This window comes from Necator americanus, chromosome II (assembly GCF_031761385.1).
Source record: "Necator americanus strain Aroian chromosome II, whole genome shotgun sequence".
Lineage (NCBI taxonomy): Eukaryota > Metazoa > Nematoda > Chromadorea > Rhabditida > Ancylostomatidae > Necator > Necator americanus.
The window spans coordinates 29,854,197-30,116,158 of record NC_087372.1 but is presented as its reverse complement, the minus strand read 5'-3'; the positions used below and the strand labels follow the sequence as shown (position 1 = coordinate 30,116,158).

Genomic DNA, 261,962 nt, shown 5'->3' with positions numbered 1-261,962 from the left:
GGGTGTAGTTAGCGCTGATACTCGTCGCCTACACACCCTACCTTATCTCTTCTATAGTTGGGTCAAAACAACATGAAGCACGGACCGTTGCGCAAGCGGTCGCGCTCGGAAGCGGTGCGGTGGAGACAGCGGCTGGAATCGAGGTGGGACCCTGGCGAACTGCAGAGGTGTGTGGCGGTAGTGTGGATCCTTACACGATCCCAACCGCTACGCTCCACCGCTTCGCTTTGAGCGCAGCCGCTTGCGCAAATGTCCGTGCTTCATGTCGTTTTGACCCTACTGTATGTAGAAATCCTAAAATGGTCAATTTCGTGCTATGCCGCTTTTAAGCATGATCTTGTCAACTGGTTATTTTCTCAAAACACCTGGCCATATCACTGAAGCCTGCACATGTGCTGTAGTCTGGTCTCGAATGGTCTTTCCCTGTTTGTAGTTTCATTTTTGTACCATTCTGAACGTCCGGCTGAAGCCGCCCTTCAGGTTTATGTTGGCTTCGCTCGTCTTCACCGATCAATAAGAAATAACAGTAGCGACATTTTTGGGAAAATTAGAATTGCTTTTCCTATTAGCGCTTCTTCCAATTCCTTTCACCCGAAAATTTAAGCATAGATGAAAGATTTTATGGTTTTTCGCTAAACGCGTCAGTTCTATATTTGGGGAGCAATCAAGTCAAAGGCATCACTCCACGAATCTGAGGTGCTACGGATTTCAGGCGGAGTATTCGTATACGAAGTAGTAGATTATGGGGAGGAGAGTGATTCCGTCCATTTTTTCCTAATTGCCGTAAAAAACGGCGAAGATGCGGCTTCGGGCGCTCTGGCGCACTATTTTCTACAAGGAGTTCGACTGGAGCGCGCCAGTCTTGTGCGGCGCCGCATCTTCCGGGCCGTTTTTTACGGCAATTAGAAAGGAATGGACGGAATCACCTTCCTCTCCATAATCTACTATCCCGTGTACGAATACTCCACCTGAAAACCGTAACACCTCAGATTCGTAGGGTGATGCCTTTTATTTTACCTCTATGTTTCTCTCAAATCTCCAGAATTTGAAAAACATTATTCGAAGTATGAGTTTCCTCCGTTCTCAGCTATTAGAAGAAAATGATGTGCTAACATGGAATGACGTGAATATCACTATCGTAGTGGTAAAAAACGTTCTACATCAGATCGTGTAAACTGTTGGCCACTATGTATTGCATTTAAGCAGCCGTTCGCACGTGCGTTTCCTTTTTTTCTTGAAGAAAGGATGTTAGCAGCATCAGAGAGACATGCTGGGAAATAGATATGCGAAGGAACCATAGAAACCCATTCTACCGCGTTGTGAATCTCGCGCACCAATCCGAGGCAGTGGAACCCGTCTATAACCGCTGTACAGCTTTCTGGGGCATTCGGGGCACAACGCCGTAGGACCCGTCTCACCCAGTTTTACCGTGTTGGGGCTCCAGCGCACCAAACCGACGCCGTGATATCCGTCTCTCTCTCTTTTTGGGACTTCTTGACTGAGGCACACACATACGCAGACGCACACACGTGACAGAATACGCCCGTTATTATACAGCATGATGGTTTGCAAATATAGAAGTATAAATTCACATAAAAGTTTATTTACCCTCACTAACATATGAGAGAAACTAACATGCATTATCATAGCCAACATAAACGTATTCTTAGCTTTTTTTTAGACAATGGTGAAGAGGTAGAGTGCTCGCCTATCAGGTGCATAGCAATGGTTCAGCACCTCACCGTTGGAAAGTTTTGCATCATTATGGGGTATTTTCGTGACACGCAGACAAACAAACAAACAAATAAACACACGGACTAAGCGCGTTATTTTATAGCATGATATTACCCATTTTCTTGGGCGGGTGTAGTGTAGCGGTAAGAGGTTCCGCTGCCTGCACGATCGACCGGGGGTTCGATTCCGACCTAGTGCTCACCAAGCCTTTCATCCCTCCGGGGTCGATAAATTGGTACCAGACTTGTCTGGGAGGATAAAAACACTGACTTGACACATCGGCTAGCCCCGCAAGTCATTGTATAGGGTAACACGCGTTCCAAAACCTCAAACGATTCTGAATTGAAGTGAACGTGGGGGGCGCATCCCAAGCGGACTGATCAACGCCAGACACTTTATCTTTCATGGTTGAAACGCGCTCTAAAGCGCGCCATGGCATTTGGTTTCTGATGCTATCGCACCTTTTTTTTGCAAACTAGGAAGAATATAAAGACTGCGACATTCAAACCAATACAAAGAACATTTCCACTAAAATAAAGTGTTAAATACACAACCAACTAACAAATAAATCGAGAAGTCGCAATAGGTTTTGCAGATTTCTTGTGCACAGTCTTAATACAGTGTATGGGATGGCGAAATAATCTACGCTCCTCCAATGGTGAACCTTATTCGTCTAGTGCTTTGGTGATGATCCGCAGTCCAGTTGTGTCATATCGTTTAGTCAAAATTAGTTGGATATCAAAAAGCGAAACCAGCTATATCATGTACCCGGGGGAAATTATTCCTCTGTAGTCCACCTTCCTCTTGGACCGAGAATTAAATCGACTTCTCTGCTACTCGACAAAATCAAGAGCTTAGTCGGATCGTAATTGAAGTTACGCACGATCCTTTTTTCTTTCTCTTTCTGTTTCACAGGCTTCCCGCCGATGCACCGTGTAGTGACAGGTCGTAGGTTAGATTGCCGATTTTGGGATGCTTTTGGATGTGCGATTGGCGCTTTGGGATGATGATTGATGTGGGATTTTCTTTGCCGTCAGAACACCAGTTCAAATTACAGTAGCTTTATACTACAATAGTTACCATAGGTGTACAGCGAACTGCCAGAAAGTACTCATCGTCAATCAGTTACTGTATCACTGGTCGATTTGTCAACATATTTTCCAATATTTTCGATATTTCCAATCTACATTCGGGTTTTTATTAGCTTTGGTTGTGCGAAAGTTGTTTCTCCGATTGCAGTCGGCCTTGTAAAACCAAAGGATGCGGTGAATGTAGTGAATCATTCTCAGATGTTAATTTAGTTGTTTTATTCCGAGCATTCATTACAGAAACATACGTCAATCGAGAAAAAAAAGTGGCTACGGCATCACACGCTCTTCTCGTGTTTATAAGTGAGAACGTAAAAACTTTTTGAATTATACACCTTTCAAACAAGCTATTTTGTGCTGCTAACTCCTCTTCTTACTGTTATTAATTATGAGCCGGTAGTCTCTGGAGGACTGCGTCTGATCTCTTGTGTTATTAGAACCCCCTTTGGTAGACGATCTATGTAATGCTCCGTGTTCTTCAACGTTTTGAACGATGAAGTGGAAAATATTTCCTCAATTCTTCTGAAAAATTCTCCTTCTTAAGCTGGATTTATTCATTAACAAGCAAAGGAACACCGGTGATCTTGTTGTGACTTGATTTAAAGCGCATCATAATAGCTCACGTAATTCGGAGAAATTCCACTGATTTTTTTTTTACAACGCACTGACTTTTTCTACTGAAATGAGATTATTGGTACGTTGTTTGAACCACTTTTCCCTTCTTCTTCCAAAAATCGTTTGAAAATCACCTCAATAACTTTAGTTGTCAAAATTCATGAGAATCTTAGTGAAAACTTCTTTTATTCTAACGATGCGAGCAATACGAAGCTATCTATGTGTATTTCTACTTGGAAAATGAGTGCATCGTCCAAGTAATCTGTTTATAGAGAAAAAAAATTCTCTGCATTTTTTTTTTCGGTGGGTATGTAAGTAATCCATTGATAAATGCATAAATGAAGGTAGAAGACCTATTCGTCTAAACAGATTTGCTGTGAGCTACTGCATAATATAAGCGAGCAGCTTTTCTGCAGTTACTGCATTCGCGGTGAGACCACACTTAGCTCCAACCACGCTGTGGAGTTGTGCGAGAATTAGCGGGTTCCTAGGACGTCGCCTCGAACGTAACCGACAGAAGTGGAACACAATGACTTCGACGATAAACCTCCGTTGGGATTTCCTACTTTTAGAATCCGAACGAAATCTCTACATTGAGCCGGTTCCGTGAGGACACACGTCACGACAGTAATTTGCGCCATTCAGCTCGAGAAATACCCGAAGCTGTTTCAAAAAAAGCGGCCGAGACGAGCTTCGGTGCATCTTCTTCATGATAAGGCAAGACCCCACATAGCCTGGGAGACGCATCAGAAATAGGAGAGCTAGCCTGAGACATAGCGTCCGATCCTCCTTATTATCCTGACCTAACCTCCCTCTAATTATCATTTATTCCCTTAAGGATTTCTTGGCTAAGAAAGCTATCAGCAAACTGTTGATAACACTAGTCGCGCGGTCACGGACGTCTTCCACTCCTTCTTCCGCATTTTCTGCGAGAAGGGGATCGTTGGCTTATCTATTAGCTGGAATACTGTAGTGACTAGGAATGACCACTGTTGATCGATTTCCATTCTATGCTGAATCAAAGATAAATCCATTGTGTGATAAATCAAAGACATCTAGCACAATGAATGCACCGAATCATCTCTAATCAGTTGTTATTATTGTTATTATTATTTTTAAGCGAGGACCTCAAAGATAACGAGGGAAAATTTTCAAAAAATTGACAAAACTTTTGTATCAACCTCATTGTAGCTCATTATTGCTATACACCTAATTATTTTAGATCCAACCTATAAGATCATTTTGGCTCATTGTTAAAATATGTCTACCTATTTTAGATTATGACGAAATTTATGTGATAAAATTCGTAAAGTCGAAGCATGTTCCTGGGATATCTTAACATTTTCAGGCGAGAAACGCAAATAATATGGATATTTTATAATTAACTGTATACATCCAGTACAATGATTGCACCGAATCATCTCTAATCATTTATTATTATTGTTATTATTATTATTATTTTGTGGGATTAATGACCATTATCGCCTCTATCAACAACTTAATGAATCCCGATGGAGATTAACGCTACGGTACTTGTCAAACGAATAGCTAGTAGCTATTTGTTCTTCGTTGCTAGAGAGCCCTTCGGGGCTCATTTACTGATAATCCCTTGAAAAAGATCGGTTTAGTTCGTATAAAGAGTCTAGTAGGTAAATCCGCTGCCTGTGCTATTCTCTATGACGACTCACTCACGCCTCATTTCTAAATCCTGAATTATGCGCATCCGTATGCACGGTTTACTATTCGTCATTTGTTATAGTTCCTTCGGCTCTAGTAATGATAGATCTGAGAATATTTGTTGAAGCCCAGCATGTACATTGAAGCGATCGCGGCTTTTCCTCGATTCCTTGACTTCTTGATTTAAAATTGACTTGATTTAAAACATAACAAATATGTGATTTTTTTTAACAAAGAGAATAAACCAGATAGCAGTGAAAATAGCCAACTTTTTCCTCTCAAACTAAAAAAAATTCAGCTAATAGGTCGTCAACGCTACTGCTGTATTACTTATTTTTTGTTTTCACATAAAAACTATGTAAATTACTCAATTCTTCTGCTCCATATAATTTCACTAAGTGTTTCTATACCGTGAGGTAGAGTTTTTTCTTCCAAAATACTTAGTTTTCTAAAGAAGTGGACAATACTAGAAGGAAATTTTTTCATCTATTAGAAAAACCGTTTTTTTAAATCTAAAAGATTAAGGTTTTGAGACAAACAAGCGCAGAAAGGGAATTTCAGTGAAACTATAAAGATTTGTTCAATTCATGTTAACGTTTCGTTAAATTCTTGTTTATCGTTTACCAGAAAAAATCGTCTGTGATTTCTGGAAGAAACCACGTAGAACCTAAAAAGCAGTTAAGCGTTTGATGTACATAAGAACGTGCGTAGTTCATGTGTAACTCATCCTATTCCTTCTAAACTATTTTCCTCAATAATTCTCTTACTTTTCTTCAGAGCAGATGTCCGTTTTTTATCTAGAGAATCGAATAGGAGCGCTTTGACTTTGGTCTTGGGTTGAGTGGAAGAAGTGCTACCCGGAGGCTGAATTACTAGTAGTTTAAATTTTTCTCGATTGGAAGAAGCCACCTTCCGTCATTCTTCGCTGACCACGCTAGCGAATTTTAAATGATTCTAACGAGAAGGAAACACCGTGAAAAAAGCGAGGACACAGCGCTTTCTTTGAAAGTTCACTTTCAACAACTGCATGAGAAATAAACCGTAAGGTGTGACACTTTCGAGCGCACACGCCTCATTGCACGCTGCACATACTCTACGCATTCACCTAAAAAAAGGTTTTCTCCTATGGGCGTAGAAGGGATATGGGTCCATTTCATTTTATTTCACCTTTCTGTTACATGATCAACTAGTGCTTTCTTTTTTTACGCTCATCTTTATTTATTCCATTAGCAAATTAGGTGCGCTTTCGTTTGTTAGATGAATGCACTAATCATGATGGCATCGTAAATGTAGAGGACAAATGTTAAAAGAAAAAAAAAACGAAAATTAAAGAGAAAAACAAATAACCTCTAAAAAATTGAAAATTCTAAAAACGTTCGCAATAATTACCATTACCATAATAATATTATTATTAATAACTTCCATCATTTCATTAACATTCACAACAATACGAGTTACTTGTGATCGCAAGCGCGAAATCAAAAATTATTCGATGGTCCGCCGGGAATAAAAAGCCCGCCGCCATGTGTTAAAGGAAAATCATTTGCGAATTCCGCGCTATGCTAACAATATAATTAATAATATAGTATAATATAATCTGGAATAATAATATAATTATTGAAACAATGTCATTGAATATCACTTTTTAGTATGCAGTTCATTAAGAAACGTTGAGTGATAGGCAGATTTTTTCTCTCGAAAGAAATATTTGAAAATTCAGCGACCTGTGACTTGTACGACTTGATCAAAAACAATCTACACATGATTGCCGTGAAGTTCGAAGCGTTTCAATAGATCAAATAACTAAATAAACTGAACTATAATACAATAACTAAATAGCTAAACTAAAATCAAATAGATAACTCAACGGTTGAAGTTCCGGGGAAAAGTAATAATTCGGATTGTCATAAATGTAAGAGATTCCGTTGTGACTGCACGGCGGATGACTCGAGGTCGCCTAAGGCCAACCAAGTCTTCGATCCCTCTGAGATCGATGAATCGGTGCAGGACTTTCCTGAAAGAAAAGCGCTGACTTGAAAATACAACAGCTATCCTTGGCAAGTTTTTATCTACGGTCGACAACATACGCGTTCGTAAACCTGAAACGATTCTGAATTGAAATCGAACATCTTGGCGTATCCTAAGCGGCACTGATTAACGCCAGCACTTTCTTCTTCTTTCGTTTTGAGTTCACGTCTTCAGAAACAATTTGTAGGTGCAGAAAGCAGTGATAAATTACAGATCAGATACGTGTGTATCTGCTGTCTGAGCTGCTGTGGCTGCAGCTGACCAATCCACACAGAGAAGGAGATTACATTTCGGACGGGATGGGTGTTCCGAAACCCATTTGTCGAAAGTCGTACCCCTTTTACAGGTGCGAGCACAAAAAATTACGCCTCTCACTCAAAATTCGTAACGTTTCCTTAATGAGCACTCCAAACTGGCACGGCACCATTGAGGAGGGAAATCGTGCATAGTCTTAAGCGAACTTCTACAGTTTTTCTTCTTTGTATCTGATTTTTCAGATAACATTTGACGAAATCTAAACATTTAGTGATGATCGGTCCTGTTTTTTTCGTTGATACCTTTGTTAACTCTTAAAACCAACACCTGCGCAAATTCTGGTCAGAACAGAGGAGCACTGTTATTTTTTAGGTTTCATTGAGATCCCTGTACTTACTTTCGTCCCTAGTTTTGAGGAGGGTGAAGTCATTTGAAAGCCCACCTGATTATCGAGAAACCACGAGTTCCTTGCTTTTTCTACGAGGAGCACACATCAAGTAATCAGATCAACATCAAAACTGACGTAAGTAATGAACAAAGAAATAAATTATGAATTTCAGGCTTGCACTAGCTCTATACACCGTACTGTTCTCTTCCAGTACTCAATGAAATGACATTTCTTGCACTTTCTGCTTTTAAAAGAGTAAAAAAGAATAATTCAATAAATCCATTTCCTTCTTAATTTGCTAAATGCGTCTGTCACATCAATTCTGGATGTAGAGGAGGGGAATTTGAAGAAGAGCGTGGTTGAACCATATAGCAGGCACGTTTCCTTTCATCATAACATTAGTTGCCCTTCTGAATTTTTCTTGAAGGATGCCAACAATTTTCTTTCAAACACCAGCATCTCCACTATCACTTTAAAATTTTTGTGGTGTTCTCAGGTAATGGGACCCGTTATTTATAATATCACTTAGTTGCCGATCTCTTAACCTATTTTTCTAAATGATGAACTTACACTGTTTAGCTTATCAGAACCAACTAATTATGTTAATCATAAAGAGCAATTTTTTCCCTTATTCTCACAATATGATTTCGCATTTACAGAACAGAAAAAGAATTAATTTTCTGGTATATCAACCTGCTTGGGATGCGCCAACGCGTTCAGTTCAATTCAGAATCTTTTAAGGCTCACAGATACGAACGTGTATAGAATGACATGCGGTGGGTACCCGATGTACCGAGTCGGTGTTCCTATCCTCCCAGACGAATCTGATATCAATTTATTGACCCCGAGGGACGAAAGTCTTGGTTGGCACTGGGGTAGTTTCATCGACCATCGATTGTGCAGTCACAACCGGACCTCACGGGATGGCGTCACGACCACTTCACAGAACTAAAAGCTGAATTTCCCACGGCCTGTTGTTGGACCTTAATGTATGGCAAATTTCTGTTGTGCAGTTCATTCTAGATTGCTCCTAGTTGTGGTTTCAGATGTAATCATGAAAAAGGGATCGTGAAAATCAGACGCCTACTAAACGCTCCTGTGACACTAGGTAACAATTCTTCCTCAGAAAATATAAAAAAGAGGAATTGGTGTCTTCGACAATATGAGTGCAGCATTGAACATACCTAGATTCTTCTGAGCGCTGAATCAGAGATCCTTGGCTGGGAGGATGTGGCTAGCAATGTGGTCTGGTCTGGTCTCGTAAATAATTGTAGGATAGTTAGATTTGGTCCATGCCAGAATCAACAATCCTACAATAATTAACGTTCCAACATCAATCTATTGAAAAAAGAAACCAACGGTTCTTCCATGATCTTCATCAAAACGGCGGGCCTTTCCGTCAGGTAACATGACAAGTCACCTGCTGGTGACTTCGTCCGTAACGTTGACCTTTGGCTAACGTCTTAGGAGCTTCATATCTGGGCTCACGGTCTGCACATGAACAAATAGGAGGAGATACTTCCTGGAATTATCATTCCGTCTAAGACCTCGTGAAGAAACCGTAAAACCTCGTAAATCGCAAAGAAAACCAATTCCAAAGCAGTCCTCCTTGGACGAAGGATGTGGGGAGGAACGTAACGCCATCAATCGAAGGGTTTTGGCGACCGATGTCGCTGTTGTTTTGAAGGTTAACATAGGAATAGAACAAACTCTCTTCGATGAAAATTTCTCTTCTCAAAAAAGTGTGTATGATCGACTCCACGACTTTTGCGACTGAACAAGGAAAACCATGCACTGAACGCTAGCCTCCAGAATGTTTTGAGAAAACTAGAAGCTGGAATGGGGCACCGCAGGGGTGAAATTTAGTGGCGAAAAGTTTTTGTTGGGTCAGAATGACACGAACTCGGTGCAGTTGCGTGTGCTGGCGTACTCGAAGCGTGCGTACGAACCGATACAGTGAACCTGGTGGTGGAACTGGAGCTATGAGTGGTGCTTGTAAATTTCCCATTCGACACTAATCGCATCATGCCATCGCTTCGTACGCACGCACTTACGCAATTGCGAGCTTCATTTCCTTTTGACCCGACTATACATCCTCTTCGTTTCGAGGCGTCATTCTTATAACACAAATCATCAGCCGGAATGAGCATCGGTTGATTTGGACTGGACTTGTGAAAAAATCCAGGAAATCCGAATCTGAAGAAGATCATACTTATGAATGGATGCAAACGGATGGATTCCTAATTACAGTCGGGCAAAACGACATGGTGCAGTTGCGTAAGCGGTTGCGCGCGAAGCGGTGCGGCGGTGATAGTTGGGGGGCCCCTTGGTGACACCATTCCTCGCTGTAGAGTTCGTAATGTCCCACCTCGATTCCAACCGCTACCTCGACCGCGCCGCTTCAAGCGCAGCCACATACGCATCGAGCATCATATCGTTTGGACCCTACCATACCACCGGACACCAGTAATTGGTATTACTGATGTTCACGCTGAATGGGATCAGTGTATGTGCGTATTTTAGTCGAGAAATAAGTATGATGAACGAACTTGACTAAACGGAAGGGAACTGATCAGAACGAACCTAGCGCAGAAGAGCGTCGAAGATATACTGAAGAAGATGAACTCGTTGAGAAAACGTTTTTTTCCTGCTCCCACCTACGCTTGAGAAATTGTGACGTTCGTAGGCACGAAGAAATTGTGGTCTGCAGAGCGCCCTGTCAAAACGGTTATGCCATCCTGCTTTAAGAGAATGAAGGAAAGGACTAGAAATTCTGCCCTACGTCAACATTCAAAGATCCGGTACGCTTCAGCTTTCGCCAGGAAGAGCAGAATTGGGTCGCCGGCTATATGCTACTCAGTAACTGGTGGTAACTACTCGGGTAAATTTCTCATTGGGATTCTCAAAAAAAAAAAAAAACAAAGTGTTTTTCGTGGTTCGTGGAAGAGGTGTTATATAAGAAACTTCTTTACGTCCATGATAACGCACTCCTTTCACTTCCTCGTCCCCTCCCGAGCAAGTCAGAGTCTAACGATCCAACGAGACGAGATGTGATGCAAGTTGATGTGTTGCAGCAATTTTTTTCACTTTTCAGAGAGTTAAAGGTTCAGTTAACGTTCTTAGAGAGTTGAAAAGATGTACGTGCATTAAGATTTGACAGGTAAGACTCAAACCTCTTCTTTTGTTGAGGAAAAGGTGGATCACCTTTGAATTGATCCACTTCTCTTTCCCTATGTAGAATATCCTTATGTTTTTGTTATCTGGTTGGTTGAAAATCATAAATACTGAATTAGTCCCGTGGGAAAAGCATAGAGCATACTTTTCTTCCGCTGATCGCGCGATTTGTGATCGCCTTTAATCTCCATTGTTTTGCTCCTTTCCCTTGTATGAAGTCCACGTAGCTTAGACGGCTTTTCGGAATTTAGTTACAGGGAAATGAGTCTTTTGAATACCCAGGATTTTTTCCTGCGACTAGTGGCTGATAGGATACGAGGATCATTGTTGAAGCTAAGAGGAGGCGGTGTTGAATTGTGAGCTAACAGAATGACGTATTGGAGAGTTTTTTTGTTTTCCTGCTTGTCACCACGGCGGTTTCCAACTGTTGATCGTACAAGCTTGGGTGGACCTCTTACCGACTGCGCTAAACCTGATGAGATATGACTCGTTCGCTTCATCCCTTCGCTGTTGATAAATTAGTACCAGACTTATCTGAGAGGATTAAAATGCTGACCTGACTCATCGGCTTACCCCATTGTAAGGCTGCACGCGCGTTCATACACTTCGGAGGGATGAAGTGAACCTCAAACGAAGTCTGAGCTGAAGGCGAACGCGTAGAACCCTTCCTTTTAGGGGTTGGTCAACGCCGTACACTTTATCCTTTAACCTTCTATCTTTGTTTTCTTGCAGTCATTTTGAGCACTCACTAGAAAGATTAAGATTAAATTAAGGATTGCGTTTGTGGATCCATTCGATTTCACTGTTCGGTTAGTTTCTAGCGATTGACTTCTTTTTGCCATTTCCTGTAGACTTTTGTAATTTGATGCTTTTTTCAGAAAATTTCCTGCGTCCTTTATTGCGTTGACGCTGCAGAAAGTATAAAAATCCTTGAGATTTTTCTTTGGGACTATCACATTACCTTAGCGTTTTCTACTATTTCTTAGAAGCTCACTCAAAAAAAAAAGAATTCAAAGACTGTTCCCTTATCCATCAGTTCTAATTATTCTGAGGGTTTGAAATTGAGTTCGTGAGCGACGGAAACTTTTACTACTGACTGTTTTCTCATTGATGAGCACAAAATAGGATTCGTTTAAAGGCATCACTCCACGGATCTGAGGTGGTACGGATTTCAGGTGGAGTATTCGTATACGGGATCGTAGATTATGGAGAGGTGGGTGACTCCGTCCATTTCTTTCTAATTGCCGTAAAAAACGGCCCGGACGATGCGGCTTCGGGCGTTCTGGCGCACTATTTTTTACGAGGAGTTCGACTGGAGCGCGGCAGCCTTGTGTGCGCGCCGCATCTTCCGGGCCGTTTTTTACGGCAATTAGGAAGAAAAGGACGGAATTACTCCCCTCTCCATAATCCACTATCCCTCATAAGAATACTCCATCCGCACCACCTCAGATTCGTGCGGTGATGCCTTTAAACATCACCAATCGATCAGACGACAGGATAGAATACTCGGATTTTCAGAGATTTCACTTCAAAAAGTTTTTCCACCCGAATCACCGTAACTGCTTTCATGTGTGCAGATGAAAAGTGATAGATTTGAAAAAAATTTAGGAACAGTGTGTTCAGTGTCTTCTTCATGCATGTACCTTATAAGCTTACCTTATAAGGTAAAGGATAAAATTAGCGTTCATCGAGTTCTTCAGAATTCGTTTCATCCAGAGGTTGTCCACGTGTCTGTCCTTATATAATTACTTGTAGGAGTGTTGAGTCACTGTTATTATTCAGGCAGAGAAATCAGGCACCAATTTGACGATCCTAGAGGAATGAAGTGGTTGAGTACCTTAGCCGTAGGCGAATCATTGGCCGTTAAAAACCTGCGGCGACCGCTTACCACTCCACTATATCCGCAGCTAATTAAAAATATCCTTATTATTACAGTTTAATTGAGTTAAGTAATTTAATTATGAATCGGTTGTATGGATTGGATGTAATGCTAGGAATGAGGATTTTTTTTTGTGAACTAAATATGGATTTCAATGGTTGAAGTTTGGGAGGAATGAAAAAGCGCTGAAAATATCGGAAAGAATTTATTTGTAATTTAAGCGATCACCGGAGAATTCTGATTCTTCCTCAAACAAAAGAAATTCTTCAATAGGTACTTCATATGATGATGTTAACTCATCTCCGGTCCCAATTTGAATGACTCCGTGGGCACAGATTTGTAAAAATCTGTAATCTGGTTCCTATGAAAATATTAACGCTTCAGGAGTAAGGTACAATGAGAAAAGAAGTATGTATGATACGACTCATGGTAGGTCACAAACAGTTTTAATCGGATTTTCTTGAAAATTTCCAGAGATCCCATATAGAGTCTTTTCATTTCTTTGTGTGTCTCATTTTTAATTTTAATGGAATATGAGTTTTTTTCCACCCAGGTTGAATGTGTATTAATGAACAAAACTAAATATAAATATAAACGAATGTAAATATAAATACAATGTAATGTAAACAACAAATGTTTACTATTTTTATTTCTGCTAAACTTCCGCTATCGCCATTATAAGTGTAAGTTAGTCGGCGTTCAAAGCCACGCATCAACATTCCGTCACCTCAACGACTGAAGACAATGGCAGCGAGGCTACTGAGCTGCTGACGTGTAATCTCAATCTGGCTGCTGATCCGGCGACGTAAGTGGGAAAAATAGTTTTTGACCCTGATACCTCTCTTCAGGTGATGCGAGAGATCCTTCTGATCCTATTTTGTTCATAATTATTGCATTAGTGTTGTTTATTATTACTATAATATTTCCATTTGGGTGAAATTTGACGAAATCGAATCAGATAAGCTGAGTTTCGGTACAGGAATTTGGAGGGGATAAGATTTTTTTAGAAGTTCAATAATCACTGGGATATTCTAGGAATCTATATGTTGAACCTACTAGAAATTAAGCTCGAGGATCAAAAACTGCGTTTTACGCTCCCCTCGAAGCTCATGAGCGAAAGTCTATAAAGGTAGGAAGTAATTAGTACAAATCCCATAAAAATTTCCTTCCTAGAAAGGTCTTTGTTTTGATCCTGGTCTTACGGTTAATCTTGCTAACGGAAGTAGTGCTCAGTCTGATATTTATACTCAATCGACGTCAATAAGTGGATGAAGTCCTGCTTAGTTTTGGGATTTCTTCAATGCTTATAAACTCACAGACTTTGCTCTTTTCTTACGGTATCAAATGGAGGTTTTTGGCGGAGGTGAAGTATCTCACTGGCCCGTCGAAGGATTTTAAACCTTTCTGATCATCAGAGCTAGATAGTTTTTTTTTTAAATTTGATCCCTTTTGCAACTATACCCGTGTTTTTAAGGACAAACCGTGTACTCAGAGAGGACAGACATCACATTTCAATGGTCATCTTAATGAACACGGAAGTTTGTCACGCGGAAAATAGAAAATCACTGATGTTTGCCATGTAATTAGCTAGTTCAACTCTTTTAAAATTCCGTCACAGTCGATCAAATTGCAAATTATTTTTGTATTCCTCCGTGACTACGTAACCTCGTTCCTCGTCGATCTATTGTTGCTCATCGGATATAATGTTTTCTGGAAAATTCGTCCACAAACAACGCATTTTTATTTTCAGCAACAAAATACTCAGATGTTCAACTGGTTCATCTACATCACAATTTTCTCATTTGTGTTGTTTTTCGCACTATGTAATGCGGAGACGATCGACATGGCCGAACTTGAGCGCATCTTCCGATTGTCAGTTGACTCGAGTCCTTTCACTTAATTATTTATTGTTTATTTGGAAATACCACATAGCGGTGTGCCATAAACAAAAACAAGAAAGAACAGAGCTCAACAAAGTGGACGCTTTTTTTTGCACATTCGAATGTTGGATTGACAGGTCATTCGTACTCCTTCTACAGGAAGTGAAAAGTCCTCACGCGAGATCCTTTTGCCATAGCGCTATAGTAGAATAGCGATAGCGACCAAGGTTCGGATGACCAACTTAAAGGCAGCATACTAGGAATCTGAGGTGGTTGAGGAATCCGAGGGAAAATCGAGAGTTAGTATTGTTGATTCAGAGGTAGTTCCGCTCCTCTCTCCCCCATCCTTGTAAAAAAAGGCAAAGAAGAAGATTTTTTTAAAAAACTTTTCTTCCACCTTTGTGTACGCGCCGCGTCCAAGTGCGATCGGTCGAAGATCAATTAGGTCTTCTCGCCAGCCTATTCAAGTCAAACCAATGATTAGGCGGCTAAAGGGCCCGGAACGAGTGCAGAGAAGAGTGTACTAAGGTACCACGTAATAATCAAAATGATTCCCACGACGTTTCTAACAACGATCAGAGAGAGATGAGCGGTCCAACCCCTAATCCCACAATCTACAACCACATCTCTAGCTTTTCCCGCGGAACCCTCACCACGTTAGATTCGTGGTATGCTGCCTTTAAAGGCATCACCCCACGAATCTGAAGTGGTGCGGATTTCAGGTGGAGTATTCCGCGTACGGAATCGTAGATTAAGAAGAGGAGGGTGATTCCGTCCATTTCTTCCTGAAATATAAAAAACGGCCCGGAAGATACGGCTTCGAGCGTTCTGGCGCACTATTTTCTACAAGGAGTTCGACTGGAGCGCGCCAGCCGTGTGCACACGCCGCACCTTCAGGGCCGTTTTTTACGCCAATTAGCAAGAAATGGAAGAAATCACCCTCCTCTCCATAATCTACGATCCCGTATACGAATACTCTACCTAAAATCCGTACCACCTCAGATTCGTGGAGTGATGCCTTTAATCCAGTACGGACGAGTCCTTTAAGAGCCGAACGGATCGGACCGAGGAGGATTTCTCAAGTGCGACCCTCACCACCTTTTGCTATCATTGAGCGGTTGTCCACCCTAGAGGAGAATAAAAACCATTTATGGCGACGACCTGCAACTTGAATAGCTTAAAGGAGCGGAATCCCAGCTAGCTGGTCCCATGAATGAACAACAGAAAGTAGAAAAAACTAAACTCAGAGCTAAAAATACGGATCAACTGAATGTTTAGTGTGGCGCGGATTTCACCAGGAATTCACTCCTTTTTTTACAGGAACCCCTCAGCACGAGCTCGTTTTCAAGAGATTTTCGGAGCTGATGGGTTGAGTGGCGTGGACTCGGCTCGACTGTCAAATTTGCAACGTCTTGGATGATACCGGATGACGATTACGTCAAGAAAGGTGTTTTCTGGATGTTTGTTCTAATTGGATATGGTGTTTTTCGACGTTGTGCCGATACTTTTCTCTGTGAAATAAAAAAGTGTTGAATTATATTGAGATAGAATTAAATTGTTGTCCAAAGAGAAACAGAGAGAGACTGACTTTCTATCTTGTTTTTTTTTAAAGTTTTATTAACACTGTCGTCATGATTGGTGTTTTTAGTGGGTGGACTCAATCATTCCCCGTCGAAGAAGTATGGTTCTGGAATTATGAATTATAATTATAAATAACATTTATAATTATAATTATAAATGTTTTGCTCGGGCGGGTGTGGCGTATCGGTTAGAGGTCCGTTGTAGCCACACGGTCGAGGGTTCGAATCCGCCACATGCTCATCAAGCCCTTCATCCCTCCGGGGTCGATAGATTGGTACCAGACTTGTCTGGGAGGATAAAAACACTGACTCGATAATCGGCTGGCCTCCGCAAGTCATCGTATAGGCCAACACGCGTTCCAAAACCTCAACGATTACGATTTCCAGTAAAACGCGTTGGCGCATCCCAAGTGGATTGATACGCCAGTGACTTTATCCTTTATCCTTTAATGTTTTGCTCTGCTCATCTAGAGGATGGTTGAGAATTAAGTGCAAAGAACAAAAAAGGTAATTTTTCGGAAACAAATACACTACCTGATGGCATTTTTTTCTAAAACACAGAAATATATTAAATATCAATAGGTAAGCAGATTCTACAAGGTTTCCTCCATTTATTTTTACACAATTCTTCAAACAAAAGATCACAGAACTAGCAGTGCACTGCAAGCACATAAATCAACAGCTCAAACTGGAGTTTTCTTGCTCTTCAACTTTTTTTTCAAGAAAACCCTACACGAAGAAGTCGTTTAAACAAATATCTATTCGAAGGGAATTCTCCCTTTGCTGAATATCCGCATTGACGTTAAGGAAGGCCTACATAGCTTCTGCCGCATTTGCGGGCTCCCAGTCGTGCTGGAAGTTTCTTCTAGGATTATTTTGCTTCCGTGGGTCCAGAATCTTAGACAACACATTTTCTTGGCACGTCTCAGCTATTAAACGATCAGCAAGGAGCAAGCAACGTCCAATACGTTCAAAGCATCCTATGGTTTCAGAAAATAACTGTGCTCTTGAGGATTCTACGAGAAAAAGAGCACATAAATACTTTTCACTCAGATGGAAATCAAAGAGAACCAGTTTCCTTCAATGGCGAATATGGTGAAAAGTTGCGAATACATCAATTTTTTGCTTAAAACATGTTGATAAGCACCTATGAATAAGCTCTACGCGAAAAAGCGCCGGTTGACTACAGTGCAAAACAGTGCAGCACAAAAAATAGAAATTTCAGCGACACAGTAGCCTTATTGGTTCAACTGCTCCTGCATTACACGTCCTGGATGCCTTGTCGCATGGTTGTAACTATGAGACATCAGAGAGAATATCTATTTCAATCTGACATCACCTAGGAAAAATCAAGGAATTGATCACATTGCAGCTTTCAAAAATTTGATCAGGGAAGAAAAAAGATAAAGTGAATGGCGTTAATCAATCCGGTTCGGATGCGCCTTCACGTTCACTTCAATTCAAAATAATATGAGGTTTAAGGACGTGTAAATGACCGATAGAATGAATTGCGGTGGCTAACCGATGTGTCAAGTCAGGGTTTTTGTCCTCCCAGACAAATTACCAATTTACCGACCCCTCAGGAATGAAAGGCTTGGTGAACACTAGGGCGGACTCAAACATCCGATCGATCGTACAGCAGGCGGAATCTCTTACCTACTGCGCTACACCCGCCCGTAACAGACCATAACGAAATAATTTTGACGTTAGTTCATTTCTGCCAAAATGTAACACTGCGAGAGTTCTTTCTGCAACATTTGTTTTTTTTTGCGTTTTTATAGTAAACCTATATAAACCTCGCTTTTATAGTAAACCTATACTTATATAAACCTTGTATAATCGTTTGTAGAATTAAACATTAAACTTTAAAGAACAACTTTAAAGAATTTCAGAAAGAAAGTTTCATAGAAAACTAATGGTCTAAGAAACCGCTGTTGTGGCTTTGACTTTCCTTTTCCGCATCGTTACCCATTATCACAAACACCATTCGCATAAAGAATTGGGTGAACTCGTATCTCTGATCCATTTTCAGTTGAAATTCGTAGACTTGTGCGAAGAGTTTTCGTTTTAGCTGCTCTCTCTGTGAGGAATATTTGTCTCACGCAACAGCTGCTAACAAAGAGAATTGAAAAAGGGAAATGCCCCTAAACACAGCTTCTATCCTTAGAGCTTGTTGCAGCACTTACAGACGGGGACAAACAACAGTCTTGTGCCGCTAATCTCCCCTATAGTAATCGTTCTTCGCTCCGCACCCATAATAATCCGTGGGGGGATAATAGAGGTAATAATAACAAGAAAATGGCAATAAGAGAATCCTAAATAATCACATGATAGGGAGACTACTAACAAAAAATCCCGAAAGTTTGCGATTAAACTCTAGCTGAAAAACGGTCTAAATTGACTTCACCACACAATTTTAGACGACCTCACAAGTCGCTGTACACATGGGAGAAAGAATCTACAAGAACTTCAATCAAGACTGTATATCTTATGTCTGTCACAACGTAAAACTAGAAATTGTTCAAAATCATATTGTTGTTTGAATTGTTGTTGATTTATTGTCAACTAGCCTGAACCGGGCTTCGTATACGAGTCTGATTGGTACTTGGACATGGTGACCCTGCTTTGAAGGCATCATCCCACGAATCTGAGGTGGTGCAGATTTCAGGTGGAGCATTTGTATACGGGATGGGAGACTACGGAGAGGGAGGTGATTCCGTCCATTTCTTGCTAATTGCCGTGAAAAACGGCGGAAGATGCGGCGCCGCACAAGACTGGCGCGCTCCAATCGAACCTCTAGTACAAAATGGTGCGCCAAAACGAATGAAGCCGTATCTTCCGGGCCGTTTTTTACGGCAATTAGGAAGAAATGGACGGAATCACCCCCCTCTCCGTAGTCTCCCATACTGTATACGAATACTCCACCTGAAATCTGCACCACGTCAGATTCGTGGTATGCTGCCTTTAACTAAACGTAATCAGACGTTCGAGTGTACGCATTGGGAACGTACGAGCTATATAGTCGGGTCAAAACGACATGAAACAGGGACATTTGTACAAGCGGCTGCGCTCACAGCGGAGCGGTGGAGCGTAGCGGTTAGGATCGTGTAAAGATCCACGCTACCGCCACACGCCTATGCAGTTCGCCATGGCCCCACCTCGATTCCAACCGCTGTCTCCACCGCACCGCTTTCGAGCGCGGCCGCTTGCGCAACGGTCCGTGCTTCATGTCGTTTTGACCCAACTATATAACCCATGCTATTATATGGTGAAAGATTTCAATAGACTGCAAAAAGATGCTAACGTTCAGCAATTTTTGTCAACTGCCTGAAGAGAGCATGGAATCTTTGGCAACAGTCATTCGTTTCATCACGCTGAAAACTGTCGAGTGAAGTCCAACAAACTGCCCTGTCCAGGCCTTTACAATATTCCTGTGTGCCCTTTGCTGCATTGCAGGAAACACGCATCAGAGATCAGCGTCGAAAATTACACCATATAGTGCAGTAATGCTGTTGAAAGAAAAGTAGGTGGCGACGCAATAGCTGTGGGGACGACTATAACAACCTGATGGAGGAATTTGGCGCAACATCACCTAGATGTGATTTGGACGACTGCAAGATCGCAGAGGACGTAGTCTCGTAACATCGTAAGCGCTCATGCATTTAGAGGAACTGGCTGGGGAACAGTAAAGACGCCTTCTAATATGAACTCAATGTGTTGATAAATAAAATACTCAGCCAACATGTGTTCATTGTTAGAAATGTGAAGATTGGACTTGCACAACGATCCGCTGTGCTTGGAAAATGGTTTTATCCAGCGGAGCGCACATTGTATAACGGTAACTGTCTGGTCAACTTATGTGAACAGACGGGCCTCATCATCACTTCCACTTTTAAGAGTTGACCTTTACCATCGATGCTATCAGCTCACACGGTAAAGGTCAACCTTTTCAACGCCTGAAAAGCAGCGCAAGACGAAAACTCTCAAACTTCCGCTCGAGTACGTTTTAACGAGGAACATTCCCCAGTCAGATATCCGAAAATCTGGAGGTGTTTGGGACGACGCGTTCGACTCTGACCACCATCCAGTTTTCCCCAGCTTCAAGATACGGTTCCACAAGAGAAACCGAGGAGTTCCTCCTCAACCGAAAATTGACATGGCAAGCTTGAAAGACGAAGAATGCAGAAATTCCGCCGAAGGGTGTCTATTTATGTTGGAGTACAGATCAGGAAGAAGCTTTGCGATTCTTCCACAAAGCGCATCCAGGACGCTGCAAGGGATACGCTCTCAGTTCTATAGCCGCGGAAGAAGTTTTTCATCTGCGGAAACAAAATCCACGTATAATTCGGACTTCTTGTGACCTATCTCGCTGCTTTGTTGGATTTCGTGAATAACGCACACCCACGTGTCAAAATGTATCCGTAATTATGTAGCATGATTGATCTTTGCTAGCCATGTTTATTATTATGCAGATATTTGAACTGTATATTTTCCCACATGTTTTCCAACTACGTCAGTTTCGTGATATGCTCCCTTTAAAAGAGTAATATTATGTTCAAGATTGACAGCACATTTCCATTTTCAGCTGGAGGTTCAGTTGCCGAACTTTGAAATGCACCCGGTGGTGAGATCTGGATGGTGGTTGTCGTTGATGTTTGTGCTGTACTTGAACAAAATCGTTGCAGTTAACGACATCGAAATGTTTGTAACTGTGTCAGTGTGACATAGAAGTCATTCGCTGAAGATGGACGAAAAAAGTGCACGTAAGACTATTCGATTGGAATTTCTTGTACGAATGTAAGGAGTCGATTCTTTCAACATTTCGAAATCTACCAACTCTATGCGCTTTCACTTTTTTACTTCCTTTTTCTTTACATGTGTAAGAGTTGCATCGAAATCCCAGTCCTCCTGCCTTTTATGAGTTGAGAAAATGTTTTGTTGGTTTATGATCCACAGTTCCATACCCATGATAGAAAGGAGATGAATTGTAGGAGGAATTGGGTTAAAATTTGCTAATACTCGAAAGACAGAGTTTCAGAAATTCTTTCATTTCCACGCTCATTTGCGCCCAACAACGGCCAACAGCAACTACTCCAGTAACCTCGAAAAAACAACACTCAACGGAACCTTTTGTGCGTAGGCAAGGCAACGAAAACCCGCAAACTAGCACCTATGATACCCAGCACGGGGTAGCTGGGTATCATAGGTCTAGCTTGGTGGTACGTGATACTGTATTTTTATTTTGCATTAGACTACTGTTAAACTACCGACTTTTGCACTATGTATTACGAATCAAAACCGAGGATATTGCTTGATTTGCCACTATCTTTCTAAGAAACATATTTGGAGTTGGCTTCCGGATCTGCCTAAATTTCCGAATTTTCTAATTTTTTTTCCAAATTTATTAAAAATTTTAAATTTCATTTAAAATTAAATTCTAAGAAGTTTGCAAGAGAGAATTCGCAAGAACCGGCCTAAAGGATCCAATTCTCTTACGAGACACCTTGCAACGTGCCACATCTGCGAACGGAGACGTATTTGGCATTTGGCACCTCAGCGGGAGCGTGCAGCTCACGCTCTTTCCTTCTCACAGGATCGCTGGCAGATGCGGTGCGAACAACCGCACCTGCAGATGTGCTACGTTACTAGGTGCGTCGTAGGAATATTCGATCTCGCTAAGGCTCTTTGCTATGTCGTGTTCCTGGATAACTCAGAGGAGTTATGCCCCTAGTCCTATCTTTTCATGGAGAGATCTCAACATTGTTAGTTTCGTAGTATGTTGAGCCACAAAGTACAGAAAAGCATGAAGTTCGGGAATTCTGCGGTGAAACACAATTTCTTTGGAGATTTTTGTGTTTCGTGCTAGCTCTCGCACTATTTTTCGACCTTGAGATTCAGTGGAATGCGGCTCGCAATTTGCCGCAGCCCTGCAGATCAAACTCGTCAAGCGGGCTCGTTTCGAATTCCTTTACATCTCGCATTTGAAGAAAATGGCTTTACACAATGGCAGTGGTGGGTTTTATGCAAAGAGCGTGAGAATTAATGTTTCAGTTGAAGGAATTGCAGTGATGTTAAAGCATCGTAACTGACAAAAAGTTTTTCCCTGAGCGAAGCGGGAAAAGGTCCGGTGACGAGTACTCAATTTACAAAAAAAAAATTGAAATTGCTGATATTTGGTCACGCTTAGCATCCACTGATCTATTTGAGGTTCTCCCAAATTCAAGAACATTCTTGACGGACTGAACAGAACCTCGAATTTACATCGAATCCAGTTCCTAATTTGAATTGGACTGACATAATTTTTCGGCTCTTTTTGGACTTTGTTCTCATTCCTTCAAAGTTTTGTTGCTCATAGTTTCTCGTGTGAAGCGTTTTTTTTCCATAAGAAGAAGATTATAAAGAAGTTCAAGCAATTTCAGCAAATGTCGAATATGATTCTACATGTTCTTAATTTTTATTTTAATAAAAGGATAAAGTTTCTGGCGTTAATCAAACCGCTTGGGATTCGCCCCCACTTCCATTTCAATTCAGAATCCCAGACAAATCTGGAACCAATTTATCGACTCCGGAGGCGTGAAAGGCGTGGTGAGCACTACGGCGGATTCGAACCTCCGATCGATTGTAGCCACAGCGAAACCTCTTACCGACTGCGCTACACATCCCCTTTAATTTCAACATTTTTTAATTGATTCTTATTCCTAATTGTATCCATCGGCGAAAGTGCAACCTTTGTATCCCTGTCATTTTCTCGTTTGTAAGAGTGCGGGCATCCCTTGCAAGGTTTTGTTCGAGACGTTGCAACAAAAATGAAGAGCGCAGAACTGGTTTTCTCTTACTGATATTCTGGAAGGTATCGTTGTAAAAAATTGAAATAGGATTAACCCCTTTGACGACAACGCGGGTCGCTTTTAGTTGGTTGCGTACGACAATTCGGCTCAAGTGTGATTCGCACACTTTTCAGCAGTCATTTTTCATGATCTTCTAATTTTTTAAAAGTTTTTGTACACGATAGGTTTGATTGTTGCTATCACTGCTAACTGTTATTATCTATTATTACTAATTGTTCTTATTATTGAGCGGGTGTGGCGTAGTCGGTAAGAGGTTCCGCTGTGACTGCAGAATCAATCCATAGTTTGAAACCAAACTTTTCATCTTTTCGGGATAAATTGGTACCTCTGTTAACTGGTAGGATAAAAACAGTGACTCGTCACATCGGCTAGCTCCTGAAAGTCACTGTATAGTCCAGTTACGAGTTCGTAAACCTCAAACGAGTCTGAATTGAAGACGAACGCACAGGTGCAGTGTGTTTACTTGTTACTATTACTGCGGGTTCATCAACGTCAGACACTTTATCCTTTATCCACTATTATCATTATTATTACTATTATTATTATTGTTATTATTATCACTACTACTCATTATTTTTATTACTTATTCTTTTATTAATATTTTTTTTGTCGGACAGCAAAGTTAATTATGCTGCAAGGTTAGTAGATCCTATTCACTTTGGTTGATCACCTTGATCACCTTGATCACCTCCCGCTGATCTTCAAACTGGTCGAGCGGGTCCCGATCTCGTGCCAGAGTAGCCCAATGGTTCCTCCTTTCGCGAGGAACACGAAGAGCATCATAATTTTCTTTGAAGGAAATCTGACCATTGGGTCGGCGATCTTCTTGTAGTGCGCTTAATATCGCGGGGATCCCAGTCGCTCACGGCTCTGGTCCAACGGTTGTCATTAAAGCGCATCACGTGTCCGGCCGACCTTATTTTACTTTCCTTGGCAAACGCGGCGGCGTCTCTAATCTTCGATCTTGACGTAGGAGAGAACTTCGAACTTCCCGTCCCTCACTTGCGTGAAACGGGATACTCCTAGCATCACTCTCTCAATTGCGCGTTCAATGACGCTCACCGCGTTTTCTTCCTGCTTGCTCTTCTTTTTCTTTTTCTTTTTTTTCTTCTTTTTTTCCTTTTCTTCCTGTATCACTCCCTCACTTTGGTTGATAACAGTATAGAAACTCGGTGGCTCATTATTGCTGCTCCTTGAAGAGATTAGACAGCTTGTTTTTCCGTTGGAGGACAATTGGAACGATAGCAAAGGTTAACAAAAACAAAAGAAATCCTTAATGGATTGTGGACACCGCCTTGAGCCATTTTTAAACTTTTGATAACTAACAAAAAAGGAAAAGTGCAAAAGTCAAGTTAGTAGTAAAATCTCATCAAAACTACATTAGATTGCTTAATGGCTGTGATAATGGCAATTAAAGGACAAAAAAAGCACAAAGCCACTGGCGTTAATCAACCAGTTTGGGATGCGTCTACGCGTTTGACTTCATTTTTGAATCGTTCGAGGTTTACGGACGCGCAACAGACAACTGTGGTACCAATTTATCGACCTCGGAGGAATGAAAGATTTTGTGAGCACAAGGGCGGACTCAAACCTCCGACCGATCGTGCAGACAGCGGAACCTCTTACCGATTGCGCCACACCGGCCGCGACTACTGTAATTAATACTGGAAAATGCGACCCAACATCGTGTGGTTATAGTGCTGGAACACATGACACACAAATGTGTTTACTACTGTAGTTAAAGATAGCATGTCACGAGATTAAAGTAGTTGAGGAGTGCATGGGAAAATATAGTGTTCGTGGACCACGACTATGGGCATAGAGCCGCTTATTCCCCTAAAATCCTCTCCTAATCGTACTGTAAAACGGCGTGGGAATTGGCGTTTGTTATTACGACATACGTGAGAACGCTCCACCCTTGTGCCCCTGCCGCGTCCACGAGCGAGCTGTCGAAGATCAATGAGGTCTCCGCATTGGCCTATTCAAGTAAAACCAGTGAATAGGCGGCTGAGTGGACCAGAACGTGTACAGGGAGGGAGGGAGAGGGGCGTTTCCAGCGTATCTCGTAGGGCTAAAAGCCGTTCCCACGCCCTTTTTCAGGACAATTAGTGGGAAATGAGTGGGGCCACGCTTATACTCGTAGTCTACACCACAAATTCTATATTTTACCGCAGGTTTCCCAACTTCGCCAGTCTCGTGATACCTTTAACTGAAAGGTGACTTTAGGACCTTTGCAGTACAGTTGAGAAAAACTAAAGTCATGTTCGGTTGCAAAAAATCTAAAAACTCTTGGAATTACGATGTGAGGGAGGAGAAAAATGACAATTCTGATTAGAAAATCAACAAAAACTGCAGTTTGCAGAGACCAGCACTTATAAAATCTTCGTATCATCGGTGTTTGTTGATCAACTGTATCTGACCTGATAACGTAGACGGAAAGAGAAAACATGTTTCAATTATTCGCCACCCCGCAGCGCCTGTTTTAGGCGAATTGCTTAATTAAAAATGATTAATTGAATAATGATGATGATTAATGATTAATTAAATGATTACGAATTGCATTAAAAAATTGCAACGTTCCTCAATTTTTGTGAACTAATGCCCGCTACGTTCTCACCTCATTGCAACAGGAAGTGAACTTTCAGCGAACTCTCCCCGATTCGCCAAACATTCACAACAACGGGGCGGAGCGTTCCTCAATTCGCACGCGTCATTCACCGTCAGGTGGGTCTCCCCGTGGTGTCATCTACTTCTGCTGATCCGTCCCGTCCCAAATGGCGGTCTCGGCGCTGCTTCTCGTTACTGTTCTACTTTATATCGACTTTGTGACATCTAAAATCGATGTCATCTATTCGCCAAACGAGTTCCAACACTTTCGCACCGGCGAACGAAGGCAAGTGATCGATGCTGATCCATCTTTAAATAATATTAGTTGCAGAGTCGGTGGAGAATCCTTACGTTTCTGTTATCTTAATTTTAATTACGACATTTTTTAATAAAAAAATTCTCCAAATTCAATGATAAGCGAGGGGAATTATTGCCAAAGCAGGATCAACGGTGACAATTTTGGCCATCGCGGACGAGTTTACCGGCATTATCCACCGCTGAAACGCATATATGTGATCATATAATATATGAATAGGCGGTTATATAGCACTGCTGTAAACTCGTACGTACAATAAAGCTGATGTGCTGATCTATTAACGAAAATAAAGGACAGTAACACCATTTTTTTCGTCAAGCATTTTATTTTATTTTTGCATGGGATCCGGGAGACCTCCAGGTCCTCATCATCAGATATAGAAAATCGAACAGAAATTTCAAAATTTTTGTGGTTGTATTTTCACAAACTACGGAGATTACTTCCGCTTGTGTATAATCGCCTTTAGAGATACACAAATAACAGATAGATGCTCCAACGCCAAATGACGAATTTTTCTCCAGCTAATTTTTTCTGGAACGATGTGATGCGATAGTTCGTTCAGAAGGAAACTGTACTAGTTGAACAACTTTTTGTGATGCGTTTTCGTGTTTTTTTTAACCTGGTCCCTGATGGTTCCGAAGCGCGGCGAACCGGTTTTTACAGAAATATGTATGGTTTTAATTGTTCAGTTATGAGGGAGGGATAAATCGAATTAGAGAGGGGGTAGAGGGAGAGGGTTGAGTGGAACTCAGTTCGAGATCTAGTCTCGATCTTTCAACCGTGGTTGTTCTTATTTTTTCTTCTTTTCCGAACTTTTGATGTCGTTCCATCGTTCTATCCATGATCCTTGCTCTATTACACCATCTACCTCTTACTGAAGAAGGAATCTGATTGTACTGTTATTAATGGTAAACATTCCTGCTCTCATCTTACTTGTGCTGCTGGGTCTATCAATTGTTTACTTAACACTATCTGATACAAACAACTTTTGTGTACTACTGGACCTTCTATTCCTAATTCCACAGTAATTCTTCTAACTTTATTCTAATACATGCCTCTCTTCTCTACGTTTTATTGAGTTACCTTATAGTTACACACATTCCTACCGTATTTTTCTATTAATCGCTCATTTAGCGCCAGCTATAATTGTCTAATAACTGCATTAAGCGTAATTGAGTAGGTGACTAAGAATTTTTTCTTTTTTTTTCTATAGCTGATAAACAGGTTGTATTAGTTCTTTCCGCTGTGCCATTCCATAACTCTTTTGAGAAAAATTTGAAGGGATTTGTAGAAATTGATCCTCTATATGCCCTGTAGTTTACCCTATATGTATTCATAGGAAATTTATTTATTTTTTCCTCGTTTAGTTTTTTCTATCGTTTCTTTTTTCTCTTCTCTTTTCTTTTTTGTTTCTTTTTTCACACACAACAGAATCTCTTTACTTTAAAAGTCTATATTCTCTGTCATATGTTTTTTCTCAAAGGATTTTAGTCTTTTCATCTCTTCGTCTTTTCAGCTTAGGGTCCTGAGGCTGAGGAGCCGAACTTCAGAAGTGATCACTGATATAGCGCTAATAATCCGTCAACGTGTACCCTTTAAGTAAATCCTTCCTGGATTAGCTATGACTAATTAAGACAGACATCCGATTCAGAAAATTGAGAAGGGGATTCTGATTCAAATATTTCATGAGTGTAATGTTTACGCATTTTATTCGAGAACAACAAGAACCAACAAAATAATTTTTTTCTGTCTTTTTCTAATTATCTTATATTTTCTTATCTTCATATATTTATATTAATGTTATTTGAATATTTGCCTAATCAAAGTTACTTTTCCCGTAATATTTGAAAAAAGAAGTCATTCAAAAAAAAAAACTTTCTCAAGTCCAAAGGAATGTTTCTGAATTTCTAGCTGTTGACGAAGATCAATACTGATCTTGACCATATTTCAAGCAACTCGATTTAGAAAAACCACTTATTCAACATGCCAACAACATTCACGGAGAGTCGAACATGAGCTTAACCGGATTCTTTCCATTTTTTCTTCATTTCTTGTTTGAACATCTCTGTCTCCGCTCGTTTTTTTTCGAGAGCTAATTCTTGTTTGCTTTAACACAATGGAATTGTTATGGGACAGTTTAGCATTGATTTGCGGTGGATGTGAACGATTATTTCAGGCTCTATGCCTACCTGATCCATTTTTAATGCTTATGTGGTCGTAATATTACCTCTTTATTAGTATAACAGAATTCATAACGGTGTGAAGTGCTTTTGTTTCCAATTCAATGATGAAAAACACATTTAATAATTAATAGTTAACAATTAATGATTAACAACTGATAATTAACAATTAATATCGCAATAAATATTTTATTGAGCGGAAAACGTGAAACGGAGATAATAGGAAAATACTGGAATTTAACGTCTTAGAGCTAATCCGGCCAAAATTTTCAGCTGTTCATTGATTTAGTTAGTGCAGATGTTTTTCAGTTACTTGGTGACGATCAGAGTGGTCAGAGGCTACGTGACACATGAACCAGTGACAACTTTTCCTTAAAACCTCAAGGACGGCTACGGATGAGGATCTGCGCTTTTAATTTGCACTAAATCGATTTTATAGAAGAACCAAAGCTTCAATGTGTGATTTGTTCAGAGGGCAGAGCTTCTTCTAAATGAACAAAAGAGCACATAAGGATTCTTGTGAACATTTTGTGGAAAATGTAGAAATTTTTGAATTATTTGTAGTGTATGCTTTCCTTAGTTTGAGTAGAATAGAAAAGTAAATAAATAAATAAAAATAGAGAAATAGAAATCTAAATAGAAAAATTCATACGATGCATTAATCCTTGTGCGCTACGAGGCAGAGCCAATAGAATTTCTCCGACACCGCCTCTTTCGGCACCGGAAAAGTGTAGTTACTAAAAGGTAAAAAAGGAAAATAGTGAAAATGATTCTTTTAAGATTTTCTGATCATACTTTTCTCATTAGACTCCTGTCCACTTTTCTAGGTGTTGCTCTGGCCAGAAAACTTCAACGCTCTTGTATTTCACTATTTTCCAATAAATTATAATGCGCATGGTACGGTGGAGCGCCGCATAAACTTCATCGGAAAAAGGGGGCGGTCTTGGAGAATTTCTATTGGCGGGCGTTGATATGATGGGTCTTTTGGACACTTTTTTACATGGATAGGATTGCGTTCTCACAGTAACCTCGTGTTGTTTGTACAAACAGTGCGAATCGAAGAGAATGTGTTTATCGTTCAAATATTATGAAATCTGTAATTGTTTGAATCTCAGTTGAATTTGCAACTAAATAAGAAGATTGTAAACAAAGAACTGTAAACTAAACAAGATTGTAGTGGGATTGAAGTGGATGAATTTTTGAAACGAACCCTCTATCCCTGCAACCTCTGTCCTAAACGATTATCCACGTAAAAATACAATGTAACTAGGTGCATTCATGCGCAGAAAGTCGTACTTTTCTGCATTCTTTCAGTGATCCTTGCTCCCGTTTTCATTGACTGTCGCTGTTTTGAAACTGAATCTGCCTTTTTTAGATTACTCTTCTTTATTTAAAAAAATATTTAAAGGCGAATTCCCTTCTTAATATTTCTTCGTGACCTGAATCATCCATTTGAATATTTGAACAGGTGACATGCTTCACTTCATAACATCTTCATGTGATCCTATTTGCATTTTTTTGAGTTTTCCCGTCATTTATTTGACGATAATCGAACGATGTGCTAGACCGGAACTATAACGTGGCGACTGTAAACAGACAAACCACTTGCGCTGCAAAACTGCTTTTTGCCTTGGTCTGGATGCTAATTCTGCAGAAATAGCACTAGAATAACAATAAAGTAGAAATGAACAATGTGTCCGGTGTTAATCAATTCGTTTCGGATTCGCCAACATGGTCGATTTCAATTCAGGAATCATCTGAGGTTTATAAACTCGTTGACCGCTTATACAATAATTTGTGCGGATCACTCGATAAACCTTTTAATCAGTCTTCATTTTTCAAGACAAGAATACTACCAGAACAATAATAATAGCTACAAGATATTTCTTCTTAAATGGAATTAGGTTTTTGTCTGAATAAATAAATTCGAATCGGTTAACTATGTATAGCTTCAACTGCCAATTCTGCTGAAACTTTACCTATTCAGTACGGGATTTTTGCCGGAATGTCCGGAGAAAGTCAATAAGAAATCATAGAAGAGTCGCACTCTACAAATATTTTGTGGTAGTACACTTTTTCTGAAATTTTCCATGAAGTATTGAAAAAATCCGTTCATTTAGTCACTACATTGATGGTTTAGCACACGGAGTTTGCCTGTCAAGCAAAATCCATCACTGTCATGTGTGTATCCTTAGAGTCCTACCCTTCATGTCCCAATATCGCGATAGGCGCCTGGGGTTCGAGGTCAACTAATCTCACTGATATTATTTGTATCACAAGAAGGAACAGCGAAAAAAGAATTGCTCTAAAACTTTTTTTTCCTCAAGCAAAAAATTTTCGATTATCCTCTCTAATTAGGTGAAGATTCCTAATCATGTTGTTTACTTCCAAACATGGTTCCTCTTGATTCCCACGGATTATTCCATGAATATTCGAGCATTTTTTCTCTTAAAATGAACTTAGCTTTGTGGACTCTTGGATACACGTTTTCTTAGTGTTTTATTATATTCGGCTCTATCGAATCCGAATCATAAATAATGTTAATCTATTGAGGTGAGTATGGACAAAATAAACTAAATATTAAAATCACCCAATATCAAAATATGTTTATTTTGAACCGCTGCGTTAATTTTACCAAATAAGGATCGTTCGGTACTAATACGGTACTAGTGCGCTCTGCTCGAGTACACACTAAATCACCAGGTGATAGCAAATTTTAATGCCGAAGCTAATCTGTTTATTTTTCAGATCGTTGACAGTTCAAGTAACAGACAGCTCACCATCTCAAGGATCAGAAAATCGCAGTCTCCAGGTGAAATGTGAGGACACATTTACTTGCAAGGTGAATCAGATTCTAAATCTTTATGTAAATATTCCACTTGGAAAGTGTCCATGGAATATTTGAATTATGAACCATTTTTTAGAAAAAGTTTTCTAAATTATAAATTGGAGATAATCCGTAGTTTTGTTTTGACTTTCCTCGACTATTTCATGAATCATACAGCTTTTTTACATCTGTACGACTCCGCAGAATCGCAAAAACATCAAAAAATACGTTGCATCATTGCTGATTCCACCTGCGCAACAATCAGAAAATATTTTTACAGCGAAAAAGAGCGAAATGAGCGGGGAATGTGGTAAAATGTCCGAAAAGTTCAGTGTTATTCAAGACCCACCTTCATGTCATTAAAGGGAGCGTTTCTAAAAAATCTGAATGTATTCCTTTTACCAAAGGGTAGGATTTGGAACATAGATTCCAAGTTGTTTGTTTTCGAGAAAGAAGGACATCTTCTACAAAAACAGCCTATCTAAGGAACTCAATTCATCGAACAAGGCAACTTTTTACATCCGTGCGAATTATGGAATACAAATGTTCTCGTGTTTTGGAACCTTGGCATACTTCTGTCCATGTTTTCTATTAGTGTGCCTACGAAGTTTTACAGTTTAATTCTTACTAATAACCTCTTTGGCAAACTAATAGAAAACATAATGGAATCCATTTTTTGTGCTTTTGTTTATCTCTACTCTAGTGTAAATAGTTGTATCGTAGAGCAAACTGAGGCTTTCTATTGCTGTTGATCCACATGCATTTCCTTTCAAATTACCTCATCGTGCTGCCGTTTTCGTTAAAAGTTAAGTTTCAAACAATACCCCCTGTTGAAAAAGGCTTGATATCAAACATTTCCTTGTACGCGGCCTTCGCGGATTATCAGTGAGGTCGGAAGCATAGGTGTCACTCTATCTTCAGGTTCTCTCCTATCCGGAATATGTGCTTCTGCTGCCGGATGAGAACTACACGTCCTCGTTTCACGTTGAGATCGAGGCGCTGTTTCTCGGCGTCACTCAGCTGAGCGTCACCGTTGGAGACGAGTAAGTTTGGAAACTTTCACGTAGTTTGAATGATTCGTGAATTGATCACGAGTGAAGTGATTTTTTTAATGTTTAGATCTGTCGAACCATTCCCATTGCGTTTTCTTCGCTCAAATCATGACCAAAAAGTAACACTGGTGTTCACAATATTTATAGCAATTTTCGTGCTAATTATCTCGTTTATGATGGGAACGCAACTCGAAGTAAGTTATATAGTTTTGTTTTTGTAATTTTAATTTTTTTGTGTGTTTTTGTTTTGTTTTTTCCACTAATTCCATTTTTTCCGCTGAATTACTAATGACATCACACGAAAAACCGCTTCTTCGACAATTTCTTCACTTTTGAAATTATGCTCAAACCTACATATGTACCTTGTCCCAAATATTTCAAACATGGGATTTTTTCTTAGGAAATTTAAAGCCTTCAAAGGAGGCAATGTCAAGTTTCTACTCTCTTGGTACTGTTATCAACAATTCAAATGAGCCGTCATGTTTCGGAAGTTTTCTTAAACCCTCAAATATTTTGTGTAAGAAAATAGGTTCATTCCTAAAATTCTGACTTGGTTAATTTAAAAAAAAATGCTGGAATTGAAACAGCAAAGCGATACAAAAATCCCACTGATCCGCAAAATGGACATTATGTGCATGACCGAGGCTTTCATTAATGGCCTTTTGCAGAATTTTGAAAACATTGCAGAAAAAGGTAAATTAGAGTAGATAATTTGAGTGAAGAAGTTCAAATTAAAGCAAATTAGAGTAGAATTATGTAGATTTGAAAGAGTTGTTTATAGGTGGTGTCAACGTCTTCAGTAACGTCATTATTGAAGTCTTCGAGATTCAGATTCATTCTGAACAATAAGTGGAGCCTAAAGTCTAATATTTGTAGGAAAGATATTTCTGAGCACATGGATTCGACCATTTATCAAACTTTTTGGGAAGGTATGGGTTGAGAAAAAAGAGTTAGGGTGACTTGCGGTGATCTCAAAATGCGAATCTGAATGCGTAGTAGAATTAGCTGGAATATTGTTTTCTACTTGTAACTCATCAATAACTGCCAAAAATATTTCGCATACGGGTCAATTTTCAATGGAAATTTTGCGAAACTCGTGAAAACCTTCGTTCAGGGAGTCGTTAAACACATTTCGGTTTTTACGAGATGACGTTTTCAAAACAATTGAGTTCTGAACTTTGCTTAACTTTTGTTTTGTTCATTTTGTCTCATAAATTTTCACCATTAAAGTTAGTTCTTTGTTTGAGTTCGTCGAATAACTCGTTTCATCACGTACTTTTTTTAATCGGGACACAATCATACGGTTGCCATAGAAATATGTTGTTGGTTTCAAATGACACAGAAATCCATGTTTACGATCCACAAATTTCTCTATTCATATTACAAAACCGTCACCAATAGGGAATGAGTTCTCGATTTTTGAAACGGACCCTCGTTACTGTATTTTAGTAATCTGTGAAAAGCAGAACTTAATTCGTAAATCCTGGAAAAGCTTGAGCTCAATACGATAGCGCACTCTTACCGTAGAGCCATACCCACGAGGAAAAAAAGACTGATGAAATAAAAGAGAAAAAAGGGATTTACGAATGAAAATTTACTTGAGATCAAAAATGATCTTTTATATCTAGGAATTACGACGTGTCTTTTTTCTTTTTTTCTCCTACTAACGTGGATCTGAACTACTTAGATGAGGTAACAACGAGTTCAAAAAGTGTACACTCTGGAGATTATCCCTCTTAGTAGCCTCCATAGATTTCCCCCATCACGGACACATCATGACGAGCTCGGTAAATAGGCGGCAAATAAGGTATCCGAAAATTACACTTTGGATCACATATAAAATCATACTGTCAGACAACGTGTATTGAGACACTTTTCAATAAAACTAGGCATAAAATATGAGACAAAAGATACAAAATTAATTGATGAATTTTTAATTTACTTGTATGTTCCCTTTGTGTTACAAGTACGGGAGTATGCACGATTTTAAAGCAGAAAAATCTGATGTCCATCATTCCAGCAAATTGTGATCCTTGTTTTAGCCTAGATAGCATTTCTCTTGCTAGTATAATGATAAAGATAAAATCTTTATTGTAAATTGGGAATTTTGTGTAGTCGATAGATTCTATTTTTAGCCAAAAAGGATCATCGGGATTGTTCGGAAACCAGTTGGACCAACAGTCGGATTCTTCTGTCAATTTGGTCTCATGCCCACGGTATTTGATTTTATATTTTTCGTTTATATGGGCATAAATAAAAGTTCAAAACGTGCACAGATCACAGTCGTTCTATCAGAATTCGTCGAATTTCTGTGACATCAATTATACTACATAAAGGACGTAGTTCAATTGAGTTCGTTGCAGCTTGGCTTTCTCCTCGCCGAGTTCGGCCTACCGGCAAACGAAATTTCCCTCAAATTGGCACTTTTTGCGGTGTCCACATGTCCTGGTGGTGGGAAGAGCTCATTTTGGACGATTATTTTCGGCGGAAACCTCGATCTTTCAATTTCGATGACCTTCACGCAAACAATCGCTGCACTGTGTGAGTGAACATGCATAGTGGGGCTGGTTGAATGCAAAAAAAGAGGCCTCAATGGGATTTTTTTCCCAGGAGAGGAAAATGAGGTTCCATCAATATGAAGAGGTGATAGCTCTTAGTAGTTGAATCTTTTAGTTATGATGCCCTTATGGATGTCAACCCTTGGCAAACACTTCACCGACGCTCATGTTCGCATTCCATTTTCAAAGATGATTGAGGCGAGTTTGCTTTGCGGATACTTCACAGCTCAGTTCAAACTTCCTCTGGGAACTCTATTCCCTACGTTGTTTTTATCCGTTGTTGCAAAGAAAACTGAAAGAAACGCTGAACACTTATATTTTTATATTCTTCTGCTCTAAAACATGGAAATTACTTGTAATGAATCAGATTATTCTCAGCAACAAAGTGATGTATTCTATTATTATTTACTTTATTTACTATTATTTATCTTATTTTATTTTTTGGTCTAATGTCAATAGATTAGCTGGAAGGAGAAAAACCCATTCGGTGGTCCAAATAGCAAACAAAACTGTTTTTCTGTAGAAGAAATAAGAGTGAAAACGTCAAGCCAAAGAAGATAATAAATACCAATATATAATAATATATAATAATTTATAATAATAGATAATAAATAGACGTAATATATACATTTTATATATTTATTACTGCTATACTTTATATTATTTTATTTTTTTTAATATTTTATGCATTTTTCATTTATTTACTAAGTATTATTGTTTTCACTCATTATTTGTTATTATTAAAATATACATTATTAATTTATACATTTATAAGTTTACACTATTCACGTATTTATTTATATACCTTTACGAACTTATATATTTATATCTATTTGATTTTATTTCATCATTTTGTTTTTCAAGGCATGCTTGATAATTGTGCAGCTGATTGCCACCCAAATAATTAATAATTACTCAGAATAATACCTAAATCAATCGATTTATTGGAGAGTTCCTCCGTTCTTCGTTTTAATACAGCCATGATGTCCACAATGTCTATTATGCAGCTCGTCTATAGGATTTCTTTCCTGCAGTATTTCTGCCCAGAACACTACCGTTGCTCCAAAAGGATCACCACATGGCTTTTTCGTTTTGAAAAAGTGTAGTCCGATGGTATCGGTGGTATAAACAAAAAAAAAAAGAGAATACCTCAGAGGTATTACAAATGCAAATAATACCTCAAAAATGTGATTTTTTTCTGTTAAAAATGCAAAAAAGACTGGAACAAAAAGAAAAATTATATCTTCAGTATTATTCCTAACTATGTAAATAAAAAGACGACGAAAAAGGACTACGTTGTTATTAACACAATGCGTAAAACTAGAGATAATATACGATATTAAACATTAGTGTTACATTTCTATGGTTAACATTTGTACTAAGTTCAATGACAAAACGTCTGCTTTTTTTTTGAATATTTTTATTTCAGAACTTCTAGATTATGCACCTCCTACGGTGTTTCATAATAATAACAATAATAATAATGATAATAACGATAATAATAATAATAATAATAATAATAATAATAATAATAATAATAATAATAATAATAATAATCATAATCATAATAACAGTGATAATAATAATAATAATAATAACAATGATAATAATAATAATAATAATAATAATAATAATAATAATAATAATAATAATAATAATAATAATAGCAATAATTCGACAATTCATTCGATAAAAATGCTAAAATTATAGTATTAAAAAAGGCCCTCTACGCACCTGCCCTCACCCGCCTGGATATTTTTTACTTTATGGAACACGCTGAGTGCATGAATAAATAAAATAAGTTGAATACGTGATGAATTGTTCGGAATAAAATAAGTGAATTGTTGCAGGGCCTCGTCGGGCTTATAATACCTACTGGATCTGGCATGATTATGTCTCATTTCCGTCCTCAGTACATCACTGCTATTAGTAAATGGATCAAAGTTAGTATGGTTCTCTCGAAACTAAGGTCATGCAGAATGGAAACTTTTTGCTTGAAAAAATGTTTTTAAAAAATTATAAGAAATTCGTTGAAAAACGTCGACCGATTGCGGTTTCTTCAGAGATTGTCGTGGGCGGCGATGATTGTGATCTTTGCATTTGCGCTCTATGCGAATTACTACATTTTCTGGTTGATCACATGGCCTATTGTACTGTGTGGATGTGCGTTGCCATGGCTTGGGTGAGTGGGACCTGTCCCTCGATTGAACTGCGCACAGAACTCCTTTGTTTTAGGTACCTTACAGCGTTCATCGTTGCGATGTTGTTTAAGCAAAACTTTAAGGACTGCATCACGATTGCTATAGAGACAGGAATTCAGAATATAGGTTGGAAAATATTTTTCCTGTGCTAAAAATGACATTTTTATTACAAATCGCTGCAACAGTGCTCCTTGTTTTCACTTATTGCCCTGAGTGCGAGCTTTAGAGCTCCATTTATTCGGGAAATTTCTTCTTTTGTATTTTGTAGGTGGACGTGAAAGCTCAATGAACAACAAAGGGTACGAAAAATCAAAATCATGATTTTTTTTTCAAAAAAGGAGGGCATATACCATGAGGACATTCCTATGCACCTCGCTTTTTTGTTTTTTTTTGTTAATTGCTACTATTGTTACTGAAATTAATATAATGGCAGTTTAAAGGATAGAGGATAAAGTCACTGGCGTCTCAATCCACTCGGGATGCGTTTTACTGTAATTCGTAATCGTTGAGGTTTTGGAACGTGTTGGCCTGTACAATGAATTGCGGGGGCCAGCCGATGATCAAGTGTTTTTATCCTCCCAGACAAGTCTGGTACCAATTTATAAATTAACCCCGGAGGAATGAAAGGTTTGGTCTGCAATAGAGCAGTTTTGAACCCTCGACCGTGTGGCTACAACGGACCTATAACCGACTGCGCCACACCCTCCCTTATAATGGCAGTTTATACAGAACAATTTATTTTATCGTACATTTTTGTTGAGGCGGTTTTAGAGCAGTGGTCAGAAGTTTCATCTTCACGGTCGATGACTCGGCCTATGCAAACCAACCTTTCTACCCACTTAGATTCGATAGATTGGTGTCAGGCCTGGTTAGGAAGAGAAAAACACCGACTTGATAAATATACTCTCGCTCTGCTGGCCACTACTGTATATGTCAGATGCGGGTTCCTCTACAGAAGAACCTCTAAAGAAGAATTGAAGTCGGATTCGTTGACACATCAAAAGAGTTTAATTACCAGAACTCCGAGCACCTTATTCTTTATCATAATCCCTGGCAGGATATAGTTCTGGAATGACCACCGTCAGAAGAAAGGACGAGATCGCAGAGAAAGTTATCGATGCCAGAGAGGAACACCATGCTAACAACGGTAGCAGACCCATCCTAATTTATCCTTTAACTTGCTCTCTGACACGTCAGATGCCCAATTTTTAGCTTCATATGAACTCAGTTACAAAGTACAGGGAAAGTACAGTGAAAGAAGAAAAAAAAATCCGGCGAAAAAACGTCCTATACGAAAATTTGTTTATTAAAGCCAGTATACAAAAATACCAAAAAATGCTCTTATATTTCATTTAAAGGCAGCGTATCACGAAATTGACGTGGTCCAGAAAAGTCAAGGAAAACGTAGGGTTTGGCCTGTAGATTACAGAAAAAGACGTTGTTGCGTTCATTCTCTCCTAATCGTCGTTAAAAAAAAACGGCGCGGAAGACGGTGTTCGTCCCTACGAAATCATTTCCAATGCGCCGCGGTTGTGCACGCACCGCACACACCTGCGAGCGGTCGAGGATCATCGGTACGTCCTCACCAGCCTAAGTAAAACCAATAAATAGGCTGCTGAGGAGACCGGAGCGTGTAGAAAGGTGCGCGCTCTAACGCACCTCGCAGGAACTAGAGCGGCTCACACGTCGTTTTCTACATTTTCCCTTAGGTTTTCTTGAAATCCTACGCTATACGCAACCACACTGAGCCTGTATCTCCTTCGTGATCAACGCCGTGAAGAGAGGGCACGCTGTCTTCAACTAATCGCGGTTCATGGCTGTGAACTCAGCATCGATTGCGCGCGGAGGGAGTTAACGTTAAAATGCCTGGACTCGTTAGTTTGTTTCTCGACTTCAAAACGTAGTAGTCCAGAGAGTTTACATCGAGGAGACTCTCAAGAAGCCAAAAGTCAGTCTGTTGAGACGAATCTTTGCGCCTTCAGTGAGTACTTTAGGGACCTTGAGGTGTTTTTTTTGCAAAATCTCCAAAAGTCTTCCACTGCTTTTTGCGGAGGATATCTTCCGAACTGAGGTGCTCAAATCTACCAGAATCATGTCCTGGACTTTTCGAATGATGTGTGTTGTCACTGTTGATTTCTCCTCAACCTCCATTTTTCTAGCCGTAGAGTCCTCATCGGTAAAAAAACTTCTCAGGCCTTTTCTAAGACCGTGTATCTCTTCGCAAACATCACACACAGTCGATCTTAGGTACCCGGAGAACGTATTAATTTCGGCGGGCGTCATCCTGACATTCTTCCGGCTATGATCGCCACTCTCTGCATTCGGTGCTTTATTTACCGCAAATGAATGTTCTACAAGTCACAGTTTACAGCCCGGAACCGAGGACAGTGATCATTTTACAATTCCTTCCCTATTCAGCGAACACATTGATTTGCACATTGAAGAACCGTAAGGAAAGAATTTTGTAGTATGAGATACGAAAAAGTCAGCGGAGATAAAAGTACAGCAACAAAATTCTTCGTCATAGGGGACGTATTTCTTCATAGGCGTTCTGTAGTTCATGGTGTTTTCTGTTCAGGGTTGCTTCGCCTTTATTTCATCGGGGGTTTTGTGTGAAGAGTTGTGTCGTCGCTAATTGTTAATAAAGTTAAGATGATTGAGGACTCTGAGTGCTCCCGCCGCCTTTAATCCCCGTATCTGTGAGGTTTCTTCGCCTTTCATTCTGTGATGCTTGGGAACTATTTTACTTAAAGGCTAACGGCCCAAGCTCTATCTACTAGCTGAGATCCGTTATCAAAAATTTTCGTGCAAAAAAGTCAAAAATGAACAAAATAAAGGCTAAAATTAAAAGATGGATCCTTTCGTCTCAATCTAGACGATCTATTTTGGATTAGCCTCCCTTGAGACTCCTCAGTAAGGAAGGCTAATCCTAATGAAACAATATCAAAATACAATCAAATAAATAAAACATTGAAAAACAAACAAAACGGTGAATGTTTGAGTCCAAACCGTATTTTACTATTCATGATAGTCAGTTACGTGCCCTAAACGCGGCCTTTAAAAAATTAGCATTGGAGCACATTAACTATCACACAAGCAGAGTGGAATTAAATTGTAGTCCAATAAATAGTGTAAGGAGGACTCTAATGAATGCTTATAAAGAGGAGTATGGATACAGCTTATGAAGTTAATAACCCTGATTAAGCATTGGATGTATGTGTAGTAAATATGTGGAGATACATAAATGGATTCTCTATTTATCCGTTAAATAATAAGTACTATGACTATAGTAATTAAAGGTGACATTAATCCAAAATTATAGAAACTCATACTCAACATCAATTTTTGGGAGGATTCCGTAGTATGATGAAATATCTACTTCTTAACTATCTTTATTTTATATCCCTAGCTCATTAAACAAGAGGAGATTAGGGAAAATGAAAGCGTGGTGACCTATTCAAAAACGAATCTTCCCAAATCCACGATCAAAACCTTGTTTTGGTGACTTTGAGTGGTTTCCACACATATAGCATCGGATTAGAAGTAACCAGGATCAGTTTTGGTGCTGGTATGATAAAACTTCAGAAGTAAATTAGCATTTTAAGGAATTGCAATGCTCCTGGTGATGTGGTGTTTCCCGGCACCTGAGTCGGACATTGCCGTCACAATTATTTTCGTTGTCGCCATCGTAACCGACAAACCGTTGCTTATTATATGGCTCGTATCGAGGGCATATATGAAATGTTGTAAAAGAGATACTGTAGCACAGGTAGGCGTGTCTTGCAGCAAACCCAGGCACGGTTCATCTAAACAGTCAAAGATAATTGATTTAAGGTCGAGGATAAGCCTGAAAAATTGCAAGAGATTTCGACGCCAAGCAGCACTGATGAGTCTGATAGTTCAGCGTTCGATCCAAAGGATAAGGAACTGGAAAAGAACTTCCAGGAAATTTTCATAGGCTCTGACAAGGAACAACAACAACAACAACGATAACATTGAACCTAAACCTAAGTTAGGTGTAATTACGGCAGAAACACGTGTAGGTGAGACGGACTAGAGGCGCTAAGCGACAAGATAAAATTCTGTGATACTGAATGATACATATTCGTTGAGATGTATTTACTATGACACAAAGTGATCTTAGGTGAATCTGTGATTTGTGGAGTGAGCTATCAGGGCGAGTTGATTACTGCGTTCGTTATTAGAGACGTTCTTCTTGCTCCTTTCCTAGTTATTTGATTACCATTTCAGCTTATTCAGGGCCCCATGAACGGCAAGTGTTTTCTTCTCATAGGGGGCTATCGAGTTTTTTTTTACATGCTAGAGCTCGTGAGAAAGTTCTACGTTGACCCTTAGTACGGATTCCTGGATTACATACGACTGCTCCATTAATAAAGTTTTTTCTTCATGCAATGTTCAATAAATGATGTCGATCAAACCTAAGTCTAAGACATGCACACATCGTTCTGTTTCTGGAAGGACTGCTTCACTTTATCTACAATCCCGGAGAACTCAGGAGCACTACAGTGTCTATTGGTTGAACTGAAACGTGTGTATGCATCGAGTTGTGGCTTATAATCAACTTCTCAGGTTTCCTAATAAAACAGACAATTCCTAAGGTTGCACTTCGTGTTTGGGTAGCCTGGTGCACAGCTGATATAGTTTGAAACCATAGAGAACAAATATGTACTTCTATTCTCTTTCCCAATATTTTTTACCATGTCTGTGGTTGTGTAAAAAAGTAACGGGGAAGAGACCCAACCTGCCACCTTGAGCCTGCGTGCTCTGCGGAATTGTCAGTCCGTAGCGCGTCGCAAACTCCGGTTATCGACATCCTTGCACGGTTGAACCATACGAGAACCGCGTCTGCACAATATTTTCAAAATCCACACTTCTTCTTCGTTATCCGACCAACTGCGAGAATAGACCGGAGGAGCAGCGTTCGACAACAGACCCAAGTCAGAGGGAATTTCGGCCATGTACCTCAAACCCCTTCTGAGTTTACTTCGCTAGTCTCTTTCTGCGTACTTTTGTCGTGTGCGTTTTGTATATATTAGGTCTACTGGAAAATGTCTGTCCGCCTCTGTTAGAACAAATTTCGATACGTAAGCACATGTTTATTTCGCGCATGTTCGGCTCTCTTTATCGCTTAATGTATACACTCTGACGTAGCAAACTAAACAAAACAGTTTATTCACGTTAGTCTTAATTGTGAAGCGATAGTGTACCCATGGCCACTGATGAAATTCATTTAGGCCACTGTATTCTATACGAAATTCAACAAGGCAGAAATGTTGCAGAAGCATATGGAAATTCTTTGATAGCGTTTGGTGAAGGTAAAGTTTCTGATGGGCTAGCTTCCTGGTAGCCAGGAACCTCTACCTCTAAACCAAATTTGACTCTGAATACAAGAATGTTGTGCATATGGTGGGGTATTCGAGCACCAATACATTATGAGCTTTTAAAAGCGAACGAAGAGCTCAATTTCGAGAAGTATCGTCAGCAACTGGATAATCTAAAAACATCAGTCTTAGAAAAAAAAATCTCTTCGTTCATTCGCTATGAGTCGAAGCCGTCGATACCCATCACTGTCGAATATTCAGTACTGAACGAAGCAATTTCTGAATAGCTAAGAGCGTCAATCTATCTCCACAAATATCTCTGGAACATTAGAAACTCCACGGTCACTGTGACTTCTCTGCTATATCCTTTTTTTTGCATTTGCGGTCTGAATATTGCCAATATTTAAACTTGAGACCATTCGTTTTAATCCTTTTTCAGTTTTTTCTTTGGTGAACAGTTCTTACACAGCCTGTTTTTTTTCCATACCTTGAAAAGGGATTATTTCCGCGAAGGTTGTGTTAGTGCTAAGCATCACCGATTCCAGATTTGTAGGATTGCAGAAAGACTGTAGTTTCAGAATTGTTTTCTTACGTCCTTTTGTGCAGTTTTGCTGCTTTCCTCGTAAACGCTCACATTGATTTGCATTTCAGCTTGGCTCATCCATACGTCTTCTGACTTGACTTAAATTAGCATAAGCGTTATCGTTTACGGCTAACGCTGAAAACAAATCTACAAACGAGGTGTTTTTTCGTCCAGGATTTTCGCTCAGGATTTGCAAAAAAAAACCTTTATTTATAGTGATACGTTTAGCTTTTTTCACAACCAGACTAGAATCTGTTAGAAAATTAGATGAATTGTCTGTTAGCGAAAATCGACTGGTAGGAAATCCTTGAACAAATTTATTTAAACGAAAAATCCAGCTCTCACCCAATAAATTAGGTTGAACGGAAAATTTTATCCGATTGCTCAGCTCCCAAGTGAAGAGAACTGGCACATTTTGAGGTAGCACGTGATTGGGCTTTTCTTGAACTTGCTCGTTTTCTGTTACAAATAGCAGGCCACTCAGTTACCGTTTGCTACTTCAAACTTGCGTAATCAAAATTTTTATCAATAAAGCAAATAAATCAACAAACAAACAGGGACGATATATGGTGAACTCGAATAAATGAATAAAACGATTGATGAGCAACTTTTCAAATTGATGAGAAGTGAAATATTGTCTTCGAGGTAGTGGATGGGACGAACAAAGAGAACATACAGGTGGCTCAAAACGACATGAAAAACGAGGTGGGACCATCGCGAACGGTAGCAGTGAGCGGTGGCGGCAGCGGTCCTCACTCGATCCCAACCGCTGCGCTCCATCGCACCGCTTCGAGCGCGACCGCTTACGCAACTGCGCCGTGCTTCACGCCGTTTTGACTACACTATATGCGAAATGATAGCAAGTGGACTATTGAAGCCGAGGGAATAAATGAAACTATTAACGACAACATAGATGGCAATAATAAGCATTATAGAACTGCACTCAAACAACAGAACGAATCAATCGGCGCTTTCGAACTCGAGCAGTTTTTATAAGCGCTGAGCAGTTTTTCATTAGGTGCGTTCTCTCGCCTTTATGTGTTAAACTCCGAAGGAAAGCATTTTCAAACCATGTGCACATTGATTTACGTGAACAATATATTAACGTTACATTAAATTAAGCTTTAATTCTTTTTTCATCGTTTAACGACACATTTGTCATTGTTTGCTACATTAAATTCCCTTTTTTCACGTTCTAACAACTACTAGTGAGGTGAGAGCAAAGAAGAATTTAAAAAGTGCTGCAAAAAGTTGAAAGGTACGTAAGTACAGCGTAGATTGCAGTTCGCAGCTCGTGTTCTGCACGATGGGGTGTCCTCGAACAGTGAAGCGTCTTCTAGTAGCCACTGCCCGACTGAAAATCTTATAGATGAGAGTTATTATTAAGGGAAGGTGTAGAAAAACTTGCACAACCACCTTAAAAATAGGGCCAACTCCCTGGATCACTCGCCGCTTAGCGTCCTTTCAAATTCTGCTCTGTAGACATTTCGTTTTAAAAGCATAGATCGTCATGTTCTAAAGGTTCTGAATCTATCGTAACCAGCACACAAGTATTTGTTCAGTATCGAGGTTTGAAAAAAGAGAAGTGACGAGAATCCATCGAGAACTTTAATGATACATTGTCCTTTGGATTAGCGAGCAGGAACCTTTTAAATATGCATGCTGTGAAGCCAAAGTTTATGACCGTTGACGGACAGCGGACACTTTTGCGCAAGCAACATAAAAAAATTTTCGCTGGCCTTTTTTCAGCGACCGTTCTAGTCCATCGAACATCCAGACCGACATTTGATTATTTGATGGGGAAAATCATGAAAAATTATGAGAATTGAGCTATCACTGACTTTGATCTGATAGATATTTCATCGTTATTGCAAGTGCGTCGTCATTTATGAACTATATTACTGGAGGAAATCTTCTCGTTCTATGAGACCTTACAACCCTTATCTGCGAGTCAGTTCCTCTTTGTTTTTCTTTGGACCACCACATTAACTTATCAAGATTAATGAAGCGCATTTTTCTTCTGCAAGATCTATTCCACATTATGAATGAGAGCTCACCGTTCAATAAAGCTCAATCACGTATTGGTGTAAACAGTCGCCTGCTTAAAGGCATCACCCCACGAATCTGAGGTGGTACGGATTTCAGGTGGAGTATTCGTATACGGGATCGTAGATTATGGAGAGAAGGGTGATTCCGACCATTTCTTCCTAATTGCCGTAAAAAAAGGCCCGGACGATACGGCTTCGAGCGATCCGACGCGCTACTTTCTACAACGAGTACGATTGCAGCGCGCCAGCCTTGTGCACGCGTTCCATCTTCCAAACCGTTTTTTACGGTAATTAGGAAGAAATGAACGGAATCGCCCGTGTGGAGTGCATTCACCTGACACCGGCTTCCAACGTCATATCCAGAACTTCCTTTTCATCTGTTGGTGTGGACCAGCTTTTCTAATGCCTGTCAGGCAGATGAATGCAACAAAAGTTCGAAAAACGAAAAATCAATGTCTACGTAAAAAATTCTCGTTTTGTTCCAAATTCTAGCTCTTTACCAGTGAACCAACATTTCTTCCATAACAGCTACTTTGTCGCGCTCTCAGTTCAGTATGACGCTTCTTTTTCATGGCTTTCATTCTCCTTTTTTTCGCAGTTTCTCAACAAATAATATGACTGCACTAATTTACCTCATATTGTGCCCTTTGAAGGAAGAAACGTAACGCAATCGCTTCGCAGTCGCAACGAACTTATCAGAGAAAGCACAGTCATCGGCTGTTGAGATGTTGAGAGTTAGAGGATTTAGGATAAGGGAAGCTTTGACTTCGAGCGTTTTACCATTGTTTATCGCCTTCAAAAGGGAAAATTAGCTGGGTCCCACATAACCCCTTGCCAAAATGTTAAGAAATCGTCTTTTATCACGTCCACACATCGAACGTCGAAAACGATGTATGCAAGACATCGCAATTACCTTATCTTAACTACATTTACTTATTTTTGGAATATCCTAATATGTCACATTTTATTTACGAGGAAGGCAAATACAAAATATCAGTGGGAACTGGATATCGAAAGTGAGTGAAACGAACTAAAGCTGGATCAGAAGAAAAACAGAAAAGAGGCAGATTCAAAAACGCATGTAACTAGCTTACAGCAAAGTAGCTGAAATAAATTTGGTACAGTTGAAGGGCGAACGTCTCCAACGATAGTAGTAGATGATAAATCATTGCATGGTGAATATCCATGGTATTCCTGTCGTCCTCAATCAAGAAAGCTCGGTTCTATGTTCAGGAAACACATATTACAAATACGATCCTCCAAATAACACCCCACACCCTATAATATAACCCAAGTGTAATTGAAGGTTTGTCAGCTCATTCGTCTTCCCTTCCTACAGAGTCCCCACCGGACTAACATTTAAATGGCTTTCAGAAAAAAAAGCTAGAGGATCTATACGATTTAGATGTGTGGGTGACTGATGTCAGACTGATGTCGGAATAGCGCTTTTTGTCGGCGTTATCGAACTTCTGCCAAGCGGATTGGAAGCAATTCTTGAAGTATGGTGAATGCATGCACTCCAGAATAAGAAGTAAACATGTCATGAATTTACTTCCTATCTCTTGGTCCGTTTAAACGGAAGTGTTTTAAAAGGGTGAGCGTAGTAAAATATTTTAAAAGGGTGAACAGAGTAGCAACGGAATATTTTCGCTCGTAAATATTGTATATAGTATGTAAAGTTGACCTAAAACCGTGCGTACTATTAGAAACCGGCAATTCCTTCCCGGAAAACATATCCATAGAGGAGGTGGGTGGCAATGGTGATTGGTAACTGTGCTGGTCAGCTATTGATAGTGTCGACAGCAACAGCATCCGGTAAGGTGTCGACAGACCATTGAACTGATTCCAGCTTAGGCTGCCCGGAGAGATTACGGCCGCGCTGCCGGCGCTGTTCGACGGCTCTCTCCTTGCGGCGAGAACCGTCGCTGGTTCCGATGCGCGCGGGAGAAGAATTCATTCAATAGGCGATTATGATCCGACCTACTCCTCTAAAATATCTGTTCGATATCAGTTCATGAGGGCGGCTATGAGCCGCCGATCCACACCTCTTCCTGCGGGGCAGCGGCTGTGCTGCTGCAAAGCTTTTGCGTAGAAAACCCTTAATTCCCTGAGTATTTCACTGGCGTTGCACCAACCCAGTACACCAACTACCACACTGAGCAGATGTCCACTACTGCTACTCTTCCGCAGAATCATTTTCGGAGAATAACCACGGCTAGGGATGACGCTACGACAGCGAAATAGAAGAAAAAGACGTGGCCTTCCAGCCACTTCGAACTTCTATTCACCGGCAATGATAACACTTTATTTGGCTAACCGGACGATATTTAATTTCTAGTACTTCTATGTTACTTCGACTGCGGACCACAGTCCCCTCCCCTCTACAAGTATCCTTCTATTTCTCTGACCCACCGAACGTATCAGTTACGGCTGCTGATTAGTCCTGCCGCCTTTTTCGATTGGGACATGGCCCACCATCATCCCCACTCTGACCGCTCAATAACCATCGGAGCAGAGAGCGACCGTGCCGGCCGCTGTGAACTCCCCGGGCAGCCTTGTGCTAGACCCTTTTCTCGCCAACTTGGATACATAGTACTATCAAAGAAGCTAAGAGCTTGCAACTTAGTAACTTATTACAATTACTTTTCAAATTTATAAAGATGGAGAACACCAGCGTTGGACTGTAGTAGACGTTCGAAGTATAGCACTATGATTAAAGTCTGAAATGAAAAGGCTGCTGATGGGACCGGAACGTGCATATAGAGGAGCGTTCTAACGTACCTCGCAGAAACTAAAGCACGCTACCACGCCGTTTTTCATACGATGATTCGGGGAAGATGAGCGGGACCATTCTAAATCTCGCAATCGACGATCCCATCTCTAGCTTTCTCGCATAATTCCTCACGTCCGATTCGTGGTATGCCGCCCGTAATTGCTCACTCAAACTCTCATTTTCCCGTCTGGATGCCTTTTTCAACTTTGGATAGATTAAAATTCATGAATTAATATGAAGTTACGCTCTATTCTCATTTCAGGCAACCGATAATCTAATAAAAGGATAGAAGTCATAAAGGAGGATCATCTAATAAAGTTCCAGAAATATCCCAGAAAGTATCTCCGCAGCCATATCTTACGGGAACAGGTCCGATGGATAGTCATTACTGTAATGAGTGTACGGTTGTGTTCGGAATTTTCCATTGGTTGAACATAAAGCTACATCCGATTCAGATTCCCGATTCAGAAGGCAGAAACAGAAGGGAAGTAAAAGAATAAGACATCAGGAGGTTTGGACATTCAGTGATGGCATTTAGTAGTATTTCCTGTATCCATGTGAAGCTGATCATACGAGGGTTAAAAAGTGTTGTTTGCACCATACAATTCAATTCCTTGGCTTATATTCACTCTTACTGAAAATATCCGGAATGAAACTTCCTCGAAATGGAAAAAATGATAGGAGAAACTCTGGTCTTAGATGATGATTGGTACTTTTCATGAGGGCAGCTGCGACGCAACATCGCACACTTTGTTCTGTGAAGTGAATGATAAATCTTCAGTTTATTTTCTGGAACTCCATTTTTCCAATACCTCTTTTTTTCCACGATTTTCATTGCATCAACATTTCTAACAACAATTCGAGCTTTCTCAGAAGTAAATTTCATCTGTCGCTGCACTAAAAACAACAAAACATAGTTAGTTAGTTATAGCTGAGTTATAGTTGAGTACGTTTTTCGAATGGCCGACTCCAGTTGGAGTTTATGCCAACCATGACCTACCAACAGCTTATTCTGCAAGCCCGCACCTAATCGGCTGTGGACTCCCCGTAAAACCTGTTGTAAAACGATCACGATATAATATAATATATGTGATGTGAAAGCGTGCACACATCTCTCTTTACAGTATGCTGAAAACTCTCAGAGCCTCTTTTTTCTGATATTTAATGTTTTTCATGACTTTTTTTCAGAAAAAATGAAGACTTTATTAAGACATTATAGTCCTATTAAAGCAGTATCATACGAAAAAAGTAATGAAATAAAGAAGCATAAAGAAGAGAAGAAATGCTGGAAGATTTCCAGATACCGAAGAGAAAGCTTAGTGCACGTCTCCATCGGAGACGTGTCGCGGCTTTACGTTACTACATGTTCTACGCTGACTGTAGACGCGTATGTTTGTATGCCGGTTCCCTCTGAAAAATTCTAAAATTCCAATTATTCTTCTCTGAAAGACTTAAAAGTAGAACCAATCGTTTTATAGAGCATCGCCCCAGCATTGAGACATAGCCTGAAGCTTTAGAGACAGTGATGGAGAAAAATCCTCTGAACAATTTGGATTCTTTGAACGACTACAAATAAAATCAACTAAGAAAATTGTTTGAGAGCATGCTGCTGGTTTTCCCATCACATTCATTTAGAAAGTGAATATTGATGCTGAATTTTTTTCTTGTTAAGCGAATTATTTCCCCTCTAACAAGAAACGTTTCAGCAAGACTTCAGGAACTAATTATATTAGTGCGAATTCCTCTTCACATAGCAAGAAAAATAAACTCTACAGCATTTCCAGTTTTCTTGGAAACAATGAAAGCGCAAATCTGAAAAAAAGAAACTGCTCCCTGGATTCGTTTTTTTTAGAACACATACATGTTTCCAATCGTTTCTAATTTGCATATTTTTCGCCCACTTCTCTCAACCAAACACTTTATTTCCATTTTCCTGAAAACTATGTGTATGAGTAGCGTGCCGGTGTCCGTTGTGTGTTTGGAAGATCAATGCCATGCATTGCGAATACATGGCACCTAGCCGTTGTCTCTCAGCCTGCCGTTTTCCTCAAAATGGCTGTTTACATGCGGATCGCATCCCAACTTCGTGGACTACACGCGCTTAGCCACTACATATTTAGTTCTTGCTTGGCTTGGTTCACATTTTACCGGTTGCACAGTTGTATTAGGCTTCAGAAATTCTCAATTTTTGGGATTCTTAAGTGGATTCATAGTTCGAACCCAGGTAATTGCTTTATAAACTATTCTAAATTTAAATTATTCTGAAAGATTTCTCATTTAGCAAGTTCCTGGCATTTTTTCAATAGCTGTTTCGCAATAAAATTTTTTAGAAGCTAAATGGAATGAGCTAGAAAGAAATTGTTTTAAGGAATTTTGCCGAGACTACAAAAGTAAGCCCTATTCGCCATCCTTGACGGGTTTGACTTGACTTTTTATTTAAAGTTGATTTTTTGGCCACAATCAACCTAACAGTAGATCTAAGACGTGTTGACAAGAAGGGTCAGATTTAAATAGAGATTTTTAAATACTCATTAGTAGAAGTCTCCAACGAAGGGGTAATGAAAGAGCAAACTAATGCTTCTTAACCGTGCTTCAGTCATTTTTCTATCTGCTTCATTGCTAAATAATTCCTTTTTTTTGCTTTTTTTGTGCTCAAGAATAAATATATAACTCACCTACATATTAAAAAGTAGGGTACGTAGATATATAAAAGTTTTAATGCAAATAATATAATAATATATAATATATACATAATTACGTCGGACAGGAAACAACCACACTAAAGTATTCTTCATACTTAGTTACTATTTTAGTTAGTATTTTTCATACTTAGTTCAGTCATACTCATAGGCTTTTTTTTAAGAAGAAAGCTCACTTAAGTAATTGCGACTTCTTTTCTGAATTATATATACCTAAAATAAATATTTTAGTCTGGACATTATTCCAAGAAAAAAACTAACTTAGATAAATATGAATTAGGAAAAGTGAAAAGTTTATGGTTCTATGGGAGGAACGAAGCAGTTTTGATTGTTGTCTGATAGTTCTATGGAGATCATGATGCACTTCATAGAAAAAATACAGTAAAACGATTTTTTTCTCTGCGGAAGCGAGGACTTGTTTTTTGTTCAGATGACTTCATTGCTCTTTACAGTGGCATATAATTTGGTTTCGTTCATGATTTCTTTTTGCTATCTGTTAATTTCTTTGTTTTTAGAGTTATCAAAATTGTTTTTACCAGATCTGCTGCGTTTTTCAAGGATCCTCCTCTGTTTTATGCTTGTGTATAAGAAACATTTGAGTTGACGTTGAACATGAAGGGGTTAGGGCACGAAGAAATAAAATAAATATAACTGAAGCCACTTTAATGACAATGGTTTTTTGTTTTTCAATGATTTTTAACAGCAGTTTTAGTGATAAGAATTTTTCTAAAAATAAAAAAAAATACAATTCAGGATGCTTGTCATCCGAATGACGGTTATTTGTAGATGTGGATGTACTTTTCTATGGAAGTTTTTTTTTCAAAGGGAGCCATGTCCCTCTGTCTACCAAAAGCATCCGTTCCTTCCATGCACTTCCAATCAAAATCTCTAGGGAAGTCAATAAATAAACATTCTCGGATGCATGTAAATCTTCGAGTGAAACGAGCTGATGAGACATAGTTGAGTACGTTTTTCGAATGACCGACTCAATTCGTTTTTCGTGCATGAAACTACTTATGTAGAAGGAATTGTAGGGAGATTTCTATGGAATTTTTCCGAGTCTTAGAGTTCTATGATGCAATATGTATTCTATGAACATTTTTTTCCTAGAATAATGGAGGAAATGGTTTCTGCAATGGTAGCGGTGGTCAGCTTAGTATACGTTTCCTTATTTTTGCCAGATTTTGATCGACTTATCCACGTTCAAAAATTCTCAACGTCGTTTAATTTCATTTCTATTTATTGTACAAAATGACTCAAAGAGACATCTTCTGTTGTTGTGACGATGGATCTGAAATGTCGTACCAACTGACAATTTACAAATAAATAAAGATGTATATAAAAGTTAAGCAACCTCTCCAAACAAAGCTCTCTGAGCTCTCCTTGACTCGAGCTGGGCTCAAATATGACCACAATGATGACTTTCTTTGTAGGTAACATAATTACGTTGTTTCTTGAAAAATTGAAATTTAATTTCCTCATCCTTAACAGACAGCTTTGCCCTCAATGACTCTAACATCCAATTAAACATTTTTAGAGTTTTTATTCTGAATTTCTGAAATTTTTATTTTTATTCTATTGTCCCAAAATGTGGCGAACAGTGGCAAGTGTGGAAATATTTCTGTGACACAATCAATCAAATCAATGTGAAGTCCTGAGCTAGAAGTGCTTCGTTTTCGTAGGAAACGACTCGTAGGGATGTGTTGTTTGATCAGTCAACCCCTCAGGTCACCTCATAGACCCATCAGCTCAGCTTACCATTGCATCCGATTACGTGAAGGGAAGATTCAATGGACAGTAAGGGATGGTGAATATTTTAGTTAGTAAAAGTTGTTTGTACGAAAAAAAAACTATGAAGTAGTCGATAATCCCTTGGATAATACTTGTTAAGCGCCTCTTTGTAGACTCTCATAAACCTAATCTAGCTAGTAGTGCGAAAATGTTTTTTTTCGCTAAATTAGGGTAAATTAGGTGAATTAGGCAATTAGGTAAATTTCATTACTTGTTAGGAAGTCAACTGACTTTTGCGAAGTTCCCTCCTCAAACTGTGATGAGCTGTCCCTCACGAATCAGGGATTTCTATCCGTACAGTTGCATTCGCCTCATCTGCTCTGTTTCTTTTGAAAAAATTGAAGGTCGTGAGATTGTCGTTTTTGAAATCACTTTAAGAAATTAATTTTAAGTTTAATTTTTTCTGGAATTTGTTTTGAGTTTTTTTGACAGATAACGTTCCGGTTGTTTGGCATAACTTTCGAATATCGAACCGAGTTATCGAATAGATAATCTTTGTTATCGCTTTCTTTCTGTGTCCTTGCCCGTGTTCTGGGTTTATCCTCTGATATCAAAGTGTTCTGCGGATATCGGCATGAAATTTGTTTATCGTTCTGCCCAAGACGAGGCCCAAGACGAGATTTTATCCAGTTTAAAGGTTACTGCGATAAAATTCTCTGGAAGTACATGTAAAACTTAGTTTATATGTATAATAATTAATAATAGTGTTATAATATTAATAGAGCAGTACAAGATCAAAACCGAATAGTCTTAGGAGATGTGGAAAAGTGGAAGAACTGGAATCTCAGGTGATTCTTGCCCTTAGAAAGCAAATTCGACTGTGATTCTCACGTTTTTCTCGCGATTCGCACAATTTTCATTCTGTGTTCAAACGAAGGAAGCGTAGATTAAGCTTAGCTGGGGATTGGCTTCAGCTCGAGCCCTGGCCGTGTGTTTTTGGCACTGCCGCTCCCCTCATTGCTCTTATATCGACCGGAACTCAGTCCTGGATGGGTGCGTGTGTGTGTCGGGGGCCAGCTAGGACAAGCATGCCCGACAACCGACTCGAACTTGGTCGGTTCCCCTTCAGACCTCGACCCTTCTCAGCTACCATCTCTTGCCGAAGGCTTCCGTTCATTGCAACCTCCTCCGTGTCCTCCTCATTCGTCTCTCCTCTACCGAATGATCGGCGATTTCTGTCTCGAACGCTTAGTGGGTGGTGATAAATTGCCGCTATAACCGCTCGCACACCGACATGTCCGTTGAAAAATGGCCGAAGCAAAGTTTCCGAATGTTTATCCTTGAAAATTCCGCCTTTTTCGCGCATTGCTGGATGCTGGAGCAGAAACTTCTAGGCGTAAATTTTATGTCTGAATTATTTATAGTCGAAAATATCTACTTTGGCATCTCCTATCTTTTTTTTTCAAATTAGCTGATTTCCCTTAATGATTCTCTCATCATTGTCCTTCTTTGTTGGTTTCGGAAGGTTCTGTTTGAATTTTAGTGGATTTTTTTTTGAACACGCTGATTTCTGCGGATGGAAAAAAACGCCTCTCTTTGTGTAGGTTGGCCTAATGGCCTAAGACAAACTCGGCTCTGAGGCAAAGTTCCGAGATAAAATCCAAGGTTCATTCAGCTAGTAGTTTTCTGACTGCCTTCATCGTCATGGACGATCATATCATGGATAAAATAACATCTAAACGACACTGCTCTTGGTTTACCTGATCGCGGATAGAAATGGAACACTGGATGGGACTCTAGAATTGAGTGACTGTCGGGTGCTGCTCATTTTTCTTCCCGAAAATTGTTGAGCTTAGCTTTGTAGTACAAAGTGAATTGCAGCCTACATGAATATGCGTATTGCTGCACGCCATTTCTCATCCGAGAAAAACGCCACACCATACAATCTCCAGCGAGTACACCTAATTTTTCCAGACAATTACATCCAGAAATATTCTGGGTTCGACACCAGAGATATATGAGCTTTTGTTATTTCCAAGGTCATAAGGTGATGACGCCATTGCGGATCCGTAGATGACGCAAATTTACGTAATGTTTTTCCCGACGATCGTAGTGGCATCACCCTACCATGCATTGCAATTCCCGTAACAATCCAGACCAGCTCGGCTGATGAACACGTGATGCGGGACAAATTACATCTCTAGGGATCCCGGCATTCCACCACGGTCGCTGTTTAATTTTGACATCTTCCCCAATCGACGAATTGAAACGACATGTTGTTTTTGGGATGCATTTTAGCCGGATATGTATTCGTATTTATTCATGGGTCTTTGCCGGAGCAAACGAAGAAAATTTTTCTTTGTTTCTAACAGTTGTTGTGACTTATGGCATACTAAATCGTACTGAAATACTTAATCAATTTGGCCGGATCGCCAACGGGACTGATCCAGGCTCGTTCTATTCTTTCTCCTGTCTCATTACGATGTAGTTGCTGTATTTGTTTGTGTTTGTCCTTTTCGACTGATTCCCAAATGATTTTTGTCACGCTATTGAGCGTTAAAAATAAATAAATAAGTGAATAAATGAGTAAATAAATAAATAAATAGTAAGTAAATACTGTTTTGATCCCGTACATAATCCCATCATCAAGTCTCCAACTTTTCCTTTTTTTTCTAAAAAAAAATCGTCATGAAATCGTTATCAGTCATCGAACTATGGGACTCCACTACCTCAGTTGTCTCAAAATTTACATCAAAGCAGTAGATCCAGTAGATTCGATCCATTTTACCTTTTTAACAAGGTAACACCAATGAAATATCTAAGGTTTCAAGTTTACGTTGTAGCTTTTATCTTCTAAAGCACATAAAACTCACTTTCGTGTTCTCTAAGTGTACATAGATTATTACAGTCGTACTGACTTGATAATTTTTTAAAAGGATTTTTAGGATTCTGCTTTGTATGTACACTGCCGTTGTGAAGATTTCAAGAATTTGGAAAATAAAACCATGCAGATCCGACTATTTTCCAATTACATTCACATAACTCCATTCATTTCCTACATATCAGCTTAAATTAGGTAAAACCTTTTTTAAGGGAACATTTCACGCGTTATTTTGCCTTCTTCGGTATTTTCCCAATAAAATTCTATTTTTTTTTCGTCAGGAAGCTCACCTTTATAGCTTCAATAGTGTAAATATATCCTAGAGGTTGAAGAAAATAAAATCAAAAAGATCTAAGAGGAAAGAAAAAATGAATTTAGTTTGAAACTTCAATCCAAACCACCTAAAACTTAATTTTACGCCACATACGTGAAGGTATTGGTGTCGTTTTCCACTTATTCTTTCATATATTTCTCAATTTTCTTAATATTTACTACTATTTAATTGTTAGAGTAAACTTAACCGGAGTTTATGAGTTTTATGTGTCCCTTAGAATGGGTTGTAGAATAAAATCCTGGACTTTTCATTTCCTGGAATTGTAGTGTTGATTATTTACGGTGCTCTGAGGCTTTTTTCAATTATCCCATAATCCATAATATTTAAAAGTGCAAATAGCTGATTGAACTTGGCACTTATTTCTCCAGAGTTCTACAGAATACATTTTTAGGTCAGTGCTGCGGAGGCGCTATGGAATAGCGGAAATTTTCCGCTTCATGGAAGATATCGCTTCCGATGGCTCATATGGAGCGGAAAATTTTCTGCAATTCGCCATGAGTGTCACTGGATTAACGGAGGCGCGGTGGCCACTACATATGTATAGAGTAATATGACCAATTCCTGATTGTTCCAGACTTTCACCTCTCTACTTTCGCATCAAAAAATCCTCGATATATGCATTTTCAAGTATTTTGGGGTTCTTTTTGAGGTATTCTGGCGCTCTGTGCTTGCTCACTTTCTCAACATGGAAAAATACAAGGAATTAGGACATTCAGTGCTACTCGAGCCTCGATTCCCAGAGCACAAAAAGAAAATCGTAATTGCCTGCCCTAATCATAGGAACTAGAACTTAATCGCTCGAGTAGCGTTGGCTCAAGTGGATATTATTATCGATAGATATTATTTTCATATATAGATAGATAAATATATTATAATATTATTATCAGATATTATTTTTGAATGCTATCATTAAATATATATAACATTATTATATTATTATTTTTTTATTCGATATTATATTTATTCGACATTTATTCGATAAACAAAATGAATGTGTTTCACAACAAATAAATGGAAAGAAAAAAGGAAAATAAATTCATTTCTTCTTTCCTATTTTTTGCAATTTGTAATGGAATTTTCTTGCTTTACTCACATAATTTCTCAAAGAAAGAAATCGTGGTGTAATAATATCGAAATAATCCGTAACGCTCATAGCTGAGCAAAAAATTTATTATTATTGTTTTTTGTTTTTTCCAGAATGGATGGACTACTTTTTCGTTGACTTTTCCCTCCATCTGCATCCTGATAACATCTTCTCTCACTTTTTCTTTTTTCTCTCTGAAAGAGGTGGTTCGCCTGCAAATTTCTCTTGATTAATGATTCCTGCATCAATTTCCCATCATTTCTTCCTTTCCACTTCCATTTTCCTTTTTTTTTGTGCAGTTCTAAAAGCGCTTCTGCTTAGTCGCTATGCATTTTGTTGTCCCTTTTCGAAATTTGTATCATTTCAACAAAACACTGCACGAATTTCGTGTGTATAACTCAATTTGGCAAATGACTCGACAAGGACAAGGAAAAAGTATGTTTGCTGTGTGCGAAAACTGACGGCACATAAGTTTTTACAGCGATTAACACCTCATTTTCGATGACGATTTCAAATTTTTCCGGTGTTTTTCTACTATTGAGAAAATATTTTTTACTCTTCATCTTTTTTGTCCTCTATTTTTCCCATTATTTGTGTCATTTTAGAATATATGCAACATGGATATTCGCTATAAACTTGAAATTTATATAATTCAATTTTGTCTGAAAACTGTCAGTGTAGCTAGCAGCTCGTCTCTTATTCGCGGATACCAATCCACCCACTGATAAAGAATTTTCTGTTGACGGTTTATTTATGCAGTATTTATATGTACCACCTAGAAAATATCGTTTTTTCTCCATATTCTGTTAAAATGTTTTGTCTCTGCAAATCTATGTTATTTTTGAATTTGGCAACGTGTAGGGATAACTTTGAAGCCCTGGGGGTTCTTTGTCGTAATCCACCCACCTTTTTTCTCCTTTTCAAATTCCAATGACTAGAGGAAAATATGGAAAACATTGTTTCCGTTTATGAAAAGCGTATAAATGGCGGAACGAGTAGATGAACGTGAATGCCCGAAGGAAATTAGCAATTGCTTAGCTGAGTAAGGAATGTATTCATTTGTATTTTGTATTATGCATTTTGTATTCATTTGTATTTTTTTAATGTATTCAGTGATTAGAGGAGAGAAATCAACTTATAGTTTGTCGAAATTTTCAAAACGTTTTTCTGCTGAACTCATTGCTTCACAAATTCTGCAACCATGTGAATGAAATACAGTTTTTCCTCAATTCCTCAAATGCACTCACCGTCTTTTTAATGTTACTCTTTATTTAATGTTTTAAATCTGCATTGGGTGCGAATTACTTACTGGATATTTCTATTAGAATTACCAGAATATGATGCCAAAAGAATGTTCGATATCCTCTCAATGTTGTTTCTTTTCAACTTTCTAACACTGGTGATTCCCTGGAGAATAAGAGTTCATTGCAGTATGAAAGCTCCCAGATTTATGAAATGGGATTATTGAAAAATGTGTGAGAGTTGCTTTTGTTGTTTTCAGAAAAAAAAGAAGAGAAAATTCCCCGGCCCCATCCATCTCTGTCAAATCGTTCTCGTGAACGTCAATGACTTCCTGTTTTCCACTAAAGATTGAACAGCAGGTGGTAAATCCAGGCAATTTCATTGTTTTTTTCTTCAGTTTGATTCTCTTGGCAAAAGTTTCTGTTGACAACCCTTCAGAGCACTTCCATATTGGTACTTTAAAAATGTGGTCTTGCACAGAAAATAGTACCTTCTATGTTCATATTATTAAAATCTTCAGATAATGAAAATTGTACTACAGAAAGAGATAGATTTGAGGATACGTTTTGCCTGGATCTTGTGTTTTTACTTTTGAAGACTTTTGAAGAAAAATAAACAGAACCAGTAGAGTTTTTCAATGATGCGATAACAATAACCTTCTCATAGATGTGATATCCAAAGTAATCACATCCGATACGTTTCCGAAAGGACATCAGGAAATCCATAATATCTCTGGAAATATTGTGAAAGGAATTCTAGAGAGAGAGCTTTTAAAAAGAGTTTTTTTAAAGCAGATTTTAGAGAAGAAAATTTTAAGAGAGAAAGAATTTTATGTATGGTGAAAAGATTAAAGCGCGCTGAATAACATATATTTACACACGGTCGGCGCTAAATATGTCCAGCTTGAGAAGCGTCGACGCGTCCGCTCGCAAGACGCGCTCCTTCTTCGCTGCACCCGAACTCTCTCCTCTCCTGCGCTGCTCCAATCGAACGCGTGCAATCGCAGCCGCTAGGTTGCAAATATTCGCATTAATATTAATATATAATGTATAATAATATTAACACAATATATAATATTAATAATAATTAATATTCGTTATTAGTACCATTGTAAGACGAATCGTACCACCACCTTCGCCTCTGCACCATTTTATGGCGCATTCCCACTCCTTGGTGTCACCTTTTAAAAGCTCGGAACAAAACGCAATCGATTTTTGAAATACGAAGGTAGAGATATTTTATGAGATCTGGGATTTAGAGCGGAAGAAATCTGCAATGAGTTTTGAACACGCATTCTTTTTTCGAATTTAATTCACCTGGGCGCATCCTGGAAAGAGAACACATCACCTCGATGGGAAATTTCAGCGAATCGTTAAGATCACAGCTTTTTTTGTGTTTTTGCACTGATTCGGATTCGCAGCGAAAATATCTTGTTCAACTGCTGCAAATATCCATAAATTTAATTTTTTTACCAATACTTCTTCGACGGTCTTTCTTTTTTTCCTTTTGTTATCCTGATGGTAATGAATATACGATCTTAACAACATTCAATATAGAGGACTCTCTTTCCTTCTAATTTTTTTAAAGAGAAAAATAAATAAAAAAGCATGGATTTCTCCTATGACAGCATTTAGGGTTGAACGGGAACCATGTAGCGTTTGTAATTGTCAGTTCAATGCATTCATGCGCAAACGTAGACCATTTTTAAATGAATAAAATATTTGCAAAGACGAAAACATAAACAGAAACTCACCATAGAAACTCGTTCCTTGATCTACATGTGAGAATGTCGAATGGCCCTCCTAATTTACGTCTTTCCTTTGCGAAATTCAGTAATTTCGCATGCCTATTCATCAGCCGAATTGAGCAACGCATAAATTTCAGGAGGCTGTGCGCGTGAATTTTGGAAATGCCTAGTGTTATTTATTAAAACGTTATGGTGATTAGAAAAACATGTTCTAGAAAGAATAGACCACCGATCAATAATCCGGACATGAGTTCTCATCTCCCAACGTCTCCGAGCGTATAAAGTTGGCCCGCTTTTTCTGTAGAAAATTCAGTTCAGAAAATTTTAGTTGTTCACTTCAAAAATTTTCGGTCAAATTGAAAATTGTCTTTGATGTAAAGATATAATGAAATAAAATATAATTAAATAATATAAGATAGATATAATCAAATATAAAAAATAATAAAACATAACCAAAATACAATTATATAAATGTATTATTTTACATTATACCACTCGTTTGCGTTTAAAGTCCTAAGAAAGAAGGAAAAAAGTACTAGGAGGATCGAAGCAAAACACCTGCCTTTTTTTCAAATGGAAAGAGCTGTACTGTTTCATGTAGGCGAACGTAGCGCAGTCGGTAAGAGGTGCGGTTGCGACTGCACGATCGACCGATGGTTCGGAACTGCGTTGGTGCCAACCAAGCTTTTCATCCTTTAGAGGCCGATAAATTGCTGTCAGATTTTTTTGGGAGACTGGAACACTGATTTGATAAGTCGACTAGCCTCCGGAAGTCATTGTATGGGTTCGTTACACGTTCGTGACCCTCAAATGATTCTGAATTGAAGTCGGAGGCATAGGCGCATCCGGAGCGAATTGATTGATCACCAGAGATTTTATTTTTTGTCCTTCTGCACTTAGCCATCACAGTCGTGAAAGGATTGTCGTCAGATCTACACTTTAGAACAACTGACCTTCGCTTTCTTCAATTTCTCCGTAGAAATTATAGGATTTATCGACCCCCTAGGGATGGAAACCTAGGTTGGCACCTAAGCTTTTTCGAACCATCGATCGATCGTGAAGTCACAACCGTACCTCTTACCGACTGCGCTACACCCGCCTTCATTAATCTGCACTGCTCTTTCCTCTTATGAAAAAAACAAGCAGCTGTCTTGCTTTGATCCTCCTAATACAGTTCTTATCCTTCTTTCTTGGGGCACTTTAGCTGCGTATGAGTGGGCCACGTAAAACAATATAATTTTCGAAACAATTTTCATTTTGACAAAAAAGAGGAAATTTTGAAGCGCACTAGTAAAATACAAGTTTGGCACAGGTAAAACGAAACGTTTTGATTCGTGGATGAAGAGCGCCTGAAACCGTCTTCATGGTTCTGCCGCGTTGCGCAGCCGCAAACAACAGGGCAGCGGTAAGCGTAGCGAGCGCTACGATCAACACAACGCGAAAGGGATCTGTCACATCTGTTTCTGTTGACCTCCTTAGTTTTTCTCAGGAACTCTTTACATCCTACTTTCGATCCAATCATGCTTCTTTATTCATGCTTTTGTATTTCGTTCACATTTTTATTACTATTTATTACTTTACTATCATACTTTTATTATGTCCTTGTTTTCTTCAGGGATCCTTCAGGGACGGTGAGAAGGGGATAAATAAAGTAATAAATAAGTGAAATAAGTGAAATTAAAAATAAAATACAAATAAATGTAATGAAGAATAAACTCATGCTATGTCATAAAAACGTTCAAATTTGTACATCTTGGAAACTTGCAACTTTAAGAGCGCTGCCCTAATCTCTATCACTCCTCAATTCCAGCTACAGTAATCCGAGAGTCCGCTCGATAGGAAACTTTGACTTTTTTGGAGTAGAGCACCATATTTATTGCTTGTGTGCTCTTTTTTGAACACTTAATTCCACCGTCTTCATATAACGAAGAGAGAAACTCGTCCACTTGGCTCGAATATCAGGAATTTTTCCACATATTCGCAGGATCTTTTCTGACAGTGCAGAGTAGAACACGAACTATTTCCTTTACGTTGGTTGTTTTTCCTTTTCATTCAGGTGTTGCTCCCGATGCTTTCCGGCCATCGATAGAAATTTCATCCGCTATATAATTCAAAGTGTACTTGAAATTATACTGCGAGCGAAATTGAATGTCAAAGCAGAATAACGACGAGTAGCCATTGGCCGTGGCGGGAAAAGTGATGACGTCCGAGAATAGTGTGGAATCAATACGCGGATGTGGTGATGGTGGTGGTGGAGGGGTTGGGTGGGCACACCACCACACACCGAGGCAGCCGGTGCGTTTAGCGGCTAAATTGCAATATTAGACGGGGGTATTTGTAACAGTTGTCCGTCCGTACTATCGCTGATAAGCTGCGTTGTCGCTAAGTATAGTCGCAGTACACGTCACACAGTTCTCTTACGTGGAAATCAGAATATATCTCGGCGGAAATTTTTGGATGGAACATCGTGAATTTTTTTGAATTATAAAAAGAAAATCACAGTTATAAAATTGTAAGAATTACACAATATTATTAGAGAAAAGATCCTCAAAACCACTTTGAAAAGCTTAATACTTGAAACACTGACTTTTTCTGGTATATTGTCATTTTTTATCAGCCACTATCGATTTTGTACAAAGTTTTTTTTTCCTCGAGAATAGGCTCTGTCTACCAGTAAGATCTCTTTTAGTGTGACTTACATAAATCTGCATGGACGATTTGAAAGGTAATAGAGTTGTTTTTATTCAACATTTTTTTCAACAACATAAAAAATGACAAAATTTAGAACTTCTCCGCACTGAGAAATTTTTCAGGAACCTGTGGTTATCTCCGCTTCTCGTTTAGTTTCTTTTTTTTCTGAATTTTCAAACACGGATCGTTTAGTAAATGCATGAGTTTTGGTAGAGGACATTCTCCATTTACTTTCAATGGGTTTAAACAAAACAAAAAAACTTGATGCCTACAGGAGATCAAACTCAGACTCGATCAAACTTCTTCAAAGCCTCCCTAGAATCAATTTTACGAGCGGTTGAGGTATGAAAGAACTTTGCCAGTATTACCGGTTCCTAGAACAAAAAAAAGTATGAGTGGCGCTAAAACTCTTTTCTATTAAAATTCTCTGTAAGGGCTTTTAAGATGATCGCTTAAAGTTATAGTTATTATAAAAACCAGAGTACTAAGTTGGCCATTTTGGGTTGTTTTTCAAATTTTTTCTTCAATATGGCAGAGAAAAATAATCTCGTGAAAATACAATCTGCGCCGAATATGTTCCATAACCGGATGTGCGATAGATAGAAGGGCTTATATCACAGAGAGGATTTTCATCAGCCTTCATTCATGGTAGCATCGATTTTATTTCCGTTTAAATTTTCCACTAATAATTTTTTCTTGCCTTAATGAGTTCATCAGTCTGATACTGTTACTATTTTGGGACGCATACATTGAAATACACACTTGGTGGCAAATTTGTTCAGCCGATTGGCCGCTACGCGTCTCTCCACAACAGACACACGCTTTTTTCGTTGATTCACGCTCGCTGTTCTTTTTGATTTACGCCCGTCAAATCTCCGTCATTCACTTTTTTGTGCCCCCAATGCTGAAAAAAAATAAGGAAAAAAGTGAATGAATTTGAGCTATGACCTGATTTAAACCATTTCAAACATTTTCCAATTATGCCTGCCTGATTGATTATTTGACAATTTCCACTGGAAAGAAAGGGAATTACCCAATTAAAAAGAAACGGGAGAATGAAATTCGAAAGGACGAGGTGTGAATTTTAATGGGAATATGATTCGTGGTGGGAATGTTTGAGCACGAGTGCAGCGCCCACGCGGTTGTCTCCGCTTCACGGTGGGAAAATTCTTTGTGTAAACAAATACCTGTGTAATTGAATGTTAAGTCAGAAGAAGCGTTGTTTACAATTAATTATAGAATAAATTCGTCTTCTCACTGATGTTTTCCTTCTCATCACATAAGATAGTTCTAAAGAAAACATTTCTAATGGTATCCTTTTCAAAAAAAGGAGAAAAACTACTAAAACTTCAAAAGACGGGTTTTTGTGCTGGATGCTGTTTCCAGAATCCATCCATTCCATCTAACTTCTGAAAAATAAGTAAAAAGTAAATAAATAAAGGTAAACAGGTGTAGCGAGGTTTGCCAAAATTTAAACTTGAAGGCGCGTTGGATTAAAGGGAGGAGTGTAGTTGTCGCTAATCCATTCAAAAATAAAATAAAAGAAAAATAAAAAAATAAAAAATAAAATAAAATAAATTTCGGACGGTAAACGGTCCTTTTGGCCATGAATTTTTATATTATGAATAGTTTTTTTTTAGTAGTTCTGTAAGTTCCTCCTTATATCTTTCCTATTTATCCCTTCTACAGAAGAAGACGTCAGATTACGGTAAGAATAGGATAGTAGAAAAGTGCCGCTTTCGTTTTAGCTTTTTCTTTGGTCTCGGGGATCAATTAACTGCGACGACCGTTGATGCAGTTTAAAATTGAATGTCAACGAGTTCAATGCATTACTCACATTCTCCTCAGCTATAGAAAATTCCTGGATTATGCTCGCTCTATGGGTTATACTCGTCGGCGACTTCATTCTATCCATTCTCTCTGAATCTTCTGTTTTCAATTTTTTTTTAACAGAGCAAACGAAAATGTTCAAATTTATAACATCCTTTTAGCAGTTTGTGAAAAAACCATGTAAATTCTTGGTAAATTTTCTTTTTTCTATACTGCCAGGAAATTCGTAGCTGCCAGGTTTTTTTTAACGTTTCTAAATATCACATTTACATTTTTTTCTTCAAATTTCATGTCGACCCTTTTGATTCTTCGAGATTAGCGAAGTTACAGTTTTACCTGTAGAATTTCGATAGTTCTCACATAGTTTGGTGTCTTGAGGTTGATGGAAAATAACAGCTGTCTAATATTAGCCGAATTTTTGCTCATTGATGGAACAATTCCAAATATTCATCGAATAGTTAATTTAATCAGGAGAAATGAAATGTCCAGAGATCAGAAATGAGATGCGCTCTGCGGAAATTTAATAGTTTTTATGTTTTTTGCTCTGAAATTTTTAAAAAAAAAATTCACACATGCTTCTATTTCTATGGTCACAAAATTTTCTACTACTAGTGAATATTTTGTGGTTGTGCATATACATAGTTGTTGTATTTGACGCATTCTCGACCCACTATCACTCCTTCCATGACGGCAGTGCTTCCGAATACGGTATGGGAATACCGTACGCGGTGTTTTGTGTGGTTCTGTAGCTTACGAAGCTCCGCGACATCGTTCTTTGAATAGGTTCACCTTATTCTTATTTGATAACACCACATTATGTTTAATTCTAACTCTCCAATTGCAATCTTAGGGTCTTTTATCTATGGATAAAATCCAGTCTCATATTTTCTTTCATTTTTTAGCGCCATACGTTTTCCGCTATATTTCTTTCCGCTCATCCTCTAGTTATTTCTATTCACATCTTGCCTACAGTCATAAAAATTGGTGGTACTAAGTCTAAGAAAAAAGTAAACAGAGAATGCTAAATGGTAACAAGGATTACGTAGATATCTGAATAAAGGGTGAAGGATAAAGTGTCTGGCGTTAATCAATCCGCTTGGGATGCGCCCCCACGTCCACTTCAATTCAGAATCGTTTGAGGTTTACGAACGTGAATCTGGCCTATACAATGACTTGGGGCCACGCGATGTTTCAAGTCAGTGGTTTTATCCTCCCAGACAAGTCTGGTACCAATTTATCGACCCCGGAGGGATGAAAGGCTTGGTGAGCACTAGGGCGGATTCGAACCTCCGATCGATCAGCGGCAGCGGAACCTCTAACCGCTACACTACATACACCCCAGATATCTGAATAGAACAAAAAAATAGAAAGATGTTTGTTTGTTTATCAATAAGTGCGAATAAAGTGCGTAGTATTCCTCACTCTATCAGTAATTCGATTTAATTCAATCAAAGTTGTTGCTGCAAGGATTTTTGAGTCCAGGCGGAAGATGTAAAGTGTAAGAAGCGGTTGAAATTCAGACTTTCTAGCGTCGTCGACGTTTCCTAATTCTAATTCTGATTGAGGATCCTCCATTTTTAAGATCCTTTTCATGAACATAACGATTAAAAATTTAACAATGTAACAAAACAAACAATTCTGATCTATAGGAACCTTTCTGAATTCGGGAAATTTCTCTCCTTATCTCCATGGTCTCGCGTAGGTTCCAGGGAATCCTGATGGAATGCTCGAAGGTACAGGTGCGCTTCAGCGGGTGCCGGGTTCATTCACTCAGTCACTCGCTCGGCTCGGTCGACAGCTGGCCGCGGTGGGCGCAGTTAGGCGGCGGCGCTGGTCCGGCCAGTGTTTCAATTATGGGCGAAATCCTATTGCGGCGGCGCAGTGTGTGCGCATCAGTAACTCATTCTTTTCGGAGGTGGTCGCGATTGGAGGCCACTAGTCATTGCTCGACGACTCGAGCTTTGTCTAAAGCTTAAACGCAGCGTCATCGAATCGTTTTAATCCTTTCTGACGAACATTTTCCTACTTGCGATTTGATTGATACGTTGGGTTTTGGTTTTTGAAAACGATTTGATTGATGCGTTGGATTAGAACTAACAATGCTTTACATTCTTATTTTTCTTTCCTTATAACTTAAAACTTCCATAAAATAAAGTTTTTCAGTTTCCACTTACTTTTTCCGGATATCAACTGGTTCACTTTTATGGAAACCGACTCATTTGTCTTTCAGTTGACTCAGTTCTTTCCGCGACTCAGCTGTCCTTTGGTCAATTTTCTAAAAAAAAAGGCAGAATTAGTTCCAACGAGTTCTTGAATTCTTTTTTCTTTGCTCCATCACCGCATATCTATTCGAAATCAAATTCGGACCTCTAGGATCGTTTTTTTAGGTACAGGATAGATCTTGGTTTCTCTCTCTTTTTTCATTCATTTCGATCCTCAAAAATCGTGACAATGCCCAATTTTCTCCCAACTGCTCCTCTCTATGAAACTTTCAAAATTAACCTCTCCTCCATAACCAATCAGTCCAGCTACTGCTTCCCTCACTGATCATTTTAATTGACGGAAGAACAATGATGGCGATGGAGGGGAAGGGGACATCGCTATTAGCGCCACAGTTATCATAAGGTGTTGATGAAGTGAAGAAAACGAAAGCTTTCAACCTTATTTTTGTCATTCCAATTGTTTTGCAAAAATTGTAGATTTCGAGATTTTTCAACTTTGAAAGAGTTGAAAAAAAATTTGTAGCTTATGATTTCAAATTCTGCCAAGCTTACTGACAAATTGGAGATTTTTGATTGCCTACATTTTTCCTCAATTTATTTATAGTTTATTCTCTTTCTGCATTTTTTTCTGTATTTGTCCAAAAATGTCTTCTCATCTCTGATCTCTGGACATTTTATTTTTCGTGAATAAATTAACTATTCGATGAATATATAGCATTTGTCCATTAACCGTGTTGTTGTGGTCAATTGCTCATAAATAACGTACATGTGCTCGGCGAGCATCGTTTTCGCTAACTTTTCGACCTTTGCGCTTTTCCTTGACGGCATCTATTCATTTCTGTCCAACGAGGGCAGACCAACGATGCGGAAACGGGTTCATTCTCAGTGATTCGCCCATTTGTTAAGGCTTGGATGCTTGTTTTTCTTATATTATTCGACAATTAATTTTCAAAAATATCAAAATTTTGTAATTTTATACTGTACCATTAGGACTTTTTCCGAGTTTTACTGAGTACTTCAAAACTAAGTCGCAAGTGAGAACACCTATTTTTCGTTTCAACGAAGTCCATCCGCTGCACGGTATCGTTGGCGGAAAACGAATGGTTGTGTGTCAGTTTTTAAAATTTAAAATGTAATTAAAATGACGTAAGCCCCGCCTCCTTCCTATTTTTAGTACTATTTCCTTTTGTTCGTTCAGTGACATATCGTTAGAATATCTACAAACACGCTAAAAAAAATTATGATAACAAACTAATTTATGATGTGACTGTAGTAAACTTGTATGAATTTATAACAAGTAGGAATAAATTTACAAAAATTTCTGTTAACATTGGTAATAATTTATGATATGATTGTGATGACTGCACAAATAGAAATCTATTTTTCTTTACTTTATAAAAGAGTTTCTAAGAATTCTTATCCAAATGGTTAATGGTTGATTAAAATGATTGATTAAAATCAGTTACTTTAACAGAAAAATAAACTACTGGTTTGGAGAGAAAGCAAAGGAAGCAGAAATTCACCTCATATGGAAAATAACCTCAAGTAATCTATGAAATCCATGTTTTTTTTTCCAATTTCTTGATGAAACTTTCATAAGCACAACGATTGTTTTTAAGTGGAAGACCGTAGACCACCTCAAAATGCTCAAATCTATGTAACCAAAAATTTGCCAAATATTTTTAGAATTAGAACGCAAACAGAATGAGAATAATTTTTCTTGAGATTCTATTTTGTAAAGATTGACATCCGTCGGCGTTTTGTTCCGGTTGTAAGGGATCCAAAAAGCCTAGATTCTGAACAATTTTTTACTTTCGACTTTTCAGGATCGTCTCACTTTTTAGAGTCTCCGAATCTTCGAAGACAGTCGTTTCAAAACGTACATATTTCTTTAAGTGTACAATTAAAGATGATCAGAAACTACTTTTGGGCGAATGTCGTTCCTGGACTGAAGAGCGAAAGTCATCTTCTTATTTTCTGACCTGGCTCCGACAAACATGCCTGTCATAGAGCAAAGTGTCAAATAATCTCTAACCGAATTCGGGAAATTTCTTCAATTGCATCTTCTCTGTCAGCCTTATTACGTTTCACATCCCCTTTGAGCGACAATTTCTACTTCATACCAATTCAATTCTTCTACTTACGACTTGTAATTTGTAAACATTTCATTCAAACAGATTTATAGAGACGTAAATTATGCTTTTGCTGACATTCGCTGAACATGATCACAGTCACAAAAGCAATATACTTTTTTTGCTCTGTACCTGAAAAATTTATTTGATTTGAAATTGAAAAAAAAATTGAAAAGATTACTACCCTTTACATAAATATCTATAATCTTCATTCCTTTGATTCAGTACTGCGACTAATCAAATTATTTCATAAAAGTCTGCATGCAACAAAACTGACGATATTGGAATCTCTCCACAAAAACATAAGGTTAGTGAAGTAGATTACGAGTATGATAGTAATCATGTTCAATTTCTCCTAATTGTTTTGAGAAACAGCGTGGGAAACAACCTCGTCGACCAAATTTTCCTACGAGGCACCTAACAAGGCGTCCGGTGAAAGTGCACAGGATGACGTGCCGGACGGACAATAATCAGGTTTCTGAGTCTGTCTGGCAAGTTCTTTCGCAAACGCTGGACGCTGCTAGGTGCCTCGCAGGAAGATTTGGTCGAAAAGATAGTTTCCCATGTTTTTTCAAGACAATTAGGAGAAATGGAGCGTTATCGTTTTCATATTCGCCATCCTTAACACTAACCTTATTTTTCGGTGACAAGATCCCAACATCGTCAGGAATGTTATAAGTTTCCTTTAACAGCTTCGGACTCCTTTAATGTTCCGAAGTTGGACTCATATAACAAAATATCGACTTTTATCTCATCTCATCGTTTTCTCCCTTGTTTTCAAAATCTCTCCTAGAGGTTTCTCTGAACCTCTCAAGTTTGTTGGTTCCTATTGCCAGTCCAAGGAGAAGATTCCTTGGCTGGTGAAAAGCGTTACTGATCATTCCCGAGGTTTTTTTTTTGCATTTTAATAGAATTTACAATTTTCTCCATTTTTCTGCGAACATCAACATATGATTGGAACAAGTCAAATTTTAGGCACAGAAGTTACCATAATTTGTTAATTAATTATATATAGTAGTTATATTTGTATTAATTAATTATATATTCGTATAGTTACCATAGTAACTTGATGTGTTCTCGACCTATCATTTTAAAGTCTTAAGTGCTGAGAACTTGGGTATAATCTAAAACACTGCTGCAATGAATAGAATAATTAATAGTAATTATTGGTAATGATTAATAATATTCGGTAAAAATAATTAGTATAACAAGTCTATTGGAGAGATTTTTTAAAATTTGTCTCTGAAGCAGTGGTCGTTTGGAAATCGTCCACTGAAATTTTTTTTGGTTCTCATTTTAAGGAAAGGAAAGCGTAGGGATCAGCTTGTAGGAAAGAGGACCTATCACTCTCTCCTTCAACTCGTACTTATGTACTTTATGCACCAGCCCTCTGCTTGGTTACGACGATCATCAGCCTCGTCCAATTTTTTTTTCTCTTCCACACTGACCTACCTCTAACTACTTTTTTTTGAATGTCAACAGAATTTCATCAGTAGTCATTTTTTTTAAAGAAAAATAGATCCATTGAAGTAAACAGATAGGTTTATAAAAGGCAAAAGATTTTTCGTAAAAAAAGTTTAAAAAAAATTCCGTAAAATTTGAGCAAGGTATGGGAGATAAGAATTCACTTTATCTGTAGATTGACTTCTGCTGGTAGGTTTAAATTATCGATAGGTTTAAAATGTATTTCTTACGAAATACTAAATAAATAGTGAATACTAGCTTATATTAATATTCTGACTGGTGAATGAATGCAAACTTGAAATTTTCTCTTTTCTGGAGCGCTCTTGACTATGGAATTGAAAGGACTGGGAATGAGAAATATTTATGCATAGCTGGACTTTGCAGCCAACTATTGATTTGTCGAAAATTAAATAACCATGAAACAAGCAATAAGCATTGATTTTAAACGCGTTTTGAAAGTTCAGACTTTATACCTTCGAGCATATAATCCTAAGAGAGCGCATAAATCCTGGAATGGCGGAAATAGCAGCAGCCTAATTTCGTTAATGAAATAATATTTTATTCGTGGAGAGGAGTCTAATCCTCTGAGAATTTTTTTTCGGAATGTTAAGTTATCAACAAAGTGTTCGACGATATTTGTCCGATTGATGTTCTTCTCGTTCGAATTCCATAGCTCTAGTTAAAATCAGCGCTTGTTGTTTATCTTCTCTCGCCGAGCACCCCCACTCCCAGGGGCCAACATTCCATTGCGTCCATACCACTACTACTAGTGGTAGTAGTAGTATGGAGTTACGGATACGCTCTCTCCCTCTCTCGGCGACCACTCGATCGACCGAGCAACGAACCGAATCCTGTGGGCTGCGGTGGGCCGGGCCACGTGTTGCCTGGTTGCCGAGCCGATTTCCGCCCGTCGACGACGACCGATCCGTCGCCAGCAATCACGTCGTCGTCACGTCCGAGAACATTGACCGCCTCGTCGTCGCCGTTGTCGTCGTTTCTTTTCGTGCTCATTTTCCCTATGAATAGGTTCCGGTGCTATGGCAGCGGCGGTGAAGGGTAGTGGTGGTGGTGGCCGGCTTTCTAATTGGCTTTCTGGTGGCTGGGCCTCGTAAATTCGCCGCGCACTATAGCGAGTTTCAGCAGAATGAGTTACGCATGCTGTGCATCTATCCATTCACCAGCGTCCACACACACACATACGAGCCCCCACGGCACATCATTACCTGCTCACCCATCGCTCAGATTTCACTGCCGCTCATCCCGAGAATCCGGTCAATTCGGTCACCGCCGAGGGCACTGCCCGGATTTCGACGTTTTTGCGTCCGTGCCCGGACATTCCTAATGAAAACCGGTTAATCTCACGTTCTATGCCTTTCGTTAGGCTGTTGGCAGAGATTCAATCATCTAAATGCTGGGCACAACGCTTTCCGGGACTTTGTCGCATCATCACGACTGAACTGACCCAGTATTTGCTACAAAACCTATATTATGGTGGTTTGCTAATCACAGAGGCAACAATTTCTGGAAGATTTACTAATTTTTGCTATACATTTCTAATTTTTTCTTTTTGTTTTGCTTTTCTAGATACCGGTAAGATACAGGTTTTTTTGCGGCAAATTTTAAGACTAATAATTTCGGATGATGGTGACTTTTATGGTTGTTTTTTTATACAAGGTATCCTTTTGGGTGTTCCTTGTACACAGGAGAAAAATTGAGGATTTCAAAACGTTCTCCATCAAGCCTTTCAATAACAGCACCACTGCAGAAAAGCAGTGCTCCGCGATTTCCCTTCGAGTTCCATTTCGAGTTCGATCCACCAAAAAAGTAATCCCATTTCTTTACAATTTTCAACGGCTCCTGCTATTTTCTCTGTCATGTATTAAAAAATAGTTCGAGAGATCATTCCGCTTTGACAATCCCTTCCTTCAAGATGTTCTCATATTTTTATCTTCTTTAACTTGTGGAACGAAGTTAAACAATCATAGAACATGAGCGAAACGTGAGTTCTCTATTCGTTAAGAATTAATTATCCTTGGTATTGATGACACGGCCTGCTCAGTTCAAATTATGTTTTTCTGGACGTTTTTTTACTCTTTATTTTTCCAACTAATCTTTTTTTAGATCTCGAAAACACAAGTTTTTCTCGAACTCAATATGAGGTAGTAACAAGAGTTTGAACTCCTTGAATTTCTTGATAGGGCCATTATTTCTTTCTTTTCTAGGTCATGATGAAGCCAGCGATTTTTATGACATTGATTATTACGTTTTTACGTCTCTTTTCCACATATATAGCTCTTGAAAGCTCAACATTTGATTTTTGGACTTGTTTTTCTTCCTAGAAATTTTCGAATGCGTGCTGGAAAGCCATCTAACGCCCTCTTTGCATCATTTCATGCATCGTTTGCGATTTTATAAATTTTCTGGTGCAAATGTGACTGCAATAAAATAAAATAACATACTTTCCGCTGCTTTCTGCTAGTTATTCCTTTAACAGAGTCCAGGTGAAATATTTTAGTTAAACTATAAGTTTATTGTGTTGAAGTCGATATATCATATTTTACATATTTTTATACATTATACATATTATTTACGTACATGTACGTATACATGTTATTTCGTTTTCTTTTAATGTGCTTTTTTATATTTTTTGTACTTTTTTTTTTTGAATCATAATTTTTGAGAGTCAAACTTTAGTGAAGAAATAAATAGTCGGCGACTTGTTCTGCTGTTCTCCATGATCTGTGTTGGATATACATAGAGGGAGGAATAAAGAGATATGTCTTTGTCCACTCTCGTTTGAAAAATTGTTTAGTTAGCTTGGAAAAAATACAGAACTTCATTTATTTTTTTTTATTTTCTTGCATTATACTTATTACCTATATCCCAGCCTTCTGTCTACGATTTTCTTCTTATATCTCGGTTCCAATAGTTCAATCCGTTTTTAAATTCTGTCACATTCACGACCTTTCTTCAAACATTATTTCCTCCTTGCTTAAGTTCAATTCTTTGGAAACATTATGAAGAGATTCCAGAGTTTTTGAAAAGTGAATGCTCTTTCCAAGAACTTGAAAAAATTGTAGAGCCCAAAATGTAAAACGATGGGTCCATATTTAAATAAAAGGAACTTGGAAAAGCAGTATCAGAAACGCAGCACCGCTTGAAATGAAGAACTCTTTAGCTTCACTTTACTTCTTTTAAGAAGTTAGCACCGAAAAAAGAAAGAGATGTTTGAAAGGAAAAGAGGAAGAGAAAAAAAGAATAGGAGGATGAGAAGAAAGAGTAACGCCTATCGCATTATCACTTGGATTAGGTGTTTGAGTGAATTCGAAAATTGAAAACGTTATAGTTTTGAGAAACATATATAATGTTTAACTTAATTAGTTTAAATTGATTAATTATTTATTTAATTAATTATTTGATTAATTTTCATTTTTTTTAAGATTTTTTACTGGTCATTTTCCTCTATCCTCTACATTCTCAGTATATGCTTAAATCTAATATATGCTTCCTGCTAATAAATATCATAAAATGGAATGATTAATATTCAAATCCTGAAGAGATCCATTTTCTCGTATTTTACAGTCAACTCTCCTATTATTCGGTTGAGAAAAGTATTTTCCGGTTGTTTGTTTTCTTATAGAATCCCAATTAAACTCTCGTAGTGTCCTGGCGGTAATTATGAGATCCCGTGTCTAAGGTCCAGGATTTTCTGTCGACTCCAAAAATAATCTTTTTTATGTTCTATGAATTCTAATAATCCTTTTATCCTTTTTTGAACGGCAAATTGGGTAAAAACGGCAAATTGGCAGGTGAAGCCTTGGTGGTCACGTCATAATTTCTTTATAAAGCCCTAAACTTCTCGGATTTTTTTTCGAAGTTCAAGTACGCTAACATTCTGATTCGTTGTTTTCAAAGTAACCAACTAAAACTAGAATTTTTCACTTACAACCCTCTTACTTCCACAAATTTAGCTTCGTGCCATATTGAGCAATATTTCTGTACACACCTTGTTGTTAGTTTTTTTTACTACCGTAATATCTTGAACTCAACACTAGCATATCGGTAATCTCGGAACGAAGAAGCTTCAGCTTACTTCAATCGTTATTCTACACTTATCTCTTGTTCTCTCTAGATTAATATGCAGACAAATTTCGGAATAAGTTAATTTCGAGTTTTGTGGGGAATTCGCCAGCCACATTTTTTAAAGAAATTGACTTTAAGGGCTTTTTTTCGACTTTTGGCTCTTTTGACTGGATTCCGGTTACTGTATTTGCCAGAGATAAGGAAAAGATGCTATTGATTTCAATGTTTTAATGTGACCTAGTCACAGAATTAAACGATTCAACCATAAACTGTTACACTGATACTTATCATATACCTGGAAACTCTAAAAATAGTTTTTTTCTCCTCAGATTTTAACACCTTTGGTGTAAAATGCTCCTCTGGTTTCACTCATGTCTTTTTTAAGCTCGGCCTTTGAACTTTTTTCTCTCGTGTGGTTTTTTTTTGCTCTGCTGCAAGCGAAATGTCCACGAGTCTCGTAAATTTCTGCAAGAAAATCTTCTTTTTTTGACTACGCCGTTTTCATCTCTGATTTACTCACGCGACATACGGGAGTATATAGGTTAGGTATCTGAATCCAGAGACGGAGCCGCAGTTGGTTACTCTTCTAAATTTATATACTTTAGCCAATTTTTATACAATCTAAACATTCTCTAAAAAAATGCCCCGTTTCTCAAACCCTCTCTCATTCACCCTCTCTCTTCGCCGTCGAACTCAAGCAGATTGGGGATGTTCATCTTTTTTCGGATGAAAACATCCAAGCAGTATTATTCAAAGTCACATGCTCGTTTGAAGCGACTGGCACCATTCTTATCAAAATCACTCGGTCTTTAGAGAAAAATTTATCTATTTTTGTGGTACTGATCCAGACGACGCGAAGGGATCTGTTACCTGCCCGGTTCGCACTCTTTCGTGGCAGAAGAAGAAAACGATAGAACTTTCCGTTCGCAATAGATTCAATCGAATTCGAATATAAAAAGTAAATAAAGGATAGCGTCGCTGGCGTAAGAATCCACTTGGGATGCCCCTACGCGCCCGACTCCAGTGCAGGATTTCTTGAGGTTTATGAACGCTTGTCTTGAATGTACGACAACTTGCTGGGGCCAGCCGACCACCAGGTCAGTGTTTCCATCCTCAAGTCAAGACAGGTCTGCTACCAAATTATTGACCCCAGAGGGATCAAGAGCTTGGTTAGCACTGGGGCGGTTTCGAACCAGCGACCGTGTGGCTACAGCCCACATGCGCCCCACCTGAGACCGTACGGGACCCTTTAAAAAACGTAAGACCAATCTTAAATAGGACAGACCCAAGAGCAAACACACAAAATTCACATCTCGTCGTCCATCGTTCCTATACCAGATAAAAACTATCGTACTGAAATATGAAATGCATATCGATGCGTAATTTTCAAGGAAATATTTTGTATGCCCGGAATTATCGTAACAAAAATCTGTACTAGAATGTGAACTGAACACAATAAACGTATGAACTGGAGGGAGTGCTTTTTTTCGTCCGGACTTTTTTTTAGAAATGTTTGTGTAAATACTTCGAGACGTCTTGTCTAATACTTGAAAGTTAAAGTTATATTTTTTTAAGTAATTTTTTTTATCAGTTTGAACAAAATAAGGGAGATCTATGAATTTGAACCGGAAAAATAGAGGAAGGAAATTTTAAGAGAAGATTAAAATAACACTGTTTTTTTATGTTATTGTGCTATTTAATAACGCGCTTAGTCCGTGTTTGTTTGTTTGTTTGTTTGCTTGTGTGTCACAAAAATACTCCATTATGATGCAAAAGTCTGCATCGGTGAGGTCCCGAACCATTGCCATGCACCTGATAGACGAGCGCTCTACCTTTTCACCATTGTCGGAAGTCCTTTAGACATGTACGTTGGCTTTGATAAGGCAAGTTAGTTTCTCTCATATGTTAGTGAGACTAAATAAACTTTTAAGTGAATGTATACTCCCAAAATTGCAAACTGTCATGCTGTGCAATAACGGGCTTATTCTGTCACGTGTGTGCGTCTGCGTATGTGTGTGCCTCAGTCAAGAAGTCCCAGAAAGAGAGGTAGACGGATACTATGGCGTCGGTTTGGTACGCAAGAGCCTCCACGCGGTAAAATTGGGTGAGACGGGTCCTACGGGGTTGAAATGGTGCGCCGGTGCCAGAAAGCTAGAGTGGGGAGAGACGGGTTCCACTGCGTCGGATTGGTGCCCCAAGGCAGTGGAATGGGTTTCTGGGGTTCTTTCGCATATCTAATTCCCAGCATGTCTCCACATGCTGCTAACATCCTTTCTTCAAGAAAAGGAAACAGGCGTGCGAACGCCTGATCACGTGCGAATGCAATACACCGTAGCCAACAGTTTACGCGATCTGACGTAGAACGTTATTTTTATTATTACGATAGTGATATTCACGCCATTTCATGCTAGCACATCATTCTTTGCTCATAGTTGAGAACGGAGGAGACTCTTACTTCGAATACCGTTTCCAAGTTGTGGAGGTTTGAGAGAAGCATAAAGGTAAAATTAAGCTGGATTGCTCTCCAAATAGAGAACTGAGCGTTTAGGGAAAAATCATAAAATCTTTCATCTATGCTTGAATTTCCGGGTAAAAAAATTGAAGAAAGCGTTGATAGAAAAAAAGCAATTATAATTTTCCAAAAAAAATCGCTACTTTTACTTCTGTTATTTCTTGTTGATCGGTGAAGGCGAGCGAAGCGAACACCAAAATGAAGCACCAAAATAAGCCTGAGGTCCGGCTTTAGCTGGACGTTCAGGCTGGTCAAAATTAAGTGGATTGGATTGTTTGCAAGCTCAAAGTCCACAAAGTTCACTTCTGCAAACAACCTCACGTCATCCCATTTCTTCTATATTTTAGCATCTTCGCTTATGGCATATTATCAAAGACAAATGCATATGTCGACAGCTTTGTTCAACTGAAAAAGTTGAAATTTTCCAAAATGCGACATGAATATATTTGAAGTTGTAAGTATAGAAAATAGCACAAAATTGTTTAATGAGCCTAACTAGATGCAGATTCGATTTCTGGAATATTTTATGACGCTTTTGTAGAAGTTTGCTATTTTTACTAAAAATAAGCATTTTGAGGAACTGTCTGACCTTCACATTCATTTATTTCTTATATTTCCGAGTAGAAACGATAACATTAAAACTCCGTTCTGACTATCGATTTGTTGAAGTCTGTGGATTTTTACTTTTTTCATCTTTTGCAAAGAATTTTACACCATAAAAGGCTGTGTTGAGCTCTATCACTGCTCGTGGTTATGTAATCATAAAAAAGTAATGCACTTAAAAAAAGTGAAAGTAATGTAATGTGATTTGTAACTATAAAAAAGTGGGTTTGTGTTTTTCTCTTTATTTTCTTTTTGAGATTTTAATTCAGTATATATTTCGATTAATGCTGATTTTTTTTGGATTTTTGGAGAGCTATTTTGAAAATAGCGTCGAATACCTGTTTTCCGGTACTTTTCCTTAATGATGACAAGGAGTGTAATAAGAAATTCTTGCTGAACCAAGGACAAAAACTTTTCATCGTTTCAGCTCGAGCTTTAAACATCATCTGTTTGGAAAATCGATAACTAGTCGAACGTGCTGGAACGAATACTAGTAATGGAAATACAAATATTACAATTTTGGTACTGAGTGAATTAATTTTTTTCCGAGGAAAGTTTAACTCCTTCGAGAATGAGTGCAAGTGAATAACAGCGTGCGACTCTTCATAGAGAGGCGGTTACAGCTACTTCTTTTCCTGTTCGTTGTGCCACCGTTGTCAATGACTCTGAATCCCTCTGCTTCGATTTGTTACCGGACTACCAGACCATGTACGTTGTAGGGAACATAGATCACGTTTAACCCGCATCACCCCACGAATCTGGGATGGTACGGGTTTCAGGTGGGTTATGCCTATACGGGGTCGTAGATTGTGAGGAAAAGGGTGTTTCCGTTCATCCCATTCTAATCGCCGAAAGCGAGCTCGATTTGAGCGCGCTAGTGTTGTGGCACACTTTCCGGGCCGTTTTTTACGACAATTAGGAAAAAATGGACGGAATCACCCTCCTCCCCGTAATCCACGACCCCGTATAGGCATGACCCACCTGAAACCCGTACCACCCCAGATTCGTGGGATGATGCATTTAAGCAACAATTGTTAATTAGTCGTATAACATACAAAACTTATTGTTCGATACTACATGAACTAACTAATTGCTAATTAATTACTACTCTAATTGTAAATCAAATCAACATTTTTTTTCAAATCTATGATTTTTTTTCTTCTAATTTCTTTTTTTTTCTAATTTCTAAGCAGCATTTTTTTTAAGATGATTTAAGAAGAATTGAGAGGTCTACAGAGATCTTCAACAGACATTTAAGCCTTGAATAAGTTTCAAGGTAATAAATAAGGTGTTTTCAGACAGTTTCAGATAATGATTTCTGTATTGTGGCAATAGCTCAGTGGTAAGAAGTTCCGTCGGCGTCTGTTTGGTCGATGGTTCGAGACCGCTCCTTAGCCAAGCAAGCCCTTCATCGCTGCGATAAATTGATTTCAAGAACGACAAAAACATTGATTTGCTTTATTGGATGACCCTGGCAACTCGTCTCCCCTTCAATGGATTCAGAAGTTGAACTGTTGGGACACTCCAAAAAGATTGATCTCCGCCAAACACTTTTACTTTCCAATGATTCGTGTTTTTGACTGAATTCCCAGCATTATCGTAATCGCTGGAGAATTTTTTTGGTTATGCAAAAAGCAAGAAAGAGCAAAGATCTCCGTAAGAGCTCCTACATCCAGAGTGATGCTAAATTTTGAAGTACATAAACAATTTATCGTGTACTCACTGGAGGTTCCCCCGGGTCCATGCGGGGCAACCATCCAACAAATAAGTAGAATTTTTTGGCGACACTGAAAGTTATTGGATATTAAATGATGCGATACGATACTAATGTTGTTTATGTGACTCGGCTCGCATTAGTGAACCCTAATCCTGAAAGCCGCCAGTTTCTCAACCATCCCTACCACCACCGCCATCATCTTTTTCACTTCATTTTGTCAGAAGTCAGTTTCTCCGATGTGTCACGTCATTCATCTCATCGTGGTACGGTTTTTATTCCCTTCAATTCACTTCCTTTAAACAGCTTCTAAATGGCACTCTGATAGAATTTTGCATCTTGAATGGACTCTCTACAGGCTCCGTCCTCAATCGATCGTGGTGGTTATCCAGAAGAGCAGCTTCTTTTTTGATTTCATTGGGCCTGATGCTCACTTCATTACTTTCCTGAGAATATTATCTATCCTTTTTCTTCAATCTCTTCTTCAATCTTTTCTCTCTCTAATCTTCTTCAGTTCCCCTTTTAAAAGTCTTTTAATCTATTTTAACATACATATAATATAATTCTATTTCTAGTTTTATTTTTAATCTATAATATTCCAATATAACATTCCTTTAAGAGATTTCTGTGATTTCTCAGAAATTAGGAATCTGCTCTAGCTCTAGGTTCCACTTTATAGGAGTAAAATTAATTAATATAATTAAATTACTTAATTGAAATCTTCGAGTCATCATCTCTTACGGTTTGAAAATATTTATACATAGTTATTTTTATCTTCTTAATCGAATGACAGGCGTAGTCGTTTCTTTCTTTTTTTTTTTGGAAATGCTCGATCCGAAGAGGGAGTTACGTATTCCAGTAGAGACTTGAGACTTGTAAACATAATTATTGAATAAAATCGGTGAGAATGGGGATTTAATTGTATAAACAAAAACGAAATTATTCTAAAAAAAACCTGTGAATATATATTTATGAATTTACTAAGATTCTGGAAGATTTTTTTTTCAGAAATTATTTCAAATTCGAAATCAAGAAAGGAAAGTGGAAGGTGCGCACACATCGTTCTGGCTATTTCTGCGATTTAAGGGCGTTGTCTGTTACACGTTCTCGTTTCTTACATCTTTCCCATTTTTTTCCTCATTTTAAAAAATTCAATGCGGGTAGCGTTAAGAATTTTCTCAACGTTGAGAGAAAGAATTCACTTGGATTTGATATCTTTTCCTTTTAGAAACCCCTCTCTTTTCCTTATTAAAGAACAGAGTGGAAAGAGATTCATCCTTTTCAGAATTTCTTTCTCAGAATCCATAGGGAACCATTGTATCGATTGCTGTACTACTTTAAACCAGCTTAGCACATAATTTTGAAAATTTATTTTGGGAGAGGCACATAATTACAGGATGTTATTTGCTTCTTAGTAATAGTAAGTAATAATAGTAATAGAAATAAGTAATAATATGATATATACATATACACACGGAATTGTGAGATTACTATTACTGATTGTTGCTTATTTCTTTCTTAGTTAACATCAAATTTCGATATATTTTATTTTCGATACTTTTTTTTCTATACGGGTAGAGAAAAGTAGTATTTGGCTCGCACATTCCTTTTCTATTTAGCGATGTTTTTCGAGAAACATCGATGAAATCGTTTTTCTTCTCACGTAGAACATTTATTGGATTTGTATTGATTTGGATGAACTATGGATTTGTTTTGATCTCTGACCGAACATGGTTTTAAACAATATAGAGTTGATTTTCTATACATTAACGCTTTCCTGCGGTTGATGAGAAGCGCGCTGTTGTTTTCCGGCCCTCTTATGCAGCTGTTCGAGTGTTGACAGGGATCCAGAAGAACAATCGGCCTTTTTTCGGAAGTGCCATACTGAAAGTAATTCATTTATCTTCTCTGAGTGTTCTATTTCTGTGGATTTCTAGAATTCTATCTTCAGTGAGGACCATAGAGGATGTCATGGATTCCTTCTAACGTGTTTTAGCGATCTTTTAAACAATTTTTTGGGCTCAGTAATATCTACAAGATATCTGTGAATAAGGGAAAATATCCGTAAAACGATGGTCGATGCATTTTTCCTTGACATTCCGCGAGTCTTTTTACTATAGTACTACTACTATAGTGAAAAATTTTACTTCTACTACAGTCTTTTTACTTTTTCTCTTTTTTTTCTGCTAGCTACTTTCTGTAACCGCCGAACACTATCTCTTTTGAATTCTCCAAGAAGGAGCTTCTAGCAATTCTCATGAGGTCAAGCTGGAGATTTCTTTGACTGCGTGTTCGTGTAATTAAAGAAAGCCAAGGTTTTTAGCTCGTTTTTTGCCATTGTCCTCAGAGTCACGCTGCACTTATTCGTCTCAGCGTGGAAAATGTGCTTGAAACAATCGTTGAACGCGATGAATCAATTTCAGGTGGACTCCATAGCCATACGCGAGGCTAACCACGGATTAATGCGATTTTGTCAAAGTGAACTCCACAGATAACTCGCACTTATCAAATACCCGCATCGCCGACACGACTTGGAAGGTGACCCAGCATAATTTTCCCGAAAAATTATTCTCTACTATTTTATCAAATTTCTATAAATTGTGGAGTTCTTCCTACAGTTTTTTGATCGTGTACATCCTTAAAGGCACCACCCCACGAACCTGAGGTGGTGCAGATTTCAGGTGGAGTATTCCTATAAGGGATAGTAGATTATGGAGAGGAGGGTGATTCCGTCCATTTCTTCCTGATTGCCGTAAAAAACGTCCCGGAAGATATGGCTTCAGGCGTTTTGGCGCACTATTTTCTACAGGGAGTTCGACTGGAGCGCGCCAGCCTTGTGCGGCACTGCATCTTTCGGGCCGTTTTTTTACGGCAATTAGGAAGAAATGGACGGAATCAGTCGCCTCTCGATAATCTACTATCCCTTATAAGAATACTCCACATGAAATCTTCACCATCTCAGATTCGTGGGGTGATGCCTTTAAGAGTGTCGAACTAAATGCTTTGGGTATCTTTCCATTAGCTATTTGAATATTTTAAGTGACTTTCTAAGAAAAGTTGTAGTTGTTGAGGATTTTCCTCCGGTGGTTCCTTTTTAACACTATCCCCATCTTCAGACGGAAGGTCGGCTGTGCTTCGCGTGGCTCCCGCGCGGCTAGCGTCACGCGAATGAACCTGGCAGCTCCATGGACCAGCAACTCCGCGAGATCGAGGGACTGCTGGAAACAAACACACATCCAGTATCTGAAGACGCTGCCACCAAAATCAAAAAAGTTCGTGATCTCTGCCTTTATAATGTCGATTCTGTAACATTTTTTTTGCGTGTTTTCACTTACTCCGCTAGCGCTAAGCGCTAAGCGTGTTCAACTGGGTTTACGCGACGCAGCCGCAGTGAAGTCTCTGCTAGTGCTCGCTCCAGTGAGCCTATAGTGAGGTCAAAACGATATGAAGTTCGATGCAGTTCCGTAAGCGACTGCGCTCAAAGCGGTGCGCTGGAACATAGTGGTTAGAATCGACCATACCAGTGATGTCGATACGTCATTGATAGACGAGTGCACTAGACAGAGCAGCGGCACGGTCGCGTAGCGTCAGATAGGTTGAACTAGTTCAGCAAAGACTGTATGTAGAGTTGCCGACATTGTTTCCCCGCCATCTGAACAGACACATGAGACAAGACGAGCCACTGTCTGCTAAGCCTTTTGTCTTATCCTTTTTCGAGCGCGATGACGTCCAGGTTGTCGCGTTGTAGGGCATAGAGTTGAAGTTAAAGGATAAAGTATAAACTGTCAGGCGTTAATCAATCCGCTTAGGATGCGCCACCGCGTTCACTTCAATTCAGAATCGTTTAAAGGCATCACTCCACAATCTGAGTTGGTACGGATTTCAGGTGGAGTATTCGTATACGGGATGGGGGACTATGGAGAGGGGGGTGATTCCGTCCATTTCTTCCTAATTGTCGTAAAAAACGACCCGGAAGATACGGCTTCAGGGGTTTTGGCGCACTATTTTCTACAGGGAGTTCGACTGGAGCGCGCCAGCCTTGTGCGGCACCGCATCTTCCGGGCCGTTTTTTACGGCAATTAGGAAGAAATGGACGGAATCACCCCCCTCTCCATAGTCTCCCATCCCGTATACGAATACTCCACCTGAAATCTGCACCACCTCGGATTCGTGGGGTGATGTCTTTAAAGGTTTCTCCGTCGTTTTCTTTCTAATTCAGTATTTGCCCTTTAAAATTCCTGAAAAAAGACTTCTCTCACTTTTCAAATGCAGTGGTGAAGCTTGTCGAAATGAGTTCTGATTTTTGAGGTTTCGATGTTCCGAGGTTCCGTAGTTTTTCATGTCATCTCAAGTAGTGAAACTATTCCATGTGTTCCTTGTACTCTCCTTGGCAAACTCAACTTCACTTCCTAACGTTATGAGATTTTGGTTTGTGAGGATTGTTTTACGTCACACTCGACGCTTCAAAGAACATCCTTGGAAGAAAAAACATGACAAACGGTAATCTTTCACATAAATAACAAGAGAGAGGATGTTGAATGTTGGAAAGAGAAAACATTGCATTGGAAGACGTCGGATAATGAATTGTACATTTAAACACTGACTTATTAAGCGGAAAGGAAGCGTGACGCAATTCTCGCTCACGCTATTTGCTTGTGGGAAAAAATCAGACCGAATCCTTCGAGTTTCGCAATTTAGTTGCTGGGAACGAAATCATTTTATACTCGGGTTAAAACGACATGAATCCCGAGTGTAGCTGCGGTGGATTTGCGTACGCGCTCGAAAAGGGGCGGTGGAGACAGCAGTTGGAACCGAGGTGGGAACGTCGCAAACTGCAGAGATGGATATTGCCAGCAAGGGTTCCACTACGCTCCTAACCGCTACGCTCCACCGCACCGCCTGGAGAGGAGTCGAGTACGCAATTGCGTACTTGCTCTATGTCGTCTTGACTCTACTGTATGTGTCGCAGTTTAACTTATGTAAAAACAACAAAGGTGAGATAATTTACAAGCACCCATAGGTGTCACCACATGGATTCTTCAATTAAAGGCAGGGCTTCGAGCAGTTGAAATTTGTGCTGACATCTCCAGATACCGCTCAAGTTCATCCCACAACAGGTTCTTATAGCGTTCTGAAACTTGACAGTGTGTCGAAGAAGGATCCGTAACAGCTCTAAGATGATCGCAAAGATCCACAGATAATACTGTAGTAGAGTCGGAACGACATGAAGCACGGCGAAGTCGCGTAAGCGGTTGCGCTCGAAGTGGTAGGGTTGAGCGCTGTGGTTGGGATCGAGCGAGGGCTGTTGCTACCACCGTTCATTGCTGTAGTTCGCGATGATGGTCCCACCTCGATTCCAACCGCCATCTCGACCGACTGCACCGTGCTTCATGTCGTTTTGACCCGACTATAACTCAGTGGTAGTATTAGTCTGTGAAAACTAAAAAACTATGGTACACCTGTCACCTATGCTTCATTCTCACTCTCATATTTGATCTGTTCCGGTTCGCTGAAAACTTTCGGGTGAGATGGTCCCACTCTGACAGACCTTTCTCTTCACATCGATGGTGATGTTAATGTAGAAGCAGGAGAACTTGATCTCGCAGTTGCGATATAAAAGTGTGTGTATATCTGGCGTCAATCGAGTAAGTAGTAATTTTTCGGGGGCCCCAATGTGCCAGGTTAGTGGTTTTATCCTCCCAGACAAGCCTGGTACCGGAGCGATGAAAGGCTCGCTTGGCGCTTGGGCGGCATCGATCATGCTCCGATCGACCATGCTGCAGCCACAGCGGAACCGCTTACCGACTACGCTACACCGCTCATTATTTACCATATATTTCATGAATACTTCATTTCCGAGTTGAGAAATTTTGATCCAAAGCATCCATACTCACGTTTGTTTCGACGCTCTTCTACAAAAGATAATGTTAGGTCGAAGAAGAAGAGATATATTAGCATTCTATACGCTAATAACGAGTCGATGGGTTATAAATTTCAAGAGAATGTGGAGAACAAAGCTCTGTAGTACTGGAACAACGTACTACGTATCGATCCATCGTTATATCGATTGCGCGCTAATACCTCCTGTCTGCCGAAGGTGTAGCGCATCAAGCGGACGCATCACGTTTGAAACGAATTGCATAGCACAGTCAAAACGACATGAAGCACGGTGTAGTTGCGCAAGTGGTTGCGCTCGAAGCGGTGCGATGGGGACAGGGGTTGGAATCGAGGTGGGACCATGACGAACTGCAGAGATGAGTGGCGGTAGCGACGGTCCTTACACGATCCCAACCGCTACACTCCACTGCTCCGCTTCGAGCGCAGCCGCTTACTCAACCGTCCGTTCTTCATGTCGTTTTGACATAACTGTAGTCAGTGATATTTATCCGAAAAAAAGAGGTTGTTTCAGTATGTTAAACTCGTCCTACCGCACGTTGCCCTCGTTGCCGTTGTTTGCTTGTATGCAGTGATTGGTGCGTATATTTTCTATCGGTTGGAGTCACCAAACGAAGATCGGGTAGGATTTTGAAAAAAGAACATTTCAATTTCATTGGAGAATTCCGCGTTGCACCATGCTTTATTTATTTAAGTTAAAATCCGTGGGCAAAGCACTGATCTCTGACATGCGTGGAAATCTAGTAACTCTAATTAGGACCGGTCAGTTCCTTTTTTTTCACCGTTCGTCGCAGAATTTAGGCTTTTTTTCCCAATGTTTCGGTGGTGAAGACTAAAGAGTTGCAGGGAGCGGTAGTAAGGATGAGTGGCGAAACTCCGTAGAGGGAGAACTCTACCGATTTAACGATAAGATTTATAAGGCATTCAAAGAGCAATACGTAAGGTGAGCATCCCTGGTTGGAAATCGTGTAAATAATCCACAACCTCTTTGTTAAGGTACGCAGACGTACGGGTGACGCAAACCTACCCATGGTCGGTGAAGAAGGAAGACGGGGATCGACCGAAAAGGCACAGGTCAGTAAGGTCAAATTCAGCCCGGATAGCTAAGTCGGATAAAAAAGATTCGATGCGCTAGAAGCGACTCGGCGGGACCTTCGGTCAGTTCTGTAGTCGATTGGATCCAACGAGGGTCTCACCGCGAGCGTGGCCATCGTACGCTATTGTTTTGACTAGTCCGTAGCCTCTAGCTAACCAGCACAATCGCAGTAATTTACATTTATAGTCGGGTCAAAACGTCATGAAGCATAGTGCATTTGCATACGCGCTCGAAACGGCTCGGTGGAAGTAGCAGCTGAACTGAGGTGGGACAGTCACAAACTGCAGCGATGAGTGATGCCAGCAAAGGTTTCACCACGCACATAGCCGCGACGCTCCACCGAAGCTCCTTGAGCGAAGTCCCGTACGCAATTGCACCGTGCTTCATGACATTCTGACCCTATATAAACTTACGTATTACGAGGTAAATTAAATAGGAACGAATGTGAGTTAGCGAATACTCGTTACTCTGCTTTCGGTGAAAATTTGATTATGTTCCTTCTGATCTGTGAAATAACCCACTCAGAAAAGCTGTTTCTCTAGACTAATTTCCTTGCCAGCAGTAGTTATGAAAAGTTTTAAGTAATTGTTAGTGTAAGTGCTTCATATTTCAGGAACACCAAATTACGGGGAGAAAAAAGCGAAAAGATGTGGACGGCCAGCAGTGCTCTGTTTTTTGCCGCAACAACCATGGCCACAATCGGTAAGACTTCGCCTAAATTAATTTTTCAAAATGCTATGCATGCGTATAGTCGAGACACAAAGTGGTGCTGTCGTGTAAGCGGTGCGGTGGAACTGGCGGTTGCGATTGAGGTGGGAGCCTGGGTAGGTCCGCAGTGAAGTCAGCGATGGTCCCACCTCGACTTCATCCGCTAACTCCACCGCGCCTCTTCGAGCGCATCCGCAGCATCGAGCTTCAGTCTGATTGGACCCGACTGTATCTGCACTCGATATTTTTGGCATATGTACTACACCAAAAATGTGAGCAAGTACGGATTGTATTGGAAAAAATCCTCAGTGTTTTGCGCAGCGTCTGATTGCTACATCTAAGAAGACAAGCTTACCGTAGGCATCTGCGCCACGAGATTCGACTCCGCATTTTGGCCTGAGCAATCCTTGCCAAAATCCAATTGCGCGGTTAATTAAACCCTTTCGGTGACGGAAGAACTCGAAAGCAGCTGGAACTGCAGAACCCCTGCTTTCCCACAAGTTCTTTTTCCGCACAATAGCCCTACTTTAGATAGTAATGCCTTCAGCAGCATAGCTGCGATAAGGAGGAGTCGGACCCTCCTCAGGTGAAGGGGGCTGGGTCAGCTGTGGGGTGCAGCTCAAGTGATGGGGTCTTTTCGCCAACCGTCCAAAAGTGAAAGGGGTTCCTTCGTCAATCGTCCTAAAATGAAGTGGGTTGGAGCACTGCCTCCGACTATCGCATCTATGTTCAGCACCGGTGGTTTGCAACCAATGGTTAGCAGTTGTATACAAGCGTGAAGCTGTACCCTATTACAATTAGTTTCCTTGCCGTACTTATCAATCTATATCTGCTTTCTCGGCGAGGATTTGCCGTAGTTGCTAAGAGGTTTGACTGCGACTGCCCGGTCGATGGTTCGATAGCACTCTAGAGCCGACCAAGCTTTTCATTCCTCCAGCGTCGATAAGTTGTGAGGTTATAAACTTATTTGGGAGGGTAAAAATACTGACTTGGCACATTGGCTGATCCTGGATGTCACTGTATAGGTGAACATGGCGTTCGTGAACCCCAGCTATTCCGAATTTCGTTCGATTGCGTTGGAGTATCTCAAGCAGATTGATACGGCAGAGACTTTTATCCGGTTTCTCCAAGAATAAATCTAAGAAATATGTGACGTTAATATGATGTAATAATAATATTTTTTAAATATTTTCTTCGGATGTCCAATATTTCTAATTTTTCTTTAGTAGCTTCTGATGAGTGCTAGAACGTGTTTTCATTTGGTTGCCTTGAATTTCTCTTGGTAATCTCAACATTGAAAGGTTATGGGAACATTGTTCCTGCCACCTCATCTGGCCGTATTGCGTGTGTGGTGTTCGCTCTTTTCGGTGCCCCGTTGGCTATCATCACTATTGGAGGTAAGTTAAATCAGGTGGATTTGCTTGGTTTTTTTTTTTATTTGTGGAAGAACTTCTTTGTAGACAGTACAGTGTTTGACTAATATGCTTTTCTACGGATGTCCAATATTTCTGCTCCTTTCAGATCTAGGCAAATTCCTATCCGAATGCACAATCTGGCTCTACAAAGAAATGAAGAAAGGGAAAGCACTATTGCGTACTCGATGGCGACGCTTTCGGGGACTCAGTAAAGGTGAGTCGATCATTACTGTATTAGTTAAAATATCCAGAAATATAATGTTTATTTGCTACCGACTCATTTGTAATTCAGAACACCAGGACGCCGAGTCCCAATCGTCTAGCTCACGATCACTTGAATGGGAGGATCTTGTGATGGATAAGACAGAAGTGCCGGTCTTTATGGTGTTCACTATATTACTGGTAATTTTTATGTCACTTGTATTTCACTTCAGCCTAGCTCCCGGCTTCCTAACTGAACAGGAGATTTTCGGTTTCGGCGATTTTTGGTCATAGATTATGACCGTAGATTTTGTGGAGCAGTGACAACATTCATTTTCGTATCCTCTTTCAGCTCTACATCGCGTTTGGTGGGATTCTGTTCTCATTTCTCGAAGGGTGGACATATATGGATGCCTTCTACTACTGTAAGTCTATTAATCCAGAGGCTAACTTCAAAAAACTGAAAAAAAAAACGGAAAGACGAGTTCACTGCTGATCAAATTAGTGTAAAACGGTTTGTTTTCCAAATGTTTTCCCAGAACGAGCGAAAAATTGGAAAGGTATGGCGATAATTCTAGTAATTTTTCTCTTTTTCCGTAAGAAAGACCTTTTCACGACTGCGACGATTTTCTTGCATTTCCTTCACTTATTTTCAGCATTCATCTCGTTAACCACTATAGGGTTCGGCGATATTGTTCCTGAAAACCATGAGTATGTGCTATGATCATCGATAAGCCTAGTGCTTTCCTAAACGTTAATCTTTAAGCTATATTGTGCTGATGCTAGCTTATCTTGGTATCGGCCTAGCCGTAACCACTATGTGCATCGATCTCGTCGGAATACAATACATCCAAAAGATTCACTATTTCGGAAGGAAGGTTGGTTCTTCCTAGCACTGAAGGAAACGCGCGCTGAATTCACTTGAATATTTGTTACTCTGAATGGGAATGAGGTTTTTAGTTCCGAGGGACCGATTTGCTACATCTCTTGAAGCGAAAACGAATGATTGAAAGAAGGTTGGCTATGGGTCAAGGCGAGGAAATACTGCAGATGTACATCCAGCAGATGCAGAGCCAATTGTAGGTTTTGGACATTTTTGGTTATAGGCTAAATATGTCATTTCTCCCTTTCAATATACTAATTAACAACTTTTAACAATCCCACTTCGATAGTCTTCAATATCAACTGCAAGGTAGCTAGTTTCAGGACCCATTTGTCTTTTAGTGCAAGAGATTTGTTATATCGTTTCACTTTAAATATGAAGATGAAGATCATGTTTGCTTATTCAACACAACAGCAGAAAGTGTTAACAACACATTTGAGGCGAAGAGAATTCGTTGCCAAGAAAAGTTCTAGGATCAAGTTTTGGTGCTCAGCCGAAAACTTATTTTACACCTTTCCTACTTCAAATTTAAAAAAAATCACTTACAGAATCATCTGCTCTAGTACTGAAGTTTTATGTTTATGCGCTTGAGAAGAAGAACAGTTCTGTGAGGGATTCGCTTAGATTCTGAAATTATTACTCTCCAAAGAGAAAAATTGTGACATCTGCATTCACCTTTCATCACTGATCACCAAATAAATCTCCAAATATGACCATCCTACGCATCTGCAATATATTTTTTGAAAAATAAGTGCAGTTCTAGCGCCTTACGCATACTTGACTAGTGTACTTTGCTTTTTTTCAGGCCCGATCCGGTAGTGGTAGATCAGCAATGGGAAGAAGATAAGACGTCAAGCCATCTAGAGTAAGTTTTTTGTTTTTGAGAGAAAGAGGAAGTACAGATTTCCCTGCTTGTTTTGCAATGTCGCATACTTAAAGAATCAGGGAACTTAAAGTTGAAGAACTAAAAGAATCATAAAGAATCGAATTGAAATATTTTTACTTTTTAGATGGCAAATTGACGATGCGTTAGTGAGCAGTCACTATAGTTATGATTTCCCGCTAGCAATTCACGTGCCTTCACCAAATGTTCTTTCTATTAGGAGGTAAGGTCTGATTTATTTATTTCTCACATTCTGCACAATTACAAACAAATCTATGTGTGCGATTGAAGAAAAAGAAGTCCATTATATTAGACAAAAGGAGCGGTAGCCTCGTTGTCACCTGTCACAATCATGGACATCACTTCATGACAGCTTAACTATGAACGGAAGTAAAGTTCCTACGTAGAACCTTGTTTATGATAGATGCATACGTTCCTAACCTTTTCCTTTCCTTTTACGAGCAGACCTACTAAAAGAGTGGACTTGTGGTTGGAAGGGAAATCATGGAGCTAATAGGTTCGGTGTGAGGTTCTAGAAAGAGGAAGTTCTTTACAAACATTGTAACATTCTGCCCTCAAGAGTCATTTTAACTGCATTTTTGTCATTATAGTTGTAATGTTAAAATGAAATATGAAATAAAGAAGTAAAATATGAGAACCCGCAGTAGTCTGTTTCGGATAGGGAATATTTCTTAAAATTTGAGCTCACCACGGTGATTCAATTTAAGCCTTTTTCATCCATTTCTTTAAAAGAGCATCGCTGAGCGTTCAGACTAAAGTGTAATTGTGTCTGAACTTTCCATATTTTCCAGTTATCGCCCACCCAGCATATATAGTAATACATCTGCCTCGGCACGATCGTTGTAAGTTTTACTGCAGATGTTTTTTGCTGTTTTATGCGAGAGCCTTCCTTATTCTACTTTTTTATTAGCATGCTCAAACGATGGCGTTCACGCGGAGAATCCTGGGACGAGTCGGGTCCGTCCATCTCCGAACATTGCTCATTATCCACAGAGCCATCAGTTCATATCAGACAGGTGACCTAATAAAGTAATCGGTTGTAAGCGTCATTGTAGTAGAAAAAGTTCACACCTAGGCGTACTGGGACAACTACCAGTCACCGAATGCTTCACTTTCATCATTTGAGTACGAAGTTCCATTGCCAAGTCCAGATTATCAGGGAATCGGTGAGTACTCTTTACGAATTTTTTACCTGAAGTACAGATTTTTTTCCACAATTTATTCTTGCAATAAGTGCCTCCTTCTAGACCATTTGAATTTCTTCGCGAATACGCGGAAAAAAATGAAAAGAATTTTATGAAAAAAGTTAGAAGTTTTGTTAAAAGTTTGCTAAAAAAAACTATGGAATTGTGCCGTGGAATCTCTTGGTGACTGACACGTAATCTCGTTTCCAGGCACTTACGGATGCCTTCTTCTCAAATAGTTATTTTGATTCAACGTTCCCTACTGTTTTGATTTTTGCAGTCGCCTAAGCTATACTTAGACAAACGTTTCGCTTTCGTGTTTTATACACTCGTTCTTGATCACCCACGGTTTTCATTTCTTTTACAATTTCTCAAATTTACCAACTGTTTCAAATTATTTTCTTGTTGAATATAATCAGCACATCTAAAGACACCAATTTCAGCGCTGTCTGCTCGTCGCTCTCGTCGGTTGCGATCATGTCCGTCCGGTATAACGGTGCCTGCATCACAGTCTGTAAGAAACCGAAGTCTTCCTGAGTCCGCTCGCCGTCAACCCTGCTTTTGCACGCAGCACGATCCGCTTTTGTTCTCTCCCCCGCTTTCGTTTCGTATTTCGAAACCGTTTATGCTTTCCAAGCTTGCTGTACAGTGTGATTCGCCTCCTCCTGATGTGCCTGTTGGTTTCGAATCTCCGCCTGTGCCGCGGCTTTCCCCTATGGAAAACGTGCAACAGTCAGAGTTGTGCTATCCACGATGTTTTACTCCTAGTGTTGTGAATGAAACTATAGGAATACCACGGCTAGAGTTAAGCGACTCGCCACCGCCAAGCTCTCGGCGTTCGCATCGATTTCGCTCAACTCTTTTCTCTATTCCTGAATGGAGACAGTCATCGGTTGTAGGAGATCAAGAAGGAGATCCAGCACCTTTGATGAAGCGGAAGAAGAGGGAGCGACTAGCGCGCCTGAATGATCCTCTGCACAATGTGGATTGGCTGAACGTTAGCCCACGAGTGATGCAACTTGTCAAGGATGATCTGCCCAAGTTGTTCGAGCATGTGCGAGACGGAGCCTCAAGCTCCTCCTCTATAGTGCTTGTTAGCCCTCGTACTGTGAGTTCGCCTTTTAGCTTTCGTGTAGCTTTAATACTTATTGCTAACAGTGTTTGTGATGCCAGCTGAACGTAGGCATAGATGTAGACAGCTTTCCTTGTTTTTCCTTATATGTCTGCCCTTTAGATGTTAGAATATGTTGGATTTCTTGCTTTTGTGAAGCTGTACCTATTGATGGTGACTGTAGAATCCTCCACAAAGGAATTTTCCATGAAATCCGATAGTTCACAATTTGCTTAAACTGAGAGAGAAATACTGATCAGTAGTCGAAGACATATTATTATTGGATATTGGAAGCACATCACTATGATAACTGTTTTTCCTCATACGCTCATAGAGCCAGAAGTCCAACGGAAAAGCAGAAAATTTTTTGCACAATGCTTTTGTCAGTATGGAACATTTCTCCTGTAGTGATGCTTCCTTTCTTTTTCTGCATTGCTCTTGCTTATGTATCTTGCAAACCGAGCTTTCTATGACCGCTATTTATGGTGTGTTGCTTGACTAGTGCAGGATTGTGAATATATAGTAGAGTCAAAATGACATGAAGCACGGTGTAGTTGCGTAAGCGGCTGCGCCCTATGCGGAGCGGGGTGATGGCGGTTGGAATCGGCGTGGGATCATCGGGAAACTTCAACAGTAGATGCTGGGGGTCTCCGCTGGATTCTAACCGCAACGCTTCACCGCGCCATTTCGAGCGCAATCGCTTACGCAACTGCACCGTGCTTCATGTCGTTCTGGCCCGACTATAGGTTGAGATTTTTACTTGTAGAAACTTAGGGTATATAAAATTTGCTTTTTTTTTGTTTTTTTTTTCTGCATGAAGAAAATTCTCTTCTAATTTATTATCACAATCTTTCTAATGTTCTTGTGTTTAACGCTTTACCTTCGAAGGTGCTATCTGTTTCAGCCTATCGGAATGGCATGTATGGAAGATTGGGATTCCTATATTCGGATGCTTGAGGAATACAATAAGCCCTACGAGCGGTAAGTCAAAAGCAGTCAAAAAATACTAGTGACTCATTTTTTTCTAATTTGTTAATCGAGATAATTTTTCCGATGGAAATCCTCTCTCCTAAGGGTAGATAGCTCTCTCTTTTCACCACTGGACTTTAGTTCGTAGGAATAGTGCACTTCTTGGTTTCCTCCTCCTTAGAATAATTAAAGTGTTCTCGCATGATTAGTTGTTTTTTTTTACTTTTTACTTTTTGCACCACTCTACATGCACGCTTATTGATTGGTTTGAAGCGTAATCCACGAGCCGGTGTCGCTGAACATCATGATGACGTCGTCAAGGAACGAATCTGCTCAACGGTCAGTGTCGATTCCACTTGCGCCAAAGCCCAAGATGGCTCCAACACCATCGTCAGTCCAGAAACTGCCACCTACCAATAGTGCTGCTCCACCTTGCGTGGTCGATATCACACGACCAACTCCACTTAAGGCAGCCGTACTTCCGCCACTGAATTTGCTTCCTCCGCCGTCGTCACCTTCGCCTCCTCCGAAAGATCCGACACCACCGCCTCGTGTATCGACGCCACCCGAAACTCCACCACTACCTCCACCTACACCCCCAAGACTTCCAACACCTGTTACGCCGCCAGTGGAGTCTCCACCATGTCCGCATAACATTCCTTCCACATCGCGAGTATCGACTCCTCCAAGAGAACCAAGTCCTCCGCGGATTCATTTGCCGGTCCAATCTCCGACACCTCCAAGAATCAATTCGCCAATCTTTGTGGACGTTGAGACGGAAGTGGAAGTGGTTCCAGAAGAACACGAACATGTGCTAGTGCCCAGCGAAGCAGAGGACACTTCAAGGTTTTTTTTGGTTTTGCTTTCTTTCTACCTTATATTCATCCATGAGTTAGCCTTCAGCCATTGAAAACACTCACAGCTTCATTCTTTTTTTTTTTGTTTTCAGACATTTAGTTTAATGCCATTGTCATTCATTACGAAAACTCATACGAAACTGATATTTAATTTTTGAATGAGGCTACTTCTAAATTAGCAGCTTACTTTTAAACCAGACTAGTAGTTGGTAGGAAATGAGTGGCGCATCTTTTTTTCGAGAAAGCCCTTGAGTTAGAGTAAAAACTAAAGTCAGCTATATTTGAGTTAGAACTGTGCAACTGCGTAAGAAACTGGCGTGCTGGGACCTAACTCAACTGCGCAGCCCCATTTGAGCTAGTGAGTGACCCACAGCGAATGCAAGCCCTTACAAAATTGTACTACTACTAAAAGTGTTTTCTTGGAACGTTCAGACAACTACTCTTAACGTTTTTTTTTTCGAGTATCGTAACTCTAAAGGTTACGGCTGTGTGGTGACAACTATCTGACCACACCATACACCAGCAGCCACAACTTTAGCACTTAAACACATGTCTTCGAACATGGGAATTCGATTAATCGTAGCGGTTCGGGCGAGCGCCCGGAACATTCTCAATTCTCTTAACGTTTTCGAATGCATGAGTTTTTCTTGTGCGCGAATATTTGTTGAGAAGTGTAAAAATTTCGCTCAAGAGATTTTTTTGAGCTAAATAACTCAGCAGGGTTTCATTCGCTTCGATAATTTGACTTGGGCTTGCCATTGCTCCAAGGCATAAGAAAATTCTCAAAGATTCTGAAATTTCTGAGATCTGAAGGAAAAACTTGGTTTTTTTTCAAAAAAAGCGTTGCACTTGGGCCGGGTGTCCAGTATTTTGCGCGTAAAATTCTAATATTTACGTAAATACTTTATCGCGAAGTATAAAGATCATTCAAACGATGTTGGAGGTAGTTTTCGATGAGGCTTTGCACATAATACGCACCTCTATAACAAATTTAACACTTATTGTGGTGGTTGTGATGAACTTCGCTGTCACTTCGCTTAGAAAGCTATGTTCTTGGACTTGTGTTTGTTTTGTTTCGTCTCGTGGTAGTCTTCGCTATCACTTTTTTCTCTCAGTAATTTTCTGTTACTGTTTTGTGTTTCGCGTTTTTTTTTTTGAGTTTTGGCCAAGCCGCCACTTGGTGCAGTTGTGTTTTCACTGCGTGATGTGATTGTGATTGAGTACTGTTTTTATTTCGTTGTGCTATCTAACTCTCGTTACTCGTTCAACTTACGCCACTTCTAACAGCAAGTTGCTCCGAAAGTTCGCTGGAGGTTCGAAAAGTTGATCATTTCAAGCACTGCTGTTCTGTTATGGAATTATTAAAATTTTTACTGTAAAATGGTTTCTTCAGAATCCTACTCATTATCTGCCACATAGATTTAATACCCCACAGCACATACAACCATACCAGGTTCATATGCGCATCAAAGTTGGTTTATTCAGGAAAGCATGTAGATTTTTACATGGATTTAAAAATCAATCATTGTGAGGATTTCTAGGCAAGTCACAGTAAAATGACACCTAACAATCGCAATATTGCGTCGCAGAAAGAAGATGCATCAAATAAGTTGAGGACTCATGAAAGCTCAAAGAATTGATGAACGAATCTTTTTAAAGGGATGAAGAATCGGATGTGGCATGTCATCTCTAAATATAATTGCAGTTAACATTATTTGTCCTGCAGTTTTTATCGTTCTGGGGCAAGTCCCATTAAATTTGCTGGATTTTCGAGTAATTTGATTTCGTTTGCTAAAAAGTGCAGGGGATAAAAGTGCACAGCGTTGATCAAACGTAATGAGGGCACCCCTTAAAGGTTCAGTTTCAGTTCAGAATCGCATAAGGGTTTGTGAATGCGTGTGCAGCGTATATAATGAATGGCAGGGCCAGTTCATGCCAGCGCCTTCCCGAACGGGTATAGTTCCAGTCTATGGATCTCGCAGGGCGGGTGTGGTGTAGCGGCTAGAGGTTCCGCTTCCTGCACGATCGATCGGAGGTTCGAATCCGCCCTAGTGCTCACCAAGCCTTTCATCCCTCCGGGGTCTATAAATTGGTACCAGACTTGTCTGGGAGGATAAAAACACTGACTTGACACATCGGGTAGCACCCGCAAGTCATTGTACAGGCCAGATACACGTTCGTAAACCTCAAACGATTCTGAATTGAAGTGAACGTGGGGGCGCATCCCAAGCGGATTGATTAACGCCAGAAACTTTAAACTTTTTATCGTTTATCGATTTCGCAGGGGTGAAAGGCTTGGTTGATCCTGGGATGGTTCGAACCACTGAGCAGTCGCAATTGAACCTCTTATATCTGCTTCTGCGCTACATCCTTCCCTCTAATAGGATTGATCCAAAATTTTTATTACGTAAGTAGATTAAAGGTGCTTCCTTTTACAAGAGGACAGCAGGTGCTCGATACATTTTCTCCCTTCATAACCACCAGCAAACTTTGACTTGTGACTCGTGCTTCACTGATAAAACTTATTCATAGTAATAAATTTTCACTTTTCAGCCCTGCACCGATAGAATCTTCTTCTGAGGAAGAAGACGGTAACGCTCACGATTTAGATCTAGGAGCATTTGAGCTCGTCGATTCTGGCATGACAGCCGAGACGTTGCTCTCTACTGAGGAACCTGTTATTTACCATCAGGTGAGCTCACATCCTTCCTGTCGTTTCAATGTGCCTTATCCTCGGCTTCTTAGGATCTTCCTGTCCATTCCGTACACCACGATACTGTACAGACAGAAGCAGCGTTGGCTAACCTCATGTCAGCGCCGTCCAGCATGCTTACTGGAGCGATACCACCGACGATGGTTGAGGTGATTTTTATTTGATCGCAAAAATTTCTTTCAATATTCGTTTTTCTTTTCAACGATATTTCTTATGGCTGTATTAAACGGTGGAAATCATTTTTCGGCTTTATTTCTTCATTGCAAGAAGTAACGCTATCCACTTTGCTTGAACAAAGGCGAAATGCTTTTTTGTTTCTTAATACCCTTAATATAGTCTGGCTCTTATTCTCAGAAGTTTTCCCCAAAAACAACTAAATGGACCGTTCCGTACAGAAATAAAAATAAGGGATTCGATGTACGCAGTAATTTTTGAAGTTTGAAGTCGGTTCTTCTAAACAAACTGTTCGTTTTTACTGATTTTTATCAATCGCCACTAAATCAACTAAGTTACATATTTTATCATCTGTATTGGAAAGGAACTAAAAATCAAACATTTCATCAATAATGACAACTTCAGCGTCATATTTCTAATAACTCTTCTTTCTGAAATATCACGTTTGGTAGAGCCTGATGTTACGGTCTCATTCTCGTAGAATCGAAATTTTAGAAGTCTAACAGCAATTTCAAATAAAGATACCCATTTCCCAGTGCTGAACAAATATCTGAGCGTGGGAGTTGCTAGGTCTATGCAGATCCTAAGATGCTAAGCAAGAAACAACAAACACGACTTGTTCACGGCCTAAGACCATAACCACAGCTGCATTCTCCTATGGCGAATCTTAATGCGATTAAACTTTTTTTGAGGGGCTATTCGGAATAGAAAGAATTCAAGAAATAAACTTCTATTCCTTGCACAGGGTCATATTCAGCGATACAGTGCTAACTTATCGCGAAAAGTCGGCGTTGGCTTTTTTTGTGAGAACATTTGGCTGACAATCCTCACCGAACCCCTTCGAACTCTGTGCGGCATCTGATCTCTGTTGTACATTCTAAAAAACTGGATAGGTTCTGAAAGTTGGTGACGCCTTCAAAAGACGACTAGTACGATTCTGTAATGGAAATGAAGTTACTGTTGTTTCTTTGACAATTCCTCATCACTCTTGAATATTTTCAGGACAACTACTGTTTTGTGGTGGATGGAGAACGTGTGCGAATGGGGGACATACTAGGCGATGACCAGTGGTGGCGACATACATCACGACCAACGAAATACTTCTACTCGGAAGATTTGAGGCAGTTCCATCGTGTTAACTGTATCGCCGTCAAAGGAAAAGTTATCACCGCCAAGTTGGCCTCTGGCTCTCTTCAGGTAAAGTGGAAGAAAATAACAACTCGTTAATGCGGTAACTTTATGTTATACTGTAACAGTATTACTCTAATATAGTAGGGTCAAAACGACATGAAGCTCTGTGCAGTTAAGTGGTGCGCAGCGATTAGAGTCGAGGGAGGACATCTAATAGCACAGTCCATCGCAGCGGTTCGCGATGGACCTATATCGATTCCAACTCCCATCTCTGCGGCGCTGTTTTGGCGCAGCGCAGCCGCTTACGCAACACCACCATGCTTCATGTCGTTTTGTATACAATAAGTATATATCATAATTGTAATGTTTACAAGAAATATGCCTGGCTGTACTGCTATTTCTGAGTCTTCTTTATTTATTACTCTCATTATTTAATATTACTGTTATATTATTGTTAGCAATTTCTGTAACGACAAAATACGTCATTGTAGGTTCATGCGGCGGCAGCGGCATCGTCAGCATCGACGCCAAGATCGTCGGTGAGCGGTGCTTCTGCTCGTTCTCATAACCGCGACAACAAGGTACCGCTGGCACACGTCTACAAAGTGATTCGCTTCTACTCTTTCTGGAAGACGTGCACGTCATTCCATCGCATCGTGACCATGATTGATCGAGTGACCGACGACCGTCACGTGAATCCTGACTTCAAGAAGCGTCTATTCGTACAATATTTATGGCGGAACGCGAAAGCTGTCGAGAAGGCACGAGTACAGAAGGAGTTCGATCCTCGACGTCAACGACTTCTACGATTCGTCACTGATCCAAGCGCTAGGAAGAGGTTTCAAAAGATGTGACATTATGTGCCTTGTGATTCCTACTCTCCTACTCATCTCAAGCGTAGCTATTTCGAAGTATTTGTGCAGGGGATACATCCAACTTCAGTACTCACGAAACTTCAAAAATCTCCCATTGCACGGTGCCTCGAAATCGCTACTGCGCTTGGTTGACGTGCCATCGCTCATGTTGTACTGCTGCTTCTCTGGCTTGGCCTACACTATCTTTTCCTAACGGGTTAAAAACTCCGTTTTCGACACGGATCCTACGCTCAGGTTGCTATGACTGAATTCTCTTCTGGAATCGCTATTGGTTTCCTTTTTGCTAGGTGTTGTTTCACATCTCACGGTATCTCCACTACCGTCACCGTAATTCTTACATGTCTTTCTTTTATGTGTGCATGAACGTGTGCGAACAAACAGCCCCTTAATGGGATCGTTTATCCCTGCCGCAGACAGTGTATCTATGATTTTCTGTCTATTACTACCGTATTTCTTGTTCATGTACTGCTGTTGTCAACTTCGTACACAAATACAAATGCATCGTTTCTTGTTTGTTATTGTCCAACAAAAATGCTTGATATCGAAGGTGTGTGATATAAAATGTGCTCATTTTCCTCTGCTCTCAAACGTTTCCCTCCTGTTGAATGTTCTTCTGCAAATGTGGTGCGATGATCCTGGTTTGTGTGTCAATTTCATTTCTTTCTACTGATATCTCAGATGTACAACAAGGTTGCTGGAAAAGTCAACGAAATTGTTTCCCTCTTGAAAAATGCCTAAGTGGGAACTATGAGTTCGTACGGATTTTATCTAAGCGCTATCTGTGGACTACTAACAATGTTCCAGTAAAATGTAAGAGGCCGATGTGTTTCCGAGAGAGAAATATTTGGAACTGTAGTACCTTAACAGCAATTCTCATTGATTTTGCTTTGACTTACGGAGGAGCACCTAATTTGAAGGATATTAAAGGATAATGTGGATTATTTTACAACAACTTGAAGGCAGGGCATCACAAAATTGACTTGTGTGTGTGAAAACCTGATGGAAAACATACAGTTTGCGGCGTAGATTACAAGCATGACCATGACCGCTCAGCTCTTCCTAATCATCTTAAAAAAAGCAGTGTAGGAACGACGTTTATTACTACGAGGAACGTTGGACCGCGCCACACTTGTATTCACTGCGGTCCCTTCAGTAGCCTATTCGTTGGTTTTGCTTGAATGGCTGCTGATTAGACCTGACTGCTTTTAGGTCGTAGGTAGATGCAGCGTGTTACAACTCACTTCCCAGGAAGTAATGCGGGACCCACGCTCTATTCGTAATCTACATCTCGAACTCAATGTTTTCCGTCAGATTCGAAAACAACGAAACAGACGTAGTTCACACTACGTCTGTTTCGTTGTTGTCGTTTGTCGATACGTTGTTTTTAATCTCTTCCATTTCTTTCTATCTCTCAAATCATTTTGCATTTTCTGGGTATTACACGCTTCAACAGGAGCAACTTCAAAGACTTTTAAGGGCAGCACACCACGAATCTGATGTAGGTAGTGAGGGAAATCGCTGGACAAGCTAGAGGTGGGACTGCGGAATCAGGGGTGGATACGCTCATCTCTCCCTAATCCTTGTAAAAAAACGACGCGAAACACTCCGTTTTTCACGACGATTTCAGTTACACCGCGCCACCTCTGTACACGCGCTGCGTCCAGCCGCGCAGCGATTGAAAGCCGGTGAGTTCTCCTCGGCAGCCTATTCAGGTGAAACCAATGAAAGATTGCTGAGGGGACTAGAACGTATACAGAACGTATAGGAGCGTTCTAACGATCCTCGTAAGAGCTAGAGCGGTTGTAACACCGTTTTTTTTAGGACGATGAGGGAGGAGTGAGCAGAACCACCCTTGACCCCGTAAATTACAACCTCATCGCTGGCTTTCCCTGCGGCTTCCCTCACCACGTCAGATTCGTAGTATGCTGCCTTTAGCCTAGTCTCTTCTCTTTGTTTTTTTTTGCGCCATTAATTTTTTTACCACTCACTTTTTCTACAATACTGACTTAAAATTCGGTAGTGTTTCAAAAATAATATCCCTGTAAGAACGAAATTCACTCAGAAAACATTATTTCTCAGAAAATTCGACGTTGTAATTTTCAGCGATCGCTGGAAATTGAAACATAATGGGAATAACATAAGAAAAGATTGATTTCTGAGTCGTGCTCAATGTCACGAGAGGATCACATCCTTTCGATGTCTTCACCTTTGTACTCCTGTCGGGCTGATGCTTCTAAATCTGCTTTCTCTTATACAACACTCGGGAAAAAAGCATGTCCGAGTCGATTTATGCTCATACAGATTCGTAGAGGACGATTCATGCATGTTTGCCGTAATCATCGATGACAACAGAACTCCTATCATATGTGAACCAGCAGTGAAAGTATCAAATCTTCAACGGTAGGTAATTAATCTGATCTAGAAGACAGTTGTGAGATAGGTACGGTTTAGACCAGAATTACCTGAGAAGGACCTCGGACGGTATTTTCCGTACAGAGCTGAGAGGAAATTAGGGACAGTTGTGAGCGCGATGGCAGCGTGCGCGTATTTCATATGCGCGGAAATGTCATGTTTCTGCAATATCATGCTGTTATCCTCCTGGATTAGCGAGGAGGCAACAGTAAGGAAAATAGTGACGTTTTTTCAGCCTCTACAAGAAATGCATTTTATCTACAAGTGAAGTACTTATCAGTAAGATTACAACTTCCTGAACAGTACAGCGATTGGATACAGGAAGCAAAACATCTTTGTGGTTCAAATTTTCAGTCTGGGTGAGGAGTGTCCATAGCCAGTTATGTCGCCTCGGACCAAACTCAAAGGCACGTCTTACAGAGAAGAAAAATTGATCACCTCGTGGTGATCCGACGTCTGAAACGGAAGAGCCAATTGTCCTAGGATACTAACGAAGTATTCGTACTGAGACCAGAAAATATGTGTTTCTGAGCGGCCTTTCTGGTCGATCTGTTTAATTTTCTTCACTTTTTCCTTGATTAAGATGGATCAGGGAGTCCACATTGCAACCAGTTTTGCTGGTGGTTCTCTTTACTCTTAACTTCTTAGCTATTCATGCCTTTCCTGATACATGGAACAGCGAATATCCTACTTTCGGACGAGTTCCGCTACATTACTTTCAAAAACACCTTGTCTGTTACATAAACCATTTCACTTTCACTTCAAGATTTTTTTTAATCAAAATAAAAAATAAGGTGACAATTTTTCCGACAAGAATTCTTACCACACTTATCCTTTAGTAAAGTGAGAACCTTCTGCAGTTTCGAGGTTTAACTTTTTGTTGCATAGCTAAAATTTCCCAGTACATCACTTATCTCTGGCATAATACATTCGTCTGGCTATGTGATTATGGGCAAATTTCTGGTTATCGCCCTTTTCTCTGTACATGAACAAAGAGATCCACGAAGTCTCACTGGAAACGGTAGACAATCGAAAAGCGAATAGTGGATGATAGCGAGTGTTTTAAAAGTACGGATACGGTAACGAATCTCGAGCGACTGCTTATGATGCCGGAACAGTAGATCAATTCTTAGCTAGGATCAGTATGATTCCAAGCTCTTATCGCGATGTTATCACGAGCACCACGCGGATATGGACTCTTGGATTTTGCACCCTTGGACTACTCTTGGATTTTGCGGCAAATCTCTAATCTACCTCGTGAAGAATTCGCTTTTTAATTGATCATCGCTATTGGACATGTTGGTTACGAAAGTTCTGGTTATTCACGCCTTTTGGAAGACACTGTGACCCTGATAAACAGGGTCATGTATTAAAATAAAGAAATAGCTGGATGAATTACATGCTATACCGTGATGTTGTAAATCAACGAATGATCGTGCAGAAATGGCCATCATATTCAACATTCAAGAACTTTCAGCTCATACCGTTCACCTTTGAGCCATTGAGCAGTAATTTTATGACAACGTTCATTTTTTAGAAAGGAAATGTGAAGAAAAGAGGATAAAAATAGGACAACGTAATGATTGCAAAACATCGAAAATATCAACAACCGTTTATCGGAGTTAATTATTTTCTAGTATAAATCATGCGAGAGCTACTCGGAAGAAATTACGGCGAACCTCAGAAGAACAGACATTATCTTAGCAGATGGTTTTTTTTCTGTTCTGAAACAGACATAACAAGTATTAAAAAGCATAGTGGGAAATATATTAGCTGAGCGTGATTTTCACGAATTTTCCCGCTTATGCCGCTTTTCCTGGTTTTCATGCAGATTTAAATGCAGTATGCCACGAAATTGAGAATGTTGGGATCACTCTATGAGAAGATAAGGTTAGGGGTGTAGATCACGAATATGAGCGCGATCGTGCTCAATTCCCCTCAATCGTCTTGAAGTACCGCGTGAGAAACGGCTTTGGCGACCGAATTTCCCTACGAGACATCTAGTAACGTGTCACATCCGTGAGCACAGCGGGCAAATTCGATCGATCCGACCGTTTTCCACGTCCTTTTCTGGGACAAGTAGAGAGGGGAACGATTGTGCGTGATCTCGCTTACACTCCTGATCTACGCCCTTAACACTATCTTTTCGTGGGGAGGTTCTAGCATAGTTAAGTTCAAGGTATGCTGCAAGTCCGAGTGTATCAGCATGGTGCCTAGGTTGTAATTGAAATGGAAAGTTTGGAGACAAGAGAACGTTGAGCACAGAAACGAAAATGTGAAGTATTCCCAGTTAACCTTAAAAAATAAAGAAATCAAATTTAAGAATAATTAATACAGTAAAACTTTCAGGTGGACACAATAAGATTTTGAAAAACAATCTTTTATTGTCGTAGTGTCGTGTATCGACTTTACTCACAAAAGGCTACAACTTCAAATATGATTGATACTATGAGCAATTAATTCGGGTGCATCCTCCATTCTATTTATTCGACTGACTGAGGAGAAGTAAAACTTCTGGGAAGAGTTTCAAATTTCTTTCCGCTAAAGTTTAATGTATCTTCAGAGAGGAATCGGAAGACTCGACAATTGATTTTCCCGTTGAAGTGAATGCAAATCCATTGAAATATGGTGAGTTAATTCCAAAATATTATTTTGAGGAGTCAGCAGATTATTCAGGGAAAACATGTTCATAGTATTGCTCAAAGAAAAGGGAAATGATTCTGATTTTGAGGCAGTTATCATGGATTTTTCAAACAGTCAATGGAGTTTTTCTTTTGTGGTTTCTATTCGGAATTACATAGATTTAAAAGCAAAATACCAAGAAAGTGACGTTGTTAAGATCTTTCAACGACAATATAAGGTTAGGGATGTAGGTTAAAGTAATCACGTTCAGTACCTCTTAATCGATAAAGACGTACTGAACGTGATTAGGGGTGAGAGTGGCTTTCCACTTCGAATTTTCCTACGAGGTAACTTACAGCGCAATCTTTGTACGTGCGCCATTTCCCTTAGCAGCCTATTCATTGATTTCACATGAATAAGCTGCTGAAGACACTTGATTGATTTTTGTCCGCTTGTTCGAGGACGCAGCGCGTGCATAGTTGGATCAGCACGACATGAAGCACGGGGAGTTGCGTAAGCGGCTACAATCGAAGCGGCGCGGTGGAGCGTAGCGGTTGGGATTGTGTGTGGACCCTCGCTACCGCCACTCATCCCTGCAGTTCGCCATGGTCCCATCTCGATTCCCACCGTTGTGTCCATCGCCCCGCTTCGAGCGCAGCCGCTTACGCAACTGTCCGTGCTTCATGTCGTTTTGACCCGACTATACAGGAGTTTAGCAACTGTGCAAGACATAATGATCATGTCACCCTCGTATAACACTGATAAATTGATGTTAATGTTACCTTCCTGGTGTAGATCATTGTAAATGAACATCACACCATAGGAAGTCATCGTGAAGAGTTAGTGTTAACTCAGATCTACACTTATACTCGGGTGAAAACGACATGAAACACGGTGCGTTTGCGTACGCGCTCGAAACGGGGCGGTGGAGCAGTCGGAACCGAGGTGGGACCATCGCAAACTGCAGCGATAGGTGGTGCTGAGAACGGTTAAACGCTCCCAACGCTCCCAACCGCTTCACCGCGCCGCCTCGAGAGAAGCCGCGTACGCACCGTGCTTAATACTGTTTTGATCCACTATGTGTATGTTCAAACGATGCTCATCAACCTTCTTTTCCATCATCACTGGAGAAAAAAAAGGAAAAAAGAAACGTTGTAGCCCTTGTTCTGAAAATTATCGGCTTACTTTAGATTCTTACTAATAGTTGTTGTCCCTCCATCAATATGAATTTCTCTTGCGAAAATTTTTTCTGTAGCCTCAAATTCAAATGATTTTAAATTGGATATGACATTTTGTAAACTTTCTCCATGGTGTGCAAGGAGAATTTCCCTATTATTTACGAACCAGCATGAAGATAACATTAACTGGGAACTTACGTTGTTCTTATCACCTGTATTAATGCTTGTTGACGCGGTTAAAATAAATACATAGCTTTATTCCTATAATCACAGGATAAAGATAACATTTTTCCACATTTTTCACAACCGCATTATCAAAAACAGTTCCAACATTGGTGTTCCGCGATACGGTAGTGAACCTTAAAGGGATCACCCTACGATTCTGAGGTGGTACGGATTTCAGGTGGGATATTCGTATACGGGGTCGTAGTTTATGGAGAAGGGGGTGATTCCGTCCATTTCTCCATATATTATTGGAAGCGGGCACCCCGAAACGCTGTCTCTTACGACGTCCTCAATTGCAGCGCGCCACCCTTGCGCCGCCCCCCGTCTGCGATTCGTCCGAATGGGTTTTCGACAGGCGGGGCAGGGTTGGACGAAGCGCAAACGTTGCGCATTGCAACGAAAGCCGTCATAAGAAACAGCATTCCGGGGTCGTCCGTTTCCACTGATACAGGGAAAAATGGACGGAATCACTCCTCTCTCCATAATCTACGCCGTATACGAATACTCCCCCTGAAGTTCGTACCACCTCAGATTGGTGGGGTGATGCCTATAACCTTATTTTCCATTCCCCATTGTTAGAGAACTGAATCCTTCTAAACAGGGAAAGATCAAGACGAAGAGGTGTTGTTCCACTATGGTGACACTTGCGAACCCGTGCCAGTGTTCTCAGTGGACGAGAAACCACTCGATGGGCCATCGACACTTACCAGCACGTTGAAATGTCCTGTGAAATACATCAGCAAGGTAAGCGATATTGAGGAACGATTATCTGGTTATCTGCTAGATCACGTGCCCACAAAAAGTGAATAATTTCCAGATCCCTCCATCGCTGGTCACTGATAATCTCTGCTTCATATGTGATGGCGATGAAGTTGCTGTTGAAGACATTTTGACGGAATCCCATTGGTGGAAACAAACCAGCAGTAGTACCAGATTCTACTCTTCGGATAATATGACCACCTTTCATCAGGTAATAATAATTTCAATTAATTCAAATTTCTAACTCAATAAATAAATTTAATTTTGTCGATAGTCAAATTTAAGCAACAACCAAGATTGCTAACTAACTTTATTACGGTTAACGTTTCGGCGTTGTCGCCTTCGTCAGAGACTGGAAAGAGTAAGAATATTTGCAATATATCCTCTCAAATGCTTCATCCGGAACAAGTCATCATCCCCTTTGATATTACACCCGGAAACAAAAACGAAAAGGGCCTAATTCGTAGTGCTTTCCTCAGTAGCCGCGTTGCGGTGATGTTAGCGGATATGCGGCGTGGTGCAATCGCTCCGCTAATACTAATTAGAATGCGACCTGCATATGACCCCGTAGATCAAAACCCGCAAAGGTCTTGATACAGAGCCAGCTCGTTGGTCACGGCTAAGCGCTCTTCTTTTCTATTCATTTTTGGACCTTTCGCATTTATCCAAAGCGCTTCTAAAGTTCTGCGAGCTATAATTAATAATTTAATTTTTGTAAATGACATTGCCTTGGAAGTCGCGTAGCTTTTTTTGAAACGAGTGCGCTGGCTGCAAATGATAAGCTAGTGGTCGTGTGCTACAGATTTTTACTATTTTTTGATGAGAAAACCGAAACAGCTTTCCAGTTCCAGAAATCGCGGCATAGAAAGTCCTATCTCCATTATTCTAGTCTTCATTCCTGATATCTATGTAACTCTAAACAGTACAGTTATGCTTATCCAATAGTATATCTTAAATGAACAGCTGAAGCGGGAAAAGAGAACAGGGTTCTACAAAATGAAGGAACAGGTTAGTGCAAGTCCCAAGTCCGGGAATCCTTGCCGTGACCTTATAAGTTTGTTGGGACAGCAGCAGGTGTATCCGTCGATCCCATCATTTGTCCCGAAAGAAGCAGCGGACAACGATGAGCTGACCTCTGTCCTGTACGGGCCCAGCGAAGGTCTTATGGGTCGTGCTAATTTACCTTATTCGCCTAGTCGGCCTAGTGCGTGCGGATCCATGCGGGCACATGCAAGGAAGTCCTTAGTTCGTCCTGTGCCAGCTTCCTCTTTGAGGGGTCTCAAGGCCATCTATTCTCTTTACATCTCCCTCTATCTAGTTTGTATGCCTCCAAGACCTTCGCTGTTATGCGTACACGCATTTATTTTACAGGGCTTACGGTCAAACACTAATACACTATGTACAACATATACACCTTACATAGATTAGATGTACAATATAATATATGTAATAATTATTATTAATGTCAAAAATCAAAACGATATGATAGTATGGATTGATATTGTCCAAAGGATTGAGCAAATTGATTGATATGTCCTGCTTTGGCCGGCTCAGCTCATAGAGAGTAGTCAGCTGACGCGGACAAAATCGAAACGGGGACACGAACACGGGGATGGCTCCTTTCGTACTGTTCGACTGTGGGAAGTACAGTGAACAGTACGTGATCTTGTCCTCTCCACTAGTTTCAAGCAAGTGCACGAGAAATTCTTGGTGAGAAAATCTTCCTTGCTTGAATAATAACACGAAAGTCGCGTAGTGTGGGAATCTGATAGAAAACATCGAGTTTGGTGTGTAGATTTTCTTTAAAAAAGACGTGGGGAACGGCTTTTAGCTGTTTTCCTACGAGGTACGTCAAAACGCGCTGACCATGTGCACGCGCCGCGTCCACGAGCACGCGGTCGGAGATCAATGGGTTTTCGCAACCGCCTTTTCAGGTAAAGCTAATGAATGGGCCAGGGCGTGTCGACAGCGGAGCCGCCCTCATATTTGTAACCCACACCCCAAACTATATAGGATGGCGCACATGAAGTGCTATGTAAAATCCAGGGATGCGACGATTCCTTGGGACAAAGAAAGCGGTAATGACATTGACTGGGCTTTCCAGCAAGATTGGCTTCCAGCCAACGGTGCAAGAAGACATTGGAGTGATGTGAGATCAATCTTCCGGATTTCTGGGCGAAGGTGTTTCGCCGCCAAACTCGCCCGATCTCAATCCTTTGGATTTTGGTGTCTGGTCGACTCTAGAGCGAAGAAACCTGCCTTTTCAAGCCCAAGTCACTGAATTCGCTGAAAAGAGGCTTGGAGAAGGGATGGGGCAAGTGAAATGATCGCGCGCATCCTCAGAAATTCCCGGAAGAGATTCGATGCTTCTATTGAGGCTAAAGGTGGTCATTTTTTATGTGATGTGTGAGAACATACGCGGAATTTTGGGACTGTTGAAAAGAAGAAAATTCTTACATATTTGGATTGATCGCTGCAAAAATGTGGGTAGTTTTTTTGCGTCACACATCATGTGGATCACTCTGTACGTCTTCCATGAGGTCTCCGCACTTCCTCATTTTCATGAAACGCTGCCCTTAACATCTGGCCTCGATTCTGGAGAATCTGGCTTCTTACAAGTGAAGGCGCAGCGCAGTACGTGCTTGAGTTCCTACATGACTCTAATATTTAGAACTAGCTTATTTGTGGATTAATTATTAAGAATAGGAAATCTAAAGGGATCAATAGGAATAACCCCTAGGTGTTCCCATGACAGCTTAGTATTCATGTCCCACAATTGTTTTCGTTGGACATCCATATCCAGTCTACAGTAAAATTTGAGCGATTCTATATCTGGCTCACGAGAGATCCCAATTATTGGGCTTGTTTACGTTTTGCATTCACCAGTACTTACCTTAACGAGGTTAAAGCTTTTGTTAAGGTAACCTTAATCACATGTCGAGGAGAAATGAGGGGCGCGTACCGTTCACGAGTGCGTGGAGGTGGAATTACGAAAGTTTCGCTGCACAAAGTGAGTGATTGCCACTTCATTTAAATATGCAGGAAAGAGTTTTTAGGGAGTGTAATTGTTGGATGTAATGATGAATTTTTGTTTGTTCGCAAGAAAAACTGCAATAATCTTTTTAGGTGTTCCGAGTATCACGATTCTTCAGCTCTTGGAGAACTTGCCCTGGATTTCATCGTATAGTATCCGTTATCAATCCAGTTACACAAGGTGGAAAAACCTTTTTGACTTTTCAATATATTCATCAATACTAAATTTCGCGTATCACTCTGCTTCTTTCATACAGCTAAATTTTTTGTTCGAATAATGCGTAGATGATTCCTATGACGCCCTAGGGAAAAAAGCACTGAATGTTACTCTCAAAGAAAGTCATTCGAATAGTGAAAAGTAAATTTTAAGATCTTTGGATAGATTTTTATAACTGATGGCGAGTGTCTATGCATATGTTTATTTATTCAGAAGAAGTACATAATAACCACTGGTGTAAATATACACAAATGTGGACTATGTCCTTCTCATCATTTTTCTGCGATTATTTAAACCATCAGAAATTTCTTACTGGATACTGCTTAGTCAAAAAAGCACATGATTGCTCTTTTTTTTCTTGCCAACCATGTGCCAGATATAGTCGAATCAAAAGGACGTAAAACTTCAACTCGGTGCAATTGCGTAAGCGGCTGCGCTCGAAGTGATGCGGTTAGGATCGAGTGAGGACCGTCGCTACCACCGTTCATCACTGTAGTTCGCGATGGTCCCACCTTGATTCCAACCGAGTTATCTTCATCGTGCTGTTTCGATCGCAATGGCTACACAACTGCACTGTGGTTCATTTCGTTCTGATCCAAGTACATCTCTGAAAAAAAAAATGTGCGTGAGAAATTTTTTTTTCCATCTGTGACACAAAAAAAGAAGGAATGAAAGCCATCTAGCTACATTAACGGTCTCATCCATGTACATATGTATGGCTTGGTGAAATCACCACCGAGTTACTAATTAGAAGAGTTCGATCGCAGACGCTTTAATCGCCATTTCTAGCTAATTTAGCCAGACACGCAAAAATGAGTGGCTAAAGTAGTAAGGACAAAAAAATCTTGCTTGATATATAAAGCGCTAACAAAACGTTAATAGTTCCGATGTTTTTTCATACAACCTAAAAAAGGAGAAGTAATTCGGCACGTACAACTCCGACACATTTTTCAGAAGGAGAAAAGAGTAATAAATTCAAGAAAAGGATATTTATTCAGTATTTCTGGCGATCTGAAAAGGTGAGTAGGCTTCACGCCTCTATTAAGGGATGAGAAGCTAATCGATAAGTGATCCACGGTTTCAGCCGCATGATCGTGCTCTTGTAACGAAAGAATACCTCGATTTCCGAGTTAATCAGGCTGGATCTTCACCTCGAACAAGCTTAGTTCCTCCACCTACATCGGCGGTCTTGAAGTGAGTTATGAAGCGAGTTATTGCAATTTGAATTGAATTGAGAGAGAAAACCATCAATGACCGCATTTAATTTTCAATTCGCATTAGGTTTATCCTGGATAGTTTGATGACGGCCACTGCTTTTTTTTCCTATTGAGTCTTGAGTCCCGAGTCCCAGGAGTAAATCAGTAGGCGCCACTAAAGTTGCTCAGCCTAAACCATTTGTGAATTGTGACTTGGTGTTTTCTCATCTCATACGAAAAATAGGAATTTCTTAGGAAGACAACCATTCCCGATGAACTGTTACCCATTCCAGAAGCTCGTATCCATGGACAGCCTTATCGGCACAAAGTTCACGCGATTCCCTGGGCAACATCTCGCCTCGGTCCTTGAGTGGACAGAAACGCGCTTCGCTGAAATTCCGAACAATTGCGAAGTCGTTGAATTTCCGTGCGTGGAATCGAAGACAAAGCAGCGTGCCGGCAGTGCTGTTGAACAACACCGGGCAGAACAACAACTCTTCACAGCCTTCTTAGGGATTCTAATTGTTTCTTCCACATTCTAACAATAGCTCTGAATTGCTCTACGTTACAGAACGTCACTTTACAGAATACATAGATTTGACCTACCTTGTCTGTTAAACATGCCAAGGTGATCGCTGATCTTTATGGGTATTCGATGACTCGACGGATTAATGTTTGGAAAACTTCCATCAGCTTTTAAACCTCTGCCTAGAAAGATTAGACGTTCTCACTATCTCAGTCCTCTATTTCCTCAAAAACTTCCGCATGCCTTGGTTACTGTACTCAAGCGTAAATATTTTATATCACAATTATCTTACAGATTTCTATCGTTGCTTTTGTTATATTCATACGATATTGGTCTGTTGTTGTACCTCAGAATGCATAATATGTTAGAGAACTCGGATCATCTACATATTGTATGCGAAAAGAGAAAATTCAATTCTAATCCCGCAGTAAACCCTTTGAGAAGTCAGTTCAACTCACCAGATGAATCAATTACACTATAGACTACGCGTGAAAATTATAGCCATCACCTCACGAATCTGGGGTGGTACGGGTTTCAGGCGAGTAATGCCTATACGGGGTCGTAGATTGTGGGGAAGAGGGTGATTCCGTCGATTTTTCCTTGTATCAGTGGAAACGGACAACCCCGGAATGATGTTTCTTACGACAGCTTTTGTTGCAATGCGCAACCCTTGGGCCCCGCTCCCTCCTGCGATTCGTCCGATTGGATTTTTGACGAATCGCAGCCGGGAGGACGCAAAGGTGGTGCGCTGCAATAAAGGACGTCGTTAGGAACGGGTCGTCCATTTACACTGATACAGGGAGAGATGAAAGGAATCAGCCTCTTCCCACAATCTACGACCCCGTATAGGTATTACCCGTCCCGAAGTTTTCTACCTGATGGACTGCGAAGCAAGTGGTTCAGTTGGGTGCTTGTCACCTAAAAATGGATCATCTAGGAAGAGCGGAAACGATCCAATTTTTTAATTTCTTTTTGAATTTTGGCCTCTTTGTTTTTATGAGATACTTTGAACAGGCATACCTTGATTCTCTCAAGATTTAGGGAAGTTCTTAGTTACTACCCTACTTACTTGCTCCGTGGCCTAAATTTTGTAGTGAACTCCTCCTTGTTTCAGGTCAATGGCCACTGATCAACTTACTGTATGCACACCGTCATCCGGTGATAATTCGACAACGCGGCACTCCTGGATGGGGACAGGACAAGAGGCGCACGCGAAAATCGGCTGACCTGCCTTCAGCGCCGTGCGCCTCCGTGTAATTACGACTGCAGCTCCACAGGGAAAGCGCACGCAGCAGGTGAGCAGGGCAGATGACCTGCATCTTGAGAGAAGTAGGACATAGTCGTTGACGATGTCCGCTCCCCGATTCAGTCCAGGCAAGTCTACTGAATCACGTGAACTAGAGAAATTCGCAACTATCTGCTTAGATTTCTGCCGAGATAGTGAGTGGAGGCGCAGATTGCAAACCAGGTTTTTGCACAGTGATTTGTTTTGCTCTCCTCAAACACTCTATCGCTAAAGACAAGTTGCTGAGCAAATTTTTATCACCCAAAATTGCGCAAAAGGAATGACGAGGCGCAATCAGCTGTTGCACCCGACCGATGAGGATAACGAGATGCCTCCGCCTTACTGCTACAACTCAACTGGCGACGCACTGCCCTGGGTCACTGTGGGTCTTGCACTGGTGTTCTGGATAAACCCGCAGTACTTCTAGAAGACGTTAAAAAGGATAATTTACGGTGACTACAAATACTTTAGTTTCAGTATTTTTCCACGATAACCTATTTTAAGGGACGTGTCGAATGAAAAATATTTAAATAAATCATAGAAGAAAACCGTTCTCTAGTGATTGTAATGGATCAGTGGGCCAAAATTCTCTCTTTCTATATTTTTAACGAACACAGACCAAATGGCGAGCTCATACCGAGAAGAAAGACATTTCCTGACATCCAACTTCGAATTGGTTCAACTCGACTGGAAGAGTTGCAGTTCCCTTGGACCAGGAACCGGGAGGCTAAGTCTCAGGAACAACTCAACGGTGGATTTGAGGACAGTGAAAGAATAGCATTAAACACATGTGAATCTTCAAGGGCCCGTAACAAGCGGTAGTCTGAAAGAGGTGAAATGGGGGACCCAACCCAGGGCTTCGAGTTAGCAGTGAGTGCCAGAGTAGGTGGATGGCGACAGGTCTCAGTCGCTGTTCTCGGACTGCGGTGGCCAACTCTCAGAGATGCCGCGTGAAGATTTTGGGGTCCACCGGGTGGTTGTCGAGCAGCAGCTCACACGACAGCATTCTCCGCGAGTCCCAGAAGCAACAGGTAAGGAGAGCCTTCTGTCGGTGTTGATTCCGCTGCGGTTCTCGAAGCTACTGAGCAGCTCGGGAGAGCCAATAGGTACGTCTCGTTATCATTTAGGAAACCTGAAAACCTGCTCTCGTCCCCCGTGGTTCGTCCTGCGGAGACTCCAATCGGCGTGTGCGAAGCAGCAATGGCTGACAGGTGTTCACCCGGAATGAATGGTTGGTTTCAATCACCTCGTAGGGAGCTCATCTCCGTGTGGGTGAACCTCGATGGTGCGCTTAGCAACGCCGAGTTGTGCAGCCGTCTTCCTCGACGTGGTTTTCGGGAGCTGATCCAAGAAAGAACTCAAATCTTCGTCGACGTTTGCGGAGTTCCTTCACTTCCTTTCGTGCAATGTTTCTCGTATAAGGTCCGATGACTGCCTTTTAATTAATTGGTTGTTGTTTCCTTATCCTCAGGAATAAAATCATCTGAACGGAATCCTAAGAAACAACTATAAGCGGCGATATCATTTACACCTCCCTCGCCTAACTGCGAGGAAAAAGGACGGACCGTTCTAAACGCACCTCAGGCGATTTTAATTCCTTAGAAATTTGACATAAATGCTGTTCTGACATCAAAACTGATGACTCTAAAATATGTAGACAAATAAATTTAAATCTGAAGTTTGATTCTGGCGAAATCAGAATACAAGGACTGAATAAATAAACCAGTTCAAGTATGAATACAATCCAACATATATTGTGCAGCATTTCATACTAACAAGTTAGTGTAAACAATTTTCTTTGGTCCTTAAATCGAGATAACAACGTTCGAAAAATTATTGAAAAAAGGGGCTACAGCACATCAAACTGCTCAGAAGTTTTATATGTATATTTCTGGTGGGTGTGCCAGAGTTTAGTAGCAGAAAAAAGTACTGTAATGTGATGTGTTTCATCTTCTGTGTACATCAACCTCATGCGAATCTTTATGGAACTGCATTAGGACTTGAAAGCGAATCAGGTAGCGAATACCTTTCAAAAGTTTTGTAATTTGATGGGGGCGAAAAATATTCGGGAGAAAAACCGACGAATCGATGTAAAACATTCAAACAACGCATGAAATCAAAACCCGCGAGTAGATGCAAACATAAGGATGATCGCGGCTTACTCCTAAAATATGCGGAAAAGAGAAGGCTGTAGTAGAAGCAGTTCTGTGACGTGATCACAAAGCACAAATACATTATGAGAGAAGAATTCTTTGGAAGATGTCTCTACATTTCTTTTTTTAGTAGGAGTTAGCAACAGACAATAACGGAACGCGTTAAATGCGTTTAGAAACATGAAGTATGAACATTGGTTCGAACAGATTTGCAAATATAAAGGACACATTATTTTATGTACAGCGAAAAAAAAATATTATAGTAACACGCAAATACAAGAGATGCTTTGCTCAATCGATTATAAATCGATTCAAAGGTTGAGTAGCGTTGAAGACATTCACAGAACACGCTTTGGGACTTGAAAATCCGTATGCTACACGAAAAATGAAGAAGTTTACACGGACGATAATAGTCACTCTACCCGATGTACAATATGCCGGAAATAAAGGTGATAATTCACATGCATTGGATAAGGAAAGATGATGAGACAAACAGAGAAAGAGAGATTTATATGATTCAAGGGAGTTTCCGGCTAATTACCCTTCGCAAACTTTCTGGAGACAAGTCGTATTATTTCTCGTCCCTATGCAACATTCGTAAGAATGATCGACCACTGGCCATTAGCTTGTTGCTGGATGAAGGGCTTGGAGATCTGAAATTGACGCAAGCTACAGTGTTCAGTTCAATGATCTGCAGAAAAAGCTGCGATCGCGAACAACTCCGAACTAAATGCATAGCCGTTTCATAGCTGTTTTATGCTTGCACAAATCTCTCCCTTGCGGCCACACTGCGCAGCGTCACTCTGCGACCTCAACATTGTTACGGACCATAAGCGTTATGTAGTATTTAAGTTTGCCGGTTGTTCACACACATGGGTTGGTTACCACAACTAGCTACAAACATAACTTAGGCTGAAAACTGTGTGAAATTCATTGTGATCTAATCACTACTTCTTCAAGCCTTACCCCGTTCCATCGCACAGTTCTAAAAAAAACTTTTCTTCGCAAAAATCCATAACAGGGACAAAGTAGTACCAAAACAAATTTTACGTAGTTACCTTACCTCGTCACAATCGGAGCAGCAGGTTCCACATGCTCCGTTCGAGCCAGTGGACTCACAGGAATCGGTGATGTTGGCATTTTTAGTACGTTCAATCCAACAACATTTCCCGAAGGGCCGGAACCCATTGCCGCAGTCGGCAGCGGTTGTTTTAAACCTCGTAACGACGATGGTCGTGAAGAAACGAGTGGTGAACTGAACATCATGCAGTAGATCTGGCCATTACGCATAAAGACGATTAATTTTACCGATTTTCTTCTTTGAGACCAACGTCAGAGAGTCGCTTATGGGTGGTCGACTTCGTGCCAGCAATTGAAACAGTGCCAACGGTGGATGTGCTCGCACATGGTGGGCAACATGTGGTTAATGGGCCGCCGAGAATCGCTCCGTCCTGACTGGACACCGACCTGAATCGCCACGAACTTATAAACTAAAAAAACGTATACAAACACGAACTCGAATAACTCGAGGAATACTAAATACTCTACCGAAAAAATGGAAAAAAGAAAAAAAAAACTACAACCACCCATCAAAATTTTACTCTCACCTTGGCATGAAGGTTTGCTTCTGACTAGAACTACCAGGTACAATGTCATTGGTGGTTCGTTTTCCGCTGAGGCGACGGAGAAGAGATGAGGGTTTTCTGGAAAAAAGGAGAAAACCTTTGCACAAAAAGCGAAACGTTTTCCGTATTCGTTAAAATTTAAAGCATTTTAAAAACGACAAATATATAATAATAGAAAATTATGGAAAAAAATTATGTAGTGGAACAAAAAAGCGAAAATTCTAGTAGGAGTTGCTGGACAAACCTCGGTTTCTTTTCCAACGGAACACGACGCTGAGGACGTTTTGGTTTTTTCTTGGCAAGCTTTCCCAGAGTTTTTCTGGGTGCACCCTCTTTGATCGATGTTGCAGAGAGTGGAGTGACCTAAACCAAGTGTTCTAAACATGAATAAGATCGATCCATCAACAAAGCTGATCCATAAGGTGCATAAACAATACTCAATTGATAAAAAAAATTAAACAAAGAGAAAAGTGATCTCTAGGCGACTAACCTTCAACGTCAACTCGTTTCCATAGCTCAGTAAACGATGCATTAGTTGAGGATGTGTAAGATTATGAACTGGTTGTCCATTTACTGCCGTAATGAGATCTTCGCTGCGAAGACCAGCTTCGTATGCTGGACTTCCTTAACAAATCACACATGAAATTTAAAAGACAGGAAAATAATTTTGAATCTGATGATGGCAGTTAGGGTAGGGTGTTTCTTTGTCATTTTAGAGACAGGAGGAGGGAAGCAGTCATTTTGGCAGGAAAAAGCGGGTAATTGCTAGCGTCATCTGTTCTGCACCGGAGACCCCTACCAACTGGTTCTGAACAGCCGAAGAAGTGCTTAGTTCGTGACACCGTGACAATTCCACTGATTCATACTGGTATCACCGTAGATTGATCATTCTGACCACTGAAATGGCCTAATCAACTAACCTTCCACGACAGCCGTTACTATGTGTTCAATAGTATAGTAGTCCGAGTGCTCGCCAAGATAAACTCGAACGGATTTCAAGGTGAAACCAAAACCAAATGGACCTTTTCTAGAAGAGAAAAAAATAGAACTTAAACTTGGATTTGAAGCAGGCGTAATCGCTTTGGAGCGCATACCTTATGGTGATTGGGGACTTGCTGAGAGACTGTGCAGGGCTCAATTGTTCACCAAGGTGTGGATGTGGTGACGCGCCATCGTAGGATGAAACTGAAGATGCGGACGCTGCTCCAGGAGAGAGTTGCCCTCCAGACACCTGGAAATACGTAGTGTAGCTGACGTATACTTCTGACCAGAGTCCCAATCAAACTGACCACGTAGCAAGTATCGTTACTGCTTGAACTTGCTGCCTGGGTAGAACTTGAGCTGGATGGAATAACGAGTTGTAGAGGGGATGGTGAATGAGACTTAAACGTAAAGGTTAGGGGTAGAAAAATCGGAAAAAAGGCGAAGACAAACCAAAGAATATCCAGACTCTCCAACTTACCCTGAATCGCACCGCCTCATCGACAGGCGACAACTCCTTGCCGACTCGCACTTCCGCTGTCGTTACATGTTGCTCTTCTGGATCGCACGAAATCGCAAAACGAGGGAGTGGTGATCTGAGAGGTGAAGATCCGGTTGTTAATCTTTTTATGCAGTCACCATCAGGAAAAGTACCTTCTCGAGTCCATTCCAACAACTATTGTGCTAACATGCGATGCATCCATGCTGCTGTCCGTGGAGGAACACGCTGTATTTTGACATCCAGTGCCAGTGGTGCCGCTTGAGGATGTTGACACATTCGCTTGACGTTGGGCAGAGAAACGGCGTCTCAACAGCATAGCCTGGAATAGAATTGGATGAGCGAAACTCAGTCTGTTTGTGTGAAAACAATTCATTGAACACCATTTCTTCCCTTTCTTTTCAATACCATTTCTTCCCTTTCTTTTCAGAGCACGGCTTGAAACAATTGTGTTTGGTGTCAATTTTAATAGCGGTAAAATGTTTTTTTCGAGCACGCCTTATACCCTCTCACCTTCTTATGGAAAAGTAAAGCTTGCGACTCAACGAAGCTGACGATGGGATTGTTAAGATCTTCACTTTCGTGAGAATTCTCGTCGAACAACAACTGATGGTTTTCTCCCGCTTAAAAACACTCCCATCTACTTCGGCACGCCCGCAGAAGAGAAACAGCTGCATCCGATCCACATACTGCTACGCGTTTTTGTGATCCGTTTCTCAAAACCTCAAAGGAATGCTCTGGACAGTTAATTTCAGAAGAACTACACAACCCTTCTTCAAAATTGACTAGGATGAAACTTGAAGTCCTGAATTAAACTACCGTACCCTATCGCAGGACAAAAACGTATGAACTCTGTTACTGTTTTTGCCCATTGGCGCCGCGATAGCCACCTCATTAGGGTTCTCGTCCAGTTCAATGAGCCGCAGATCATTTTTTAAAAATGTAGAATTACCTATTTCAAGAGTAATCAAATAAACAACCAAGGTACAAATATGTAATAACAGTTAAATTTTAACGTCAGAAATGATATCGTAGAAGAAAATTTTGGAATTAATTTAGTTAACAGTACAAATTAACAAATAAAAAAGTAACATAAAACAAATCTTAGTGGATTTCTGTTTGAGTACCGTGCTAGTGGGTAAAACACGCATCCTAGAAAACCGGAAATTGCGAGAGCTACATAGCAATCTACGACAACCTGAGAAACGCAAAAGCATTTCAATCCATATTAACCAGGTCTGTGCACAAATATGAACGGTACCAAAGCAACAATGAACACAGACTTTTTTTTGTACGGAATGCACAGACTTTTTTCCTGGATTTGGTGTGCATAAATGTACAAGAATCCGGGAATGCCTTTGCTATTCCCAGATTCTTGTATATCTACAGAAGTCATGAATAGAAACCTTAACGTTTGTGATTAACATAAGTAGACATTTATGATCTCAAAGAAAAAAAAAAAAAAGGAAATAAAGATGACACAGCATAGAAATGCAAAACTTGCAACCAACCGATGGTATCGGACACTCCTTCTCATCAACTAAATCGGTCGCAGACTGATCTTCACTCGATTGTGTGGTCGACGATGGTTTTCGACAGCGTTCAGTGGGTTGGGTAGCGGTACTCTTTAACTTTTTTAAATTTAATTTTTTAAAAAATTTTAAAAATTTTTTAAAGCGTTAAAATTGTTAACTCATCAACACTTTCCATCTCTCTCACCTGCGATGATGATTGACTCAGTTCTGAGGTTACAATTGAATGGCGTGGGCTGGCTGTGGAAAACGAGTGGAACATTGGGGCCACAGCTGCCACAGCACTCGGCTCCTCTTCACCGCAGGATTCCGCATCATGATTGTAACGATCCGTGCGTGCTGAACCAATGAAATAACTCAGATGACAATATCACTGTCAGAGATTACTTAGAACCTACTGTCGAAATAGCTGGTGTCCTCGTCGTGTTCCAGCTGTGGTACAAATTCCGCTTTTTGACGAAGAAGCGTATTAAAGTCCAACGATGCGAAGAAGGGATGCACCATCAGCTGGGTGGCACCAACTAACGCGCCTAAACACTCAACTAATGCAGCTAATTCGAGGACATCACCAAAAGGTTGGACGAACCGAGTCGTTCTACGGGATTCTTCTCCAATAGTCGTCTTATGAGGTCCTCAGCTTCAGGAGGCAGAGCTTCATCACCATCCGGATATTCGACTTCCTCTATAATCGCAGCGTTCAGTAATAGAATATTGTATACGATGCGAAGTGTACTTTCTCACCTGATATTACTTTCGAGAACAGATCTTCGGGAGAATCACCAAAGAAAGGTACGCAACCAACTAGAAACTCGTACAGTATCACACCTAACGCCCACCAATCGACAGGTTTACCGTATCCTTGGCGTAAAATCACCTCAGGAGCAATGTATCTAAAACCAACCCCATTGAGTTTTTCTTTCCAAATACTTATTAGGTACATTGATCAGATAGGATGGCTTCAAGAGAACGAAGAATGAGTGACACGATCAAGACTCACTCAGGCGTGCCGCACAGTTGCTTGTCCTTGAATTGTTGAGTGTCCACGGTGTTCTCAAATCCCTCAGCCACTAAGGTGGTTCGATTCATTAGTCCAATCTTCGACAATCCAAAATCTGTCAGTTTTATATGACCCATTGCGGTGATCAATAAGCTGAAAGAAAATTAATCAACGTTAGAAATATGAAGAACATAAATAAAATAAAAAAGGAAGAAGGAACAGGAATGCAAGAACTTATGGAAGAAAAAAGGAGGAAAAATGTCCGAAAGTTTAGCACAATAGTCACGAAGTCGCTATAGGTCAAATTATTCATTTCCTCATTATGTACTATAACATGGGTCGGATGTTTACTGGTTGGGGTAGGAGTAAGGGCTTGGAGGTTTAGCATCCACCCCAAGTTCCGAGCAAATATCACCAATTTAAGAATTATTTTCAAAAAAGTACTATTTTCCAGTGCTAAGGAAGGAATTAAAATGCATTCGAAGAATTAAAATCTGCCTAGAAAAGACTTTGAAATAAGAACCATCTTAAAAAGGTGCAAAAATGGAATTGACGAATATTCAAGAAGTACATGAAAAAATTACGAAAACGCCAATTATTCAAAAAAAAAATCAAAAAATCTAGCAGCGGAAGATATGGGATATGAGGCTAAAGGATTACAACACTGGATATCTTATCTACAAAAAGGATTGTAAAAATGTGTGTACTACGTTTTGAGGAGAACCAAGATTGTTCATTGATTGTAAAAATTTCATAGTATACAAAATTTACGAAAAAGAAAAAAAATACAAGTAGTGACACCGATTTTATACAAAGTGCTTCCACTAACTCACTTGTCAGGCTTTAAATCTCTGTGGACAATTCCATACGAATGCAAGTATTCGATTGCCAGTACTGTTTCCGCCACGTACAGCCTAAAGCGACACACGTCGGGTTAAGTGATGATAAGGACGAGGTTATCGTCGATATACAACTCCTCTCACCTCGCCAAGTCTACTGGCAACGTTCCAGCGCTTTTCAGCAGTGCTGCGCAGTCACCACCTTCAACGTATTCCATCAACATGCACAAGTGGTGTCTTGTTTCGAATGAGCCGTAGAATGAGACCACAAATGGATTGTCGGCCATTGTGAGGATGTCACGTTCGGCGAACACCTAAGAATTCGAGATAATTCAGGCTCATTGTGGATACGAGGATAACTCGTCCACCTACCTGGTCCACTTGGTTTCTCAACACCAACGTCTGTTTGTTCATTTTTTTCAGTGCGAACCGTTGCCGAGTCTCTCGATGTCTAACCAAATATACCGCACCATATGCACCGTTGCTGACGAGCTGTAAAGGAGGATTCGATTAAGAACTTCTCAAGCACGAATGTGAGGAAAATGAGGAGTCAAGAAAAAATTTGGAAAAATTAACATAGGAAAATAATTAAGCGAAAAATACGAATAGAAAAAGAAGGAATAAAAAGTGAATTACAATGGCGTACACAAACGTTAGAGAATAATGCTGGTGAAGTAAACAACAATTTATGACGAAATCATTTCCACTGATGCTTCCAAAGAATTTCGCACAAAAAGTTGTCTCCGTCAGTCACAGATGTCATTAGAACTTTCGTACTTTATTTTTCTACTTGAACTTGTCCGAAGACTTAGTTCCAGATAGTATGATACGGCGACAATTCAGAATGCTTCTCACAGACACCTAGAGTTAAAAATAGGACAACTGCACCATTCGGCCTCGAGCGGATTGAACATCAGAGCTTGGATGGCCTGGCACGAGCGAAGTTAAAACATTGCACTTTCCGGCTCGACATGTGTGGATTTCGTACTCGAAAAAACTTGGAAAGAAAGAGGGGAAAAATGAAATCCAGGAACAGAGTCCAAATTTCGAGACAATTAATTATGGGATGGTTTGCAAGTTTGTCCAAATTGGTAAAAGAGTGAGAAATTCTTTTTTCTGTGTGTGTTATACGAAGTGAGCTCGATATGGTATAGTGAAGGCCGTAAATCACCATGGACAGATTACTATGAAATGTGGGGAAATTCTTTTCTGCTGCCATCGAATTTTTTTGAGCTCTAAAATAAAATACTGTACAATCTCAAGAAAACATTTATGGAACCTGACCCAATCACTAGATTTAATAGAAGAGTCAGAAAAAAATAGTCTAATACGTACTTGGTCAAATCCGAAAGTAAGGAGAAAAAATTCGAAGAGAAAAAAAAAACACGATAGAAAGGATAGACAACAACAGGATGTCAAGTATAAAAACTTACTCTTATAGTCTCAAAATCGTCCTCACAGGGTGCTCGGTGGTGATGATCCGCAGTTTTTGACGCTGCGGTGGACTCATCGTCGCGACTGGGTATTGCTGATGGTGGCGGGTTTGGTGGAGATTCTGCACGTGGGTCCACATCCATTAAAGGATCTCGATCCAGGCCGAGTTTACCTGGGAAAAATACGAGATTTCCGCAAAATTGTAATACTGTTCATTTTCTTCCAACCAATATTGCGTTTGCTTCGTAATCCAATATTAAGCAGCCTTTATTAGTCAATTAGGCAGCATTTTTCCAAAGGAAGTTAAAAGTCGGGTGCAAAGTGCGGTTTCAGGCGAGCAGAAGAAAAAAAAAACAGTGAGAAGACGAAATGATTTTATTACAAAAGTGTGTTTTGCCAAAATTATGTCGGAAATGAAGTTTGCAACAAAATTAAAGCATAAAAGATGGTCATGGTGGTGGTAGTACCTCAAAAAAAAAAGAAGGTTTCAAGCAAAACACTTACCAATAATGTATTGTGGTAAATCTGGCACACGAGCTGTGCCGCTGCCCAACTGCTCGCGAACAACGCCTTCAGCTTCTTCTAACAGGTGATAAAACTCGTCCGGATCGAATTCCTGCGAAAATTGTGGGTTAGGAACTTTTCAGCCAATCGCAGAAACGATAGGTAACTCACCAGGCATTCCAGTAACCGCGCCGGTCGACTCACAATCATCAGTAACTGCTTGACTAGTTTTGACAAGTACGCGAACGATTCCGGTGACGTCTTTTGTTGAGCCTAAAGTTGGGGAAAAATCGATAAAAGCCTCGTGCGAACCTTGATTGATAATTCGACCAATTAGCGAGATGTGAAGCTCCGCCCACCTCATTCAAAGTTTCATCCAGCCGTTGGCTCATCTCACAAAAATATGAACATGAAATAGTTTCATCGCGGGAACGAGCTAAGCAGTCCGAGGCAACCTGAAAGATGATGATGATGATGATGACGATCGATAGAATCCATGCAGTCAAATAACAGGAACTGCGCAGCCGGCTAAGCGAAATTGAAGAGGTTTCCGCGAAAATGAGGATGACTTGGGAAGATGCTCTCACTCATCAACGCTAGACACGCCTGCCCGCAATCAAAAATACATAACACACAGAATTTCCGCAGAACCCACCTCAACTATTTGATGGTGCAAAAACCGTGTCGCTCCGTCGCCGATCAATCGTAGGAGCGTTCGATCCACACAGGTTTCCGTCTCCAAAACCTGCAAAATCAAGCAGATTTTCGAAGAGTCTTCTCGCTAAACATTTCAGAAAAATAAAGCTAAATTTTTAAATTTGATTCCAGAAGGATAACAGATTTTTTTCTTCTGAGAAGAACTATTAGCTGGGATTTTCGCATGTAAAGTGGGCGAAAAAATGCGTAGGCGAGGAAAATTTCCATTAAGGCCGAATAATCGACGATAATCGGAGATTGCAAAGGACTTCACCAGAACGTTCTGTGGTGTTTCCTAATCTCAAAAAGCGCAAAAAAAAACGAAACATAAAAAAGCTGGAAAAGTTGAAAAAAGGATACGCACACGGAAAAAAAATACATGTGTAGAATGTTGAAGGGACTAGAAAAGAATTCTTTTGGAAATTATAATATAACCTTCTATTAGTCAGGAAAATAATAAAAACAGAAGGAAAAAGAAAAAAATATGAATAGAATAAGAAATGTTATGCCAAAAAAAATCAAGCCCCAAACTGTAAGTGTTAGCTTTTTTTAATTTTTAGACGAGGGAATTCATGTTAAAAATCAGAAAAAAAAGCCTGGAAGAATTGAATGTTGCACTCCATCCAGAAGAAAAGTTGGAGGGAAAAAAGAAAATAATAAAAACAGAAGGAAAAAGAGCAGAAAAAACATAAATAGAACAAAGATGGAACAAAATAGAGAAAAAATAAAAGTTAATTCCGCCAACAAAGTAATTTTCCTCTAAGGAGACTAAAAAGACATTGCTCTGGATTTTTTTCAGCACGTTATAGAAAGACTGTATAATTAATAAGTATTAAGTAGAACTATATACCATATAAGCAATTAGAAAAACTGATTTCACGAGTTTCTCAAGGAAAAAGGTTTTCCACAACAAATTCATCTAGTTCATTAAGCAGTAACATACCATTGAACGTCGATTCGAAACACCATCCGCTCCAGAATCAACATCACCGACAGAAGATCCACCACTTAGCGGAGCATGTTCAGCAACAAATGACAGTAGTTTCTCCTCCATTTGTGCTTTGGCCTAAAAATCGGATGAACCTTTTTATAGCCTCACAATACGTCATCGGTTTGCACTAATTTCATATTCGTACGTAATTAAGCGTGCGTGGGAATAAATGAGAAAAAAAGGAAAGTGCACCAGCTGGAATACGGCAAAAACAACGTGGTGAGATTGCAAAACGACCTCCGTCAGAATGCCGTTCGCTCTCACGTCGACACCCTAATCAGATTCGTAGCTGCTTATTTGTTCGCAGAGGCTTGCGAAAAACGTCATAGATACACATGCTAACCTTTGGAAAACGTTCCTTGTATACACTGTTTCGATTAACGACATCCAACGAGAATTCGGAGGTCAGCTTGATGGGACTGCTGAAAAAAAAGAGGAGTGAGGAAGAGTAGAAGTATAATAATTACTTTCGGACTGATTCAAAAGCGTGTTGAACGCACGTTAAACTCCTACTCCTCGGTCGAAAACTCGTATTCAGCGCATCTTCCGCCGACGGACAACTATCATTACTGTCAAAACGAGCTGCGCCGACTCGCATGCATTCCAACATCTCCGACAGATGCTCCGACGATGAATATTGGCTCTTAACGCACTCAATCAATCAGATACGCACATGTAGGGCACATATCTCCTACGGCGCTGCTTACCGAAAATGCTGAATTACTCCCTGGAGTTCCATAGCCACTTGTCGATGGCAGCGATGCTAGCGACCAACGGCGATTATCATGCTGTGGCGCCATTAGCGAACTTCCCGTTCGTGACGAATAGGATCTAAAGCACGTGTGCTTAAAACATGAATCATGGGAAACGCTTGGACATTTTGAAAAACTTCAAGAGTGCAGCACATGTCACAAAACATTATCCTGCATCAATCGAATTTTCGCGCCAACATCCTTCCCCGTTAGTGGCACGCGCCTCTTCTCAATGTGCGCGCATAAGCATCGAGTTGCGAAAGCTCTTCTATTCTTCTTCTAGGAGCGCTTTTCAGCATCATTGTGGAAAGTGTAAGTGGGACTCTCTCCGTCACTCGTTAATGGAGAGTTTCGGAAATTTTCCCAATGCTTACCTTAGTGCGACGCCAACCGGTGCTGTGGTTCTGTTGGTAGATGTACCACTGCTTCCAGTGGTGCTACGCCCTGGACTACGACATCGTGGTGCGAGTACCGGGGAGGTGGATGCGTTCAGACTTCGCCGTGCCGCGCTCGATCGTGTCGTTTGTGACAGGGTTTGTACATCCTTCTGAAGAGAGAAAATATCTTAAAAAATGGAATAGAGAGTGATGTACTGTATGGTATTGATTGTTATGAAGAAAACTGCCATTAGGTATCATTAAGAATCAGAAAAACTATCACAAATGTATTATATTCCCTAAATACCCTCCGATATTCTTACCACCGGATAAACTCTCTCTTCCTTGAGCTAGTAAAAACCTACAATGCTCCACCATCAACATATCTCTGGAACAAGGTCCCGTGATACAACGAAAAATCGTTTTTTTTTTCCGATTTTTGAGATGTCAGCTGGATTATTTCTGTTTGAGACATTTTGAGACAATATCTGGAAGAAAACAACTTAGCTACTTCACGAACTTAGGCTCAGAGGGGTGCTGCTGTGAAACTTAATATTTTCATATTTCTCATGTGCATACGCCGTAAAAGTAAACAATATAAATGAATGAAAACAAATAAATGAAAACAAATGAAAATAAAATAAGTTTTAAAATACAGAAAAGTTCGAAGGAAAATAAGTCCTAACATTTCATTATGATTGGAAAATATTTTTCATCGTAGAATGAACATCAACTAAGTTGAACTAGAATTAAATAAAATACCAGTATTTTTGTTTATTATTATTTACTATTAGCGAAATTTGAAGTGAGAACCCTGAGTTCTATAACTACCATTTTCCAGGGAATAAAAGTCACAAATAAAGCATAGCGCTTCCGTTGACTCCGGCCAGATTTTTTAGTTGAGGTTCGAATTCCTAACGTTTGGAGTGTCTGCTGCTTTTTTTTTGTTTGTTTTTTACTTCTGTGGTGCAATAATGTATGCATTGACATACATTGGGATGCACTAGTACTCCTCCTCCTCCTCCTCCTTCAAGTTCTACGCCATCAAAGAAGAAAAAAATGCTTTCCATGTAGCGTGCCTACCATTCCTACGCGTTCACCGCGCCTTCGCCAATAATTATCGCAGATAACGCGAACTCGTGGCATAATGAATGACTGCCGAAGACGATGACGATGAAGTGAATTGCCCAAAACATCCGAGAAAAAACCATGCAGCTTCCTCTTCGAAGCACACAACATGTCAATCCTATTAGTTGTCATATCCACCCTAGAGATCCAGCTTTTGTTCATTAGGATTTCGTTGTTAGCGTATACCCAACAAAGAAACCGACGACCAAATCATCCGTCAGTTCATAGAAAAACAAAATACTGCGAAAACAAGAGCCAAGATGGAGGAATAGCTACACGAGTTAACGAGAAGAGAACAATTTGCTGCAGAACGAAAATACTACCAAGATGCGCTCGAAAATAAGAAACACACCGAATTTCTTGAAGAATTTCTGAGTGGTAATCCGGGACCGTGTACCCGTTTATTACCGTTACTAAGAATGACTAAAAAAGTCGATAACTTAGAATAACTGAGAAAAAAATTCCAAAAAAAGTCCCAGCTTACAATTACTCGCCCATAAAACGCTGCCAAATCCCGATAGGCTCATTTTTCTCGCCTATCGACATATAAGCTATGTTTTCTCCGGGGAGAGAAAATGACTGATTCATGAGCAAGACACGGACATGTGTACTATGACACTTTTACGTCGATAAAACTTTGAAGCCGATAAAAAAAAGCTATCACGGAGGAGGCTCATCTTTTAATGGGTCGTCAGTATAGAAAGGTTTTGGTTGGAGATTAGAATATGAAGGAAACTTAACACTATAAACGCCGTTCAGATCTTCTTACTACACTGTCACTCACAGTATTTATATTTATACTTGGCAATGCTACTTGCGCATATTAATATGTAGATTTTTGTTTATTATTAAGAAAAGTTCTATGGGCAGATTGTCTCTGGGTGTTAACTGATGGAAAAAAAAAACTATTTTGTTATGGCCTAACGAAGGCAACCGTAGGAAAAGTGGCGCATGTCTCTAAATTGATATACTGGAAGAGATGCGCCGGTAAAATTGCTGGATATGGTTAGCTTCATCTAATAACTATAGTTCAGAAAGAGAAAATGAGCTTATTTAACTGTGAATGTGAAATTAAAATCAACTAACCCTCAACTGGGTGACCGGTGAGAGACAACACGGTGACAGGGAAGGGGAGATGTTAGCTCCCATCGCGAAGCAACTCACAGATCGACCGACAGTCCCATGCACCGAATCTTTGTGCCGGGACCGTCTTCGCGCTTCTGTAAGTCGTGATAACATGGTGGGAAACCGGCGCCAAGGGCTCTCCACAGCGCTCGACGACGACGACGAGCCGAATGTGGTCGTCGTCGAGCGACGTCCGGCGAACATCCGTTGATTGGGACGTAGTTGCAGAAGGATGACGAGTCTGCCTGAGGCTCTGGAGGAGGAAGGCGACAAGTAGGGCGGTGCGACTATCGGCTCGAGGTCGGAACGTGGGGCAGCAGCTCGGCGCGGGCTGCATCGAACTCTCAAGGGGCATTGCTGATGCTGCCGTGGTGCTTTCTCGCTCAAACACAGCGCTTGATATTCAGTCATTTTTGGATTGCAGCACGTTAGTAGGATTCTGATACATGCATGTAGTGGATACCTGATATCATTTGAAAAATGACATCCGAGATAGGTAAAAGAGAATTTACACACTCCACGAGTAAAGTGCTTGACACTGATGAAAAGGAATGGAAGGGAGAATCACTGTAATTTCTGGCACCTCAGCAAAACTGGAATTTTCGTTTTCAAATTTTCGATGCGTATCGTGCAATTATGCGAAACCTATACTTTGATGTATGAAAAAGTGAATTTCTAAGACCTTAACCTTCGGAATTTCTGTGAATCTCTCAATAAAGGCATATTCTGCCAAAATCGCTTTCAAAATAGTTGTCCACTACATACAAGGTTGTAACGCAGACAGCTGTCAGACAGATTCCTCTAAAGTGTTTTTTAGCCAGAAAACTCTCATGTCTACAACTCTGTCTCTGTCTTCACTTTTTCATACATCAAAGTATAGGTTTCGCATAATTGCACGATACGCATCGAAAATTTGAAAACGAAAATTGTACAAAGAGAGAGCTGATCAATTTATTTATTTATTTATTCTGAGGTTATTTTATTTTATTTTATTTCACTTTTAACGCAAGCAGTGACACTACTCGGTACTACCAAATTTTTCATCTCTAAGCCTGGAAAATAATAAGAGTTTGAGTGCAGCGAATTTTTTTAATGAGGAAGTTTCTCACATCCCAATATGAGAATATATCACTGCTAGTTTTGTAAGACAAAAAATATCAAATGAGTTCACATTCTGAAAAAAAGCACTTTCCCATTCAGCTACACCTTTTCGGTGTTTCTTAATTACCCCGTCGCGCAACAGAGCGTTTTATTTATTCTTCTGTCTCTCCACCGCACAGTAATTGTCTGTTTTCTAAAGGAAAAACGATCTATCCACTGATATTGGGCGCCGTTTAGTGAAGCAAGGAAGGTATCTCATTGTCTATAGAGACGAACGGAAGTCGCCGCGCTAATGGTTGGCTTCCACGAGGCGGAAAAACACACCGGAGGCCTATGGAGCTTCAAAATTCATGTGCTCCGGTAAACATGTTGGCTATTAGTTTTCGACATCGAGAACGGATACTGTGAAATGCAGTCGACGATGTCGAAAAATCGAACAAATGAAAATTGCATGTGAAACTAAGTTGAGTATCTCTTCCAATATATAAATATAAAAATATATAAATATAAAAACATATAAAATATATAAACATATATATTACTAATAGATGTATAGTAACGACCAAACTACTGACTAAACGAGAAACTTTTCTCGTAAACTTTTAAATCAAACTTCGAGATCAGTTTTGTGTTGGACCAAAAGAACAATTAGATAACCAGAAAGCAAATTGTAATTTGAAAACTTTCACAAAATATAGTGACGAGGAATCTGCAACTGTAACTGTACTGTATTTGTAGTAATTTGGAGTCGGCTGCCACATTAAAAATAAAATCGTTTTGGATTTTTTCACGGAAACAGAGACTGAAAATCATTTCAGGCAATTTTGAAAATACATCATCGTGAAGCCACGCAAGGATAGCACTGGATGTGATAAACATTCAACCGTGAGACATAAAGTGCCTCTAATCTGCTTTGAAAAAAAGGGCAAGATTTTCGTTTATCACATAGCGTCACTTTCGCAAAATTTTTTTATAAATATAGTTTATTCTTTTTGATTTTAACAAATGGTCGCTTAACATGGTCGCTTAACTGGTAACATAGAAACTTTTCAACGTTGGCTGATTCCATTAGGAAGAAATTCAATAGATTTGATTCTGATTCCATTGTGAAATAAACATCAAAGATCGACAGAGTTCCTGAGAAGAAAATTAGATTTAACATAAGCAGAACAAAATTTTAATAGTGTTCTCTTAGAACAAGACCTTTCAATATCTGAAAATTTATACCTTAAATTTCATTTTTGATTTAAATCCCTATTTCTCATAAAGTTGGTCTGCTTTGTTCAGAAATCTTCAAAGAGAAACCGGGCGGGTTATTGGCGGTTTCTTTTCTGGAAATTCGGAGCGCCGTTCCATCATCAGTCACCATTAAGATTCTGAGATGAAAATTTCCAATTTCCTTAATCCCAAACTCTCGGAGCATTCTTTTCCAGAACGCTTCTAAGCCAAAATGAACGTGGAAGAATGTCTCAAGGTAGAGGCGATTCTTGATTGAAAAAGCATTATCGACATTCCATTCCTTTTTGAAATAATTCTTTTGGTTTTTTCAAAGACGATTTAACATTAAAACAAACGACTTTATATGGAAAGCGATATCTCCGCATATTTTCGTTATTCGTAATGCTTGGATGTAGTACTTTGAAATAAGCTTAAACTAACTGGGGCTTAGAAAAAGAACAAAATCTACACAAAAATGGCTCTCGGGAGCTCATATCAAAGCAGTAGAACCAAGTTTTACAATGACATACAACTTTTCGAATAAAATCTTTTGCTTTGATGTTAAAACGTTGGTAAAAGAGAATGAACTTATTCACAAAACTAACAGTTCCTAACAGGCGTGTTAGTATTTTCCCATCGTGAGTCATGAAAGAAGCATGTTTTTCTCTTAAAATAATATGTGTCCAGAAGATAGCATTAATTTGCTATGACATATAGCGGCAGTGGACAAAATTGTGACGGGAAAACAAGAGAAAAGTTACCAGAGAAATATTTGAGGCCAAAGTGCGTAAACAAATCATCGGTACCTTGTTATAAACATATCACAATGATATATGTTGCAATGTTCGTGAAGCCTATAACGTAAAGGGTTACTATCCACAAAACTAAGATTTCTACGTAATCTTCAGCGCTGGCTCAACTGAGAAATCTGGAAAATAAAGCCCATAAATTGACCTAATCTTCGCAAAGATTTAAAGAAGACTCCGGAAAATGAATCGCATTTCTCGTATGAATTTTCCCTAGACAATTTTAAAGGTAACCATATCCAACGGCAACATTCAGTCATCTCCCTTTAATTCGGTTTCCTGATCAACAACGTAAGAGCGTCTGGAGGCATTTCACAGCGATCTTCGATGTCAGCGCGATCTCTGCTCTTCGCCTCACACAACATTTCAGCGCATCAACGCATGCGCGATAAATGATATTTGGACCCAGGACTCTCCGACCATTGCTACATCCTCAGGATGCCCGTGGCATTCTGCGTCATCCAACCGACTAATAGCTTCCTAATCTCCGAGTAAATCACTATGGCTCGAAGTCACGCGCACACATTTTCAGTCATGCTTATGACAGACTGTAGTACTTCCAAACAAATGATACGCTGACGCTCGCGGATATTTTTTTTGTGTATGTTATCCTAGAAGCTATATGATGCTCATTTATGAAAGACGTGTGAATTTAAATGTTCTTTTTTTCTATCTAGAATCTAGAAGAATGAGAAAAATTCAAAAATAACTATCGAATAACTACGGGACCTGCTTTAACGAATAGAAACATCATAGAAAACTATGGAGCTATCTACCAATTTCTAATTTGCCTCATTCTTTTAAGTTGTTCATGTGTCAGAAAGTAATAAAGAAACTGTAAAGCCTAAAATAAATATCTAACACAATACCTAACTTACAAATATAAATAATAGCTAACTAATAACTAAATAAAAATAAGAAATTCTACGTCTCAGAGTTTCACTGGAAAATAATTTTAGAAAATGGGGAACCAAAATCTCTCAATAAGCCCTTGGAGAGAAGAACATTTAGGAGCTTTTTCCCAGCTCATTGCTTGTTCGGCAAATGTAGAAAAGCTTCGGACTTCTGGTGTTAGGTGAGGTCAATCATATGAAAATTGGTATGGAAAAGATTTTTGATGCCTAAATAGAACCTGCACATGCAGAACGAAGTATAACGAAATATTGAGCACAAAAAACATTCATTAACTTGGGCTGCTCAAATGTGCAGAGAACTCCCGTAAAATTTGGGCACTCCACGCTAACGAATCACGCCACACTAAAGGCGGCGTATCACGAAATTGACATAGCAGAGAAACCCCGAAGAACTCGTAGAGGTTGTCGATTACGGAAACGACCATGGCCCCGCTCAATTCCTCCACGTCGTCCTCAAAAAGGCGTGCGAACCGCTTCATTTTCTACGAGGTTACGTTAGAAACACCACCCTTGCGCACGCTCCGGTCTCCTCAGCAGTCTATTCATTGATTTTACTTGAATAGGCTGGTGAGTAGACCTCATCAATTTTCGACTGTTCGCTCGCGAGCAAGGCGCATATGGGAGGCATGTCGCTTCTGCGACAAATTTCGTAGGAATGAACGCAGTTTTCCACATCATTTCTTGCGACGATTAGGGGAAGTTCACCCGAGCGACGCTGGTTTCGGTGACCGAACTACCGGCCGAACTCTACGGTTTCCCTGAAGTTTCCGTACCACGTCAATTTCGTAATACGCTACCTTTAAGTATGAATTTGCAATGAGTGGTTCCTTTCCCAATCTGCTTTAGGTGGAAATCTAGTGGAAAATATTTGAAAACAACAACAATTAGTATTCTGTAGTCGAAAAAGAAGAGAATGACTAGAAAGGAACGAGGTACGGATACCTATTGTATAAGTTAGTGGGGAGAACCAAACTAAACGTTATTCCATTACATATTATTTAGTTTATTGCAGTTAACGATTCCTTACATATTTCTTGGTTTGAATAAATATATGCGCCGTTTTCCTATTTTTTTGTCCAAATTTCTAGAAAGAATAATTAATATTGCATTTCTATATTTTCGAACTAAGACAATAACAATAATTTAATAAAACAATAATTTCCTGCAAGCATTTCCTGGATAATAGAGGGTAATTCGAAACCTTTGCGAGGAAATTCATAGATAAATGAAAACGAAAGTAATCATCTGCATTCCATTGGTGCCGGATCTATTCAGACTTATTGGTAGCAGTGTTTTCGCTATCCTTCTCAGTGAATCTTATATTTCAGTGAAAATAGTTCTGTTTTCTTTTATCTGCAATAAACCCACATATTTTGTTTTTCAGTACATCAAGGTTTTCAAACATATCGGAGAGTATGAAATGAAATGAAATGATTAAAAGCATCACCCCACGAATCTGGGGTGGTGTGGGTTCCAGGTGGGTTGTCCCTATACGGAGTCGTAGATTATGGAGAGAAGGATGATCCCGTCCATTTCTTCCCAATTGCCGTAAAAAACGGCCCGGAAGATACGACTTCGAGCGTTCCGGCGTGCTATTTCTACAACGAGTTCGATTGGAGCGCGCTGCCTTGTGCATGTGCCACATCTTCCGGGCCGTTTTTTACGGCAGTTAGTAAGAAATGAGCGGAATCACACTACTCTCCATCATCTACGACCCCGTACAGGAACTCTCCACCTGAAATCCGCACCACCCCAGATTCGTAGGCTGATGCCTTCAACAATCTTTGGTTACTCGAACGTGTTTGCCATTGCTGCGCTCGCTGCCAACATACGTAGATCCTTTCAATTCTCATCCAGAAATAGATTTTTTCGGCAGATTCCCATTAAGACCATAATCCCATACTCAAGTCTCAAATACCAAAAACACATCGTTTTTTGTGGATGGCACGAAACATCTCCTCAATCTGCTGAAGTCAATCAGTATCCCACAATGGCGGTCGGAGTGACTGGCCTCGGTCAAAACACGACAAACAGTCCACGACGATAAGTGTCGCCCAAAAGTCATCCCAGTCACTCCGATCTTTCGCTCCCACAAAGAAATTGACATGGGAGAAAGATTAGTTCAGAGTTCCCATATGCGAATAAATATAAACGACGATAATATTAATTTCATCACTATCTTTATGCCGAAAATTTCACACTTAGATTTTCCGGTTAGGGAGATTTTTAAACACGTACCGCTAAAAGTAAAAAAAAAAAAACTAAAATTAGCTAAAAGTTGATTTTCCCAGTGAAATTTGCAGTCTTGCGATATGGTGAGTCGTCTACCTTCCGAATTCAGTTTCAGGAATCTCATGAATGAATGAATTGCAAAATGCAAAACGGGCAAGTGATTCACCATTATTAAACGAGAAACGTTTGAAAATGCAATAGAAAAGCAACCATCGGAGTACTAGTCGAGAATTCCGTCACTAGCTTGAGAAATTGCGTTTTTTCCCCTGAAAGTATGGAGAGTGCAACGAAAAGTTTTAAAAAAAATGCAGCAATGGTGAATACGGTATCTAAAGATTTCCATTTCGGCGCTACAAATCTTTAAGACAAAACAGTTCTTGCTGTTATTCAAAGAAAGGCTCATGGTTACAAGCGTTCTCACCTCCATATTTAAAAATTTTTGCTAAAAATTCAAAAATTATTTTACTTCTGTCAAAAGTTCCAAAAAAACTGAAAATGAAGGCATTTGCTTTATAGTGCACAAAGTAGTCAAGATTTATTGGAGTTTAAAAAAGAGAAGAAAAGAAAAAGTACATGATGCATCGAAAAGTAACGTTTTGTTGCTTACAAATTTAAATCCTTTGTAGACGTGAAGAGTAGGATGGAATATTTTCAGTTTCACACTTGATTATCTTGTGGTGAGAGGATAAATTTCATAACAAATTAAATTATTTAAATAAATGGAAAGAAAATAATCTAAGAAAATGAGTAATAATAATAATAATGATAGTAACAATAATATTAATAATAAGTCGAAGGACTGTACGATATGACCGATACGATACGAGGCACTGTTCCCTAACACTATATTTTCCTAGAATTTTCATGCTATTGTTAAGTGAAAAAATGCAAAAGTTTTTTCGGAGCAAGAACAAAGATTATTTTAAAATATAAAAAAAAACTCATACACATATGCAAGAAATTGTATACACATATACAATCGTCCATTGAAGCAGAGGGAAAGAGCTCGATCAAATCTTGGACGAAAGCTTTCATGATACCTACGATAACGGTGAAACAGTACTGCTAGTACTCGAGACTAATTAGCTTAGTTCCGAAGAAAGCACGCTGTGAAATGCTCCAAATTAGAGTCAAGCTGCGCTAAACACATTCTGTTCTCAAATAAACACTGAAAAATGCTGTGTAAACGTTAGTGCTTAACATATTTTAGCTCACCGTGTATGAAGATGTCATACTACAGGGACGAACGTGCTCCTCATCGAAACCGAATGTCATATTCCCAGTTGAGGCTGGAGGCGAAAAATGCCCGATATTCGCTCCTACTCGCTTCGTCCTCGATGGACTTCGTCGCTTCGCCGCAAACTTCTTCGGCGCTACGCCAGGAATCAACAATTGCTCATCGACGTATGATGAACGTCTCCAAGACGTTGATCTCCAGATGACGTGCACTGGACGAGCCAATGGGCCCGTAGAAGTGAGCGGGTGGAATGCAGAAGCCGCTGGCAGTGAGCAGCGTCGTGTTCGACGACGTTCCATCGTTAGGTCGACTCTGTTAGCGACATGATGATCGTGAAGCCGATTTCACACGGAAGATTCGCTCGTACACTCAGGTTCCGCCCACTCCTCGAACTGAATATTAACCAGTTACTTCACGCGGAATGTGCTAATCAAATGAGCTAATCTAGGCGAGAGTTTAGCGCTTCTCACGACGGAAGCAAAAAAAAAAGAACCGCTATTTACATGGGAGATTAGGCAGAGGAAAGGAGCGAAAAAACCACGGATTTTGTACAAAAAAGTGTTGGATTGTTCCAGAAGTATGCCTCGCTCGAGCACATGCAAAGTCCAATGAAATGAGTAATGGCATATTTTGCACAGAATACGAAATTACATCTGATCTGGATGATTTGTTTTGCAACAGTTGCAAATTTCTGAGAGCAGAATGAAAGGGACAGAAAATTTTCAAGATTTCAAATTTCACCATTTAAAAAATAGCAGAATATACATAGAGACGTCGGAATTTCAAGCTATTCATGGGTTCAGAAGAATCGAGAATCGAAGAAGGCTATTTTCCAATGCATCATGAGGTGGCTCCAAATTGATGTTCATTTTCAGAGCATCCATGGAATAGGGCACACATCGTTCCTTTTCGCGTCAATGCACTGCGCACCACACAACGATCATTGCGAAATGTTCATTTGTTATCCGCTGCTATTTTCGTTGCATTCGAAAATTAAGAAATGTATACAAAAAGTGATGAATGTGCACATTATCTGGAAATATCAATGGGAATGTGGCTGCTCATCAGGAAATTCTCAAAGAAAAGACCAAACCATTACGGCTGAACTAGCGACTAAGACTAGAATGTGAACTAATCGAGTCCACAGCACTAATCCTGGGATAATTAACGTGAGTCAATCGTGCTCTGTTACCGTTGAGCCTTTTCTCACACAAAGAAGAGCCATGTATCTTCCAACTCCTCAAGTTTGACGCAACTGTATCAACATCCGGTTTTCCTGGAAAATATACGAAGAAAACTACTACAGGTTCTTCTAAGTCCATGGATGCGGAAGCTCTTAGTCATACTGTAGGAGGGAGCCAAACCTGGTGGTTTTAAAGGAAGGGAGAAACAGGGTTTATTTTGCACTACACAGGCTTATTGTATGAACAGATTCGATCTCTTTCTCCCGGAAAATTTCACGTCACTTTCCAAGACAACTAAAATTGAGCAGTCAATCATGCACGAAGCGGGAAAAGATTCGAAAAAACCTAACGAAAAACTGCAGCAAGTGCGGGTGAAATGAGTGAAACAGGATATTTTGTAATCGATATCTATGTAATCTATCAACATAACTCCAGTTTCAACGTCAGAGAACCCAAACGAATTCGTTGGTTTTGCTTGAATTGCAGAGCTTAAACGTTAGGTTGTTAGGAAAATAATTGTTTTGCTTTAGGAATGAGCATAAAAGTCCTGCAGACGAACAACGCGTTGGACGAAGTGTAATATTTGATAAGGACCACTGAAAAAGCGTTGGGAGCAGACTCATGCGAAACAATATGGGACCTCGGTACATACATAGTTCGTTTTTTCGAATGAACACCCGTCATGAAACATTTGTGTACAATTGAAAAGGCTATCAGATGCGGAGAATAGGGTCACCATAGCCGTATTTCTGTGTTCCAGTTTTTCTCTGTTTCTGTCCGAAATCGACCGGAAGGAGCAGTGTTCTCTTATGTTTTCTCTGCGAGTAAAACGGGATTGGCGTTTTCTCGAGTGATGGATGAGTCCTGCTCAAACTGTTGATGAGGATCTCTATGCTTGAAAATTGAGCTGCAGAATGAAATATTGCACCGTCGAGGAGTGAACACGACGATCACAAGACTCCCTTATGACAATCCCAAACTGCACCTCATCGCAATCATTCGAAATAAAGTCGACAATTGGGGTTGGGGAGCGCTGCCTCATCCGACATACACACCCGTCACTTAGTTCTGTTGGATTTCAATTGGTTTCGGTAGTTACAGTCCTGAGACTTGGGTGGTCAAATCCTTTGAACCACGCCCTCCAGTGCTTCAAAAATCAATTCAAATCCGTTCTTTTTTTTTTTGCTTCGGCGATGCAAGGCAGTCACACCTTAGATAGAAACTAGTGCTAGGATTAAAGTGTTATAGTTTTTTTTTTCTTAGAATAAATTAGTTTTTTTTTTGTTGAAACGGCAGCTATTTCCCGAACAACCTAAGAGAAATTGCTTTTTTGTATGTTATAACCACATAAAAGAGCGAAGGAATTATTCATTTTTCAGAAATTTCAAAAATGACAGTCCATTTTGCAGGTAACGCATAGCTGATAGCTTAATGTCGTTTACAGGATATAAAAATTATGGAGTTTGCAAATACGACGAACGACCAGTTCATTTCCAGTGTGGAAATTCAGCAATAAGCAGGAATGAGCGGTGACTAGAGCAACGATAGCAACAGAGTTTATGAGATCTGGAGAAGGTGGCAACAGAAACGAGAAAAAAAGGAGAAAAAAATGAAAGAGGATGAAGAACCTGGTCCCACGGTAATAAATATATAGCATTAACATCGTTTTGAGATATAGGTTATGCGTATTATCAACTACTGAAGAAAAATCTAGTCCAGGAAGTGCGAGTTCTGCGGTATTTTAGTATTTCGGCAGTTTTTTTTTGTCTCCGCACGATAACGCCCGTTTTTCGCCTTGCTTAGTCACACGAGTGGTTTCCGTGAAAGCACCGGCCGATGTCTCCTGATCAATGGAAGCAATGAGCCACCAGCCACCAGCAACTCTTACTCACTTTCTGGCTTCAAAACAACCGCTAAAAATAGCGCAAACAGTTGCAACGAGGAAGTCGACTGGTTTTTTTCTCCACGAGATGAATTTTCATCTGATTAGATGAGTAATCTTATTGTCGGCAATGAGGACATTAATAATAAGAGAGAAATGAGCAGAAAGTTCTAGTCAAAGATGAAACCCAACATTTAAGGTATTCATCTACCACAGATTATAGAGGAGGTCTAAGGAGATCGATACTTTAGCACTTTACATTTAAGGTATTCATCTACCACAGATTATATAGGAGGTCTAAGGAGATCGATACAAATAACACCATTAGAGATGAATTCAAAGAAAAGTGTGGAGATTAGCCTAATCATATCAATGTTCTCCGGAAGTCAGGCATGGCGATACGAATGCGGGGCGAAGAGGAACGCGTCTTAGGAAACTGATGGTCATTTTTTCTCTTAGGGTCACTATTCGGGCAAATCACTAAAGATAAGCAATCAGTCGTATCGGTGGTTGACTGTTTATCATTAAGGACTAGGTATACTTTGACCAAACAAGCAACAGAGACCGACTTGTTTCGTATAGAGGACATAGTACTGGGACATTATGTGGGTTTAACAGTCAAGTATTTATTTATTTATTTATTTATTTATTTATTTACTTATTTGCTAATGCACACAGTGCGCACACTTCACGATAGAATAAGAAAAACAAAAGTAGATCCAGGTGAAAGATCCTAAATTGCTAAAACTCGAAGAAAACGCAGGATCAAAAGTGAAAACAGAATCCACAGAACAAATTGCTTTATTTCAATCGTGAATTCCTTCACCTAAACCTCAAAGAAATAAGTGTAGGACAGATCGAAAAGTATTCTTTCTATTTATTATTCATATTCATATTCTATTTATTTTTTTATTTTTTTTTCCATTTTCATTCGAATATATTTCTTTCTTAAACTTTTTCTACAATTCTTAACTCTCTTAGAAGCTACTGATGTCAACTCATTCGAAGGTTCTTCCATACTTCCTCCTGGTTACTTGACTGTAGATCACCAAATTTTAATCGAGAAGTTTTCTGTAGAAAAAAGCCATAACACAGTATTGGAACCTAAAGGACTCCTAGGTTACAGTACATTCAAAGACTCATTCTTTGCTTCCTCAAATTCCTTTCTAATCAGAAAAAATAAGCTCAGTGACGAAATATGTAAATAGGCGGGAACGAATCTCTAATATCATTCTTATTAGTAATATGATCTTCATACGGTTAATTAATTCTCAACGGCATTGATACCCTTCGTCACAATTACATAAGCGAATCACAAGATCACATTACGTCCGTTGCTTTTTGGCCTCTTTACAAACTTTTTTCTTCCTCTTTTTGAGGAAATGTGAACGTTTTCGACTCTGAGAAGAAAAGTAATTCAACTATACAATTCTGCCTCCTACGGTAAAGCATTCCCTGATTTCTTAGGAAAAGTATTACGGTTTTCCCAGCAAGAATTTTCCACAAAACATGAGCTTAACGACTGAATAGCTTGAACAAATCTTACTTTAGTGAGTTAACGAGTAAATTCATCTCTAGAGCAGTTTTCTTCGCAAAAAAATTAGAGGAGTAGAATACTGTTAAAATAGAAGAATAATTTTCACGCTCTTGCACGCTGAGCCTGCAGTCGACTACTATGTATGTAGGGAAATCAGCAATAAAAATGTTAATAAACTGTGAAATATTCACTACAAGAGCAGCCAGAAAATGGTTGCATTTTTAGTTAACTAGTCGTTGTGAAAGTGAAAAGATGCAGTAATTAATGTCCCCTCTCACGAATTAATTGGAATGCGCCTCTTCCAGAATTCTCCTGAAGAAAAAAAGAACTCATTTAGATGAGAGAATCGAAGAGAAAAATGCTCAAATTTCAGGAAACAAAACAAAATCCACCAATGACCAATGCAACCACGAGACTCAAGAGCAATAATGCGGAAATATCAGCGACTTATTGTGCGGATTAACTGCACAACACTTGTGACAGCAATATATCAGCAGTGCTGGCTAATCTCTTTGCAGAAAGCTCTCTGAGGAGGAGAAGGGCAATTTCCTGGGGTTCTCGTTGAAAAGACGTCCAGAATAGCCTAATATCAAAACTCCATCCCACGATTCCAAAATTAGAAAATCAATAACCCGGTTGCAACGACATGTGAAAGCAAGGATACTCGTCAAAACTTCACGGGCTTACGTCGAATAGTTAATACAAACTTTTTCATTATTCGTGCAAAATTTGTGCAAGAATGAAAAGGATCTAAAAAAAAGAAACACACACGCACAAGGAATCTGGAAAACGCTTTTTTTCTCGTTCTGGTGAAGTCAATGTTTTTCCCTGCAGAAGAATTAGTTTTTCTTTTTAACATTGCTATCTGACTACAAAAGTGCACCTACTGCTAAAATATATAATGAGGCCGTAAGACATCGCAAAAAATCAGGTTGAATCATTGTACATCAGACATGAAAGCGGAAAATGAATTCGGTGAATTGAAGCGGAATTTTGATGAGTTTGAAAAAAGTGAAAACGAAACAAAAACTACTTTGCCCTTCCTTAATTTGCCTCAATTTCAATGCAAATCTTACTTCAGCAAGGCATACAAATTCATCGAAACGTAATGAAGCTTGGAAAAACTTAAGGGTTTCAAAAACGTCATGAATTTTCATGCCATAGAGAGAAATGGCGTCTACGACTGTAACCGTTTTTGACTCTTTGACTGACGGGTAGCGAAGAATGAAAGAGAGTGAGTATGCCTGAAGTAAGCTGAGTCTCAAGTACATGTCAAGTCAGCAAATCAAATTTTTGCAAAAAAGACGTCATTGCTATACTCGAAAACTGAGCCAAAACTGATGACGTCCGTGGCATTTCAGCATCAATTTTGACGCAGATATTCCCTTCGAAATTACCTAAACCCCATTGAAAACGAACGATTATCGATAATGGGCTCGCGAAATAAAACGACTCATATAATGTCAATTATCCTCACTCAACTGCCAATACCCTACAGAAAACCGCTGCCCTGCTTGCAATATCGATCCGAGGGATCGGATTTTTATGCTGTTGACTAGAAAACTTGTGGCTGTTTCAGCTGTTTCACCCAGGGAAGTTCAGAAATCGCAAGTCAGGACCCAATTCAACATCTGGAAACAAATAGTAGAAAAAGTTAGCTTAACGTATCCACTTAGGTTTGCAGACAGTAAGCAAATGTCTCGATTTCTCTTTTCGAAGCAACTGGAAGACCGCTTTAATTGATCTACAGAATTGCCACTGAGTGTTCCTGTTAATATAAGGAAAAGAGGACGAGAAAATTTTATACGTCATTTATAATGCAATTTACACTACAATTTTGACAGTTAATTTACACTTTTCAAAAGTCCCTTCGTTGGATAAAAAAGAGATAAATAATAGAGATAAAAGCAGAAGCCTCCCGTCCTAGACACCAACTCAAAATTAATGAAGATGGTAGATTGTGCGGAATATTTTGACATGGACATTTCTCATTCTTAATTTCATTGCAACCTAATTACAAAGAAAAAAATCTAGAAGAAGCCCAACCGGCTTTTGGTGGAGGAGAAAATGAGATTTTTTCCGAAAATGAATGAACAGACATTGTTATTGCTTAAGGGACCAAACTGCAATAATGGGCGGGATGTGCTGCTGAATGAATTCTCGTAACTTTTTCTTTTATGCGAAAAATAATCACAAGCACCAATTGAGACGTCAATAGGAGCAATCAGCTACTAACACAACACCTTTAGTGCTTCAGCAATTAGTTAGAGAAGTGACGGAAGCCCTGGAAAGGAGAAAGATTGTCATCACGCGGGTACTGTCGACCATTTATCAACGCGATACTCATCAAGGCACAAAAAAAAGCAAAAACAATAGATTGGATAGGAATCCTGCCTGAAAACCTATTCAGTCTAGCAAGCGTTCATGATATCGAAAAAGAAAGAAAAAAGAGGGAAAAGTAAGCGATGTATATGATATGGGGAGCGAGGGAGGGGAGGGAGGAGGAGGGGGGACCGTTAGCGCATGGGTTCTCTTGAAAACCCACATCTTCCACATGTCATTTCGTCAACGCCAAGTGAAGACTAAAGACACAAAATGGAAACTCTCTACTGTACAAAAGCAACTATTTCAGAATCTATACTGTTATCTAAATTCCCTCTCGATAACAGAAAAAAGAGCTTATCGTTCTGACCGCGATATCAAAAATAGACAGCCGTTCTGTCGAATTATAACCACGAGGATTGGAGACGTCAACCACAAAAGAATGCAAGAGAACGCATGACATGCTAGACACAAGCCCTTTCCAGGAATCCCCATGGCAAACGACGAGGAAAGGCGGCAAAAACTCACGCGCTCTGTCTGAGAATGCGAACATCTTGCAAGCATAATTAGCTACGACTGCGCATAGGAAACAACAACATGATCAATAACATTCATTCATTCCCTCTTCATGGTCGTATCAACGCGCACAGAAACGATGATCATCGAACAGTGAACCGTTTAATGATCATGGATTTCTTTTTCATTGTTTAAACGGATCACTGTTGACTAAGCCAGGCTTATGTTTTATGGGGAAGTGCATAGTCCAGAAAAATAGTGGATTAGCAACCATTAGTGAACAAAACGACATCGTTAGAGAACATGAAATGTGACGAATGCCATGGGGAAAGATTTCTATCAATTATATCCAAACGCTAATGACATTAATGATGGAAATAAGATAGCGGCGACATTAGAAAAAAGCTGTAAGGGATCATATCCTAAACGCTGCAGTTCGCGATGGTCCCACCTCCAACCGCTACGCCCCACCGCGCCGCTTCGAGCGCAGCCGCTTAGCCGCCATTGCACCGTACTTCATGTTGTTTTGACCCTACTATATGTACTTCTTATACGAAATGGCAATGGCGGACGCCATTCGGTAAGGGTGAGCTGTATTCAGGAAATGAATATTTGAAGCACGCCATCGTCTCTCGAAACAGGCAATTTATCGTTTTATATCAGTATGATGTGATTTTTTTTTCTACTGACGTGGCATTTTCAAACGAAAATATCGCTTCTATTCAATGGTCTTTTCAGAATCACATGTCACGTAAAAATAGCGTTTTTAAAATTGTATCGCTTCGACCGAAACGACCATAGATAGAAGCAGTGCTTTTGTTTGAAAATGTTTGCCACCTCAATAGGAAAAAAAAATGCAAAAACACAATAGTTGCAATGGAGAAAAAGGGGATAGACAAAAAGTGTTCTCACCAGAACAGCATAGCTGTCTTTAGTGGAAATTTTGTTGTTTTTTTTTTCATTTACTCATGGACTGAATGTGTCACAAAACAGAAATAAGAAGTGGTTCAAGAGATTTGTAAGGAAACAAAACCTCCAGAAGAATGGACCGGTGATCTAGGGATGAAATACTATCGCTCAGGATCCAATATCCTCGTCCCCTCTGAAACCCCACGTTTTCCACTTATTATAGGTTTCCTCGGATAAAGAAGTGTTTCGAGCTGAGATATCCTCATTAGTCATATGCTGAACAAACGATAACACAAGAAAGCAGCCTTTCATCGATGCGATGAAAACATAGCGAGGCTATTGGGTGTTCGGATTCCCTACATGACAAGCGTTCTAGGATTCATCCTATAAAACATCTCATACGTAGTATTAAAGGCATCACCCCACGAATCTGAGGTGGTGCAGATTTCAGGTGGAGTATTCGCATACGGGATGGGAGACTACGGAGAGGGAGGTGATTCCGTCCATTTCTTGCTAATTGCCGTAAAAAACGGCCCGGAAGATGCGGTGCCGCACAAGACTGGCGCGCTCCAATCGAACCTCTTGTACAAAATGGTGCGCCAAAACGAATGATGCCGTATCTTCCGGGCCGTTTTTTACGGCAATTAGGAAGAAATGGACGGAATCACCCCCCTCTCCGTAGTCTCCCATCCTGTATACGAATACTCCACCTGAAATCTGCACCACCTCAGATTCGTGGGGTGATGCCTTTAAGGACACATGTCACATGTCAGCAGTGGGAAAAATCCGAGAGCAAGGCGGCGGTGCTGTTGGAGCACCGCCGGCCTGAGTTCTGCAAGACGGCAGCGCATGATCGACAATGAGCGGCGATCAACAAGCGAAAAAAAACTCGTCCACTGCAGCGCGTGAGGAGTACACGGCAACTGGGACGGCTTATCTCGATATAAATGGTGGCCGCAAAAAAACAACAACGCAACAATTATCATAGAATGGCGTCATGCTTCCCTCACGAACTCGACCACTTTCCGGAGGAAAAAAACATCAAACACAATGCGACACCTTGGGATTGAGTGGGAGCATGATTTTTTTTTTGTAGTAATGACAGAGACATGCTGTTTGATTAACATCTAGGCGATTATGAATAATTCTGCTGGGGGAAGTCAGGGAGAAATGTATGATACACTTTACAGTGTACTTTCACGGACAGAAGTTATATTCTATAATTTTGTTATTTTTGTTAGAAGTGCATTCAAAGAACTTTTTCTGAAAATAGAAAACGGAATATTTCTTAGCTCTTCTACTGAGAACTAACAAAAGAGGATGTTTTTATTCAACTAGCCGTAAAAATCTATTGTTAGCTAAACAAGACATCATGGATTACAGGTGATTAAGAAGAATAGACGAGCTATTAGCGGATATCCACAGGTGAAGAGTGTTTACATCTGTAGAACATCTGAGTCACAATGGCTCAAGCGGCTCACGTGTTTTCCGAGAAATTAGATGGAAAGGCGCAGTTGTAATTACAATGCATCATCGGATAATCCGCAAACAACTTGAATCTATTTTATACTAGTATTTAAAAACTATACACTTACATGGTAAAATAGACGAAAAAAAAGTCTCAACAAACAAATGATGTAAGATTCAGGCTAGAAACACGGCTATCCGCTCATTTTCAAATCGACTTGTCGCCTTTTATTTAAAGTGTTCTTGGCAGAGTCGAATGAAACTATGTACATTTCGCTGACATTTTAGCAGCTAGGAAGATATGCAGAAACGGACAGAAGGCAAGAGCTGCAAGAAACTGCAATTTGTAAAACTGCAGTTACGTAATATTGACATCGCGAACACATCTCCAAACTAAATACTAGTGAAGCTAATTCACATCTCCTCTACGATACTCAGACAGAAAAAAACGGCTAAAAAAAGTTCAACGAGATGTTTCGAGCAATAAATCATTGAATTGCACGATTTTTGAAAAAAATCCAATTTAAAAGGCTATTTACCTCGGGAAAGGGGTTTTTGTTTGAGGCATGTACCACATGATGCCTGTTACCATATTTCTCAAAAAACATTTTAATTTTGAAAAAGTAATGACTAATTATTCCATGTAAAAACGCTTAGAACTGCTTTCTTTTATATTTCTTGGAGGGGAATTTTTATTAAAAATGAGTTAAACAAAAAGCGAGAAAAGGGAAGGCAGTGGGAAGGGTTTTTCTATGAGAAATGTAGTGAAACAACCGTGGTGAATATCCGATATCTTTATCATATTGTATTTGAACAAAATGAGCCATTGCATGCACATCTTCTAGTGAATAGCCAGAAACAGACGAGAATGGATCATTCCTCGAACAACTAGCTTCTAAATTTAGAAGCAGATACCTATTATACGACAAAAATGACGCCGGGAGCATGAAGCGAACGCAAGAGAATTGACTCGGGACAACATTATTTGTTATGCTTCTCTCAGCAATCCTTTCATTTGGTTTGCAAATTGGATTTCAGCAAAAGGTGAATCTACAAGCCTATATTCCCAACTTTTAACTTTGGCTGACTTAGATTCAGGTCTCATACAGCTCAGATCATAGTTTTTAAATAACTAAACTAGCATTGGTGAGGTTCTAGGATAGGGAGAAGAAGGGAAATGAAAAAGCGCAGCATAGTATAGCCAGCTAGCGATGTAATGGCGCCAGAGTGCTCCAGCATTCAGGGCAGATGCATATTTCATCGCTGAATAAGCGCTCACCATACAACAAAACGATCGCCATATTTACTCCTTCCCTTTATGAAAAATCACATCCATAAAATGCTTCATAACAAATGAATAGGTGTTAGTCAATCTATGAATAATCGTAATGCTACTGCAAATGATCACATTGTGTGCTTTATGCGAATGGTGGTGACATGCACGGAGTGACTCCATGTTCGGAGAAAATGAATGGTTATATTCCAAGAAATTGCTGAAGAGATGGATCGCGATGACTTATATTTTTCTGTCGACGTTATGAATGTTATGCGATTAACAGGTGCCAGCAGCACGCATACCTGCACTTAAACTACTTATTGTATGTATACAAATCTATCAATCTTGCGTACACATTCTCTGAAGGAATTTCTCATTTCTCAATTATTTCTCAAACAACAAATTGAACTGCATGTATTTTCGAGGCTAATTTTATGAAGCATACGGGAAGGCGGATAGGATTCTCTGAAATTCTCTTCCGTTCGTCGAGAGAACGAAATTGAGGATTTTTTCTCTTCAAGATGTGGCTAAGTTTAAGAAATGAAGATGGCGAAGGATCCAAGACATTAGCAGTTGCCGTCAACACTTCAGAGGCCCTCTTTTTTTGCGAACGTGTTACAAAGAAACTAAAAACGAGTGTTTTTAGCGCAATCACAACAGTGAATTGAGTCAAGCGGAAACGAGACAGGCTTGCATGAGAGTTTGTGCAAAAACCCAGACGAAAGAAAGTGATGGAGAACGATTATCAAGTAACTTGGAGGAAGCTTGGCCTTTCTACTGTAAGCAGTGCTTTCATCCGAGTTTTTGCATTTTTTCCCACTTATTTTCTCTTCCAGCTACGTCATTGAGCTTCTTTTGAAAGATTTGCAGACGAAAACACTTATCCCTGATTGTAGGGAATGCGTAAATGTGATAGTCAGCTAGTCTTTTCTCCACCGTATAGAAATTGAAAGGATTCTTAGAGGACTTCCAGAATCGTCACATTAACGAGGATTTGGAAAATGTCAAGCAGAATCCCATTCTGAGCGGTTGCTAAGGTAAAGAGGATGACAGAAGCTTTATAGTAAAAAAGAGGATTTGCACGCTATAAAATCTACACGGCATGACAGCGAAATTACGTTTCCTATTCGATTTATAATGAGACTGCGTTTTATAATGAGACTTCTACTCTTCTAATGAAGAACGCTCCAATTTCTGTCCATACTTCACTAACGCTGAAGGAATAAAGAAATAGCAAGTAGATGCAGCAAATCAGTCGAAAAAGTACATTTCAGTTCTTTAGAATGGACGATGCAAACGTGAGGAGAGGCGATTTTATGTCGGTTTGGGAAAGGAAAATGTTTTCTCTGGGAAATTGGATGGCTTTGCAGTAGGTTTAAAATTACATTGATGTATGCATAAATGCAACTCGAAACTTCTGGTGCTTTAAAAAGACTTTAAAAAGTTTTTTTTTCGTTGAAAGGTTGTATTTCAAAGGAGATAGGCAAGATGAAAGAAACAGACGACGATTAGAAAAGAAATGCTCAATTCATCTACAATCAATCTTTAGTAGGAACTCAATTTTTAAGGATGCGATATCTGAGGACAGAAACCAGAATACCGGGTCCATTTGAATGATCGAGTTTATGGACAAAAGGTATGCCTCTACTCTTGGCATAAACAATTGAAAAACTTTATTCTAAAAATTAAGGCTTCCTCAAGAAAACATTCGTCCTGAATTTTAACAAATCTCGAAGAAACTTCATTTCTAAGTCATGAGATTTAGCAACTTATAACTCAGCGGTGTTGAAGACGCAGGAATGGACCGTGACATTCAAGAAATCCTCCACAGCAACAGATTACAGCGTTTAACCCTCCTCTAACTCTAACTACCTTTACACAACCAATAAACCATCCGTCCAGTCATATGGTAATGATTGCGACTGGAACTTTTTTGCTAGGATATTTAGACAGTAAAGAGTTCTTGAAAAATATAATAAAATAAATGTTCTGACGTCAAGCTAAGAGCTTCTAACAGATCGTCGCAGATAACTACAGGTTTCTAGACCATTTACGCAGTCACAGTCATTTCGCTGCCATTCCTGCCGGTGCAAACATCTATTCAAATATAGATCACCATCCATTACTTGTATGAAAAATGATAGTGCTCCTATTTGGGTGAATAGATCGGCCAATTAGATTGCACTGCACCAAGAAATGATAAACTCGCTTAAGAGCATCTAATCCTGGATTAAACCTAGTTAACAAAGTTCACATCAGAAAGAAACTACGACTACGCATGAAGAAGTGATGCGTTACCATAGCGATCCTTTTTTGCCTGGATCCTCGCACATACTGGAATTTCAACTAGGGAGGCTACGACATTCTCTACGAAACGATGACAACGTAAGTAAGTGAAAGAAGAGAGACAGTGGAAAAAAGTTGGAAGACAGTAAAAATTATAAATTTCATGAAAATATCGAAAAAAAAAACGCTTAGGTTTCGTTCCGAACACATCTACCCTAGATGAAACATCTTGCGCTTCTCCTAGTTCAATTAGTTTCCTTTCGCTTTTTCCAGAAAATACAGGAACACTACTGAATGCGCGAAATATGACAGTGTTAATTAACTGGGAAGATCACATAACTTCATAGGACTTACTAAAAAATTATGTGGGTAAATAAGGGTTGCAGAGAATGCTAATCTGCACTCTATCCCGATTCCCAAGGCAAAAAGAATGTCGCAGTTTGATAGCAAAGCAATACTTGCCACGGTGCAAAATATTTTATTTTTAACACAGTTGTTTAAAAATCAAGTAAGAATATCAATATTATCCTACTTAGGCAACTGTGGGCAATTTTCTGGTTTTCCACACGATAAAGATATAATTAAAGAACTGAATTCCACAAATTCCTAACCTGAAAGGAATTTGTGGAATTCAGTTCTTGTTAATTATATCTTCATCGCAGCCAACCTTACGAATAGCTGGTGCATCAAGGCTGACGTTTCTTGTGAGAAAACGATGGAAAGACACAACGCCATCTTTTCGCTAAACGTGAAGCAAGTCAGATAAAGATGTCGCGTCTCGCACTACCATTTTTTACCAGTTAGCATTTGTTGAAGTAGAAAAATTAGAGTGAATTCCCCTCAAAAAATGACACAATCCTTTGCAGAACATAGTGGGAAAGAATATAATCAAAAGTTATCGAAACACTGCTTCCCACAGTAAATTTTTAAGCAGACATTTTAAAGACGAGTAATTGGAACTATACAAGCAACATATACGGAAATTATATCTACAAACTATATTTACAAGCTCCCAGATCTTCGAAAGACTGCTTCTTAAAACCCGTTACCTACATAGTTGGAAAAGATAGACGCACAATGTAGGATTCTTTTCCGAAAACAAACATAGAAAAGAATACGCGATAGTCCTCGAAGGTTTATTTTTGGTAGTAAAATCCTATCTCAGGGATGACTGTCCCGAGGGAAAAAAAGCTGTGTTCCAGAAATTGTTTTTGACATGCGGCTCATGACCACCAGCAACAAGAACATAATACAAAACACACGTCATTTCAAAAAAAAAAAACAAGTCTCGAAAAGGTTGGAAATAAAAATCTCAAATACGGCGAAAAACTTCGAAGAGCTGTTGCAATTCTTGCACAGAAATGGACGAGGAACCACATTTTGGGAACAAATAGTTACCGAAAACAACACTTACACCATTTGTGGTTATTGTTTACCCGTCTTCCGTTTCTCCAAAAAAAGATTCACTTAGGCACACAACAAACAATTTGATTGCGCTCGCCGTTTCCGTTAGAATCAGTGACTGGAATCTATTAACACAGCACGCAATAGGAAGGACTGAAAGTCATTCAAAGAGCTCCGTCCAGATTCTCTCCCAGTACTATTTGTCTTTCTAAAAAAAGAACAGCAGCGACTAAAAGGAATCAGATCCACTGCAACACATTAGGCGAACGAACGCGACGCGTCCGCGGGGTTCGTCCGCGGGGTTGTCGCTGCTGTTCTGTCTGTCTATATCCATGGACCCGCAGAGAAAACCTTCCTAAGAGTCGTAGAAATTGAGGAGGTATGGATGAGAGATCCAATAACTTCAGATTTCAGTGATGTTCAGTGATTTTACAGCTCGGAAAACACGGATGTTCAACACCAAACAAGTTCAGGCGAACGAACGCGACGCGTCCGCGGGGTTGTCGCTGCTGTTCTGCCTGTCTGTCGATCAATGATGCATTCCAACTGCATGTATAGGACCCTTGTAGAGCTAATACTCATCTCCACAGACGCTTCGCAGTAACTCAGTTGAAAAATGTTAAGCATCGAAGTATAGGGAAGCCTGTATTTTCAAGAAACAGAGGCAAATGCATGTTATTCAAAAACGGCAAGTAATAAATAAAAATAAATCAATAAATCACAAAAACGAAAATACACCCCATAACTAGAGTTGGGCGTAACTCCCTATTAAATACATGTGAATTGTGGTCCAAGAATCTGCATGCTTACTAATCAATATTCCTTCACTTAGATTACCGGGTAACAACATTTATCACTAAAGCCCGTATCCAATATCATTGAAAAAATTAATACCAAACATGAACATTAGTGAATAAGTGAGCTTGAGCTGGATACATTGATATCCAACAACAATTTGCTTGCGGATGAATGCGTCCGGCAGCGGAAATACATATCCAGTCGTTCAAATACTAGAAATGTCCGTTCAATAAACGCTAACGATGCATCGTTACACCGTGCTTGCGTCAACGAATACATATATAAATTATTAGATAGCAGAGTTAGAAAAAAAACTCGTCGATGGTTTCATTCCCATCCCATTAATTGTTCCTAATATCTCTTCCTCTTCTTCTTCGCTTCCTTCACTTTCAATGAAAGTGTGTAAAGTGTCTGGCGGTGATCAATCCGCTTGGGATGCGCCCTCACTTTCATTTCAATTCAGAATCGTTTGAGGTTTACGAAGGTGTAACTGGCCTATACAATGACTTGGGGTGGCTTACCGATGTGTCAAGTCAGTGTTTTTATCCTTCCAGACGAGTCTGGTACCAATTTATTGACCCGGAGGGATGAAAGGCTTGGTGAGCACTAGAGCGGAGATTCGAACATCTGATCGATCGTGCAGAAAGCGGAACCTCTAACCGCTACACTACATCCCCCCATACTTTCAATAGTAAGGGAATTAAATCTTGGAGGCTCTTTCTTATTTCAAACCGGTTAAAATTCATTCGGATTTTAATTGGGATTTTTGAAGAGCATTTTAGGCAGACAAAAATTTCATATCGGCTGAGTTTCGGGTATTTTCGTTTTTTCATCACAAAAACGAAGCAACTCCAGTCACATGGGACAATCCACTGTTAATCGTGTAGGACAAGGACAATTTGCCAACTTTGGACGTAGCTACCATTTTTTTGTTGTAGCAATTCCATAAATTTAACAATGAACACCGTATTCTCAACATTACCGATTACGTAGAATTCGATGAAGATCAGAGGTGTGGCGAACACTTAGAGATTTTTGGTGACGACAAACTGTACAAAAAATGTTCACTATCCAGTATACAGTATAGTAGTATTTTCTTTATAGCTTGGTTTACGTCGTCGTCATAGAATCAGAATCTTTACAACCGCGTTTCCATGAGAACAATATTGCTGGACCTAGGAAATCCCAGGTTTCATTGTTATGTAACCTCCTCGTTGTCCTATTAATAGAACAAAAGCGCTTCCGAATAATTTTTCGCATTCAACAAAGGGGAAGGTGATGCCTCAAAGACGTTGGAATAGTTATTTTGTCTTCGAATCGAGAAAGATTTCCGTGCTTATTATTTTAACAATAGAAACTAACGTAGTACGGTAAGATGTCAAATTGTTCATGTGCGGATTATCGGCCCGTTGAGGACAGCAGCAATAGCTACACAGGGGATTCGACACCTCACCGTACCTCGGGCATATTACAGTCGTAAGACCAATAACAACGTCTTCGAATATTACTAATATCACCGTTGAAAATATGCGCACCTCCATAGGAACTGACGTATTTTTTGTGGTGCTTAGATCGGCCCGTTCTCCTCCCAGAATATTGGCCGCTTCTATGGCATCATTCAAAATCATTAGCACTATCCATTCATTCCATGGATGATGAAATGAAGGAGCGCCTGTTGAGTAAAGTGAAGTAATGAGATCATAGCTATGATGAGATCGTAATGAAATTCATTTTGGAAACTGAACAGCAATGACAAATGTCATTTCAACGTGGACCTCATGGAATACCTCGAGCTATTCCTCGTATTAGCTGCAGAAGCTGCAGAAAATGCTCAAAAAGCGCTCCGAGCTGGATCCCTAATAGTACATTCCAGAAACGAAACCTCATAAAGCAGCTCACAATTCGGACTCAACCAGTTAGTGTGGTCTTTCAGAATTCTCCTAACGTTGACGGACAATGACGGATCGTTACGGTTAAAAGGGTAACGATTTCGCGTAAGCAAAGGTAGCGAGTAATTCATGTGTTAATTTTTCATCTGAACAATCCAGAGAAGATTATCATGACAGAGAAATTCTTGGGAGGCACCTCCTTTTTTAAATAAAAAAACAGTTGACGACTTCATAATGTTGCTGAAATGTATTTTTCGGTGAAACAACCTAAACAAACAGGGAAAATGAAATAGAGAAGGTAAAGTGGAGTAATTAGGAAGAGAAAAGAGGAAAACGCAAGCAGGAAACGTCCGTGTTAACCACATACATATATATGTAGTATAAGCACACAGAAAAAAGTTGATAACAAGTGTAATCTGAATAAAGTAGAGTAATGTAATACATAGAAAACCTCACCATCCTTCCTGTAAACAGTTGTTCTTCAAAAACCGCATTCACATTATATTTATATCACTCTTTTGGAAGAACAAAAACTTTGAAAATGACTAGTTGGAAACATTTTAGTGTCTCCATAATAACTTTTGCCCTGATCTGGTTCAACACTGAACACGGCGGCACACACAAAGTCAATATTTGTGCATAGAAGTGTTCAGTTCGGAAACTTACCTTATATACGTTTTATCTGTGTTTACTTATACCTTACCAACATATTATTTACCCTAGAGGAGTTAACAACCTGGTTTCTCCTCGAATTTCTTACGGATTTAATGGGGAAGCAATGACAACGATTACAGCAATGGCAAAACGGTATTTCGGATGCTTTTCCTATTCTACTTCCCTTTTTTTGAAGCTGAAGATGACAATTTACATGCTCCAATAGTGAGTGAAGACGTGTCGAACTTCAGAAAATTAACTCTCTATGAACGATCCTACAGCTGAATCCCACCGAATGCAGTTTCTTCATAACAATCAAGATAAATCCGTATCATAATACATCTCTGGCAATATTCATTACAAAATACTCACGGAACCCTTTGGAGATGGTGTATGGCTACAGCTGGCTGAGATTTGTGGATCAGAATGACCAAGACCGGAACGAAGTCGCGTGAGATTTGACGAGGACGATGATGATGGCCAACTGCCTTCCACAGATGATTCACTGCACATACCTGAAAAAGAATAAAATATCCTAACTCCTTCAAACATTGCTTAGCACAGTGTTCAATACACTCTTCTCTACTATCCTTTCTAACCTCTCTCTGAGCAGATCGATGATTTAATTTCAATTTTTCCACTTTAATTTACGATTATTTGTGCTGGTTACTCAAATTTCACAACGTTCCAAAATATATATATATATATATATATATAATAAATAAATATATACATACTGTCGTATATTTAATACCTTCATAGTTCCATCGCAATATTTCTGTACACGCCAATTTTTTACTTGCGTCCCACCCCAAATCTTTCTATTTACTTTTTAGTAATAGGACAATAATGTTGCTAGAGGAAAGTCCCGACATCAAGTGAAAGAACTCCCAAGCACTACCCAAGTCCTGCGTTTAAAAATTAAACGCTTCCAACGATTAACGTCGCAAGAAAATGAGTTCCGCAAAGTGCTCAGAAGGGAAATCACCAACGAATCCTAAAATAGGCGCAAGTTACTGCACAGGGATGGTACTCGATATATAATAAACTTTAGGATGGAGCTTTTTGAGAACATCCATTGAAACCAGTTCCATGCTAAACCTAAGAACCAGATCGCAAGTGATCGCTAAGTCATGCGTGAAACGTTGCCCATAAGTAGTATAGAAGGAGCAAAAACCAGACTTGTACCTCAATTTTAGATAAATTTATGGGTATGGGAAGTCTATACTACTGAAAAATCTTAAAAGTACAATAATATGGTAAAATAAATACAAAAATTTCCCTACACAAAAAAGGAAGGTTTTCGATACGTTGCGAAAATGGAAACGATAGACTTCTTGGTGTCGTTACAGCTGAAAAACCGTGAAAACTATTGCGAAAGGGTGTTAGAATCAGATAAATCCTTAATAAAATAGTTTGCTGCAAAAACTTGAAAACAACAGTCATTAGACTAAGTCCCTAATAAGGTAAAGGTTCAGGAAGAATTTAAAAAAAAAGGTACAGTGAATACAGGAGAACTGCTGTGAGATCATTTAACCAGTAAATCATATTTGCGCAAGTGGAATGGTATGATTTCATGAACTGACTCATCTACGTCTCCAACCTTCGAAGCATTGAACACTCAAGAACAAACTGGCGGAGGTGTAGAGAGTTGAAATGAGTCACTTCTGTAATCTATTCCTGGAGCTGTTACTGATGATATCAGCCTGACTCCTATACCGTCTCTTATAGTGCTAATGAAAAATTTGGAACAATAAAGATTTTGATCGATATGTGTTTAAAGGCAGCACACCATGAATCTGAGGTGGTGTGGATTTCAAGTGGAGTATTTGTACACGGGATAGTAGATTATGGAGAGGGGTGTGATTCCGTCCATTTCTTCCTAATTGCCGAAAAAAACGGCATGGAAGATGCATCACCGAACGAGGCTGGTGCGCTCCAGTCGAACTCCTTGTAGGAAATAGTGCGCAGGAACGCTCGAAGCCGTATCTTCCGGGCCGTTTTCTACGGCAATTAGGAAGAAATGAACGAAATCACCCTCCTCCCCATAATCTACGACCCCGTATACGAATACTCCATCGGAAATCCATACCACTCCAGATTCGTGGGGTGATGCCTTCAAACCAATGCTTGACCAAATTGTGTCTCAAGTGCACCTTGGATAAAAAGTGAGCTTGGTGCTATACGGATGGGATGTGACGACTAGAACTACTGGCGCCCGGCACCGCTGATCGCTGCAGCGGCACTGGACAAACAATCCTGGCAGGTGTTTTTGAGAACAACAAACTTGACCAATTGTCTTCAAATTGAAAATTCTGAAGATCCTTAGTGAATTAGACAGCACAGAGTGGCACCGAATAACAAGTTTCAAGAGAAGAATTTTAAAAGTTTAAGGAAAAAAAAGCAATTACAGGGTTGTGATTGAAGATACGTAACACGCCATTGTGAACACTTTTCATCCTGTGAAGCAAAATCGTTGCTTCATCATGCTTTCATTGTTACTCATCAGGAGAAACTCTTAGATAACAGTTCCGGTGCAGTCCTTATCTTATGACAGAAAAGAAGTCGATGTCTGTCCTTTAGAAGCAATGCTATTTCACGCGATACAATTTCTTTGAAAGAAATCATTAATTTAACAATAACTCATAATTTATACATTTCCAACTACAAACGAAAGTCTCTAAGTAATCCTGTATTTGCACTTTTCTCAAAAAAAAAATGATAGAAAAATAAATGAAACACTGTGAAAGATGGTAGTAGCGAATAAACTACCTAGACGCGACGACAATGAGGCGAGAAGCTTGCTCACAAGCACTAGCACCATCGTGCCAGCCTAATAGAGTCAAATCGTTGGGCTCAGGCGGCTCGCCTGCTTAATTGCACCCCCACCGCGACGATAACCCACGTTCCCACGCATTAGCGCAAGCTTTTGAGGCTGTGATCGATGAGGAAACAAAGTGCCGTCGATGTTCACGTGATGCACTCGATTGATGATAAAACGGACAAAAATGGAAACATTTCATTCACAGGAACTCGCGCGTGTAGTCTTCGGCACGTGGTATTCCCCCACGTCGTACCATCCTCTACATGACTTTGACTTGCTGACGCGGATACGTGGGCAATCGAATGGGACTAATTGTGTTTCACCCAAGACTTACTCCTTTTCATCGCGCTTACAGCAACTGCTAGGAATCGAGTGCTCATCGAACGATGTCTCCATGCGATATCCGAAGACGTGCACCAGCTGTCGGCTAGTGAACGATACAGACGAGGACTTGCCGGTGCCGTCATTCGCATCGAACCGCCGCATCGCGGATGATGGCGCATAGTGTGTGACGGACGGATGCACGAATTAGACCCTTGTCAAGCAGTCCATGATGTTCTAAGGTGGATCACTAAAAAGAATCACAGCATTACGGAGCGATCATGAGGAGCGATCGAGGCAATGCAAAAAAAAAAACGGCAACGACGATAGCGTAGGGAAGTGGGTGGCTACAGAGAAAGATTTTTTGGTTTATAGGGTCGGGAACAACAATGGAAATGTTCGGATATTAAAGACTGTATAAAACCTCAAAAATAATCTAAATAAAAAAATCAAAATCTTCACTGCTGGTGATGGGTTTTCTTTTCTCAGATGAAGTTTATAGCGGACAGAAGGAGTTCTATCTTTTCTTAATTTTCCTACTATTATTAGTGAGCTATTTATTTCATTCTTATTACTTTTGCACATTGATTATTAAAAGCACAAATGATGATGATAATGAGACTAGATAGAGCAATGCTGATGGTTCGATTCAAATTTCGATAATCATTTGAGATTCTTGGCAGCCTCGTTGACCTGGGCTCGAATGTAGCCGCAAATAATTACGTGCGGCTTGGTTCTACTTCAAAAACGTGCACAAGGCACAAGGATTGAAAATTGATTGAGTGAACGACAGCATGAGCGAATGAACGCAAAGAACAGAGAACGTTAATGAGAAAACTGAAGGGAAATGAGTCTTCCCAGCTTTTTTGAGTGTTTCGGGTGCTCGGAAAAAATCGATGTTTGTAAATTAATACAATATATAAGAGAAAGCATGCAAAGAAAGCAAAGCATGTCAAGAAAGCAAGAACGGCTGCATATTTAGTTGAAAGGACGTCAGAAATCCATAAAACTACAAGTTCAACGTCCCAGCACCACCAGCGACGATGTAGACTTCGTTAGCGAGATACAACCGAGGACAAAAGTCAGTCGCCGCAAAGCTAATCAGCATTGCGGTTCAGAATTGGAATGTCGCGAGTCCTGGAGTCCATCTATGGAAGCGCAAAGCTAGTTGATCGTATGTAACCTAATACGCAGTGGTCTAGATGGCTGTCGCTGGTCGATCAGAATGCGAGCAACACGCTCTCGGATCATTACGATGCAAGACAGCAGACTCGTAAGGAAAATGAAATTTGGTTCACATAGCTGCGGTCTAAACAAAATAAAATTATGCGCATAATCGACAACGTGCCGCAAACGGTTGTAGAAATAATATCTGTTAACATATTTTCACTGTAGTAATTTCTTTCTAAAATATACTTTTTTTCTACTCGAATACAGCTTAATTTTCACTTTAAGAAACTTCAGCAATAGAATTTGGCTAGATGAGAAGAAAAACTAAATAGAAGGGCATGAATACAGCGAAAATTCCATTTTCAAAAGAAAAACTCACACTGCATTTTAACCGACCGTAGGGAATTGACTAGGAAAACTTGATTAACGAAGGATAGAAAGTCTTTCCTAGAAAGACGAATTCCTGGAAATTTGAAGCCTGCTCAACGTATTAGCTCAATTTCAATGCGCATATTATAATGAAGATATTAGCGAAGAAATGTTAATTGTTTCATAGAAAAATTCCAGAGCTCCTCTCTTATCTATATACCTTTAGGCTGCAACCCAAATCAATGAAATTTCATTTCTATGAAAAGATTAGCACCGCAAAAGTTAGAAACTTCTGCGATCAGAAAATTCCAATGTAGGAAAAAGCACTATTTCATTGTTTTAGCAGGTGGCAATAATTAGTACTTCGGAAAGAAAAAAAGATAAAATATAAACAAAAACAGTATCGCCTTACTGCTTATGAATAAAACAGTACACTAACAACCGTATAAAACGCTACTTAGTGTGTTTTCGGACACATTACTTTCTTTATCTCATTCATTATTTCATTTCGTTATTTCATTATAAAGCCTTTTTACGAAATAAATGAATAAATAAATAAATATAGTCCGTCTCCAGCGGTGCTCGCAAAAAAAAAATAATAGTACAAATAACAATTGAAGTTAAAAAGTAATAAATGGTAATCTACAATAATAAAGATAAAAGTTAAATTAAATGAAAAATTAAAATCAAATTTAAAAAGTAAAATTATAATATAAATAACAATTAAAAATTCCACAAATTCGTTAGTCTGAATGTGGTGAAACTCAGTGATAGGTTGTGATATACGTCAACATTGCATCTAACGTTGTTTATAGGGAAATTTTCTGAGACTACCGTATCCGGTGGCGCAAAGGAGACGAAAGGTGATGGGTGATTTAGACCATTTAGCCTTATCCACAAACCAATAACTACGCACCTAAAAATTCGCGCTCATGTGCTCTTCTCCGCGATATCAAAGACAAAGAAAAAAATCTATGCTAAAATAAGCTGAATCTAACGTTTTCTTTAGCACATTTTTTCCTAAAAATTAACGATATTGATGAGTTCTCATGAGCTCGCAAACATTCGAATCTGACTGCTGCAGGATCCGGACTTTCGGGATTATTTGAAAGAGAATAACAGGTGTGAAAATACCACGCCGCCATTGTAGATATCTGGAACGCGGCAGGCACATGACCGTCAGTGTAGGTCTATTTTTCATCAAAGGTGATAGAAGGATGGGGAAACAAAGGCAACATAAAATAATCTTTTTTGCCCAAGTTTTTTGGGAATTTGTTCGTGCACAATTTGAAGTTCACCGCGTATCATCACTTCACTTTGATCCTCAATCTTATGACAACATACAAAAAGAATCTACGTGCTGTTAGAGCATAAATAAAAGCTCATAGACTGTGTGCCACGTACACAACAAAGACAAACAGTTCTAAGTTACAGTATCTCATGGAAAAATGTGTAATACCGGAGAAACACATCAATGGGGCGCTTGCAATTGCACACATTTGCTAGGTGAACCAGATGTATCATCGTTCAAATCAAGAGCATAAAATGATTTGACACGTGTATTTTGTTTAGATGTCTTTTGATTAACAGGAAAATGGTTGAAGGCATCACCCCACGAATCTGAGGTGGTACGGATTTCAGGTGGAGTATTCTTAAATGGGATAGTAGATTATGCAGAGGGGGGTTATTCCGTCCATTTCTTCCTAATCGCCGTAAAAAACGATCCGGAAGATGCGGCGCGTGCACAAGGTTGGCATGCTCCAATCGAACTCCTTGTAGAAAATAGCGCGCCGAACGCCCGAAGCCGTATCTTCGGGGCTGTTTTTCACGGAAATTAGGAAGAAATGGACGGATTCACCTTTCTCTCCATAATCTACGATCCCGTATACGAATACTCTACCTGAAATCAGTACCACTTAAGATTCGTGGGGTGATGCCTTTAACAGAAAAGTAACCATAATCCAGAAGTGAAAATCACGTTTGATTAAAACTTTTGGAGCATCAGGATAAAAAATATTTACTGCTGAAAAGTACCTCATGTGAGGTTTTCACTGTGCTCTTGAGAATTCAGCGCTTTAAAGGACCGAAAGCTGGGACAAGCGCAGCAGTCGTCCGTGGGAAGGACATCACTCTTTCCTTACCATTCTGTTATGTAAAAAAAAAATACTGGAATGAATAATTCTTCTCGAAATGTGAAACGGCTTCGAAACCAAACTTGTGAAAAATGTAGACTTGATTTGAAAATTTATATGTCTGCCGCTACCTACGTACATAGTCTGTGCCAAATGTATTATATTGATCTAAAAATTAGCAAAAATCAAAACAGCTTGAAAAACCAAAAACGTTACCTTGTAGAGAAAAATCCTCTTCCAAATAACACGCTTCGCCAAAAAATTTTTTTCGTGCGCTAGTTTAAATTTGAAAAAAAAAAGCGATTACTTATACATCACCGTAATATTCTCAACCGGATGAGCGCGATGTGACATTGGTTGAGGCAGGGCGATGGAGAGAGTGTGTGTGCGTCAAGCAGAGCAGGGGTGCGCGGACGCGTTGCGTTCAACCAGTTGAACACTATCGCTACCGAAAATAAATACCAGAAAATATGTTCAAGAGTCTGTTATACTGACTTAGATTTAAAAAAGCGTAATATAAGCTGAGTATCATCATATTACATAAAGTACATGGATATTTAAAGAAAAGCATATTTGAAGGGTATTTCAGTAGAAAACTTCTCAACAAGAAGACAAGTGCAGTGCTCCGCTTTCGGTCGTACTGTATAAGATTAATGCACGCGACAGAGTACTAATTGCGTATTTGTGTCAGCTCGTGTACTATGTCGACCTCTGCTTGTCAGCTACGCATGTTCAGAACATATCCCCTCAGTTGACATTGCCTTTTACCTCGGGAGAAGAGGATAAGAAAATAAATCTCTTTGATGATAACTGACATAACTCTAGGTTAGACGGAAATACCGGCATTTGGGGAAAATGGTGCAAAAATTGCACCAAAACACTGCCGGTCGCGAATGCAGTAGATCTACGACTACAACATACTTGAATGTATGACAAAAAAATGGCAAAAAAAAAACGAAAAAAAAATTCCCCTAAGCAAAAGATGCACATACACCCTAGTGGAAAGCTGAGAGATAAGTGGATCGGTAGCGTCATCTAAAAATATCACTAAAATCCACAGTGTTGTTGCAGTCCTTAACAGAAACTCAAGAAACATTTAAACTGGATGTGCCCCTACTTTCTCTCCTAAGTTCAAAAACAAATTTGTGAAGAGATCCTGAGTTTTTCGCAAATGTGCAGCGTTTTCCGTGAAATTTCCGTTGGATGTGATCTAAAATATGTTCGAACACACCTAATCGAAAAAAACCTATGAAATTGATCATTCAGAAGATCAAGTAAAAGGGCATCTGCTGTCTGCCAAACATAGACATCGCATGGGACATCTTAAATGAGGCAATTTACGCCCACCATAAACAGAAAAACAGAGGGCGAAAACAAATGTATTCTGCAGCTATTGAACGAAAGTGCAAATTGGACGCTCGAAATGAATTTGAGTTAAATTTATTGTCAGGGGATGTTAATTTGATAACAGAGAACATTCACTGATGTCCAACTATGACCATGTGCACGGATAATTTGAATAGAAATAGTGCAATAACTGGTTAACATGGAGGAGGGCAGGAAAAACGGGAGATATCAACACAACAAAGTCTATTAATATAATTAAAAACATAAAATAATATTAGTACCAATAAAATAAGATTAAGTATAGAAAGTATATTTTTATTATTTGTTCCCTTGTATACTTCATTCATACGGAATGAATAACCATGTAATGAATAAATAAAAATAAATAATTAATAACATTCAATATTTTTTGCTTATTCACGACAAAGCACAAAAAAAAGAACAGCAGCAGCAGGCTAAAGCAGTGCAGAAAGTACAGTAGAAGAGGAGAAGGCTCCGTAGCCAGCTGTTTTTACTCGAATTCCACCTCAAAGCCTAAATCTCATTAACTCGTGGATGTTCTGAGCAACAAAAAGGGACCTTCTTAGTTTTTTTTTCCACAAGCGATGGACTACAGACAAGAAATGTCGGAATCTAGTGCCGAAAGAATGGAAGGAAGGGCAGAAAAAAGATAGTACTATCCCTATTTTGTACCTATAGGCCTAGCAGTTGGTTTGGGACGCGCTGGTTGTGACACTCGTCAATTCTTAAGATGGTGGCTGCGATTGCCAGGAATACTTAATGGTGGTGTCAATAACAAGTACTTATACAATGGTTTGGATTCTGAAAAAGCAAAAGAAGAAGGAAAAACGGAAACTACAAATAGCGTCACATTTTTCCTAGGCAATGTACAGCACGTACAGGTGGAAACTGTTAGCGATTTGTTAGCTAACTGAAAAATAAATCCACAAGCTATCGAAAAGAGATCAGGGAAGGAAACGAAAAAAGAAACTGAGACGGGGTGAAAAAAATAAAACATTGTGATGGAAATGAGATGAAGAAATCGAGCAAAATAAGAATCGCTGCGTTCATCAAACATCACACAGGAACTTTTTTTTGAATGTTTTCATGTACAGCATAGGACAAATGTTGAAAAAAAATTCAAAAAAAAAAATCATATAAAATCAATGACTACACATGTGTAGTGTACGCTTTTTACGGCTACATATAAATTCTAAATCCTTTGGCTCCTGAACGTAACCATAGAAGCAGCAGAGTTTATGAAATTGGATTGAATTTGAATTGATGCTCCATAGAAAACTGAAAACCCAAATCTACCACAAGCTTTCGAAAGAGAAATGACAACTTCTAAATTTTCTATACACAAGAGACTTTCGTTAAATTGTAGGACGCTCGTGAAAAAAAAAACGTCCGAATAGCTAAAAAGTATGAGAGTTGGAGAACTACAATGATAAATGAACCCATTATCCGAAATCCTAATTGCTACCGTAGGACTTCGTTTTCGACACAGACGAGATTACTCTATAACAAACATGAAAATTACAACGAAATTGAATTTGTAATGGTTCAGCACACCGTCAACAACCAAGATCTTTTTACACTAAGGAACAAGAGAGATTGAATTATTTTCGAGATCATGTTCGTTGAAAGGATGTGAAAGAGAAGAAAATCAGTGCTAGACCGATGTCGTAAACATTCTTGAAGGTCTCACAGAGAACACCCATGGGTACAGACGTGCCTTAAATGGAAAATGGGCATTTTTCTGCGAACTACCTACTACTTATCATCTGTCGCTATGGGAGTGCTAAGGCAAGCAAAAAAAAGCTTAGACAACGACGTAATAAATAGTCCGCGAAAGAACTCAACGCAGTGAATGGCTGGCTAGTCCTCAATATGCGATAAAACTATCGCTAAAATCGTTCCCATATACAAGACCAGATCCTATCGCCTCCTACATCAAGAAATCAGCAGAATACTTGTACAAACACTTCAGAACCGGTTCCTATTATCACATGTCTTAGAATGCGAGAATCTAATATAGAATGGCCATGTCGGCGACATTCCTGTATGCAGCAAAGAGATGTTGGTCTAAAACATAGCGAAACACAGGAACAAACAGAAATTCTCCACACAAAGCCTGTACGGCCGGAACGAAAGAAGGCGAACAACGGAACCATTTAATTTGCTTGTGAACGTCGGAGGATTTGCTGCGTGGGCGCGGAAGAAACACGCGCCAACGAGACGGAAGTGAGATATGTCATCCAGTTCAATTCTTCTAGGATTTGTTGCATCCAGTAAATTAGCTACGGCGCAGGTACACGGTCACTCTCCGTTCTCTACTTACCTCTTTATCGAGTCAGACCAAAATAAATAGCTGACCAGCAGGGTTGAGATTCAGAAATGCTAACCACGATAACTAACCACGTCCGTTGGAGTAGTAAACATGAGAGATGACCGAGTATAGGGAGACGCAGACTACAAGAGCCGCTTTGTTAATTTAGTTATGCTCGCTTTGGGCCTACGATGATCCTCTGGTCAAAAATCACAGCAAGCTCATCAGAGATGCCATCTAGCCGTATCATATGAAAATACAAAACTATAAGGTGAGTGATCGAAAAAAAAAACCGGAGCAGATCGTAACCGCAAAGTAACGATAACCAAACAGTCGCAGTGAAAATGACATTTGAAGAGTTTTTGACATTTTACCTTCCAGACGATCATTGCGCATTCGCAGCTGCCCCTCTAAAAACACCTGCTCGATCATTCTGAGCGAAAAGTTAGCAGCTACAGAACAGAGACAGCATCGACGGCTGTCACCGATCACATATATCACTTCAACCATTTATGAAGTCATAACTTCGCAGCTGGTAAACAATCCATGAGTTTTCCTCACGCACCATATGTCATAACGCCGTTTCACTGAATTACAGCAATGATTTTAAAAAATGAGAAAAGGTAGGGGATATTTTTGGATATATTATGAATACATTCACAAGCTGTTATCACTTAAAAAGACAGCATGAAGAAGAACGAAAATGAAAAAAAGTAAAGGAGAAAATCAAACTTGAATTCCAAAAATAGTGAGATATTTTGAAACATTAGCCGGAAATGGTTCTCATCGCATCGCCAGTTCAAAAAGGTACGAGTCCATCAAGGAATTAGTGATTTGCTAAGAAGCTGCCTTCAACACGTCCTACTGCACGCTGTCGCAATTCTAGTTTGTTCAAAAATGTATGAGCTGAATGAATGTCTTAGTTAGGTCAAAAACGAAGCGGAAAAGGCAAGGCGAGGGAGTTTCCGTTCACCTTTTGCAGTCGTATGTATCTGTGTTCTCTCATGGAGAAACGCCTTGACCTTCCACTTCCGCGAAATTCCAAAATAACACGCCCGTTCGATGTTCACCCATGCGTAACTATGTGCATTATCCGAGGTAAGTAATGTTCTACTATGTATATAGCACAACTATCAGAAAAAGGATCTCTAACTTAGGTGCCCAAAGAGAACATCGAGTTTAAGGAAGGGAAGACGTGGATAAATCAAAAGAAAGAAATAAAATGTGTTAAACACCTAACATTCTAGGATAGCGAACAATTCAAGCTACTCAGGTGGCAGCTATTGCTCGGGAAGCGGAAAGCACCTTTTTGATATTCTCTAACGCTCATAAAATATGTGCTCGAATAGAGCCGAGCAGCAGATCTAGGAATGTGATCAACAATCTACCATTGTAACCGAACCAAAGAGCAGCTTGTTATTCGTTTCTTTTTCCAACTTCGTAATTGAAGGCACATAGGCATGGAATGAGAAACATATCCTCCACGAAAGCCTTTTTCCGCCGCGGCGCTCACGGTTAAGCGAGGGCGCGATTTTTTGCGGTAGAAACGAAACATTTAGTGGTCCTACAATTACCAGAAACTATAAATTTTATATTATTTGAACTACCGTCGCTTTATCATAGAAGTCAATCGTAGCGCTACGCGAAAAACGCAGGTCATTTAGGAGCAGGTGGTTATGTGATAGGTTTTGGGTATAATAACAGCGTAACAGCAATTCAACTACCACAAAAGAAAAAACTGCAGAGCAAATATACCGTTCAAATGCTGTGCCTTTAATGGTTGTAGGTAGGGCTCATAATAAAAATCCTATTAGGCCAAAATTTTTGGCAAAATATGCTTAGTTGCAAAGTCACAAAAAAAAATCGTATTTATCTTGAATAGAAAATCAATTTCGAGATGAAAAAAAAACAGTTCAGGATAAAAATATAGATTCTGCAACCTTTTCGGAAGATTAAAAAAATGGGAAGAAAAAACCTGCCTGACCGTTCATTACGTGGCAACTTGTGAAAGCGAAACGAAAGGAAAAAGTACATGTGCACTGAAGAAAACTAGGTAGAAGAAAGGCGTAGACGTAAGACGGCACCTCATGAAGTTCAACATCATCAAGAAACGAATTAAGCTTGTCCTAACGCTATGCATTCCTTGCGAAGAAAATGAAATGGGTAGATGGCTGCATTGCAAACGAGTTTCCTTTGTAACGAGTGCGAAAAAAAACAAAACGGAACAGCATTGAACCATCATGTAGCCATGTATTCTCAGTTGAAGTAGTGTTGTGCGCAAATTTCCGAATGTACTACAGTTTTCAATAGTTTTTTGAAATTTGTACACTCGCTGTTTCCGTCGCTTTTTCTAAAGAAATAAAACAGACAAAATGGGAACGGCAAAGCCTCGTCAAAATGAAAGCAAGATGAGAATAAAAATTCCAGGAACTTAAAAAACAGTGACTACATAACAATAAACAATGAGGATGGACATGAAAAATATGAAATTCCTTTGGGAATAATTTGAGTAATAGATCAATGGGATTGGTGAAAACCCCCTATGTCAACTTTCGAAGGCTATTTTTTTTCTTGAAGAAGTCTGAATGAAAGGCCCTTAAAGGCAACTGCTCAAAGATGAAACTATCTCAAGCGAAAATCTAGTGAAGCGACTATTCCAGTCAGAAATTTTCCTTTATTTTCAGTTTGTTTGAAACCGGAATTTGTTACCATACATAGAGTATTGAACTTGGCTTCAGAAAACGTGCAATGCACTTAAATTCACATGCAACCACTCTGAGAACAGTCGAAAAATAGTCGAACAACGGCAACCATGAAAAAAAGAGTCTCGAGAGGTCTCCAAGAGGAAATTGTTACGGCCCCATTTTAGTTATTGTGCTAATAAAAAGCGTTACAGCAACGAATGCGCGAATCAGAGATTGGTCGATTATGTGCACTTCGTTCTTGAACTTGCCTCTTTTTTAGTACTCTAACACAGTAGAAGAAAAGAATGAAAGGAAAGAAAAAACGAATTTTTCCAAACTTTATTCTTTTCAAACCTATTGAACGTAGCTTTAAAACGATTTCAACATTTCGTACCAACTGCATATACTTATATCTTATACAAGTAAACCGTGAAGAAACCATCAATGGAGCAATTTCACAACAGAAAGACGCCAAATTTTCTAATAACTACTGCTCAGTGCTCATACTTTTTTTTTCTGAAAATAACTGGTAAATAAAGTTCCTTCCATTTCGTCTCAATCTCACTTAATGTAAGTTTCAGAAAAATGCAACGGTCATATATATGTGGTTCTCAAATTCCAATTTCCTAATGGATGTAATAGACTTCGTGCATAATTTCACCTTCAATTTCTTCTTAAGAGTTCTGTAAACAAAATCACTATAATATACGAATATAAGCAATATATGAAGTTTCGAAAGACTCATAAAATATCAAGAGAAAAAAATCTTAAAGATATGCAGTAAATGACTTGCGTCTCAGCGCCATTTCAAGTATAAAAGCTCTTCTAATGTGATGTTTGCAAGAAAAGAAATGTGATCCGCATTGATGGTACGACGTGCATAAATCTTTGCATTATCATAACTGAATTAAAAATAAGGGGAAATCAAATTTCTGAAAAAAAAACTGGGATGCGCGGAGTGAATCCTAGAAAATATAACAGTTCTAGCACGGTATTGTTATTATTATTGTATGGTATAGGATTATTTCTTGATCAGCAACGAATATCTCCTTCTTCTGAAGGGACAATACTGAATCCGCCATTTTCCGTCAACCAAAAAGTGTCCATTCGTCACAGATCGAAATTTTAAAAGAAATTTCAAATCCTTCCATATAATATTTTTTGGTTTCTATCGTGTATAGCGTATGTATGTACTAACCATTTTTGTTGTGTATATTAGTGTGTATTTGTTTCTTGTACATTCATATAATGGATAAATAAAAACAAATAAATAATACTCAGAGGAGTGCAAGCTCCAAAATTAGACATAGCCAGCTTCGTTTAACTTCAGGCACACTTGACCGTTGAGTTGTCGTTGAAATTGGAAAAACATTATTCGCGAGGAATTTTTAAAGCGAGAAAAATGTGTGACGAAATTCACTCCAAATTCTTCTCATCGTAGCCTAATAAGTGGATTCTTCGAGTTTGAATAACGTTGCCGCAATTCCACCTCAAAAAGAGAATCTCAAGTCTGCTCTCTCTCTCGCAGAACGGTAAATTAAATTGCGATGAGATTTTCGATAGGAACTGCAGATCGTATCAGATTGTATATGACTTTGACTCTGAAGATTCATAAAAAAGTGAAGACACAGGAGCACAAAACTGTCATAAAATGCAGTAAGCTGTTTTGGATACGTACTCCATCTAAAACTACAACAAAGGTAACTAATGGCAACGTCCGGATAAAAATGGATTTGTATCAGCACGAACAACAATTCGACCACAACATTACCACAATTTTGGCGATTGACGCTAACGAAAAGCGACATAAGCCAATACATTCTACTATTTCTTCATTTCACTTCGCTTCTAACAAATAATAAGAATAAGAGACAAAATTAGCAAAAAAAACATGAAGAACACAACAGAAAATTGCAAAGGAAGGGACAAAAAAACGAGACCAGATTCATCTTTGTAGACGTTCTTTCCATTTTTCAAAATGAATTTTTCTCGATATTGAGTAGCAAAGGGGGAGAAAGGTAAACTGTACAAAATAAAATGAAAAACCAATAAAAATACGACAGCAACTCTCAAACTGCAAAAAATTTCGTCATTTTTACTCCTTATTGCTTTGGGATGCTAGAAAATTTCACTGAGATACCATGTAGGTGTAAAGGCATTGAAGTGGTAGAAAAACATTGATGGATGGTTGGAACATTTTTTACGAGAAAAACGCGAGATTTGCGTGTTTCAATACATCGTTACCCTAAAGACTACAACTCATCAAAGGCAACAGACGAGAAACGTCTGCCACGACCTGATCGTTTTCAATCGATGTCAACATCGTTCACCATTTATGGTGTATGCTGTAGCGTGAATATATGAGCGCGACGTATGTGTAGCGTTACAAAAAAACTATGTGTTTAGTTACGAATTTTTCCAATTAATTTCAGTCAGAATTGTTTTCTTCAAAGTCGTTACGAAACTGCGTGAAAAATCTCCAATATTATGGAAACTGTAACTGTCAATGTTTCATCACTTCTCATTTCTAAGCTAATCATTTCCTCGAGGGAAAAAAATGCAGTTGTTGTCTTCTTCATCCAAGAAGAAGGAAGAAACAAGTCTCCCCGTTGCAAAGACTTGTTTCTTTCTTCTTCTCGGATAACCGAAGTCCTTTGGGAGTTCAGCTCTTCTCTGCATTCACGTTTCCGGGATAACCCTCTCCATCTGAGTGCACGACAAAAACTCACAGTCTCACGTATTCGCAGTAATTCACTCAGCGCATCAGTCCTTTCGAGAACACGACTTCTATCTTTGCAGGCAAACTCAATTGCAACCAGCAGACGAATTGCTACTTTTGTGAATTCGTTCCTGCATGAGTTTCTAGAAAATTGTTGCAGGCCAGCTGTGTACTAACTCGGTGTGATTAGAATTTGATTTCTTTGCTTCAATAAACAGTTTCGCCACTACTGAATACTTTCGATAACACCAGGAAAACAACTTCTCATTGCTCTGAGACTCAATTATGCAAATTGCGTTCGCTTAGGGTCCTAATTTAAGTGTCACTATTCTTGCCTGCTCAGTAAACTGCAAGCCAATATAACCCACTCGAACATCGCAGATCACACTATTTGACGTTAGCATCAAGAAAAATCCATTGCTTATCATGATATCTTTACGCTATCAAAACGCTTAATATTTACAAAAATTCGAAAAAGAGAAAAATGGTCGCTGTTCACCTATTCCGATTAGAATAATATATATGAACACATATATTATTCAAATATATTATTCGAAGCGTTTCTTCTCCGATGGGAAATGGGATAATTTTATGGAGAAGGAAATGAAGTCTCACCGGAGGGAGCGCGAATTCAGAATCAGACTTTTTCCATGGATAGTGCGATTAATTGAAGCGGAAGAAGATTCCGCTCAAAAAAAAAAAAAAAAAAAAAAAAAACCAAATATTCTGGTTATGAGGTATGCAGTTTTTGTTGATTAGCCTAAAAATGATTATGCACCTTTCGCTCAATACCTTATTAAAATCAAAATAAAATTAAAATCCAAAAATTCGATCACTTCATTTGCGGGGCAGATAGATTTTTCCCACGTCATCCATGATCTTACGTTATATGCATAAGAAACATATGTGTGACCAGAATACCATGGCCTTTTGCTGATAAAATTTTTCTTAAGGTACACAATACTGCATACTATAATTCTGTGCCAGAAACAGATCATACATCTGATAAACAAAACTATCCTTAGTATCTACTTATTGATACGTATCAGCACTATATTTATGATTATGTTAAAAATAAATTTCTTATGTATGAAAAAAGACGATGAGAATGTAGAATGTATGTATGTGTGATGTAGAGCAGAAGCGCAGTCCCATTCGCAAAAACAGGAAAATATAGCAAATTGTTGGAAAACAACACGTCTATCATGAAGCAAGCAAAAATCGCGCATAATTCTCGGCGCAGAAACGCTGGAGCCACAACTGGAAGAAGAGAAAAAATTTGAGAAGAATTTGTCTCAAGGAATATAGAAATAATTGAAGCAGATCAGCGATAACAAATCGACATCACGGGGGGAACGGTAGTCGTTGAGCAGCTGAGCCACTTTGATTCACCGACTCGCGTCGACGAGCGTTGAGAGCTTCGAGTACCTTGCCGCACGTCATTTTCGACAAGCTTTGCGGGTCGACGATGCTGCAGTTGTCAAGCACCGCTCAAGAAGTTCCGTCGACGAGTATAACTCAGCTCTCGAGTAACGATTATCGCAAAAGAACAGGAGAATCTATGTGAGATTTTCCACCATTTTTATGGACTGCGTGGAGGTAAACTTTGTCTTACATGAATAGGATAAAAAAACAGCACCTAAAACAGCTACAAAAAAATCTCTACGTCTAGAACAAGGAACTGCAAAAAAACACTCAGTCACTAAGCAAACTCAAAACTAACGAAAGAATCAGCGGGACTATCTAGCCACTGTGTGTGTCAGACTCTAGATGTTCCAGCCCATTAAATATTTTAGATGGAAGGCAAAAATTCTTACGATCGAGTGAAAAATAAGAATAATTCTCGGATCTGACGAGATAAGCGTACAAAGAGAAGCATCCTATTGAAATCTGGATAATAGGACTAGAAGCGTGTTTTCTATGAGAGTTGAAGTGTCTTTCTCAGCATAATGAGTGGTGCCGGGAGCACAGGAGATTCCACAAGAGACTTCTTGCTGTGTTTGAGTCCTGTGTAACTAGAAAGCCACGATGTAACGATGATAAGACTGTGTATATTCTGTTACTGTCGCTCTACACTCTCTAAATCTACTTCATCTAATTCATAAAGAAGTTCACAGCTAATATTACATATATTAATCTGGAGTTATGTTTTCTTGTTATCCCAACGAGGTTTTGCTGAAACTTTATTTATGGCCTGGCGTTTCGATAAATTCGTCTTTATCAAAGGCCTGAAAGCGGTTTGAGGTTCTTTGATGCTGCGAATATCCCAACAAACTCCTCATCTCTACTTGCAAAACCTCGATATCGTGCATCAAGCAAAAACTCGAAAGTTGAAGAGAAATCGACCAGTCTCACCGACTAGTATATAGGATATGCATAGCACCAAAAACCTCGTAGCATTTCCGTCCTTTGATAAAGAGTTTGAGGTTGTCAAAATGTCAGGTCATAAGTAAAGCTTCATCAAAATCTTGTTGGAAAAACAAGAAAAGATAGATCCGTTTCACAATGCCGAGGTTTCAAGAAGGAAGAAATTGGAGATTAGGTTTTTTACTGCTCGGTACTATGGTATAACCTGGACGCTTCGAATGACTGGCTAGACCTTTTTTTTTTCTTCTTTTTTTTCCAATTTACGTTCCACGCTGCACTTCTTTTTAATCTCCGTGTGTTGCACTTTATTTGTCTTTACAATTTTGACAGTACACAATTTTTAACGACGGTAAATATGTTACTACTACGAACACGGCTGGAATCCCCCGAAATTTGAAGAAAAAATTGATGAGTTTCGAACCATGATTCCTGCAGCAGAACAAATTCCACTAAGTCTCTAATTTTATCCACTCATAATATGGACTCTTGGAGATGAGTTTGAGAATGTGCCCAAATTAAATCCTTTTTAAATAACTTTCGTTCACAAAGGACCTTGTAAACATCTACGATGTCAGGTGGAGGTCGATGTGTCAAGTTCTAATCAGTAAGCTTGCATCGGAATCCGATATTCTTCACCATTTTTCGTTGAGCATTTTTCGTTAGCGTTGAGCAATTTTAAGTGGAAAACTTCAACTACACATCGTCTGAAGACGTGACGTGTCTCATTTTGATCGACAAATTAGCATATTTTGGACTTTTCCTTTCGGCGTAAACTCAAGGCGGCGTTTCAGAATAACTTTTTATTTGGCTTAGAAGTTCTAGTAGTGTCTTCGCTACGGATATCTAGCTGCGACCGGTAAGTGCTCCGATCCTAAGGCTACAGCAAAGGCGAACTCGCTGAAATGTTAGTCAAGAATAAAGGATTATAACGACATCGTGGGCGGCTCAACTTAAAGGCATCGGATCCCGAATTTGATGACGTTGGGTCTCTGTGGGCAAATGTAATGTTCGGGATGTAGGTGAATATGAGGTTCGTAGGAACAAACGCCGTTTCCCTCGCCATTTTTCAGGACGTTTCAAGGGAATTGAGTGGGGCCACGCTCATACTCGCAACCTACACCCGACATATTTGCTCTTAGAGACCCAAACATCGTCAGTTTAGTGTTACGCTACCTTTAAGAAGGCAAATACAGTACAGTACAGTTCAAAGCTTTAGTAGTAATAGCTGTAGTACGAAAATATTTCGAAACGAAACAACGAGTTGTTAGGATTTCCAAAATATTACTTTTTTGTACGACTGAAGTCAAAATAAAATAAGATGAGTCCAGCTTAACACCATTAAGAGGCAACGCGCAAGGAATTTTTTTTGCTAATATGGAGTATCTGTGCAAGAATGACGTCTAATATGTAGAACTTACAAAATAAATTATATGACCCAACAAAAAATCTACGATTCGATTGAGTTTCAGGATAAAATAAGTAAGTTTTACAGGAAAGATCTAATGAAAATGAAAAAAATTAATTGCTGAATGCAAATTCTTTGATAAGAAAAAAGTTTGATTACTGTTGTGAGGTTATATCCACCTCAATGAAAGTGGGATATTTCTTTAAATGCACTCAAAAGAGACCCGAATTACTACCCTCATTACTACTACATTAACAAACATTGGCATCCGACCTCACCTACAAAACAGAAAACATATGACAGAGCAATAAATTAGAGAATAATAAGCTGAGTGAGAATAATAATAATAATTCCATGCCTGCGTAACATCCAATAGCAACGAAACAAAACAAAAATATGAAAGGCAGCTGATCTAACTTAAGAGACGGTGTGAGGTAACAGGTCTGACGCAACTGTAACACAAATATTTTTAATTGCGTGAAGGGAAGCGAAAAGGTGAGTTAGACTAGGGACCCATGAAAACACTTAGGATTGGGACCAATGAAAATATGCAACAAATGCATCCAGAGTTCTCAAACTCCCATTCTGATCAAATCAGAAACATGGAACTACCAAAAGAAATCGTGAAGCGTTCAGTACACGAGTCACCTCCAAAACTGTGTCCCGCAGCAAAAACCAAAAACAAATTTAAGAATATCAGACCAATGGCGCCTATGCAGCAACTTGTAACGATAAAGATCTTTCAAAAAAGTTTTCTGACTGGATAGTAATAGAAATCTTATTTTAAAAAAATCCTAAAAAAGAGAAAAAATTTCCTCTTCTCCTCTTCAGTGTAACACGCCACCAACGATAATACAGAAGTAAAAGAATAGTTTTTGGAAGTAATAAAATGTACTAGGAAAACAGTGAACATATTTTTATAGACTTTTTTCAATCAAAATGGGTGTGTATATGAGAGAAATTCTCTGATGAAGGCTTTGGACGTGGGCAACAGAGGAAAAAAATAGTGGACGAATTCAAAGATGTTAGCACTGTTCCAAGTTCGACCTTTTTCAATCTTGGCATTGTAGAATTGGCCTTGGTCTTCTTCTTGAAAAGCAATATACTATTTTACAAAAATTTTAAGAGCATTTTTAGACTTAACTATTGTGAATTGTGCTGCGCAATGTAATTCACAAGTGCTATTATAATATCAACGCGAAGCACAGAAATACGGAGGAAAGTATTCAAGGGTGAAATACTTCATCTATAAACATTTTAAATTAGGCACACGTTGAGTTTCTCTGCGTCTGAGTAAATAAATGCACACCCGACAGCTACATAGATCAAGTGGTTGTTTGTGTAGTGATGAAACGGGAGAATAAGGCTGACGAGCAGCTTTTTGATGAGCAATATAAGCAAATAACGCTCTCTTCTGCATACAAACCATCAGACTTTACCCAGCGCCCATCGAACACTCTATTATTTTGACTATTAAATGAATAATTGCCTTAAGGATTCAAATAAGAAGAAAAGTTGTAAATAGATTATTAATGGTGGGTGTTATGGATCAAGTATATGTAGTCTGACGGAGCTAAGTGCTTTTAGGGTCAAGAGCTGCTCATCGCACTGGTCAAAGCACGAAAGCAAATTCTGCATATTTCTAGATCAGTATGATATAAAATGGCGCGGGTGTAGCGCAGTCGGTTAGAGGTTCCGCTTCCTGATCGATCGGAGGTTCGAATCCGCCTTAGTGCTCACCAAGCCTTTCATCCCTCCGGGGTCGATAAATTGGTACCAGACTTGTCTGGGAGGATAAAAACACTGGCTTGACACATCGACTAGCTCCCGTAAGTCATTGTAGGCCAGTTACACGTTCGTGAACCTCAAACGATTCCAAATTGAAGTGAACGTGGGGGCGCATCCCAAGCGGATTGATCAACGCCAGAGACTTTATCCTTTATTATAATGAATACAGAAAACACAAGAAAAAATCTATGATGAAAAAAGTGACCAAACGTCAGATCATAAATAAACTTTCAAGAAAACCTCGTTGGCGAAATGAGAAACTCAAAGTCTATTTCACTATGCCGAGGTTTCAAAAAGGAGGACTTAGAGATTACAGGAAAAATTTCCAATTCCTGTGTTAGTATTATAGGGATTAGGGTAAACTAGATAGAAGATCTCCAAGTATTCTCTACAAAATCTCTAATTCCACAGAGAAAACTGCTGTCAAACCGCGAGATATCCAGGCTGCGGAGCTCCCAATACAGCTCCATTTGTAATATTGTACTATAAAATGCGCTATATTGTGTTGCACAAATGTCATATTAGGGAAAGAAAAAGGTTCCTAAGCTAACAAAAAGGATGAAGTGCACAGCGCTGATCGATCTCTATGGAGATGCGCCTGCGCGTTCGACCTCAACTCAGACTTCGTTTGAGGTTTATGAACGCGAATGCAGCTTTACAATTACTATACTTGTGGGGGCTAGCCAATGTGCCAAGTCAGCGTTTTTATCCTCCCAGAGAAGTCTGGTACCAATTTATGGACCCCAGAGGGATGAAAGGCATGGTTTGCAGCAGGCCGGATTCGAACCTTCGATTGATTGTAGCCACAGCGGGACCTCTTACCGACTGTCTTGCACCGCTCCTTCTATGTCAATGCGCTGTCGAAAGAACAGAAGTTGTAGGTCCAATCAAATGTGTTCAAAGAACTGAACTTCATATATGAATTATACTATTACTGACATAATTCGAAAATATTTGGATTCACTATGCATACGTGAACCGACTTTAGTGTAATTCAGTAAAGCGGCATGCGTCCATATACATATTGATAGTGGAGAAAGAAAGGCTTTCCTGCAAAAGCTTGCAGTTAATAGGGAACTTAAAGAAAAGTGCTCTCTTAATTTCTTTTACTGCGGTTTGCAGACGTCGTTACTTTGCAAAAGCGGAACCATATCAAATAACATATCAAATAAATGAATCATCTGCCCAAAAACCGAGATTGAGAAAAGACAAGACGTGAAGAAATCAATGGCGCCGATTTGTCCGATAAATGTTAATTTTCGGTGTTCCTAAGCATGGTAAAAAAATCTATAAGCTGATAACTCAAATGATCGTTAACTTCTTGGTTTTGCAGACAAATCGCCGCTAGCTCCATTTCCGAATATATTAGAGATTATAGTAGGGTCAAAACAATATGAAGCACGTACGCAATTGCGTACGCAGCTTCTCTCGAGGAGGTGCGGAAAAGCGTAACGGTTAAGGGGAATAGCAGAACCCTTGGCACCACCCATGGCTGCAGTTTGCGACGGTCCCACCTCGGTTGCAACTGCTGCCTCAGCTGCGCCGTTTCGAGTGCGTACGCAAATGCAACTACACTCCTCATTCATGTCGTTTTGACCCGACTACATGGCGTTTGGGGATATTTTCGACGTTCTACCCTCTTCTACGGAACAGTGGATTATGGAGAGGGAGGGCGGGGGTGATTCCGTCCATTTCTTCCTAATTGCCGTGAAGAACGGCCCGGGAGATGCGGTGCGTGCACAAGGCTGGCGCGCTCCAATCGAACTCCTTGTAGAAAATAGTGCGCTGGAACGCCCAAAGCCGTATCCTCCGGGCCGTTTTTTACGCCAATTAGCAAGAAATGGACGGAATTACCCACCTCTCCAGAAACCACGACACGTATAGGAATACTCCACCTGAAATCTGTACCACCTCAGATTCGTGGGGTGATGCCTTTAAAATTCACCTTCAACCGCGGATTCATTTCGGCGATCTTATGCTTGTGAAGAGGTGAGTGTAGCGCAGTTGGTAAGAGGTTTGCATGCGACTGCAAGGTCGGTCGATGGTTCGAAACCGCATTGAGATCAACCAAGGCTTTTATCAATCCGGGGTCGATGAACTGGTACCGGACTTGTCACGACTAGACACGCAGGCGTAAACTTCAAACGACTCTGAATTGAGATGAACGTTAGCGCATCGGAAACGGATTGATTAACACCAAACGCTTTATCCTATTCTTTATTTAAAAAAATTGTAAAGGTTTACTCCGGTGTCTCTCGGGTTCAACTAATGATTGATTCATAGATGTATAAGCGCTGTTTAGTGTTTTGCGCTTTGCCGTGATATTTGCGTTCCGAATCCTACCTATTAGCGAAAGGAATCTCCATATCAATCTCCAAATGCTTCCTTTAACCAAAAGTCTCATAAACAATAATAAGAATGTTAAAAGCAATTCTATAAATAGTACTAGTAACAATTAAAACCAGACATATGTAGGAGAAAACACACACAGGGGCTCGATCATTCAGCTGAATTCAATTTCCGGTGAATAACACGCAATAATGAAATTATCAACTAGCAAAAGACCGCTACATTGAATTACGTCGTGAATAAAGCATTCGCGTCCAGTGGGCTGTGAATCTCATAACAAATGCAGTGTTTTGTGCAGTGTATTGGAAACAAATTTTAATTCATGGCAAAATGACAAAATAATGAATCAACAACTGTGCGGGATCAGCAGAAATCGTTTTTTCTTTCGATGATGACCATCTTGAACTTTTGCATTTTTCCGCAAAAATAAAGCAGCTTTGCGAACAACACCAATTGCTCATCTCCGCTGAATGCGTTAGCGCGTTCTTTATCAGTCAAATGCAAACGGACTGCTTGAAAAAACGGAAAAAGTCAACACTTCAAATCAGCGAAACATTGGCTTTGCTGCAGAAATCGAGATTTTCAGTTTTCTCGATTTCTCGAACCGAAACTTTAAAGAAAGTCTTAGATGGTCGCTAATTCCTTATCTCAGACTGGATCTCCATACTGCTACTCACGGCTCATTAGCGTAGAAGGATTGCAGCATAACTTGATGAATAGGATGGAATATGACAATGGAAACAAACTGCACACTTTTCATTGCAAGCTTGAATCAGGTTACTCGTTGAGAAAAAAACGGAAAACCAGCCATAATTAAATTCGTATCCTTTTCATAGAGGCTAGTTTTCAAAGTGCAAACCGTCTCGGATTAAAGCGAATGAAATTGGGGCGAGACTGCTGCGGATGAAATAAAAAACGAATTTATCGAAAAGAATAAGATAGCTATTGCTTTCCTTATAAGAACTAAAATATAATACGATCAGAAAATCAATTCAAAAAGCGAATTACATAGGACACTGACGTTGACAGCTTCCCTATCTCCATTAATTGAGAAAGCTATAACACCTATCATTCATTCGAGGACATCCCATTCACGAACAAAAAATTGACCTATGGGAGTAGATAGAGAGAGATTTTCCTACTGAACGCACAGCATCTACTTAAAGGCATCACCCCACGAATCTGAGGTGGTACGGATTTCAGGTGGAATATTCGTATACGGGATCATAGATTATGGAGAGGGGGGTGATTCCGTCCAATTCCTCCTAATTGCCGTAAAAAACGGCCCGAACGATACGGCTTCGAGCATTCCGGCACACTATTTTCTACAACGAGTTCGATTGGAGCGCGCCAGCCTTGTTCACACGCCGCATCTTCCGAGCTGTTTATGGCAATTAGGAAAAAATGGACGGTATCACCTACCTCTCCATAATCTACTATCCCGTATACGAGTACTACACCTGAAATCCGTACCACTCAGATTCGTGGGGTGATGCCTTTAAATTGGGAAGCATGATGTAAACTTGATACAAATTACCAGGAAAAGGGCTCACAATGAACTTGTGCAAATATCGGCAGAAAGCAGAAAATAGCAACAAAAACGAGTTGTTTTGTTCAAACGCTCTTATGCCGAATCGCAGCTCTTCAAGAAATGCAAGTAACGTGAATTTCGAGCGAGCGATGATGGATCAACGGCCGTGGCGATTCGAGCAAAGCAGTCCAGACCTAGTTATTCCGCTCTTGCGTTGCCATGAGGAATAGTGGTAATGAAGCAGAACTAATAGGATGAAGACTCGAAACAAGAAAATACGAACACAAAGATATGCGGTTAGCAAAATTGGAAAGCATAAAAAAAGAAGATGGACGAGCAACGGATGCTATTCCATCATTCTAATAAAGACATCCTTAAAAGAAGAGAATTCGAAACTATGAAATTAACTAATTGCATCAAATAACGAGAATAAAAAAGATGATTACTTGGAGTGAGGACTATGTAACTCAAAAAAACAATTTTCAGGAGTTGTGCACAGCAATGTACATACTAGAATTCCTTCATATTCTCTTTTAAAAGAATTTCATTATTAATATCGACCGTAGAATTTTTCTCTGCTCTTCTAATTCTAATCTTTTAAGGAGTTAATAATAACAACAACGATAATAGTAATATTATAATAATGACATTATCAAAAAGTAGCAGCAATTAGCAACGATAATAATAGTAATAATAATAATAATGATAATAATAATAATAATTATTATTATTATTATAGTAATAATGAAAGATATAACGATAGGTGATAGATGTACTAATAGTAATATTATTAATAACAATAACAACACTAATAATAATAATAATAATAATAATAATAACACTAACAATAAAAGGATAAAAGAATAAAGTTTCTGGCGTTAATCAATCCGCTTGGGATGCGCCCCCACGTTCACTTCAATTCAGAATCGTTTGAGGTTTATTGTTTATTTTTATATTGTTTTTTTACGAACGTGTATCTGGCCCATACAATGACTTGCGGTGGCTAGCCGATGTTTCAAGTCAGTGTTTTTATCCTCCCAGACAAGTCTGGTACCAATTTATCGACACCGGAGGGATGAAAGGCTTGGTGAGCACTAGGGCGGATTCGAACCTCCGATCGATCGTGCAGGAAGCGGAACCTCTTAGCGCTACACCACACCCGCCCAACACTAATAATAATAATAGTAATAAATAGGAACAGTAAGGTGTTTTTATTATTATTATTCAATTTATTCAAAAAGACTTTCATGCCAACATGGTTAATGTGCTGAAAAGCTTTGTCTGCATACGATTCGCGAACTGCAAAACGCTGAGTTAGTCATGCAACGCGCGGCAAGAACTTAATATCTGTAATTAGGAAATATTGATGTTCACAGAAAAAAGGAAAACACGGCATGCAGAAAGAAGAAAAAAGAGCTGAAAAAAATCCAGACTCTTCTACTGCAAACACTAGACATTCATTTCAAACAGGATTAGGTGCCCATTTCTACCACATAACAGACAAACATTGGAATCTCAGAGCGGAAGCGAGAAATATTTGACTGTGTGGTAATTTTGCTCGACCAGATTTCGACTAATCGAACGAACACATCTTCAATGGTAGCGTCTGAATAACGTTTTCGCTAACGTATTGGTCACCAGAAAAGTAGTTACGGAAATTAAAGTGCTTAGGGTTGTGCTGGAAAGGAAATTAAGGTTTCTGAGTGAAATCGTTATCGTCAAAGAAAAGGCAGTAAACTTACTTACTGTTCATAACAGTATATATATATATATATATATATATATATATATATCAATCTCTAACATAACTCTTGTACCTCTGTATTTTCTAAAAAAAAAGTTGCCAAATACAGAAGAAAAAATAGAACAAAAAAATAATCAGTGAAAAAGTCGGAAAGAAATTTTTCGACTCACCTTTTCGATATTTGAAACCGCATAGTATCTGCACAGGGTAAAATAATAGCCTTAGTTCAATCAAATTCTGGCCGACTCTACATAAAACACTTAATTCTAGTATTCGATGCTTGTATACTTTAAGCGCAACACCGGTTCCTATTTTTGGCCATTCTCCAAATGAAATGACCCTTCAAAACAGTGACGAAACCACAGTTGCAGACAAAGCTGGAACCAGATTTTGAAGAACACAATGTACTGTAAAGAACTGTGTTCATTTCTATATTTCCATACAGAAAATGATCCAATTATGTGCTATGGCGCAATTTTTTTTAAACGTAAAGCAGCGAATTGCGAAATGCAGCGACGGGGATCTTTTCAAATAAAATTCATCACTCAGATTTACGATAACCCATTCATTTGATTAATTTCTAGAAATTCATCGGAAACATTTTCATCGTTCTAAGACATGTCAAGAGAAGAAAGTCAAAATCAATCTTTGCTACATAGGAACACTTTTTAAAGCACAAATATCTCATTGAAAAGGCTGAAACTCCCTCATGTACTCCCTCAATGACGATGAAGCCTTAAAAACCCGTTTTTCATCAAACTGTCAATATACAAAATCTTGATAAATTATCTACGTACTTCTTTTCCATATATACACATTATGCAGTTGATTTAGGTTACCAATAACTCTGCAGCAGTTAGCATTTATCCTTTACTTCTTTTTTTACCCGTATGATTGCCCACAATGCACCACTTTCGTCTGCAAAGCAACTGTCGATAAATTACAGCGATAAAGTATATTTTCAGTCGAGCCATTAAAACTCAGAAGAGAAAAAAGAAACGATGAAGGGGAAATGCTGTATGACAGTGGTGTACCAGAACAAATACATAGCAGAGATGCGTATAGACGTCCAAATACTTTTCGACCCTTAAGAAATCAATTGTAACGAAATGTGAAGCCGAGCAGCTTCTACAAAAACTTTTCCTAAGAAATAAAAAAGAAGATATGAGAGATTTTATTGGCTCGACTGAAAATATGCTTTATCGCTATTATTCCAACTTTCCTAAGGTAGCCTACTCCGATTTTTGGTTGCGAAAAAATATGGGTACACTTACGCCGCTACATTGGTTCATAAGTTGAACAACTTCGTAGTTAACTCAAATTAAAGTTAAGTCCGTAGAAAGCAGAAACACGTCGACACAGAAAATTTCCATAAAATGAAAATATTCGAATGTTATGCACAAAAGCAGAAAATCCACGAAAATTTTCATGCTGGTTACTTTCGCTGATAATTACGTTTTCGAGTGTGGTTTTAAAAAAGGACTGCAAAATGCGAAGAATCAGTGCTCTCAATTCACCTGACTATACAACTTCTTACATTTACGCGATCAATTAAATAGAAGCGCGTTAAGTAGAATTGATTGCACGGGGATGCAAAATGTGCCTATCGTTCTGATAAATTATGACGGTGATATCTGATAAATCCACAAGTTATCCAATTCAGGCGCATTAATTTCATTACTTCAATCGGTTCAATTGGTGTAAAGAGTTGTCTCATCGGAGAAATTGATGCCTGGCGAATTCCTGACCTTTGATTCGCAAACGTATTGGCCGGCTGACGAATCTACACATGTTAATCTTTATCTATTCCTTGGACTGTAGTTCTTCAAATCTCCATCTCAAATGCTGACTGCTAGTTAAAACAACGCAAAACTACCATCTCCAATGAATGCAGTCTTTCGAGTGACTCACTAGGTGAGCAAGTTTGAAAATCTACCGATATTTCCGATTTTCATTCTAACTAACTCCACCTGTTAAGATGAGGATAAAGGAAAAATTGTGGATCAATAAAGAAACAAATGTGTTGCATTTTTTTCTTAGAGTCAATACAACTAGGGTAATTCAGATGTGGAAATGGAAAAAAATGAAGATGCGGTCAAGATAACCTCATTGGAAATTATAAAAAAAGAGGGTAATTCAGCACGATGCATGAACGAAATGAGTGACATAAGGGCGCAAGTGACCAATTCCCATCTTATTCTCGTATCGAAGAGAAATTGTCTTGCCTTGACTTGCCTTGAGGAGACGTTCAGGCTTTGAGATGAACATGCATTTTCCAATTTCGAGAAAAAGTCGGCGCAGCAGCACTAATGCACTGAGTTTCCTGCATATGACTGCTGTATTTTTCATTAAGCAGTCAGTACTTGGAAAAGAGAAAACCATCTTTTTTCTATACAAGGTTTAAGTGCTTTTACTCAAACTCTGACTCTCTAAATATGGTCCAAAAGCATAACAAAATCCGACCGGACTTCGAACAATGCTTCTGCACTTCGCCGCAAGAGATATCGCCCGATGTTAAGTGATTCCAACGAGAAAAAAAAAGAAAATTTTTCTGATCGCTGTCCAAGAGGCACTTCATATTACATTCATGGAATAGCTTCACTGAAACTATCCTCGCAAAAAAAGAGGCTAAAGTAGAAGTTTCAAAAAAAAAACTCATAGAAAAAGTGGCAAACAGAAGAGGGTTGGGACTTCTTTTTGATTCACTTGTTTGCAGAACAACTAGGTGGAATTAAAATGACACCTCGAGAAGATCGATATGCAGTGGAAAAAGCTTTTCGGGTAGAGGACCTCTCAAAACAGAATCTCCTAATTAGGTGTTGCTTACGAAAACAAAGCACTTCTAGCATACAAATAATGGATGAAAAAAAGAATTTCCTGTCTTTTTCAGATTAATTGGACCCTAGAATGTCATGCTTAATCGTAAATTACAAAATTCGAACACAACACGGAGACGAAAAGAAAGGAAAGCAAAGAAGAGGTCTTATGAAGTAACTTATTTATGAAAGAAGTGAAGAAATTATCGAGAGGAAAAGAACCAATTGTTGTGATTCAGTATTCGCTTGCCTGAGCACTTGAATTCCATAGTATCATATTCTGTTGTTTGCGAAAGAAAAGGCTTTCCTATTCACGCACACACAGAGCATTTATGTACATATATGTTCATACATGGATGAACGCAAATATGCCACATAAAAGTTATTCACATCTATTCACAAAAGCAATCACGCTGACGCGTTTTAATTGTTTTTATCATCATAATTCCTAGAATATACCGCTAAACTGATTCAAATTCCTAAGAATAGCATAACTTTCTCCTCCGCCTCTTTCTTCAAATATTCCTTCTACAAGTTAGAAGGCAACAGACATGAAATAACCTTATACAACTAATTACTATGCATGTTATCTTCAAATGGTATGAAACTGGAATATTCTGCCAGTGTAGGGAACAAGTAAAACAACCACGACTGCCAAAGTCTCCAACTCTTCCTCGCAAAAACAGAAAGAAAACAAAAAGAAAACAGAAATAAAAGGAGGAATTAGGTAGGATTATTGATAATGGATTCTAGTCTGGAAAGGAAAAGAAATGTCTGCACATAGAAAAGGTAACGTGGATCGTATTACGCGCACACAAGCCATAAAAAGTGTCCGAATTACATGGAGTGCAAAGCGATATTAGCCGTATGCACGCACATATGCATGAGCAATTCCACTTTCATCTCACTCAGCTACGACCCAATCAACCACGGCCACATATATCGCTTGGACACAACGTTTTAGGAGATGACTCATGCTCCTCATAGATGCGATAGTTGGAGTCGGTGCTCTGACCCCCTTCACCTTTGAACGGTTGAGGAAGGGACCTCCTTCACTTTTAAACGGTTGGTGAAATTACCTCCTTCATTTTTGAACGCTCGACCATGGGCTAAACCCCCATCACCTGAGGAGGGTCCGGCTTCTCCCTATCGCACCTATGATGCTCCCTGTTGTTGCGTTAGAACCGAATTAATATTTTCGTACGTTAATTATTCTATCGGTAAAGATCCATCTATTATTTAAAACACGGTCCGTTAGTTTCAGCGCAAATGCTGAGAATTTCAATAGCGAAAATATTGAGAAATAAATATTGAAAATATTGATATTGATCCATACGCTACTCTACGAACATATCAATTTCTGTAAACGATGAAAACGTGGGCAACACGGGGCAATTAGTTTAAGGATTCCTTGAATAAATGAAATCCAACCTATAAATAGAATTCACACAAAATTTTACATCTTTCGAGTCTGAACTAGCGGAAATTGGGAAGAAATTGTGTTTGGCAATGAATTCTCACATACACACACTTGTAATTAAAAAATTTGTAATTAAAATGGTAAGACAATACCATAGTAATGCTATGTGTACTACAACGTGCATTGTGTTTGCAGAAAACAACATCGTTATAAAGCAGGTTAGAGCGGAAGTGTAACCTCTTCTTTATGGCCTCATGTCGATAAACATATTTCACATTTGCAGGGGTCTGATGATGAAAACAACACAAGAAACGCCCACCCTCATAACATGAGGGACAGTTACAGACATCAGCAACTCAATGGAAACAAGTCTCGTAAAATGGCGCAGGCATGAAACGCCAATAATTTGTGTCTCAGCAACTCGTAACCATGCACAATAAACAATCACCGATTCTCTGGAATAATCGTAAACATTCAATATGAGAAAGACTGGGTCATAAATAGCTTCAAGAATCCCTTCACAAATATATAATATTCCGATGACACAGTGATTGAGAAATAGTTTTGAAAAAAAAAAGCTAAACAAAACAGTAGAGACATCCACACATTCAACGCTAGCGAATAAACGAAAGCATAAGGGAAAAAGAAAGAAAGAAGAAGAAGAAGAAAATCTGCAATATCCAACTTTCACTTACTATTAGATTTCGAAGATCAAATGATAAGTGAAAGTAAGTGAAAACAAAGATCACTCATCCCTTCAATTTGCGATTAAAAATGTTCTCCAGGCTTCGATAAAAAAATAAAGTGGCTCGTACAAAAACAAAAATTGATTTATTAAAAAAAAAATTGATTAAATTACTTATTTGGGAATGGATAAAAATAAATGAATATCTAAATAAACAAATGGAAGTATTAAGCGTCAGAATTTCGACACCAAACATTCAGGAAAATTCTATCCGTAACCAAGTATCTCCATGAAATATAAAAGAGAACAGGTTTAGAAGAGGCGAATCATATTTTCGCTCACCTTTTTGACACAGCGGCTCAGCGCAGGGACTTCCCAATATAACTCCTTCTAATTTGGGAAATTTTCGAGGCGAAGAGTCAAATACGTACCATACAGAAATAGCATCAATAGCCCATAGCAACGGCATTAAAAACACAAGAGCTGCCAAATAAAGGCATATTTCTCACGATGTTTACCATCTCGCCCATTATTTTACAGCCTCTATTTCATCAATCTCCTGTGCAGAACCGATTCGCCAAAGATCACATCACGGAGACGATTACTAGAGAAAACTGCAGACCATCCTCGGGCGACATTCCCATTTTTAGTATTGAAATTAAAACTAGCGAGAAAAACACATTTGGATGTCTCGGCACTGGCTCGGAGCAGAGAGTACTTAAACGCGCATCCCAGGTGCACCGTCTCCCTGCTGATGGAAAACATTAATTTCAGTAAGGGTTGGGGGCTACAAAGTATTTTCATGAGCCCCTCTTAATAAGTGACAAAATAAACTGTTACATAAGAGAGATGAATGTCAGTTACTGCGGTCATTTCTAGTTAGAATCAAAGCCCCATATTAGGGGAAACGTGAGAGAAGAACCTGCTAGCATTAGTTTCGTATTCACAGCTGCATGACGTTGATAGATGCTTAAAAATGGTTCGAAAACATTCCTCTGTCAAAATTTCAATAACAAATGGAAAGGGAACTATGCCGAACATACAGAGGTAGTATCGACTTTAGCTCTACATTTTCGTTTATGTCAAGATGAGAGATCATTTATGAAAGATTATATTACTCAAAGATCATATGTATCACAATGATCACTAAAGAAAACTCCATAACTCCTAAATCATACAACTACAATGCAACTTAAAAAAAACAGGAACGCACCATGAATCATTGTCCTGCGACGAAGACGCTTGCGGCGACGATCTGCCTCACTTGCGGAGTCTGTTCGTCGAACCATGCTACGACCAGGTACTAAACCGCTTCCAGATCCGCTCCTGCTCGTCACTAAGAATAACCTGTTTTCCGTGGAAAATCGTGGGAAAGACGGTATGAAATTTCCCTAGCGACTCACGATGTAATGCCCCAATTCTGCTACCACTTGAGGATCGGTTGAGTATGGGTGACATGATTGGTGTGGAGGGACGAGATCCACTTGCCAGACTTCGACGAGCCACGTTTACGCTACCACCACTTCCACGCCATGCGGTACCATCGCTGTTTTCCGAATCGGAACCCTTTAATCACAAGAAATCAGCTATTTATCTACTTAATTACTGTTTATCTGTTTATTTCATTGGATCCGAAGGTGCTTCAAGAAATGATTATTGAAGAAAACAAGGTAGAGGAACTGACAAGATTGCTGCAAGTGCGTAAAGCGTAACTACTTTTTGTCTTTTTTTCCCAGTGCGTAACTACTAACTAACTAGTGTCTTTACTTTTTTTTTCCCCGTGTGTAACTATTTGTTTCTATGTCATCGAAAAATTTCTCTTTTGCAATTAGAGAAGATTTGAAATGTAACAACAAAAGAAAATAATACGAGAAGCGCAAAATAAAATTAGATAATAAGTGCATAATTCTTTTTTTGCAATCTATAATGACGGTGAGAGAAAATATTACGATAGTCTAACAGAAAGGCAAGAGCACGTCAAAAGGAAAACCAAAAACAGTGAAAACGTTTCTCTTATAATCTAATGCAATACTAATTTGATATTCTAACTGTCCCCGTTCTGCACAAACGGTCCTGATGATTCTTCGGGGAACACATGAAAAATTCACACCGAAAAACAACAAATTTCAAGCGAAGCACGATCACTTTCTTCCGGAGGCTCTCAGTAAGCCGCGGTAGTTTGATTAAAAAAAGTAAAATAAGCATGCGAATCACAGCATTTACAGAAAAAAAAATCCGAAATCAGGGTTCAGTTCGGATCTTGAGATCTGCACATTATTCTAAGAAATCAAAACATATTCAACATCGCGCTTATTAGTACGTCCAATTGACGATTAGATGACACAAATTGTTATTAAATTAAGGATTGAAAAAATATTTCTTTCCTCTGCTTTCTGTTTTCTTCTTGCTTTCCGTTTCCTTCTTCTCAATTTCAGATGCGTTTTTAACGTACGACTATGTGTGTGTATGCATTTGTAAGAAAAACATTGAAAAATGAAACAAGGCTAGTTCAAATACAAACAGTTCTAAGCCATCGGCACTAATTGGAAAAATATCAGAAGTCTTCAAGAATGAGGATTTTTGAGGTCTTCTAGATGGTAGATGGCAATCTATTTGTTTCTTTCTTTTCAGACCGCGTTCGTTTAAAATTCCACAGAAGTGATGAGAAAATGAGACGAATTGCGGCTAAGTGAAATGAAATGTGACCGGAAGTTCCGTTGCTATAATTGCTATCAAGGTGAAAAAGCCTGCTCGAATTTTGTGGACTCGGCCAACTTAAGAGTATTTTTCTCTCCAGTGCTTGACAATCTCCAACGAGTAATAAAGTAAACATCAACAATGGAAAAAACACTAACAACAGAAGCCCCAGTCAAAAAAAATGCGGCAAGGGTCCATGAAATCCTCCTTTCGTACCAGTATCCCTCCAAATTTCCTCTCTACGTTAGCAAAAACTACTTCAAGGGAAAGAGAGGAACACACAATAAACTCATTGTTTTCAGGAATACTTACTAACTAATGCTATAACCTAGTAACTTAGCTTAGCCGTACTCCATCAACTTCTGGGCTTTTCAATAGGCGCGATATTTAAAAGTACTATTAGGTTGGTGCAAAATTAATTTCGGTTTCGAGGTATGTGTAGGTGTGGTAAATAGAACAATTGTCTACCCTAAAATATTTCGTCTCAAGGCAAACAACACACACCGTTTTGTAGGTTTTTTTTCTGCTCTTTCAAATACATGTATAGCTGTTGGTATGATTTTTTCAGCCGGCATTTTCCAGTGCTCTGAAAAATCATGAACCGACGCGACTATCGAATCATCATGCTTTATGAATTTAAATTGGGACACTCCTTAGCAGCGCTCTTGGATCTGACTGTCCTTGCGAACGGACAGTGGAACTCTGGTCCAAAAAATTCGCTTCTAGTGATTTTGATCTCGAAGAAAAACCGGGTCGCGGTCGCAGGTCGTCGCTGGATAATGAAGATCTGGAGAGAGCCGTGGAAGCAAATCACAGCACACGGACGTTAGCAGAAGACCTGGGCGCACATCATACTAAAGTAGTTAGACGTTTGGTGGAAATTGGCAAAGTGAAGAAGATGTCAAAGTGGGTGTCTCACGAGCTGACCGAAGAGCAATGTCTGGCACGTTACGGCACGTGTTCTAAACTTTTGATTCGGTTAAAAAATGAGCATTTCCTTAGTCGTATTATAACTGTAGCTTAAAAGTGGGTTTCTTTACGATAATAAGAAACGTGGATTTGTGTGGGTAGATAAGGATGCTCCTCCAAACACTTTTCCTTTCCTACTGCTGTGATTTAGAGCCTATATATGAAAAGTTGCAACAATTGTAGCTGGCAGAAGTGAACAGAGGAGGGCCGATTCTGATGCAAGACAACGCAAAGCCACACACCGCACAACTCAACCGGCTAAAATTAACGCATTTGGGTATAAAAGTTCTTCCAGGCCCATCGTATTTCCCAGACCTTTCCCCAACAGACTATCACCTTTTCCGAGCTCTTTTTTCACATTTGCGCGACTGTTCACTAATTCAGACGATGTTGAAAGTGCTTTCCATAACTTTTTTAATTCTTGTAATCTCAGTTTTTATACTAAAGGCTTAAATTTATTACCAATTCGTTAGAAGAGATGTGCAGATTTGGTTTTGATTTCGATTAATGAAGTTGTGCTGAAAGGCACCACCCCACGAACCTGAGGTGGTACGGATTTCAGGTGGAGTATTCGTATGCGGCATAGTAGATTATGTAGAGGGGGGTGATTCCGTCCATTTCTTCTTAATTGTTGTGGAAAACGGCCCGAAAGATACGGCATCGGGCTTTCTGGCGCACTATTTTCTAGAAGGAGTTCGATTGGAGCGCACCAGCCCTGTGCACGCGCCGCATCTTCCGTGCCGTTTTTTCACGGCAATTAGGGAGAAATGGACGGAATCACCCCCTCTCCATAATCTACTATGCCGTGTACGACTAATCCACCTGAAATCCGTACCACCTCAGATTCCTGGGGTATTGCGTTTAAGCTGAGTTATAGTAAATTGAAGCATGCGGTCCGTTTCCGAAATTAATTACGCGCTAACCTAATAGTTGTAAAAAAAGAGTATCAAAGACTATGTACATATTTCAACAGATGCAAAATGTTAGAAGCTGGACAGAAGACGAGCAACACTACAGTAGCTTAAATAAAAGATGCGGACATAAGCGGGAAATAATCATACTAACCCCTATTGAAACATTGGTTTTATCCCTCTAAAAAAATCCATATTATTTTCGTCATTTTTGGTTTACTACAAGAGAAATTCATATTTGTTTTACACAAAAAATTCATGCGGGTTAATTTCTCTGAGATTTGTAAAACATGCTGACTTCAGTAAGAAAAAAAAAGCAGAAAATGCAAAAACAATTGATTTTAGGTTTAGTTCAAACAAAAGATTTCACACGATTTCAACTCATTTCTCAATGAAAATACACTGCTTTACAGTCACGGAGATATCCTTGATATGTAGCCTCACGGAGTCAGGATTAACTCTATTGCATGTGCGGTACTAACAAGAATTAAATGGAGAGGAAGAAAATAGGTAACCAGTGTTAACTCACGAAGGCAAGTGAAAGAGAGTGAATTTTAGTGGGAGGATAAATATAAATATATAATATAAAGGATTAAGGATAAATCCTAAAGCAAAAAATACGGAAAATTCTCAAAGAGTCCGTTTCAACACCTTTTTACAAAACGGAGTCGCTAGTAACACAACGTCGAAAAACAAACAATTTCCGTTCAAATTTAGATGTGATCGTAAAAATAGAAGAAAATAAAGGATGAAATAAGTAGGGATGGAGCCAAAAAATGAAAATAGACGGGCTATACTGCGTACTCCTAGCTCCGATGACAATGAACCGAATTGCGGATGGAAATTAAACGTCTAGGCGACGAGTTATTAACAACTTTCGCTCAATTCTCATTGTTAATCATTCACATGCGCAGTCTTTAGTGCGCAGATGTGCGGTGGTCTTTGAAAACTACTCTGGAAACACTGACTCACTTGGTGGTTACTAAACTATACCAGGAAATATAGTTCTACAAGTATTGCTCTGCTCTATCTGTATTCTATTTCCTCTTCAAGGAAACTCCTGAGCACTAGTTTAAAGAATAACTTTAGTATTTCGGGAGTTGAAAGCTCCATCGATATAGAGAACGGAAAGCAGAAAAATGTGAATGAGATTCGAATTAGATAAGGAAATTTCGGAAAAGTTTTCCCTAGGAACTGAACATCACCATGATTTTGTCAATTCAATGTGAGATGCGAGGAAATATTACTGAACGTATCCAGAATCCGAAAAGCAGGTCCCATAATCCGGTTCGATGAAGTTTTATTCAGAACCTGTCAGAAATCAATCAGGGTCAATATATTAATATTCTAACAACACAAATAACTGTTCGCTAAACCGGGTAAGCCAAAAAAATTCTTAAAAGAACTAGAACCCATAAGATCATATCATGCTTCACGGAGCGTTACCACGGAGCGCTCAAAGGTGGTAGCAGTTTCCCCATTTTTCTTAAAATGAAAAAAAAAGACTTCACACCGGTGCTTGTATGACAATATTGGACTCAGTTTAAAAAGGCGACCTTACTTTGAAAAACATGTTGCCTCCTAGTCCTCGTTTTTACCGCATAAAAGTCCTATCCTAGGAAAAAAGGCATCAAGTTAGTCATTTAAGATCCAAAAAGATTAACCTTCGTAAGTACATAAGGCAGTGAGAAAAAATCATTCAGCTTCCAAATTCCGCATTTGTTACCTAAATTTAAAAAAAAACCCTCTCTTGAGTCTATGAAATGTCTCTTGAGTCTATGAAATGGGCTATTTCCTCAGGAATGACTGGATAAACTACCAAAACGATCCAATAAACTCAAATTTTGCGGTAAAACTAAGCAAAATTTCCGTTCCCTTGTTGTCTAAGCGTGTTGAGAAAGCAGAATTCCCAATTGTGCAGTTCTACATACATAATGCCACTGCAATGTCTTCCCGTTGTCATGGGAAGAAGCATTGCACAAAGACAAACAAACCATTAAACAACAAATCGAACATTACTGCCTTAGAAGACGATACTGGCAGCGATGTTTGTCTGTTAGTAACTACAGGTATTGTGCATTTTTCTGATGGCAAGATGATCTGCAAAGAATTGACGGCGAGAAAAACCAAATTCAAAATTGTTTCATAGCTTAGAAAATCCATGATTTGAAGAAAGAACGCTAGGATATTTTTTGAAATAAAGCACGTTGTAGTAAAAGAAATTAGTACTGTGCATATTAATTGCTTAAAGAACATTCTGGCGCAGCAAAATTCATGCTGTGAATAAGAAACCCATATGAGAAGGGTGGTAACAATTCGTACACAATCTATCTTGTGAAATCTATGATTTAAAGAAAGAACGCTAGGATTTTTTTTTTAAAATAAAGCACGTTGTAGTAAAAGAAATTAGTACTGTGCATATTAATTGCTTAAGGTAAAAAGTTTCACCTAAATCTCGTTGGCATAACAAGAAAACATAAATACACTATCAAATGCCGAGGCTTCAAGAAGAGAGGACTTGGAGATTATCTTATGAAATTTATGGAATTGTTGAACTATGACGAAGTGTGAACATCATATTTTATATCTACGGTTAAAACACCGTAGATACAATAACACTTTTCAAGAAAAAAAGTTTGTGGATTTTCCATTCAGCACTCGTTATGGTTGAAGATACATAACTTTCTTTTACATAATGCTAACATTTGCGCTTTTCCTATCTCCAAAAAGTACTTCACAGAGTTTTTTACTTTTAAATTTTCAAACATTTTTCGTTTCCTAAAACGCGTCCCCACATATTCATTGATAATGAATGTTGAAACTGGTTTTGTTTTTTTGCAACTTTACAAAACATCTGTGTGAATGGCGATGCAGGTGCACCTGAGAGGCGAACAGAGGTGGATTGCAAAAAAAAAAGAACGAAAAAAGCCGTGTTCCAACATAGTATTTTTAAAAAAGTAGTTCAGTGCATCAACAGCAGAGCAGTTGTTCTGGCTTCGTACTTCTTACAGTAAGAGCACCAATTTTGAGAAACAAATCAATACGGTAAGGATCACATAGAGATCTACGAATCCGTACAGAAAACAACATCCTTCGGACACTTACGTGAAATGTAATGGGGCTGTTCAGAGCCGGTAGTGGACTAGTGGTTGCGGACTGCGCTGAACGAACCGGGCGCGATAATACCGGCGACAACAGTACCGGAGGAACGCAGATCCCGTCACCAGGTGGATTACTCTGAAAAAAAGAGGATTCTGAATGACTGTAAAAGAACTCCCAATCAACTATTAACAAAAAACAAGAACATAAACCTCAATATGTAGTTCCCAGCGATTTTTTTTTTTCTTATAAATGCAAATATTGCGGAAATGTGGCTTATGATTGACACACAGAATATAGAACAAAATACATAGCTTCCAGTTCTTATCAAAAGAGTTAATTCGAAGTTTTCGAAACACTTCTTTAAATAAACCTGCCGGAGTTCACTACTACAACTTAATTCGTAGATCCGTAGGAGTATGCTGAGAGTGGATTTTAGAGTAGATAATAAGTACGCAATAAACTCGAAAATTCATAAAATAGTTTCCATTTCCAAAAAAAGATGATAATGTTGCTCTGCATTCCAATAATTTAAAATGAGTTACAGTAAACGACCAAACTACAGTTTCAAATATTTATACTAGTAACAGACATAGATACAGTAGAATATAATTACTGTAATACGCATCTTACGCACAATTAGGGCGTAAAATTCAAAAGAGCAATTTTGACGGAGAAATTCAAAAGACCCATGTTGACGGGATTTTTCAAAATCAAAATCTGGGACAAGTGCACAAGTAAATGAAGCGTGCAAACTTCATTAGAGTATTAATAAAATATTTTGAAAAGTAAATAAATAAAAAAATATATATAAACGGCGATAAAAACACTTACATTAGTCGTTTAGAAATTATATAGAAAAGGTACACATTTCCTTATAACTCATCAAGGAACTATTACTAGGCATTACTAATAAAACTCAAATTTTTTGTAATTTCCACGAATTCCAAAACTGTAATGGTTGGACATTGTCTTTAATGGTCTTCACATATGTACTTTTATAAAAGTAAGTTTTTTAGAGTTCCCTTTTCTGATGGGGTGATTACGCCAGTAGGGGCAATTGTAATTGCTATGTCAATCGCTTCCATGATTCTCGTGAGTCGCTAATATGGGAATGTCATAGATGACGTAAAACATTCTAACAGCTCGCTATTTCACGAGATAATCATATAATCCCATCGGTGAAGCGACTTCATGACATTGGGATGTATGTACACATGAATGTAACGCATCTATCCAGTAATCACGTAACTTTGTTTGCCTGCCATGAAAAAAAGTAATCTTCCTCGTAATGACGGATAAATTACCAATCGTATAATGTCAGATCTAATAGCACGTCACATTTAATCAGCATTTTATGGGCTCGTATTAACCGTTGTTGTGCCAATAAAAGCACGCAAACAAATCTGGGACTTCGACACCATTTTAAAGCTTGGGCAATAATTGTTCAGGTTTTTTCCGGATCAACGATGGTCAAGTCTCATGGCTCTGAGGACTACCCTCAGAGCCATGAGACTTGACCATCTAATCTAAGGGCTGGGCACTTGAAGTCAAACCCCAAATAAAGTGGAGTCCCATGGCCTCGATATCCGTAACCTCGACTCTTAGAATTAGGTAACAGACAGTGGACTAGGCTTCCAAGAAGTAAGAGTTGCCTAGCTCAGCCGAGCATAGCCAGCATCAACTCTTCGATTTTCAATCACGACTCCCTAAGTCCAACACGAAAAGGAACTAAACAATGACATATAGGAAGCACGTAGCAGTTAGGCCTGCAGCTATCATGTACCAGTTATTGTTGTTTTTCTCCTGCGTATCATTAGAATCCATAGATAGATCAAACCTCATCGTCATTCCTAAAATCTTCACTTGTTCTGAAGAAACTTTGTCTCTGTAGCCACTTATGGATACAAAGGACAAAAAAGCAAATACTCGATCCTTTCAAACTTCCTCTCAGCAAAACCGCACTGATTCGAATTCGTACTTACGCTCAAACGGTCTCCAAATGTTTATCTGCTTAAATAAACTTTAAAGTAACCTGTTAGGTTAGGTTACGTCGCTAAAAATGCTAGCGTTAACTGTAAAAGACTATCGATAGTAATTATGGGCGATAGCTCAAGTTCAGTATCCTAATACGAACACTTAAACTCCGAAGTTCAACGGCAGTCGGCAGCATAGGGACTATCAACAGATTTCCATACCCTTCTTTTTTCTTTCTAAACATTTTGCATGACTAAAAAAAATACCCTCGTCAACATGTGAGCAACAGAATGGCTTGCTGTATTATTGTGGAAGGTCCCTATTGCATTTTTGGCTCAGTTTCCCACTCAGTTCTCAAGGTTTCCATAATTTCGCGGCAACATTCCACCATTTTGTGCATATAGATTTCTCCTACTCCTCCTCCTGGAACGGAATTGTTGACAGTTGCAGAGTCAAAACAGGATATCGTGTAATCAGACACAGCAGGAACGCAAATCGAGCAGGAAAGCCCAGGAAAGCCTACTACGCGAATTCATCACCTCTTGACTCGAATCTCCTCATCCTACACAGGTAGCTGACGTGCACATATCCTGTCGTTATGGCATAACACTCATTCCACGAGTGCCTTACAAATCAGCTGATAGTTACTGAGGTATGTGAACAATTTTGAGGAAATGTTTCACGACACTACAAATCTAAATGACATTCAAGTGCATGGTAACAATTGGTTGTCCTCAGTCGCTGTTCAAGCCACGGCCAGACTAAAGCAGATTTCCCCTTTATATTCCATGATTATAGAATTGACGGACCAGAAACTCAAACTGCACATTTCCACCAATTCTTTCCTAAATATTAATGCAAATTCCTAATGTAAAACATACGACAGAAGACTTACAAAAAAAAACTCAACCAATTTATTTATCTCCGGATTTAACGGCAGTGCTCATGGATTTTTTTTTGCTTAATTTGTTGCGTTCTTCCCCATTAATAATAGCGGTTTGCAACGTAACTTTTAAAAACAAAAACTACAACTAGAAAATTTAGAAATCAGAGGCATCAGGAGCGCCAATTTATCCAATGGGACAACTCTTTACCAACATAGAATTCACAAAATGAAATAAAGTATAGCGATTTCATACTGAAATCAACCGATGAAACAATTTTTCTCGTATGAATAATGAAGTCCTCTTTAAGAAGTCCAATAATTGATCTTATAAGTTTAAATAATTGCATCGTTGAGCAAAGTGATCCTCCTGATTTCTTTGATCCTTTAATCTTTGGATTCCAATGTATTTGGTGCGTTTGCAATGATTCTTGAAAACTACACCCTGAACAAACAAAACGCCAAACAGACAAAAACATATTAGATCAAAAATTTCACCGAACACTGACTTTAGTGGCTTACAGTAGACGTAGGTTTAGTGCAAAAAAGCCAAAGTTAGAATACATTAATAAAACCTGGTTACAATCAGATAGCTTCTTGTTTACTACTCAAAACATCCGTTTGAGTAATAATGGCATTCAGAGTCATTACAATCCAACATATTTTGCAAAACAGAATAAAATTTATTTTGAAAAGAAATGAGCATGCATGTATGCACTGTTTTTGAGCAACTACTAATTCCGTCAAATAGGTCCTACAAAAAAAAAACTAATATCATTCCGTTATGTCTGGACAAGTGCAATGCAGCATGTGATGAGAAAGTAATCTCTATGAAAAAAAGAAAACTTCAAAACCCACTCAAATGATCTAATATCAGCACACCTCAGGTAATTAATGTGACGAGTTGATCAGAGTAGGAATAAGACAGAGGTAGAAAAATATAGGTGCATTTTAGTGATAAACTTGTATCTCAAATGCGGAAAAATGGCTTTAAAAGACGAAAACACAGATGTTCCTCTGATTTAATCAATCAATTTTTATGTGAATGAGAACGTATTGAGAATCCTTAGTGAAGTTCAACATCCATTCACCTATCGAAGATCAATGTGAATAATTAAAATCCTCGACTCAGCAGCACATAGAGGTAAAAAATAAGTTCTACCGCTTTCTGGGAGGGTCGTCTTGAAAGTCGACGATGTCACGACACGGTAACTGGAAGGCGACCGAACGAAAAAATATCAAAACCTCATGTTTGTGGGGTCTACTTGTGGATAGTTCTTGAATCTGCATTTTTGAAAACTCTTGAATGTTTTGATATTTTATGTAGTAATCGTTCTAAGCTCCATAGTTTCTTCTACTAAACGAGGACATTGTTGGTTCCTTGATGATCAACAGGACTCTCAATTCTCATAGAGACATCTGTCACGAAACTAATTCATGGGGATTTCCACATAAATTTCTTTCAATGACCATCAACTTTTTTCAAAATTAAAGGCGCCTGAGTTCTGAGTCCGAGGAATTAACTTTACATCCCCGAACGATCTACGTATGTCAGTCATTGACCTTTTGGGTGACTCCATCTTAATAAAATCTTCATTGTTTATTACAAAATAAAAATGTCAAAAAAAGAGGTCAGAAGCGTATGGGACGACCCCGTACCAAGAAAATGAAAACAATATTTTAAATAAAGCCTAATGATTCAAAATTTATTGATTTATTCGGAATCCAGCTCCCCTACGGGTTTACCCGCTTCACTCATGACGTGATACACGAATGCCGGTTGCCTTAGAGGTCTCGACTCAAGACTTCAATAATTACTTCGTTCAGACTTCAAACAACCCACGTTCATATCTCATTCAATTCCTTCCCAGCAGTCAAAACAACACATCAGCACTTTTTGTAAGATTACGTGGACCATTGGGGCAAGAAAAAATCCAAAATTGCTAGCGGACTAACAAAAGTAAACTCTTCACAGCAAGTCAAGACGACTTTTACTCTACTTAGAACCTTCTGTAAATATAACAATTAACAATTCCTCCGGATTGATCCAAGGCTTCAAGGACTCAAAAGACCATCGGTCACCTTTTTCAATTGCCACTCAAACGAATCCATACAACGTAATCGCACGAAATAAGGTGCTCGGAGCCTTTGTTGAGTTCAAAGACCTTGCAAACAATATCCCTTGCAGAAGAGGCACGATGAGAATAGATGTTATTACATTATGTTATTACAACGTTGGAATAATCTTTAAACCTCTGCAAACACAAGGAAAAGGCACATTAAATAAACGACTACCAATTTCTGCCGCAAATATGCTTATTTATGACGTGACAGCTAAGACTCTCATTTAAATAGCCTGCATCAGCATTACTTTGCTGTAAATGAATAAAACAAGTAAGGAAAAATAAAATAAATGATAAATACGCTACACTAAATAGAACGAGCAAGAAAAAAAAACAAAAGCAACCGTTCAACGTGTAGGGTCATTCTTGTGCAAAGAAAAAATGAACGATCTACTTATATTCCTTTTTTTTGTTTTTTTTTTACTTATTCAAAACACCCATAGGTGTGCTATAAAATAAAAACAAGAAAGAAAAAATAGCAAAATGATATAAAATTTCAAGAAACTTCAAGAAAACCATAAATTACGTTAAGCACAACTGAATATGGATTTTTGAATAATGATACAAATACATTTTGAAACCTCAGTGGGATAAAGTCACGTGAAGAACAGCAATCAACATAAACCCTCTAAATTTCTTCACGTAACTGTACACACAACAAAATAACTGCAGCGGTATATAAAGAGTGATATTTTCAAACAATGAATTTTCATGGAATAATGAAATCTAAATAATGAGAATACTTTTTACTCCTGAAAACCTCATTATTCAAAAAAAAAATCAGTTCATTACCGTTTTAATGCACATCACAATGTGCACATTAATATAAAGGACTATAGAATAAGATATAGAACAAAATAAATAAAATAAAATAAATATTTTATAAGCGCTTAATATTGGTGAACTCTTTTTCAACTGGACAGGTACAACTACGATAACTAGAGTCAGCAGCGCGTCCTTTTTTCACTATCAGTAAGGTCCTATTTGCTATACAGACCGCAGTGACAGCAATCTTCTTCTCTTCCTTCTTACAATAGACTTTACACATATAATTTATGAGGAGCAGACACCATTATGAATGCTTTTCACTTCCTGGCGCGAGAAGCAAAAAAAGAAAAAACATTCATCTAGGCTTTAGCAGTTAACAGGATTGCTCAGCGTTAGTACATCAATCTCTGGAAATTTTTAAGTGACTCTGCAAATCGCGCAGACAATTTTTCGTTGTCATCAATCTTCAGACGCGAGGAAGCGCCTGTCACGGGGAGATGGATGACAATCGGTTATGAACGATTGTTCATTAATGAGAAGTAGAGATCACTTACAATACCTGGAGCTAAAGGCTAAGTACAAACTTAAGCGTAGCTTTTGTGGAGGTTTCTTACGATGTATCCAGAAGCTCCGGATCATCCGTCAATACCTTCCAATATCAATTCTTTACCCTCAAAGTCGAGATAGGATGAAAGCGCGTAAAAAGGATAAGTAGTAAAATCGTCGAAGCACCTGTTCACATCCGTAGAGGTGATGGAATTCACTTTATGTGTTTTCAGTTCATCACTCGTACGAATGTAAAGAGGTGCTTGGTTGTGTAAGCTGAGGTTTCGGGTGCTCTTAAACTCCATGATTTGTCCAGTTGTAAGAGGTGTTTCGCACTTTTGCTGGCATTACTGGAAACTACGTTTAGAAACTTAATTCGTTAAGGAGAAGAACCCTGTATATGGAAAATTTTCTTGAACGTTGCCTATTCGCAACACTACTCTAGCCGAAACATTTCTAAATCCCCATTCCTTCCGTACGGAATCGTGCAGAGAATTAAATAATGCTTTCATAAAATTGGTTCTCAGCCCTTTCTTTGCATTCTTTAAGCTCTAACAGCAATTCAATGAGTCACAATAGCAATTCTGGATCAGAATCTCGTAAAAAAAAACATAAAATGTAGACGAATATGTGACTTTGATAATTAAACTCACAAGAAAATCTTTTTCCTCGTTAAAAAAAACGAAAACTACAATGAGTTCTTTTTTAAGCGAAAACATACATATGTGGCTATGAAGACGAATTGGTAAAGATACATGAGTGGTTGTTCGAAAATAATTTTCTATCACAAATAGCTTGTGTTGAAATACATTTCAGCTTTTCTCATGCAAATAACTAAATATAATGGAATTGAATTTGCACAAAATAAATGTTGCTTCAATTGGATTTCCATCGTTTTACAAATTTCTACTCACATATGTTTATTTTGAGACTGATTGTTTTCAGATGGAGCGAAAGAAGGGCTGAACAACAAAAAAAAATTAATGAGGGCAAAAAGGTGGACAATGTGTTCATGAAAGATCCTAAGAAATGTTATGTATTTGGTGAATCCTATGAAAAACAAAAAGCAGATCTACAAAACGATGCTCGCTAGCAGCTCCTATCCCGATGAATGTTCAAAACGTTCAACTCTTTTTGGTCGTTGACTTGCGTCAAGCACATCCGTCAACTGCACGCCTTGAACGGGAGACGAATGAGAAAAATCGTGAAAGTTCACTTGAATTGAACCATGCATTTTTGAACTGTGCTGAGAAATTTGCCCATTTTTCATGTACAATTTCATCGATATCGAGCTCCACGTAATCCACCCGAACCGAGTTTTCACTTTTTATTCTATCGAGAAAAGATCGAGGCTTTGGATAAGCGTCTTCCGCGTTTTAATGGAATTTTTACTGCACGCCGAATGTAATTGGAAAAAGTCCCTTTGCAGGACAGCGGATTGTCTAGAATCTCAATTCGCTCTTCACGTTCGTATTACAATTTTTGATATCAACACAATATTTCCTTTATACGACCGCATGGCCAAATCAATTTTTTCGAGACTTTAAGTTTTTCTATATATCGGTTCTAGATTTCAGTCAAATGTATATGATGATATTGGCTAATTTAACTCATAAGAAACTGAAGGGAAGACGGTTTTCAGAAAAATTAAAATGTCTAGATTCTCTCAGATTTGACATTGGCACCATTTTGGTGGCAGTACAGGCATTCCCTACAAACAGCCGGATTAGTTCATTAAGATCTAATTATAATCCAAAACCTTATATGCTATGCGCCACCATATCCTTCTGGATTTTTCTTCCCATGACTATTCAAAACAGAATGGTTTGCCGACGACCATGCAGCTTTGTTTTCACTCCAAGATTAAAATTTTAATACTTTCTCAGAGAGTCAAGGTCTAGTCATAAAAGGCTCAAGAATACGTAATTTGTTTCCGTTTTCACTTATTTGCGAACCCAAATCCACCTCCAAACGAAAATATTCAACGATGAATGTTGTCAAAAAAGATTTAATATTAAGCCAATAATAAATAGAAGTTCTTTTCATTCGAATTATGCCATAGCCATGGAGAAACGTGGAAGATTTGATTATTTGTCGACACAACTGAATTGAAAAGTGCAAAAGTGTTTAGTCCAATTACGCCATAGTACACTACAGAAAAGCAATAATAACTAAAAGCGTGAACTAAAAGCAAGTAGTATACCTCTAATATACTTAGTTCCTCCCACGTCTCTCAGAACAGATAATATAATAAAATAATTCGCTTGCTTAGAATACAAAAAGAGAAAGGAGCAACGAAGAGAAAAACCGAATTCTCGCCTAATTTATCAAAATGAATAGCAGTGACAGATAAAAATTAATCGAGAGCGTTCACTACTTGAATCATCATACAAAAATCTGTTATTAACTGCGTCCATAACGTGCAAATTCTCCTCAATAACGGAAATATAGAAACTTCCTCTCTCAGAAAAAAAAAGAAAATGAATTCATTTCACGTCTGCAACAACCATACGAATTTTTGAATCCTATTATTCGAAAGGTAATTCGAGAGTAAACACGGAAATAAAAAAAACTAAAATAAATTTGAATTACTAAAAAATTCCTAGTTTAATAGTTCCTAGTTTAATAGTCTAGTATTATAGCAGTAGCAGTATTCCTAGAGGTTAATACCTCTAAGGGTTCGCATAGCAGCGCTGCAAAAAAAAGAAAACAGAACTTGCAGAGACTTTCTTTCTGTTAAAGAGGGAAGCTTCGTATGACTTGCCAAAGGGTTTCTTTTGTTTTGAAGGATGTAGAATACGTCTTATATCCAAGCAGCCAAGTATTGGGCCAATTGCACTCTATCCCCTGTTCGATCCTAAACTCTCATTACGTATTCGTGGGCAGATGTCCGGCTCCGCAGCTCAGCTACCGACATTTTACACCGGGAACACAACAGGACGATGCTTAAATGCAGTAATAAATCAACAATATGACAAGTAAGAGGGAAGTGACCTGAACTCATATTCATTCATATTATGGGACCTTTTTCTCTTATTCTCGAAATTCATAAGCGTTCATATTCACTTGTGTTCATATTCGGAGAGTCTAAGAAATTGTGGAAAAAGGTTCATAGAGGGCTCCTCATAGTCTACTGTGAAAATAGAAAGAGCTTAGTCTATCTTGCAAAATCATACATTTGTTTTTCAAAATGACAAGTTAGGAAATATTAGAATAAAAAAGCAAAAATTCGGTAAGTTAAAAAAGAGAAAATTGTAAGGAAATCATATTTTGTTTCCACCAACAACTGTAAACCCATAATTTTTTTGTGCATTTGTAAGTCCTCGAATTTTATGCGAGGATTGTATTTGAAGTTATCAAGTAATAGCAGCAGTATATTCGAGTACAAAAAGAAAGGAACAAGAAAAAACAAAATTGAGAAAAATCGTAACATCCACCTTAAGAATTCAAAAAAAAAAAATTCAGAATTCTTCAAATTCTGTGAAGGAGTAAGTCTAAACGATGACGTCTCCAGTGGATTAATCCGCTCCAGATGCAAAAATCAGAAAATTTAATTGGTTCTTCTTTTATATGTATGCGGATTTCAGTATTATTACTGAATAACATTATCTATTAAGTTATGCCATCTGTTCCAACAATTCCTATTCGATCAGAGAAAAAAAAACACGAAAAAAAATAGAACCATGGACGTCACAGAGCAATGGTAATGAGGGAAGGGTAACGCAACGAGTTTGCCAAGAAATTACTTTTAAAAAAAGGATCTCTTAACTCCAAACTTTTTTTTTCACATTTCTAAAAATGCAAGATTAAAGCGCTTCCCTATCGCCCCAGAAGAAAATCAGATAGAGTAAGTCGAACACAATAAAATAAATTGAAAATTGAGTCCAAGTCTGATTGAGGCAACAACAACGCGACAAAAAGCAAGGATTACACCGTTGACTCGGTACAAGGCACTGATTGCCACAACTTGGCGAGGAAGACCAAGGCGAACCGAAAAGGCGTAGTGAAAAAAAGAAGGGAAGATATTCAAGACTCCGCTGTAAGGAAATGCTTTTCTTTTGAATGAAAATCTCGTTCATGCGTAAATCGGTCCATTAACTATAAAAAAACCAGCGAAAAAAAATTAATAAGTGCAAGAAGCGAAAAGGTCATTGCTTCTGGATAAAACGCAAACTTCTCGAAACTCTGCTTAATGGGGCACTTCTTCCTGCACAACAACCGTTAAGCTATTGACTTCAGAGAAATTCGAGGAACTTTTGTTCTTCGAGAAGAATTTAGACAAAAGATTTGAGATGACACTCAGGATAATATTATCATCAAATCGAATAGTTTCAGACCAAAACATATTTCACATCATTATGCATAATAGGTTTTTGTTCTTCAAGGAAAATTTGAACACTCTACAGAGATGAACTGATCCAACTTCTCATCCACACAGTTATTAACAGAATGTAGGTAAAGAAGAAGAGAATCGGGTGAAATACTGAGATTTCCTCCTGAATCTATACTAGTGAAAAGAAAAAAGAAAAGAAAGGAACCAAAAGACGAATATGAGGAAAAAGCATGTCCACTTGCGGGGGACTAATTTTCATGAAAACTCCTAAAAACCACAAAGATGTGAAGACCCACAGCGGAAAAATTTGAGCATTTCAACTCCGTTTGACCCATAAAAATATATAAAGATATAAGATAAATGTAAAAATTATAGGAGGACTATATATAAGAGAGGATTGTATACAAAGTTTATCGGTGGACTTAAAAAATAATAATAAAATACGAAAGAGTTTTTTTCAGCAAATCTAAAGAACATGAGACCCCATAAAAACGAGAGCTACAAGTTGTTTACTTCGGTTTCCTATAGGCAAACTTCTCGGAGCCAACTTTAACAGAATTATCGTTAAGCAAATCGCACCTGAGCACTTCTCGGCCGCGACGATAGCTCATTCGGTGGTGTTTCACATTCGTCAATCGAATACTTAATACTCGTCCACATCGGCGATAACAACGACTGATAACTCGAACTCATCGGTATAGTAATAGATGAGTTGTCACTCAGCGTAGAAGCATAGCTACCACGTCGATCAGGTGGGGGAGAGGACGAGCGTTGAGCATCAATCTCAGCCGGAACTTGGAGATAGTTCAAATCAAAGGACAGCTCTTCTCTCGTAGTAATTCGAGAGGGTAGCGATGGAGAAACGTGCGGTGGGCTTGGTGGATCTAACGAGATCGTGATAGTAGCCAGTTTTGACGCAAAGTGCCGCATACGAGGACTTCTAGAAGTCTTTTTGGGGATAGCTAACGCCATATTGTGGTAGAAGGAAATAGTAATAGGAGGAAAGTAAGGTGATGGCTGCTGGCAATAAGCACACCAGGCTCAAATGTCGTCGAAGCCACGCCCTGAGACACGCCTCATTCGAGTGAATGAGAGCGAAGCCATGTCCCGCTAAGTCGTAAGATGCTTCAACTTTCCTGTGACACAGCACATCCGTCGCTAATACGCAACGGAATTGAGCTGACGTATTTATAATTCAAATTCGAACGCTTTCGATGCAACCAATATGCCTGAAGAACTAGGGGAGGTTATAGAAAATCCCCTGATAATTCTGATGGATGCCAAAGTTAGAACAACTGCATGATTTCTCTGGTACAAGAGTTCCGAAGAAGCCGATGCCGAAAAAGAAGACGATGGTTTTAAAGGAACGTCGGACTCAAATTTTGCCCACGGTAAGTGCCTTATCCATTCGCAATAATCTAATTCGGGATCTCATTGAGACCTTTGTCAGCCTCCTTAATTGCAACAAACGATATGAATAACAACAACAGCAATGTTTCTAGCTCGGTAGATGTGAAACGAGGCTGTTCTTTCCACGAGTCTTAGAACCTTGCGTGGAAAGGCCGCGAATCTTTAAGCAGGAAAAAAACCTCCACTTCACTTAAACGCTAACCTCTAATTCTCATCGTCACTAGAGCACTTTCAAAGAACGAGTACTTCCTTTCAACCACTAGGCACTGAGATGTTACAATGAAAACATAGTTGCGGCTTCTTAACTTGCGCGTATATTTGTATGCACCTCTTTCTATTTGAGCAACAAAGATTTAAACTTCTAGAACGCTTCCGTCACCCAATACTTTCACCAAGTTCGAGCATTGCACTTGGAAATACTCAGAGTCAGAAAAACAACAAGGTCATCAAGGTCCTCGGTTTTGTCGATTTGGGACATATTCACCTTGAAAAAAGGCTGCAATGCGGCGTGAATAAGTCACGAGAAAATTTGCGCAAACGCTAGTCAGAAATTCGCTCCCGCTACAGTTCAGCAACCTTTATCGTGACGTCAACGATACTCATAAACGACTCGATAGGCACCTTCCCAGCACCACCACTACCTCTGAGCGGCAAAGTACTAACCGCAAAAAAAGAACCTTGAAAAAGCACCGTCACGGTCGTCGTTTTTTCAGCATGCGTTCTTCTGTTCCCGGTGGCTTGAAAACCAAAAGTACATTCCTACAAAGAAACACGTTCCTTTTTGCTTCATTTCCGCAAAAGAAAGGGAATCCAAGTCGCTTGAGGCAATGAAGTCGGTTAATAATAATAATAAGTTAATTCATTGATCTTTTATCAGAAACTGACCGAGTGCTTCACTATTCACCGCTGAGGTGCAATTTAGAAACCTAAGGTATAAAAATTTGTATTAGAGTCAGAGAGGCGGTGTAGTGCTGCCGAAAAGAGGTTCCGCTGTGTCTGCATGATCGACCAGAGGTTCGATTCCGCCCTAGGGCCAATCAAGTCTTTCATCCCGATAACAGGTAACAGATCCTGGTAACAGATTTGCCTGGAAGAATAAAAACACCAACTTGATACATCGGCTAACCCCCGCAAGTCATTGCACCACACATTGCTGGTTACGCGTAAACCTCAAACGACTCTGCGCATTCAAGCGAATGCGTTGGCGCACCCCAAGCGAATTGATTAACGCCAGACACTTTATCCTTTATCAGAGTTAGGGACTTGTATGGCAGAAAGCTTATTTTAAGTCTCTTTTATCTGAAGTACGCAATAATCTTCATGACTATAGGTCAGAAAACAAGCTTTACAACCGATAAGCTTCAGCAATCCGCTTCGGCACCGATGTGCTCAGTCATTTACGCTATCCTTATATTACGAAGGGGGTATAGAATTTTTGACCAAACCAATATAAAATAGTTAGTCTAAGCAACGAAAAAACAAGAGAAACACCCAAACCTATCGAAGACATATATACACAAGGCTCGCAACTAATCCGTGTCAGGATTCAAACCCTTGGGGCAACTTACCAATACGGTAAATCAAATGCTAGAAGAAAAAAAATGTGTTGGAAGCCACACATATGCTCCTAGACATGGATCAATTCTACGGTCTTTCAGGTCCACGCAATCACAAAAAAAAATTCTGAACACCATCCTAGCCTTAGAAAGCTCGGATTTATTCCAATAGCTCTTCACAGTTTGAGTCGAAAGAAAAATAACGCATTTGGTTATGGTACGAGTTCAGACCTGATTTCCCCCATTTCTGTTTTTACGAAATAAAAACCTTTGAACTAGTATTTAGTATTAGAATATATCGTCCCTCTGTTACAGAGAAAAACAAAAGCAAGAACTAAAACAAAAAAGGCACCTTCGATTGAACGGAACAAAAAGTTTGCTTCATTAGAAAAAGACTGCCGTACGCTTCAAAGATCACAGAGGTTCTCTCAGCGAACATTTTCTCAAACAATACTTTATAGATGTTGTCACTGGCGACGTGCTTCAATGGAAAAATACTTCGAAGACAAAAGAGAGTGAAAAGAACACTTCTAGAAGATAAAATATAGTGTTTCGCGTCGACTTATTCCCTATGCGCCTAAGTGTTCGACGTCAGCTCAGAATCGTTTGGGGGCTATGAACTCGTATGAGACGCAAGAAATTGCTCGTATATCAAGTCACTGCCCTCCTACTAAACAAATCGGGTACCAACTTATCTGCGACCAGGGATGGGGTCAAAATTACATGAGGCTCGGTGCAGTTACGTAAGCGGCTGCGCTCGAAGCGGTGCAGCGGTGGAGCGTAGCGGTTAGGATCAAGTCGGACACTTGCTATCACCATTCAAAGCTGGACATCGCGATGATCCTATCTCCATTCCAACCGCTCATCAGGATACTTCGACCACAGCCGCCTACGCAACAGCGACGAGCTTCATCTCCTTTGAAACTGACAATATAGTAGTAGGTTTGGTCGGACGAGAGTGGTTCTGAACCATCGAAAGCGATGATAGATATAATGGTAACCTACATTATTTATCCACTTAATTTCCTGCTTATAGCCGTTAAAATTCTTGCTTGATATGCTATCGTGCCCTGATTCTCCATATTAACAGCAAAATTCGTGTAGATCAATCAAGGTTCTTCCTAGTTCCATACAAATACAGTTAAATCACACAGAGTCTAACTGTGTTAAACTGAACCACAAAAATCATAAAAGAGAAATCAGAAAACAATCCATTTTGTTGAATTTCAAAACTAAAATCACTAAACAGCAAAAGTGACGTCGAACTGCAATTTGTATCGCATTCAAAACAAATATCTGCTAACTATCCGTACCGTTTAGGGACTCCATGGATTCGATTTCGATGTAATACTACTGATAAATGCTCATCATAACCGCTATCACCCATTAACCACAACTACACCCACGAAGTACACAAATTGTACAATGTCGCTTCTTTATTTTTTTTTACTTTTTTTTAAAATAATGTGTTTTGTCGTAGTCGCACGACTCAGTGAAGCGCGTAAAAATGTCAAAATAACAAACTAACACTGCAATGATTTTTGATGATCCATTTGTCTTCGAACATTCTAGAAGATTCTGATCTACAATGTTTTGTTATACCAGGTTCGTGGCTTCAATAGGAGGAACAGGTGAAGTATGGAAACATACTCAGCGTATTCTATTATAACATATTCCCAGTATCAGTACTTTAGACGACTAAGTTCGCCTTCGATGTAGCGATCTTCTTTAAAGGATCTGAGAAAAACCAATAATTGCCCTCGCTGTTTGCTTGAGATGGCTTGTTTTGCTTCTCAGTGATCATCTAAAGCCGACTAGCATCAAATTACCTACTTAGAGCATGTTCGAAAAGAGATTCCTAGAAGGGAATATGACCACAGGCCCTAAGTTTCTGGAAAAACAAAGGTACAGCGGAAATCAAGATGTTCTATGAAAATTAAAAGAAGTTAATTTGAACAATTAACAAACGAATCTAAAGATCACTAGTGGTGATCAGTGATTCATTGGCGGCAGCTAGGAAATGCAACTTTTTGTTCTTCCTTCTATTAAGTACTGCTCGAAATGTAGTTCTCGAGAACTGAAAAAAAACGCGGAATGTCCATTTCAAATCCAGGAATCAAAGACCTCAGTAACATCCAGAAGTTTTAGTTTACCCGACCACGCAACTCCTCACACCCATTTGAGCGACGTGAAGCGTGAAGGGAACCAGTGGTGAAAATGAACGACAAGGTGATTCTTAGCACCCGGAAGAGTGGTGGAATAGATTATAAACGGTTCCATTCAGCTATTTCTATGGGAGTAAGAAGTTGCCTCGTTGCATACACTAAGGGCCTTGGCACAGTAAAGGGTTCTAATTCCTGGAATTGTAGAAATCTTTCGCGTTTTCGTTTCGTCGAGCTTGCAAACTAGTTTTGGAATGTATTTGCTACTCGAGAGAACTCAAAATTAAACCATTCTTTGAAAGTGCGCACTCATTTTATTTCCAAATGCGTCTGGTTGAAGAAGGATAAGCATCAAAATCTTACAGCAGAGATTTCATAGAAGTGCATTTCTTAATGAAATGAATGTTTTAGTCTAGAAAGTGCACACAGTAAGTACAATGACACTTTTCTAAGACGACTACCATACCTTTAGAGTCTCAAAGACCTGGGAAAAGAAAAAAAAACTTCTATGAGTTGTCAAAAGATGTGCATTAATTTCCCCTACATGTCTACTGTTAACAAATAAGATCAGTTATGTGAGAAACAGAAAATTCATAAGCTTCATAAGAACGATTTAGGACTCCCAAATGAGCGTGATTTCCTTTTAGTTCCAGTTATTTAACGCTTTAACGTCGGATTTCAAAAATGCAGCAATTTTTTAATCGTTTGTTCTTCGCAAAAACAAGCAGCCGAGTTGTAACAGATTTTCTGTCGAAAAAAAAAACAGGGAAAAAGCATTGCTGTACGCACATAAACAATCTGTTAACACACTGTTAACACCCTCATTTGTTTATGTCCTAGCGCGGTTAATTTGTAATTTGCTGGCAGCTCCTACGCACCACCACGTATCATGTGAACGCACATGCACCGCATATAAGGGCGGAATTCTAATTGTTCCCTTTTATTTCTAAAGCAAGGAAAATGATCTTGCGTTGCGTAGCGCACACAACACATGGTTTTATTTGATTTCAACTAGAAGATGTCAACAGATTACGATGATCACTGATGGTTTTGGTTTTTCCAGGCTCTGACGAAGACGAAAATGCCGGTACGTTAGCTGTTACATATCAATATCAACCATGGCCATGGCGTTTTATAAAAAGCCACATATTCAACATGCCAAGATTCGAGGACAGTCGAACCCGGGCAATACTAGAAGGTGATCACAGCTTTATAGGGTCCCAATCCCGCAAAATTGATCACTGAATAGCAATGAAAAGGCCGAAATTCGCAGATAAAATTTCAAAGAGCTGTTCTCACTCAGGTTCATTCTTACCTTCTAACTCTAAAGGAAATTAAAACTGTAAATTCACTTTCTTAATCTATTTATTTGCATAGGAAATTATTAGACAAAGTAAATCAAATTGGAAAAAAAGCAACAACAAAAAATCTCCCAAGAAATCTTATTTACTTTATAAAACACGTACAGCCCCAAAAACTAAAACAGCAAGGATTTATGGCTCATAAAAAAAGCCCACATAGAAACCAGCATTTACTGGACATGAGAGATGCTATCGATAATCGGGTAAAAAAATCACAACAAGAAGTTCTTGAATCAAGTATTGTCGAGAATTTAATCCAAGCCCAATTGTTTTTTATCTACTGAATATGTCCTCATTCATGGTTAATCAATCCAACAATTTCCAGTCACTAAAGCCATTTATATTCTATTCAACTACGAGCTGATCGCATTGAAACCTAACGAGCCATCGAAAGCATGTGTGCATTGAATCAACATCACATTACGAAAATATGATGTACTGCGAGCAGTAACGAAGCAGATCCCCAAGATTCAAATGATTTTCGAGCGATGCTAACGTCCCAATCATCCGAATAAATTTCCTCAGCCCGGCTCATACTACTGAAAGTAGGACAAGGCTTTTCGATCTTGCCCACTGTTTTTTGACCTGGCTGCTAGAAAGAATCAAAAGCGCAGATATGGTTAACACTTCTTACTTGGAAAGCTTCTAAATATTTACCGTAAAGTGTAAATTAAGTACTGTTACTTCACAACTCGTAACTAGTGGACGGGTGTAGTGTAGCGGTTAGAGGTTCCGCTTCCTGCACGATCGATCGGAGGTTTCTAGTGCTCACCAAGCCTTTCATCCCTTCGGGGTCGATAAATTGGTACCAGCCTTGTCTGGGAGGATAAAAACACTGACTTGACACATCGGCTAGCCGCCGCAAGTCATTGTATAAGCCAGATACACTTTCGTAAACCTCAAACGATTCTGAATTGAAGTGAACGTGGGGGCGCATCCCAAGCGGATTGATTAACGCCATTAACCTTAGCCTTTTTATCCTTTTTACTTCATCACTCAAATGGTAACTAACAATATGGAGAGAAAGGGAGAAAAGGATTAATTTAAAAGCGTTTCCTCACAAATCACCAAGCACACGTTCTAAAGTAGTTATCACAAAGAAGTACTTATCATAAAGACTATTATCAAATGCTTCTCACTTGCATTTGGCTCAAACTACATATTAAAGTACCATTTTGTCGTAATTAAGGGTATCGTAGCTAGGAGTTTAAGGCATATACATAGACTCTCACCGCCGTTGTATCAGTGCTCTTTCTACAAGCGTCTCTCGGTAAAACGTAATTGGGAGGGGGAGCACCTCAGTGGCGCCCTTATTTCCTCCTAGTAAATTAAATGAATCGGAGCCTCAAGACCTAATCATTAGTCATAAAGGATCTGTCATGGATGACATGAACGCTAAAAGTTAATAAGAGAAAAAATAAGTTAGAGCGTCGAGAACTGAGTCCCCCAACTACATTCTCCCTCTCAAACTTCACAGCTCTTAGATTTCTTTAAGCAGTTGAGTTACCCAAAGACGGTGAAGAATAGGTTCTAGAAGTTTTGGCATCAACCGTGTAGAAAAAAGAAGGAAGGAAATGGATAGAAGAAAAACAAAAGAACAAGTAAATTAGATTTAACATATAGAAAAAACGTTTTTTTCAGAACGATGACGATCTGCTAAGACTTTCTTTTTGTCACATCTACGTTAATTTTGAAAAATTGATGTGGTGGAAAAAACCATATCTTGTTCCAATCAAGAAAAGAGTTTTCTGAAGCACCATCACAGAAACTTCAACAAATTGTGGATAGATTTTTCATACTGTAAATGAGAAACATCGCTGAATCTGAATCATATCAGAGCATTTATTATATTAGAAACTGTGACCGTATAAAAATTAATTCGCTCCCTTTACTTGTTTCACTTTACAGTGTAAACGACAGCATATATTTTACAAAAATTCGAACATCTAAAAAAGATGCACCCAGCTGTACCACAGAGCACCATTTCCTGTGGAAAAAAGAACAAATTCGATTTGTTTCAATGTACACTCTGGCCTAAACGGGTTTTCATTACACCCAATAATGTCGTTGGTGGAAAAATTTAATGACTGACCAAAGCTGGAACCGAAACTTAAAATTTTAAGTAGTTCATCATTGGACATTTTAATATACTAAGGTTAGGATGAAAGTGCAACGCCAAAGCCTTGTGCAAAATCTTTTCCAGAGCTTATTCGTATACGTGACAAGCCAAAACATATTGAATGACCCGATTCGAGAAGGACAAGCGGTGAAAGACAAGAAATTTGATACAAAGATACTTTCGTAGGAGAAAAAACCGTTATTTGCGTCAACGAAGATGGTACGATTGATGGAAACTCGCACGACTTGGGATCGATTTAGATTCTTCAGGAAATTTTAGAAGCGCAGCACTACCTACAAACCCGAAAATCAAGTGGCTCAGCATTTTTCACTACTTCTGTTAATACTCACAAACACCTAAAAATCCTACACATTATTGGAAAGAACCCAAAATTAAAAAAAAAAATCTCTGAGCGTGGTGTTTTAACGAAGAGAATTGTTGAGTCCAATGGTTCAGAAAACTCCAAGCTACAGAAAATAAACAAGTAGAGTAAGGAGAAAATAAGTGTTAATTATAATAACAATAATAGTTATAGCAAATAGCTTACAGCAATAGAGTCCCATTTCCAAAAATCACTTTTATGCATACAAATGTACAGCGCCATTCAGAAGTACTTTTATTGGAAATTGATCAGCAGGAACTTGATATTCATAATTTGAGGATAATATTGGGTTGAAGTACGGAACAGCTGTAGCGTAGTCAGCATGAGATCCGCTGTGGTCGCAGAGCTGATGCTCCGATACTACTCTAATCCCATCCACGCCTTTACCATTTTTATTCGGTTAAGTAGCCTCCTACTGTTCCTTTCAAGAGAGCAGTCACGCTCTTGTCACAAGAACGCGACGTTGGGCGCTAAAAAGAGTGGATGTGTTCTGGGTAACGGCCAGAAGTCCAGTCACGAATCGTAATGAAGAATGCAGACCGCCTATAACCAACGAGTAGGCGCCATATCAAAACCTTTGCGGTTTTTGAACTACGGGGCCGGACGCAATTGGCATCGTTACTAGTTACTACTAGCTGGGCAACTTGAACAACCCGTGGTCCGCTAATACCACGATTTTACGCCTATCATAGTGAACGCTGCCCTGTTCTGCTTCATTGACGACGTCTATTTGCTAAGTCATGGTAGACTTGTGGAGTAATGAGTACGGAGAGGATAGGTTCCACGATAACTTTGATTTCACCAGACTCTCCCTGTCTCTCTAAAAAAGACAATGATGTCAAAACGTTTGCCACAATAAAGGTCGATAACAAACTTTTGTCGTCTGCAAAAAAAAGTACACGATTCAACTCTACAATCTCAATATTAGAAGAAGGTGCGAACGTGGGACTCTGGGTAGATTTCTGGAAATAGTGTCAGGAAGAGTTGAAAATTGCTATAAAGCAATGATCTTTTTGTTTCTTTTTTTTTTGTTTTTAAGCTATGTTTTTAAGCTAAACAAGTGCAATGGAGCAGTACACTAAACACGCCAACATAATTTGAAAAATTAGAGAAACTTTCGACTCATCGCTGTTTTTCCTAGGGAAATAGGTGAACTATATGAACTTTGCGTGTTTGTTCACTCCTCGTCATAATAAAAGTGCAAAGGAAAATTTGTCACAACTGTTTTTTTTTTCTTCGCAATCAGTATCTAACTTAACTGGGACAGTATGTAGTACAGTATCTACTTTATAACTGCGACCAAAATTAGTAGCACTCGCTTGTAGATACCCACTTGTTATTACCGAGATACCTACTCTTTATTACTGTCACATGAATCAGTCCTGAAAAATTACATTATGAACAGTTTTTCAGATGTTCAAAGACACAACGCACAGAGAACTTTCGTTGTTAGGAGCAGTGCATCACGAGACTGACAAAGTTGGGAAACCTGAGGGGAAAATATAGAGTTCGGTATGTAGACATTCGGTACGAGCATGAGCGTGACCTCACCCAATCCTCCCTACTCATCCTAAAAAAACAGCCTGGGAATCGCTTGATTTCCTACGAGGCGCGTTAAAACGCGCTCTTCTGTACACGCTTCGGTTCCCTCAGTAGCCTATTCAAGTTAAACCTATTTATTCATAGGTTTCACTTGAGTAGGCTGGTGAGGACATCACAATGATCTTCGACCGCTTGCATGTGGACGCGACGCGTACAGAGGGGTGGAACATTTTAAAACGTAAGGAGAAGTAAGGAGGTGTAGTGTAGTGGTTAGAGTTTGCGCTGCCTGCATGATCGATCGAAAGTTCGAATCCGCGCTAGTGCTCACCAAGCCCTTCATCCTTCCAGGGTCGATAAATTGTTACCAGACTTGTCTGGGAGGATAACAACACTGACTTGATTCATCGGTTAGCCCCCGCAAGTCATTGTATAGACAAGTCACACGTTCATAAACCTCAAACGATTCTGAATTGAAGTGAACGTGGTGGCGCAACCCAAGCGGATTGATTAACGCCAGACGCTTTACCCTTTATCCACTTTAAGGAGAATTGAGTGGGGCCATGCTCATACACGTAAACTACACCTTGAACTCTATATTTTCCCACAACTGTTCCACCTAAGTCAGTTTCGAGATACGCTGGCTTTAAGCGGAACAAATCTCTCGTCAACAAAAAAAGAGTTTTATTGACTACAATGTGTAACCGAATCCTTTCATTTTTATTAATTAATTTGAGTGAGAAGATCGAAGTGGCAAAAGTTCTCTATCTGCACTGCAGTGATACCACCAAAGAGCAAAAAAGAATTTCATTCCTCTTCGTTCGATAATTTGGTATCAGACTTACCTAAGCGGATAAGGATACTGATTTGATGCAACGGCTGGGATTAGCAAGTCATTGCGAAGATCATACACATGTCCATGAACCTCTACAAACGTGAACTGACGTTCAGAAGCATCCAGAAGGAATTTATCAATGTTTTATAGTGCATAAAACATTGATCGAAAAATTAGAAAGAATGCTATGCATTCAAACGTTGTTGTGTCTTGAAACCTCGAGATACTTCTAACGATCTTTTGTACTATTATAGTATGCCCCCGAAAAAGGCGAAACGTTCGGCTAATAAAAGTTTCATCTAAAAACTTTGTAGGTACACTAATAGAAAACATGCGTTGATGATTCTTTTGTACATTATAAGATTGTAAAAAATTCCTCATCTCATTCAAAGTTCGAGCCAATCTTAGAGGCACATCGCTCGCCGCCACAGAAGTAATCAAATTCCTATCATCACCCCCCAGGAAAACAGATATAAAGTTGATAGATTAATAGATTAATTGGGAAGAAGGCATCCCATCAAATATTCCAACGCGTATTCGAAACACTGCTACTTTACTGCGTTTTACTTCAGAACCCGGAAATGTCATCCACACCCTCGATGCTACCTAATCCACAAAGGAGTCCCTGCGAATGAACGAAAATACGTCGATCAAATAAGGAACTAATATTCTAATCTTAGCTTAATAAGGACGTGTAAACGATCCTGATTACTACCTGGTCACGATGACACTGCATGTACATACACATATACCAAAAATGCAGTCAAGCATTTCAGTACACGTTCTGGGCACAGGCTATACAACTTGCACAATTATATAGCAGAAGTTACCCAGATATTGCAAAAAGGTGCTGTTTTCCAGTAGCTTGCCAAAGCCCAACCTATATAGGTCAAATACTTAGAGGGAGTTCCGAATCTTTGTTTGCAACTCTCCGTTTCGTTACGCTCAATTACGGAACATTGTCGACCTGAGAGCACTCGGTCACTCGTTGTGGATAGGTGGATCACGCGCGACTCAAAGTCTCACAGGCTACGGAACAGTGACGAATGAACCTATTCTGTACGATTTTTTGCTGTAGGTCGAGAGGGTTGGACATAGCTGTTGGAAGGACAACACTGCTCGGGAAAGATGCGGGCAACCGCGTCTCGTAATAATACCAGACCTGCGATTGAGAATGACATATCAAAGAAAGCACATCTTACGCGTTTGGCCGGTGAAAATCCTGAAGATAAAACCGAATACCTCTGAATGTCTCTTTATTCGATTTTCTCCTCAAATTTATTCTACTCAACACTTTTCTTGGGTATTTTGGCGGAATAAAATCTTCATCTTGCATCATACAGTCCACTTCCGCGACCAATTTCATCACCATACTCGTCAGGAAAAAGGTCACAGAAAAACATTTTAAATTGGATATGTGGGCGTGGCTGTTGGCTCTTAAGAGCTAACGTCTGAATAAACAATTGAGGACATTCAGAAAAGTACATACGACTCCGTGTAGGGTAGTCAATATTTCCTGCTTCGAAGACTATTTTAGAAAATTATTTTTCAAAGAGCACTCGAAAACATTATTTAATTAGCCTGTATGTTTCCTTATTTATCTACATATACTAATGGAGCAGAAACGGACAGGCAACCATATTTTGTTGAAATCAAAGCAAAAAAATGAAAACCTTCGCGGTTAGTTTTTTGGCAATGAATACTTTGTGGTCTATTTCCCATTGAGCAGCATTTTCAGCTACAATTTTTTTTCCAAAACAAAAAATAGTGTGCACAATGGCGCTTTGCGGAAGTACAACAATCATGTGTGAAATTGATAGTTACAATTCCTGGAAAACTCGAGAGTGTTTCCAAAGAATCTTTCCCTCGACGATGCTGCAATAAATTCCCTGTTCCACAGGAATCTCTTTCATCAGGCACTGTTCAAACAATTGCTCATGATTGCACATCATCCCTCAATCAGTCAAACTAATTGTCGCATTGTGGCGACGCATACCGGTGTGTCCCTCATTGAAACTGGTTGCCTGATATAAAATAGACTCATTCAACAAACCGCTTTCAAGTCTTTTCCCTTATAGAGGCATGGCGGACGATTCGGTCTGGAAAAACTGGTAGTTGGAGGTGCAGGCGGCATTGTTGCCTCGTCGTGACTGCTGGCGTTGAGATGAGTACTTCTGTAAATCTTATTGCCTTTCATAAAATGGAGTGAAAATAAAATAAAATAAAATAAATAATACAATAATACAGGTGAGGAATCGCAAACAAGCAGTTATTTTAATGTAAGCTAAACAATGAACCTTTGATTTGCCTCCAAACGCCTCCCTATTATCATAGAATATCCTCAAATAACCTTACATCGCTGTTAAATTCAGCAATTCAGCAATGCCTTTTGCTTGCGACCTCCTTTGCAATGAAGAATTTATTTAAATGGAGAGAAAGTCAGGAACTCAGCCAGAACTGACAACATCTTAAAATCCCACGGACACTCTAGATTTACCCTATCGGAAACTTGATGAAAAAGGGAAAAAATAGTGTAGATGGTAGTAAAAAGCGCTCGAAGCTTAAAAATCCAAAACCGCTCAGTTTAATGCTGAACAGTATTAACGTTGAAAGTCGGTGAACTTGTTATGGCCTCCTAAATAAGGCTATGGACCATTTGAGATAAATTTTCGCGCACCAATCTACCAGAATAAATGAAAAAGAATAGTTTTTCAGTAACTACTGCATAGGAATGCAAGATCTTAGGAGTAAAAAATCCTCTTACTGGGGTGTCATTTCTTGTCTGACTTTTTTCGAAAAGATAAAAGAAAGACGAAACAGAAAATAAAATTGCTTTCAGTAATCTTTTCTAATAGCAAAATGAAGGCCGATAAGGCAAAAATTAGAGTCACAAAGGTCGTATGAGCTACGGTTGTAAGGTTGTGAACTTAAACTTAGAATAACGTCTGAACCATAGCCAACGAAATCGACGACGTTCCTTTCACTTTTTATAACTCAACCTTCTATTGAATTTCACAACAACAAAAGAACTTCGTAATTGCCTCTGGCTCAAATCGCACCTTTCCTTTGACGTGAACGAATGAACATTAATAGTCCCTTGTATTCCGAAGAAAAAGAGGGAGAGGAAGTATTGTGAAGCCTCTCCATCACGGAAGTAACGTAGAAATACGACCGTAACACGGATGTTTGACAACAAATAGTGTATATTTTTGTGAAAGAAGAAGTCCAAGTGCATCTAGAGTTGAAGCAAAAGGTAATCAAAAGTCCTCAAAGGCCTGACGTTAGGAAATCTGTTCACGAATCTATGCCGGTAAAAACTTGACCGGCCAAGGAACCGTACAATGACGAAACGTGACAGCTGCGGCGCTAAACATTTCGTTGTCGACGGATCGTGAAATAAAAATGGTTAAACTCGTGAGGACACAGCACAGTCGTTTTTCCTTAACATGTGAGCCAAAGCTGTTCCGCAATCGTTTCTAAATGTTCCTAAATAAATGTTTCTAAGAAAACCTCGCTATCTTTAAATTCGAAAAGAATTTTAAGTACATTTTCGAATTGCCGGGAATTTTTTTTTAAAAGCATCCATTTATAGTCTCAAAACTCCGAACCGCAGGAGAAGAAGTCTTCAATAGGGCACTAATATTTTAGGAACTGAGGTCTTGGAAAAAGAAAATGAGAAAGATATTAATTTTGAAAAAAAAGGTACCGTAATGTAACATCAGCATCGAAACTTGCATCACTGACAGCTGGTGAAGATGATGTCACGCTGCTACCATCCGTGTACCATCGACTATTGCTCATATTTGCTGTTTGATGAGAGATGAAATCCGTAAATTTGGAGTAGATCGACACACTCCACAGAAGAAAGCAGTTAGTGACAACGAGTATACATGAGAATGGTCCAGATTTTAAAACCCTGTAAATTCAACACTCATTCGTGGATGTATTCGATAAAAACCATTCGAATCTTATAGCCTTAACGTCTCAAACCTTTCCGAATCCATGGAATACACGAACGATGTCATTGCAAGCAACGAAAGGAACACGAAACGAATGAACGGGAATGTATGCGTTATAGCAGAATTCAATACAATTGGTATTTCACAATCCGAACTGCACGGAATTCAGCAACAAAAACGCCGAACTCTATGGCAATCATTCGAAACAATTCATTTCATAAAGTATACGAAAGCGATTAACAAAACAACATCCTTAGCGGACAGAAAAAAAAGTCTATTAAACAAGTAGAGCAAATACGAAATCCTGACTTGAACTATCGACTAAAAAGCTCTTCAAAACTACCTAAAACAATGTTAGAAATTGACTTAAAAAAGAAAAGACCGGGCTGAGCAAGCAAGTACAAAACTTAACCACCCCTACAACACTAATCTCGAGCATGGTAGTACATTAGGGACACTACGTGATACGGTTACAAACCGGAAACCAGTCAGTTTACAGCTAAATGATAACAAGTTCTAGATGAGCGGCATGAGGTACTAGTAGGAAAAACGAGAAACATAGGATTGAACAGAAGTGTTGCCAACATTCTCTTCGCATCACCTTTCCCTTACTCTTCCTGGACGAAGAAATAAACTCTTTGTATCCATCCTCAGTTTCACCTCCATTTTACAACATCCGCACGAATTTATCTGGCTGTATGAACCAGTTTTACGGACGATTATAACCACCGTTCGTAAAATATGACTATCAAAAATCTATTCCACAGCAGCAATATCATTTAATTCATCATCAATTAGCTTAAATGCGAATTTCTTGTTACTCTTGGATACTATTTGCTTCCACTAAATTTCAATATCTATTCAACTGTTGGTTGATTTTAGGATTTCCTACTAATTCTAGTTTTCTCAAGCCTAGAGTAATGAGGACAATAAACTCATTCTAAATCCTACTAATAGTTCGGAGTTAAACATTGGCCACTAAAGGTTTTCTATGTTGTAGGTCATTACAAACCTCTAGGATCGAAAACTTATATGAGCTTCAAAATTTGTGGAATTTCTATTTCAATGTGCCTCTTAGTATATGCTACAGCAAAAGTGGTGCATGAGGTACCGATTCAGCTAGGCCTCATCACTAAGAAAAATTCCTCTCCCCCACCCTAACCAATCAAAAAAACCCCCCTTAAGACAACAAAATCTTTATAGCATTGAAAAACTGCGAGTTTTTGTCCCTGGTTTGATCGAAATATTATCTTAAAAAAATAATGCACAAAAAGTGGAACTACCAACACTTCCATTCAATGTAATGCTTGAGATGTTGCAAGTATGAGGAAGAATGACAGTATGAACTAGGCGAATGACGAGTGTCCGAATGTCAGGAAGAAATGGGAAAGGAAGGCTGACATAACTAAAGCCGGTTCCTGATTCGAGCGCGAGTTCTCCTACCATAATCTCTTAACTACACCAACGCCCTTTATAATAATATCATATGACGGGCAGATCAAACATGTTTTTTCTCATTTGCAGTTGAGCTTCCGGCCCGGTCTGCACCATCGCTTGATTGAACTATAAAATACTCGGCACAAACTGAATCAAATTAAGAAGTTCTCTAGGGGGATTTGTAAAAATCATCATCTAAAAGCGGGTTCGGCCACCTATCTGAGGCCGTGATCACTTCAGTCGCTGTCGTATTTTGTTGTACTTGTCCGTAAGACGATCGACTCCCGCCGCAAAGCGTCGATATCCGTAGGCGATATGAGCGCACGCAGCCAACAACACGGCGTAAGTCTGTTGCGTCAGCTTCACACCATACAGAAGTACATCTTTAGTCACATTGAACACCAGCACCTAGGATAGGAAAGTCCTGGTTTTACGAGAGAAAATGAAAGAAATCATTTTTATGAATCCACACTACCTTAACCACATACCTTAAACTCAGGTTCATATACGAGAGGAAAAATGGTAAACAGTTGCAAGGCGGGAAAGTACTTGCAAACGCAAATAAATTCCCAAAAAAAAAATCAAAAACAAAATATCAATTAAAAACACAACTGAACCCATTAAAGGGCCTCTCAAATTCGTACTGAACGTTTCAAAAATGTGCTTGCCGAGACAACGCAGACTCATAGATGTGGCATAGAGGTTATAATCATTTAAGTGAGTGCAGGTTATGTAGGAAAAATGAAAAATCAAGTTTTTAGAAACAGAGGTGATCTCATCCTGAGCGAAACTCCAGTAAATATTTGCACGACAACCGAGTAAACCTCTACAGTCTAAATCTTGTGTAATTAATAGGTGGATGCACAAAAATAGGTTTTTTTTTAATTTGAGCACGCGCACGGATTAAAAGTTTGGCGTTAGGAAACATTTTATTTGAAAGAGCAATTATTTCCTTGAAATATAGTGTTTCTGGCTTCTTAAGCTGACCTAAGCGTAGTGTAGCGCAGTCGGTTAGGGTTCTGCTGTGGGTGCAGCATGATAGATCGAAGGTTCGATTCCGAACTAGTGATAACCTAGCCTTTCATCTTTTCGTGGTCAATAAATTAGTACCAGATTTGTCTGGGAGGATAAAAGCACTTATTGACACATCTGCTAGCCACCGCAAGTCATTGTATAGGCCAGTTACGCGTTCGTAAACTTCAAATAATTCTGAAGTGAAGTGAACGCGGTGGCGCATCCCAAACGGATTGGTTAACCCCAAACACTTTATCCTTTATCCTTACACTTTATCCCGATATAATTTTTGTTAATTTCTAGGTCAATATAATACATGGACAGTTTTGAAACTGTACCCAGAACTATGTATACCGATTCATACCAGTAAGAGTACACAACGTCTCCTCAGAGAACCCGCTCCCCCCCCCCCTTTAGAGAGTCACTGAGCAGACGTTGTGTCACTCTACAAAAATCAAGATATTACGAAACTAGCTACTTGCTTCTTTCCTATTTGGAATCCTGTTTATTTTCGAAATTTTGTTCTCGCTACAAAACGCTCTCGATATTTTGGGAACAAGCCGTTAGGTGCTTATGATAAAAGCAAGATTTTAGAACCTGGTTTGCAGCATCGTTGCGTCAACAAATGATAAAAACGCAATGCTTTGAATAAAACACGTGTAAGTGCATTTTCCATTACATCTAAGAATGGCACAACATATTCTCCTTCATTTGTTTTGGTTGAACGTTAAATGTGAAGATGTCTGCACTTTCCCAAGTAACTATCGGGAGATGATCTTAGTTGAATATTCTCTAATCATGGAATTTCGTTTGATGGTTCATCACCAACTCGAGCAAAATTTTTAAAACGGCTTTTTAGAGACGGCATGAGTTCGCTAATGATTTTCGAATTAAATGAGCTCAAAAAATTTTAAATGGAAACTTCCTTTTCCCCATCTTTCGTTGTGTTATTACCATAATTTTTTTGTATTTGTCCTTGCTACATACTTCTCTGCACGTCATTGAGCGCAATAAATAAGTAAATAGAAAAATAAAAACTTGCATTTCTTAGTTTTTGGAAGAGCTCGCATAACTTGTCCATTATCTTAACTTCCTGCAAACAGCTACAAAATCCCTGTGTGGATTTATTTGACAATTATTACGCTATGACAGTTCACAGCGCGCTTATTCTAACAGCCACATACTTGGTGTTCAGAGTTTTGCTTCAGTAAACAGATGTGGTGTTTCGGGGCGAATTTACTGAAGAAAAGATCAGACAGACATGTTTTTCAAAAGTCGCAATGCAGTTCTTGTTTTGGTACTATAATGGACGACTCTAGGCCTAAAGAATCCCGTAATTACTCTGTGACTGCGACCATATGCTCAAGTCCGAATCGTCGTACACGGAACTAATCCCTGCTCTTTGTCTTCTACTCTCTTCGACTGTCTTCTTATTGCGTGTGTCCAATTCCCAGTTACTGTATTTGTTCGTGTCTGTGATACTACTATATATTTCTATTACTAGTGTTTTTTGTGCCAATGAGAGTAGCAGATAAACAGTTGAAAAACAAATTAATTTTAATTCCAAATTTTTTGGAGGAATTCATTATTAACACGTTCTTTTAAAAAAATTCAAACTATTAAGTTAAAAATTATTTTAGAGAAAGATTCTACTTGAGTGAGCAAAATCATATTATAGTTATAATTCACTTGGGAAAAAAAGAAAATAAATTCCTATATGAGCGTTTCCGTTTTTCATTGCTCTAAATTGGCTTCTGCAATTTCGATTTTGCCGAGCTAACATTCCAAACCAAGCGTCAGAAATACTGTAATACGTGTAATTAAATGATGTATTAAAACGATGTATCATGGCTTTGGAAGCGTGCAAAAGAGCTGTAACGTGAAATAAACCACAGTGCTCACGAAATAATCTATACAGTTCGGCAACGCATTGAAGTTGAACTCCCTTTGCAACGGTAGGAGGAAGGATTAAGGAGTACAGGATGCAGTAGAACGAAGGAAAAGCACTCGCTTAAAGGCATCACTCCACGAATCTGAGGTGGTACGGATTTCAGGCGGAGTATTCGTATAGGGGATCGCAGATTATGGAGAGAAGGGTGATGCCGTCCATTTCCTCCTAATTCCCGTAATAAACGTCACGGAAGATACGGCTTCGAGCATTCTAGCACACTATTTTCTACAAGTTCGATTGGAGCGCACCAACCTTGTGCACGCACAGCATATTCCGTGCCGTTTTTTACGGCAAATAGGAATAAATGTACGGAATAGCCCCCCTCTCCATAATGTACTATCCCGCATACGAATACTCCACCTGAAATGCGTACCACCTCAGATTCGTGGGGTAATGCCTTTAACTTGGTCTCCTATACCACTAGGAAACCACACCAGCAAAACTTCAAACATGGCCATTAACTCGTCAACAAATTTTCTTAAATAAACATTTCCATCGAGAAAACTCGGAAAATCTTGTGCTATACACTAAAGAGTGAAAGAAGAATTGTTTACACGAAAATAGCTTGTTTAAAGGAGTTCAAAGTATGAGAAGCACGAGTTCCGGCTTTAGCATAAGAACATCATACTTATCCAGAAAATACCGGGTTTCTTATCGGGAGAAATAATGCAGATTACAAGGGCATGATCAATTAAGTTAACATCGTTTTAAGTTAACAAAGGCGCTAGTTGTTCGAATTTCATTTCTAAACTGTAAAGTACTGTAGTTGGAAGAAACTCACTATAAACTTGGTAATAGGTGCACCACGAACGATCTGTCCTAGTTGTGATGGATATGACTGCACAGACTCGACCCACGAATCGCGTTCCCATAATCCAACGCCACGCCGATCGGCTACCTAAAAGAACAGCACTATAAAAGAGTAAAAACATCCATTAAATCGCAAATCTCTTGAAAATACGCGGTCATGTACCGTAGCGTAAACGAATGGACCTGAAGGGTGTTCTCAAAATTCAGTAGCAACTAAACATCTCTTGAAACACTGCTTTAAACAATTCTTGCAAAAACAGACTCAAAACATCCTTTGTAGGATACCAAGAAATAAACAGAGAGAGGCTCACTGAAACTTTTCATCCTTGGTTTTTATTTCAGAAATGTGAGTGGTTAAAATGAGACATGAGTGAGAATTCTGTCTTTAAATTCATAGAAAAATACAAGTAAGAAAGTCAGCCAAAAATATATGGCTAACGACAAAACAGTCATAGTGGGTGATTGTTTCAGAACAAAACAAAAAGGATCTGAACAGACCGAAAGCAAAAGAAATGTTTTTAAAGGTATTTGTGAGCACTTGATTTTCTTGGGAAAAAGGTTACATCACAAAAGAATAAATTCTGTTTCTGTCATACAAAAAGTGTTTTTTCTCTTCAAACTGATAGTTTTCATCTACATCACCAAACATAGCTCATTCAAATAGCAGGTACAAGATCCTGGTATACAGACAAGACAACGCTCTGAAATATTACTCTGCAAACATGGGATAGCGGCGAGACTAGACAAGGACGAGTTGCACGAGCGGGAAAGCGATCGTAGACAGATAGACAATTCAAAGAAACTGATCCGACAAGTGGTGCCATCGGTGTTAGTGGCCTGAGTTGACAAGAGGGATGATGAGTGTATGCGTTGTTTCGATGATCATCCTCAAACAGACGGCGAACAAGCCGAAAGAGTTACACCTCGAAGGATGATTTAAATAAGCTGCGATCTTGGAGCGGCGGCGTATCTCATCACAGAATCTTCAAATTTTCACTTGGCTTCTGTTCAACTCAATTTAAAGATAAGGAGCTCTCTCCATTGTGGATGTCCTAGAGAAGCCGAGCAAACAGCGAAAAGTTCGAAGGAGCGCATCTAATTATCTCTACTGCCTCAAAATCCTCAGGTGAAATACGCCTAAAAAGTGTTCGCTGATGACAATCACAGAAATTCCGAACAGCTACAGTCATCTGCTCCAAAAAAAACTGTTGAAAGTACAAGGGGATAACCATAAAAAGCAAGTGGAAGGCAAAGAAAAAAATCAAACAGGGAAAGAAAACGAAAATAAAAACGACAAACTGTAAATCCTGAGGTTGGTGGGACGTTAAATACGAAAGTTCACATGACTTGGAGCAACAATGAATCATGATGAACTTCACATGGCAGGAACAACTGTTGGAATTTAATGCTCTTAGAAAAAAAATCCATGTGATGACCCATAACGAAACAATGTTTGCTGAATTCAATGCAAAGAAAGAGAAAAACATTACAATTATTCTGAGGAAAGCGTTTCGATTGAATTTAATCCCTTTTTATTAGCCTTAGAAAAAGGGAATAATAATGTAATAATATGCAATGAGAAAAAGAAAAAGAAAAAAAAGAGAATAATAATGTAATAATATGTAATGTAATATATAGCACCGCATCATTTTCTGAAATGACGGCAGTGAACGAGAAATGGAAGAATCTCTTTTAAGACGAAACGACAGTGATCCTAAAAACATTTCGTCATTCTTTGAGTAGCGCTGATCACGAGATTTACACTCAGCTAAATAGCTGTCGCAAATGCACTCCTGTGATAAAACCAAGCCATTATTGACAATATCTGCATTGCAGGTAGAAGTATAAAGCAAGATAGAATTTTTGCAAATACTCGCAGCAGTATCATGGGATCTGCTTGGTATTACCTCAACCACTCGGAAAGAAAATATAGCAGAACATAAACTATTAGGTGTACCCTATTTACGGGAAGAAGAATCGATTAAAATGCCAATTTATAACGGTTGTTATGGTAAGGTGCCCGTGTGAACCTTCTTTAAACAAAAATTATATTTTCCATAAATAAGCCCGACCTATGTGGCTTAGTGAACGATCCTGACGACTTGGAATGTCTTTGACTTTCGTTTACATCCTCTTTGACTTTCGTTTACATCCAACTTGGCTGACTTGATAAGTAAATTTGATGGAATTCTTGCCTAACCCCTGTTGCACTGAACTAAGTGATCAAGGAGAAGTGTTATCAGTGAATGATAATCTAATTAATTTTATGGAATGATTCATTTTGCACACTGAGGGAGAATTCCTGTTTCTTACAACGAAACGAAATCAACCACCAATTGTCCACTGATGAAATCAAGTTCACTGTCAAAGCTCTTTATCATCATTGTCTTTCAACTATGGAGGACCTCAGCTGGACGAAAACATTTTGACTACAAAATGAGGTAACGGAAGAAGATGGGTAGCATTCTTCCTCCGGTACGAAGAAGAATGGGCGGGTGTAGCGCGATGCTAAGCGGTTCAGCGCCGATCTCACTGTCGATTGTTCGCCACCGCCCAACACCAACCAAGCTTTTGATCATTCCATGATCATTTGGCTTGCGTGGGAGGATAAAGGCAATCGATGCATCCTCTTCCTGATTCCTCGAAGCCTACATGGAGATCACTCGTAAACTTCAAACGGTACTGAATTTAAGTCAAACGCGTTGGCTCATCCAAAAGAGTTTGGTGAACGCTGACCACTTTATCTTGTATCATTTATGATCATGAATTTGCTGCGGTATAAAACCACCAGCGTACCATTAATGAATCACCAAAAAAATGTCACGAGATTGTGATTCACCACTATCGAAGAGGAAACAGAGAAAATAGATAGAAACTTCTTCGGACAAAGAAAAACAAGGATGAAGTCGGTTATATGACTCAGACAGCTCTCACTGGTAAATATTTAAGAGTTTGAGGTATTTGTTGAATTCGATTCCAGGCAGGTTACAGAAAACCTGTACGTCTATCCTACAAAACTTAAAAAGAATAAAATTTCTGCGCACCCTCTCTTTGAACTCATGTTGGACTATCCGCTTTCAAATTCCTATTAAATATTCAATGAAACCTATTACATTGTCTCTTTTTTGCTTGTTAAAATATGCACTTTGGGCAAGATGACAATACGTGGCTGTACATACAGAAAAACGACAAAAATCTAAAGGTGTGGTTTCAGAAACATATTTGACCGAGCGAATGACATCATTCACATGATGCTATTATGAAACAAAAGATATTTAAGAAATAGATAGGACAAAATATTGCTGGTGTCGGAAAATGGTCGCGTTTTTAAGCATCTTCAGTAAATTGGATCAAAAACCATCAAACTTCTATAGGGTCGGTACTGTAAAATTTTCCATCTTATTGCAGAAGATCATCCATAACGATGGCGACTACATCACTACCTGAGAATGAAAGTACAGTTCAAAAAAATTATGTTGCTCTATTGCGATGAAGAAATAATTTTTAAAATGTTACACTAGCATATAAATGAAATAAAATAGTGGAATAATAAAATAAATACTAAATAAGGTATAAAATAATATTTGACAATATTCGTAACAATATTTAATAATACACAATAACAATATTTTTCAGCACATCTATCATATGAAACCTCTCTTCTTAATGTTCACTAGTGTTATTTTGCATAATTTGAGTTCTTCGATAAAAGCGTCGAATTTTCCGAAACATAAATTAGCGAGACTGTGAGACCAATACGCAAGCGATCGTTTCGGAAGAGAGAGCGCTTTTCAATGGCTGTGCACAATGATCAACAGATTTCTAAATTATCGAATGTGAAAACATATGCAAAATGCGCAGAGGAATAAACGATGTGAAAGGCAGATATCGTTCAGTTTCATTTTGAAAAGAAAGATGTCGAGAACGGAAATCATGTCCTCAGCAAGAAGGGGAAGAAACGAAAAAAGAACAATCCAAACATCAATCACTTAGGAAGATTATGGTCGTCCTTATACGCTTCTATCTATCGCATATCTACAATGTGACGAATAGGAAAACATCCCGTCGCTACCGTCGTATTCTCGTATATATTCCCGTCTAATCCTTTGAATACATTCTCTCGTTCATTTTCAATGCGTGTTCTCACGAGAACGGAGGCATAAACATCTTAGAAAAACCAGGAAGACCTATTTGTACGAATTTTAGTAGAAAATCGAAGACCACTTACGAAAATGTTGGATGATTCCATTCTCATTACTAACTACAACAAGCTCATATTTCACGGATTTCAGTTCGCAAATCCCATTTGACGGCTGCGTTAGAAAATCCCGAATAATTCAATAATCTAACAAATAATTACAACAAATTTAAATTTGTCTTCTTTTTCCTACTGCTGGAAAGGCTTTCACACAGCTTTCAAGCAGAATTGCAGAGAAAACACTCGTCTCTTGGGAGCTATATCATTAGCAAAATGAAACCGAGCAAAACTGATGAAGCTACCCATTAAAAAAAATTTCACATCCTTATTAGTCATCAAATACAGTAGTTTTTTTTTGCGAATGAAGTAAACTGCAATTTCAATGCGTAAGCTGAGGCTTTCCGGCTATGAAATACTAGGCTAAGCAAATAAGAAATACTCACCATACTGATACTGTGGAAAACTTGACAAAAAAATAAAAGATCTAAAAAATCTGCGAGCGCTACCATCAGAAGAAATAGGGCTTGACGGTGAGAAAATGTTCATCACAAAAATCAGGCACAACTAGAGTATCCTTATTTTTGCGTCTATTCTATTTTTGAATAGAAGAGCAACAACTGAGGCGTGAGACCTTTTTTTTAAGATTGTTTTCAGAACGAAAACAAAAGATTTTTATGACTTTCAAGAAGGCATCGTTCAGATTCAGCTTGTTGGAAGATTATTATAATGCAATTGTCGCGTGACAACCCCTCATGTTATATGTATGCATATTCTCGCCAGCGTTTATTTCAACAGCTTACTTGTTTTTTTTTTCTAAAACCCTTCAGATTCTATTCTTTCCTTGCAATTTTGCAATCATAGATAGGAAATGGGGTAGCCCAAATTTCAAAGTGAAGATTGTTGTAGGTGTTTTCAATGAAAAGGGGTATTCCCTTACGATCTCTTGGTATCCCTCCTTCCCTTTCCTTCTGACATTCGGGAAAGGTTCAATTTTGAGGAGCTGGACGATTGCGTTTTTTCAAATGTGAAGGACCATTCCATTTCAACAATGCCTAGTACGTATACTCTCAGCACTGAGAGTAACCATTGAGAGACCATTGACGGCTATATAACCTCTACTGTTATAAAGCATTTGTTATCGCAACACTCAAAAACGTCCGGCGTACCGAGTTCAGTTACGTTCAAGGACAGCCTGTCTCGGTGAGGATACGGACAATCGCGTCGGATAATGACAACAATCCGTCGATTACGAGGCAGCGTTTAGAGAAATTTTCGATGTTAGGGGCCTTCAGATAATAGATAGGGCTCGCCATATAGTTCGTAAACGCCACAGCAAAAATATCAAACACCCCCTACAGATCTGGTCTAAGACCGATTTGTAGAGGGTGTTTGAACGATCTAGGAAAAATAAGCTAAACCTGAAGTACCGAACTGATCAGTCTATCCTACGAAACAACTCTTCACACCCGAACGAATGATAATATGAATGCGCGTAAGGTGGACTGACAAAGAAAATACCTGCCGTTCTTCACAGTTGTGCGGGTGATAATGTCCAAGTCGCACGCTTTCATTTTCTCATTCGTGTAAAGAACTGCCTCGTCAGATAAAAGATAAATTTAAAAAATATACAAATGATATCCACCTAGTTTAGGATTCATTCCGAATCCTATTTACAGCCGGTTAGATCCCAACATCAAAAACTTTCAGGAACGCTACTCAAAAAAAAGTCAAAGAAATTCAATGGCACTGCTCGAACATCTTTAGTCCAAGGCACATGGCATAGTATAAATCTGACCTGAGAAAGAGCTTCTATAGATAGGTGAATAGTTGGATTTAAAAAGAAAAACTAATTTGAAAAGAAGAAAATTTTAGTGCAATTGAATATCGGGAACTTAAAGGACAAATTGAAGAAAATTGAAGAAGCTGAGCTAAAAAACTCACAGGGAATATCAGAATATGAAGAATTAGGAGAGACGTTAACTCCAAACTTTTGTATGAAATCATCGCATTTCGAAAATATTTCGAAGCTTTCCTTTAATGAAAAGCAATCTTTTGCCTAACACTCAACAAATAACGCATCAAAACAACTTTACGAAGTATTTCCCTCCTTCATTTCTTTCCAACGTGACATAACGAATGAAAGAATGTATTAAACTGTGCAGCACTTCAAATCGCACTGCACTCTCCACCAGCGCAAAAGCAAAAACAAAATGACAGAAATAAGGCGTTGCGTCCTGGGTATAATACAAAGAGTGAAGCTTGCGAACCACAGAACACGCGAACACGAAAAGGAACAGAAACGGAAAGAATGACAAGATAGGAACAAAGCCCAGCAAAAAGGCATGTACCTCGTTCAATTCAACAAATGCTGATGACTTTTTTGTTTTGTTTTCACAGGCAGAGACACGGTGACATAATATGGAAGAACCTCAGTGCAACACTTATAATATTATTATATTTTATATTTTCATTCATTTATGTGATGCTTCATTTTTATTCATTCATTTCTATTCATTTATGCTCGACAGTTCCTAATCTACTAATAGGTGCACATTACGCCCTCTTTCATTATTCACTCCATCATGAACCTAATTCCGCAGTAAAATGAACAAAAACGTCGACCAAGATCGATGCGGGTTCACTCATTCTTGCAAAGGTAATGAATTATGCATTATGGTACATTCATCTACATGCCTATAGTGGAACCCAAGCACATTGTTTCCTTTAAAAAACCATTACAAGTTTATAGCTTAACATTGATAAAATCACATGTTACGAAAAATCACCGCGAAATGGTTGTTGTAAAAAAAGAAAGATGGGAAAATGCATGTAAACCAAACAGAAGTGCTAGGACATTTTGTTACAAACAGTAGGGAAAGCAGCTGACTTGCATCCGTAAGCCGACTGGCCTAGAACGACACTTCGCAAAAAAAACATCTCACATTTGAGAACAAATAACACTTTCATTTCGATGAAACTTTCTCGGGCGAAAAATAAAAGTACAGAGTTAATTCATCGATGCGTGCTGAGAGCGCCACTGTGATATTTGTTCAATATCAACTAGAAGAAGATCTCCTCAGAAGCTTTGAGCTCTTACTAATCTCTCTTTAAACAAAAAAGAAGTAACAAACACTCCACTGCTACTAGGCAGGGAAAACACCGACTATGCACACAGAAAGCAGCCAAAGAGGCGACATTCTTACTCTTAACCTATCGACAAATATACAATGGAGCAAGATTCGAAGTGGTAAAAATCAATTGTTGCCTTTTTAAAACAACATTAGGAGGAATTACCCTAATCTTAGAAAACTAAGAATTCAGAGACAGCTCTAATAGAAAAACGGTATATTTTAGGAAAAGGAAACATGAAATCAGACCATATAAAAATACTACTGTATGATATCTTTATTTTTTAAAAAATAACTTGAAGCTTTTAGGAACGAATCAAGTGCGATCTCACACTAAATTCGATCATACACATAACGTGCTTGAAAGGGAGAAGACTTTTTTTTTGAGAAGTCTTGGAGAGCAACATATTTTACGCAACATATCTACACTCGCTGCTTCATTTGAATTTTACGGACACTCATTCCAGGAGAAAAAAGCTGGGCGTTACAGCGAATACATCCGACAACTTCATAACCAAACCATTAACTGCGCAGTTGTCAGCTTGTTTCAACGGCAGCAGTCTTCATTATCCCACAGATAAAAGTTTCAAACAGACCTTTAAAAAAACAAATAGTTCATGCGATAACTAACATCCATCTGCTTGGCTTTTTGAGGTGCGGTCCTTCCGGAAGAAAATCGGCAAAGTAATTCAAACAGTAAGCTTTTTTAAAATAAATTTTAACTATTGTTTTAAAGACTCAGAAGAGTTATGATCCACCCTAATTTACAAAAAAAAAAATACAACGGTATGGCAAATAGGCTGTGAAGTGAATTGCCGAAAATGCGGAGTTTTTTCTTCCTAAATTTCGTGGTGGGGACGTAGTGCGAATTTGTATTTTTTTAAAACAAAGCTAACCCCAACGACTTTTGTTCCACTGGACCTGGATTTTAATAATGCAAAAATTTGGATATGTGTGGTCGAAAAAGATGCATTTCAAAACTCAGTGAGATATGTGAATTGGATTTTTTTTTTCCAAATCACAAGTCTAAGTGGTTTTGTTAACGATGTAGGACGGTATCTTTATAAAAAAAAAGACAGAGATTGTACATCATCCTGCAAAAACTCAAAAAAAATGTCCGAAATGAAGCTTCTGAACTCTCCAAAAGTAAAAAAAAAAACAAGAAAATGGTGCAAATGAGAGAATTAGGTGATATTGAGCCAACAAAATATATTCGAAAACTCAAATTACTAAGTAACATTAGTTTAAATAAACGAACAAATAATTTCCCGTATGGTCTTAAGTGTAACGAACATATATAGAAATGTAAATGATGTATGCCCATATTGCAGAATTAATATATACATGAGAGCGAATGATTGGCTGCCGAACTGAACACAGTTTGCGGATTCGCGTCAGGATGATTCATCTGAAGTTCGATTCGCTAGATTTTCTTCTCACGCGCTGAATGCCTTCGGTTTACAAAAATGGAAGTTAGTCAGATGTTTTGCTGGCACGTGTCTAAGGGATAAGTACGTAAGAATGATTAAAGAGGATTCTTATGGTTAAGAGTGAATGCGGATGAGAACTATTAGGTTGAGTCATAAATAACTTCCGATTTTGATTGTGTACTACTTTTTAAGCAGAACCAAGATTGTTATTGATCTTTATTCTGGCTAACGTTTTGGCGTCGTCGCCTTCTTCAGAGCCTGGAAAAATCAGGTTCTGCTTAAAAAGTAGTACACAATCAAACTCTACGATGCCAAGATTCAAAGAAGGTCGAACTTGGAACTTACTCAACTTCCGATTTGTTTTTCATATGTTTATTGTGATTTATTGTGAGTGTCACGTATTGAACTCCGCTGCTGACTCTCTCGCCGTTTGACGTCGATTTTGTTCCAATATTGACTTCAAAATTTCGTCATCAAAGTCTGAAGGGCGATTCTTCTCGTTCCAACTTCCAATGTCACATCTCCAGAACGGAATTTGACAAAACAATTTCTAGCCGCTCGATCGCTTATCACTCCTTCACCATACATACTTCCTTTTTTTGAGCCCGTGGCTGCAGCACATCGCTTAAATTCCCAAGAGCATCACGCGGCGTAAGTGTAAAGATGAACAAAAAAATTAAACGTAAAGTAAAGAAGACCAGACTCCTATCTAAAGACTAAGCGAAGTTCTGCCTGCGAAGCGATAACAAAAACCTCTTGTTGTGGCAACCAGTGTATGATTAAACAATAACAGTAAGTACCATCTACCTGGTAGGAAGTTTATTACTCAAATTGATAGGTCTAGAGCAGTAGCACAAGTCCAGCTCTAGACATTAAAAAATAATTATTAAGAATTATTGTAGAAATCAATCATCTAATCCGGCATAGTCAATAAAAGTAAATAAATGTGAAGAGATAGAAACGAATTTGTAGACTCCATGTCCATGTACAGACCACACTACACTTACTTGCCGTACAGGCTTTTAAAAATTCATTACCTGGAAACACGGAAATGCAATTGCTTTAAAATTTGCTCATTTGCATACTGAACATGTGAAGCATAGGGACTCGGATTGAGAACCAAGAAGAACGAATTTTCTCATGAGAAAAATATGGCACGGTTATGTAGTAGAGCACATCTGATGGACGAAGACGAAATGCGGAATAACCACAATGTAGCAAGTGTGAAGCATACCTACCTACCATAGTGCGGTTGCAAGAATGAAATATTATACTTCAACATTGACAAAATGTAGACGTGGCTGCGAATCCCTCAAGGAGTCCTCAAAATTGCACCCCAATTGATGCACCCACCTTTTCGCTCATGAGCAGTCTGTTGACCAGCCTTGAATAGGCAGGAATCGTCTGCAACGCTTTCAAATGCCGTGGTGACTCAGGCGGTGGCACACGAGCATATCCACGTCGAACTACTTCGATATTCAGATTCGTGCGTGAAAAGGTATTCTGTAAAAAAAACAGATTAACAGAAAATTAAATTAATTTATTACATAACACAGAGGCGGGTGTAACGCGGTCCACAAGAGGTTCGGTTGTGACTGCATGATCGATGGTTCAGATCCCACTGCCTGCCAAGGCTTTCATCCCTCTACAAATTGGTGCCAGACTTTTCTACGAGGATAAAAACACTGGCTGACATGACACACTGACTCCCTCTTGCAAGCCATTGTATAGGCTGCACACGCGTTCATAAACTTCAAACGATCTTCAATTGAAATATAACGCGGACTCGCATCCGCATAGGAATTGATTATCAACGCTGTGCACTTTTTCCTTTTACTTCATAACTTCAAGCATTTCACAACAAGAAAAGTCAAAGTAATCTCACACTTTATCAGTTAGTTCCAGAAAAAAAAAGAACAAAAACTCAGCTACCTCAATATTGGGTAAAGTTTGGAGGCTACAGCATACATAATGCTGAAGCATGAGACTCTAGCCTTTGAAAAAATATGCGTACGACGCAATAACAAATCGTAGAGCGCTACTGTTGGCTTCTTAAAAACGAAAACATTTTATTTCCCCTGGGAAACCAAACAGTGTATATTACAAAAAGACAAAAAAAATACTAGAAAACACCACTGAGATAGATCAGTAAAATATGAATTCTCCCCTGCTGACATATGTCCATCCATTGCAGGCAAAAAAAAATCCAGTAAAAATCGGATGAAAGTGTTTAAAAATTGTGGATTTTGAAACTTGTAGTTGATCTGTAGGAATCTGGGATGGACATGTGGAAAATTCAGTTCCGTTTCCACATGTCCATCCCAAATTCCGGAATATTTAAAGGGTCACTACTTTCGAAAAAATACTAGACTACTAAATAACAAAAGTACGCTCTGCGATGGATCAGTGCACCAAGCGTTTTTTTTTTTTTGCGCAAATTAAAAGCGGTGTTGTACTTCAGTCCGATTTCGTGAATTTGGCAAGGTTCAAGGATTTGCAAGCTGTTTCGCTATCTTCCTCCTTAACAAGAAGGAAGTTCAGAAAGTAGAAACCTAAACCTGAGGAGGGCACGTGCATCAAAAAACAAAGAAACCCTTCACATACTTAGCAGGAAGTACATTTCCGAAATGTCATGGACTGAGGTCGATAACAAAACAGAGCTGCGATAGTCGATGCCGGTGGGTCGACCCCTTCACTTTTCGACGGTTGGTGAAAGGACCCCTTCACTTTTCAACGGTCCTCATCACCTGAACACCTCATGAGCTCACCCCTTCTAATGAGCACGGTCCAGCTCCACCCTATCTATGCTCCAAAGCGGCCTTCCTCACAGTTGGTGCAGTCAGCATCGACATGGAATTTCTCCATTAAGAACTACCAAACAGACAAAACATACACTTTCATCAAGTTGAATAACAAGAAGAACAAAAGTCAGTTTCTGGTAGAAACGGGAAAAAATCTAATTCTTATTGAACGAGATGATTCTAGGAACAAGACTGATTATACTATGCAGGGAAACACCTTACATATAAAAAAAGAACTGGGACACCTCTCCGTTCACTTTTGGATAATTTGAAAGATCAAAATCAGTAGGTAAAGAAAGAAATTTGAGGAAGTAACAGAAATCGTGGAACAACTCAATGATCAAGAATGGATAATCTGTTCGTCCGGAAATCCTTGTTTTGTGTAGATGAAAATTAGTGTGGTTGGTGAATACATACTTACAATTCATGGTAATTATGTTGTTTGTTGGATCGCTGTGACAGAAACATAACACGAGCTGTGTATAACGCGGGCTGCGATTCCTCACAGCAATTTCGATTAAGTACGAACACTCCAGCTAAGGGAAGATCTCACTGTGCACAATGCTAAGCTATATTAATTGAGTCAGATTTTCCTTCAAAAAAAAAATACTCAATTAAAATTAACTTAATTAAAATCAAATTAACTTTGCACCGCAACCGCGCTACTGTACAGCTACAACATAGTCGCTCAAAGTTACCGCGTGAAGGTGCAAAGGTTGTACGAAACACGAGACATTACCTCCTTGTTTAGTATGTCAGCAGTGTGGTTTTATTGAAAAAAAAAACGGATACTGCCGACACAGCTTGTAATGAGAAATTTATTTTGATATTTCGATATTTTCTCAGGTACAGAAGCTATGGCGCGATACTTTCTCATGCACATATACACACTTCGCAAAAGGCCATGGATTTTGTGGTTAAACATTGCTCTGTCGTACTACGTCCTGCCCACTCTCACCAGTGCAAGAGACTGGCACGAAAGCGACAAAATATCACACACTGGAAGATGCAGCAAACTGATCTCAATCCTAATTCTCTTAATTAGTCTCAATCTCCAGTAAGTCTTTTCCTTTTTCCTCCTTCCTGAACAAAATAAAACCTGAATTTGATTAAGAATTCCTCGCATTCAAATGCTACTGTGGTAAAATCAAACAAAATTGAGGGTATAAAATTTGAGAGGATAGTGGAAATCGGTGCCGATGGTGTTCAACTGGGCGAGAGTGATGTGTCATCGATTCAGGGCAGAGAAAAAAGGTGTCTGTTGAGCAGGAGGAAGCGTCGCTTATGCAGACGCATCGTGTTCATCTGGCTGAACATATGTGTGGTCGAATATAGAAAAATCACACAAATCAACGTAAAAAAAAACATAGTTAATCTACCATCGAGGCAATTCACGACCATGGCTGGTGCCTTCCAAACGTTGGTTGTTACGGAAACACCGCTGGAGCTGCTCAGAGAATTCTGATATATTGGCAACTGTGAGTGGTGCACATACATTTGCAGAGCATGCACTTCCCGCCCTTCCCCCTCACCTACAGTATTCTGCTCACACATTTCTAAACCTCGAAAAAGTCCACTAGTCTTCAAATTTCCGTTTTACCGTTTGTTAATCTAGCGCAGCTGAGAAACTACCACTAGCTAGTCTCGCACAACATAGAGAGGACGCAAAAAAAACCGCTTTTTTTCTTAAAGAAAAAAGAACGAAACGAGAAGGAAGTAAATTGGCCACCGATAAGTGGCGCAATCGTTTGTAAAACTGGGTCGTAAAGAGAGTGTGACAAACTCAAAGAAAAAATGACTGCAAGGTCAGCGAAATGGATAAAATACGTACTAAGCGAAAGTAAAATCGAAAAGAGAATATATCTGTACAATTACGAGGCACCCAAATTTCTCTAAAGCAAATAAGTAGAGAGAAATTGCGGAGTATGCCTAGATCGGGCTCAATTACTTTGTAAAACGTGTGACTAAATTTTAGTTAAAGTCACCTACTTTTTTCACCGTAACATCGGCATCGATAGAATTTGATGCGCCATCGGTACCCTGCAATGAAGCGAAGTTTTTTTTTTGCGGATAATTAAAAGATGCAGTATAATTTACGCGATTAAAATCCTGCAAATCTACGACATTCCCACCTTTATGACAGTGAAGGTGATGGGCTTGTTCATAAGGCGTAAATCTTTGGAGATAAATTGTTGTCCAGCAGTAGATAGATCGACACCAGCAAGGCGAATATTCAAGAGGCCCTTGAATGAAAATTTTGTTCCAAGCTATCCACAATGTGGTTCATGACTTGGGAATAAAAAATTCAAAGAATGTCAACTATGCAAACATAAATATAAAATCTTATACGCATTGAAATAGAAAAAGCAAACCTTGGGAGGCCTCTTTCGACCCAAAAATGACGGTAGTTTCACGATAGGAATATGTTCAACACGAAGTTCACCGGATGGCAATATCTACAAAAAATATTATTTATATAACAAAGTTAGCACCAATATCTACAAAGCAATATCAATGCTGAATAGCGTTGTCGCGATACGTGTTCCACTGATACGAGGGGAAGTAGTGGAAGAAAATGTTAAGCAAGCAAGTGTATAAATTTCTTTAAACTCGTCGCGGTAAACCAAAGGAACAATATTATTCGTTCCACATTACTGGAGATGACTGCGGGTGGATTATAGAATCTATAGAATTAAGAAAAAATCTGCAGAGTGCATACAAAAAAAAGTATGCTAGAACAAACCTCGCGTACAGTCCCTTTCAACTCGAGTTCCTTCCGGACAAAGTCTTCGGGGATTTGAGCGGCATGTTCGAATCTCGCAAACTGAAAAGTAACATTGAAACAAAATCGGTGACTCAGAACAGACATGTGTAGAGCAGACTTTGAGATCACAAACACAAGAAAAAATACCATCTTTAAAACAGAACTCACAAATACCTATTTGTCTGGCTAAACAACAGTAGGAACTAGAATGGTAAACCTGCTACATCTGTTAGTTCCACACCAATTAGTTATAGAAAGGTCAATGATTGAAAACTTCACGAACTTACCAATCGAGAATTGCGAAGGAACAATACAACACCTGCTAATCCCACACCAACAATTGCACCCTAAATGTAAAGCCTGAGAGCATACTTCTCGGTAGAATATCGGTTTAAACATGAAGCTTAGCGTGAAACCACTGCTTCTTCGCTTCAATCACCTCATAATAGATACTGAGCACGGAGATAATCAACGTTAATTATAGAGGTGAATCATGAAGAGACTTACTCTGACAATAAGAGCTGCGTATCGATCGACGGGGTCAACATGTCGAACCGCCACCACTTCTGAAACAGTGCTTGACACATAACATATCAATTGGAAATTTTAGTAAACAAATGGACTGCAGTTCTGAGAAAGAACGACCTTGTGCAGAAAAAGTCGCATCAAGCGTTCACCTACTCCTCAAAGTTGAGTCCATTTTGAAAACATCAGTAAGATAAAAAGATAAGAAATGGAGTAGCTGAGAATAAGAGAGTGTAATTTTACATTAGTCAAAATTAGCGTAGAGTGAACGGTAGCTGAATAAGAATTTTTAATCGGATTCGCTCACGCTCTAGCTCAATTTCTTCTGTCAGAACTAATAATGATTTTTACATCTGGGAATTAATAATAATAATAATAATAGTCACTTCATATTTGAGAACTAGTTTCTTGCATGTAAACGTTTTCGAACTGATAAAGAACCCACATTGGGAAGTGCAATGAACCCCATACGAAAGAAAACAAAGTGTATTTCTCGGAAAATTTTTTCTATGAAACAAAGGTAAATATGATGGAGAGATTTTTTGGCGTGCAACCCATGAAAAGTTGAAGCCTCACCTCCAAAGGTTTGGCGAACCCACGAGGATAAACTTCAGTCATGCGTTATACGTTTCCCTAAGTTCTTTTTTTTTCAAAACCGAATACAACAAAACTCTTTTAATATTCGAATCAAGTGATATACAAAAGTAGTATGTTAAGGAGGAGATGAATGTTGGATAAAAGTTTCCAGCTATTCCGTTCTAGCTTTGGGAAACATAGGTTGTTGGGCAAACAGGGGTTTTAGGACAACGCTCAAAGACAGTAACGGAGAAAAAGAGACACATAGAAACAAAGAGAAAGAGGAGAGGACAAAGCCAGGTTGTTTTCACATGCATTCAGAAACACTGGACGCTGGAAAAAGGGCTGATGTGCTTACTGCAAGGACGTCGCAACATGGTAGACTCTGCTAACAACAAAGGCAGAATTAATGTTTTGCATTTTTTTTCCTTTTTTGTGTTCCTCAGTTTAATTGATTTGAGCCAGCATCACCATTTTGAGGTACATCCTCAATGGGATGTCTAGTTCTACGTGCATTACATGCATAAATAGTGAACAGACTAGTCATTCCCACTGAAAATTTGTAATAACACCCCCAACGTCAACCACCGATCTTCACCTCTTGGTTTTAATTGATTTGATTACTTTAGTTACATATACGCCTGGTATTTCGTATAAAAAGTATGTGTTCTATAGAGAAAAAAAAGAAGCTACTAGAAGCATTCAAAATCCAAGAGCTCAGAGAAGGAGAGAAGATGTACGACACGAAACAACGATACGGATCCGGAAAGACATCAACGAATCGTGAGAAACGATGGATCTGACTCATGAAGGTACGGTTAGCCTAAATCAGCCACCATGCCACTGAAATATGGGGTAACAATGGACTTCCTTCCTGTCCATTTCCCTATCTCTTTCCGTAGATAAAAGTCAGTTCCATTTGATCCCCTGTGCAAACATCGCATTGAGGATTTTTGGAACCTTCGATGTTGCGTATGTACGTTCACAGATATCACCGCGAAAACACCCACCGCAGGATCAATAATTATCAGACCGGTTAGTTTGTACTCCATGAAGAAACCTCTTTACACCCGTAAAACCTATGAGAATACTTCACACCTTTTTATTCCATTGATAACAAAATAAAGAGTTGCTCGCAAGACAAACTGATTAGTCTGGTACCGAATTGGCGAGTAGCAAGAGTAGCTCCGCTGAGGTAAGTTTTACTGACCGTAAGAGGTTAACATTAACGCGAAGGTGTGTTAGACCTCTTGCTGAAAAAGGCAGTGTAGCCGACAAACTTTGGTGCCAAGTCGCACTCAAAGGAGGTGCGCACATCTTCTTAGACATCCTGATCTCGAAACCCCTGAGGCAATGTATGTGATGTATGTCTTTACACAGTTTCGGCAGTCAGTGAGATGAATCGGAAAAAGGTTGAAGCTGACGGCATTCGATTGTCAGTTACGACCACCAATAAAAATAAATAAAGGGCTGCGTTTGAGCTAAGAACAACCACTTCGAGTAATTCTTGAGTTTTGACAAATACGGCTTTGAAGTAAAATAACAAATTATAAAAAGCGACCTGGGGCGGAAATTCCTCTTTATTCCCTTTCTCAGCTTTCAGTCAGCACGAAGTCTAAAATGTTTCAGGTCATATTTTAAGGCAGCGTGACACGAAGTCGACGTAATGTGCAAATCTGGTTGAAGACATGGAGTTCAGGACGCAAATTACAGATATCAGCTCGGCCCTGGTCCCCTATTCATTCTAAAAACGGCACTTGTTCCTACAAAGTACGTGCAAACGTCCGACCCTTTTACAGGCCCCTTGTCCACGAGCGCCGGGCGAAGATCGGTGAGTTCTCCTCAGCATCTTATTCAAGTAAAATCGATTAATAGACTACTGATAGAACCGGAGCAAGTACAAGGATGGTACGTTCTAACGTACCTCGTAGGAAAAAAAACACGGTTCCCGCGCAATTTTTCAGGGTGATTAGAGGGGAATTGAGTCGGAGACAGCTCATTCTCGTAATCTAAACCCCGCACTCCACATTATCCCCAGAGGTCTCCTAACTACGTCACTTGCGCAGAACGCTGTATTTAACTCTTAGCACTCGCCGTGCGTACGACATTGAAAACATGTACTTTATATCCACTGTCGCCACGCTTGTTCAGCTAATTCCAGCTCCACCAAGTAAAACAATAAAATTCGTTATTTCCTAGAGTTGCTGGTGTTCCATATGCTTGACTATACTAGAGTGCAGATGGTTAGAAGTCAACTTCCAATCCCATCACCACTTGAGAAACTTATTAACGCTACGTAAAACAACAAAAGATATACCAGTGCTCTTAAACAAAATGTGACTTCGCTCCGCATATATTGATGTGATCCGTGTTACAAAAATGAAATAATTATATAAAAAATATAGGGCAATGTTGAAATCTCATAACAAAACGATGAATAGAAAAGGCGATACCTGAGTTAGCAGTTGCAGGTGACTTTGCTGGAACCGTATGCGTTACAGTTGCATCAGCATCCCCCTCACCCATGCCGCTGAAAACATGGAAGGTCAAGGCTCAATGGTGAGAACGGAACGTTGCGGTGTCTATGTTCATCTACGATTAACGAACATTCAACACGATTGATTATACAAACTGACAAAGTTAGTGATCCATTGCAAAGTTAGGAACTAATTTTAATTGGGATACAACAAAGAGCAGCAATGGGAAGTGATTGTATAACGTGATCTGCAACGGCTTTACCTCGAACTAGTTCCAGATGAATAAAAAAAGCTCGATCTAAAGAATTAAATTTGATCTATACAGCAGAAACACAAATATAATCTGTGGAAGAATGGGAGAACTTGCCTGCTTGATAAGACCAACGTACAATTTATACGAACAAGAATAGAGGGTAGAAATTGAAATGATGGGTGATTTCAAATCTTCCTAGGCGATCCATTCTTGGATCAAAGAGCAAGAACAAGTGGACGATATGTAGATAATAAGTTTAAAAAAAGAGCAAAGAATTGTTGTAATTAAGGCTTGCATGCTAAAGCCATAAATTACTTTACTAGTAAGAAGCATTGCAGAATAGTAGATCAACAAGTTGTGCAATAATATGGGTATGGCTGAATGAAAATTCCAATGAAGAAAGAGTAGTTCAATTTTGCACGAGAAGCGAGATTCTGAGAAAAAAAAAACATACACATGATAAAGAGAAAAACTAAGAGCAAGGCGAGTGCGGAACTTGTAGGAAATTGCAGTTGCACAATGAGATTTGATGAAATGATGACTTTGTCGAGCAAATATTGACAAACAAGCAACGTTCAAACACCACCCACAATCGGTGGGAAGGAAAAACCATAAAGTTACACGGGAGAATCCAGCCATTTCAAAAGCACATCAGACATACGCTAATCGTCTCTCCTTCCTGTACATTCCTGTACTTCCACAGATGCCCAAACAAAACTACCGAAAGGACGGCAAAATCTCGCACTTTGACCGTTTCTCGAGGAATACGCCAACCGCCGAAGTTAACGCCAGTTCGAGTCGGAGTTGACGCGCGGCTGGTGTGTGAAAATCGGTCCGCGGATTTTGAATGCTTCCTCGATCAATAGAACTTTACATAAACATAACTCTTCTCTTCGCTAGCAGTCGTCTTTTTCCCAGTGCCTAAGTTGTTGTTTTATCGATTTCATTCCATTAAAAATTTGTTTCTGCAGCAATAAACTGCTTATTCATATCACAGAGGTTGGTGGTGAGCCACATTGTTTGCGATGTTTTGCACATGAGTGGTAGGATTATGCTTGTCGTTTCACCGGGACTCGGATTTTTAATCGAGATCGCCTACAAAATCCGTACGTTCTCAACATTCCCAGAGAGTTTTTTTTTCATGTGGTATTTAGTTTTCTGGTTCATTCGCTGGAACCGCTTCGTCAAGCATCCTTAGATCCTTAGCATGCTACCAGCGGGTTTTTTTTTTGCGGCGAGAGCGGCTGCATTGCTATTACTGTTACTATGCCATCTCAATTTGATTCTTAGGAGCATCTGTGAACATTGTAGTAATACCGTATAACTATGCTAGATTGAAGAGGGAGATGTTAAAATTTGGGAATAAACTTAAGAGTAGCAAATGTCGACGCAACTTCTTTTTCGATATTTTTGAGTGGCGAAGACTTTCGAAAAATTTCGTGATCAACGCTAGCGGTGATTCTTAAAGAAAAGCTTATTGCTTCTTTTGAGGGGAAACAGTTTATAAAAAATATATGTTAGAGGAAGTGTAGTTAAGTATATTTACAATAACAGAATTTGTAAGTTCGGCTTTTGGTTTCCATAGTGTTAATTGAATCGCCTTTTCTGGTAAATAATAATAAGTCCTCGTTTTTCTCTGTTTTATAGCAGAATAGGAAAAGAAACTTCAACAGTGGTAAGTTCACTCTTGCCTTTACAAAATTATGCTCATTCTCAACGTCAAATTTCGAAATTCAATTTTTAATGTCAGTACAGTATTAAATTTTCCATACTCCCTACCGCAACTCGTCGATTGAACTGCTGCTGCCATTTGCCAGCCGCTCATCTAGTCTGGTGACCTTCACGCTTTACCCATTTCTCGTACTGAAGCGCCAATTACTGGGTAACGCTTGTTCTGTAGCCTACGGTACTCGAATAAGAAAGTAGGTCGATCACGACAGTGCATCTTGATGGCGTTATCCTTCACTCTGGCTGGACTCTCCTCGGCAAAACAACGTCATCTTTTCCAAGAAAAGAAAATGCGAGCTCGAGGTGAGTCGTCTTCATCTTTTCAGTTTGATGAACATTGCTATTCTATGTCTGCTGTCGACCTTCTAAACGGTATTCTTGTTCGTATCCTTCTTGGTATCATTGATCACCGCCGTCACGTAGCCGATCAAGTCGCGATCGACCCAACTTTGCGATTGTTCACCAGGTCGTAAAATAGTCATGGACTCACAATCAGTGGTGAACATTCGTCACAGGTCGCCAGAACATTTTTTGATGGATGTCAGAGGACCACATGGTATTTTCTCGCGCTTGTGATCTCAAGGCTAGTTTGGAATCTTCGTCCTTGTAATAGAATGACGTGCCAAGCTGGTCATTTTCCGGGGCTTTGCGCAATGTGCACCGGATAGAATTCATCTCTTTCTTTGCTATTGTTATGTGCTTCAAAACTTGTCGGTGTCGTTTGCAGAAATTTGTATTTTTATCCTTTCTTTCACATCTCAAAATGTGCATTTTTACGCTCTCCTCATCATGTGTGTCCGTTCTCTTATGCAAGATTACAAAATCTTGTTTTACTTAGTTTATAAGTGCTCTAGTGTTTTCTTATTTCACTCATCAAACCTCCTTGAGAAAGGTCATTGGAAATGAAAGAACTGCCCTTCGATTGTGTCCTGAGCCTATAGGAAACAGCTGATTGAGAAGCATTTGTTCATATTAATTGGGTCTCTCTGTATTTTGATACTCTGTACCCACTGAATTCGGTAGCGCTTTTTTCTCGTTTCAGTTCTCTGGTATACAAAATGCAGAACAACTTATATTTGTCAGCAGAAAAGTCTTTCAGCACCAGATTCACGTTTATGAAGTTTTTCTTTTTCGTTGAGTTATATTTTGAATTTACAGCATAATGATTACAAATATCTGCAATTTATTCACGTCATTCGGACAACTTAATTACTCTTAATAATTCTATAATGTATAATATATTTTATAATATTCTTTTTAATTTTTCTTTGCGATGGTTGAGACGTCTGATGGTAGACAAAACCAAGTTTTTCGCTATCTTCCATCTATATAACTCGTAGACGATAGAAAGAGAAATAGGGGTGTATTTGGTGAGGTTAAGAGCTGTTAGCAAATTGTCAGTTTTGGTTAGGTTGTATGATTTTCTGCTAAAGATGTTCTTGTCGAGAGGAAACACCTAGAAGTTTCGAGTTACGAAAAGCCTATTCCTTTCCAACTGATTCCTTCTCTTCTCATCTCGCACTCATCCATTTTTTACCACAAACTAACACGTCTGGGATGAAAACTTCAATCGCTAAGGCACTGCACAAATGGAGTTCGCTCAGTTGTTTAATTTTCATGCAAATTTTTCATGTGTACTAGCAATCTGTCAGTGAATAGTGGTGGAGAAACCTTTAAATGGAGTTCTACATTGAGTAATGATTAGAACAAATGTACTGGAGAAGTTGCAAGAACTGTGCATCAGCCTAATACATTGAGCGTCGCAACAATTCCAGTAAGGTAATTTGTAGAAGTGTCTTGGCTAGAGAAATAAATATTCACATTAGGCGTTAGCAGTGAATCATACTCCTTACGTGAAGACAGTTATTGTTGTTTTTGCTGTGTTCTCTTAGATAATCATGTTTTTGCTTTAGATTTATATATCCGTTTCGTAATTAGTTAGCATCCTTCACTCTACAGATTACCTTTTCTGCAGAAACATTTTCCAAAATTGATGATTATGCAGTAACCTTGTGAAATGAGTAGAGAGTATTCATTTACAAGTACATTGGTTCCGTTCTCTGTAGTCTTTGTCACGTGCCTTTTATCATTATCTCAGCATCCCTTCGTTTTCAGGTGATGCTGTGATGCGTCGCCAGATGTCCTCATCGTCGTCAGATCGTCGCGTACATCAACCGAGTTCACATCTGCGCAGTATGATGTCTGTTATCACAGCTGTGCTTGTTGCCCTAGGCACAATTTTGAATTTCATCATACAAGGATTCAAGAGGATGCACCGAGGGGTAAGACTTCCTGGATTTGCTTGGAGAAGTTTTCCAGACTACAAGTTGAGGATGCTTGGGCTGTTTTTTACTGCCTTTGAAACCTTTGAATGTTTTTAATCAAGAATGTAATTTTCTTATAAGTTTTCTATCTTGTGTTGGTCTTACAAACACGGCTGCTGTTTTTTATTTCTTCTTATGGGGTATTAGAGGTTGGTATAAGGCTAAAAGTTGATGTTCAGTTGATGGATGTGAAAGTCATCCATTGTCGTTGTTTTCTGCCTTTAAACTTTTTTTCCCTTTCAGTACGCCAAATATCAGGTAATCAAGTACCATCACGTTCCATGCTCGCCGCTTACTGCTCATAGACTCAGTGAGTCCAGAATTTCGAACATCTTATAGTTCCCACTCCTTTGAAAAGAAAATAGTCTTTTATTAAATGCTTGATTTCATAGGCATCATGCGGAAGAAGATTTTGGTGCTTGATCTGGATGAGACTCTTATCCACTCCCACCACGATGGTGTTATACGTCCAATGGTGAAACCAGGCACACCCTCTGATTTTACGATAAAGGTTTGTTTTCCGGTACTTCCCATTCATATTGTCATTAAGGTAAGGTTCCGAAATCATTCAGTTGTTCAAACAGGTATTTTATTCAAAAAAAGTAGGCTTTTTCGATAACACTACGCATAGTACTAGTATTTGCAATCGTTCAATTTTTGTTCAGGTAGTCATTGATCGACATCCTGTACGGTTTTCTGTGCACGCACGCCCTCATGTCGATTACTTTCTTTCGGTTGTCAGTCAGTGGTATGACCAATCATACTTTTTTAAAACTATTTCTTCCTTACATTCTATTACAACTATTACATCCTTAAATTTCTTATTACAACTATTACATCCTTAAATTCCTTATTACAACTATTACATCCTTAAACCAACTCCGTTGACGTTTTTGGATATTTTCTATTATCTGATATGCATTATTTTAAATACCCAACAGACGGTTGAAGAAAATCGTCATCATTTTAATGTTTTTTTCCTAGATTGCAGAACATTTAGTTATTTTCCCTCTAGGTTTGACTTGGTGGTATTCACAGCAAGCATGGAAGTGTATGGGACACACGTTGCGGATAAACTTGACAATGGACGGGGTATCCTTAACAGGAGGTGAGCACTCTAATTTGAACTTCTTTAACTCGCTTGTTCTCTCATATACACTACCCACCGAGATAGTGAAAACCTAAATATTCACCTGAAAACTGTGACTTAAGTTATATGCGCTATAGTTATGTTGCCAAAACTTACTACTAATCCGTGGCTATACAAGATTGTTTTCTTAGATTCTGAGATCGGTTGCATGATTTAGTCCGCTACAAAATTTGAATTTAACTTGGTCAGTTACTGTTGGAAATGCGTACATTCTCTGTACTAGGTTTTTTCCTAAGTAAAAGGTGAATTAAATCAGAAGATTAGTATCGACGTATTGATAGAGCTCATCGCTCAACAAAGTCAGCACTAATAGCTAGATTTTTGTAGCTTCTGGGAAGTAGGATTCTTGGTTGGTATGATGCTTATCATTGTGATCGATGCAGATATTTTAGTATTGTTATTGCAAAGTGGCCTAAAACCTGTGTATTAGGTATTTCCGTCAACACTGCACCATGGATTATGGTGGATATACCAAGGATCTTAGTGCTATCCATCAAGATCTGTCGTCAATTTTCATTCTAGACAACTCACCTGGAGCATACAGAAAATTTCCACGTAAGTGTTTAACTCAGATTTAGGCTTACATTCATAAGTTTTCGCATCTTCAAAATATTAGTCATGGGGCCACCTGTTTGCAGAAAATGCGATTCCCATTCCGTCATGGTTCTCGGATCCATCAGACACGTGTCTGCTAAATTTATTACCATTTCTCGATGCTTTACGATTCACATCGGATGTGCGGAGCATTTTAAGTCGAAATCAACAGAGTTTCAATCAGGTCTGGTAGAGCCCCCACGGTTCGAACATGACAGCGATTCTGCTCGTGAGTTAAGCTATCTTTTGTTTTGTTTTCCTTCTTTTTCCCCGAACTATTACTGGTTATTATTTTTGTTCTACTTATTTTTATGCACATAGATAAAATTTCCCCGTTGTGCTCCCGCTTTGTTTTTCACACAGACAGCACTTTTTTGTAGGCCTTGAACATGGGAAAGAAAATCACTCTGTGTGGTCTGTACTCGTCTTCATAAATTATTAGAAATTATAGTTCCACTACAACGAACAATTATTCCGCATATTTGCTCACACCGTTGCGCTACAAAGCTGCATCTCTTTTGATTTCATTTTCTCGCGTAGCACTCACGTCAAAAATCACTTAAGGAAAATTAAGATTAGTTAGTACTCATGAGATGATCAGGAAAACTGGATGCTATTCCAATCTCTGACAGAAATTCAAACAGAAATTATTCGAGAAACAGAGTATGAGCTACATAGGAACATACTCTACACAACGAATCAACAGAAATAAATTTGTGTTGTTCATGGCATTGAAGTTCTGAGAGTAAAAAAATGTGATTATCCTTTATTTTTTTTTTGCAGTTTCTTCATTTTACTGAGAACACGAAACATGAGCGTGTAAGTATGTTGGTAGCGAGTGCTACCGACGGCGGGAGTTGTAATAATAGTGTAATAGTACTACAGGTTTTCAAAATGTTCAGATCATCACAGAAAAACCACAAAGTAATATCCGTACCTTTCGACTTTAATTTTTCCTTGTCGCAATGTATGACAAAGTATATTAATATGTCAACATATATAATACTACAATACTTTATATTAATTTCAGATCCGGGTCGACCTTTATATTAGGTTTGTATAGCGTCAGCTAGGTGCATCGATACTCTCGTTGTCGTCGAAACGGTGTTACAGTCTAACTCATATCGAAATGGATGTTAAGTAGAGGGAAATGGAATCCCTCGGTTTTCCCCGTTGTTAAGTGTTCTCCCTGCATCCAGAACCCCTGTTTTCCTCCTCAGTCATTCACACTGGCCGCATCTATGTTTGCCCGGTTAGATTTATACTATGCATACGTTGTATTGTTTTATTGGTTTTTCTTAATCATTATTTTCTTGATTAATATGTGGTACATTTCTAATCTCCGGCATCATTCGCATACATATCGCTCCATCGTGTTACGAAATTTATTTTTAACATAAACTAGGTCTATCCCGTCAGCTGTTTTCCTTACTCTTTGAGATTTGTATTCTTATGCAAGTGGATTGACATTGCATCAGTATTGATTGTGCTGCACATTTTCGTACTAGAGTTCTTCAAAACTTGCAATGTGGTTTTGCCTGATATGGAAACGTCATTTCACCCTTGGATGTCCTCCTCATTTCTTATTGTTTTTAGTTGATCGTTCAGAAAGTCTAACATCTGTAGAAAGGAAACAAAACCAAGCCTTAGTCGTGTAGATTGGTAGTCTGTGACGAATTTTCACGCATATTCGATAAAATCCATTCATTCCAAAGAGATGTTGATGAAATCTTAATTCTGCTTTTATTTTGCTGCATCTTTAACATGTATATAGTGTTGCATTTTCCGACATTTTCTTTCGATATCAAACTATAGTTCGCAAGAACTCAGAAGCGGTTTGCCTAGTCTTCAGTGAAATTGCTTTCCGAGAGGAGCTTCCGTGACCCATCCCTGACCGTGTTTTCCAGGGACGTTGTCGTTTTAGTTGTCCAAGGTTTATATTGAATCGGAAATCAAACAGAACTGCCGCTAAACTTTTAATACAACTACGTCCCAAGGTTTTTAACGTCAAAGGACGTACCTAACATTTGTCGTCATGAATTGTGCAGTTCTAGACTTCAGATTTTGTTCTCTTGGTAGAAATTGTTTAGATTTTTTCACATTGAACTGTTTTCTGATTTTTCATCAAACTTTGACATTTCGGTTATCCAGTATCGATCAACATAACTTCCATAAGCTATTTCTCAAAACGAAGAGCTAACTGTTTCCGTTATTTCTTTTGAAATGTCGGTTTCCTCGTTCATTTCTTTCTAGTAGTTCCTATTTATGTAGTTCAAGACATTTCTTATCTTATTTTTTCGGATTACACCGTTTTGCGTGCGTCTCTCTGTTTTCCACCTCTTGGGATTCCTCTGGTATTTCTCTGCTGTTGTTATCAAACGCTGCTGAAAGTTCAACATTCGAATAATGAAAACGTATACAGATGATGAATTTGGTTGGTTTCGTGCTGATTTATATAAAAGAAATTGCAATACTTGTTTGCTGTTTTAACAACACATTAACGTAAAGATTCATAGTTGACTGGGAGCGATGTGGCTGAGGACACAACAGGTTTTCTACAATGTGTAGGAAGAAATTTTATGAATATGTTGACAGGGGAGTCTTCAGAAAACGTGTAGTATCAATATCCAATAACAACAGAAGAAAGAATTTCGGCCATAAGAGAAGATAATAGGGAGTTCGTGTGGTTTACAATTTTTTAGTGTTGACTACATTTGGGAGATCAGGAGCTCTGATCGATTACCTCCTTTTAATGTTGGGCACAAGAAAACAAGAAAAAAAGAAGAAAAATCTCCGACGATACGGTGGATTGGTGGTATAAGGATGATTTTCTCGTTTAAACTGGGTTCCAGGTTGTATATGTAATACTAGTCCACTGTAACCTCAACATACAAACACTGAAGGGCTTTTCTAATTTTCGTGAGAAACGAAGGAATCGAAGCGATATTTTTGATCTCTACGACCGTCAACGACTGACGTATTGTTCCCAGCATCCGTTATAAATAGCTCTATTTTTTCCTTGGTTATTGGTAGTTTTCTATCTGTTTTCTTTCATAGTATAATGCATGAATAGGATTAATTGCGTGGATAGCGCAGCGATCATTCAGAGGTAAAGTGGAGCACTTCCACTCTTTCGATTTTCCTTTCCTGAATTTGAGTTCCATATTTCTAGATCTATATTTCTAATTCTCACTCGTTAGTCGTTCATTCGATCGGTCTTCTGTCAGTGCTCGTCAATCTTAGATTCCCGTCTCTTTGTCTGGATTTTATATAATATGTCTGACTGGTTGGAACTGTTTTTTTTTTCGGACCAAGACGGTCATCAAAACGTGATGTTAAGCAAATTAATGTCGTGCACGTTAGGTCTTAGTGTTAGACGAGGTGTTTTCGGGAAATTCTGTGCATGGCTAGTGTCGATGTATTTCCACGTGGTTCAGGTAAAACGTAGGAAAATGTCCTGAAGAGAATGACACAAGATTTTCAAATGGAATTTTGTTTCTTTATTTAGAACAGGAGAAGTCATACGCTCTAAAAAAACGTCAGCAATGGTACACGTTTAAACCACTGGATTTGAGCCATCGATCCTCATGCAGTGTTGAGCGAACACGTTACCAAGCCTGCCACAGTTGCTAGCAGGACTTTCAGAGCTTGTAGCTGGTTTGAAGCCACAATTAGCACAACGGTAGTCTAGGCCGCTTCGGAACTCTGTCGATGTAGGGTTCAAAACGACGTGAAGCTGGCTGGGATCGATGTGGGACCATTGCGAACTACAGCGACGGGTGTTACCTGTAAGGTTCCCATCTCGATCACGGGCACACTTCTGCGCCCTGCTTCGAGCCCAGTCGCTTACGCAACTGAACCGAGCTTCATGTCGTTTTATCCCGATCATAGTTGTACTGCTCGTCTTTGATTTTCTAGTACGAAATCCAGACAATTTCCTGTTCTCTGGAAGGAAATATTTGCGAATTTATTAGATTTTTTTGATACCACCGACGTGATTTCTTCATAATCTTGACTAGTTGGATCCTCATTAGGACAGCGTTCCCTTTCCACAATATTTTTCTTTCTTTCGCTCTCCCTTCTTTTTTCTGTTTCATTTTTTTCGCTCATTTTCTCATGCTTCGATGGTGTATCTGCGAGAACCACTTTACAAAATGAATAGTTCTGCTCCATTTGCTCTGCAACACACAACGGGAGTGAATTAAAAAGTATTCTGCTTCTCTCCTGCATACTTACGTAAGACACCAAATATGTCTTAAAGAACAATTCCCCACTTCATGCGCATCTAATTTTTGCAAAAGAAAGTCCTTTCAGGGGCTTTATAAAATTCAGTCAACCGGACGATAGTATTGCTTTAGTGTACAAGCGTTATGGTTCAGGAGTAACATTTGAATTCGATCCTATTGATGAATTGTTTGAAAATGTTCCTCACATTTTAGTCTTTTCCACCTTCACCTGTTCTGTTGATTCGGAAGGAATTGCCGTATATTTCAGTAGACTCGTATTTCCTCAATTTCCTCTTCATTTTCCGCTTCATTTTCTGCGTTTGCATTCGCACGTGGAGCTGAAAAACAACAAACAAAACAAGCAAATTTGCGATTGTGTCAGTCATCGCGGATTTGTGATGGCTGTTTTAGTGGTGGAGCAATGCAGAGTGCTGAAACGGAATTAGCAAACCTTGTATGACTTCATTTTTTTCCTGTTCCGAGAAAGGATTTTTTTTGAAGCGTTTCCTAAGAGTGGTTCTTTATAACTGTCTCTGTTGCCTCTATTGACTCACCTCAAATCTCATTTTCAAAGTGCTATTTCTACTCATTTAAAGCTAAACGCTGAATAATTTTGTATTAAATACTAAATATAACGGGTATTGAATACTGTTTGTTTTTTGTATTAGTATTTAGTAGTTCTGGTCTGCGGAGCTGCAAGTATTCAATCGGGCCGACATGACGCCTCCGGAGCGGATTCGCGGTCGTAGTCGTATGTAGCACGGTCGGCAAGAGGTCCGGCTGCGACTGCACTATTAATGGTTCGAAACCGCTCAGGTGCCAGTTAAGTCATAGGTGGATAGATTTGTGCAAGAGTTTTGTGGGAGAATAAAAATTCTGACTTGATACATCGGCTGGAAAACATAATTCTTTGTATAGGCCAACTCGCGTCCGTAAAATCCTAATCGATCCTGAACTGCGGTCAAGCATGTTGGCGCATCCCAACCCGGTTGATACCATAGGGATTTTTAATGGCACCTGCACCCTACTTCGCTGTTTTTGCGTTGTGTTTGTCCGGTTAGGGTTTTTTGTTTCGTTCGGCGCCAACCCAATAAGAAAGAAATTTTTCCCACAAAACTTTAAAAGTTTGGTGTAAATTCTGAATCTTGGATGCGAAAGTAGGAGCTGGTGCTCCGACCCTCAAGTGTGCACGTGCATCAAGAACCAAAGGAACCCCCCCACATATTTTGCGGGAAGTGCACTTCGGAAATGGCATGAAGTGAGGTCGATAAAGATAAAGGATAAAGTTTTTGGCGTAAATCAATCCGCTTGGGATGCGCCCCCACGTTCACTTCATTTCAGAATCGTTTGAGGTTTACGAACGTGTATCTGGCCTATACAATGACTTGCGGTGGCTAGCCGATGGGTCAAGTCAGTGCTTTTATCCTCCCAGACAAATGTGAGGTGATAACAAAACATAATTGCAATAGTCCGAGCCGGTGGTTCGACCGCCTTCATTTTTGGACGATTGGTGAAAGGGCCGCCTTCACTTTTCGACGGACGATGGAGGGATCCTCATCGACTGAGCTGCACTTCATGAGGTGGACCCTGTTCACCTGAAGGTCTGGCTCTTCCCTATCGCACTTATGTTCAATAAGTGTAAACTTAAAGGAAGATACTATCATCGCAGCAACCAGATTATGATGGTTGCTAGACCCGCCTCTCGATCGAAATAACTGGCAGGATTACTCCCAAAGGCATCACCCCACGTATCTGAGGTGGTGCAGATTTCAGGTGGATTATTCTTATAAGGGATAGTACTATAGATTATGGAGAGGAGGGTGATTCCGTCCATTTCTTCCTAATTGGCGCAAAAAACGGTCCGGAATATTCGGCGCCGCATAAGGCTGCTGCGCTTCAGTCGAACTCCTTATAGAAAATAGTGTGCCAGAACGCCAGAAACGGTCTCTTCCGGGCCGTTTTTTACGGCATTTAGAAAGAAATGGACGGAATCACCCCCTCTCTAAAATCTACTATTCCGTATACGAATACTCCATCTGAAATCCGTACCACCTCAGATTCGTGGAGTGATGTCTTCAAGTAACTTCTCTTTGGAATTCCAGTAACTATACCCTGGAATCCCAGACAAATAAGTTTCGCCTCAGTAACAGCGCGTCGCTCCTCACAACGTGGCTTGGCGCCACTTGTAGTCTGAAGGTTGAACTATTGGTCTTCGGTTGTATTCCCACGGCAGCGTGAAGCAATGTAAACAATGGGCGATATCCGCGGTAAAAGCATTTCGTCCACAGATCCAATACAGCCGAATTAATATTCCTTTATCAGAATAACAGCAACTATTAACTCGAGAGATTAAGTGCAATGCGAGAATCTTCTGATAATTCCTGAGATTAATGACGCAGATCTTATAATGTATATTATAATATAATGATCTTATAATTATAATTGAGATTGAGTGAGGAATGACAAATGGACGGATGAATTAGTGTAATAATTGGAAATGAGTGCCATAATACACCCAATTAATATTCCTTTATCAGAATAACAGCAACTATTAACTCGAGAGATTAAGTGCAATGCGAGAATCTTCTGATTTCGTTTTTTTTTTCTCCGAATATTTCGAAATGAGACTAAGTTGATGCCCAGTAAGTAGTCGATTTTCAGACTAAGTAGTTCCAGAATAGGAGAAAATTGGGTTATATAGCCAAGACTTCCACAGAAAGCACCCTCATCTCTCTAATACGCTTTTCATTCGAACTGTTAAATGGCTTCTCCTTCTTCCTATCAATTTACCTATGGCCAAGAACAGCAAAGTTTTCAAACGCAAGCTATGAAAAGTTGACCTATTTTAAATTTTTAACCTCGAAATTCCGCGAACCTCTTTTCCTAATTTCAACCCTTCACGATGGAGAACTCATCTCCCTCAAATAACACTCTATATCTGCAAACCAATCCTAAGTTCAATCGCCCTTCCTTCTATCTTTACGATATTCGGAGTGTTTCTTTCAAATTCGTTTTTCTGCCAACCTTTCGATGCATTTAATTGTTTTGTTTTACTGTTTCGTCATTTGCTGTTTGTCATTGTTTCATTAGTTGTGCAGCACCTAGACCGTATTTATTTTTTTATGTATGTATTTAAATCAAACTATCCACTTTCCATTTTTTGAGCAGGAAGAAGACAAGTGCGATATTTTCCAAAGCCCTACGCTTAAATTCTTGTTCCAGAATTATTGTATTTCCCTCTATGTTTTCATTATCAACCCTATAATACTAGCGCTTCCATCTCTACACACCGGGTGAGCGCGGTGACCTGTCTGTCGAGCTGCCTCTACTGTGCCTATGACTTCTATGAAGAGGACGTCTTGCTGGATGAGAGTGAATGGATCTATAGCCTGCCTACACGTTGATAACTCCTCAGGTCTTAATACCTGACTTCCTGAATCTTGGGTGCGTTTAATTACCAAATCTTTTTGGCTGGGATCATACACGGGACTGATCTCTGCTCGTATTCTTTTTCCATTTTTATGTATTTTCTGTATTTGCTTGTATTCATTCCTGCCACATCCTTTTGCAACGCCAGTGAGTGTAATAAATAGATAAATATGATGCCTTGTTGTCGATGAGTCGCGCAAGGACTTGCGGTCCTCCTACGCCAGCACTAGTTGGTCCTAGTATGGCAGCTCCCAGCTTTTCTCGGAATATTCAGAGCGACCTCCACCGCAATCAGCAGCAACTCGATGATTAATCGATTTCCGCTGCTCTGGACTCTTTGGTTCCCACACTTATCATAGGGTATCCGCCTTATTTTGGAGCGCGCTAGCTCGGAGGGACCATCTTTCTTCGTTAGGTTAAAGGCATCACTCCACGAATCTAAGGTGGTGCGAATTTCAGGTGGATTATTCGTATCCGGGATCGTAGATTATGGAGAGGTGGGTGATTCCGACCATTTCTTCCTAATTGCCGTAAAAACGGCCCGAAGATACAGCTTCGAGAGTTCCGGCGCGCTATTTTCTACAAGGAGTTCGATTGGAGCGCCAGCGCTGTGCACACACCGCATCTTCCGGGCCGTTTTTTAAGGCAATTAGGAAAAAATGGACCCTGTATCACCCTCCCCCTCCTCTTCTCCATAATCTACTATCCCGTATAAGAATACTCCACCTGAAATCCGTAGCGCCTCAGACTCGTGGGGTGATGCCTTTATACACAGGGAGTTAATTTCAAAGAGAAGGAAAGAAAGAGGCGCATATTTTCCACACTCATACTCCAACTTTCCAATTTAATTCTTTTAGAAAAGAGTTGATTTCAAAATTTGTAGTAATAGTGAGCAGCGTACATCATCCAGTTTTAGGAAGTGTTGGAAGGTTTCTTTCTGGATGGATGACATATTTACTGCATTGGAAACCAAATTTTCTGAGAAGAAGCAGGCAAACACTTAACTGTATCGACATAATCTTCTGTTCGATATGTAGTTGTTGTAAGCAAATACTTTTCATTCTCCACTGAACAGAAACTCCATTCCAAGAAAGCTGCGTCATCATAGATCTCCATGAGCGAATGTTCTGGGTTCTCGTCTCTTTTCTTGAGAAGGTTTATCGAGAGAGAACGGTAAATGATCGCTATAACTTAACAAAAAAATGTCGTTCTGCAAAGAGTGCTCAAAATTCAAAATAAAATTTCGATTTGGGAGTATTCATGGGTTAAGTGCTGATTTATAAAATATTAGCTTTGAACCATCGATAGACGATGTCATCTAATGTCGGCTTAATTCCTCATCAGGTTTATTTATTTGAAGACTAAGCACTCACAGCTGTAACTTAGATATTAGGAGCCATTTCTAAAGGGCAGTTAATGCATTCGTTCCATTATCATAATCTATTTGCTATGAGACGACTGCGAAAAAAGATAACTTGCCACCTCACACAAATTAGAAGAGAGATAGAGAAGTAGGAAGAGAAACTCCATGATTAAGGGAGGGAAGCTATTAGGTAAAAAGATCTGGATCAAGAGCTGAATTAGTTTATGCAAAAGCTATCGCGAAAGAAACAGAAAAGTGGGAAAGATGAACTCGAAGAGTGCAGCGGAAAAACCAGCTGTTGAAATTACCTCAAAAGTTTCTGAAATTTAGAGCGAAAGACGCAGACATTTAAGCTGTTCTGGGTATTTTGAGGCACAAAAATTACGATGTTGTGTTCGGTGGGGCAATATACAATTCGGGTCGTGGATTACGACTATGAGCGTGTGCACGCTCAATTCTTCCTGGAAAATAGCGTGGTAATTGCCTAAATTCGCATGAGTTGCGCTCTTGTACACGCTTCGGTTCGCATCAACCTGTTCATTGGTTTTATTGTATACGCCGCTGAGGATACTCCATCGATTTTTTCCTCAGGCTCATAGACGCGGCGCGTGTACAGGAGCGACGCGTTCTAGCGCTCCCCTCATATAAACTAAGGCCGTTTCCTGCGCCGTTCTTCAGGACGATTAAGGAGATTAAGGGGACTCATACTCGTAATCTACAACCGGAACTCTATATTGTCCCACCGAGACCCAACCATCGTCAATCTCGTGACATGCTGCGCTTCGTCGTCGCCGTGCTATACTGTAGCATACCGCACTAAGAAAACATTATGCAATACGCTTCAAAGCTAAGCGTCGCATGAGATATGTTTCATTGTTTTTTTTTGTTTTTTTGTAGGACTGCGTTGTCTCTTAGCCTTTCCACCCTGATTACTTACTGTCAATTTTTGTTTGCTTTGATAACTCACAATTAAAGATTGAGGTCTAAGCGGCGCACACTGTCTTTGGCAGCTCCTTTTGATGACTGACAGTTAATTCGCATCTCACCAAAATCATATCGCATATCGGCTTCACTCAGCTTTTTCTTTCTCAGGAAGGAATTGGCCTATCAAATCTTCTCAACAATGTCAGTGTATCTCTCTGTTTTGTTCCTGTGGCTTTCCACTGTCAGTAAAAAAGAATGACCAGTGCATATGACAAAAATATAGTTGTTTTTTGATTAAAAAATATATAAATATATAATAAAATATGTACATCTAAATAAAGGAAACTGTAAATCCTCTTCTTTTGCTTGTGTGAAATGGGATACTTCTAGCATCACCCTTCCAATAAATGGTAGAATTTTCGGTAATGCCGATCACATTTTCCTCTCTCTTGCAAACTGTCCAGATTCCTGAAGAAGCATAGGTTAAAATAACAAAATCGCTGTTACGAAGTGTGTTTCTGCTCTTCACTACATTCCAAGTGCTCATGATTTTCCCCATGCTGCTTTTTTCCTACTTTTAAAAGGGATTCGTTCAAAAAAATCTAACCATCGAGTGGTCACCATCCTGTTGTACGGTTCCCATCTCGTCAAACCCCTTAGCTTTTCTCCATCTGCTGTCGTTGAAACGCATCACACGTTCGGACCACACTATTTCGATTTCAAATTTTACCCTCAATGCGTGACGTAAGGTGGAACTCCGGGCATTAGTATGGCGGACTTAGTTTTCTTCACTGCATCCTCACTGCTCTTGCAGCTCCTCAAGCTGTTCACCCTCCTCTTCCCAGCTGAGAGATTAAGTCGTTTGTCATGCTCCCTTCTCGACCCAGATATATCCAGTTGGAATATTCAGATAGATTCAGTTTGCAGAGCGTGAAGGAGACATCAGAGATCCGTGTTTTTTCTTTTTGTTCAGGCTTAGCTGAATAATATTATTTCTACACGTCACTTTGAACTCAGCCACATTTGTTCCGCTTGGCTAACGCTTTATGTCGAGAGAAGAACGCCATCAACGCGAGGATACGGGACAGTTGCTGGTCATCAGTTTTCGCTCCCAATCGACTTGTTGGATTCTCTACGAAATGAAAGAGACACTTTGGTTGTGCAGGCTCTTTACAACCGCTTCCAACTCATCTGGGTCAAATACCCGAATTCGACGAAAGTGAGAAACAGCGTCATCTTATACTCCCGCGGTATCTCCAGAAATTTTGATGCTGGTACACGACCGGTAGTGTTGAATCCTTATCGCAGCCCCTCTTGTTCAGATGACTTTCCTTTATCTATGTGTTCTTCCAACCTTAAAGATAGATGAACACCACATGACTTCTTCTACAATTTTTTTATTTCGGTGACTACTCAAACAATTCCCCGTTGTTTTGTCAATTTTTGTAGATTGTCATAGAATTACTAAGTTTCTGTCCGCTGGGGAATCCAAGTGGGGTCCGCCAGATTGTTGGAAGTGAACTGAATACTGAATCACGCATAGAGCTTATGTGTGCGCCCGTTTCTGGAGCGTTTTAAAATTATTATGCAAACTATGCTTGTCATATGGTGGGGGTCGCAACTGCGGATGTTGACGAAACTGCAGTTCGCAAGGAAATGTACGGAAAATAGAAAAAATGGCACAACAGTTGAATACTGATGAAAAGGACTAGAAATGCCAATATACGCAAACTATATTGCACTTTTTGGATACTGTAAAATCAGTGTACTATTTACTAATAATAATACTATAATTTATAATAATACTATAATTTCTAATAATACTATAAAATAATGATAATATAATAAATTTTTAATAAAACTATAATTTACTAATATTTTTATTTACTATGGACTGTGTTTTGCTGCAAAAGTGCAAAAGTGTATTCGGAGTATGTGAACCCAAAAGATTAGTTTTCCGTCTAACAGTATTTGAGGGTGCAACACCCAACAGTATTTATTCCAGAGTTGTAGTCCCGAAGTTATTGTTGTATAAGAAGGATCCGCATCGGCAATTATCGCCCAATTTACAATCAATCCAGAAGAGACCGCAAAAACGAGAATTGCTTCGAAATCATCAGAATGTGGTCTATAAGATTACTTAGTACAAGTTTGAACGACCGCTCAATAAGTCCCAGTGAAATCGGATGCTGGATAAGCTCAATCGTGAGAGTCGTGCCCGGAATCGTAGTCCACTTTTAATTTTTCAGCCAACTGTGTACCAGTAAAGACATATAAACAAAGCATACTTTGTTCTCTACACAATTTTGATTCCAAATATTTTCTTTTTTCAAATATTCGAACATTTCTTTTCCAGAAGGATTGAAAAAAAAGAGAAAACAAAACTAGTTCCATAGTTTGTAGAGGGAGCGGCTCCGTTTTCTAAGTGGCTTTTTCGCTACCGTAATGACTCGTGAATGCGATTTCCGTTACGATGACGTGGTCGCGTAGCGGAATATTTGCGGCATATTGAGAATTTTAAACGGTGTGATATGATCCGTATGATCCGATTCTCACGCGTCTTGATGGCAATATACCCACAATGTGAATTTTTAATTGTCTTTCATCATCGGCACAAATGCAAAAATGCAAATAATACTGAACGAAAAACGTCTTCGAAATTCAATTAATTTGCACTTCATCAGAATAGTAAATCCTCTTGAAATAAAGACGTTAGAATATCATTATTTCTTCTCTGTCACTCTCCTAGGAAAGTGTGTTGGTTTATTTATTCTTCAATGCTTACTAACCGTGGAACTCTTGATTCTGGTCTGTAAAAATTCCTAACTGCTTTAAATTGCTGTTTTTTTTCAGCATGGTATTTAGTCATTGTTCAGAAAAATTGTCAAAGTTGAGGAGAAAGTTTAGCTGTACGAAAGAAGGCGCAGTTGGAATCAGCGTGTTGTTCAAATCTTCCGCCCCAAACCCATCACAAATCTGGGTGGTTGAGGTGGAAATCACCGTAAAAATTTAGTCAACGTACTCGATAGCAAAGTCCACATCCATCTTAAAGATTTTTCTCGGTCTGTGCTCCAGTCTTCAATTTTTTGACAGTTTTTATATTTTATGAACTTTTAAAAAAGTCATCCGAAGCTCTGACATTGACATTCCGTGACATTTATGACGCACATTATTCTATTCATCTTTCGTCATTCATATTCCCCTTTCGATGAATTTTTGTTTCATTTCCTAATCCTTATTAGAAACGCCGTAAGAGACGCACAAAATCAATTTCTTGATCTTATGTAATCAAGAAAAAAAGAACTGGACAATCTAAAACTCTGTAGTGGATTTCCACTTTTATGACTCATTAATTCTCTTTTTTCTTGTTCTTTCTCAGATAGGCTAGCTCAGTTAAAATAGTTTTTTTTTCTGTGTTTCAAGAAATTTTCGGGAAGATCTTGCTTCCAGAGAGTATCCTTCATAAACTTCAAAAAAGTTCGTTAAATCTGCTGCCTTAAAACAACTATATCAATTGAGAATATAACCATAGGGGACCGTTTTCGAAGCTCGGCTGCCTTCATTTTCCTTTTTCAGAAGTCAACATTTGTTACTCCATGTAAACAAAATTCTGTTTTCCTCCTCTTCACTGTAAATGCATTTATCTCAGAGGAAGCTACCGATATCTTGCATCGCAGTGGTTCCAAAGCGCTAATTGATGTCTGCTTAGAAAAGGGCGTTGTTCTGAACCGCCTACTCGGTGAGAGTGTCCTGGATGGGCGTTAACGCTCCAGAAAGTATACTGTCCTTCAG

The 261,962-nt window shown here is 39.2% G+C and overlaps 10 protein-coding genes across 17 annotated transcripts; 5 read left to right on the top strand and 5 right to left on the bottom strand.

Annotated features, from left to right (window-relative positions):
- Positions 1-14,603: 14,603 nt before the first annotated feature.
- On the top strand, positions 14,604-16,138 carry RB195_019916 (uncharacterized protein; the record flags this gene model as incomplete). The annotated part of the gene is made up of 2 exons (XM_064187983.1): positions 14,604-14,710; positions 16,039-16,138. The coding sequence occupies 2 exons, from the start codon at positions 14,604-14,606 to the stop codon at positions 16,136-16,138; spliced, it is 207 nt and encodes a 68-aa protein (XP_064043864.1).
- A 9,782-nt stretch (positions 16,139-25,920) lies between these two features.
- RB195_019915 (uncharacterized protein) lies at positions 25,921-40,880 on the top strand (the record flags this gene model as incomplete). Its single annotated transcript, XM_013435598.2, has 12 exons — positions 25,921-26,039; positions 30,998-31,091; positions 31,998-32,119; positions 32,196-32,322; positions 34,264-34,344; positions 34,492-34,669; positions 34,802-34,884; positions 36,537-36,629; positions 36,750-36,868; positions 36,922-37,013; positions 40,493-40,656; positions 40,722-40,880. 12 exons carry the CDS (start codon positions 25,921-25,923, stop codon positions 40,878-40,880), a joined length of 1,431 nt encoding a protein of 476 aa, XP_013291052.2.
- Positions 40,881-53,102: 12,222 nt separating this feature from the next.
- RB195_019914 (uncharacterized protein) lies at positions 53,103-53,429 on the bottom strand (the record flags this gene model as incomplete). The annotated part of the gene is made up of 1 exon (XM_064187982.1): positions 53,103-53,429. The coding sequence occupies one exon, from the start codon at positions 53,427-53,429 to the stop codon at positions 53,103-53,105; it is 327 nt and encodes a 108-aa protein (XP_064043863.1).
- Positions 53,430-70,479: 17,050 nt separating this feature from the next.
- Positions 70,480-70,701, bottom strand: RB195_019913 (uncharacterized protein; the record flags this gene model as incomplete). Its single annotated transcript, XM_013438641.2, has 1 exon — positions 70,480-70,701. The coding sequence occupies one exon, from the start codon at positions 70,699-70,701 to the stop codon at positions 70,480-70,482; it is 222 nt and encodes a 73-aa protein (XP_013294095.1).
- Positions 70,702-81,787: 11,086 nt separating this feature from the next.
- RB195_019911 (uncharacterized protein) lies at positions 81,788-110,873 on the top strand (the record flags this gene model as incomplete). 3 transcript variants are annotated; one of them, XM_064187980.1, is made up of 34 exons in its annotated part: positions 81,788-81,874; positions 85,012-85,119; positions 85,193-85,259; positions 85,344-85,440; positions 85,494-85,571; positions 86,207-86,295; positions 87,603-87,698; positions 87,823-87,930; positions 88,009-88,118; positions 88,270-88,342; positions 88,574-88,628; positions 88,684-88,795; positions 88,878-88,996; positions 89,606-89,665; positions 89,811-89,906; positions 90,496-90,546; positions 90,615-90,720; positions 90,780-90,870; positions 91,332-91,996; positions 92,904-92,980; positions 93,242-93,814; positions 96,379-96,517; positions 96,571-96,687; positions 97,715-97,909; positions 98,335-98,681; positions 101,020-101,118; positions 103,694-103,758; positions 105,757-105,899; positions 105,973-106,125; positions 108,835-108,924; positions 109,041-109,128; positions 110,119-110,183; positions 110,249-110,358; positions 110,654-110,873. In XM_064187980.1, the coding sequence occupies 34 exons, from the start codon at positions 81,788-81,790 to the stop codon at positions 110,871-110,873; spliced, it is 4,749 nt and encodes a 1,582-aa protein (XP_064043859.1). The 3 variants fall into 3 exon arrangements, with proteins under 3 accessions (XP_064043859.1, XP_064043862.1, XP_064043860.1); XM_064187979.1 differs by lacking the exons at positions 101,020-101,118; positions 103,694-103,758; positions 105,757-105,899; ... (4 more) ...; positions 110,249-110,358; positions 110,654-110,873 and having other exon boundaries at positions 98,335-98,697; XM_064187978.1 differs by lacking the exons at positions 81,788-81,874; positions 85,012-85,119; positions 85,193-85,259; ... (20 more) ...; positions 97,715-97,909; positions 98,335-98,681 and having other exon boundaries at positions 100,946-101,118.
- On the top strand, positions 99,324-99,650 carry RB195_019912 (uncharacterized protein; the record flags this gene model as incomplete). Its single annotated transcript, XM_064187981.1, has 1 exon — positions 99,324-99,650. One exon carries the CDS (start codon positions 99,324-99,326, stop codon positions 99,648-99,650), a length of 327 nt encoding a protein of 108 aa, XP_064043861.1.
- A 4,022-nt stretch (positions 110,874-114,895) lies between the features above and the next one.
- On the bottom strand, positions 114,896-219,134 carry RB195_019910 (uncharacterized protein; the record flags this gene model as incomplete). 4 transcript variants are annotated; one of them, XM_064187977.1, is made up of 37 exons in its annotated part: positions 114,896-114,977; positions 115,388-115,579; positions 115,633-115,791; positions 115,932-116,027; positions 116,194-116,312; positions 116,440-116,573; positions 116,870-116,976; positions 117,044-117,180; positions 117,239-117,331; positions 117,412-117,526; positions 117,585-117,751; positions 118,941-119,054; positions 119,149-119,300; positions 119,360-119,491; positions 119,548-119,643; positions 119,703-119,851; positions 119,959-120,111; positions 120,792-120,872; positions 120,942-121,111; positions 121,170-121,289; positions 122,231-122,403; positions 122,736-122,847; positions 122,907-123,008; positions 123,095-123,190; positions 123,391-123,480; positions 124,375-124,497; positions 124,766-124,844; positions 124,923-125,065; positions 125,130-125,253; positions 125,549-125,721; positions 153,809-153,951; positions 186,653-186,775; positions 186,843-187,005; positions 193,122-193,253; positions 217,163-217,283; positions 218,816-219,025; positions 219,100-219,134. In XM_064187977.1, 37 exons carry the CDS (start codon positions 219,132-219,134, stop codon positions 114,896-114,898), a joined length of 4,710 nt encoding a protein of 1,569 aa, XP_064043855.1. The 4 variants fall into 4 exon arrangements, with proteins under 4 accessions (XP_064043855.1, XP_064043858.1, XP_064043857.1 ...); XM_064187976.1 differs by lacking the exons at positions 153,809-153,951; positions 186,653-186,775; positions 186,843-187,005; ... (2 more) ...; positions 218,816-219,025; positions 219,100-219,134 and adding an exon at positions 135,291-135,611; XM_064187974.1 differs by lacking the exons at positions 114,896-114,977; positions 115,388-115,579; positions 115,633-115,791; ... (26 more) ...; positions 125,549-125,721; positions 153,809-153,951 and adding an exon at positions 186,554-186,606.
- A 1,602-nt stretch (positions 219,135-220,736) lies between these two features.
- Positions 220,737-242,228, bottom strand: RB195_019909 (uncharacterized protein; the record flags this gene model as incomplete). The annotated part of the gene is made up of 10 exons (XM_064187973.1): positions 220,737-220,913; positions 224,252-224,368; positions 234,390-234,539; positions 237,827-237,877; positions 237,970-238,080; positions 238,210-238,293; positions 238,581-238,661; positions 238,889-238,948; positions 239,109-239,167; positions 242,156-242,228. The coding sequence occupies 10 exons, from the start codon at positions 242,226-242,228 to the stop codon at positions 220,737-220,739; spliced, it is 963 nt and encodes a 320-aa protein (XP_064043854.1).
- Positions 242,229-243,468: 1,240 nt separating this feature from the next.
- Positions 243,469-249,281, top strand: RB195_019908 (uncharacterized protein; the record flags this gene model as incomplete). 3 transcript variants are annotated; one of them, XM_064187972.1, is made up of 10 exons in its annotated part: positions 243,469-243,538; positions 246,276-246,442; positions 246,728-246,794; positions 246,877-246,995; positions 247,150-247,232; positions 247,500-247,592; positions 248,065-248,189; positions 248,273-248,320; positions 248,413-248,457; positions 249,259-249,281. In XM_064187972.1, 10 exons carry the CDS (start codon positions 243,469-243,471, stop codon positions 249,279-249,281), a joined length of 840 nt encoding a protein of 279 aa, XP_064043851.1. The 3 variants fall into 3 exon arrangements, with proteins under 3 accessions (XP_064043851.1, XP_064043853.1, XP_064043852.1); XM_064187970.1 differs by lacking the exons at positions 243,469-243,538; positions 249,259-249,281 and adding an exon at positions 244,382-244,463 and having other exon boundaries at positions 248,273-248,421; XM_064187971.1 differs by lacking the exons at positions 246,276-246,442; positions 246,728-246,794; positions 246,877-246,995; ... (4 more) ...; positions 248,413-248,457; positions 249,259-249,281 and adding an exon at positions 243,723-243,898.
- Positions 249,282-251,784: 2,503 nt separating this feature from the next.
- On the bottom strand, positions 251,785-252,117 carry RB195_019907 (uncharacterized protein; the record flags this gene model as incomplete). Its single annotated transcript, XM_064187969.1, has 1 exon — positions 251,785-252,117. The coding sequence occupies one exon, from the start codon at positions 252,115-252,117 to the stop codon at positions 251,785-251,787; it is 333 nt and encodes a 110-aa protein (XP_064043850.1).
- Positions 252,118-261,962: the final 9,845 nt, after the last annotated feature.